The sequence below is a fragment of the Bos grunniens genome, chromosome 22 (assembly GCF_055505025.1).
Source record: "Bos grunniens cultivar Pamir isolate PY7600 chromosome 22, Bosgru_T2T1.0, whole genome shotgun sequence".
Classification (NCBI taxonomy): Eukaryota; Metazoa; Chordata; class Mammalia; order Artiodactyla; family Bovidae; genus Bos; species Bos grunniens.
The window spans coordinates 1,178,451-1,466,808 of record NC_141186.1 but is presented as its reverse complement, the minus strand read 5'-3'; the positions used below and the strand labels follow the sequence as shown (position 1 = coordinate 1,466,808).

The window sequence follows — 288,358 nt, the reverse complement described above, 5'->3', positions numbered from 1 at the left end:
GGGGAAGCTTTAAAAAGATAGTTGAGGTTAGTTTTCAGGTCATGTGTCACCCACGTGTCAACAACATAATCTTGGAAAAAGTGTCAAGGTGGGACATCGCCCAAAACCAAAGCCTCAAAGCTCTTTAAACACTTTCAGATGATTTTACCCAGATTCCAGCCTCTGTGAAATTTGAATACATTTCAGTTACTGTGTGTCTATTTTCAGGATGGGCTGAAGCATTTAGTTGCCAAAAAGCTACAGTCCTTATAGTTGCTGAAAAGACGCTTGATTTTTGTGTTTCTCTTGCATCAAGTGATTGAGGCACATATAAAAGAACTCTGTAAAACAGTATCCCTTACTCAAACACCACACTGTACTGAACCCTTACAGTCTGGAAAAGTAGAAGGGCCAGTGTTTTGATGTTTAGTTGCTAAGTTGTGTCCGATTCACTGCAACCCCAAGGAATGTGGCCCACCAGCCTCCTGCATCCACGGGATTTTTCCAGGCAATAATACCAGAGTGGGTTGCCATTTCCTTCACCAAATACATTTATAAATTAAAATTACCAATAATTTCAGAAACATTTGAGCACCCTAGCCCAAAGATATCCTTCGAGGCCTTATGGACATACAGCCCACTCTCTGGGGGACACATTGGTTATCTATCTATGAATTAATGACAAGAGAACCCATGACTTCAACTCGCACACCAGACTCTACCTTCCTGCATACAGACACGGCAAAACACTGCAAGCGAATCACGCACTATATCCAGTCCTCTCATCAGTGGTCAAGGTCACCTTCCTACGTCTTTTTACATTGTTCAAGAGGAGCTTTGTTACTGGAAGAGAGATCAGAGACAAATTGCTCTTGAACCTTGCTGGAAGGAACTCTGTCAGAACTGTTATTGATACATACAACATTGAAAGTCTGAGACAAATGTGAAATTTTGGATTCACAATTTACAACTAAAGAAGAAATTCAGAGCCCCACACAATTGGAAGACTATTCCTATGAGGGATTTCAAACTAGGGATCATCAAAGATCCTCCAAAAGCAACCGGTCTTCAAAAGCAAATAGCTGACCTAAGACCTTCAGAACAAATAGATGACAATGGATAGTGGACTGTTTCCACCTAAGACATAAAACTAAGACCTCATCTAATTTCTATTTGTTTGTTTGCTTGCTTATCTACTTACTGATAATCATTCTTCTCATTTTCTATAGCTCCTGTCATCATCCACCCATAATGACCATTTTGCTTTTTTCTTCCCTTACTATCTGTTAAATCAGAACACACTCATTCTGAAACCATCCTTACTTGATCCCAAACAGTAGCCATGGCCTTCATTCTTACTGAATGCTGTGTAATCCATCTCTTACCAGGCTTCCACGATCAAAACTTCTGGGCAATTCCACATTCATGAAATGAGACCATAGGCAATCATAGCCTATGACGTTTCCACTTGCACCTACATGTACAACAGAATCTAAATAAATCAGTCTGTTATTTTGCTAGTGACTCTTTATCTTAGAAAAAGAACAAATTATTGAAATATATTGATCAGGCCCTACATAATTCTAACTTTGCATTCAAAAATATTTGCAGAACAATGGGCCAGATACTATCTGGCAGAGACTGATAAAAATTCAAAAATGTAACCAACTCATGTAAGATCTTGGTTTCAACCTTGAGCTGTGAGCAAATCCTTTTTTCTTAGAGTACCATGTGTTTTTACTGGATACTATTCTTTGTGGCCAGGATGCCTGATTGTGTTTGCCTCAAATGAATACTTCAGAAAGTAGTATTAAGTCTTGTCTTTATACGAAGACTCCAGTTCTATAACTCAACAAGTTTGGAAATTCAGATTCGGATATGAGTTCCAAAACGAGGCCACCGTTGGTTATTTCAGATACACTACTTGAAAAATTACTGACTCATTATTTATGTAAGCAATTAAAGCAGCACTCCCATCCGTGGGATCATACAAATAGAAAAGGCTATAAGAAACCTACCTATACTGACACTTTCTCTGCCTTAAAGGGATCCACCTAAACTCATTGGCACAGGAAGTGATGAACAATTGCATTGCTCTTCATTTCTTTCTACTTAGTCATGCTAGGTCTGACTGTTGACATTGCCAATACTTCTTATTGTTCTTAAGACAATGAAACAAGCAAGTTTGAACAAGCTATTCCTTGTTTTAAGCAGAAAGCTATTTGACTAACTAAGGTTGATCCTTGTAGCCCATGGGATTTGTTTTCTTGGCCTGGGTTTGGCAATTGGGAATCTGGTTTTGAAGAATTTTACAAGTACTAGTAATCATTCTTGATTTTGTCACAGTAGTTATGATAATACTCTGCTGCATTCTCTCCAGAGTCTTAAAGGCTTCTACATAGCAGCTCTCTTATCAGATGATTGCCATGATGATATAACAAAAGGATTGGGAAGATCTTGCAACATAAGTGATTATGAAGACAACTGGACAATCTCCTAGTGTCATGATCTGGATCCCTAGTTCTTCCTGAATTGGACAACCTCTTGCAAATGAGAGAATGACCAAAAGGGGAACAGGAAGACTGAATTTACAAATTACAATGACCTATATATAAAAGTAGAGCTTTGACCACCACCCCTCCCCATCTGCCGCAACTGCCCAGAGAGCCAACCTCTTATTCACGGGAACCAACCTGCTGTCTCTAGTGACAATTGAGAGCCAAATAATAACCCTATAACATTCAGTCCAAAATGCCCAGGACTTGATGAATGACCAACAGCTTCCCTTTGTCCCTACTTCCAACTTAGGACCAACCAGAGGAAGCCAAATGTGTCCCTCTAACAAACTGATAGGATGTCCCTTCTAGTAGCCACCTCCAGCCTCCACAGGCCAGCAACCTTCAGCCATGACACACCTGAAACCTCTTTCTTCCACTGTACAGCTTTCCTACTCCACTGCTTGCCCTTGAGTTTTTAACAAAATGTAAGTGATAATGATTGACTCCCTTGCTACAGACAGCTCTGCACAGCCTTTACCAGATCTTACATTCAAACTACCGCACAATTGCACTCATTTCACATGCTAGCAAGGTAATGCTCAAAGTCCTTCAAGCTAGGCTTCAACAGTACATGAACTGAGAATTTCCAGATGTAAAAGCTAGATTTAGAAAAGACAGAGGAACCATAGGTCAAATTGCCAACATATGTTGGATCAGAAAAAAAGCAAGAGAATTCCAGAAAAACATCTGCTTCATTGATAGCACTAAAGCCTTTGACTGTGTGAATCACAAAAGACTGTGGAAAATTCTTTAAGAAATGGGAACACCAGACCACCTTACCTGCCTCCTGAAAAACCTGTATGTAGGTCAAGAAGCTACAGTTAGAACCAGACATCAAACAACGAACTGATTCAAAATTGGGAAAGGAGTACATCAGGGCCATATATTGTCATCCTGTTTATTTAATTTATACACAGAATACATCGTGAGAAATGCTGGGTTGGATAAATCACAAGCTGGAATCAAGATTGCCGGGAGCAATACCAACAACCTCAAATATGCAGATAACACCACCTTAATGGTAGAAAGCAAAGAGAAACTAAAGAGCCTCTTGATGAAAGTGAAAGAGGAGAGTGAAAAATTTGTCTTAAACTCAACATTCAAAAACTATAATGGCATCCAGTCCCATCACTTCATGGCAAATAGATGGGGAAACAATGGAAACAGTGACAGGCTTCATTTTCTTTTGCTCCGAAACCACTACAGACAGTGATGACAGCCATGAAATTAAAAGATGCTTTCTCCTGGGAAGAAAAGTTATGACAAACCTAGACAAAATATTAAAAAGCAGAACATCATTTTGCCGACAAAGGTCTCTATAGTCAAAGCTATGGTTTTTCCAGTAGCCGTGTACAGATGTGAGCATTGGACCATAAAGAAGGCTGAGCACCAAAGAACTGATGCTTTTGAACTATGGTGTTAGAGAAGACTCTTGAGAGTCCCTTGGACTGCAAGGAGATCCAACCAGTCAATCCTAAAGGAAATCAGTCCTGAATATTCATTGGAAGGACTGATGCTGAAGCTGAAACTTCACCTGATGTGAAGAACAGACTCATTGAAAAAGCCCCTGATGCTGCGAAAGATTGAAGGCAGGAAGAGAAGAGGATGACAGAGGATGAGATGGTTGGATGGCATCACCAACTCGATGACATGAGTTTGAGCTAACTCCAGGAGACAGTGAAGGAGAGTGAAGCCTGGAGTGCTGCAGTCCATGGGGTTACAAAGAGTCAGACATGACTGAGTGACTCAACACCAACAACAACATGGGGGTGGGGGGGGGGTCTTCATTTTTTGCCACAGTGGGAAACATTAGTTCCTTGACCCAAGGCCCTCTCTACAAGCAGCTCACCATATGGCAGCTGGCTTTGCTCAGAGAAAGTGACCAGAAGAACAAGAGAGGGCAGGGCAAGACAGAAACCATCATCTTTTTGTAACTTAATCTCAGAAGTGACATCCTTCCACTTGTATTCTTCAAAGGAAGTCATTTGATCCAGTCTGCATTCAGAGGAGATCATGTATGTGAACACCAAGATGCAAGAATCACTGTGGCCCACACTTAATGCAGTGACTGATGTACTTAATACAATCCCATAAATCATTTTACCTTGTTCTTCTTTTTGTTTTTGTCATTTTTAATGTTTTTAATATCATTTCAATGATTGTTTTGAATTTTCACTGTACATTTCATTAGTTATAATTTTCCTTCTCTATGCTCTCAGACATACATGATGTCATTTTTTAGAACAAGGGACCAACTATCTCTCCATAAAATTCTGTTTCATCACCATCTCATCACAGAAGAATGAGGGTTCTTTTAAAATAGACTCACTTCCCATCCTTTAAATCTCCCATACTATTGTGACCTTTAAAACATGGTCATATGTCCCTCTCTCTGCACCAGCTCCAAGCAACCTTAATGTATTGTTAGTATAATTTAGTACTTCTTTTGGTTTCCTTTAGGGGTTGTCTCTTTATTTCAAGAGTTGTCATTTATGCCTCTATTTCCTCTTCCTAAGTCACATAATTTTACTCACTTATACACACGCACACAGTTGTCGGATACATTATTCACTGCTCTCTCCCATGTATTTGCAATCTATCTAGTAAAAGTGTTAGTCACTCAGTGGTGTCCAGCTCTTTGTGACCCCATGGACTGTAGCCTGCCAGGCCCTTATATACATGGAATTCTCCAAGCAAGAATACTGGAGTGAGTAGACATTCTCTTCTTCATGGAATCTTCCTGACCCAAGGATTGAACCTGGGTCTCCTGCATTGCAGGCAGATTCTTTACCATCTAGGCTACCAGGGAAGCCCCATTTGAAATTCTCTATTCTGAGGTTTGTTTTTATATGTTTTCAACTTTCCATTGAGGTATATGATATACAGCAAAGCACACAAGTCAAAAGTGAATAATTTGATGACTGATCACAAAGTTAACACACTCATGTGACCTTCATACATGTCAGGAAATAAAACTTTGCCGGCACTTCAGAAGCTCCACCCAGGCCTCTGCCAATCAGTACCCTGTCCATCCACTCAAAAATCAGCCCACCATGATGATTTCTAACATGAGAGATTGATTTTACCTGGTTTTAAGGGTATGACAAAGGAACAATGCAATATTCATTCCTCTGAACCTGGTCTCTTTCACTCAACGTTATGTTCATGAGATTGGTCCTTGAAGCTCTAGTTCTTTCCTTTAAGTTAATATATAGCATGTCTTCATATGAATTACCACAATTTGCTTATCTATTCTACTCTCGATGAACAATTTGGCTGTTATCAATTTGGAGCTATTACAAACAATGCTTCTACAAATGCTTTGTATATGTCTTTAGCTGCATGTGGGCATGGATTTCTGTCAGGGTTACATCTAGAAGTTAAATTTTTGGTTTGCGGGGAATGCAGTTGTCATCTCTAATAGGCAGTTTCCTTTTCCAAAAGCTGTTACCACTCTGATTCCCACCAACAGTGTACAAAAGTTCCTTGGTTACTTTGTTTTGTTTTAGTTAACATTTGTTACGTTTAATAAATACTTTCTTAAATATTTGCATCTTATGACAAGAGGATTTCAGAACATAATCCTAAACTTTGCAATTATTTACTGTGATTTTACCAATATCCTCAGAAACCAGAGCCCTGCTATTGTGTCTGTGTGCCCAGCCCTGTGTTAAACTTGAAGAACAGGATCAATTAGAAAACCCAGAGAACTTGATGTTATGGTGGTTGGATTCTTTTTGCTACTTGGAATTTCTTTTATTTCTTCTTACCCATGAAATTTCAGTAGTAATTACAATAGTTAAAATCTCACAGCCCTAGAAGTTTAATGAAGATAGCTATATTCTTACAACCAAAATTGCTGGATGATAATGATCCATTTATTTCAGCAATTTTTACAATGAAAAGAGATTATTAATAATTCACTTACTTGATTTATATATGAGCAACTCAGGAAATGATGAAAATATCAAATTTCTATAGTGGATCACTCAGTCAGAGCCAGTCTTAGTTATTCTTTCAGCTTATTACACCCATATCATTTTCCAAGACTTCTGCTTGGTAAAGAAAATAATTTATTTGTTAATTTGTTCAGTCATTCAATAATTATTATCCAACTCTGTGTCAACATTCTGCCAGGAACACAAGGTCAAGATGAGATCATGAACACTTCCTACTACAGATGGATGTGTTGGGCACTTTGATTAATTCTTCTTCCTCAAATACTTCGAAAACAACAAAACAGGTGAAACGTAGAGGGAAAAAAACACAATTTTTATGAATCAAAGACATTTCCAAACCCCATGGGACAAACAGTGAAACATACTCACAAACTGCTTCCCAGCCTGGACTCAAGCCTGGTGGAAAAACCTGGGGCTTCCCTCCCAAAGCTACAATCAAGAAACGCACCAGCCGCATCACTGAGATCACAGCTGCAAAATGCAAGGAGATGATGGGGACAGTGGAACATCCCCACTAAGACCCACTTCAATATCATGGGCTGTTGTGGGAGAGACAGCTGTAGTAACTAGCCATTCCATTGCCTCCCAGCAGAGAGAGCCTGCCAACAAGAAAAAGTTAACAGAAAACATTCAAAGGTACAAAAAGCTTTTCTGAAATAAAGAAATACAGTTGACTCGAACCACACAGGCTGCTTCATGCAGTGCATCCCACTGGGGGTGGAGAGCAGGAGGGTGCAGTAGACCTTGGACTGGCAAATAGAGGCCTGGGGCTGGGGAGCCCATGTGCCTCAGTTTCCTCCCCAACAACAGGTGAATTTTTATAGTACCTGAAAATTGAGGGGACTTCTCTGGTGGCTCAGACGGTAAAGAATCCACCTGCAATGTAGAAGGCCAGGGTTTGATCCCTGGGTAGGGAAGATCTCCTGGAGAAGGGAATGACTACCCACTCCAGTATCTTTGCCTGGAGAATTCCTTGGACAGAGGAGCCTGGTGGGCTCCAGTCCATGGGGTCACAAAGAGTCAGACATGACTGAGCGACTAACACACACACACTCCCTATTGAGGTTCCTACATTTGTAGATTCAACCAGCCAGAGATCTTGTATTACTATATAGTACATAAAAATCTGCCTATGAGTGAACCTGAATTTCAAGCCCACATCATTGAGGATCAGTTATATTTAACTATGTAGATTAACCTAAAATAAACACATTTGGGAAAGCCCACAGCAAGACATAGCCAGTGAAATAAATGCGCTTCAAATAGAATAAAGAATTATGAAAGTATTCAGGTAGGAAAAACAAGCTACACTGGGGGAGAGGGGAGTGGATTCAGGTTCTTTGTAATAACTAGAAATGAAACAAAACAACAAAGCAATGTCCACTAGAACTGAATCCCAGAATATTCTTAACTAAGTAAGGGTATGGGGACTACTATACCAATATGATTTTTTTAAATAGGAGTTTTAAACACAAGGCACAACAACAAAAATGCATAACAAGGGGCTTCCCTGGTGGTCCAGTGGTTAAGAATATGCCTTCAATGTAGGAGATGTGGGTTTGATCCCTGACTGGGAATATAAGATCCCACATGCCATGGGACAACTAAGCCCTCACACCACAGCTACAGGACCCACGTGATCTGTACACATGGAGCACGTTGGAGCCCAAGAAAATAAATATGCTGCAACTAGAGAGAAGCCTGCAGCCCACCACAAAGACTGATGCAGCCAAAAATTAATTAATTAATTAAAAAATAAACAAAGTGCTTAACAAAATCCATTCACCTATCCAAACACCATTCATTGATGCTGAGTTTTCAACCTATTGAAAAATACAGCTATTGTTCAGTCGCTCACTCGAGTCTGACTTTTTGTGACTACATGGACTGCAGCATGCAAGGCTTCCCTGTCCTTCACTATCTTCTCGAGTTTGCTCAAACTCAAGTCCATTGAGTTGGTGATGCCATTCAACCGTCTCCTCCTCTATCATCTCCTTCTCTTCCTGCCTTCAATCTTTCCCAGCATCATCATCTTTTCCAATGAGTAGGCTCTTTGCATCACGTGGCCAAAGTATTGGAGCTTCAGATTCAGCATCAGACCTTCCAGTGAATATTCAGGGTTGATTTCCTTCAAGATTGACTGGTTTGATCTCCTTGCAGTCCAAGGGACTCTCAAGAGTCTTCTAAAACACCACAGCTCAAAAGCATCAGTTCTTTGGTGCTCAGCCTTCTTTATGTTCCAACTCTCAAGTCCATACATGACTGTTGGAAAAACCATAGCTTTGACTACATGGATCTTTGTTGGCAAAGTAATGTCTCTGCTTAGGTTTGTCATAGCTTTTCTTCCAAGGAGCAAATGTCTCTTAATCTCATGGCTGTCACCATCCACAGTGATTTTGGAGCCCAAGAAAATAAAGTCTTTCACTGTTTCCATTGTTCCCCATCTATTTGCCATGAAGTGATGGGACTGGATGCCATGATCTTAGTTTTTTGAATGTTGAGTTTTAAGCCAGCTTTTTTACTCTCATCTTTCATCTTCAAGGGGCTCTTTAGTTCCTTTTAACTTTCTGCCATAAGGGTGGTATCATCTGCATGTCTATGGTTATTTATATTTCTCCTGGCAATCTTGATTCCAGTTTGTGGTTCATCCAGCCCAGCATTTCACATGTTGTACTCTATGACCAACCTAGACAGCATATTAAAAAGCAGAGATATTACTTTGTCAACAAAGGCCCAACTAGTCAAGACTATGGTTTTTCCAGGAGTCATGTATGGATGTGAGAATGGACTATAAAGAAACCTGAGCACCAAAGAATTGATGCTTTTGAACTGTGGTGTTGAAGAAGACCCTTGAGAGTCCCTTGGACTGCAAGGAGATCCAACCAGTCCATCCTAAAAGAAATCAGTCCTGGGTGTTCATTGGAAGGACTGATGTTGAAGCTGAAACTCCAATATTTTGGCCACCTGATGCGAAGAGCTGACTCATTGGAAAAGCTCCTGATGTTGGGAAAGATTAAAGGCAGGAGGAGAAGGGGACAACAGAGGATGAGATGGTTAGATAGCATCACTGACTCAATGGACACGCATTTGGGTAAATTCCAGGAGTTGGTGATGGACAGGGAGGCCTGGCATGGTGCAGTTCATGGGGTCGCAAAGAGTCAGACACGACTGAGTGACTGAGCTGAACCGAATTGAACTCTTGAGTATAAGTTAAATAGATAGGGTAACAATATACAGCCTTGATGCATTCCTTTCCCAATTTTGAACCAATTTGTTTTTCCGTGTTTGGTTGTAACTATTGCTTCTTGACCTGCAATACAGCCATAGGAAGAAATAATTGTGGTGAAGAGTAATTATAAGAAAGGACATAAATGTTATTACAGTGGATATCTAAAAATAATATATGACAATACCAAATGCTTGCAAAGATGCAGAGAAACTGAACCACTCACATTTTGTAAACAGGAACACAAAATGGTACAGCCCCTCTGGGGTATGGCAGTTTCTTACAAAACTAAGATGTGTTGCTCAGCACACAACCAGAAATTCATTCTCAGGTGATTTCCCAGAGAAAGGAAAACATGTTCACTGAAAAACCTGTACATAAATGTGCATATAATTTTAATTTGTAATAGGCCAAAACTGGAAATAATCCAAATATCCTTCATTGGGAGATTGGTTAAATAAACTGAAGTTCATTCATACCATGGGTAATAGTGATAAAAAAAGAATAAACTATGAAGTACACAAGTTGAAATGACATCAAGGGGATCATACTGGGTGAGGGGAAAAACAGCAACATCAAAAGTTTACATATTTGTAGACTTTTGGATCACAGCCATTCTGACTGGTGTGAAATGGTACCTCATAGTGGTTTTGATTTGCATTTCTCTGATAATGAGTGATGTTGAGCATCTTTTCATGTGTTTGTTAGCCATCTGTATGTCTTCTTTGGAGAAATGTCTATTTAGTTCTTTGGCCCATTTTTTGATTGGGTCATTTATTTTTCTGGAGTTGAGCTGTAGGAGTTGCTTGTATATTTTTGAGATTAGTTGTTTGTCAGTTGCTTCATTTGCTATTATTTTCTCCCATTCTGAAGGCTGTCTTTTCACCTTGCTAATAGTTTCCTTTGATGTGCAAAAGCTTTTAAGGTTAATTAGGTCCCATTTGTTTATTTTTGCTTTTATTTCCAATATTCTGGGAGGTGGGTCATAGAGGATCCTGCTGTGATGTATGTCAGAGAGTGTTTTGCCTATGTTCTCCTCTAGGAGTTTTATAGTTTCTGGTCTTACGTTTAGATCTTTAATCCATTTTGAGTTTATTTTTGTGTATGGTGTTAGAAAGTGTTCTAGTTTCATTCTTTTATAAGTGGTTGACCAGATTTCCCAGCACCACTTGTTAAAGAGATTGTCTTTAATCCATTGTATATTCTTGCCTCCTTTGTCAAAGATAAGGTTGTCCATATGTGCGTGGATTTATCTCTGGGCTTTCTATTTTGTTCCATTGATCTATATTTCTGTCTTTGTGCCAGTACCATACTGTCTTGATAACTGTGGCTTTGTAATAGAGCCTGAAGTCAGATAGGTTGATTCCTCCAGTTCCATTCTTCTTTCTCAGGATCACTTTGGCTATTCAAGGTTTTTTGTATTTCCATACAGATTGTGAAATTATTTGTTCTAGCTCTGTGAAGAATACTGTTGGTAGCTTGATAGGGATTGCATTGAATCTATAAATTGCTTTGGGTAGTATACTCATTTTCACTATATTGATTCTTCCAATCCATGAACATGGTATATTTCTCCATCTATTAGTGTCCTCTTTGATTTCTTTCACCAGTGTTTTATAGTTTTCTATATATAGGTCTTTAGTTTCTTTAGGTAGATATATTCCTAAGTATTTTATTCTTTTCGTTGCAATGGTGAATGGAATTGTTTCCTTAATTTCTCTTTCTGTTTTCTCATTATTAGTGTATAGGAATGCAAGGGATTTCTGTGTGTTGATTTTATATCCTGCAACTTTACTATAGTCATTGATTAGTTCTGTGATCCAAAAGTCTACAAATAATAAATGCTGGAGAGGGTGTAGAGAAAAGGGAACCCTCTTACACTGTTGGTGGGAATGCAAACTAGTACAGCCACTATGGAGAACAGTGTGGAGATTCCTTAAAAAACTGGAAATAGAACTGCCTTATGATCCAGCAATCCCACTGCTGGGCATACACACTGAGGAAACCAGAAGGGAAAGAGACACGTGTACCCCAATGTTCATTGCAGCACTGTTTATAATAGCCAGGACATGGAAGCAACCTAGATGTCCATCAGCAGATGAATGGATAAGAAAGCTATGGTACATATACACAATGGAGTATTACTCAGCCATTAAAAAGAATACATTTGAATCAGTTCTAATGAGGTGGATGAAACTGGAGCCTATTATACAGAGTGAAGTAAGCCAGAAGGAAAAACACCAATACAGTATACTAACGCATATATACGGAATTTAGAAAGATGGTAACAATAACCCTGTGTACTAGACAGCATAAGAGACACTGATGTATAGAACAGTCTTATGGACTCTGTGGGAGAGGGAGAGGGTGGGAAGATTTGGGAGAATGGCATTGAAACATGTAAAATATCATGTAAGAAACGAGATGCCAGTCCAGGTTCGATGCACGATACTGGATGCTTGGGGCTAGTGCACTGGGACGACCCAGAGGGATGGTATGGGGAGGGAGGAGGGAGGAGGGTTCAGGATGGGGAACACATGTATACCTGTGGCGGATTCATTTTGATATTTGGCAAAACTAATACAATTATGTAAAGTTTAAAAATAAAAAAAATTAAAAAAAAAGTTTACATAATGTATGCATCCATCTATGCAGTATTCTAAAAATGAGAAAATTACAGATATGAAGAACAGATTCTTGATGCAAGGGTTTGAGGAATAATTAAGATGGATCTGTTCGTGACTGTTGTGGTGGTCATGCAAATTTACATACATGACAAAATTACATAAAACTAAACACACACAATAGCATGTAAAAGTGGTGAACTCTGAATAAGATTGATTAAATCAATCTTGATTTCCTGGTTGGGATACGGTACATATGCAAGATATTATTTTGGAGGGAAAGATATACAGAAATATCTCTGCATTTCTTACATTTCTTTATAGATATGGATTTATTATTATCTCATAATTGTTGTTGTTCAGCCGCTAAGTCATGTCTGACTTCTTGTGACCCCATGAGCTGCAGCACAGGCTTCCCTGTCCTTCACTATCTCCCTGAGTTTACTTAAATTCATGTCTAGTCAGTGATGCCATCCAGCCATCTATCCTTTATTGTTATCTCATAATAAAAGTTATAAATATTTAAATAATCATATAAATAAGAAAAAATGGAGGTATAGGGGTATAAATAATTAAAACCTAATGTTGAAACATTTATTTAACCCAGATAATCACTTTGGTCTTTTGAAGTGTTTTACAACATTTACAATATTTTAAAAATATAAAGAAATAATTTATAACTATTTGAATAGAATGTAGACAAAAATAAATCTCAGTTCTTTCAACTTAGTTTCTTTTAAGTTCAAACAAAATTAATTGTAGTGTAATTTATTTTGAAACATCATATGTAATTTGATTATATTTTTCTAGAATTATTTCTGTCCTTTTTTTTCTGTCTTTGAATCTGCAATTACATGTTAAGTGATACTTAGAGAAATGTGCATCTAGTGCCAGTAATGGCTACTTCCCATTAATGAGATTTGAGACAAGCTTTTTAAATTTCTTTTAGTATTTTTGTATGATTTTTAAATTGTGGATATGTGCCATTTTTAAGCCTAAACATACAAAAATCAAACAAAATTGTAAAGAACAATGAAAGAGTAGTACCTGAGCTTTAAAAAGTACTTTAAAAGCTGTGTAGGATGACAAGCAAGTAAGCAAAAGATTTAGAAGGGCAGTCGAAGTTTCCAAGAGAGACAAAGAAGGATGGAACCATAGCTGCCTGAGCTCTAGAAGTAAAGAAGACTGCCCAGGAATGATGGAGCATTTTATAATATTGTTTTTTAAAGCCTTCGTTTCTTGGTAATTTTACAAGTTCTGCCTGGAAAACGCACACTCTGGTAAAAACTTCTTCGAGTCAGACTTTCCACTATAAAATCCGTTAGTTTTGATAATTTATTCATATAACCGTGTAAAAGGTGAGAAACTGCAAGTGGAACAGCATGGAGTCGGAGGCCAAGGTGCTGTTTATTTATCTTAATGAATAGTTTTCATAATGAAGATCTCACTTGAATAAGCTACTTTTCAAAAATTCATTTTCACCATTTCAGCCATCATTTTCTTTTTATCATTGTAAAAGATGCTGCTGCTGCTGCTGCTGCTAAGTCACTTCAGTCGTGTCCGACTCTGTGTGACCCCAGAGACAGCAGCCCACCAGGCTCCCCCGTCCCTGGGAGTCTCCAGGCAAGAACACTGGAGTGGGTCGCCATTTCCTTCTCCAATGCAGGAAAGTGAAAATTGAAAGTGAAGTCGCTCAGTCATGTCCGACTCTTCGCGACCCCATGGACTGCAGCCTACCGGGCTCCTGCATCCATGGGATTTTCCAGGCAAGAGTACTGGAGTGGGGTGCCATTGCCTTCTCCAGTAATGTGCTAGTAACCTACTTTTTTCATTTATATATGAACTGAAAAAAGCATGCAAATGTTTAATTTTCATAATTAGTTGGGAATTTTCCTAATAATTAAGGAGCAGGTATTACTTTGTCACTTGATTTTAATCTCTGATCATACAGTTTGTGTATTTTCGATCTGGTCTTGGTCTAGCACCAAGAACTCTTGTACTAGCAAGGAGACAGGATCTCCATCTTTCTCTGGATCTATGTCTAATATTTGTACAGTTGACTGTGAATGTCACTGTCTATTTACATGGTTTAATGTGGACTAACATAATTGGCCATCATAAAGTCATGGGATAGGGCACTCATCAAACCAATCTTGCCCACAAGCCTAGCGATGCTGACATATGGTCACTCAGTTCCTGCCTAAGCACCTGCATCTTCAGGAAATTCACCACCTGCCAGGTGCTCAATTTTCACAATTATGAAGTTTTGCAATCTAAATAAAAGATGTTTGGGACATTATCTCATTACTCTACAGGCAGGCCTTGGATATTATACTATTGTAAGCACTTTAATCTTACTAATTCAAATGATTTTCGCTTTTCCACTGTTGCCTAATGGACTACTGTTCAGACACAACTTACTGTTCAGTGAGCTGCAGACTGGCCTGTATTAGACTTGTAGTTCTGGGTCAACACACTGCATGTGTGGGCACCTCATGCTATTTTCTATAATAATGACAATGTGGTTTGAATCACTTTCACAAGTTAATAACACACAAGCAATATATAATTGCAAAATTGTCCACATACCACATAAAAGAAACGTCACTTTTGAAGACTAGATGTGATGATGTTTGTGGAGTACTTAACTCAGAATTCATATCAAGTGGGCAAATAATGTCTATGAAAACCTCATGTTGTATTTCCCAATCTTGTATATAAATGTGTCTGTGTTTTCGAACTTATATGTTTTCATTTCTTTCATGGTTTTATGAAAAATAAATAAAGTGGGATGGCGATAGAAACAAGGGCCTATTTTACCCTATATGACTGGTTGATGAAAACCACATTTTTATACAAATATTATTATAGAACCTTACTGTGCTTGTTCATTAAGGAAAAATATTTGAATCCCATCATCACAAGTGACTCCTGTGCTCCCAGGAGAAAATCAGCAACAACTTCACAATTAGGACAGAAAATCAGAAATTAAGTCAAGATGCCAGACTCTCCCTGAGACCAGCAGCACGTGTGCTGCTCTGAGATGTTGGGCACATTTCTCAACCTCTCTAGCCTTTACTTTCTTTGTTTGGAAGAAATAAAATCTCACTCTAGAGTTAAATACTCTGCGGTGGCAAACACTACTTGCATTATGTCTAGGTCTCAAAATGAAACCCCACTGTCCCCCAAATGTTTACCACCCTCCAGATGGCATTTAAAATCAAGAACTCATTTGCAGCAATATGGATAGACCTACAGATGATACCAAGTGAAGTAAGTCAAACAGAGAAGACAAGTGTTACATGATATCATTTATATGTAGACTCTAAAAAAATAGAAATAATAGAATTTATTTGCAAAATGGAGACTCACAGACATAGAGAACAAATTCATGGTTACTAAAGAATGAAGGGGAGAGAGATAAATTTGGAGTATGAAATTAACAGGCATAACAGAGCATGAAATTAACACTCTATATAAAGTATATAAACTGCAAGGGTTTCCTGTATAGCACAGGGAACTATTGGGTTGGCCAAATAGTTCATTTCGCCTGCAATGTGGGAGCCCTGGGTCCAATCCCTGGGTTGGGAAGATTCCCTGGAGAAGGAAAAGGCTACCTACTCCAGTATTCTGGCCCGGAGAATTCCATGGACTGTACAGTCCAAAGGGTTGCAAAGAGTCAGACCTGACTGAGCGAATTTCAGTTTTATTTTCAATACATTCACTATCTTGTAATAAACTACAAGGGAAAAGAACATATATATACACACACACACATGTACACACACACACACACACACACACACACACATGACCAAATCACTTTGCTGTACACCTGAAACTAACACAATATTCTAGATCAACTATACTTCAGTAAGGGACTTTTCAAGCAGTGCTGGTGGTAAAGAACCTTCCTGACAATGCAGGAGATGCAAGAGACACAGTTTCCATCCTTGGGTCAGGAAGATGTCCTGGAGGAAGGCATGGCAACCCACTCCAGTATTCTTGCCTGGAGAATCCCATGGACAGAGAAGCCTAGCAGGCTATAGTCCAGGGGGTTGCAAAGAGTCGGACATGACTGAAGTGACTTAGCATGCACTCACACGTGCTTCAGTAAAACTACAAAATAATTTTTAAAAGTCTAATGGCTCATTTTCTCACTTGAGATCTCAGCTACCAATACATCCCTACTCAGCTGTACCTAACTGCTTCAGGGAAGCCTCAAGGGGCATTCAGTCATGCTCAAAGACGAACACAGGTCACCTCAGTGTCAATCTTCCATGTCTATGCAGTCTCCACCGATCTTCCTGGGCACTCACTCGCTCCCTGGATCTCACTGGTCCTGCCAGTCCTAGGTTGCTGCTCCTCTGAAAGAGTGTGTATTCCTGCTCAGGGATGTCCCCAGGACTTCCAAAGCTACAAACTATTTCAATACAGCCAACTGTTTTTACTCACGTCAGACATTTCTTTCTGCCTGCCCTCCCTCTGCACTGCCAGGGAATTATTTTATAGGGTTACCTTTTAAAGTTAGAGTCAATATCTCTCTTTCTTTCTTGCAGTGACAGAACTCATAGAATATATACAAGTTCCTTAGCAAAGGATATGCAAGCCCATCAGGACACAACACTTGTTTTCCTCTGTATTTTTATTTCCTGCAACTTCCTTGTTCCTAGAAACTCAGGTTCTAACAGTACAAAAATCTTGCAGGCTGTTCCATTCCTCTTTGCCTCTGTTCAAGCTGTTCCTGCCAGATCTCAGATTCTGTTCCAAAGGAAGGGTTAAACATTCACCTCCTCCATGAAGACAGAGGATCTTGGAGGAACACTTAATCTTTGCTTCTTCTGGACCCTGTGGTTTGTCTAAGGTACCGAATCAATTGTATTGATTGTTTTGCTTTGTTTTTAATTTAGATCTTTCATACTAGTCCCTTCAGAGGCTCAGGCAATTTTAAAAGTCCTTTGGAAATCCCTACCACCTAGCAAAGTGTTTGACACATAACTGACATTCCATGAACAGTTGTTGGATGAACAATGACACTCATCAAAAGAGCTTGGTATCAAGGTACCCATCACCATGGGGCTCTGCATGGACTGATCCAAGGTTGCCTTTTAGAGCAGCACTGAGCTTTCTGGGCATATAGCAAATGACTTAAGAGATGAGAGTGCCTGAAGAGGCACAGAGAACACTGTCAAGTTCCAAACGATGAGAGATGCTGGGTTTTTCTCATCACAGCATTTGGATTAAGAGCATCTCTTAAGCCAAATGACTACTGTCAGGAGCCAATGTAACCTGAGGGCAGAAGCACAGATGATAGGTCATGGGCAGCTGCACCTGCAATGAGTAAGCACTGAGAGGATGGAGGCTAACAAAGGGCTCACATCTCTTGAACTTCCGTAAGAAGCACCGGGTGTATGAAGGCCAGCAGGGCCGCCATCACTACTCAGAGACCAAGAGCCTGCCCCCTGCCAAAGGCGTCATCTCAGCCATCCCTCAGGGAAAACGAGAGAAGGTTTGCAGCGTACTCTCCCTCAGAAAGAGAGAAAAAATATTTCCCACCAGAAAACAAAGGAACAAGAAGAGCTCAGTGGGGCTTTCAGTGGGAAATTGCAAACTTGAAATGAAATCCCACTTTCCTATTTTGGTGGACGGCAGGGGCAGGAAAGAGAGCTAAAAATAGAATAACAAAAACTAACTTTATTTGAAATATACAGTGAAAGAAGTATTGAATAAGAACCAATGTAAATAACAAAAAAAATGAGGAATTTCAAACCAAAATGAGGGTTTAATGACCCTTTTATTGCTTAAAAAAGAACTGAATCCTTTTTCCAATTTCTTATCCTACAAAAGAAACTAGTATGTGGACTATCCAATGCCAAAATTACAGCAAATCATTTTAACTCCTGAATTTTCTAAGCGTAAAGGATGTCTTTTCCAAAAGGCAGATATTTCCTAAATTTTGCTAAACAGAACAGTTTTCTTACTTTCTCTCCCCGTTACCACCATGGCCTATGATATTCAAATCAGTCATCTAAATTAAAATGTTTCTGAAAAGACTACAAAACTGAATGCTGCTTTTGCCTCAGATTTTTCTACTAAAAGCAAGTTTTTGCACAGACATTAAATGTATAATGCACATTGACTTGAAGTTATCTCGTATTCTTGGAGTAGAAGAGACAATCTAAAACTATGAAAAAATTATCCTTCATGGGAGATATTGTAACAAAAGGGCAAGAAACACAGTCATTCCCACTTTTAAGGACAGAAAATCATTTTAGGACTTGCTTCCCTTTTTCTCACCTCCCCATCACTAAACTCTCTTGTGGGGGAAACATTATTATGGCAGATAACTCTGAGCTTCTAAAACAACCCCTCATGAGCAACCCTGAATGTGACTTAGGAGGTGAGTCACTTGGGCATTCCTCTCATCCCTTTTCTTCTCACTCCAAACTCAGTTCTAAACTAAGCTGTCTGCTCAGAGGAATGCAAAGAGAGAGGTCCTAATGAGAGGACACCATATCATGAGGCATCAGTGAAGGGACAGAGAACCACAAAATCGGAAAGGAACTAGTTAGTCTGTTAGTCCAGGCCCCTCACAGGTTTACAGTTAATATTTGCACACTAGGGTTTCACACAGATTCAACTTATCACCTGATTTACAAAGATAAGTGTCATAATTGCTTACATTTGCACAGCATCACAACTCTTGTCCGGAAGTCACCTACTCCAAACCTTGCTTGTCAGAATTTTGCCAAGACCCCAGAAGCAAATTGAAGCAAGACCCCAAGAAACTGGATGAGCTGGTGTAGAGTGAAGGCACTGAAGTTTCGGTATTCTATTCATGAGAGGACCCATCCAAAGCCAATTTCATTTTCATCTTTGTGTGTTTCTAACCAGCAGATTGGGCTTCCCAGGTGGCGCCTAGTGGTAAAGAACCCGCCTGCCAATGCAGGATACATGAGAGACATGAGTTTGACCCCTGGGTCTGGAAGATCCCCTGGAGGAGGAGATGGTTTCATGGCAACTCATTCCAGTATTCTTGCCTGGAGAATCCCATGGACAGAGGAGCCTGGCGGGCTAGAGTCCACGGGGTCACAAAGAGTCAGACACAACTGAAGTGACTTAGCACGCAGGCAAGCAGCATAATTATTAAATTTCTCAGCTCACAAATAGATGAGAAACAGCAAACATTTAAAAGATGACTGACTTAATCAGCTGACAGATGGTGAAGGAGAAAGAAAAATACTACAAGTTAATAAGGCATAGCCACCTAGTTAATAAGGATTCCATGTAGAGACTGATGTACCAACATATTTCATTAGTTCCTTGGGGATCTCTGTGTTATAGTTCAGACTCTCAATGAAGGTCAAAATGATGAATGCCCTTCATTCCTTCACACCTTCAGATGGCAGCTTACACACAAAATTCTCAGAAAAACTTTCCTCCAATGACTCCACTTGAAGCAGCCCTAAACCATCGTTCTGTTTCTCAGCACCTTTTATATGTCCTGCCCAATATATATCAAAATTTACAATCATGTTATTTATGACTTTACTTTTGTGTTACATTATCTACCTGCTGCACTAGATTATGAATTTCATGTGGCATTGAGCCATGTCCTTCTTGATCATCACTGATTCACTGACTGCCCAAATCCTAGCTCTGTGATTGTCACATGCAAGGGTCTTGATAAATAAACATTGGGTGAATAAAGAAATGTTACCAGGGAAGTGCATACATTCCCTCATTACAATATGTCACTTTAGAAATGTTTCTTTAAATTTAGGAATGCTCCTTACAAAGAGGATTAAAGAGATGTTGTTTCCTGAAAGGGCAGCAAAGTTGGGGGAAAGTAACTTACCATTTATTGAACAATGATTGTGTACCGGGAATACTAATCCTCACAATGACATAGTAAAATAGGTATGATTAGTCCTCCTTCACTGATGAGGAAACTGAAGTTAAGTAACTTTCCAATTTTGTGCAATTAGTGGTAAAGTCTGGATTCAAGCCTGAGGTCCACATCTCGTTACTCCAATGGGTAAAGCTTCAATTATCCTCACTTAAGAAATAGCTTATATGATGTCTGGGATGCTGGCTGGACTTGAACCAGGAATAGGGCTTCAAAGGCACTATTAGAAAAGAAGGAAGGTCTTGTAGATTGGAGCTGAGTCAAGTCTGAGAGTCAAGACAGGGAGACCAGGTTCAAAGGGCAGACAAAGAATTATAAAAGGACAGAATCAAAATCAGGAGTCCTATGAAAACAGGATCTGAGTCATGCTTCAACCCACTTAAATCTGGCATCCACCCCCCCAAACTTTCCCAAAACAGCTCTCACTAATGTCACCAATGACTCTGACATCACCAAATCCAGTGGGTAATATTTATTCTTTATCTTGCGTGGCTTCTCCGTAGCATTTGGCCTTCTGACCGTTTCCTCCTTTGTGAATCATTGTTTACCTTTGGCTTCCCCAGCACACTCTCTCCCAATCCTCCTTTTACATATCTGTCTGCTCCAACTCTGTCTCATTTGCCACTTCATCCTCCTCCACCTTGGCAATAAATGTGGGGCTTTTTCAAGATCAAGGTGAAATTTCTTTCTCTTCTATCTCTCAGTTTTTCTTCTCTCTGGGTGAACTTACCAATTTTTAAGGCTTTAAATGTTATTGACAGATTGACAACTCTTCATTTCCATTCTACACTACATTTCTGAGCTTCAGACTTGATTTCAAAATTTTCCTACTTGACATTACTGTTTGGATATTTAAAAGACAGCACAAATGTAATAAATTCCAATACAAACTCATCAAATTTAATCCCAGAAATTGAGCCCATATGTACTTCAATCCTCACATGTAAATCCTACTAGTTATCCTGTTTGTTTGTTTGTTTGTTTTTTTCCTGGAACCACAGCTAATTGATCTACCTAAACTCTTAGTCTTCTCCAATTCATTCTCCATGTTGCCACTAGAGACATCTTTTCAAAATACAAAAATTTCTCCATTTCATGTTACTAACCAGGGTAAAACTCCATGTTTATGTTTGAACTGTATGCTGCTGCTGCTAAGTCGATTCAGTTGTGTCCGAATCTGCATGACCCCATAGATGGCAACCCACCAGGCTCCTCTGTCCTTGGGATTCTCCAGGCAAGAAAACTGGAGTGGGTTGCCATTTCCATCTCCAATGAATGCATGCATGCTAAGTCGCTTCAGTCGTGTCTGATTCTGTGCGACCCTGTGGACAGCAGCCCACCAGGCTCCTCTGTCCACAGGATTCTCTAGACAAGAATACTGGAGTGGGTTGCCGTTTCCTTCTCCACTTGATCTGTATATTATTGAATAATCAGACTTCTGCATGCCTTTCTCAGCCAGTTTCAATCTATGCCAATTCTCCTTTCTGGGTTCCACCCACCAAAGGTGCACTTTCAGTTTGTAGAATCCCCTGTGCTCCCTCTGACCTCAGGGCTTTGATACAGTCTATCCTTCTTCCTGGAATAGTCTTGCCGCTAGCACCACCCTTCATTTGGCCATCCATAGAGTTACTCAACTCTAGTGTAACTTCCTCAGGAATCCCTGTACTTTTTGGATCCCCATCACACACACATACACCCACAGGATCAAGTTCCCCTGATACATATTATTCTTGTTCATAGGTACCTACACATTGTATACTTTGATTAATGTCTCTCTTTCTCAATGAAATGTAGGTTCTGAGGGGGCAAGGACCATAGAGATGGCTCATCACTGAATGCCTGGGCCAGCACAGTATTTTGCACAAAGATGATTTACAAGTCTTTGTAAAATGCAGGAAGGAAGATAGCAGGGAATTAGTTCTGAGATTACCTGTGGGCAGCTAAATTTCAAATACACCAGACATTGGGTAGGTGGTATCCAGGTATGTTTGACTTAAAGTAAAGGTGATTTGGTGGTATCAGTGGAGACTGTGTGCAATTATTTATAAGGCAATAAACATTTCACTTAATCTTTAGATTATTTTGACTTTACAAAGTTGAATTATGACTAACAAATTTTTATTGTTGGACTAGTACTGTTTTGTTAAATCATATCTCCTAATTAACTTTTCATTCTGAATTTAAGATGTATTTCCATTATAGCAACTTGCAATACATTTTTCAATTTTTAACTTTTTCAGGGTGCCATTGATTATTTCATTTATTTTAATCAAAATACATTTGATTTATAATGTTATATTAGTTTCAGGTGTACAACATAGTGATAGATTCAGTTCAGTTCAGTCGCTCAGTCATGTCCAACTCTTTGGGACCCCATGGACTGTAGCACACCAGGCCTCCCTGTCCATCACCAACTCCCGGAGCTTACTGAAACTCATATCCATTAAGTAGATGATGCCATCCAACCATCTCATCCTCTGTCGTTCCCTTCTCCTCCTTCCTTCAATCTTTCCCAGCATCAGGGTCTTTTCCAATGAGTCAGTTCTTTGCATCAGATGGCCAAAGTATTGGAGTTTCAGCTTCACCATCAGTTCTTCCAATGCATATTCAGGACTGATTTCCTTTAGGATGGACTGGTTGGATCTCCTTGCTGTCCAAGGGACTCTCAAGAGTCTTCTCCAACATCATAGTTCAAAAGCATCAATTCTTCGATGCTCAGCTTTCTTCACAGCCCAACTCTCACATCCATACATGACCACAGGAAAAACCACAGCCTTGACTAGATGGACCTTTGTTGGCAAAGTAATGTCTCTGCTTTTAAATGTGCTATCTAGGTTGGTCATAACTTTCCTTCCAAGGAGTAAGCGTCTTTTAATTTCATGGCTGCAGTCACCAGCTGCAGTGATTTTGGAGCTCCCAAGAATAAAGTCTGACACTGTTTCCACTGTTTCCCCATCTATTTACCACGAAGTGATGGGACCAGATGCCATGATCTTCGTTTTCTGAATGTTGAGCTTTAAGCCAACTTTTTCACTCTCCTCTTTCACTTTCATCAAGAGGCTCTTAAGTTCTTATTCACTTTCTGCCATAGTGTGGTGTCATGTGCATATCTGAGGTTATTGATATTTCTCCCAGAAATCTTGATTCCAGCTTGTGCTTCATCCAACTTCGTGATGTACTCTGCATAAAAGTTAAATAAGCAGGGTGACAACATACAGCCTTGACGTACTCCTTTCCCGATTTGGAACCAGTCTGTTGTTCCATGTACAGTTCTAAATGTTGCTTCTTGACCTGCATACAGATTTCTCAAGAGGCAGGTCAGGTGGTCTGGTATTCCCATCTCTTTAAGAATTTTCCACAGTTTGTTGTGATCCACACAGTCAAAGGCTTTGGCATAGTCAATAAAGCAGATGTAGTGTTTCTGGAACTCTCTTGCTTTTTTGATGATCCAGCGGATGTTGGCAACTTGATCTCTGGTTCCTCTGCCTTTTCTAAATCCAGATTGAGCATCTGGAAGCTCACAGTTCACGTACTGCTGAAGCCTTGCTTGGAGAATGGGAAAGACTAGAGATCTTTTCAAGAAAATTAGAGATTCTAAGGGAACATTTTAGAGATACCAAGGGAAGATTTCATGCAAAGATGGGAACAATGAAAGACAGAAATGACATGGACCTGACAGAAGCAGAAGATATTAAGAAGAGGTGGCAAGAATACACAGAAGAATTATACAAAAAAGATCTTCTTGATCCAGATATTCATGATGGTGTGATCACTCACCTAGAGCCAGATATCCTGGAATGTGAAGTCAAGTGGGCCTTAGGAAGAATCACTACGAACAAAGTTAGGGGAGGTGATGGAATTCCAGTTGAGCTATTTCAAATGCTAAAAGATGATGCTGTGAAAATGCTGCACTCAATATGTTGGCAAAGTTGGAAAACTCAGCAGTGGTCACAGGACTGGAAAAGGTCAGTTTTCAATCCAATCCCAAAGAAAGGCAATGCCAAAGAATGCTCAAACTACCACATAATTGCACTCATCTCACACACTAGCAAAGTAATGCTCAACATTTTATAGATTATACTCCATTTAAAGTAATTAGGCTCCAATTAAAATAAATAAATTTATATCAAAAATAAATAAATAAAAATTTTTAAAAAGTCAAAAATAAATAAATAAATAAATAGCACTTACCTGGGCTTCACTGGTGCCTCAGAGGTTAAAGTGTCTGCCTGCAATGTGGGAGACTTGGATTCGATCCCTGGGTTGGGAAGATCCCCTGGAGAAGGAAATGGCAACCCATTCCAGTATTCTTGCCTAGAGAATCCCATGGACGGAGGAGCCTGGTAGGCTACAGTCCATGGGATCGCAGAGTCAGACAGGACTGAGCAGTTAAAAAGGAAAGAAAGAAAAGAATAGGACTTACCTGGTGGCTCAGTGGATACGAAACCACCTGCCAATGCAGGGATATGTGTTCGATCCCTGGTCCAGGTTGATTCCACATGCCAAGGAGTAACGAAGTTTGTGCACCACAACCACTGAGCCCAAGCTCTAGAACCTGTGAACCCCAACTACTGAGCCTGTGTGCCACAACTACAGAAGCCTAAGCACCCTAGAGCCCGTAGACTGCAACTAGCGAGCCCATGTGCTGCAACAGCTGGAGCCCATATGCCTAGAGACTGTGCTCTACAACCAGAGAAGCCGCTGCAATGAGAAGCCCTCACACCAACAGGAAGAGTAGCCCCTGTTCACTCCAACTAAAGAAAGCCCACACGCAACAGCGAAAACTCAGTGAAGCCAAAAATAAAATTAATTAATTAAAAACTAAAGTTATTATAAAAATATTGGCTATATTTCCTGTGCAGTACAATGTATCCTTGCAGCTTATTTATTTTATACCAGGAAGCCTGTACCCTTATTCCCCTACTCCAATTTTGCCTCTCCCCCATCCCTCTCTACACTAGTAATCACTAGTTTGTTCTATATATATATGAGTCTGTTTCTTTCTTGTTATATTTATTCAATTGTTTTATGTTTTTAGATTCCACATATAAGTGATAACATGCAGTATTTATCATTGTTTGATTTATCTCAATAATCATAAAAACCTCCAGGTTCATCCATGTTGTTGCAGATGGCAAAATTTCACTCTTTTTTATGACTGATTAATAGTCCACTGTTTATCTATACTATATCTTCTTTTGGGGACCATGCAAGGAGATCAGCCCTGGGATTTCTTTGGAAGGAATGATGCTAAAGCTGAAACTCCAGTACTTTGGCCACCTCATGCGAAGAGCTGACTCATTGGAAAAGACTCTGATGCTGGGAGGGACTGGGGGCAGGAGGAGAAGGGGACAACAGAGGATGAGATGGCTGGATGGCATTACCGACTCGATGGACGTGAGTGTGAGTGAACTCAGGGAGTTGGTGATGGACAGGGAGGCCTGGCTGCTGCGATTCATGGGATCGCAAAGAGTCAGACACCACTGAGTGACTGAACTGAACTGAACATGCAAGCTGTGGGATATTAGTTCCCAAAGTGAAGTCAAAAGTGAAAGTGAAGTCGCTCAGTCGTGTCCGACTCTTTGCGACCCCATGGCCTACCAGGTTCCTCCATCCATGGGATTTTCCAGGCAAGAGTACTGGAGTGGGTTGCCAATTCCTTCTCCAATCACTTCCCAACCAACAATCAAATCCATGCCCCCTGAAATGGAAGTGTGACGTCTCAACCACTGGACCACCAGGGAAGTCCTATACCACATCGTTTTTGTCCATTCAACTATTCGTGGGCATTTAGGTTGATTCCATATCTTGGCTGTTATAAATAATGCTGCTATGAACATTGGGGGCATGTATCCTTTCTAATCAGTGTTTTCATTTTCTTCATGTATACGCAAGAGTGTAATTGCTAGATCATACAGTAGTTCTATTTTTAGTTTCCTGAGGACCCTACATACTGTTTTCCATAGTGGCTGCACCAATTTACGTTTCCACCAACTGTGTAGGAAGGTTCCATTTTCTCCACATTCTCATGAACATTTGTTATTTGTGGTCTTTCTGGTAACAGCCACTCTGAAAGATGTGAGGTGATATCTCATTGTGGTTTTGAAAAACAACAATGAGTTGTTTCTAAAAATTAATTCTTGGTTTCATTGATCTTTTCTATTTTTTGTCTATATTTTATTTCCTCTTTTATCTTTATCATTTCTCTCTTTTCTTTTTAATTTATTTTTTTATTGAAGGATAATTGCTTTACCAAATTTTGTTGTTTTTTGTCAAACTTAAACATGAATCAGCCATAGGTATACATATATCCCCTCCCTTTTGAAACTGCTTTTCATCTGCCTCCCCATCCCACCCTTCTAGGTTGACACAGAGCCCCTGTTTGAGTTTCCTGAGCCATAAAGCAAATTCCCGTTGACTATCTATTTTACATATGGTAATGTATATTTCCATGTTACTCTTTCCATACATCTCACCCTCTCCTCCCTCTCCCCATGTCCATAAGTCTATCCTCTATGTCTGTTTCTCCATTGCTGCCATAAAAATAATTTTTTCAATACCATTCTTCTAGATTCCATGTATATGTGTTTTTTTTTTTTTTTTTTTGGGGGGGGACAATACGATTTTTTTTTGTTGTTTTTTTTTTGTTTTTTTTTTCTAATTTTATTTTATTTTTAATCTTTACATAATTGTATTAGTTTTGCCAAATATCAAAATGAATCCGCCACAGGTTCACTTCACTCTGTATAATAGGTTCTAGGTTCATCCACCTCATCAGAACTGACTCAAATGCATTCCTTTTTATGGCTGAGTAATATTCCATCTTGTATATGTACCACAACTTCTTTATCTATTCATGTATTAATGGACATCTAGGTTGTTTCCATATTCTAGCTATTGTAAATAGTGCTGCAATGAAGAATGGGATACATGTGTCTTTTTCAATTTTGGTTTCCTCAGGGTATATGCCTAGGAGTGGTATTGCTAGGTCATATAGTGGTTCTATTCCTAGTTTTTTAAGGAATCTCCATACCATCTTCCACAGTCCCTGGATCAATTTACATTCCCACCAGCAGGGCAAGAGTGTTCCCTTTTCTCCACACTCTCTCCAGCATTTATTGTTTGTAGACTTTTTGATGACAGCCATTCTGACCGGTGTGAAATGATATCTCATTGTAGTTTTGATTTGCATTTCTCTAATAATGAGTGGGGTTTCCCTTGTAGCTCACTCAGTAAAGAATTTGCCTGAAGTGCAGGAGACCTGGGTTCGATCCCTGGGTTGGGAAGATCCCCTGGAGAAGGAAATGGCAACCCACTCCAGTATCCTTGCCTGGAAAATCTCATGGACAGAGGAGCCTGGTTGGCTGCAGTCCATGGGGTCGCAAAGAGTTGGGCACGACTGAGCAACTAACACAACACAGTAATGAGTGGCGTTGAGCATCTTTTCACGTGTTTGTTAGCCATCGGTATGTCTTCTTTGGAGAAATGTCTGTTTAGGTCTTTTTCCCACTTTTTGATTGAGTTGTTTGTTTTTCTGGTATTGAGTTGTATGAGTTGTTTGTATATTTTGGAAATTAATCCTTTGTCAGTTGTTTAATTTGCTATTATTTTCTCCCATTCTGAGGGTTGTCTTTTCACCTTGCTTATAATTTCCTTTGCTGTGCAAAAGCTTTTAAGTTTAATCATGTCCCATATGTTTACTTTTGCTTTTATTTCTGTTAATCTAGGAGGTGGGTCATAGAGGATCTTGCTTTGATTTATGTCATCGAGTGTTCTGCATATGTTTTCCTCTAAGAGTATTATAGTTACTGGACTTACACTTAGATCTTTAATTCATTTTGAATTTATCTTTGTGTATGGTGTTAGGAAGTGTTCTAATTTCATTCTTTTACATGTAGCTGTCCAGTTTTCCCAGCACCATTTATAGAAGGGACTACCTTTGCCCATTGTATATTCTTCCCTCCTTTGTCAAAAATAAGGTACCCATAGGTGCATGGATTTTTTTCTGGTCTTTCTATCTTGTTTCATTGGTTTATATTTTTGTGCCAGTACTGTACTATCTTGATAACTGTAGCTTTGTAGTATAATCTGAAGGCAGGAAGCTTGATTGCTCCAGCTCCATTCTTCTTTCTCAAGACTGCTTTGGCTATTTGGGGTCTTTTGTGTTTCCATATGAATTACGAAAATTTTTTGTTCTAATTCTGTGAAAAATGCCCTTGGTATTTTGATAGGGATCACATTGTATCTGTAGATTGCATTTGATAATATAGTCATTTTCACAATATTAATTCTTCCTAGCCAGGAACATGGAGTATCTCTCCATCTGTTTATGTCATCTTTGATTTCTTTCATTAGTGTCTTATACTTTTCTGTATACAGTTCTTTTTTCTCCTTAGGTAAGTTTGTTCCTAGATATTTAATTTTTTGTTGTTGCAATGGTGAAGGGAATGATTCCTTAATTTCTCTTTCTGATTTTTCATTGTTCGTGTATAGAAATGCAAGTGATTTCTGTGTATTGATTGTGTATCCTGCAACTTTGCTAAATTCACTGATTAGCTCTAGTAATTTTCTGATACTATCTTTAGGGTTTTCTATGTACTGTATCATGTCATCTGCAAACAGTGAGAGCTTTACTTCCTCTTTTCTGATCTGGATTCTTTTTATTTCTTTCTCTTCTCTGTTTGCTGTAGCTAGGACTTCCAGAACTATGTTGAATAATAGTGGTGAAAGTGGACATCCTTGTCCTGTTCCTGATTTTAGGGGGAATGCTTTCAGTTTTTCACCATTGAGAATAATCTTTGCTGTAGGCTTATCATACAGGGCCTTCACTATGTTGAGGTAGGTTCCATCTATGCCCATTTTTTGAAGAGTTTTAATCATAAATGGGTGCTGAATTTTGTCAAAGGCTTGTTCTGTATCTCTTGAGATTATCATATGGCTATCTTTCAATTTGTTAATATGGCATATCACATTGATTCATTTGTGTATATTGAAGAATCCTTGCATTCCTGGAATAAACCCAGCTTGATCCTGGCATATGAGCTTTTAGATGTGTTGCTGAATTCTGTTTTCTAAAATTTTGTTGAGGATTTTTGCATCTATGTTCATCAGTGATATTGGCCTGTAGTTTTTCTTTTGTGTGTTGTCTTTGTCTGGTTTTGGTATCAGGGTGATGGTGGTCTCATAGAATGAGTTTGGAAGTGTTCCTTCCTCTGCAGTTTTTGGAAAGAATTTTAGAAGGATAGGCATTAGCTCTTCTCTAAATGTTTGATAGAATTCTCCTGTGAAGCCATCTGGTCCTGGGCTTTTGTTTTCTGGGAGATTTTTGATCACAGCTTCAAATTCACTGCTTGTAATTGGGTTGTTCATAATTCCTATTTCTTCCTGATTCAGTCTTGGAAGACTGAACTTTTCTAAGAATCTGACCATTTCTTCCAGGTTATCCATTTTATTGCCATATAGTTGTTCATAATAGTCTCTTATAATCCTTTGTATCTCTGCATTGTCTGTTCTAATCTCTTCTTTTTGATTTCTAATATTGTTGATTTGAATCTTCTCTCTTTTTTTCTTGATAAGTCTCACTAAAGGTTTGTCAGTTTTGTTTATCTTTTCAAAGAACCAGCTTTTAGTCTTATCAATCTTTACTATTGTTTTTTTTTTTTTTTTCTTTTTTTTCTCTTTCTTTTATTTCTGCTTGGATCTTTGAGATTTCTTTCCTTCTAGTAATTTTGGAGCCTTTTTGGTCTTCTTTTTCTAGGATTTTTTTTTTTTTTTTTTTTTTTGGTGTACAGTTAGATTGTCTATTCGATGTTTTTCTTGTTTCTTGAGGTAGGATTGTACTGCTATAGACTTCCCTCTTGGAACTGCTTTTGCTGCATCCTGTAGGTTTTGCATTGTCATATTTTCATTGTCATTTGTTTCTAGAATTTTTTTTTTTCCAGTTGATTTCTTCAGTAACCTTTTGGTTTATTTAGAACTTGTTCTTGAATCACTATATGCTTATGTTTCTTCCACACTTTTTCCTATAATTGATACCTAGTTTCATAGTGCTTTAGTCAGAGAAGATGCTTGATATGATTTCAATTTTCTTAAATTTAGTGAGTTTGATTTGTGACCCAAGATGTGGTCTATCCTGGAGAATGTTCCATGTGCACTTGAGATGTATTCTGCATTTGGATGAAATGTCCTGAAGATATCAATGATATTCATCTCATCTAATGTATCATTTAAGACTTGTGTTTCCTTATTAATTTTCTGTCTTGATGCTCTGTCCATTGGTGTGAGTGGGGTGTTAAAGTCTCCTACTATTATTGTGTTACTGTCAATTTCTCCTTTTATGTCTGTTAGTGTTTGTCTTCTGTATTGAGGTGCTTTTATGTTGGTGGCATAGATATTTACAATTGTTATGTCTTCCTCTTGGATTGATCCCTTGATCATTATGTAGAGTACTTCTTTATCTCTTGTAATCTTCTTTATTTAAGGTCTATTTTGTCTGATATGAGGATTGCTATTCCAGCTTTATTTTGCTTCTTGTTTGCATGCAATATATTTTTTGATCCTCTCACTTTTAGTCTATATGTGTCTCTAGGTCTGAAGTAGATTTCTTGTAGACAACATATATATGGGTCTTGTTTTTGTGTCCATTCAGCCAGTCTGTGTCTTTTGGTTGGAACATTTAATCCATTTACATTTAAAGTAATTATATATATCAGATCAGATCAGATCAGATCAGTCACTCAGTCGTGTCTGACTCTTTTCGACCCCATGAATCGCAGCACGCCAGGCCTCCCTGTCCATCACTAACTCCCGGGTTTCACTGAGACTCATGTGCACGAGTCAGCGATGCCATCCAGCCATCTCATCCTCTGTCGTCCCCTTCTCCTCCTGCCCCCAATCCCTCCCAGCATCAGAGTCTTTTCCAATGAGTTAACTCTTTGCATAAGGTGGCCAAAGTACTGGAGTTTCAGCTTTAGCATCATTCCTTCCAAAGAAATCCCAGGGCTGATCTCCTTCAGAATGGACTGGTTGGATCTCCTTGCAGTCCAAGGGACTCTCAAGAGTCTTCTCCAACACCACGGTTCATAAGCATCAATTCTTTGGTGCTCAGCCTTCTTCACAGTCCAACTCTCACATCCATACATGACCACAGGAAAAACCATAGCCTTGACTAGATGGACCTTTGTTGGCAAAGTAATGTCTCTGCTTTTAAATGTGCTATCTAGGTTGGTCATAACTTTTCTTCCAAGGAGTAAGCGTCTTTTAATTTCATGGCTGCAGTCACCATCTGCAGTGATTTTGGAGCCCCAAAAAATAAAGTCTGACACTGTTTCCACTGTTTCCCCATCTATTTCCTATGAAGTGGTGGGACCGGATGCCATGATCTTCGTTTTCTGAATGTTGAGCTTTAAGCCCAACTTTTTCACTCTCCTCTTTCACTTTCATCAAGAGGCTTTTTAGTTCCTCTTCACTTTCTGCCATAAGGGTGGTGTCATCTGCATATCTGAGGTTATTGATATTTCTCCCGGCAATCTTGATTCCAGCTTGTGTTTCTTCCAGTCCAGCGTTTCTCATGATGTACTCTGCATATAAGTTAAATAAGCAGGGTGACAATATACAGCCTTGACATATTCCTTTTCCTATTTGGAACCAGTCTGTTGTTCCATGTCCAGTTCTAACTGTTGCTTCCTGACCTGCATATAGATTTCTCAAGAGGCAGGTCAGGTGGTCTGGTATTCCCATCTCTTTCAGAATTTTCCACAGTTCATTGTGATCCACACAGTCAAAGGCTTTGCCATAGTCAATAAAGCAGAAATAGATGTTTTTCTGGAACTCTCTTCCTTTTTCCATGATCCAGCGGATGTTGGCAATTTGATCTCTGGTTCCTCTGCCTTTTCTAAAACCAGCTTGAACATCAGGAAGTTCATGATTCACATACTGCTGAAGCCTGGCTTGGAGAATTTTGAGCATTACTTTACTAGCGTGTGAGATGAGTGCAATTGTGCAGTAGTTTGAGCATTCTTTGGCATTGCCTTTCTCTGGGATTGGAATGAAAACTGACCTTTTCCAGTCCTGTGGCCACTGCTGAGTTTTCCAAATTTGCTGGCATATTGAGTGCAACACTTTCACAGCATTATCTTTCAGGATTTGGAAGAGCTCAACTGGAATTCCATCACCTCCACTAGCTTTGTTCGTAGTGATGCTTTCAAAGGCCCACTTGACTTCACATTCCAGGATGTCTGGCTCTAGGTCAGTGATCACACCATTATGATTATCTGGGTCGTGAAGATCTTTTTTGTACAGTTCTTCTGTGTATTCTTGCCATCTCTTCTTAATATCTTCTGCTTCTGTTTGGTCCATACCATTTCTGTCCTTTATTGAGCTCATCTTTGCATGAAATGTTCCTTTATATGTTCCTATTGCCATTTTCTTAATTGTTCAGGGTTGATTTTATAGATCTCTTTTCTTCTCTTGTATTTCTTGACTATATAAGTCCCTTTAACATTTGTTGTAAAGCTGGTTTTGTGGTATTGAATTCTCTTAACTTTTGCTTGTCTGAAAAGATTTTATTTCTCCATCAATTTTGAATGAGATACTTGCCAGGCACAGTAATCTTGGTTGTAGATTTTTCCCTTTTAGTGCTTTAAATATATCATGTAATCCTCTTCTGGCCTGGAGAGTTTCTGCTGAAAGATCTGCTGTTAAGCATGTGGGGTTTCCCTTTTGTTTTTTGCTGCTTTTCTCTTGCTGCTTTTAATATTCTTTTTTTTGTGTTTGGTCTTTGTTAGGTTGATTAGCATACAACTTGGTGTGCTTCTCCTTGTGTTTACCCTGTATGGGACTCTTTGTGTCTCTTGGACTTGATTGGCCACTGTCTTTTCCATGTTGGGGAAATTTTCAACTATAATCTCTTCAAAATTTTTTCATAATCTTTCTTTTCCTCTTCTTCTGGGATCCCTATAATTTGAATATTGGTGCATTTGATATTGTCCCAGAGTTCTCTGAGACTATCCTCAGTTCTTTTCATTCTTTTTACTTTATTGAGAAGGCAATGGCAACCCACTCTAGTACTCTTGCCTGGAAAATCCCATGGGCGGAGCAGCCTGGTAGTCTGCAGTCCATGGAGTCGCTAAGAGTCAGACACGACTGAGCAACTTCACTTTCACTTTTCACTTTCATGCATTGGGGAAGGAAATGGCAACCCACTCCAGTGTTCTTGCCTGGAGAATCCCAGGGACGGGGGAGCCTGGTGGGCTGCCATCTATGGGGTTGCACAGAGTTGGACACGACTGAAGTGACTTAGCAGCAGCAGCAGCCCTTCAGAAGCTATTTCTACCATTTTATCATCCAGCTCACTGATTTGTTCTGCTTCAGATATTCTCCTATTGATTCCTTCTAGAGTATTTTTAATTTCAGTGACTGTGTTGTTTGTCTCTGTATGTTTATTCTTTAATTCTTCTAGGTTTTTGTTAATTGATTCTTGCATTTTCTCCATTTTGTTTTCAAGGTTTTTGGTCATCTTTACCATCATTATTCTGAATTATTCTTCAGGTAGTTTGCTTATTTCCTCTTCATTTATTTGGGCTTCTGTGTTTCTCATTTGTTCCTTCATTTGTGTAGTATTTCTCTGCCCTTTCATCATATTTTTGAAAACTTATTGTGTTTGATGTCTCCTTTCCCCAGGCTTCAAGGTTGAATTCTTTCTTCCTTTTGGTATCTGCCCTCCTAAGGTTGGTCTAGTGGTTTCTGTAAACTTCCTATAGGGTAGACTTGTGCTAAGTGTTTTTGTTTGTTTGTTTGTTTTTCCTCTGATGGGCAAGGTTAAGGGAGGAGGTATCTGTCTGCTGATGATTGGGTTTGTATTTTTGCTTTGTTGGTTGTTTAGATGAGGCGTCCTGCACATGGTGCTACTGGTGGTTGAGTGATGCTGGCTCTTAGATTTAAGTGGTTTCCATAGTGTGAGTTCTCATTATCTGATACTCCCTAAGGTTCAGTTCAGTTCAGTTGCTCAGTCGTGTCCGACTTTTTGTAACCCCATGGACTACAGCATGCCAGGCCTCCCTCTGCATCACCAACTCCTGGAACCTACCAAAACTCAAGTCCATTGAGTCGGTGATGACATCCAACAATCTCATCCTCTGTTGTCCCCTTCTGCTGCTGCCTTCAATCTTTCCCAGCACCAGGGTCTTTACCAGTGAGTCAGTTCTTCGCATCAGGTGGCCAAAGTATTGGAGTTTCAGCTTCACCATCAGTCTTACCAATGAATACCCAGGACTTCTCTCCTTTAGGATGGACTGGTTGGATCTCCTCGAACTCCAAGGGACTCTCAAGAGTCTTCTCCAACACCATAGTTCAAAAGCTTCAATTCTTTGACACTCGGCTTCCTTTATAGTCCAACTCTCACATCCATACATGACCACTGGAAAAAACACAGCCTTGACTAGATGAATCTTCATTGGCAAAGTAATGTCTCTGCTTTTTAATATGCTGTCTAGGTTGCTCATAACTTTTCTTCCAAGGAGTAAGAGTCTTTTAATTTCATGATGGCAGTCACCATCTGCAGTGATTTTGAAGCCCAAAAAGTAAAGTCAGCCACTGTTTCCCCATCTATTTGCCATGAAGTGATGGGGCTGGATGCCATGATCTTAGCTTTCTGAATGTTGAGCTTTAAGTCAACTTTTGCACTCTCCTCTTTCACTTTCAAGAGGCTCTTTTGTTCTTCTTCACTTTCTGCCATAGTGTGGTGTCATCAGTATATCTGAGGTTATTGATATTTCTCCTGGAAATCTTGATTCCAGCTTGTGCTTCATCAGCCCAGTGTTTCTCATGATGTACTCTGCATATAAGTTAAATAAACAAGGTGACAATATACAGCCTTGACGTACTCCTTTTCCTATTTGGAACCAGTCTGTTGTTCCATGTCCAGTTCTAACTGTTGCTTCCTGACCTGCATACAGATTTCTCAGGAGGCAAGTCAGGTGGTCTGGTATTCCCCTATCTTTAAGAATTTTCCACAGTTTATTGTGATCCACACAGTCAAAGGTTTTGGCATATTCAATAAAGCAGACATAGATATTTTTCTGAAACTCTCTTGCATTTTCAATGATCCAGTGGATGTTGGCAATTTGATCTCTGGTTCCTTTGCCTTTTCTAAAACCAGCTTGAACATCTGGAATTTCACAGTTCACATATTGCTGAAGCCTGGCTTGGAGAATTTTGAGCATTACTTTACTAGTGTGTGAGATGAGTGTAATTGTGTGGTAGTTTGAGCTTTGTTTGGCATTGCCTTTCTTTGGGATTGAATTGAAAACTGACCTTTTCTAGTCCTGTGGCCACTGCCAAATTTGCTGGCATATTGAGTGCAGCTCCTTCACAGCATCATCTTTTAGGATTTGAAATAGCTCAACTGGAATTCCATCACCTCCACTAGCTTTGTTCATAGTGATGCTTTCTAAGGCCCACTTGACTTCTCATTCCAGGATGTCTGGTTCTAGGTGAGTGATCACACCATTGTGATTATCCAGGTCAGGAAGATCTTTTTTGTACAGTTCTTCTGTGTATTCTTGCCACCTTTTGCTAATATCTTCTGCTTCTGTTAGGTCCATACCATTTCTGTCCTTTATTGAGCCCATCTTTGCATGAAATGTTCCTTTAGTATCTCTAATTTTCTTGAAGAGATCTCCAGTCTTTCCCATCTTACTGTTTTCTTCTACTCCCTAGAGTTAGTTCTCTGGTGGTCTAGGGTCTTGGGTTCACTGCTCCCACTCCAAAGTCTCGGGACTGGATCTCTGGTCAGGAACAAAGATTCCACAGTGGTTTGTTATGGCATAGGTGAGATTAAAACAAATGCCCCAAAATGAGAAACCAAAGATGAACCCCAGACAAATGGCTGTTACAAAATCAGGCAAATAATACTTAAAACAATGCAATATACACCCATGTGCAAAGGCAAAACAGTCCAAAAACAATAAAGTACAGTAAATTGACCGGGCAAACAAAGGAAATCATAACTTATATTTACTGCTGCTGCTACTGCTGCTAAGTTGCTTCAGTCATGTCTGACTCTGTGCGACCCTATAGACGGCAGCCCATCAGGCTCCTCCGTCCCTGGGATTCTCCAGGCAAGAACACTGGAGTGGGTTGCCATTTCCTTCTCCGATGCATGAGAGTGAAAAGTGAAAGTGAAGTCGCTCAGTCATGTCCGACTCTTAGCGACCCCATGGACTGCAGCCTACCAGGCTCCTCCATCCATGGGATTTTCCAGGCAAGAGTACTGGAGTGGGGTGCCATCGCCTTCTCCGAACAAAACTAACTAAAGCACAAACTGGAAAAGAAAATTAAAGCAATGTGCCAAGTGGGGAATAAAGCAATGAAAACCAAAATAACAAATATGTTGAGAGGAAAGGAAAGAAAGAATAGATATGCAAAGTTAAATAGAGGTAAATAAAGAAGATTTATATGCATTAAAGATTAACTGCAATGGGAAAAGAACAGCAGGAAAGGCAAACAAAGGAATAAATGTAGAAAAAATATAATAGGTTTAAAGAAATATAATTACAAAAAAGAGAAAAGAAGAAAGAAAAAGAAAAAAAAAAAAGGCAAACTCCACAGAACTGCAAAAGCATAGCATAGAGGGAAAGGTTTATAACAACAATGCAAATGTGACTGAATATACACATACATATATACCCACAAGCAAAATCAAAACAGTGCAACAAAAATAAAGTACAATAGATTGACCCGGCAAACAAAGGAAACCAAAAATTTTATCTACTAGAATAAAATTAACTAAAGCCCAAACTGGAAAACAAAGCAAAAGCAAGGTGTCAGTTGGGGAATAAAGCTGTGAAAAGAAAACTGACAAATGTGTTGAGAGGAAAGAAAAGAAAAGAATAGATATGCAAAGTTAAATAGAGGTAAATAAAGAAGATTTTATACATTAAAGATTAATTACAAGGGGAAAAGAGCAGCAGGAAAGGCAAACAAAGGAATAAATGTAGAAACAACATAATAAGTTTAAAAAAATTAAAATTATAAGAATGAGAAAAGATAAAAGGAAGAAGAAAGAAAAAAAAAGTAAAACTCCACAGAAATGCAAAAGCCCAACGTAGAGGCAGAGGTTTATAACAACAACAAAGAGTGTGACTGAATATACACATATATATACACATCCATAAGCAAAATCAAAACATTTCAACAAAAATAAAGTACAACTCATTGACCCGGCAAATAAAGGAAACCGAAAATTATATCTACCAGAACAAAACTAACTAAAGCACAAACTGGAAAACAAAACTAAAGCAAGGTGCCAAGTGGTGAATAAAGTAATGAAAACAAAATTAACAAACTTGTTAAGGGGAAAAGAAAGAAAGTAAAGAAAGAAAAAGTTGATATGCAAGGTTAAATAGAGACAGATAAGATTTATATACATTAAAGACTAACTGCAAGGGGAAAATAACAGTAGAAAAAGCAAACAAAGGAATAAATGTAGAAAAAATAATAATAGGTTTAAAAAAGTAAAATTAATAAAAAAGAAAATAAAATAAGGGAAAACTCCACAGAACTGCAAAAGCCCAACATAGAGAGAGAGAGGTTTATATCAACAATAAAAAATGTGACTGAGAAAAATATTTTAAAAGCTCAAAAGTTTAATTAGATTTCATAGTGCCAATAAAATCAACAACTACAATGGGTGGGGGAGGACAAAATAAGAAAAAAAATCAAAAAGATTCTACAGAACAAGTCAAAACATAAGAATAATAAATGTTTTTCTTGAGTCACTGTTGTCAGAGTCCTTTCCCTCACTGGGAGTCACAGTCCCCATCACCTTCCTAGGATGCCCTCCAACACTGTGCTAATCTCCGGACCTACTGTGGGGGGAGCTGAGATTCTAATCTGGTCCTATTCCTGTGTGTTCTCGCCTCCAATGTCCACAGCTATCAGAACTAGTGTGTTTTCTTTTGTGAGAGCTCTCAATGGCCTTTTATATATTCCATAGACACAGAGTTTGCCTAGTTGATCATGTGGATTTAATCTGCAGCTTGTACAGCTGGTGGGAAGGTTTTGGGTCTTCTTCTTTAGCCACACTGCCCCTGAATTTCAACTGTGGTTTTGTTTCCACCTCTGCATGTGGGTCACCCACTGGGACTTGCTCCTGAGTCTGCCCTGGAGCACATGTGTCAAGGTGGTGAAGCTGCTTGGGTTGCACGGGTTCTGGCAGCACCAGGTACTCAGGGGAGTTGGTGGCTAGGACAACAGGAAATATAGTGCTTTAAACAGGTATGGCAACTAGTATTGGCCAATACACTCCAGTATTATTGCCTAGAGAATCTCCCTCCCTGACAGAGAAGCCTGGAAGTCAGTCTACAGGGTCGCAAAGAGTCGAACACTACTGAAGCGACCCTGCAAGCACAGACGCGAGACTATTTTTGTCTGTGGCAGCTCTGCCCCAGTGAGAATTGAGCATGAAGGTGGCACAGTTACTTGGCTTGCAGGGTCTCTGGTGATTCTGAGTGTGCAGGGACACAGCCTACCTCCTCTGCAGGAGTTATGGCCCTATCAGAGTCTTTTTTTGAGCCTCTTGTAGCTGGCAATCAAAAGGCCTCTTCGGCCAGTCTTTCTCCATAGCTCTGCCCATTCAGGCACTTAGAGGGCTCCCTTGCCTGGGGTCCTTCTCTGTTGTTCAGTGCATCAAGCACATAGAGGACCCCTCTGGCTGGGGTCCTACTCTGTAGATCGGTGCACCGGGCACTTAAAGGGGCACCCTGGCTAGGGTTCTACTCTGTAGTTCAGTGCGTCAGCCATTTGATGGGCCAGCTTCTCTATTGTTCAGCTGCTGATGCTGGTGTGTGCGGACAGAGAGGCTACGGGGATGGCTCCACCCCCATATGCATGACTCAGCAGTATTGCCTTGCTTCCATAGCTGCCTGGCTTTTCTCCACAGGCATTTCCCACCATAGTCTCCTCCCTCACATCCCCTCAATCTGTCTCTCCCCAGTCAATAGCAGCCCTCGCCCTGGGATTGCTCCACAATCCCTAAACTCCAGCTCCCAGCTGCTGCACCTTCCAGGGGACCTGCATCCCTGTTTGGAGTATGTATGGCTGTGGCAAGGACTGTCTGATTCTCATTCTATTTAGGCTGCCACAGATCAGCTGTTTCACTCTCAGCCTTAAATGTTTCTTCTCTGAATCAGACAATTGCCCCAATGTGGGGTATCAGACCCCTGCTTCAGTTAACCCACCAGCCAAGGTCAGATCCAGGCCTACCAAAACTCCTATTTTCTCCCTAGTTCCTCATCCTACTGAATTTTGCCTAGTTCTATATATATATAAGCTATTTCAAATCCTGAAAGATGATGCTGTGAAAGTGCTGCACTCAATATGCCACCAAATTTGGAAAACTCAGCAGTGGCCACAGGACTGGAAAAGGTCAGTTTTCATTCCAATCCCAAAGAAAGGCAATGCCAAAGAATGCTCAAACTACCGCACAATTGCACTCATCTCACACGCTAGTAAAGTAATGCTCAAAATTCTCCAAGCCAGGCTTTAGCAATATGTGAACCATGAACTTTCTGATGTGCAAGCTGGTTTTAGAAAAGGCAGAGGAACCAGAGATCAAATTGCCAACATCTGCTGGATCATGGAAAAAGCAAGAGAGTTCCAGAAAAACATCTATTTCTGCTTTATTGACTATGCCAAAGCCTTTGACTCTGTGGATCAAATAAACTGGAAAATTCTGAAAGAGAATGGAATACCAGACCACCTGACCTGCCTCTTGAGAAACCTATATGCAGGTCAAGAAGCAACAAAGAGAACTGGACATGGAACAACAGACTGGTTCCAAATAGGAAAAGGAGTACGTCAAGGCTGTATATTGTCACCCTACTTATTTAACTTATATGCAGAGTACATCATGAGAAACGCTGGGCTAGAAGAAGCACAAACTGGAATCAAGATTGCCAGGAGAAATATCAATAACCTCAGATATGCAGATCACCCTTATGGCAGAAAGTGAAGAGGAACTGAAAAGCCTCTTGATGAAAGTGAAAGTGGAGAGTGAAAAAGTTGGCTTAAAGCTCAACATTCAGAAAACTAAGATCAAGGCATCTGATCCCATCACTTTATGGCAAATAGATGGGGAAACAGTGTCAGACTTTTGCTCTTCCATTTGAAAAAGAAAAAGAAAAAACTCTTCTGTCTTCTCATTTTAACTTTCTCTGTCTCTATGAAACTTGGTGAAATAGTTACCTATCCTGGTCTCAAAGATGTGCCCTTATGTGGGAGCATCCTGATGCAGACTGCATGTGCCCAGTAGCTTTCATGGGTGAGCTAGAGTGAACACAGGCCACATTTCCCCCCAGAGTGTCACCGTGGTGGGAGGTGGGGCTTGAGAAGGAAGAACTGAGCCAGAACAGGGAGCTAGAGCTTCTCCTATGTTCAGTGGCTGTCACTACTCTATCAGGGATGAGTTAAGTCCTGAGGTGCTGCAGCAGAAGCCCTGTGGCCACGTCCAAGCTGGTTCTGTTCCTTCTAAGTGTGTGCTCTCCCCCAACAACCTCATCTTCACCCCCCATCGAAAGCTGTGCTAAAACAAGTAGGGCTAAAGTGGGTGCCTAGTGCAGGTTGGGGTATGAACACTGGGACGGTCCCAGTATGCAAGTCAGAGCTCTAGCCGTTCCACATCCAATGCCTCCACCAACAAGGGCTGCACTTGCTCTGTCCAGATGCAGGCATGGGTACACACAGCTGGGCTCTCTCCAGGGCAACAGCAGCTTTGCCCTAGCAGGGAGCTGCACCAGAGCGGGAGGGCAGGGCAGGAGCCTGCACAGGCAGGTGGCACACATGGGTGGTCGTGGGAAACAGGCCAGAGCCCCAGGCAGTTTCAATCTGCTTCCTGCCCCCTTGTTTCAGGAGTGAGCAGGCGTGTGCACTCTTCACAAGCAGAGTTTTGGTTTCTTACAGCCCTCCTGTAAGCCCCACTGGATTTCAAACCAGCCAAGAGGGGTCACCTTCCTGGTGTTGGATGTCAGGGATGGAATCCTCAATATGTGTCTGGAACCCCTTGCTTCCCAAGGAGGATCCCTGACTCTGTATAACCCCTTCCTCTTCTGTGACCCCTCCTGTTGTGCAGGTTCCAACCCCATTGCTTCTCTTCCCTTCCTACCGAGTCCATGTGGATATTTCTTACAGCCTTGGTTGTAACAGAGCCTTCCTGCTGACTTCAGGTTGTTTCAGTGAGAACTGTTCCACATGAAGATGTATTTTTGATGTGTGCATGGGGAGAGGAGAGCTCAGCTCCCCCTACTCCACCATCTTGATCTCCTCCAACTTTTAAGTTTTTTAATGTGAGTAAGAGTAGAGTTTAAATGTCTGACAAATGTGTGCTATTTGTCTGACAAATAGGACTGGAAGCAGTTATGCATAGATCTAAGATGTATAACTTGATCAGCTCCAGACTGTCTTTCCTATTCTAATCTCTAACTTTCCCTTCTCCCATAAGAGAGATTTCTTCGAGACCTGACAACCACCTCCAGTAGATTTAGATAGCTTGGGTTGGTCCAGGATCCAACACTCTTCCTGATAATAGCACCTAAGTATGCTGAGAAGGAAATGGCAACCCACTCCAGTATTCTTGCCTGGAGAATCCCAGGGACACCAGCCTGGTGGGCTGCTGTCTATGGGGTCGCACAGAGTCAGGCACGACTGATGCGACTTAGCAGCAGCAGCAGCATGTTGTCTTAGCATACCACCTCCACCCCATCTAGGTGCTCAGGGCAGAGCAGACCACCCCCTCCCCCAGCTCCCTGGGTGGGCAAGTGGTCCAAGTCTGGGCAGTCAGAGCTCATTCCCCTGGTGAAAGTGACTGGCACACAGATGGACACAGTCAGGTCAGTGGGACTCGGTCTGGTTCATTGGACTAGGTGAGAAGAAACTCTTTTTCCTTTTCTGTTGGCTGAGAGGATAGAAAGTAAGTGTGTGCTGTTTCTGCCCTGTTGCCCTCACAAAATGGAAATGAAGCCGCAGAAAGAAAATAAATAGTGGGAGAGAGTGAGATGATATCTGTGTGCTGGTGCCATCGTGCTTCCAGGGCAAGGCTGAAAACTTCTGGAAAAGGGCCGACTAACAAATAAGTTAGATTTTGTGGGCCTATGGACTCTATTGTGGCAAGTCAGCTGCTCTCACAGCAAAAAAGTAGCCACTGGTAATATGTAAACTATGAAGAACTATGCTCCAAGACAGTTTTATTTTTAGACACTGAAATGTGAATTTCATAAAATTCTTATTCTCTTTTGATTTTTTCCCGCAATCATTAGAAACTGTTCTTAGCTTGCTGGCTTTACAACAGGCCATAGGCCAGAGCTGGCCACAGGCTATACTTGCCAACACTCATTCAGCTTTTCAGTATCCCAGTCTGTAAATTCCTCTCCTGCCCACCCCCCCTTTTTTTTGCCTTCAATAAGTCCATGTTTGAGGACTTTTTTTCCCCCTACCATTTGCAAGTGAAAAAGTCTCAAACTTCTTATGCCATGTTTAGTACCTGGGCTTTAGTTTCTCTCTTTGGAGCCCGAAAAACTAAGAGATCTGAAAGAGCTAATAGAAATGATGTTTGAGAAACACTGCACATTTGCTAAGGGAGAAAAAAAATGTTTGATAATATCTTAGCCATGGTAAATCTGGGGCTGAATGCATTGCTTCAACACCAATATAAAAAAAAAAGTCACTAATAAAAATAACCAAACAATTGTAAATTTACTAACTTCAAATAAAAACCAGTTTTCTTCATTGAGTCACTTGTAAAAGTTTCTGTGGAACTTGAGAATTGTTCAAGTTCCTTTAGCCTGTGAACAGTCAGAAAGGAGTTGTGAACAAGCTCTAAGCATCAGGGAAACAAGACTGAGGCTTCATCCCACACCAGGAAGGCCCAGAAGGACTATCAAGACCCTCTCCATATCACACAAGGGCCAACTTCCTAGGCAGCAGCCTGACCTCCTCCCTGAAAGGTTGAAAGACAGAAGCACCACATCAGGGTGTTTATTTGTTTCATTTGAAGGTGGCATTTGGACAAGTGCTACAGAATTAATTCCTTTAAGAGTAAACTTGGCAGCCCTACCAAAATACATCAGCTTTATGGTGGACATGGCACACAGAAGAGGAATATGGAGCAGCATAACAGGCATTTGCCCTTCAACTCAGTGTTCTCCTCCTGGGTATTTACCCAAGTGAGATAGAACCATATGTCCATCCAAAGATTTGTATATGAATATTCATAGCAGTTTTATTGATATTGATAATAGCCCTAAATTGGAAACAATTGGAGGTCCAACAGCTGATGAGTGAATAAACAAAACGTGGTTTGTCCAGGATGAGTGACTTTCAACTACGAACAGCTGACTGGTTCAGGATTGAGAAAGGAGTATGACAAGGCTGTTTATTGTCACCCTGTTTATTTAACTTATACGCAGCTCACATCATGAGAAGGATGATGAGTTACAAACTGGAATCAAGATTGGAGGGAGAAATATCAACAACCTCAGATATGCGGATGATACCACTCTATGGGCAGAGAGTGAACAGGAACTAGCCTCTTGATGAGGGTGAAGAAGGAGAGTGCAAAAGATAGCTTAAAAGCCAATATTAAAAAAAAATTAAGATCGTGACATCACTTCATGGCAAACAGAAGGGGGAAAGGAAGAGCAGTGATGGATTTCCTTCTCCTGGGCTCCAAAATCACTGTAGATGGTGACTGCAGCCATGAAATCAGAAGATGATTGCTCCTTGGCAGGAAATCTACGACAAACCTAGACTATGTGTTAACAAGCAAAGGCATCACTTTGCCTACAAAGGTCCATGTAGTCAAGACTGTGGTCTTTCCAGTAGTCATGTACAGAGGTGAGAGCTCAACTGTAAAGACAGAGTTCCAAAGAATTGATGCCTTGCAATTGTAGTGTTGGAGAAAACTGTTGAGAGCCCCCTAAACTGCAAGGAGATCAAACCAGTCAATCTTAAAGGAAATCAACCCTGAATATTCTTTGGAAGGACTGATGCTGAAGCTGGAGCTCCAATACTTTGGCCACCTGATGCGAACACCCAACTCATTGGAAAAGACCCTGATTCTGGGAAAGACTGAAGGCAGAAGGAGAAGAGTGCAACAGACGATGAGATGCTTGGAAGGCATCACCAATTCAATGGACGTGAACTTGGGCAAATTCCAGGAGATGTTGAGGGGTGGGGAAACCTGGCATGCTGCAGTCCATGGTGTCAGGAAGAGTCAGACTTGGCAACTGAACAACAACTAGTAACTCAGCAGTAAAAGGAGCTACTGATAAAACCAGCAGCATGGATGAATCTCAATAAGCTGAGTGAAAAAAGCCAGACCCAGAATACAGTTGACCCTTGAACAACACAGGAGTTGAAAATTCACATGGAACTTTTAACTCTCCCAAAATGTAATGACTAATAACCTTCAGTTGACCAGAGGCCTTACTGATAACATAAACAGTTAGCTAACATGTATTATGCATGTTATATGTATTATATACTATAGTCTTAAAATAAATTAAGCTAAAGAAAATAAAATTTCATTAAGAGAACCATAAGGAAGAGAAAATACATTTACAGCAGTGCACTGCATTTATTGATACCATAAGTTTGCATTGCCTGTTTACAAGATGAATCATCTGTCAGCAACTACATCAATATTGTCTTATGTAACACAAAATATTGTAGATGTTTTATGTATCACTAACACTAGTGAAAAATATCACTATATCACTATATATATCACTATATCACTAACACACTAACACATCAAAAAATAATCTAAAAAATAAATTCATACTTATTTACAGATATAATTATTCATAATGAACAGCATCAATATGATTGCTTTATGGTTGCCTAGTGTAATCAATAGCAATTACTTTATGGTAGCCTAGTCTATATACTAATGAGTGAGTTGTTACAAAATGTTTATGGGATACAGTTTTATAGTCATATTCATAAATTTGATATTGGAATTGCAGATGCTTTTTTTAAAAAAAATACCTTACTTGTTGGGGACTTCCCTGGTGGTTCAGTAACTAAGACTCCCACTTCCAATGCAGGGGGCCCAGGTTCAATCTCTGGTCAGGGAACTAGATCCCTCATGCTGCAACCAGTGGTAGTAGATGATAAAACAGACCAGATCTACTTATATTTTATGTGCTCGTCATGCCTTTAACTTAATTTCTATGATGTGTCTAGGCTACAGCTTGTAAGTTTTTAAAAATTATTGCAAATCTCAAAAATATTTCCAATATATGTATTTTAAAAAATTTGTATTGTGGACCCACAGATTTCAAACCAGTGTTGTTCAAGGATCAAGTGTACTTTATACTGTTTAATTCCTTTTGAAATCTATATTCCTTTAGAAATTCTAGAAAATGCAAACTAGTTCATAGGGACATAGACTTTCCTGGTGGTTCAGCGGTAAAGAATCTGCCTGCAATGCAGGAGCTGCAGGAGACTCAGGTTCGGTCCCTGGATTGGGAAGATCCCCTGGAAAAGGAAATGGTAACCCACTCCAGTATTCTTGCCTGGAAAATCCCCTGGACAGAGGAGCCTGGTAGGCTACAGTCCATGGGGTCGCAGAGTTGCACACAACTTAGCATGCGTGCTATAGTGACATAAGTTACTTGGGGCAAGGCGCAGAGGGCTGGGGTTTGCCAAGAAACACGAGAGAGCCATCAAGGTGGTACATGTGTATTCTGACTATGCTGGTGATTCACAGGGCTTACATTGTACACTTTAGACAGATGTGTAAATAATACCTCATCAAGTTGATAATACTTCTTTCTTTTTTAAAATTTTATTGGCATATAGTTGATTTACACCATTGTATTAGATTCAGGTGTACAGCAAAGTGAATCACTTATACATATAGATAATAAAGACTTAAGACAGCTCTCAAATGGCCAATAAATACATGAGCAAAAAGCTCAGTACTACTAGACAATAAGGAAATGCAAACTTAAACCATATAAAACCATAAAAACATGTATTTCATTTCATCTAAATTATACATTAATTTTTTAAATGCAGATCTTAAAAAAAAGAGAGTTTTATTTTTAAAACTGAAACAAAATACTCAGAAATTCCACTTGTTTACTCAAAGTTTAAATTAATTTCACTTAATAAAATAAGTGGACACAAACAACCCACCACATCTCTTCATGGCTAAGTATCAAAAGCCAGGATCCTTGGAAATCTCACCTCCTTCCAAGTCAAGCCAATGAGCAGACTCCTCATCTACACCCCTCCTTTCTCCTTCCCCTCCTGGCTCATTCTAGTTCTGGCCTCTGACACTTGTTCTGTCTTAGACCTTCAGGAGTTCCATTCCCTCTTATAGTTGCCCTGAAGAAGCAACCAGACCCCTCCCTCTGCCATCTCTCCACAGATACCTTTCAGATCCCAGCACAGCAAAAGTGTCACTTGATGTCTGCCTATGTAATAAAGGAGTCGGGGGAGTAGGAAAACATTATTTTTCTGAATGTGAAGATTAATATTATCAGGAGGTAGAGAAAATATTTTAAAGAGATCAATACTTCTTAAATATTCCTATAAAGTTAATGAAATTTCAACCAAACCTCCACTCCAACCAGACTCTCGCTCTACCACTCCAGTGAAACTTCTGGCCGAGGACACCACCGACATTCCAGTACCAGATTCCATGGGTGGATCTGCAACTTTTTAAGCCGCACTTGCCTCCAGCATAGATCAGTCCACTTCTTTTCAGTCTCCTTGGCTTCTTCCTCTTTATCTCCCAAGTCTCTTCATCAGAGGCCCCAGGGCTCAGGACTCTGATCACTTCTCCTCCTCTAATCCCTTTATGATCTTATGTAATCTCCAGCCTAAGTAGCATCTGTATATCGATGATTACCTCTTTTATCTCTTGCCTGGGCCTCTCTCCTGAAGCTCAAACTCGTAAGGCCAACTTCTCCAGTACTCCACTCTAAAGTCTAAAAGTAGCTCAAACATAGCAAGTCCCAAAATCAGACTCTCATTTTTCCTTCTCAAACTCTCCTCCCCGCTCCATTTCTTATCTCAGTAAAGACTACCATCACCCCTTCCTAACCAAGACCTGGAGGTCATCCTTGGCTCTTGTCTTTCCCTCACACCCAGATTCCTCAGTAATTTCTGTCAACTCTTACTGCCTCTCCTTCTTGTACTCCACTGCTCCCTTCTGAGGGAGCACCCCTCCCCCCATCTCATTTCAAATTCATTGATCTTCCTGCTCCTCCCTTCCATCATTATTCTCGCACAGCACTTTCCCCATAATATCTCTTTATTGGCAGTCTTCCACCCACTAGAATACATGCTGAGCACTGCCCTTAACAATCAGGAGATTAAACAGTAGTACCCAGCACACAGCAATCACTCAGCAAACATATGCATGCAAGTATGGCAACTAAGGAGTTTACTACACAAACTAGACAACTTCAAGTTAACTGCGACTAGCTGAAGGCCATCTCCCGCCCACTTTCCTCCTCCTTAACCCTAAACAAGGTGTGGACGTGAGGGCAAAGATCAAATCTCCCTTGGTCCATGTCCCGCAGCTGGTGTAAGAGGTGAAAAATTAATGGGTTGTCTTGGGAGATGACCAGAAGCACATTCTGCTTGCTGCTGGAGAGAAAGGACTTAGCAATTCTGTGTATAAACTGCCTTGGAGAAGGTACAGCCTTCTGAAGCTGGTCCTAGGTTGACCCAACAGTGTTCAGAGCAGAGGACCTATATCCAGGAATGCCTACAGGGGCTACAATCAGATGGAACTTGATATGAAGCACAGGTCTGCTTTTTTTCAGAGTGTTTTATTTTATATTTTATACCTCAGAGGCCCCCTTAGGTTTAGGGGAAAGTGTATCACCGACCAGATTGGTCCATGAAACCTGTTGCCACAGAATTTAGGGCTAGAATTACTCTTTATGTGGAACTTGCAGTCATCAGGTGTTCTAAGGCTAGATAAAGATGTCCCATCCAGTAAAGCACTGTCAGCTGATCTGTAGGAGGACTTGCAGTGTTGAAATCCCTCTTATCAGATAACAAGTAGCAGGTGAGAGCTTCTCCCCTCACCAGGTTCAGCAGAGGGGTGTTTTCTTCAAAAGACATGGATCTCTTCAAAGTAGTTCTAGCCTTAGTCAGTTTAAAGTTGGTTTAGAGGGACTGTGAAAGGTGGTTACCTACTGAGACAGGAGGAAAGGGCGCAGGGTGCAACCTTTAGAAGAGTGGCATAGCCATTTAAGATACTGTATAAACCAGTAAGGATCAGCTAGGTCCAAGATTGAGGAAGCTTTGACTTTCAGTGGACCATGAGCTTCATTGCATGCTTGTTGTAACACATGAGTATCTAAATGACACATCCACAGGTGCCATGACAGTTCCAAGGATGGCATAAAAGGCCAAAGAGTGGGTGGTACCCCAATTTCTGGAAATCACCACCCCTTCTCCGAGAGAGTTGGAATAATCTTCCCTCTTGTTAGCCCATAAAATTACCCAGCCCATAAAAACTAACCACCCTCACACCTCTGGCCATTTGCCTTTTGAGATGGACAGTGTTCTGTCTGTAGAATATGTATCCCCCGGGGTCACCTTTCGCCTTCTGAGAGGACCCACACTATGTCAATGGAGTGTGTACACATGTGTGCTATGTTTAGTCAGGTCCGACTCTGCAACCCCATGGACTGTAGCCCATCAGGCTCCTCTGCACATGGAATTTTCCCAGCAAGAATACTGGAGTGGGTTGTCATTTCCTACTCCAGGGGATCTCTCCTACCCAGGGATCAAACCTGCGTCTCTCACATCTCCTGTACTGACTTGCAGATTCTTTACCACCTGGGAAACCATGGAGTGTGTATAACTCTAAATAAATCTGTTTACACTTTTCTTTGTCTGGCTTTTGAGATCTTTCCTGTGCAAAGCCAAGGCCCCTCATTTGGCGCCCCTCCCGGGGACTCAGTCAAGACCTGAAATGTGACTATTTTGCTTGAGCCCCGCTTTCCCTGCAACACAACCACGTGGCACTTCGCTTGATAGGACTATGTCCAAGGTTCCCACCACACTTCTAGGAGGATAAACTGGATTCCATCTCGCTGGCTCTGCTGTAGCTCAGCCCAGCTCCTTTCCTTCTGGCTGCCCTCAGAGGAGCTTTCTATAGACCTTAGGGACGCCCTTTTCAGTGACACCTGCTGAGCTCAAGACATTGCAGGAGATCTACATCGCTGTTTGAAAAACAAACGAGAAATATCCCCAAATCTCAGAAAAGAAGGTGTAAGGAAAGCAGCCAATATTCTCCTCTGTCCTCTTGAAATCACCAACCTCCCCCCCTACCCTATTTCTCCTGCTAGTCCGCTCATTTAAAAGCTAAATATTTTTTAAAAGTACACAAAAGTTGAGGGAAGAGTGGGGGATGGGCAATATAGCCAAAACACCCAGTTACAAAGAGATCCTTATGAACAAAATCACAATAAAGGGTCACACCATCATCTCTGGCCACATCAGAGAAGAACGCCTCACACGCAGCACATCCGCAGGCGGCCCAGATGCACGGCCAGGAGAAGCTGGGAGTAACCATTAGGGTGGCCCACCCCGGAAGCGCCCCCACCTCCACGCGTCCTCCCGGGCCATCCGGCCAGATGGCCAGCCCAGACTACAGCTCCGGCCTGAGGGTCCGCAGTCGGGCGCTCTTCCGCGCCTCTCTGCGAAGGGGGAAGGGAGCACAGTGCACCCGGGGAAGGGAGGCAGGGGAGCCACTGTGTGGCGCGGGCCCTTGGTGAACCTGCAAACCAGGCTGAGCTCATGGTGGGCACAGACTTGGAGGGTATTTGCTCATTTCCCCACGCAGCTGTCGCAACAAATAACAGTTTTTTTTTTGAAGGCAAGGAACAACACTGGCCCTCCAAGTTTCATCATTAGAAACCTCAGGGGAAAAAAATCATTGTTGTTAGCTTGTTCCATGGGGAGACTGAAAGGGTGTTTTGTTTTGTTTTGTTTTTTAAAAGACTAATTCTATGTCCAGATTGTTTATATGACCATGAAGATTAGCTGAAGGGTAAATCTAATGGGCTGCCACTCCATCTAAGGGTTCAGAGCTGAGCCAATGAACTGTGTTTGCTTATTGCTCTGTCTGCATATGAGGAAGGCTTAGAAAACCTCCAGGAAATGAAAGAATGTTACATATACAACCCACAGCTCTGAAAAACGTGTACAGTAGTTTTTGTCAATTGCTATGTGGTAGGTGCTTTGCCTACATTATTTTGTCATAATAATTCTATAGTGGCAAGATAAATAAATAAATAAAAAGAATTAATGACAATTTATGGAGACAAAAACTAAGGCTTTTTGTTGGAAAGATTGAATAAATAAAACATGCTCAAACTCACAATGGCTCAGACAATAAACAATATGTCTGCAGTGCAGGAGAGCCAAGTTCCATCCCCAGAACTAAGCAACTTTCATACACACACATGCTCAAAGTCCATTTAGTTAACGGCAATTTCTAGATCTTATTCATTTGGTTACTTCACACATGCCCCCTGCCCCATATATGTGTGTGTGTGTACTTGTGTATAATATATATTATACATGCACAGATATATATGTGTGAATGTTTATGTATCAAACATAAAGTAAATAATGTAATACAAATTATTCATAAAATATCATTTAAATATTTAACTAGGTGTTGAAGACCTTCTTGTATAAACTAAGTAATGCTAGGGTATAATAGAGTGAGAAACAACCTGGACATCCAGGTAGCTGAGCAAAGCTGAGTTTCTCTCCCGCTCTTCCTGTCCATCATGTAGATGCGACAAGCTGAAGGGTCTGCTCCCTGCCGTCATCCTTATTCCAGGCTCAGGCTGAGAAGGAATCCACTCTGTGGACCATCAGCAACTAAGGTCGAGGAAAGTGTCATGGGGAAGTGCACTCTGCTTCTGAAGAGTTTGCCCAGAAATGACATGAATCTCTCCAGTAACATGTTCCACAAGTCCAAGGCTGTAGGGGGAACAGAAGGTTCCATCCTCTATGGGGTGAGGGCAGCAAGACGCCATGGACACTCTGCTTTTCCTCATTGGGCTACAATTAATTGGTCTCAAGAGAGATTACTAAAGAGGAAAGGCAGTGGGAACTTGCCAAATGATCTTGCTGCTGCTGCTGCTGCTAAGTCACTTCAGTCGTGTCCGATTCTGTGTGACCCCATAGATGGCCTCCTACCAGGCTCCCCCATCCCTGGGATTCTCCAGGCAAGAAAACTGGAGTGGGTTCCCATTTCCTTCTCCAATGCATGAAAGTGAAAAGTGAAAGTGAAGTCGCTCAGTCGTGTCCGACTCTTATGACCTCATGGACTGCAGCCTACCAGGCTCCTCCGTCCATGGGATCTTCCAGGCAAGAGTACTGGAGTGGGGTGCCATTGCCTTCTCTGGCCAAATGATCTTAGCATGTGACAAATCTAAGTGCCACCATTAGAACACCTCACTCATCTCCAGTGACAAAATAGCAATTCCCTTAAATGCAGGCATTGAGATTTCTAGTTACATTTGACATTATTTTTACAGTGGAATGGTAAAAAATCCTATTTTTTGATGGCATTGAGAAATCAGTGAAATTGGTAGCGGTGAGAGCAAACCCATAATGAGAACCACACCTAAAATGTGGCAGTAGCACTATTTAATCAGGAAGATTGAGGCTGCAAACACTAATGCCAGGAGTAGCCACACAGGCCCCATGACCTGTTGGATCAGGCTTGGTGGTGTTGGAGACCCAGTGTCCTTTCCGAAAACGACAGTTATCACCTTTCGAAATGCCAGCTTGCATGAAAGCCCACCCAGTTGGCCAGCACTTCGCATTTTTCAAAAGAAACACGAAATCCACATTTTGAATATGAAATCTCTTGATTTTTAAATGCTGCTATTAATAAATTACTTTAATTGGAAGAAATATTACATGGACCCCACAGAACTACATCTGCATCCTGAACTTGGTTTGCAGGCCACCAGTTGAAACCTCTAGGCTAGTGTTTCTAGCAAGACAAGTAGTGACACCTTGGATAAAATATTTAGTGTCAGTTTTAAACCCTTAACATGAGCAAGGCATTGTGTAGAGTCCAGAAACTTTCTACAAGATCCCTGTGCAAATTAATTAATAAAAATCTCAACAATGCTAGAATCTAGCATTCAAAACAAGCTCCTGCTTTTTGAGCATTATTGTTGTTGTTCAGTTGGTAAGTTGTGTCTGACTCTTTGTGACTGCATGGACAGGAGCATGCAAGGCTCCTCTCTCCTCCACTATCTCCCAGAGTTTGCTCAGATCCATTACCATTGAATTGGTGATGCTATCTAACCATCTCATTCTCTGTCACCCCTCTCCTCCTGCCCTCAATCTTTTCCAGCAGCAGGGTCTTTTCCAATAAGTTGGCTCTTTGCATCAGGTGGCCAAAGTACTGGAGCTTCAGTAACAGTCTTTCTAATAAACATTCAAGGTTAATTTCCTTTAGAATTGATTGGTTTGACCTCCTTGCAGTCCAAGGGACTCTCGAGAGTCTTCTCCAGCACCACAATTTGAAAACACCAATTCTTCGGCACTCAGTCTTCTTTATGGTCCAACTCTCACATCTGTACATGACTACTGGAAAAGCTTTGACTATACAGATCTATGTTGGCAAAGTGATGTCTCTGCTTCTTAATACACTGAATAGGTTTGTCATAGCTTTCCTTCCAAGGAGCAAGCATCTTAATTTTATGGCTGCAGTCACCATGTGCAATGATTTTGGAGCCCAAGAAAATAAAATCTATCACTGCTTCCAATTTTGTCCCTTCTATTCACTAGGAAGTGATGAGACTAGATGCCTTGATCTTAGTTTTTTTAATATTGGGTTTCAAGTGAGCATTTGTTTACTCTCCTCTTTCACACTCATCAAGAGGCTCTTAGAATGGTATCATCTGCATATCTGAGGTTGGTGGTATTTCTCCTGGCAATCTTGATTCCAGCTTGTGCTTCATCCAGCCCGCCATTTAGCATGATGTACTCTGTATATAAGTTAAATAAGCAGAGTGACAATATACAGCCTTATCATACTCCCTTCCCAATTTTGAACCAGTATGTTGTTCCATGTCCAGTTCTAACTGTTGCTTTTTGACCCAATCCAGGTTTCTCAGGAGACAGGCAAGGTGGTCTGGTATTCCCATCTTTTTAAAAAATTTCCACAGTTTGTTGTGATCCACACCATCAACCCTAGAGCTAATGAAAAATACTAATGACATAAAATTTTTAGTAGTAAGAATACTAATGACAAATGAAGGCCTCAGCACTTCTCTGTCAGTATATTATCCCTGAAGAAGAAGCTGCATCTACTGTACCAGAGACAGGCCTCAACTCAGAGTCAGATGCATACAACGTGACTCAAAGGGAGAAGAAATCAGGAAAGCCTGCCACCAGCACCTCCCAGGAACCTCAGCAAGGGTTCTGGGGCCATAGACTCTTACCTTTCAGAAGCATGTGATCCCTGCTCACAGTGAATAATTGTAAGCGTGTAAAAGGACAGACATTTGAAAACATGTCTCCCTCCAACTCCTGACCCTCAACTACTTCCCAGCTGGGGAGGTGTCCTCCCCAGTGGCAGTTCTTATATCTTCTCAAAATATATCTTTAGAAGAACTGTTGAGCATGTGTACATTGAAGTGGAAACCTGTTTTAGAAGCACATGTTCTTATAGAACTTTAGGATTGGAAGGCATCTAGTTCAGCTCTTAATTCACAGCTTCCCAGGTATTGCTTCTGCATCCAAATTTCTCTATCGATAGACAAACACACTTTCCACTTGGAGGCAACTCATCCCACTTCTAGAAAACTCCAGTAGTTTATAAAAGATAATTTTTAAAGTTCTGAACTCTGCCACTCTGGTGTTTTTCCTCTTCAGTTCTTGCTTTGACCTCAAAGGCCAGCGAAAACAGGTGGCCAAATGCCTTTTGCCTAAAATGGAACTTAAAATATTTGAAGCCTTCCCATCATCACCCTGCCAAATAATCCTGGCTTCTCCTCCCCTTTCACAGGGTGTGTGGTTTCAGGGGATTCTCTGCCATGTGCCCTCTAGAAAGGATTGAACTCTTACTTAAAATACTCAGAAACCTCTTCAAAGAGGAGAACTGCTTATCAGAGGAGAAAAAGAGTTTCCAATTTGTAGCTGGCAAAGTAATGAACAAATCTGTGTTATGAAAATGGATGGACAACAGGAGATTTAATGTGTAAATTCTTGGTGTGCAGGGAGGCTTTATCTAGGAATTTGGTGGCCAAGTAGAAACTTTGGTTGTACTGTCTCTAAAAAGTTTCCAAAATATTCTGAAATAGAATTTGGAGGCCTAAAGTCTCTATGTGTCTCAGGTTTGGAAAAGTGGCAGTATGACAGTGATGAAGGACATTGCCAGGGTTTGGGTTCGAGCCTGGCCTCATGACTAGCAAGGATGCTTTGAGACTTTGGGCAAGTTATTTACTTAACATTTCCTAGCCACAGCATCATCTTGCCATAAAAGGCAGACAAGTAACCTTGCTCATGGGTGGTCAGATAAGTGAGTTCCTGAACAGTACCTGGTACAGTGGAGTCAGGGCTGCTCCTGCTTTTCTTATGGTGGTGATGGTGGTGGCAGCTTTTGCTTGGGCTATGGCCCTGGATGTGACCTGGGGTCACTTTCTTCAGAGGCTGAGTACCCAAGCATCCTCTACAAAGGGTCCAGTCTGGGAAAAGCGTTGCTCTCTCAGGATATCATTTCTGCTAGCTCAGTCACACAGTTCTTTACTTAACAAGTAACACATTTATGAGTACATACCCCTCCGTGTACCTATCAAAGAGCATAAAATCATCCTGCATGTCACCCCTCACATCACAAGCTCAGGACATGTCACATACCTGTCCTAGGAGGATGGTGAACCACCCTTTTCTCCCCACTGGACCCACCCCATATTGACTCGTGTGCCACACTGTCTCTTCAGGTAATTGTTTCCACAAATCTCTCCTTCTTGACATACCATCAGGTCATGTGGAAGGATGTACTGTGAAGGTTATTGCTGTTGACCTCTTTTGGGGGACTCATGGGAGAATTCCTGTGCAGTCTTCCAAATTGGTGGTAGCTTTGTGTTTTAATGGACAATATGATCCATGCTACCGCATAAATGTTCCTCAACAAAGGCTTAGGGCTCAGTCTGTGGCCCTTGTGGAGTACATGCCTGGAACTTCTGTGAGCAGGTCAGCTATGCGAAGTACCCCTGGCTGCACTCCATGCCCACTGCTACGTGCCCCTGTGCCCTTCTCTAGCAGACGGTGTTTTCCTGTGGTGGTTTTTCTATAAACCACTTTACGTCCTTGCTTGGAGTGTTTGGAGGGGACTGAAGCCATGGCCTGCAGAATCTACACAGCCTTCTTCATCCAGGGGCTGGATGAGTTCAACAGGCTCAATGGTCATCCTGATTCATTAAAATGAAGAAACAAACACAAATAACTCTAAATTTAAAGAAGCCCCACCCAGGTTCCATGGACTTGGTCCCTGGGAAGGAAAGATGCAAGTTCTGCTCCTCCCACCATAGGAAAGGTCCTGCTCTAACTCCAATTATTGTGAGTTTGCGATTCCAGCTTAAATATCAGGGAGACCAGAGGTAAACCACCTGAATGTCACAGTGGATCTTGTGAAGAGAAGGAGTCTGACTGTAGATGGTGGAGGATGTCTGTTTTGGAGGAAGAGGAGCAGTAGGTTAGGGTGGGCTTTGCAGAAGGAATTTAGCTAAAAAGATCCTGCAGCCTGCTGCTGCTGCTGCTGCTAAGTCACTTCAGTCGTGTCCGACTCTGTGCGACCCCAGAGATGGCAGCCCACCAGGCTCCCCGTCCTTGGGATTCTCCAGGCAAGAATACTGGAGTGGCGTGCCATTGCCTCCTCCCCTGCAGCCTGAGAAAGCCTAATTTCTTCCTGCCCAGTCCTTAGTGGGTTTCTCTGTCTTTCTCTTGCTTGAGTTACACCGTGGTTGTCTCTGGGCGGAGGGGCATCTAGCTAGTATTTATATTAAGCCTTTATTCTAAGCGCTTTGACTTTCTGAAGTGATTTACTTCATGTACCCTTGGCATACTCCTTCGGTGCCCAAGCATTGATTCAACAAACATTTTTCAAAGGCTAGTCTCTGCCAGGAGTTGGGTGTCCTTGTTTCATTTGAATTCGAGGGTGCTTGACGCCACCTGAAGGACCCTCGGGCTTGAGAGAGCATCTCAGAGGCCAGACACCCACCCCAGCCACGTGGGCGCGGCTAACGAACGTCTTAGCTTCCAGGCCACTTCCGATCCCCACTGGGATCCCAGGGTGCTCAGAGGAGTTGGGTGCCAGAATAAATTGGTGGTTTCCCCCAAGGCACCCTTATCTGGCCTTGGGCCTAGGGCTCAGCCAGTTTGCCTGGAGTTAGTACAAGTTTGCCCCGCAAATTGGAGGGAGAAAGAGGGGAAATGGTAACCCCGCACAAAAGTGGCTCGAAGAAGGCTGGATTAGGGAGACAGCAGGCGCGTCCGCGAGGGACGCCCGGCTCGGCTCCTCACGGCCCCTTCGTGGGCACCGGGCTCCTGGGGCAGCCGCTGTCCGCCGCCCCTAGTCCTGCCGGCCGGCGCTCCTCCGGCGGGTTCCTCCTGGGTCAGGCTCGCCGTCCGCCCCTCCTCCCGGTCCCTCCTCCTGCAGCCCGGCCTCCCCGCGCCCCCGCCCCCGCCTCCGCCCCAGCGAGCTAGAAGTCCCGGTGGCTGGCGCAGCGCGCAGCCTCCGCCCCGGCTCGGTGCGCACGCCCGCGGCCCCACGCGAGCCCTGTCCGTCCTGCGCCGCCGTGTCCCGCGCCGCCGAGACCAGCGCACGGCGGCCGCTGCGTCCCAACCGAGTGCGGAGCCCGGCGCGATGCGACTCTCCGGGGCGGGCCGCGCGGCGCTCCTGGCGCTGCTGGCAGCGCACTTCCAGACGAGTCTAGCGCTGGAGGAGAAGAAAGGTAAGGACGCCCGCGCCGCCGTCCTTCCCGTCCCGGGCGGCCGCGCTTTCCGCCGGGCTGCAGAGGAATGCGCGTCTCGGTTCCGGGCGGCGGGGCAACCTCGGGCGCGGGACGCGGGGCGCGGCGGGCCGAGGAGCCCGGAGCGCGGCTTTCCCCTCAGCTCTCCTGCCCTCCGCGGGCTGGACGCCCAGGCGAGCGCGTCCCAGCACGTGCGCCCACAATCTGCCCGGGCCGGGAGCTGAGACGGGACACTGTCCACCTCGCTCCCTCGGACCTCCAGGACCGGAGCGGCCCTCCGCGCCCGGCCCCGCACCCGCGCCCAGCCTCCGGTCAGGCTCCCGAACCTGGCAGCCATCCTCCCAGAGCAGCCTTGACCTGGAGGCCCGGAAGCTCGTTCCGGGCACCGGCCACCTGTGCTGCGAGTCAGGGAGGGCCGAGGTACCCGTTGGCACCAGGGGGCGGGTCTCACAGCGCCTCCACACCCGGGTGCGGCCCGAGCTGCCCCCGCCGTCCGCGCCCCTCAGGCGGTGGACTCTCCTGAGTGGTGGTTTCCCGGGACTCCCGAGACTCGCCCCCACCTGCGGCCCGTGGGCCGCGTGTCCCGGCTTCGAGGTGGATGGGACGGAGCGGTGGGACAGGCCGTGGCCAAACAGCCGGGGCTTGGTGCGAACGCCCCAGGGGCGGAACCCATCCTGGCTGGTTCCCCACGGTTTCAAAACAGGGCTCACAGCAAGCTTTCCTCCTCAAAATCCAGAAATTTTTGTGTTTGGGATGTGTTTTCTAGTTTTGAAGAATTTGACATTAAGCCAACCAAAATATTAAACTTAATTTAAATTAAAAAAAAAATTGATGTCCGTGATTCACGTGTGCCAAATATCCAGACCGAACATGAGCGAGTCTGGCTTCGTGACTGCCGACCATAAACCCACTTGAAATGAGAAACATGCCTCAGAAGGTTTAATTGCACAATTTCAAGATCGAGCAGCTTGGGTTCCGAGAGTCAGGTCTGTACTTGCTGTTGAGGTCATTGGCACAGGGTATGGTGCTGAGCGAGTTTGATGCGGGAGCGCTAAGGCATAAAGCAGTGTTTCCCAAACTTTGTTTCAAATTAGAATCACTTGGGATTTGAAACAGAACAAACAAAAAACGATGTCTGGCTCCCACCCCCAGACTTTGTCATTTCACTGGTCTGGGGTGAGTCCTGGTTGTATGAATTTTTAAAAGCTCTTCAGGTGATTCTGTTGGGCAGCCAAGTTTGGAAATCACTGGCAATAGAGGTGAAATCTCTGGCAAGATTGCTGCCGATGTAAAAAGCTCTTTTGGAACATCTGGAGTTTTAACAATCTTGCAAAGGAAAGAGAATGATGATTTTAGTAAAAAAAAAAAAAAAAAAAGGGAAAGAAATTAGTTTTTTCAATGAAAGTCTCTCCTCCTCTGAGTCCCAGGCTGTGGTCCAGCTCCTGAATCAGTTGACAACAGGATTCCCGCCTGAAGGCAGGTGGCAAGGGGACCCCATCCTTATTTTAAACCCTTGGAGTGCCTCCAAAGCATCACTTTTCTCACTTCAGAAATGTTCCCAGCTCTTTGCTGTTACCCTTCTGAACACTACTATTAGTGCTTAAAGATTCTTTTCTAAGAAATATATAAATACCACTTAAATTGCCTGTTAGTCCCATGTTTGTTTAAAACAGAATGCTTCTGAATAGAGTAGTGAGAGTAGGTGAACAAATGTTAAAGTAAGAAGACCAAAATGTACAGGGCAAATTATTAACAGCAAGTGTTAAAGACCCGTGTTGATCAAATTGGTAAGTTTTATTCTAGAATATTTACTCATTTTAGAGAGGTTTGTCTTTGTTCTTGCTGCACTTGGTCCTGTTAGACACCATTTTAAGTGTCCTTTTAATCCTTACATCAACCATACAAGTTGGCTCTTGTCATTATATGTGGGGAAACCGAGGTATGGAAAAGTAAAGTGACTTTCCCGTAGCTTGCAAAAGGCAGATCTTATAGTCAAACTCTGGCCCCAGAGCCCTCCCCTAGGCGCTGCCTGTGTTGCTCTGTGCGAGTTCTGGCTTTTGAGGAGCCCTGTCGGTGTGTGTGATGTAGGATGCTGGCAGAGGGAGGAAGAAGACTGGGGATGAGGAAGCCACCTGCCCATGGTCTGTACTCCTGCTCCCAGTACTCAGGAGGCCTTTTGTGGAAGAACTCTGTCACAAAGTGAGCGATGAATGTGGAGATTGCTGGAGGAGTGTTGAGCAAGTTCCTTGCTTTTGAAAAACAGAAAGGCGAAGATGCTGCTCCAGAAGTGATCCTGGATGGTATTCTCAGCTAGGCCATCCTGCCTGGCCCCTCCTCAGGTGATATCCTTGGCTCAGTAGATCTGGGCTGTATAAAAGAGAACAAATTTGGGGATTTTGAATCGTATCCAGGGTGAAGCCTCCCTTTCTTTAAGGAGACTAGAGGACACCCACTCAGTACTGGCCTGGAGGCCAGGAGCCTGTGTCCTCATTCCCACGCTGTGTGAAGGTGAATGTGTCCCTTGCCAGCTCCAGGTTCTGAGACCTTGTTTCTCAATTCAATGAATGTTTATTGAGTGCATCGCATGTGCTAGACATGATGAGTTAAAAGGGGCCGTGGTTATCCTAATGGTTTGTATTGTTGTTTCCAGAGTGGTGCTTTAGGCCACTGATTAAGTAGTATCTTGCTTTTCCGATCTGGAAAGGAGACCAGCATCTGTGTGGCTGTCATCTGTCCACACTATGTAGCTCCATCTAGCAGTAAATGGCTGATAGCTCCCATCGGCTTTGGACTGCCATTTCATGCTTCATATATTTAGTTGCATAGTCCATAAGTTTTCAAGAACTTTTTCTGAAATTTGAAGACACCAATTGCCAGAATTCATTGTGCTACATAATTAGACTCAGTCCATGTGATGGCACTAACATGTTGTAAAATGTTCTTAGAGGTGGTGTCAATAAAGAGAAGAATTCTGCCCTATTTAAAATAAAACATTCTTTGTTTTTCCTTTGGTCCAAGCTCCAGAACCAGCAGCTAGTGTCTGAAACTTTCTTCACGGGAGTGGCAAGCCAGCTCTAACATTAAACTGATGATCATGGTATTTAAGAGAAGATAGCCCATATTGGTACCCCAAGCCTCGATATGGGGGCAGGATCTGTGATGGGGATCCTCAACTTGTTAAAGGACATCTAGGAGCTCTCCTAGCCCCTGCCATGTGACTTGCTGTGAAAGTTGTGTTTGTGTGTGTGTGTGTGCTTTAATTTGGACTTAGTATAGTAGAAATGGGTTTTGGTTTTACTAATGGGGATATGTTTTCCAGAAAAGATCCAAGTTCTAGAACAAGTTCTAGGCATTGTTTCCTTGTAGACGTAATTCAAAAACTAGATTCTGCTTCTCAAACCCTGCTGTGTTTTCTTCTTTTATTTGTGGACATTCAAGATTATAAGAACCATTTTTTATTTCAGTTAATAATTACTTGTTTATTTCTGAACCATCAACACATACGGAACAGAATTTACATCGTAGCTTGTTCTTATACGTCATTCCCATTTGCATCAGAGCTTCTGCTCGTACCTTCTTTTTCATCTTCCTTCTAAAAGGTTTTTTCCCGGAGAAAATTCCAACAGTTTTTTCTTTGCACAATGTCTAAGGATAGTCTGCCATGCAGCCCATGGGCGTCAGCAGGTGAGCTTGAATTGAGGCAAGGATCCAGGCTTTAGGACTTACGCCAAATAACCGGTTTGACTGAAATTTTCACCTTTTCAGAGTCATCAGGTCCGGCTTCCTTGCAACAGGTTTAGGTAGACACGATTCAGTTGTCTAGAAGGTTCCCTGAGCCAGGTGGGGCAGGAGGGGTGGCTGGGGCTGGTGACTGTGGTAGCTTGTTTACTTAGCCCCATTAGAAGCTAAGCGCTGAATTTGACATTTTAATCTCTGAAGACATTGAAGTATAATATCAAATGTCTGACCCTGTTGAACGAGCATCTGTGAGTTGTATGTGCTTAAAATAAATTTTACTCCTACCAAATTTCAGCAGCTTGCTTAAGAAAGTCATTTGTGAAAGCTTGAGTGTGGGATAGAGTTTCCTTTTCTGTTCTGCATTATACCCCATTTTGGTGGGTTCTCATGGAAAAACCCAGGATCCAAGTATCTTTTCTGACTGTATCTGGAATGTGCCTTTATCAAGAGCCTTGAATTGCAATTTAGTGAACTAATAATTGGATGAGAATGTCTCGAAAACAGTTTTTTTTTTTAATTAATTTTTTTATTGAAGGACAATTGCTTTACAGAATTTTGTTGTTTTCTGCTAAACCTCAACATGAATCAGCTATAGGCTGATATATACACACATGCCCTCCCTTTTGTACTTCCCTCCCGTCTCTCTCCCCATCCCACCCCTCTAGGTTGATACAGAGCTTGTGTTTGAGTTTCCTGAGACATACAGCAAATTCCCGCCAGCTACCTATTTTACATTTGGTAATGTAAGTTTCCATGTTACTCTTTCCGCACATCTCACCCTCTCCTCCCCTTTCCCCAAGTCCACAAGTCTATTCTCTATGTTTGTTTCTCCATTGCCACCCTGCAAATAAATTCCTCAGGACCATCTTTCTAGATTCCATATATATGTGTTAGAATACAATATTTATCTTTCTCTTTCTGACTAACTTCACTCTGTTCTAGGTTCATCCACCTCATTAGAACTCAAATGTGTTCCTTTTTATGGCTGAGTAATATTCCATTGTGTATATGTACCACAACTTCTTTATCCATTCATCTGTCGATGGACATCTAGGTTGCTTTCATGTTCTAGCTATTGTAAATAGTGCTGCAGTGAAAAATAGGATACATGTGTCTTTTTCAATTTTGGTTTCCTCAGGGCATATGCCTAGGAGTGGTATTGCTGAGTCATATGGCAGTTTTATTCCTATTTTTTTTAAGGAATCTCCATACCGTCTTCCATAGTGGCTGTATCAATTTACATTCCCACCAGCAGTGCAAGAGTGTCCAAAACAGTTCTTGATACAGCCACAATTGCACCTGTTACTAGGTGGCCAGTAAACATGGCTTTGACTTAGTTTATTATATTTAATTATTATTATATGAATTAACCACTGTTGTTCTTCCTTTGAGTAAAAAGACAGGTATTATTACGTATGACAACTTTGGCTTTTATTTGCATTTTTTTTCTTTATGTTCTAGCCATGGTGACTATTTGTGCTGTTCCATCCACAGTTTGAGCTCTGGGAATGAATCTGACTTGATACTTGCCCATAAGTGTCTAGAAGTCAAGTAGAAGAAGAAGAGATCTATAGATAACAAGTGTGAAAATGTCACAGAAGCAGTGATAGAATTCAATGGAAGATAAAGCAGTCTTCTGGTATTTAGTCCTTGCTTTAAATTCTGCCTGCAGAGGGGGCTAGGTGTAGCACCAAATGGAAGGATTACTCATTTGAGCCTGAAAAGAACTATGTGTATTTCCCCAGATAATATGATGTGAAGGACATTCCAAGAAATGTGTCAAGAGTAGCAAAGTCCTGAAGAGCACTGGTTATCCATTGTGGTGGGAGGTGAAGGGAGAGCTGACGAGGCTGCAGTTGTTTGAGAGCTATGTGTGAAGGGAGGGGCGCCATGCAGCTAGGAACTGGTGTAATGTATTTGGTGGAAAGAAGACTCTAGCAGGCTTGTGGGGAATGGGTTACATGGGCAATGGTAGAAATAGGGAGATGGGTGAGTCATGCAGATGAAATGCTGTAGCAGAACATGAGATGAAATGTGCAGAACAAGAGACTCAGGAAGATCGGAGGTGGAATTGATTGATAATCATATGTCACGAGTACAAGAAAGAGAGAGTTCCAGGATGACACACAGGCTTCTGACTTGAAAACCTGGACAAACATAAATGCACTCACAGAGGCTGCAAGTGCTCCAGAAGGAGTAGAGTCAGTTGGTGGAATTTGCGGTACTCTGATAGAAAAGTCCAGGACGCAGTTGCAGTATACAGGTCTGGAGCCCAGGAGAGTGGTGGCCTTGAATTGTTGTTTTATTAGCATTTCAGTGTCTTTGGTACTGTCTTTGTCTTCAATGTTTTTGGCAGTGGAACAACTCACCCCAACCTCTTCCATGCTCTTTGTCACCATCCATACTGAGCCTGGCCAGGTTCTAGATTACCTGCTGCTTTTTGGACTAGGCCACTGTGATTAGCAAGCCAGATTAGGTGCAGTTATCAACAACCGTACATATTGTGCATGTAAGTACGTTAAGAATCATGTACTTGTAATCATGTTATCATGGAATGATCTCATGTATGTTGAGAATCATGTTAGTATACTGCTGCAAATCATCAGATGAGAATTCACCATTTCTTATGTAGGAAAGCATCAGATTGCTTTTTTTATATGTTAATGACTGATCCAAAAAGACTAGGAGGTGACTCTTTTTTAAAAAACAAAACAGAACAGTAGCCTTTGAACTTTGAACATTCCTCACCAAGAAACTTCTGGAGAAAAAGGATGCCCTAGGTCAGTCCAGTCAAAATTTCTGGAGGATGGAGCACTGAATATACCTTTAAAAACTCCCTGGGGGGTTGTGAAGAGTACATTAAGTGGTGTGTGCAGCTTGTGCAGACAAGTTTTGTCTGTTTCCTGACTTCCACTTTTCACACATTACACATGGGTTTCCTCAAGATCAAGGAACTGGTTTATATTTCATTAGTAAAAGAGACTCAAAGTTACTTTTTTTTTTTCATGAACTGATACATGAGAAGTCTAGTCCACTGGCTTCTAAGTATGTCCCAAGACAGCAGTAAGAGCATCTTGATAGGAATGTCCATTCCTGAATCCCCACCCAGACCTCTGGATAATTGCTGGGGGTCAGGCCCACGATGAGATGCACACCGGGGTGGAAGAGCTGCTGACGTGCTGCCTACAGACCTCAGGCTGGGTTCTGAGTTCACTGGAGGAGCACGGTGACTGCGTCTGGCCTTCCTGGATGCATAGTTTGCAGAGCTGAGTTGGGACAGGGACACGTGTAGTACAGCGTCTCATGACAGACATGACAGGGGTTTGATGGGAGCCCCAAAAAGGAGCTGCCTCTGTCTCTGTGACAGTGGCAGTGTCCCCAGAAGAGGACATATAGTTGAACCTCAAAGGATGAAGTTTTTGCCTGGTTTCTGTGCGAAGGGAAAAGAGAGGCAATATTGTGGCTGATGTTCCTGCAGTGGGCCCACCATGACTGGTCATGTCATACACGCAGGGGCGAAGGCGTTTAGCATTTCCTGCTTCATTTTCTTAATAATCATAAGGAAACTCACAATATCAAAAGTAAAGTGCATTTAAAAAATACAGTGGCCATTTGGTCATTTTTTTAAAAAGTAACCAGATATGAAGGATTGAACTAGAATCTGGACAATAGTTGATAGTTTTAACATTCTCCCCAGTAGCATGATTTGGCCCTAAAACTTATTGTGAATAAGAAAAATGACCTTGTCCGATCCTTTATGTAACTCCTACTACAGAAAGCAAAGAGAGAATGAAAACAGAAGTCTGCCTAGTTCTGGACACAATAAATACTTGTTAAATCACACTGAACTCAGAAAATCTCTCGCATTAATCGAGCCTTGCTCACTTGTAAATTATAAGACATCTGTTTCCTGATTCACTGTTGAAAACTGGTTTACCTGTTTATTTGCAGAGGTTGTTTGGAAACAAGCAGGCAGACTTGTAACAGGGTTAATGGCTGTTGATGCACCCCTGTGTACTCATTCCTGCCTTTATGTGGAAAGAAATATGGAGGTGGTTCTAGACCACTGTTTACTTAGAGCATTTGTGAAGGACTTTATTTTAAATGCAGCAACATGATACCTGATGGTTTCCTACTACAGACGCCCAGGCCTGCTCATAGCGGGTGATGTCATGATGGCCTTAGCAGCTGTAGTCCCTTACTCATGAGATTATCATGGCCACTGGCTAAAGTTCCTTTCTTTTACTCTAGGTAAAAGCTTCTTATTTTTCTTGGAGAAAACTGACTCACTGCTTATAGTCTCTCCAGGATGACAAGCTGAATATGTGTGAATGTATGTGAAAAACTGTGCCTGTTTTGCTTTCTTTGCGCTCACTCATAAATTCATCTCTAGTGTCTGGAATAGAGACAAATCATTTATTGATCCTGTGGAAGTCCTTCAGGACAGGCAAGTGTTCCCGGAAATCTCTTGTGATTGTAAATGGGATTTCAGAAAGTTTTTCAAAACTTTTTTTACCTGTTTTACTTACTTACCAGCAAATGCTGAATACCTGAAAATTGTCAGGAGATTTCATTGCCATTCCTTTTCTGCATTTACACAATATCTCTTAGTTCATTCGTATGTGTCATAAGCCAGAGTAGATGGCTAAAGTTGTGCCAAACAATATAAATTAAACTATTTTAAGTTTGTTGTAGTACTGAGTTGCAAGAGCCTTTTTTTTTTTTTTTTTAACTAAGGTATATTTTAACGTAATACTAGAAAGTTTAAAAATTACCATCTCTTTCACAAGGGGAAAAAAGCCCAGAACTTCCGGTTTCATCTACTTTTGATTAAGTCCACATGAATGACAAAAAAGCAAAAGGTGGTAGTTGAAGCATTATTGTATCACCTGTTGGTGTTTAAGGTACTGATTTTAATTACGAGGCGTTTCAAGACTTGTTCTTGGTTTTGATTTGCTACAGCGTTAATAAAGAATCAGAAACCTTTCCTTATAGTTACTTCCTGATTGCTTTATCTCTTACCGTTTCCTAGTACTTTTGCCTGGAACGCATTTACAAGTAAGAATAATGTATTACCTTAATCTGTCCTCCCTTCCTCCTTCCTTTCTCCCTTTCTTTTGTTTTTGGAAGCTGCTATGAGTAAGCCTTTGCAGAGAAAGAAAACTTTGACAAAAGATCACAATAAAAAACTTTGATAAGGGACTGTAAAAATATAGAATATGATTGTTTAAGTCAGAAAGTATCAAAGACATTCATGCTTATGATTATTTTTAGTACAAATAAGCATATTCACATATCACTCCTTGAAAAGTGGCATTGCTCAAGGGTTTTGTCTCAGTATGCAGCTTCGTGTATTTTTTCCCAGTAATCTGTTGTTAGTTACAAGGGGGAAGAGAAAACAGGCTGGAATCTACCTTCCCAGTTTCAACTTCCATAAAATAACTAAAGCACATGGTTATGAGACTCCTGCCAACTGGAAGTATCTATGAAATTAAAAGCAAATCTAAATGCATGCAAGATATGTATTTAAACACATTGATAATAAATGTATTGTCCCTATAATTTAGATGCTAAAACATTGATGTCATAATAATAATAACAGCTTGCGTTTGTACAGCACTTCACAGTTTACACAATGCCTTAATATCCATCTTTCCAAGCCTCCTAACAACCCCACAGGATGGAGATAATTATTCACATTTGAAGGTGCAGGACTCAGGCTCACAGGCATTCTACACTTTGCTTGTGGTCGCCGGACTAGTCGACACTTTGGTGCTGAGAGCTTTTCCTGCTTCACAACAGACACTGTTTTCGAACTGCTGTGTCAAATGTGCCCCCAAACTCTCCTTACTCCTCCTTTGAGACGGGTTTTTAGCTGTTGATACCGCCTATCATTTTTAGTCCAATTTGAGAATCAAAAAACTAACAGTATTCTTCAACATTTCTGTTATATTTCTCTTACTTCTATTTAATGCCTCTCAGAAGTTCTGTTCTGTTTTTGTCCCTTTCCTATTTTTCCTCATGTTTTGAAGTATTTTTTTAGTTTTCTTATATATGTGTTAGAGTAGCCTATTTCATAAGATATAGGCAGTGAATTTATGAGCCTTGAAAACATTTACTCTAGAAATTAAACGTATAACTTTATTGTAAAGAGTCATAAACCGTCAAGGAGATGTGGGTTCGATCCCTGGGTCTGGAAGATCCCCTGGAGGAGGAAATGATAACCCACTCCAGTATGCTTGCCTGGACAATTCCATGGACAGAGGAGCCTGGTGGGCTGCAGTCCATAGAGTTGCAAAATTGAACAGGACTGAGCGACTGAACACATACAACACAAACTTATTTAAATTTGCCAGACCTGTAAATACTTGAAGAAAAATGAAGGGAGAAAGCAACTTGATAGAGCAGTTGGATCAGTTAGCAATGCCTGTGGCAAAGTGTGCTCATTTACGTAAACAGTTCTGTGAAGAGTCGTATCTGTGATTTAAATGGAGCACATAGTTCAGTTCATTAGGGTGTGTAAACAGCTATTATGAAAAGATACACACTCAGTAAACAATGTGCACTCCAGGATGGCTCACACCCTTTACACGAACCCATTCTGGATGGTATCATCCTTGGAAGCATGGACTTTAAGGAGAAATTATTACAAAAATAAAATTGTTCCACTTTGAGGAGCTTTGTTAGTTAAATTGATGGAACAAGGACTTCATTTATGCAGAGACACCTTTTCTCAAAGAAGTACCAGACACGGTGTTCGTTCTCCCCCATTATGAAGGAAAGGACATTTGTTTGTCATTGTTTATTCCTAGCATAGTGGAAACTTTTCAGTACTCCAGCAGAAATTCCCGCAAAGCATGTTTATATTTCATAATTATCAAGTGAAATAGGAAAAAGTTTGTAAGTAAGCAGCATAATTGGTCTGCAGTTGCTGCCTGTGTATTACAGGTGTAGGTCTGTCACTGAGAGAACACATGATCTTTGCAGCCTGAGATGGCACAAACCCTCGCAGAGAACAGGCAGCTAGTGTATTGATTTCAGGGCCACTTTAGTAACTGAGCCTCTAAGTCTTGCGAAAGTTACTTGGGCAAAAGCTATGCCATGTCACCTTCAGTCAGCAAAGTCTGCCCAGCCAAGGCAGAACAGAAAGTTAAGCAATTTGGTGAAACAGAACAACGTAAGGAGTCAATCAGATGAATTGCCCAGTTTTTCGCTTCACTTTCAGCCTCTAGATACTCTTTTTTGTTTAAATGCACATTTAACCTTGTGCCTGGTTTGGGGGAGGCACTAAGTGCAAAAGTCCCAGGTAGATGGAGGATTTGGGCAGGTATCTCAAGTCCATGTTCCCTCGTGACGTAGTGATTGTTCTTAAAGTCTCGAATAGAAAAGCTAGGTTTTTAGATTGTTGAGCAGTGGCTACTAACTATGCATAATGTTGCCCAGTTGCCAAAACAAAACATTCAAACTGTAGCCAGGGAAATAAGTAGTCAAAAGTTCCAGGTCTGAAGCATCCTAGGAACCAATGAGAATGGGGTCTTTGATGCCTTGATGGGGACAGTTGTCAGGAGTGCCTGCTTCTGTTGCATTTTTCTTTCCTCCTTCGACTCATTTTGGGGAGAGTTTGGACTTTATCCGCCTTCTAAGCTTGTATCGTCTCACCTAGGTGACAAGGGAGAGGTGGACCGAGGTGACAGTCACAGTGAAATGGAACAGGGGTGAACACAGGGCTGCCGAGTGCAGTTTATAGAAGTTTTACAGGCGGGGTGACTTCTGGACACTATGTACAAGGCTGAATTTTAATTAAGACAGAACCACTAGGTATCATGTAACGTAATAACAATATGCAGTCCTGATCTCGTGACTGTCACATGTCCTGTTCACAAGCTGCTCTGTCCAGCCAGAAGGGGCTCAGGCTGAGTTTAAGAGGCACTTTAAAAGTAACAAATGATAATTAATACCCAGTGGTTTTGAAATGAGCCATCAAACATGCCGACTCAGTGGCGTCTCTTGGTGACGGGGAGAGGGTAGGATCATGAAGTCTGTGTCTGTCTGGGGAAGCGGCTCTGGCCAGAGAGGTGGAAGCTGAGTGTGCCTCACAGGGAGGAGCGTGTCTGCAGAGGGGTTTCCTTAGAGTTTGATCGGTGACATTTCATAGAGCTTCACACACATGCACACACCTCTGCCTCCTGGTGTGGCCTGGCTGGCCCTGACAGGTGGGAACCGTGTGCATCCTGACACACGTGGCTGGGACATGTTTGTAGGTCTGCACGTGTGTGCCACCTCCAGAGGTGTGCAACCACTGCCCTCTGACCATCCTGACTGTCTCTGTTGTTGGTGTCTTTTTGCCACAGTCACTTATCAATGATCTCTGCCCACTAGTTGATACAGACTTGATTCTCCTGAAGAATCTGTATCTGTTTGTATTTTGGGGACTGTAGAGTGGAATATGTGTGTTACTTATTAAAATGTTATTATTAAATGGGGGAAATGTCCCTGGGCTTCTTGACTCAAACAGGGAAAGAAGACACTTCTTTAGCCAAGAAGTGACTACATTTGTGGGGTGAAGAGGACCTCCCAAACTGGAGGCCAACAAAGTCACATGTGCCAACTGTTCAGGGCTCTTGAAGTAACTACTCTCAAAACAAAAGCTTCCGTTAGGTGGGTGTTTGTGAACCTCACTGGTTCTGTGTCCAGAATTATCATGTTTATGATTAATTTTTCCAGTCTACATATTATTATGCTAAAGGATGCATTAGACCAGTGATTCTAGGACCAATCATCATCAACATTTGACAGATGACTTTTTTTTTTCATTCTAGGAAAGGCAATAATAACCTTCTGTATCTCTAACATCTACTTGGGGTTAAATGTTTTATAAACAGGACAAACAAATGTGCACATGGGACTAAAATATAAATATACAAAATGATTATGTCAGAGAACGTCTAGATCTGCTATGTGGTGCCTTTTTGGATAAAAGTTACTGAGGCCCCCCTGCCCCCTGAACACACACAGGGTGGTGTGGGGTCTGGATCGGGCTTCACCTCTTGGTTGCTGGCTCAGCCCAGCAGCCCTGTGAGTCCTGCTTTCCTCATCTTTAGAATGGAGACACAGTCGTAGTGCTTATCTCCTGGTGCTGCCAAGAGGATGAAAGGAGATGATTATCCATTCCACAGGAGCTCACTGTATGACTGTGTAAGTGCTGTGCCTTGCACTCTAACCTCTAACCCTTACCTCAACCTTCACGATTCCTGTCCCTTCACCTACCTGAACGCATGTGCCCAGGAAGGGTCACTCTGGAGCCCGCCTGGGACCCGTGTCCTCAGCAGATGCTTGCCTCTGCCCCAGACACCCACCAGCTCTGGGTCCTGGGAAGGCTGTGGGGTCCCAGCAGCAAAGGCTCCCCAGACCCACTCTTTCCCTCCGCAGTGGGCCTCACTTTCCCTCAAAAGAGCGCTGTTGTTGTTTTGTTCCTGTAGATCCCTGAGCCAGTTTTTAAAATGCTCCTGGTTTCATTGTACAACTTGATGACTTATTCCTGTGCTATGTGCACGTTGGCGCTTCATTGTGGCCATGGTGAAAGGCCATTTCTCCTCTGCTTTCCTTGCTCACTTTCTCCTTTCGTCACCACAGCACACACAGCAGAGATGGCCACACACATTTCCCAGCCTCTAAGACTTCAGGGTCCCCTCGCAGACGCCCTGTCGGAAGCCCGTGCCCCTCTCAGTGACAGTTACGTTTCTAAAGAAAGAAAAAAGTGGAAGTGTTATTTGCTCTGAAACTAATTCAACTGTTTCAGGTAGTGCTTCGTGCACTTGTGATGGGTTTTAAGCCCCTACACGTCCCACCCAGCGGCCGCTGCCTTCATCCGGGCGCCAGCCTCATAACTTCCTTTGCTTTCCTGTTCTTCACTGAGTTTGTACTAAGATTTTCAGGTGCTCTTGTGGAGCCATGAAAATGCACCAGTTACCCATCATTCTTCCTGTCTATCTGTCTATTATTTCTATCATTGTTTTTGAATTTGCAAGATAACAGATGGTCATGAATTAATACACTAGAGACTTGCTATTTCCTAGCAGCAGCATATAAAAGTTATTTTTAAAGTTGTTTTAAATCTGTGAGTAAAAATAAATTGCTGCAAGAAACACCAAAAATGGAAAAGCTAACGGTACAAAGTTGATCATTTATCTCATAGGCATTGCTAGCAGCATAGCTGCTTTATAAACAGTGAGAGGATTTATGAGACACTTAATTTACAGCTGGGATGAAGGGCATTCTAACCTTCGCTCCGGGTCTTGCCACCCTTGAGCTTTTTGGAGTCACATGGTACGGGGTGGGGATACAGCCTGCCTGGGAGCGGGCTGTTTGAAAATACGCAGGACACAGAGGGAAGCAGTCAGCACTCAAGCAAACGTTTATTTTCTTAGAATATTAATTTTATGGTTAGCGTTTCTTTTTTTAATTTTAAGAATGGGAGAAAAGAAAATGTGTGGTTAGGAAGGTGAGGATTAAGGAAGTTAACCACTGTACATCCCCTAGATAATGTTAGTGACAGTAAGTTCTTCACTTTTAAACCCTGTTTTAAAGTGGGTATTTGTCTGAACTGAACGTATGGATCTTATTTTTTCTCAATTTTTTTTTTTCACTTAATAGAGAATTTCAGAAGACTTTTTAAATTGTTGTAGTTCTTAGGAAAAGCATACTGAAAACACTGACCACGTTATGTAAATATGAATGGTGGTTTGTTGTAACAGCAAGGCTTTTTGTTGTTAGCTTTTTATTTTTAAAGAAGTACGAATTCACTGGAAGTTGCAAAACAGGCACAGGGAGGTCCTATGCACCCTGCCCACACCTCACCACCACCCCCCACCCCCCGCCCCCACCAAGTGGAACATCTTCACAAAGCTGTAACTATTCAATTTGACATCTTTATCTAATAAGCTAAATGCTCGCTGCTTTAATTAGCTTTTTAGGTAGTATTATAAATTAGTCTTTACAATACTGTTTAGAAGGTAATTTCTTAAAATGAAATTTGTTGGTCTTCAAATTTGGAGACCATGCAGTCGTGAGGTGGGAAAGCTAAAGAGGGATGAGTGAAGAACACAGATGAACAGATGGACAGAGAAATAGAGACAGATAGATTGATTACTTTTTTGTTGATTATTTGGACAAGCCAAACATTTTCTTGTAGTTTTGGGGTTAATTTGCCAAGTCTATATTCTCTTTGAGTCAGAGTGGTTGGGTTTTTGTGTGTGTAGCATTATATTCATCCCATGTTTATTTTTGTCTATGTGGTCTATTTTGCCTTCTTTAAGTGGCCTAGAAGGGGGTCTTCTGGATTGCTGGTGAAGTCATGTTTCTTGATTCAGATGCTGATTCCACAGATATGTCACTCAGTGAAAAATTCATGGAGCTGAACATTTTTTATTTGTATACTTTTCTACGTATATGTTATGCTATAATAATTTAAAATACTAGAATCACAGTCATGCAGTAGAGAAGATAAAACATCTACAGGGAAAGCCAAGGTTTTATTAGAAAAATCAAGATCTCAAAGACGGTATTGGACTTCCAAGTCAAGGCTTTACATTTGTTCTTTCTCTTGGTATAAATAGCAAAAAGATCTCTCCAATTCAAAGTGAGGCTGTTCTTACTGTTACTTCAATTTACTCTAAGCCAAAGATGGAGAAGCTCTATACAGTCAGCAGAAACAAGACCGGGAGCTGACTGTGGCTCAAATCATGAACTCCTTATTGCCAAACTCAAACTTAAATTTAAGAAAATAGGGAAAACCACTAGATCATTCAGATATGACCTATCTCAAATCCCTGACGATTATACAGTGGAAGTGAGAAATGGATTTAAGGGACTATATCTGATAGATAGAGTGCCGGATGAACTATGGATGGAGGTTCATGACATTGTACAGGAGACAGGGATCAAGACCATCCCATGGAAAAGAAATGCAAAAGAGCAAAATGGTTGTCTGAGGAGGCCTTACAAATATCTGTGGAAAAAGAGAAGTGAAAAGCAAAGGAGAAACGGAAAAATATACCCATTTGAATGCAGATTTCCAAAGAATAGCAAGGAGAGATAAGAAAGCCTTCCTCAGTGATCAGTGCAAAGAAACAGAGGAAAACAATAGAATGGGAAAGACTAGAGATCTCTTCAAGAAAGTTAGAGATACCAAGGGAACATTTCATGCAAGGATGGGCTCAATAAAGGACAGAAATGGTAAGGACCTAACAGAAGCAGAAGATATTAAGAAGAGGTGGCAGAATATACAAACAACTGTACAAAATAGATCTTCACGACCAAGATAATCACAACGGTGTGATCACTCACCTAGAGCCAGACATCCTGGAATGTGAAGTCAAGTGGGCCTTAGGAAGCATCACAATGAACAAAGCTAGTGGAGGTGATGGAATTCCAGTTGAGCTATTTCAAATCCTGAAAGATGATGCTGTGAAAGTGCTGCACTCAATATGCCAGCAAATTTGGAAAACTCAGCAGTGGCCACAGGACTGGAAAAGGTCAGTTTTCATTCCAATCCCAAAGAAAGGCAATGCCAAAGAATGCTCAAACTACCGCACAATTGTACTCATCTCACACGCTAGTAAAGTAATGCTCAAAATTCTCCAAGCCAGGCTTCAACAGTACATGAACCATTAACTGCCAGATGTTCAAGCTGCTTTAGAAAAGGCAGAGGAACCAGAGATAAATTGCCAACATCCGCTGGATCATCGAAAAAGAAGGAGAGTTCCAGAAAAACATCTACTTCTGCTTTATTGACTATGGCAAAGCCTTTGACTGTGTGGATCACAATGAACTGTGGAAAATTCTGAAAGAGATGGGAATACCAGACCACCTGACCTGCCTCTTGAGAAATATATATGCAAGTCAGGAAGCAACAGTTAGAACTGGACGCGGAACAACAGACCGGTTCCAAGTAGGAAAAGGAGTACGTCAAGGCTGTATATTGTCACCCTGCTTATTTGACTTATTTGCACAGTACATCATGAGAAACGCTGGGCTAGAAGAAGCACAAGCTGGAATCAAGATTTCTGGGAGAAACATCAATAGCCTCAGATATGCAGATGACACTACACTATGGCAGAAAGTGAAGAGGAACTGAAAAGCCTCTTGATGAAAGTGAAAGAGGAGAGTGAAAAAGTTGGGCTTAAAGCTCAACATTCAGAAAACTAAGATCAAGGCATCTGATCCCATCACTTTATGGCAAATAGATGGGGAAACAGTGTCAGACTTTATTTTTGGGGGCTCCAAAATCACTGGAGATGGGGACTGCAGTCATGAAATTAAAAGACTTTTACTCCTTGGAAGGAAAGTTATTACCAACCTAGACAGCATATTTAAAAGCCAAGACATTGCTTTGCCATCAAAGATCCATCTAGTCAAAGCTATGGTTTTTCCAGTAGCTATGTATGGATGTGAGAGTTGGGGTGTAAAGAAAGCTGAGTGCTGAAGAATTGATGCTTTTGAACTGTGATGTTGGAGAAGACTCTTGAGAGTCCCTTGGACTGCAAGGAGATCCAACCAGTCCATCCTAAAGGTAATTCAGTCCTGAGTGTTTATTGGAAGGACTGATGTTGAAGCTAAAACTCCAATATTTTGGCCATCTGATGCAAAGACCTGACTCGTTTGATAAGACCCTGATGCTGGCAAAGATTGAAGGCAGGAGGAGAAGGGGACGACAGAGGATGAGATGGTTGGATGGCATCACTGACTCAATGGACATGAGTTTGGGTAAACTCCGGGAGTTGGTGATGGACAGGGAGGCCTGGCATGCTGCAGTGCATAGGGTCGCAAAGAGTCAGACATGTCTGAACTGAACTGAATTACAGGTTATTTTAAATATAGGTTTAAAAAAGGATAGCATTCGAGTGGCATACTCCTCCTCCTTACATATATATAAAAATCCCCACACAGAGAGCCTCTTTTAACAGGTATTAACCAACTGGAGAATTCTTGCAGAAAGACAGTGTCGTTCCGAGATAACCATATCTTCCTTCCCTGCCTGTTACCTCCCAGTGCCAGGCTCTTGTGGAGCTGTATTTAGACACACACAGGGAAAGTGAAGGGACAGCCAACCCCATGGTAAAGACACTGCCAGTGCACATGGCATGAGTGTTCCCTTCCTGCAGATCCTCCTGTGGGGCTCTCCAGAGACTCCCAGCGCCCTGGCTCTTACCCCGTCACACTGTGCTCACAGCACCACAGGGGCACTTGATCGTACTAGATTGATATAATTTTGCTGAATCTTAGGTCATGTTTCATTTTCATTTTTCAGTTCAGTTCAACTCAATAGACGTGCATTAAATATTTCCTGCATAGACTTTGTACCGAAAAGCTGCTGGGGACTGGCTTCCATAGTCAGAAAATATAGTCTTTGCCCATAGAGAGCCTTCAGTCCAGAAGCCTGTTCTTTCCCTTGCATTTCCGAAAGTGAGAATTTAGTCTACAGGGGTTTGTGAGTTCTTCGCAGCCAAAGTGACAGTCACACAAAAGCTGAACGGGTCCAGTAGGTGCTGGCACATGGATGTGAAGCATGGTGTAGCTCTGAGTCCCTTGCAGCTTTCTCAGAGCCTCTGACACACTTCATTTTGTCTTAATAATCATATAAGAATAGCCCCATTTGCATTTTTGATGTCTTTATCAGGGACAACAAACCCCAAGCTCCTGTGTTCACAAAATAACTGAAGTGATTCAGAAAATATGAACTCCTTCCACATTTCTAAGTCAACATCTAAAATCATTTACCATAAGCTTAATAGTTGTAAGAGAGAAAATTTCAGTCCTTTGGTAAAGCTGCCAGAAAGACACTGACTTCTTTTTTTCTGGTCAAAATACTTGTTAATACTTTCCTCAGAAGGTCTGTCTCAGTTCTGAATGCCAATTCTGAGATGGTTATTTTGACACTGGATGGGAAGTTGGGGCAAGGAGATGCCATGGACTTGCTGTGGGAGGGAGTCTACCAGGCTATCTACAGTATTCCGTGGCTGAGTCTGGTGCCATGCATCCTGGCACCTTAGTGGGGCCTGAGATGGACCAGGAGGGTGGTTGTGAAAGGTGAACATGGGTTCAGTTGGTGGGCATTAGGAAAGAGTGCACACAGGAGAGGTAGACCATGGAGAGTCCCAGTCCCACAGGGGCCGCCACAGTGGGTATGAGACAGAGCGGCAGGGGTGTGAAAATGTCATTCAGGAAGCGGGAGGCAGCGTCTGGCCTGCAGCACCGGCCTTTTCCTGAGCAGTGGGCCTTCCTCCAGAGGGAGGGGGCTGTGAAGAGCCCAGAGGTTCGGAAAAGTGCTGAAGAAACCCATCACCGTGCAGGCGCGCTGTTCCTACACAACTCTAAGTCCACCATGCGTCCCCACCGGGGCTGCTGCCGGGAGAAAGTCCACTCCCACCTTGAGCTTTTCAGTAGCGGTGGCAATTTTGAAGCTGCTGTAAAGTTGCTCTCAAACTTGGGGGTCATAGATGTACCCCTTGGGGAAGAGCCTGTGGATTTCATGAGATTTTAAATCCTATGTATTCATTTTGAGGATAATCTGAATTCTTTTGAACTTTTGTGCAGACTGAACCATTTTGTAGCAATAGATCACCACTCGACAGTGGGTGCAGTGAACCTCACCCTCCAGTGATACCTCAGCAGTCACCTGAGTACTAATAGAATTAGGAGGGAAAAAGAAAGCTGTCCACAGAGCCACATGTTTACTGTGTGTTTCCCTTCTCTTCTGTTGTTTAGGCTGGCACTGACCGTGGCTGTGCCTGAAAAGAGTTGCCTCAACTATTTCACTCAGGTTTTTGGTTGTTGATAGCAGGAGTTTGAGTCTAGTACCAGTAACCCAGGAATGGACAGAAGCAGAGATGTGTGGATGAACTTTTTATCATTTCTGACTTTCCCCAGCTGGGGTCCAAAGGAAATTGTCTCTCTGTTAAAAAAAAAAAAAAAAAGCCCATGAAATATTAAATGTGAGCAACCTCACTATGAATGAATGAAGCTCTGAGGAACAAGCAAACAGTTAGGTTCTTTTTCAACACACCATAGCAGGGGTCTGATCATCAGATGCTCCATTGACGTCAAGTAGCAGAATAAACTTGGGATTTGGAATTCTGTTGTGCACTCCCCGCTGTGTGAAGAACCTGGAAGACAGGTGTGGATAGTGGGAGAGATGGTGGGAGAGAGTGGAAGATGAGGACCAGTGATGAGAACTAAGGACACCTAACGGGAAGGAGAGGAACTCTCAGGGGCCACACTGGACTCCGCAGGTGGACAGGGAGGTGAGTGTGCAGGGATGAGGAAGGGCAACAGAGGCTCCTAGAGGTACGAGGCATCAACTCTGAGTCCAGAGTGGAATGGCCTGGCTGGGGCAGAGCCCCTCTGTCCTGGAGGGTTGAAGACTGAGCATCATGCAGGGTTAGTGCTGAGATCTTCATTTATAGAGAGTGTCTAGGAACACTTGAGTGTGTAGGTATTTAAGGAAGAATTTCCATGCATCCACGCTTGTTCACACTCTCTCATGCTGTCGCAGTGGCTACAGAGAAAGCACGGCCTGACATGCACCCAGCAGCCCTGGGAGCAGGGAGCCGTCCCTAACCTGCTGAGGATGAAGGAAAGAGATGGGTGCTCTCCAGGCACCTGGCTGATCTCTCTTTCCTAGACTAACTAATCTCCAACATATGACTGTCCTCTTAACTCATACACTGATGGTGAAGCAAAGATTCAGAGCTCTGTGAGGGTCACAGTGTGTAAGCAGGTGTTTTTAAACAAGTTTGCTAACACGTGGGGTAGATCCAGCCTTGTCTCCACTGGCCCTTGTTACAACAAAGAAAACTGCTTATCGAGGTTTTATTGTGGCAATGCCTCTCCACTTCAAGCTTGGAATCTGGCCATGTGAGCTCAGTGGAGTGGTTCTACCTAGGGAAGCATAAAAAGTGGATTATACCTCTATAGCTATATTGCCTGTAAGATTTCTGCAGAACTACTATATACATATATTCAAAGAAATATTAATCTTAAAGTCAGGTAGGATCAAGATGCTTAAGAAAAAGGTGAGCTTGGGAGATCTGTGTCGTTACATGCATTCTCTGTTTACTGTAATGGCATCGGGGAAAGCTTTGGTAGGTGCAAAGTGGGTGAATCAGAGCTCTTCAATACCCTTTACGCGTTGCTGCTTTTATTTCAAGGCTGGTTTGAACCATTACAGACTAATATTTAAAGTGCTTTCCCGACTCTCCTTTGCTCTACATTTCCCCATCAGGTCACTGGATTATTGAAGGGAGATGTTCTTTGTTTTTGTTTTTTTGCTGTCTACTTACAAAACATGTCTTTTGAACTACCATGTTTCAGAGATAGCATGCCTTTTCCCAGAAAATCTCAGGTTAAGATTAAATAGGCACTGGATGTTTATCTGATTTTGTTTATGGGAGCATGAGAAATTTGGTAACCTTTGTATATACTTACACTGTTAACTAGGTAAGAGGTCATTGGAACATTTAGAATTCCACTATAAACTTCTAAAATTGTCAGGTCAAGTCTATTGCATCAAAAGATATTTGCTGTTCATCCAGGAATAAAATCAGCTATGTGAAAAAGAGTGGGGTTCTATTTGGAAATCTACATTCAGTGACAGAAATCCCAGCAACGTCAGATTCTTCAGGAGTTCACAAGGCCTTTCTGCCCTGCCCACCTTGCTGAATGCCTTAGCAAATCAGTCTGAGTCTCTATGATGGGAAGTGTTCTAACTCCACACGTGCAATCAGTCATTGATTGTGGAAGAAGTTATATGTAAAGCCACAGAGTGAGCCGGAAGTACTCTGTACTTCTTTTATGATGTTCTAAATTGCATTATCATTGTTTATGTTCTGGTACAAATTTCTCAGTTCAGTTCAGTCGCTGAGTCGTGTCCGTCTCTTCACGCCCCCATGAATCGCAGCACACCAGGCCTCCCTGTCCATCACCAACTCCCGGAGTTCACCCAGACTCAACGTCCATCGAGTCAGTGATGCCATCCAGCTATCTCATCCTCTGTCATCCCCTTCTCCTCCTGCCCCCAATCCATCCCAGCATCAGAGTCTTTTCCAATGAGTCAACTCTTCGCATGAGGTGGCCAAAGTACTGGAGTTTCAGCTTTAGCATCATTCCTTCCAAAGAAATCCCAGGGCTGATCTCCTTCAGAATGGACTGGTTGGATCTCCTTGCAGTCCAAGGGACTCTCAAGAGTCTTCTCCAACACCCCAGTTCAAAAGTATCAATTCTTTGGCGCTCAGCCTTCTTCACAGTCCAACTCTCACATCCATACATGACCACTGGAAAAACCATAGCCTTGACTAGACGAACCTTTGTTGGTAAAGTAATGAGAACAAATTTCTCACTAGATTGTAGTAAACTCTATGTGAAAAGCAACTATCTGATTAATTCTTCCCACAGTGTTCAGCCCCATCCCAGGTACACAGTAGGCACTAAATAAATACTGGCTGCACCCATTGAACATGTCTAAGGTATGATTGGATTTCAAATAAACTTCTAAAATCCAAACACATCTTTATTCACCAGGAAGCATGAATTATTTTTTAAAGGTAGTGGTGGGGGAACTTTTTAAACCAACAAAAGATTAGATTATGATCATCTTAATTCATGAATTTTCTCATTCAGTTCAGTTCAGTCGCTCAGTCATGTCTGACTCTTGGTGACCCCATGGACTGCAGCACGCCAGGCCTCCCTGTCCGTCACCAACTCCCGGAGTTCACCCAAACCTATGTCCATCGAGTCGGTGATGCCATCCAACCATCTCATCCTCTGTTGTCCCCTTCTCCTCCTGCCTTCAATCTTTCTCAGCATCAGGGTCTTTTCAAATGAGTCAGCTCTTCGCATGAGGTGACCAAAGTATTGGCATTTTAGCCTCAACATCAGCCCTTCCAATGAACACCCAGGACTGATCTCCTTTAGGATAGATTGGTTGGATCTCCTTGCAGTCCAAGGGACTCTCAAGAGTCTTCTCCAACACCACAGTTTAAAAGCATCAATTCCTCAGTGCTCAGCTTTCTTTATAGTCCAACTCTCACATCCATACATTACTACTGGAAAAACCATAGCCTTGACCAGATGGACCTTTGTTGGCAAAGTGATTTTGGAGTACATAGAAAAACAAGCATGTCTGAAGGAGAATACCAAGTGTTTTATTATTTTACTTTTCAGAGAATTCATCTCTAAAGTGAATAACTTGATTTCAATGTATTTTTAAGGAATTAGTAGTTGGATTAGAATTTAGTTATCAAGGAAAAGCATATCTTAGCATTTATGATTAGACCTCTTTGAATAGAAGGGTCTGAGCTTTATCTGCTGTATTCACCATCATCCAAAGAACTCAGGAGTATAGATTTCTTTCTTTTTTAAAAATTTAAAGTAGTAGAAATTGGCAGGCAGTTCAGAGTAATATCTGATCTTCAGAGTGTCCTTAGTAATTAAAAGAAAAACTAATTATTTTTGTGTGGAAGTCAGTAAGGTGACTTTAAGTGCATATTGAGAGGTCGTTTAAAGGTCTTAAATATTACGACCAAGAAGAATAAGTTTCACTTTCATTTATTTTGGAAATAGGTATTAACTGTAACCTCAAGAAACATTATGAACAGTGAGTTTGCTTCATGCCAGAGTGTTGTGAAAGTTAAGTGGTTGGTGGTTATTTTTATTTGTTACTGAAGTCACGTCCTATCTGTCTGTGTGTCTGGATCTGCACAGAGTTGGCACATTGCTGAGAAGACCACAGTTCCAGGTGGCACTGGTGGTAAAGAACCCGCCTGCCAATGTAGGAGACCTAAGAGACGCAGGTTCCATCCCTGGGTCAGGAAAATCCCCTGGAGGAGGGCATGGCAACGCATGTCAGTATTCTTGCCTGGAGAATCCCATGGACAGAGGAGCCTGGCAGGCTACAGTCTGTAGGTCATAGAGAGTCGGAGATGACTGAAGCAACTTAGCCCAGGCAGTAAATGAGAACTTTTCAATGAAGTAAAATTGAATGTCAAGGACAGGGAAAGCAAAGGTCATTTGATTCTGTGATTCATATCCCAGGTATTTTATGCTTTTTTGTACTCTGTGCAGGATTCCTCTGTTTCATTTTATATTTCCACCTAGCATGGGTGTGGCTGAGTCTCCTTACAAAGGTGATTCATGTAATTTACTGTATGTAAGTGTGTGAGGAAGCTATAAAATTTTGAACCATCAACCAGATAAACTGTTGAATCTTCAAACCAAAAGACATAGAATAGAGAGGAAAAAAAAAACCTCAACAAAATAATGATAACAGGTCAAATTTTGCCACCACACATGAGTCTGAGGAGGAGCCCTGGTCTTGACTTTGCTCGTACGCATTTAACTAATAGTTCTTTCTTCTTTCCCATTTATCTCTGGAAATGGAAATTAGCATTGTAGGTGACAGTGACTTTACTGGGATGTAGCAGCTGTCTGTGAATTTCCTTTTGTTGTTTTTAAAACAGACTATCACATTTAAATGTCAAATACTGTGATAAGCTGGTATCCTTTAGAAATACTTATTTTATTTCAAATCAAACATTCTGTCCTTCACACTGCCAGTAATGACTGACTACCGTGCACAAGCTGTTACCCTCAAAGTTAGGACTTGAGTTGCAAATAAACTTAACTGTGTTCAGGAATATGGAGGTCTAGACCAACAGTTCTTAACTGGGCACAATTTTTCCTCCCCCTAACTCTTCCAGGGAACATTTGGCAATGCCTGAAGCAGTCTCTGGTTTTCACACAGGATGTGTTACAGTGTGACACACCAGGTATTCTTTACCTGGTGGCTCAGCTGGTAAAGAATCCTGCAATGTGGGAGACCTGGGTTTGATCCCTGGGTTGGGAAGATACCCTGAAGAAGGGAGCAGCTACCCACTCCAGCACTCTGGCCTGGATAATTCCATGGACTGTATAGTCCATGGGGTCATAAAGAGTCAGACACGACCGAGCGACTTGCACTTCAGAGCTCCTCCAGGGAGCATTCGGCAATGTCTGAAGCAGTTTCTGGTTTTCACACTGGGTATGTTACAGGCATCTAGTGGGGAGAGGCCAGGGACAGCCCCCACCACAAAGAATGATCCCCAACCCCAAATGTTAGTGGTGCTGAGGTAGGAAAAGCCTGGGCTAGGCCAAAACCACTAAATTAGGCTCATACTCATCCATCTTCTTTCATATTACCCTAGAATACACTCATGGGCTTTATTCTTCTTGCTTTGGAGTTAATTACTCCTTCTTCTGGGTTTTCTGTACGCTTGGCAGTGCAACAGAGGCTTGGAGTTTGGCATTCCTGATGGCTTGCTCTCAGGCCAGCATTCCACCTCCACCTGCACTAGCCTGTCCAGCCTGAAAGCTTACCAAGTGAAAGCAAGAGTCTTGTGAAGACGCCTTAATTATACCCACCCATAAACTTGCTGAGAAAGGAACCTGTGAAGCCCTGGAGTTAGAAACTGGCGCTCTCCCTGTTGTAGAAACAACATAAATTTCACATACAACACATGCTTTTCTTTTCTTCTTTTGTCTCCATCCTGGCAATTCAAAAGTGCCACTAGGTGAAGAAATCTCTCCCTGCCACTCCCCAGAACCAGAAGAAAACCCAGCTTGTTCTAGCCCAGCTTTGTCATGGAGAGAAGGCAGCTGCTCCATTCTGAAATAGCCTTTCTCTGATAGCAGTTCACCCAAGGGTAAAATGCATTTAACTGTTTGAATTACACAATGAGCAGTAAATGCATGCCTGTTTCTGCTTTATGGTACTTGACAGTGAGACTGTGTGTTGGGGCTTTATATCACTATACCTGATAGCCTAGCAGAGGAGGACGAAGCTTCTTCCAGGCAGGGGTCACCATGTCAGCGCTGTGGGGTGCTGGCCACCAGCGGCCAGAGACCCCTGAAAGGGCTAAGTCACCATGCTCTAGGCCATGCCTGAAGGGAGTTACTAGAGTCCTGGAATGGGGCCACACACCTGTGGGGTATTCCTGGGGCATTTGGGCAGGGCTGGTGACCCAGGGTCTTGTTGGACTATGAGCTTTACAGTCCACAGGGGGGCTTCATTGACAGCCCCCCCCCCCAGCCCAATAATTCATGTGTCTCATAAAACACAATCATTTCTTGAACTTTGAAGTTGTCCCTGTAATAGTGCCTGACATACAACAAGGGCTCAGTAAGTATCTGTTGAGTGAATGAATGGGTTCAGAACTCTATGGGCTCTTGCTCCAGTTCTCATTTAACAGAGATGGAAACAAGAGGCCCATAGACATCCCACAATTGCCAGGTGAAAAGTTTGCTTTCATGGCTCATGGGCTGCAGGGCCCTGTGGTCGGTGTGCTCACGTGGACCCCAGGGAAACAGTCATTCAGCGGATGGTGCTGCGTGGGCCCCCTCCGGCTCCCGCTCCAGCTTCCTTACAAAGAGCCTCCAGGTTTGCTTAAGCTGCAACTTCCCCAAGTCTGCATCTCCCCAGCTGAGAAAAAAATCAAAGAATAGATAGAATGCGGCTGAAGACCTCAACATAACTATTAGTTTTAAAACAATGAAATAGATATTTTCAAATGTCTAACTCCATTAAGCAAGATTTTTAAAAAAAAATATTTATATATATTATATATATTAGTTCTTTAGTTGATTATATATTAGTTTATTATATATATTAGTTCTTACTCTCTCTGTATGAATGCAATACAAGTTAGAGAACCAAATGGATAATTTTTTTTAATGAAGTAGACACATTTTAATTAAATTTAGTGTGACTGTAGCCCGCTACATAACTGATTGAACTTAATTTGAATTTCTATATTGTATGATTTTCCCAATAATTGATCCCATTTTCCCATCTGTAAAAAAGAGGTTAGACCTCATGATAAAAGGTACCTTTACCGAGTTTAAGGACAATTTTCCAACAGGAGGTCTCTGGCCCAAGTGCACATGGGGTCTTGCAGCTTCAGAGTCAACACCACCACCTGGTAACAATGAGGACTTCTCTGTACCTTAGTTTCCACACCTGCCAGATGCCAGCACCGTGGCAGCAGGGCTTAGGGACATAAGGAGGGTTCAGGGAGGTGATGTATGAAGTGCCTGGCATGTAGACAGCGCTCAGCAAACGTTAACTATTTTACTGCTGCTGCTTTGATTATTGATGTTGTGGTTTCCAGACTTTTACCAGTAAGGTAACCATGAGTCGCATTCAGTGGCTTTTGGCTACTTGAAATGTGGCTTGTCCAAACTAAGATGTGCTATGAGTCTAAAGTAAGATTTCTCATATACTTTCTCTTGTACTAAATCTTAACACTTTTTAAAATTAATTACACATTGAAATAAAAAGATCTGGGACATATTGCATTAAATGAAGTATATTGTTAAAATGTATTTCAGCTATTTCTTTTTACTTTTTTATTAATGTGACCTGGAGAAGGAAATGGCAACCCATTCCAGTATTCTTGCCTGGGAAAATTCCATGGATGGAGGAGCCTGGGGTCACAAAGAATTGGACATGACTGAGCAACTAACTCTTTCACTTTTTCACTGCTGCTGCTGCTGCTAAGTTGCTTCAGTCGTGTCCAACTCTGTGCAACCCCAGAGACGGCAGCCCACCAGGCTCCCCCGTCCCTGGGATTCTCCAGGCAAGAACACTGGAGTGGGTTGCCATTTCCTTCTCCAATGCATGAAAGTGAAAAGTGAAAGTGAAGTCGCTTAGTCATGTCTGACTCTAGCGACCCCATGGACTGCAGCCCACCAGGCTCCTGCGTCCATGGGATTTTCCAGGCAAGAGTGCTGGAGTGGGGTGCCATTGCCTTCTCCAACTTTTTCACTAGAAAATTTTAAATGACATATGTGGTTCACATGATATTACTGGATGGTGCTGCGGGCAGCCAGGGTCCCTGAAATATGCTGCAGGTTTTTTTTACAATCTTACCACATCTCCTGGTCTCCTCCAGTTCCAGTCCTCACATCATGGGCCTGAATATTTAGCTTTTTTTAGGCTTTATCTCCGAAGGGTTGGCCGAAATAGATTGAAAAGAATAAGCACCTAAGCAAATAGGAGTTTAATTTGCTCTCTTACTGTTCGGCTCTGGCCAAGGGGAGGTCCTGTTTAAGCATAAATCTGCCCCCAGTGAATGAAGGGAGATCCACTTCCCTGCTTCTCAGAGGGCCACTGAGAGAGTGTCATGGCCTTGCCCATGGCTCTCCTTTCAAGGGCAGCACGTGGCTTGGTGCTTCTTCAGTTTGTGATTCCCGGCTTTGTTCCTTAGACACATGTTAGTGCTAAAGTTGTTCTTGAAAAAAAAGTTCTAAGTGGAAGGCCCTGCATGCACAAAGCTACTTCCTGTGCACATTTTGTATTAAGGACTCTGGGAAGTGAAGGACTCTGCAGTGAAGAGGCCTGTCTGACGTTCTCACCACCCACAGTCACTCAAGTTTATTTGACCACAGAATCCTTTTCAAAGAGCACCTGTAAGACACATCCCACTGCCCGCCTGAGATAGCTTCAAAAACATTCTCTTAATGAAAAGGGTCCGTTCACATGAACAATGTTTTCAGGGAAGGCAGGCTGAAACGCTGCCCTGGAAATGTGAGCCTGCTTTTTGTTGATTGCCTTTACTGGAGGAAGTCGCCGATAACTGTGCTTCTCTACAAAGAGTGAGGGGAAAACAGTAATTGCTGTTTTTATTAGTGTGTCAACCTCTTATGAGTACCGTTCTTTTTTTGTTTGTTTTCTCAAACAATAATGAAAGAATGCCCTGTTTAGATCAATAAAATAAGAACAAAGCCACAAAGGGTTTGCCTTAAGTTTATATTTCTTTATAACCAGTCTGTTTCCTGACAACAATTGACACATCTAATGAGAGATGCAAATCTGACAGGACCACTCCAGCAGAACTGTACAGTAACAGGAAGGTAGCCACACGGGGAGGAGGTGGCCCTGCGGGAGGCGGCAGGCCGGTGCGAGGCACGCAGCTGGGCGTGAGCACCAGCTGGGAGCCTCCTGGTTTCAGGAGGCTTTGCGGCTTCATGGTCCCAACCACAGGCCTGTGCCGTCTAAGTCATACCAGCATGGTCAGCTCTGGGGGGATCTCCTCCAACATCCAGTTACTTCAGATTTCAATTTAGAGGATTATGCAGTACTTTAGTGTTGTTATTCAGAAAAACTTATTTATAAAAAATCTCAAAAGAAAGAAATCTAATACACTCAATCAAATTTTTTTTAATGAAAAATGTATTTGTGTATATGATTTGGCCTGCTGCTTTTAAAAGGTTAAAATTGGGATGAAAGAAGACTGTGTACAACCATATGTCTGATAAGGGGTTAATTTCCAGCATATATACAAGAAATTCATACAACTAAATCAATAGCAAAAAAAAAAAAACAAAACAAAACACAAGTAATCCATTTAAAAAGTGAGCAAAGGACACAAATGGATATTTTTCCAAAGAAGACATAACACATGGCTGACAGATACATGGAAATGCAGGTTGAAACCATGAATATCTTTTCATACCTGTCAGAATGGCTATTATCAAAAACATAAGATGTAACAAGTATTGGTGAGAACGTGGAGAAAAGGGAACCCTTGTGCACTGCTGGTGACAAAGTGAATTGGTGCAACCACTGTGGAAAACAGTATGGAGGGTCTTGAAAAACTAAAAATAGAACTACCTATGACCCTGAAACTCCACTCCTGGAAACTAAATCAGTATCTCAAAGAGATATCTGTACCCTCGTGTTCACAGCAGCATTGTTCACAAGAGCCAGGATATGGGGACAATCTAAATGTCCATTAATTAATGAATGGATGAAGGAAATGTGATGCAATTTTTTTAAAAAAGGAGGAAAGCCTGCTATTTGCAATGGCATGGATAAACTTGGAGTACATTATCCTAAGAGAGATAAGCCAGACAAAAAAAGACAGGTAGTGCTTATCATCACGATGTGTGGGGTCTACACAAATTAACAAACACTGAGCTTGTAGGAACAGAGAATAGAATGGTAGCTGCCAGGGGCTGCCTGGGGGAGAGGGGGTGGGGAAGTGAGCGGATGCTGGTGGAAGGGCATACACTTTGAGTTGTAAGGTGAATAAGTTCCGAGGATCTGATGTACAGCATGGTGACTATAGCTAATTGTACTGTGTTGTCTACTAGAAATGTACTGCTAAGAGAGTGAATCTTAAACCTCACTACACACACACACACACACACACACACACACAAAGGCAACTGTGAGGCGAAAGAAGGGTTAAAAAGAAGACGTCATCTGAATATTCATATTATGTATTTTGTGACAGGGCTAGAAAATAATCAAAGATTGATATTTTCCCTAGGGAAAATATTCTATTGAGGAGCAGAAACTTTAATTTTTATCTCATGATTTTCTCTTCTTAATGCATAAGATATATTATACCATGGTCTATGTGTGTTATAATCGGATGATCACTTATTACAGGAGTGTTCTCAATATATATTTTGTCAACAGGGATGATGATCCAAACCGTTTAGGCCTTCCTGTTCTAGCTTTGTCCACTGGTTTTCCCTCAGTAATGAGGGGTATTTAAAATAAATTTTTTGTAATGACACGTGGCTTCTCTGGGCTGATATGTAGGGTCTAGGTAACAGCATATGCGTTGTCAAGCTGTGTAAGCTGGCTCCAGGGCCCTGCATGGAATCTGAGTTACAAGTGCGAATGAAGTCGGTGAAGTTTACGTAAACACAGCTGCCCGATGGCCTCTGGGTAACCTTGGACATCACTGTAATTTACCTTTGGAGACATGCATGTGCATCTTTTCTGGCGTGATAGGACCTTCCATGATGCTTTTACAGTGGTTTTGTCTGTTTGTTTTTTTGGTTACCAGACTTTCATGGAGCCAATAGAAGACAGTGGTTAAAGGCGACTCTTTATAGACAGACTGGGCTCAAACCGATGGGACCGAGGGCATGCTCCAGAGCCCAAGTCTTGGTTTGTGACTTTGGGTGGGGCTTCCACCATGGTCAGCACACAGGACACTGCAGGATGAGCAGGGTGGGTGCTCACAGTGACAGGGCCCGCTGTCCCAGGGCACAGTCAGGTGAACTGCAGGACAGCCGATCCAGAGTTCACACAGGGATTTTCTTCTTTTGAATGTCTCTAAGAATGAAAATAGCATAGAATGCTGGTGACTCCCAGAAAGGAGTTATATACATCAAATACAAACTGTCTCTTAATTAAAGGACATCCAAACTATTGGTACAAATGGTGTGAACAAGCCATGTATACACAGCAAACCACAGCCAGGTAAGGCTCTCGTTTTTCTGTTAGCGTTTCCCAAACTTTCCACTCTGATTTTTGGTATAGACACCAAGTAACCCTGGTTATCTCCCCTGCTTTCTGAATACTTTGTCAGGATCCACAACAGGAGGAGAATCATTGGTTTTATGGGCCGAGTGTTTGGATTATACTATAAAGTGGAAATGAAATCATCAGACTTTTGTTGCCTGAAGTTGGTGACACTACATGTATATCTTTTCCACAAGTATTTTGCTGATGCTAGTTGTAGCCTGCCTGCTGATACAGTGTCTGTGGAACATACAAAGGGTGATGCTGTATTGAAAAATCAACCCCCAAAAAGTTTTTGTTATCATTGTCTTTGGAGGCTCCTGATTCTCTGAATGGTGTCACAGTCAAGGGTCTCATCTTGTCTTTGCTGTAATTGATCCAGTGCTTAAAATTGTTCTCAGAGATTAAATTTTGCAGGAGTTGTATTACCCCTTTCCAAATGCTTACTATGTTTAACCAGCATACCTATCTAGAAAATTCAATCTATATTTGATATAGTTTTTTTTTTAAAGAAAACAACGGCATTGTGAGTCTGTGTTGTGTCTAAGACTAACTCACCTCACTGCCACCCCCCATGGTTTTAAAAGTAAGCAAGCGTGGTTGTGATATGAGATTCAAAAAGTCCCAAGTACTATCTATACACACACTTGCCATTTGACAAGAATAGTAAGTCTGAGAAGTAGTCTGAAGTCCTTGTATTAGAAAAAAAGTTCTGTGTCAGTATTTCCATTCCCTGTGAATGATCAGTGGAGGTGTGTAGCCAGAACCACTCAGGTTTTCGGTGCGTGCATAGAGTGGGGTGCTCTCTGAGGCAGCCCGTCTGCAGGTAACAGGGCTGGAGAACCACGTGGCCACGTAATGGGACACTGGAGCCATACCCAGATCTTTCGACTTCAGTTGCTTCTGTAACACCAGAAAGAAGAAAGTCAGGCTAGAAGGATAACAGAAAACAGAAACCAGCTAGCTTAATTCTCACAAAGAAGACACTGAAGGAGCACGGAGGCCTGGAGTGGCTGTGTGTTAATAATTAGGAGCACAAATAGCCTCCAGTGCATTGACGATAGAACTAGAAACTCAAAGTCCTATATTAAAAGAGTATTTTCAACCCTTTAAAATAAGTGGAAGTATTAGTATGTATGCTTTAGCCACATGAAGTATTTTGCTATTGTTGATACAGTACGTTACATGACTTTTTATATCCAAATTAGCAAAGTGTGATTTCCATCCACATTATAAATTATAATACGATTTTTACAGATTGCACATAGGGCTAATGATTCATTGATATGTGCATAGAAAGGGCTACCCCAGCTTCACAACCTAGGAGGCATGAAGAAAGTAGAATTTTAACATAGCTTTTATTAGGGAAAACCCGGAGCCATGGCACCCTCCTGGCCATGGACTCGTGAGTGCTCAGCCCCTCCTCACTGTTTCACAGGTTGCCGCTGGTCCGGCAGACCTATCAGCCCTTAGATGGGCTTTGTGGAAGGAAATCTGATTTTTCACGCACAGGTCCCATTTGACAGTTGGAGACTAGCTGTTCCAGGCCTCTATCATCCTCCTACAGACCTTCCCCTGGCAGCCTAGCCACGCCCCTGGGCATCCCTCACCTTTCCCAGGGCTGCAGGTGAGAGGCTCTGGGCAGCATAGAACCACAGATAGAGTCGGGTGAGGCCCTCCTCAGAAACCAGCCCGCAGGGAGCAGGGTTCTTTCATGTATGAGTGATAAAGAAAATCAAGACCGTGTCCACAAGCTCAGAGGAGTGCAAACCCCTTGCTTAGAAGAATTCTCTTCCTTTTTAAAGATAATAATATTTTATTGTGTATATTTACCACATTTTATTAATCCATTCATTCTTCAATTGACATTTGGCTTGCTTCTGCGTTTTGGCTGTTGTGACTAATGCTGCTATGAAATGGGTGACTGCTGTCCTTTTCTAAAGCCCAAATCTGATGAAGTCACTCCCCAGCTTAAAATCTGCCCAGCGGGGTCAAGGCCGGGGTGTTCGTGGCTTTCTCCTGCCAGCCCTGGGTCATCTGGCCCATAGCTGTGGCTGAGCCTTGAATCTCCATAGCCGTCTGCCTGTGTCCCTACTCTGCCCTCCCTCTAGAATGTGGCTCAAATCTCTACCTGCTGAAACCTTGTTTCTTCTTTAAAAAACAAAACAAAACAAAAAAAACCCCAAAACCCAAAGAGCTCAGGTGTCCTGGCCTCTGCCTAGGGTTTAGCACATGCCTGCTCCATCCCCTCCCTCCTGTATTTGTCTCTGTGTGTCTGTGTTACCTGTAGGATCTGAGCCCTAGAGCCGGCACGACATCTGGTTTAGTTTGGAAATCCTGTTCTTCCCCAAGTGCCTAATGTACTGGAAAGGTCCCTTGAGCAGTGTGACAGCTCCTGACCCTCAGGAGAGCCCTGCAAAGTCATTCCTTTGCAGACTGCTGGAGCTGCCCAGGTCACAGCTCTGTGCATGAGTGATTCTAGTCCCCAGAGAGTGACCTGTGCGGCTGCCACAGTCCTAGGAAGTCTTTACACAAAGATGGGGCTCAGCCCTCTTTGGTCAAGTTAGGGTCATGACCCTCTTAAGTCTGCTTGTTCAAAAGTGTAAAGAGCCGCACTCATGCACTCAGGCTGGCCCCACCCATTCCCCAGCGTCGTGTTAACTCACTGTCCCCCTGGCTCACTCGGCTCCAGTCACACAGATCACTGTTTAATTTCTCCCACTGAAGTACAAGCTGTTCCCTCCATCTAGAAAGCTTATCCCAGAGCTTCCATTGTAACCTCCTTCTCACCTTGCAGAGTGTTTGCTCCTTAAATGTCTCTGACCACAAGGGCGGAGTTCTCACCTGCTTCCTCCAGCTGTGGAGTCATAGAGGCCAGCACCACCATACAGCGATTGATAAAAAAAAGCACTGGGTTGAGAGTGGTTAAAAAAAAAACAAAAACGTGAATCTCAGCTCTGTGGTGCCTGCTTTAGCGGAGTGAGTTTTCTCAAATCCCGCATCCTCTCTGGGCCTTAGTTTTATCTGCTGTGCTACTGCTGCTGCTGCTGCTGCTAAGTAGCTTCAGTCGTGTCTGACTCTGTGTGACCCCATAGATGGCAGCCCACCAGGCTCCCCCGTCCCTGGGAGTCTCCAGGCAAGAACACTGGAGTGGGTTGCCATTGCCTTCTCCAGTGCATGAAAGTGAAAAGTGAAAGTGAAGTCGCTCAGTCGTGTCCGACTCTTAGCGACCCCATGAACTGCAGCCCACCCGGCTCCTCCGTCCATGGGATTTTCCAGGCAAGAGTACTGGAGTGGGATGCCATCGCCTTCTCCGTATCTGCTGTAGTATGATCAATATTCCCTTTTCTGGGGTTTACTGGAGGATTACATGAATGGACACTGAGCCAGTGCCTGCACACTGATGAGAAATGGCTCTGAGCCTCGCAAAAGAGGCTTACACACGGTCCTTTCTCAGGCACAGTTTATTAACTAGATGTATGTATTAACTAGAAAGGAATTCTGGGAGTAGTGTGGTGTCCACAACACTGACCATGCACCTTGGCCTCGTGTGACTGGACCCTCACATGTTAAGCCTTGCTGTTCTTCAAAAAGCAGACTTTTCTTTCAGTATTTTAAGTAGCAATCAATCGTTAATAGTAATGGCAGTAATGATGCTGCCTCCACTGAAAGCAGTCTAAATGCTGCTCTCCCCAGAGACCCTGGGACTGCCGTAGCCAGGAATGGGACTCTGTAACAGATCAAGGGGAGATGCCACCAGATAGAGACGTGGCCCCGGCAGTGCACACTGTAGCGGGGGCATGCAGCCAGCCTCTTGCTCACTAGGGCTGATGTCAGTGCCCGAGGAGCAGATGCCAGGTGGGCTGAGTAGAAAGGGGTGAGTCTCCACGCTCCTGGTGGGGATGCAATGGCTGCAATGTGACTGAGGCTGGCTTGGGGCCATCCGGAGGAAGGGTCCACTGCAGAGGGTAAGGGCACTGGGCTCTGACTGCTGGGGCCCAGTGCACCCGTACTGCTCAGTTCTGGGTGACCCTGCGGACAGGGACACATGGTGAGTGGGAGAAGAGCCAAGAAAAGAAAATGTGGATTTCCAGCACCAGGAGAGCCCCCTCCACCTCTGAAAACAGTGCCCTGCAAGCCTTTCAGGGACACAGTTTGAGGAAAAATATGTTATTTTAGCTTTCCTAGGTCAGGGAGAGAATCTAGCCTGCTGCACATTCCTCAAAGCAGACTCTTCTAATTATTACCAGTTTAATATGGGTTCTGCTTATTTAAGGAAAATCCCTGTGGTTCCCCGACATGTTTCACTGTCATAACTTCGTGTTTGAGTAAATAAAACTTCACGGACCCAGCTCCTGTAAGAACTCAGTCCTTGGCCTGGGGGGCTGGGAGACCCCTGACCCCAGGAAGCAGGACCGCAGCTCTGGAAATGAGCCCGACGTCACGTGGCCCTGGTCCAGAGGTGGTGCAGGGATGTTAGTGCGCGCCCTGTCCCGATACTCTGTCCCGGCGGCCGAGGAACTTCCAGCCTGTGGTTGCTGGAGCCGCCTCCCTCCCAGGCGTGCTTTCCACTGTGGGGTTTGCATGTGATCCCAGAGCGCTGCCCGTGTCAGTGGAAGCTCAGCTTCTGCTTTCCAGGGCAGCAGAAAGCCTCCCGCCCTGGGAGAAATGCGGGTCATAATGTTGTTGGCTAGCTGCCCAAGGCCAAAAAGCAAATGTTACAATTAAAATGCAAAGGACAGCAAATCCGAGAATTCTGACCCCTTACTGGGAGCGCCTGCCAGCTCCTGTCCCCACCTAGCGGCCCTTGTGTCCCAGGAAGAAGGGGTGGGGGAGCCAGCTCCTCAGACACCTGACCCCTGGCCCTTCTTCCAGGTGATTCACGTGAGCTCACACTGCTTTTTGTTTGTTTGTTTGAGCTCTTAACTGATCTGCTTTACAATGAGATGGTTTTGTTGGAAGCAGACAAACCCAGTTCCCAAGGGACACTGATGATTTCTCCCGTCTCTGAAAAAGAGTTTTCATTTCCCCCAGTTTGTGAAAAAGGTGCCCTCCCTTCCCCTCCGTGGACAATTTCCAGCTGTCAGCAGCTGCCGCGGGTGGCCGTGTGGGGCCTTGTCAACCATAGAAGAGGAGAGCCTGCCCACCTGGCTGCCTGTTCCTGTCCATTCTCTGCCCAAACCTGCACCCACCCTTTCTGGAAGGTTGAAGGCTGGCACTCCATGCTTCCCTCCTTCAAACTGTATGGCCCAGTTCAGGTGGCTCCCAGAGCCCAGCACCAGCTGTAGCCGGGATCCGGCCATCCAACTCCACCCACCTCAGCCTTCACTGACCTTGAGCAAGTTTTCCCTCCAGGTCATCCTCCCTTTAGTGTGTTCAGGACCAGGTGACAGTGTTGTGTGGAAGGCAGCACTGGAGGATGGAACCATCTGGCAGGAAGAGCTGTGTTTGCCCAGACAGGGAGGCCAGAGTCTGGTGGGTAGGGCTGCCTTGAGCAGGCCTGGAGCCCTGACAGGCTGTCCTACAGAAACCCTCCTCCCTCTACAGCCACACTCGAGTTGGGTCATCAAGGCTGACACATGCATCTGTGTCCCCTGCTCCCAAAATTGGGACACTTCATCTGAATCATGGCTTGACAGCAAGCCTGGTTGTGTGAAATCTGCTTGGGAAAGTATGGACACAGTAGGAAGCCCGCACCTCTGCGCTCACACCTATGCCGTGGTGGTGGGTCCTCGGGGCCTTCTGTATCTGCGTCCGTCCTGGTCCTCATCCTCTTCTCCATGCTCATGGCGAAAGGCCCCTGCCGACACAGTGCAAAGCCCTCCCTGCAGTCAAATCTCCTCAGGTCGTAAGCGCCTTAACTCTGTTAGGTAGGTCCAAAATGGAACGTATCTGGACTCAGTGTACACATTTACAGTCGTGCGTTAACACATCCAGCCCGCAGACATCATTTAGGAACTGGTTACTATAGCTGCATATGACACGTGGCTGTTTTCCTCGTAAGTTCATGACATTTGGGGCTGTCCTTGAAGTGACCACATCTAGCTGTGCAGCTTCCTCTCTCCCCTTCCCTCCTCTTCCCCTAGCAATCCCTGCCCACCTCCAGACACACGCACCAGGATCCGTGTCATCTGCAGTGAACCACATCATGAACTTTTCTGAGTTTGAGTGACTTAACTCTTCTGTTTACTGTTTCTCTTAAAGTGGATTTCCACCTATTTGAGGTCAGTTTCTTGAGCTTTGTGTGTTCACAGTGCTTATTAACACAGAACTGAACACATGTGGGTCAGAGCTGAATGAACAGGGCACATCAGGGAGCCTCAGTGTACTAAAGCTTTGGGTTTCTCCAGTTCTGACCTTGAGTTTGCTCTTAATAGTTAACCTGATTTCTGTGACAGTTTGTTAATTATGAAGGGAGTACGAAAGGTGAGTTAGACCTTTTGCTCCTGAAAAAATATTCACAAAACATGAAAGAATGAATAAAGACCTTTGTAAGTGACATTTGTAGCTTTAGAGTTTAAGGAAAATTCATGAGTGTTTTCACTATTTGAGTAAAATAGATGGTTATCCTGTATTTATGTGTAGGGTAATGCCTGGGAAACTAAGGAGCTCGTCTGATGTGTCATAGTCATTAAAGCAGCTATTCCCTTCTTAGAAGTAACTTCAATATGCTGGCAAAACCAACACAATATTGTAAAGTAAAAAAAAAAATTAAATTAAAAAAAAAAGAAGTAACTTCTAAGAATAACAGTTTAAACTGAAAGATGTTCTTTTTACTGATTTTCAAACTGATGACAGAATCTGACTCTTATCTCAGAGATATACTGTGCCCCTCAAACACTCGTGTCTGAGCATGCTTGTGGGATGTGATAGAACTCCATGTGTCCCTGGGACTCTACCTGCCGGGTTTGCCTTTAACAACTACTGATAATAATATAGTTAACTTTTAACATGGAAAATTTTAATTTCGGGTTCACTTGTAGATCAAAAGTCCTTGTGTTTCCTTAGTCTGTTTGTTGTCCGACCATCTTACGGAAAATTGTCCACTTTTGGTGTGGACGCAGTTTTCTTGAAGGCGCTATTTGTTGAGTGACTGACAGGATGAAAAAGCACGAGTTACGTAAGTGTGAAGAAGATGGGGTGTTTACACTGGCTCGGGTTAGGTGTGAGCCAACAATGGAGTGGTGTGGACATGGCACCGTGCTGGTGGGAGTTCAGGGTCCTGCCCTCGGGAGGCGATGGCCCAGCGCCAGCTGCCGGCAGCAGAGAGTGCACCCTGCTGGCTGAGCCAGGGCACACCTTGTAGGGACCGTGGCAAGTGGGAGTTTGTGGAGTGGAGTGGAGTCACGAGGAGAGTTAGAATCCACACACGAGTAGCTGAGGGCCCGCGGGGCATGCAGCGTGATGGACAGGCTCGTGGTGCTAACAGCCAACTTAAATGTATTTGCTCCTTCGCTTTGTGTTACTCTATGCTTACCACATTTGTCAGTGTGAAACTATGTAACCTATAGTAGTACTCGATAAATATTTGTTGAATAAATATTTGCATGATTAATCAGAGTTTTACAAGATTTCTTATCCATTACATCATCATTATGAGAAAACAATGTTTTCACAGAGATGTGCTAAGGGGACTCTGGGCCTGTTTGTGACCCAGAGAACGTCCAGTTGGAATTTGAGATGGAAGCATGGGGGTTCCGGCTGAGTTGGGTTCCCCACCACATGGGGTTCTGAGGGGGACAGGCAGGGGCTCCCTCCACCCCCACAGAAGAACAGCCTGATTTTAATTTACTTCTGTCACTCCAAGTTTTCTTCCCTTTCCCAGTGACCAGTTTTATTACTGTTAATCACAGAATTGCCATTTGAAGTCATATGATTTTTTATTGTTAAATTTAGGTATTCTAGTTTGTTCAACCATTCTTTTATTGGACCAGTTTGTGTGGTTTCTTGATATTTATTTTTGCAATAGTGCCTCAGTTTTATACAAAATTATTTTTCTCTTGGATTATTTCCTTGGGGTATAGTTCAGAAAGTGAAATTACTACAGTCTCGTGGTAAAACTTTTGAATTTCACAGTGATGCTAATTTTTCAAAGCCCCACACTCTACAAAAATTGTAACAATGCACATATTTTTAATTTAAAATAAACCTTTCCTTAGTATCATCTCTGTCCATTTTTATAGGAGAATATCAAACTGTTTCAAGAACCCAAGCTCTAATACCATCCCCTCATGAGCACGGTGGCCCTTACTCTGTCTCCATTTCAGGAAAACATTGTGGAACTTTTCATCTTGTGTTTGGGGAGCCATAGAAGACTGTGAAAGACACCATAGTTTAGAAGGTTATTTGGCTTGTTCCCAGTGTAACAATGCAGTTCCCTCTGAACAGTGGGTGAGCAGGTTTGGGGACACTGGCTGCTGCGTGGCCTGGAGAAGGAGCCTGGCTTTGGAGCTGGAGAGTCTGGTCTCGGTTCAGTACCGCCCGTCACCAGCCGCACAACCGTGAGAGCCTTAGGAATGATAAGCACAGAGTGGGAGCCCAGCAAATTATTGTTATTCATGATGACGTTACACGGACGTAGCCAGATCTGCGATACTTTAACTCCTGTCACGTGTCAGGCTTCTAAATGACCCGAAAGAAGTTGAACAAAACATTGGGAGACATTCCTTGCTCTGTAAACAAGCCGTAAACTCCAGCCCAAGCACCTATGCAGGCCACTCCTTACCGTGTTTCCACCAGCGATACTTGAGTTGAAAAACAGCACGCCCCACTCTGCATCACTTAACGTGAATCCAGAGGATCTCGTGGTCATGTTCAGTAGGCCCCAGTCCTGGGCGTAAGGGTCTCGTGTGGACGGCGTTCTGCTTCCACGTAGGGATGTGTCGCTGGGTAGCTTTCAGGCCCCAGCCCTGGGACACAGCTCCCCACCCACGCTAAGGAGAGCTGTGTCCAAATGTGGAGAGCACGCCTCCTGCTCTTCTCAGCTGCTTCCAATTAGCCCTGATGTACTTAACCTGGCTTGCGCCTCTATCAGTACAATTCTCCCATGTCCATGCAAATTCTGAACCACAGAGGGAGAGGAAACAACAGTGAGTGTTTTCTGTAATGGAGCTCTGCCCTCCCTGCACTGCAGTACTTGCGCTGCACGGATTTCTTTGCTCTGATTAGACAAATGCTTCCTATCCCAGACCGCCATGAGAGGCACGCTTCTCCCTCAGCGGGCTCAGAGGATGTCATATGTAACAATCACTGTATAAACATACAGAGCTCTCTGTGTGGAATGCCATTGTCCACATGTGGATTTTTGGAACCAAGACAAAATGAACTTAGCCAAGAGACTGTAAAAGGTAGGCCAGCTATGATCTAATCTCCTTAACCAACAAGGCAGTTTGTACTTTGATGGATACAATTTGTGTAGCACCTCAGAAGGGAATCTGTTTAAGCCTCATAGACAACCGTCTCTATGTGGGTACCATTTCTGGAGCTATAAAGCTTGGACTGACTGGTCCTCACAAGCTCAAGTGCGTGGTGCACCCTGTCATTCTCGGTGGATCGGGGGCTGGGGATCTAATTGCCCAGAGACATGGGACTCTAGTGGTAAAGAACCCTCCTATCTATGCAGGAGACAAGGGTATGATCCTTGGGTCAGGAAGATCCCCTGGAGGAGGTCACGGCAACCCACTGCAATATTCTTGGCTAGAGAATCCCATGGACAGAAGAGCCTGGTGGGCTCAAGTCCATAGGATCAGTAGGGTTGAACAAGACTGAAGCGACTGAGCACACACACATGGGACTGTAATTTCAGCTTCAGGGGAATTTAGGGCCCCTGGGGAGGAACTAAAAACGCCTGTGAACCAGGAGGGGAACTGATGCTGGGGATAGTGAAAGGTAAGAAATCTAGCCTTTAGGAACTACAGAACCTGAGGCTAGAAGCTAGAATGGAATGATGGGGCAGGGTCCCAGCCTCAGCAGCTCCCAACACTTGGTAGAGAAGGACACTTCATTTTTGAATTAAAATTATGCTTCAAAGACATGTGGGGGATTTGTGCTTTAATACGTGAGAAAGGGGCAGGAGTTCTGGCTTCCAAAGCATCTGAATTAAAATGTAAGTAATACGTGGCCATGAAAGGGTGAAATAGTAGAGAAAATGGACTCTACACCCTTTCTGAACCCTTTATTTAAGATCATAGAAATAACCCTGCTGCTGCTAAGTCACTTCAGTTGTGTCCGACTCTGTGCGATCCCATAGACGGCAGCCCACCAGGCTCCCCCGTCCCTGGGATTCTCCAGGCAAGAACACTGGAGTGGGTTGCCATTTCCTTCTCCAATGCAGGAAAGTGAAAAGTGAAAGTGAAGTCGCTCAGTCGTGTCCGACTCTTAGCGACCCCCTGGACTGCAGCCTGCCAGGCTCCTCCGTCCATGGGATTTTCCAGGCAAGAGTACTGGAGTGGGGTGCCATTGCCTTCTCCAGAAATAACCCTAGGAATAAGTTACAAATAATTGCCCATTGATCATTTTCACCTATCACTTGAATGGATTTCTCTTTCATCACTACTCATTTGCATGGAAAAATGTACATGGGTTTCTGAGTTTAATTTTGTGGTGTTCCTCTCTACTGTAACGGTGCCATTTAGATCCTATTTGATAGGCAGGAAAACAGTATTATTCAGTATTAGTCACAGTATTATACAGTATTGTGATTCAGTATTATTTCCCAGTAGCTTTTTATCCTTCCCAGTTCTTTGCAAATAGTAATAATCAGAAGCTGACATGTGGCATTACTGAAAACCTGTTTAATATGATGCTGTGCTCTGAACTTGACAAATGTGCTTTTAATACCATGTTAACGGAGCCCGTAACTGCTTACATGAGATGAATCTTACCATGCTGTGGAGGCTTGTCCCATGCCAGGCGTTGTGCTTAAACTCAGCCTGCAAGAGACACATCATGGCTCCTTTTCTGGTGAGGACACAGAGGACCAGAGAGGTGGAATGACTACCCCAAACTCACAGAGCCAAGCCCAGGCCCCGAGCTGTGTGCTGCCAGAGTCGCTCTGCTTCTCCACACCACACTGCATGTCCATTCTCATCTCTCAGGATCAAATGGGAAGAACAGATGGGGTCAAATTTCAACCTTAAGAGAAATTGGGAAATCTATGCCAGGAAGCCAAAACAGCTGGCCTCATCAAATTGGTCCAGTCGCTCCTCTCATTTCCAACCTTTTTGCCTTTGGCAGACTTTCTCTCCCCCGCGTTTCCTCTTTGATCTTCCCTGGTGAAGTCATTAAAATCCAGGCTTTGTTTCACTGTCGTTCATTATTTAGCTGGATCCAGGTGGGCTGATGCAGTTGGAACGGTGTGGAATTCTCTGGACAGCAGTAGAGTTGTGGACAGGTCCAGTGTGTTTTTAAGATTAAAAGCCCAGGTGTGGGGGAGGAAATAGAAAGAACAAAAAATAGATTTCTTTTTTTTTTTTAATGTAAATACTAAACCTACACTTACAGAAAAAGCTCTCTCCCCATGAGATCCACCCAAAGTGTTTTACCATTAGCACACCCAGAGGTTACTCAGAGATGGGCCGTCTTGGGGCTAGCCAGACTGCACACGGCATCAGCCAGGCCAGCAAAAGTACCTCGTGAGCCCAGAAGTGGGCACTCATTGCCAGGCTGGGTCTGTGCGGCAAGGGAAGCACAGCGCTGGTGGAATGGTTTGTGATGACACGCTCTCTTGAAGGTGACACAGAGGGGTGTCCCCTGGGACTAAAGGCACCGCTTAACTTGTCCTGGGGTGTAAATTCCAACAACTCTTGTCTTAAACTAAGAAATGAAGCTGAATCAGTGCAGGAGTTTTTAGGCTTATTTGGTTTGTGCTGCACATTTTACTTGTTTTCCTTGCTTTTCACCTCCACATGCCACCCTCAGGGAGTGATAAGCCTAACATGGAAAATAGAGGTTTTAGTACATGTTTGTCATTTGGACACCACTGTCCTTCAGCCCTAATAGAAAGGTAGGTCCCATCAACCTTCTTGTTTTATCAGTGCCTCGTGGTGTGTGACGCACAAGAAACAGCAAATACTGTATCAGATATCTTGGGTTTACTTGCCTGAACAAAATAGATTTTTCTTTTAAAAGAATGATCTTCCCTAGACTAAAAGAAAGCACCCAAGTACAAGAAAACATCAGATTTTGATCTATAACAATGCGTTTCTTTAAACTATGTCTTTTATTTAGACTTTAAAAATACGTGCAGGCTTATGTATAAACCTATCAATATAGAATGAATGTTTAATAGTAGATTGTGTGTGTTATTCACAGGCCTATTTGACTGTCAAGTAAAAGTAACTTCAATTCATAATAATTGTGTCATGTTCTTCTCTACCAGTAAGCAAATTATGCAAGCTTTGCCATTCACATGTGGAAAATCATTTTAACATAGTATTAGTTATAATTTCAAAAATCCAGAACTGGATATTTGTCATGGAGCAGCCTGTATTGCTTTGTTAGGAGAACATATTAGAATCCAGACATCCACAAAGATCCCCTCACCTTTTCAGACTCCATTTTCCTTTTTTGAACAACACAGAGTGTAGGGGCACTGAGCTCCTGCACAGAGGAAAATGTGAGTATAACTTTACAGTCAGCCCTCGGTATCCATGACTTCAACCAACAGCAGACAGATCACGTGATGCTGAAGTTTTTACCATTGCAAGAAACCTGTGTGTAACTGGACCCGTGCAGTTCAAACCTGGGTTATTCAAGGACCCAGTGTACAGACAAAAACACAAATAGATGCAAACCAAACAGAGATCTTAGAGTGATCCCACTGATGTTTATGCCCTTTTTCCTCCTCGTTCAGTCCTGCATATTCTCACTCAGTGGCCATTTGCTCTTATTTTAGGTACAGTTTAAACCCAATTAGAAACCAGAAATTCTTGTATGTCCACAAAGGATTTTAAAAGCTTGACAACAGGAAAAAAAAAAAAAAAGTGTAGCGATTTCTATAACAGGTAAAAACTGCTAACAACACAAAGATAGAATTTCTCATTGATCTTAAGACCTCTGAATTTAGAAGTTCTCATAACAGCCTCCAGAACAAAGAAAAAGTCGGGATGAAGGACACAAAAAGAAGTTATAAGCCTAAGGGGCAGGTCTTCCATGAGACATCAAGCAAGCCCAACCAGCCAGGGCCCAGGAGGGTGGTGTCCCAGCGTCATATCCAGAGCAGTCACCTGTACACGGTACCACACACCTAATATGGTGACATCAGAAGGCTTACAGCAAATATTTTACAAATACTTATCCAAAACCATTGAAATAAGCATTCTCAAGGCTTACAGAAGTCAATCTGAGTTATCTGGAAGGTGACAACGGTTTTCGGAGATTGCTTTCAGTTCAGTTCTGTTCAGTCACTCAGTGGTGTCCAACTCTTTGCAGCCCCATGGACTGCAGCATGCCAGGCCTCCCTGTCCATCACCAACTCCCAGAGTCCACCCAAACTCATGTCCATTAAGTCGGTGATGCCATCCAACCATCTCATCCTCTGTCATCCCCTTCTCCTCCTGCCCTCAATCTTTCCCAGCATCAGGGTCTTTTCAAATGAGTCAGCTCTTCGCATCAGGTGGCCAAAGTATTGGAGTTTCAGTTTCAATATCAGTCCTTCCAGTGAACAGTCAGGACTGATCTCCCTTGGGATGAACTGGTTGGGTCTCCTTGCAGTCCAAGGGACTCCCAAGAGTCTTCTCCAACACCACAGTTCAAAAGCATCAATTCTTTGGCACTCAGCTTCCTTTATAGGAGATTGCTTGATCCTTAATAAATGAGGGGCCAGATGAGGATTTCCCCCTCTGCTGTCTCAGAAATGTAATTCTAGAATTCCTTAGCTTCCTGGAGATCTTGCTGCATTCCAGGCTTTTCATGTATAAACACTTAGATATGCTAAGTAACTAACTCCCTAGGGAGGAGAGGGGTGGATGAGGAGTAACCTTTGCTGATGACTCATGTGCTGTGTGGAAATTCCCCGTGCAAGTAAGATGCATTGGGTGAGTCTAAAGAGTTAATGCACTTTCAGAAGCCTCTAATTTATTATTCCGGAAGAGTAATTTACTCACCAGAAGTGTAGGGGTGATACCAACACATTTGTAGCCTTTAAAAGATCAATTTTATTTTAAGATTAAAAGTACAAAGCAAGAGCTGGAAAGTCGTTAAAAACTGGCAGTTTCCCAATTTTGAAAGTACTCATTAAAAGATTCCTGTTGCAGAAGAAGCAAGAAATAGCTTGGGATTGTGGCAGCATGGATCATGTTGTAAACATGTTAACTCCAGCTGGAAAGAGGTCTGCAAATAAAACCAGAGATAAGATGAAGCGTCAGCAGGAGGTGCTTGGGTGTAGGGCGTGTGGACCAGGTTTCCCTACTTCTCTCCACTAACAGGTTTTAATGTACCTGGCAGGGTTGAAGACATGTTGTCCCTCTGGCAGGGGACAACAGAGTAAGTGAAGTAATTTTTCTACCAAATCAAGTTGGGTCATATAGCACTGTCATTCCCAAACCTCTCTGCTGTCGCATTCCTCTGTAACTCTGGAGAGGGTTCCGGAAGTCTCTTGCTGTCATAGATTATGAAAAAGATGAGCTGTTCCAAAAGGCTAGAGATTGTTTCTAGCCTATGTGTTCCTAGGTGTGGCTGCATGATTGAAGTTCAGCGAAGATAGGACATCTGAATGGTGACATGTCTCTCTGTGCCTGTGGAGACCTGCCCTGTGGGGGTCTGCTCAACTTTTGCTTCTCTTTTTTGCAAGTTAACATGTTCCTTCCATTTGGAGAGACTCCTTCACCTTTCACTTGGTGGTGTTCTCACCTTCAGAAACATAAAATAACTAATCTGATTTGAATTTGGAGAATTACAGCCCAAGTTTAAGAATTAACACTGTGGTTATAATATTGTGGCATTTGATAGAAAATGAATTCTCACCCTGCTTCTATTATTTTCGGACTTTCATAGCTCTTTTTCAACATAGGACTATTGTGGTGCAGGAGCCTGGGCATGGTAGGTGATGGGCAGCAGAGGCAGGGGATGCCCAGCAGTGCTTGGTCACAGCAAGACCAAGGCCAACATGTAAGCGAAGAGAACCCAGATCCTGCAAGGAGATGAAGTCAGAATGCATGGTAGCACACAATCTTTAGGACCACACAGAGGCATCTCTTTTCACCATCAAGTTTGGTTTTCTGAGTCACAAAAAAGGGCAGGTGAAAAGGTTTGATTTCAGATCAGTACTAGGAAGGAAAGATAGGAAGATGAACTGTGCCTGGCAGGTTGCTGTGGCTATTCCTGAGGTCCATGGCGCACTGCTCTTCTTTGGAATGGGCCTCAACAAAGACTAATGATGTGTAACGTTCCTGAGCTTGGAAAATGATACAGCAAGGAAGAAGTACATCATTTCACACTCACATAGACCTTCTGAAACTTAAAAATAATTAACGCATTCAGATAGAGTTGAAATGACAGAACTAGAGGTTGAGTTGGCAGTTTCAGAAGCAGGATGGTGAGCCTCACCCTGCCTGCAAGATGACAGCAGGTGGGCTCAGCTCCCCCACCAGCTGACCACAGGATCTTGGGCTGGCTCTGCACCCCTCAGGGTTTCTCTGCTGCAGGATGCTATGAGGTGAGGGTACTCAGCACCTACTCAGTGCCTGGCACAGGAAGTGCATCAGCCAACTACAATTCTGTGGTGTCAGAGTAAATGAGGAAGGTCAGAATTTAAAAAGCTCAAGCTGGAAAATGCTTCTTGGTTTGAAATGTCAGAACAATGATAATTATCTATAGACAGACATCTTCAATCAACACCATTATTCTGTCTCATATATTCTTTTTAAATTTTTTATTTTTAATTAGAGGAGAATTGCTTTACAATATTGTGTTGGCTTCTGCCATATAACAATATGAATCAGCCAGTATACATAGGTCCCCTCCCTCTTGAACCCCCACCACTGTGCACCCATGTAGCCCACCCCTCTAGTAGTCACAGAGTGCTGCACTGGGTTCTCTGCGTTATACTGCAACTTCCCATCAGCTGTGTGTTTCACATAGCTGTGTTTCCCATACAGCTGTGTGTATGTCTCAATGCCACTGTCTCAATTTGTCCCATCCTCTCCGTTCCCGTGTCCAGACCATGTCCAGTTTATTCTCTATGTCTACATCGCTATCCTTGCCCTGCATATAGGTTCATCGATACCGTTTTCTAGGTTCCATCAGATCAGATCAGATCAGTCACTCAGTCGTGTCTTCGCGACCCCATGAATCGAAGCATGCCAGGCCTCCCTGTCCATCACCAACTCCCGGAGTTCACTGAGACTCACATCCATCGAGTCAGTGATGCCATCCAGCCATCTCATCCTCTGTCGTCCCCTTCTCCTCCTGCCCCCAATCCCTCCCAGCATCAGAGTCTTTTCCAATGAGTCAGCTCTTCGCATGAGGTGGCCAAAGTACTGGAGTTTCAGCTTTAGCATCATTCCTTCCAAAGAAATCCCAGGGCTGATCTGCTTCAGAATGGACTGGTTGGATCTCCTTGCAGTCCAAGGGACTCTCAAGAGTCTTCTCCAACACCACAGTTCAAAAGCATCAATTCTTTGGCGCTCAGCCTTCTTCACAGTCCAACTCTCACATCTATACATGACCACAGGAAAAACCATAGCCTTGACTAGACGGACCTTTGTTGGCAAAGTCATGTCTCTGTTTTGAATATGCTATCTAGGTTAGTCATAACTTTTCTTCCAAGGAGTAAGTGTCTTTTAATTTCATGGCTGCAGTCACCATCTGTAGTGATTTTGGAGCCCAGAAAAATAAAGTCTGACACTGTTTTCACTGTTTCCCCATCTATTTCCCATGAAATGATGGGACCGGATGCCATGATCTTCGTTTTCTGAATGTTGTTAATATATAATATTTGCTTTTCTCTTTCTGACTTTAGGTTCATCCACCTCACTAGAACTGACCCAAATGTGTTCTGTTTTATGGAATAATATTCATTGTGTGTATGTACCACAACTTCTTTATCCACTCATCTGTAGATGGACATCTAGGTTGCTTCCATGTCCTAGCTATCGTAAATAGTGCTACTATGAACATTGAGTAAATGTGTCTTTTTCAATTATGGTTTTCTCAGGGTATATATCCAGTAGTGGGATTGCTGGGTCATATGGCAGTTTTATTCCTGGTTTTTAAGGAATCTCCATACTGTTCTCCATAGTAGTTGTATCAATTTACATTCCCACCAACAGAGCAAGAGGATTCCCCTGTCTCCACACCCTCTCCAGTGTTTATTGTTTTAGATTTTTGATGATGGCCATTCTGACCAGTGTGAGGTGATACCTTATTGTAGTTTTGATTTGATTTGATTTCTCTAATAATATGTGATGTTGAGCATCTTTTCATGTGTTTGTTGGCTGTTCTTCATTCTTTGGAGAAATGTCTGTTTAGGTCTTACACCCACTTTTTGATTGGGTTGTTTGTTTTTCTGGTATTGAGCTGCTTATGTATTTTGGAAGTTAATTGTTTGTCAGTTGTTTCATTTGCAATTATTTTCTCCCATATTGAAGGCTGTCTTTTCATCTTGCTTATAGTTCCCTTTGCTGTAAAAAAGCTTTGAAGTTTAATTAGGTCCCACTTGTTTATTTTTGTTTCTATCTCCATTACTCTAGGAGGTGGGTCAAAGAGGATATTGCTGTGTTTTGCCTGTTTTCCTGTAAGAGTGTTATAGTTTCTGGCCTTACATTTAGATCCTTAATCCATTTTCAGTTTATTTTTGTGTACGGTGTTAGGAAGTGTTCTAATTTCATTCTTTTACATGCAGCTGTCCAGTTTTCCCAGCACCACTTATTGAAGAGACTATCTTTTTTCCATTAGGTATTCTTGCCTCCTTTGTCAAAGATAAGCTGCCCATAGATGCATGCGTTTATCTCTGGGCTTCCTGTCTCATTACATTGGTCTGTCTTTCTATTTTTGTGCCAGTACCATACTGTCTTGATTACTGTAGCTTTGGAGTATAGTCCAAAGTCAGTAAGGTTGATTCCTCAGCTCCATTCTTTCTGAAGATTGTTTTGGTTATTTGGAGTCTTTTGTGTTTCCATACAAACACAGAAATTTTTTGTTCTACTTCTGTGAAAAATGCTATTGTTAATTTGATAGGCATTGCACTGAATCTGTAGATTGCTTTGGCTTCAGTTCAGTTCAATTCAGTTCTCAGTCATGTCTGACTCTTTGCGACACCATGAACTGCAGCACGCCAGGCCTTCCTGTCCATCACCAACTCCTGGACTCATGTCCATTGAGTCAGTGATGCCATCCAACCATCTCATCCTCTGTTGTCCCCTTCTCCTCCTTCCCTCAATCTTTCCCAGCATCAAGGTCTTTTCAAATGAGTCAGCTCTTCGCATCAGGTGGCCAAAGTATTGGAGTTCCAGCTTCAACATCAGTCCTTCCAATGAACACCCAGGACTGATCTCTCTTAGGATTGACTGGTTGGGTCTCCTTGCAGTCCAAGGGACTCTCAAGAGTCTTCCCCAACACCACAGTTCAAAAGCATCAATTCTTCAGCACTCAGCTTTCTTTATAGCCCAACTCTCACATCCATACGTGACTACTGGAAAAACCATAGTCTTAACTAGACGGACCTTTGTTGACAAAGTAATGTCTCTGCTTTTTAATATGCTGTCTAGGTTGGTCACAGCTTTCCTTCCAAGGAGTAAGCATCTTTTAATTTCCTGGCTGCAATCACCATCGGCAGTGATTTTGGAGCCCAGAAAAATAAAGTCAGCCACTGTTTCCACTGTTTCCCCATCTGTTTGCCATGAAGTGATGGGACCGGATGCCATGATCTTAGTTTTCTGAACCATGAACTTCCAGATGTTCAAGCTGGTTTTACAAAAGGCAGAGGAACCAGAGATCAAATTGCCAGCATCTGCTGGATCATTGAAAAAGCAAGAGAGTTCCAGAAAAACATATATTCCTGCTTTATTGACTATGCCAAAGCCTTTGACTGTGTGCATCACAGTAAACTGTTGAAAATTCTGAAAAAGATGGGAATACCAGATCACCTGACCTGCCTCTTGAGAAACCTGTATGCAGGTCAGGAAGCAACAGTTACAACTAGACATGGAACAACAGACTGGTTTCAAATAGGAAAAGGAGTACATCAAAGCTGTATGTTGTCACCTGCTTATATAAATTATATGCAGAGTACATCCTGAGTAATGCTGGACTGGATGAAACAGAATCTGGAATCAAGATTGCCAGAAGAAGTATCAACCTCAGATATGCACATGACACCACCCTTATGGCAGAAAGCAAAGAAGAACTAAAGAGCCTCTTGATGAAAGTGAAAGAGGAGAGTGAAAAAGTTGGCTTAAAACTCAACATTCAGAAAACTAAGATCGTGGCATCTGGTCCCACCACTTCATGGCAAATAGATGGGGAAACAGTGGAAACAGTGAGAGGTAGGTTTATGTGCATGCTAAGTCATTTCAGACATGACTGAAAATGACCCTGTGGACCATAGCCCACCAGGCTTCTCTGTCCTTGGGATTCTCCAGGCAAGAATCCTGAGTGACTTGCCATGCCTTCCTCTAGGGGATCTTCCTGACGCAAGGATTGAACTTGCTTCTCTTACGTCTCTTGCATTGGCAGGTAGGTTCTTTAGCACTGGCACAACCTGGGAGTCCCTGAAGTAGGTTTCTTCCTAGGTGTTTTATTTTTGCTGTTGCAGTGGTGAATAGGATTGTTTCCTTAATTTCCCTTTCTGATTTTTCATTGTTAGTATATAGGAATGCAAGGGATTTCTCTGTGATTAATTTTATATCCTATGAGTTTACTAAATTAATCAGTTAGCTCTAGTAATTTTCTGGTGGCGTCTTTAGGGTTTTCTATGATTAGTATCATGTAATCTGAAAATGGAGAAGGCAATGGCACCCCACTCCAGTACTCTTGCCTGGAAAATCCCATGGATGGAGGAGCCTGAAAGGCTGCAGTCCATGGGGTCGCTAAAAGTCAGACACAACTGAGCGACTTCACTTTCACTTTTCACTTTCATGCATTGGAGAAGGAAATGGCAGCCCACTCCAGTGTTCTTGCCTCTGGAGAGTCCCAGGGACGGGGGAGCCTGGTGGGCTGCCGTCTGTGGGGCCGCACAGAGTCGCACACGACTGAAGCGACTTAGCAGCAGCAGCAATCTGAAAACAGACTTTTACTTCTTTTTTTTCCAATCTGAATTCCTTATTTTTTTTTCTTCTCTGATTGCCATGGTAAGGAGTTCCAAAACTATGTTGAATAATAGTGGCAAGAGTGAGCACCCTTGTCTTCTTCCTCATCTTAGAGGAAATGCTTTCAGTTTGCTGTGGCTCTGTCATATATAGCCTTTTATATGTTGAGGTATGTTCCTTCTGTACCCATTTTTCTGGAGTTTTTATTATAAATTGGTATTGGATTTTGTCAAAAGTTTTTTCTGCGTCTATTGAGATTGTCATGTGTTTTTATCTTTCAATTTGCTTATAGGGTGTACCACATTGATTGATTTGTGAACATTGAAGAATCCCTGCATCTCTGGGAATAACCCCACTTGATCATGGTGTATGATCCTTTTAATGTGTTGTTGGATTCTGTTTTGTAGTATTTTTTTTGAGTATTTTTACATCTATGTTCATCAGTGACGTTGGCCTGTAAATTTCTTTTTTTCTTTCTTCTTTTTTTGATATCTTTGTCTGGCTTTGGTATCAGGGTGATTGTGGCCTCATAGAATGAGTTTGGGATGTTCCTCCTTCTGCAGTTTTTGAGTTTGAGAAGGATAGGTGTTAATTTTTTGTTAAATATTTGATAGAATTCACATGTGATGCCATCTGGCCCTGGGCTTTTGATTGTTGGAAGAATTTTGATCAGTTTCAATTTCAGTGTTTGTGATTGGTCAGATTATGATTTCTGTTTTTTCCTGGTTCAGTTTTGGAAGATTTTGGATCACAAAGAGTTGGACATGAGTGAGCAACTAACACTCTTTACTTTCACTTTTCTAAGAATTTGTCCATTTCTTTGAGATCGTCCATTTTATTGGCAATAATTCCTTGTGGTAGTCTGCTATGATCCTCTGTATTTCTGCATTGTCTGTTGTAACATCTTTTGCATTTCTAATTTTATTGATTTCAGTCTCCTCCCCTTTTTAAATTAATGAATCTGCCTTATGGTTTATCAATTTTGTTTATCTTCTCAAATAACCAGTTTTTAGTTTTATTGATCTTTGGTATTTTTTCCTTCATTTATTTTTCATTTATTCCTGCTCTGTTCTTTTTGATTTCTTTCCTTCTACTAACTCTGGTGGGGGGTGGGGGTGGGGTTCTTCTTCTTTTTCTAGTTGCTTTAAGTGTAAGGTTAGGTTGTCTATCTGATGTTTTTCTCCTTTCTTGAGGTAGGCTTGTATTGCTCTAAACTTCCTTCTTCAGTTCAGTTCACTTCAGTTGCTCAGTGGTGTCAGACTCTGTGACCCCTTGGACTGCAGCACATCAGGCTTCTCTGTCCATCACCAACTCCAGGAGTTTACTCAAACTCATATCCATAGAATCAGTGATGTCATCCCACCGTCTCATCCCCTGTTGTCCCCTTCTTCTCCTTCCCTCAATCTTTCCCAGCAACAGTCTCTTTTCCAGTGAGTCAGTTCTTCGAATCAAGTGGCCAAAGTATTAGAGTTTTAGCTTCAGCATCAGTCCTTCCAATGAACACTCAGGACTGATCTCCTTTAGAATGGACTGGTTGGATCTCCTTGCAGTCCAAGGGACTCTCAAGAATCTTCTCCAACACCACAGTTCAAAAGCATCAATTCTTCAGCACTCAGTTTTCTTTATAGTCCAACTCTCACATCCATACATGACTATTGGAAAAACCATAGCTTTGACTTGATGGACCTTTGTTGGCAAAGTAATGTCTCTGCTTTTTAATATGCTGTCTAGGTTAGTCATAACTTCTCTTCCAAGGAGCAAGCATCTTTTAATTTCATGGCTGCAGTCACCATCTGCAGTGATTTTGGAGATGCCCAAAATAAAGCCTCTCACTGTTTCCATTGTTTCCCCATCTATTTGCTATGAAGTGATGGGACCAGATGCCATGATCTTAGTTTTCTGAATGTTGAGTTTTAAGCCAGCTTTTCACTCTCCTCCTTCCCTCTTAGAACTTCTTTTTTAAACTTTCCTCTTAGAATTGCTTTTGCTGCATGCCATGGGTTTTGGGTCATAGTGTTTTTGTTGTCATTTGTTTCTATGTGTTTTTCTATTTTCTTTTTTATTCTTGGTTATTTAGAAGTGTGTTATTTAGTCTATATGTGTTTCTGTTTTTTAGAATTTTTTCCTGTTACTTGATATCTAATCTGATTGCGTTTTGGTCAGGAAAGATGCGTGATACAGTTTCAATTTTCTTAAATTTACTGAGACTTGATTTGTGACCCAACATGTGATCTATCCTGGTGAATGTTCCAGAATGTGCCCTTGGGGAAAAAAAGTGTATTCTGCTGTTTTTGGGTGGAATGTCCTAAAGATATTTGTTAGGTCCATCTGATCTAAAGTGTGATTTAAGGCTTGTGTTTCCTTATTTTCTCTGTAGATGATCTGTCCATTGGAATAAGTGAAGTGTTAAAATCCCCTACTATTATTATGTTAATGTTGATTTATCTATTTATGGTTGTTAGCATTTGTCTTATAGGTATTCCTATCTGGGGTACATAGATATTTATAATTGTTACATCTTCTTCTTGGACTGATTCTTTGATCATTATGTAGTGTCCTTATCTCATGTAACAGTTTTTATTTTAAATTCAATTTTTTTGATATAAGTATTTCTTTTTTTTTAATTTTATTTTATTTTTAAACTTTACATAATTGTATTAGTTTTGCCAAATATATAAGTATTTCTATTCCTGCTTTATTTTGATTCCCATTTGCATGGAATATCTTTTTCCATCCCATGACTTTCAGTCTGTATGTGTCCTTAGAGGTGAATCAGATCTCTTACAAGCAGCATATAGACACATCTGTATTCATTTAGTCAGTCTGTGTCTTATGGTTGGGGCATTTAATCCATTTATATTTAAGGTATTTATTGATATTTATATTCCTGTTGCCATTTTCTTAATTGTTTTGGGTTTGTTTTTGTGAGTCTTTTTCTTCTCATGTGTTTCATGCCTACAGAAATTGCTTAGTATTTGTTGTTCAGCTGGTTTGGTGGTGCTGAATTCTCTTAGTTCTTGCTTGTCTATAAAGCTTTTGATTTCACCACCAAGTCCGATGTGAGATCCTTGGTAGGTAGAGTAGTCTTGGTTGTAGGTTTTTCTCTTGCATCACTTTAACTATATCCTGCCACTCCCTTCTGGGCTGCAGAATTTCTCCTGAAAAATCAGCTGTTAGCCTTATGTGGCTTCCCGTGTATGTTATTTTTTGCTTTTCCCTTGCTGGTTTTAATATTTTTTTCTTTGTGTGTGATTTTTATTGGTTTGATTAATATATGTCTTGGCATGTTTCTCTTTGGGTTCATCATCTGTGGTACTCTCTGGCCTTCCTGAACTTGGGTGACTTTTTCCTTTCCCATGTTAGGGAAGTTTTTACTATAATCTCCTCAAATATTTTCTCATACCCTTTCTTTTTCTCTTCTTCTCAGACCCTGTAATTTGAATGTTGGTGCATTTAACATTGTTTCAGAGGTCTCTGAGACTGTCTTCAACTCTTGTCATTCTCTTTTCTCTGCTCTTTAGCAGTTATTTCTATCATTCCATCTTCCAGCTTACTTATGCATTCTTTTGCCTCATTGTGCTGTTGATTTTTCTAGGGTATTTTTAATTTCATTCATTGTCTTGTTCACAGCTGTTTGTCGATTCTTTATTTCTTCTAGGTCTTTGTTACGTGTGTTAAATGTTCTTGCATTTTCTCCATTTTGTTTTTAACTTCTGAAACTTCTTTACTATTCCAAATTCTTTTTCAGATAGGTTGCCTAGTTCCTCTTCATTTATTTGGTCTTGTAGCTTTTTACCTTGCTTCTTCATCTGTAACATATATTTTTTGTCATTTCTTTTTTTTTTTTTTTTTTTGGATGGATGGGACTGTGTTCCTGCCTTCCTAGTTATTGGGCCTGAGGCTTTCAGCAGTGGAGTTTGCATGCAGTTGGGTAGAACCAGATCTTGGTGTGCCAGTGTGGACCTCTGAGATACCTCACTCTGGTTACTGTTGCCTGGGGCCTGATGTTCTCTGTTACTGTAGCAGTTCTGACTCAGCATTCTCACCACAGGGACTCAGGCCTGATCTCTCATACCTGGTTGCCCCCGGGGCTCCTACCATCAGCCTAGCTGTTGGAGGTCCCCCACCAGCTTTTGGTGAGTATCTTTTGCATGGAGAGGCACAGACCGTGTCTTGGATGACATCTTGGCTGTCTCTCATTTATTCTTTTTGAAAAAAAAAATTTATTGAAGTAAGGTTGATTTAAAATATTGTGTTAGTTTCGGATATACAGTATAGTGATCCAGTTATCATTTTTTCAGATTTTACTCCATTATAGGTTTTTACAAGACAGTGGGTATAATTTCCTGTGCTATACAGTATATCCCTATCGCTTATCTGTTTTATTTATGAAAGTTTGAATGTGTTAATTCCATATTCCCAATTTTCCCATCCCTCCCTTTTTCTGTATATCTGTTATTCTGTTTCTATTTTATACATATATTCATTTGTATTGTTTTTTAAGATTGCACATATAAGTGATATTGGGATTCCCAGATGGCACAGTGGTAAAGAATCCACCTGCTGGTGCAGGAGATGCAGGACGTGTGGTTTGATCCCTGAGTCAAGAAGATCTCCTATAGTAGGAAATGGCAAGCCACTCCAGTCTTCTTGCCTAGAAAATTCCATGGACAGAGGGGCCTGCTGGGATTCAGTCCATGGGGCTGCAAAGGGTCAGACATGACTGAGCAGCTGAGCACAAGCACGTGTAAGTGATATCATACAGTATTCATCTTTCTCTGTTTTCCTCACTTCACCAAGTATAATATTCTCTAGATCCACCCATGTTGCTGCAAATGGCAGCACTTCATTATTTTTTATGGCCAAGTAATGTTCCCATGTGTTTGTGTGGGGGTGGGGGACATTTTCTTACATCAGCCATCTGCTCACGGGCACTTGGGTAGTTCTCATGTAATGGCTGTTATAAATAGTGCTACCATGAACTCTGGAATGCATGTGTCCTTTCTGGATATATGCCCGGGAGTAGGATTGCTGTGCCTGGAAAATCCCATGGACGGAGGAGCCTGGTAGGCTGCAGTCCATGGGGTCGCTAGGAGTCGGACACAACTGAGTGACTTCACTTTCACTTTTCACTTTCATACATTGGAGAAGGAAATGGCAACCCACTCCAGTGCTCTTACCTGGAGAATCCCAGGAACAGGGGAGCCTGGTGGGCTGCCGTCTATGGGGTCACACAGAGTTGGACACGACTGAAGCAACTTAGCAGCAGTAGCAGCAGCAGTAGGATTGCTGTATCATATGGTAATTCTATTTTTAGTTTTTTAAAGAACCTTCATACTGTTTTCCATGAGGGTTTCACCAATTTGCTTTCCCACCAGTATAGGAGGGTCCCCTTTTCTCCACATCCTCTCCAGCATTTTTTATTTGTAGACATTTGAAGATGGCCATTCTGACCAGTGTGAGGTGAAACCTCATTGTAGTTTTGAATTGCACTTCTTTAGTAATTAGTGATGTTGAGCATCTTTTCATGTGCCTGTTGGCCATCAGTATATCTTCTTTAAAAAATGTGTGTTTATGTGTTCTGCTTATTTTTAATTAGATTTTTTATATTGAATTATATGAGTTGTTTGAATAATTTAGGATGCCAATCCCTTTTCACATTATATGCACAGATTTTCTCCCATTCTTTTTTTAAATATAAATTTATTTATTTTAATTGGAGGTGAATTACTTTGCAATGTTGTATTGGTTTTGCCATACATCAACATGAATTGCCACAGGTATACACGTGTTCCCCATCCTGAACCCCCCTCCCTCCTCCCTCCCTGTACCATCCCTCTGGGTCATCCCAGTGCACCAGCCCCAAGCAACCAGTATCATGCATCGAACTTGGACTGGCGATTCATTTCCTATATGATATTATACATGTTTCTATAGGTTGTCTTTTTGTTTTGTTGATGATTTCCTTTGTTTTTAAGGCTTTTAAGTTTAATTAGACCCCTTTTGTTTATTTTTGTTTTTATTTCTTTTGCCTTATGAGACTGATCTAAGAAAATATTGCTGCAATTTATTCAGTTCAGTTCAGTTCAGTTTAGTTGCTCAGTCGTGTCCGACTCTTTGCGACCCCATGAATCGCAGCATGCCAGGCCTCCCTGTCCATCACCAACTCCAGGTTGGCCAAAAAGTTCATTTGGGGTTTTCCATAAAATGGTATTGTGGTAGTCAGCATGCCAGTGCCATCAGCCAGGATATTGATATTCTGTCAGTATCTAAGAGCATACTTGGGAAGAATTGAAAGGAGAAAGGGGCTCACCTCCATACTTGTATTAGAAATGTACGGAGCTGAGTGGAGGAACAGGCTGGGATGGGCAGCAGGGGAAGAGTGTTAGGACGTGTGTTCCAGGTAGAGAGGTCTGGCTTTGTTACTGAACTTCCAGGACCCTTAAGGGACAGTAGCCACTTCTTTTTCCTGATTTTCCTTTTTCTTTAGAGAAAGGTCAGGAGACTAACATCTCTCTTTTTTTTTAAGTTGGATCATAATTGCTCTACGGTGTTGTGTTGGTTTCTGCCATACAGCACACAAACCAGTCATAAATATAGATATATCCCACATGTACATCCCTCTTCTCGAGCCTGCCTCCTCCCTCCAGTCCCACCCTCTAGGTCGCCACGGAGCAGCAGGCTGGGCTCCCTTTAACATCTCTTATAAAATATAGCTTTGAGACTCTCAGTTCCAGACTGACTACAGAGTTGAATATGAGGCTTATTCTTACTGTATTTTTTCTTAGCCTTTTACTTTTGTATTGGTGTGTGACTGATTAACAATGCTGTGATAGTTTCAGGTGGACAGCAAGGGACTCAGCCATGCATATATGCATCCTCCCCCAAACAACCTTTACTGTATTTTTTAATGGAGTTCTCATTTCAAGAAAGGTAAAGAAACCAGGTGAGAGTTCTACAGTTAATTTTTCCTCTAAAATCCAAATAATTTTAAGACAAGTGATCCTCCTGACACTGCTCAGCACGTGAAGAGAAAAATTTACACTGATGCCTCTGGAGTTCCATATGCTCAGCTGCAGAATGAAGTCACTTATAACCACCCAGCAATGGTGATTTTAGCCCTAGTGATGGCTGTGCTACACATATGTGTCCAATAAGTATTTGTTGAATGAATAATAAACAGCCTCAGAAAAAGAGACAGTGGGTGTTTGCCAGGGCCTACGATCCCAGGTCTAGAAGAACCCCTTGCTCCATCCATCCCGACTCACTCACAGGTCCCCATAGGCCCAGCTCAGCAGGCCCATCAGTTCCCATCTTGCTCCGTTCTGGGTGCCCCATAGCCCAACAGGTACTCTGCCTATCAGGAGCAGGCTCCCTACTCACTTTGTCCTCCTCTCAAGAACTGGAGACCTTCTAGGTCACAACACTGTGTTTGAGTATCCACCTTCCCGTGACATTGCCAACTTGAGTTTAAATATTAGGCCACCAACAGTGGAGTCAGATAGATGCAGTGAACCCAGAAGATGCTTGAATAGACTTCCCTAGTATTGGAGGAGAAAATCCTTACAGTGCATCCCCCAAACTGATTTCCCCACTAATCACAGAGGTTCTATTACACACACAAACATGCATTCTCTCTCTCTCTTTCTTCCCCTCTCCACACAGCCCTGCCCACACACAGAATCTTGTTGCTTAACTTTCAGATAGTGCACTTTCAGAATAGTTTCCAGAAACACATCATGTACTAAACCAAGATATTACCTGAGCTGTTTTGTTGTTGTTGTTCTAAGAGAGAGCAATGCAGCCTGCATTATTTTTCAGACATCACAAATATCACACTTGAAATGCACAGGCAGGACACAAATATAGTTAGAAAACTAGGTTTCACAGTATTTTAAAAGGAGAATAAGAGTTGCGTGCCTTATCCCACCTTTCTCTGAATGTTACATTTCTCCCATCCCAGGCTGCATGAGAAAAATGACAGGGGTACATTGTGTCTCTTTTGAGTAAAGAAGCTCCTGTTTTCCCATGTTTTTATTGCACAGCACCTTCTTTTACTTCTGGTCAGACAAGCATAGGTTTTGATCCAAGAACTTGTGCTCTTCTGAGCCCCCTAATATCACTGCCTGACTTATTCTCCATCTAGGTGATTGTAAGAATCACCAACTTTCCAGCCTCAGCAAAACCTCCACTGCCTGAAATATAACGAGCTTACCCATTTTGGAGAGGACTGCCATGATTGGAGTAGGAAGAGAGCCAAAGTGTTGAACTTCTTATCTAATTTCCATTTAGAGTTCTAAGATTTAAATACATATGTACACACATACCCACATGGAAGAAACTGGGAACAGCATTTTAAAAAATGATGAGATGCTGGAGTTAGAACAGGACGTGTGTTCTCCAGGTCAATCTCCCATTTTGTAGATGAGAGAGAAGGCCTGTGGAGATGGCCATTGGCACATGATCCTCTCGTCTTCCATTTTATGTCATCATCCACAGCGAACGCTGATTTTAGAAGCAAAACATGCAGGAAGAACTCACACAGACTGTGGCTTGGGTTTCCTCCTATCTTGCTACTTTCATTGATCAGTGTTGCCTTCCTCACCGCCCCCCCCCGCCCCCCGCCCCACACACACATTAGTCCCACAGAAGCGAAAGGAGGTGGAGAAAAGAAAAAGAAATGAACAAAGCTGATGGGCTTTCTTCCCAGAAGAATCCTACTTAATCCTAGCTTTATAAAGTTTTTCTTTATCCCATGGAAACGAGGATGTACACAGCCCGCTGAATGTTTCAGTCACTTGGAGCAGGTGAGGTCTGTGCCAAGTTCAGGCAGGAGGCAAAGTGGAGATGAGCCCCAGAGGTAGATGCCAGCCCCTGTCGTGCCCCCTGTGCCTCTGCCTCTGCTGTGAGATCCAGAAGGGTCCCCTGACACTGACCACCGAGGCAGAGCAACACGGCAGCTCGCAGCACTGCCAGGGGGAGTCTCATGTCCTGCTCACAAGCCAGAGGAGCTGTGTGAATGAAGACGCCCTGTCAGTCCCACTCCACTAGTTGTGTGCGACAGTAGAAAACTCATAAAGGATATAGTTTCCAAAACTGACTTTGTGTGTTTGGGGGTTATGGCAAAAGGAAAGAAAGTTTTGAATATATACCTCCGTTTGCTTCTCTCCCTTATGATCGTGTTTTGCCTATTTTTAAAAATTCAGAATCTTCGAGAAACAGATGAAAAGTTCTCTCAGAATGTTTTATTTGAAAAGAAAAATGAATCCAGAGAGCCTGAGGGTGTCTGTTAAACCAGGGCTCGGTGGCTGTCTCCTCACAAGCTGCCCAGGCATGTTGGCAGAGTCCTGGCAACTCTGTGGCTTCTTGGGTCTCTTGTTCTCTCTTAGACTGTGACCGTCCTTCCCTCCTAAACGCTCATACCCATGTGCCTGTGTGTGCCTCTATGTATGCACACGTGTAGCTTACAAGAACTCTAAAGAGATACATTTCTGCTTAAATACTAATATGTTTGCAGTTTACGTTTCAAATCAGTATAGAATCACAGAATTCCCTCCAAACTGTATTTCAAAGTGCAAGCAAAACCAAAATGTATCTTACAAATATACTCATGGCACATTTAGGTCACATGTAACTCTGTATGTTCCAGAATGTAACTTATCTCTTGAAAGACAGTTGACATGGTTTTCTGGGCAAGGCAAGGCAAAATATTCAGTAACTTAGCAGCATAATCAGAGTAGAGCCAATACTGCAGCACATTTTTCTCTTGGATTGGGTCAGGAAGTGGCATAGAGAAAACAGTGTAGAAAAACCTGAAAAACTCCTGTCGTCAGTGCTGGGATCAGCACTGTCCCTGGTAGGAGTTCCGCCAGGGACACACGGGTGCCAGCACCTCCTTGATCATGACTTTGCAGGCAGCTCTCATATTGTATGTGACCTCCTAGAAGGTGAAGTGGGTATGCCTTATAAAGTTCCAGTGCCAACTAAATTATTGCTTTACAGAACATCAGTCCAGGTATCACCACTGTTACTAGCAGAGTGATTTGGGAGTGACTTATTCAGGTAACTTTGCACAAACTTCAGCACATACTGCTTGCTCAAGTGATATAGAGCTTTATTCATAGCGTCCAATCACTGCGGGAAGAGCACGCACACACTGGAGGGAGACCAACAAGTGTAAACCGCAGCTTTCCCGCCTCACCGACCACGGGATCTGGTCAGCTCCGCGAGGCACCTGCACCTACACGTCCTCGGCGAGGACCCTTCCCGAGGGCCCTGGAAGGTGTGAAGTGGGGCCGTGCCTGGCACGTGCTGTGTTACCTGCTGTCATGAGTGCTGCTGGTGCTGGGTTCTCTTTTTAAGGAAGTGATTTCCTATGCAAAGGCACCAGCTACATAAGGACATCTTCTTACCAGAACATTTGCCGGTTAATTGTTTCCTCTAATGGGGCCAGGAATGGTGGTTTAGTCTTTGTATGACTGCTGGCTGCACTGCAGTCAAATTGCTTGGATGTGTTTAGATAAATACTGACGATAGATTTTAACAATGTGCTGTTTTGTCTGCTTAGAGAGATCCTTGAAAGATGACTACTGCTGCTACTGCTAAGTCGCTTCAGTCGTGTCTGACTCTGTGCGATCCCATAGATGGCAGCCCACCAGGCTCCCCCGTCCCTGGGATCCTCCAGGCAAGAACACTGGAGTGGGCTGCCATTTCCTTCTCCAATGCAGGAAAGTGAAAAGTGAAAGTGAAGGTGCTCAGTCATGTCTGACTCTTAGTGACCCCATGGACTGCAGCCCACCAGGCTCCTCCATCCATGGGATTTTCCAGGCAGGAGTACTGGAGTGGGGTGCCATCGCCTTCTCCGTGAAAGATGACAGCACAGGTGAAAAGCTGTCAAGACACCTGACATCTCCAAGTGAACCTGCTTCCTTTCCTTGTGAATCTGCCAGTTGCCAAAATGTCATATGCCTGTGACTTTTTTTTTTTTTTTTTTAAGGTACATGGTTAGAGTTTAATTCACCATCTGGAAAGCTTACTAACAACTAGACTGAATTTTCTCATGTTAGCATCTCGCTGCTCATGCATAAGCACTCGGGCTTTGCTCTACCGTCACTTTCAAGGCGCCTTGTTGTTCTTTTCCTCCCTTGGAATAAGGCCAGTGTGCTACCCGTCAGTCTTCTTTCTGTCATTTAGCCACTTAATTATCCATGACTATTCCAAAAACTGAAGGACTGCTCTCAGTCCAGATAGTTGGTGAAGGACAGTGCTGATCATCCACATCCGCCGCCTAGGGCTCCCCCGAGCCTGCTTCCTCATCTGTGAAAAACTGTGAATACAGTGCCTTGCTACTAGATTTGTGTGTGTGTGTGTGAGAATAAAATCAAATACTCACTGGAAAACTTTAGCACAGTGTGTGGATAAGGCATGTGCCAGAAATGCTTCTGCGGTTGCTGGATGAAGGGTGTGCAGTGTAGATGCCCTGTGATATGCACACATGGCTCTCCTCACACTCCCCGAATGCCACTGGACTGCAGCTCACACTTTGTATGTGACCTTGGGGATGTGAAATGTATGTTACTCCATAATGTTCAAGTGTGAGTTCAGTCTTTAATTTATATAACATGATGGGCTCGTAACTGCTGTTAAGAGCATTTATATCCACTTTGCGCCATTTTTCCCATGAGGAAATCAAGAAGCAGAAATTAGAGTACTTTCTAGAATCATCTGAACCACATTTCTGTTCCTTTGCCACCCTGTTAATTATAGAGACAGCCACACCTACACCAGATTTCATTTTCCCCACCTCTTAAGATGTTATCAGCTTCATTAAAAAGAAATAGTTTCCCCACTAGTGGGGGATTCCCTGTTGGTCCAGTGGTTAGGACTCTTGCAGTCTTACTTTGAAGGGCCCAGGTTCAGTTCCTGGCTGGGGAACTAAAGTCCCACAAGCACACACATGGTGGCAAAAAAAAAAAAAAGAGGCAAATATATTGTCTACTCTGTCAGTTAAGCATATAACATATTTTTCTTTGAAGACTCTGTCTACTGGGATGTATATCTTCCATCAGAAATAACTTTTAGGCAAATTATAGTTAAAATACTGCCTGCACCTTTTCCCCTTTAAAGCTGAAATAATCATATCTTCAGTTCAGTTCAGTTCAGTTGCTCAGTTGTGTCTGACTCTTTGTGACCCCGTGAATCGAAGCACACCAGGCCTCCCTGTCCATCACGATCTCCCGGAGTTCACTCAGACTCATGTCCATCGAGTCAGTGATGCCATCCAGTCATCTCATCCTCTGTCGTCCCCTTTTCCTTCTGTCCCCAATCCCTCCCAGCATCAGAGTCTTTTCCAATGAGTCAACTCTTTGCATGAGGTGGCCAAAGTACTGGAGTTTCAGCTTCAGCATCATAGCTTCCAAAGAAATCCCAGGGCTGATCTCCTTTAGAATGGACTGGTTGGATCTCCTTGCAGTCCAAGGGACTCTCAAGAGTCTTCTCCAACACCACAGTTCAAAAGCATCAATTCTTCGGCACTCAGCTTTCTTCACAGTCCAACTCTCACATCTATACACGACCATTGGAAAAACCATAGCCTTGACTAGACGGACCTTTGTTGGCAAAGTAATGTCTCTGCTTTTCAATATGCTATCCAGGTTAGTCATAACTTTTCTTCCAAGGAGTAAGCGTCTTTTAATTTCATGGCTACAGTCACCATCTGCAGTGATTTTGGAGCCCAAAAAAATAAAGTCTGACACTGTTTCCCCTGTTTCCCCATCTATTTCCCATGAAGTGATGGGACCAGATGCCATGATCTCTGGTTTCTGAATGTTGGGCTTTAAGCCAACTTTTTGACTCTCCTCTTTCACTCTCATCAAGAGGCTTTTGAGTTCCTCTTCACTTTCTGCCATAAGGGTGGTGTCATCTGCATATCTGAGGTTATTGATATTTCTCCCGGCAATCTTGATTCCAGCTTGTGTTTCTTCCAGTCCAGCGTTTCTCATGATGTACTCTGCATAGAAGTTAAATAAGCAGGGTGACAATATACAGCCTTGATGTACTCCTTTTCCTATTTGGAACCAGTCTGTTGTTCCATGTCCAGTTCTAACTGTTGCTTCCTGACCTACATACAGGTTTCTCAAGAGGCAGGTCAGGTGGTCTGGTATTCCATTCTCTTTCAGAATTTTCCACAGTTTACTGTGATCCACACAGTCAAAGGCTTTGGCATAGTCAATAAAGCAGAAATAGATGTTTTTCTGGAACTCTTTTGCTTTTTCAGTGATCCAGCGGATGTTGGCAATTTGATCGCTGATTCCTCTGCCTTTTCTAAAAGCATCTTGAACATCTGGAAGCTCACAGTTCACGTATTGCTGAAGCCTGGCTTGGAGAATTTTGAGCATTACTTTACTAGCGTGTGAGATGAGTGCAATCATATCTTAGACTGAGTTAAACTAGCCCTCTCTGAGCGAGAGTGTAAGCTGCACCCTTCACTTGGATGTGGAGCGGGGAGGGCGGAGCCACTGAATGTGAGCAGGGCTCCATTCGTCCTGGGTGTGGCCGGCGGTCCCTGCTTGGCCTCTGGTCCACTGCCCAGTCCTCCAGGGCAGCAGCTCTGCTCCTCCTCCTGCTGGGTTCTGGCTCAGTCTAAGGTGCTCACTATTAACCCCAAGAGAGAACAAAGAGGCTGGCTCCCCGCCCTTCCCACTTGCTCTGAGTCATGCTGAAAATGTTTCACAGTATCTGTTTTGACCATGACTCCCATCCAGATCCACAAAAACACTTGGGAAAAGGACCACATGGTCACTGTGAGATTCCATTTTGAGTCTCCTCCTGGATGACCAGTTACTTCATAACTTTAATACCTTGCTGCATTTACATCCTGGCTCCCTCAGGACTGAAAGTTATGAGCATGTCATCAAACTTGAGCACCAGTTTCCAGCTGGTTCTCCCTGGTTTGTGTTTATAAAATAGAAACAAAGTATAAGTAGTGATGTGTTCTTTTACTCAGTGTGAAAGACCACTTGTTTTTGAGACTAATACAGATTTTTTTTTTTAATACCTAATTATTTTTAAACATCCTACCTGTTCCCTGAATACATGATGTTCTTACCTAGGATGTTTCAGGGAGGGGATAATTTCTCTCTGCCACTCTTGTGTTCTTTGCTGTTGTTCTTTAATCACTCAGTTGTGCCTGACTCTTTGTGACCCATGGACTGTAGCCCTCGAGGCTCCTCTGTCCATTGGATTTCCCAGGTAAGAATACTGGAGCAGGTTGTCATTTCCTTCTCCAGGGGAATCTTTCCAACCTGGAGATTGAACTCATGTCTTCTGCATTGGCTGGCTTCCCAGGTGGCACTAGTGGTAAATAACCCACCTGCCAATGCAGGAGACAGAAGAGATGTGGGTTAGATTCCTGCGTCAGGAAGATCCCCTGGAGAAGGGCATGGCAACTCCAGTATTCTTGCCTGGAGAATCCCATGGGCAGAGGAGCCTGGAAGGCTACAGTCCACAAGGTCGCAAAGAGTCGGACAGGATTAAAGCGACTTAGCACGGTAGCTCCTGCATTGGCATGTGGATTCTTTACTACTGAGCCACCTGAGAAGCCACCTTGTATTCTTTAGGCTTGTCTAGTAATTAAGTTGACACACAAAAAAAAGATTAATAGGAGGGAAAAAACAGTTTAATTCATATGCACAAAGGCCTCATAGAAATGGGACCCCCAAACTGACCAGAGCAGACTGTTTTTATATCATTTTTAGATTAAGAAGAGTTATTTGTGAAGATTTAACAAACAGAGGGGCTTGTGCTTGGGAGAGCAGAATAATTAAGTGGCAGAGTTTGCTTGTACGGCTTTCCCAGCTTTGAATTCCATGTATCTGGTAGTAAAGATGCCTTCTACCCTTTTGGTACAGGGAGGACACCTTCACATGGGAGATTGCTTCCCACTTTCTGGGGGAAAGAAGAGGGTCAAAATGGGGGGTTTATACCTTTTCTGCCATCAACTATTTGTTAAGTAACTTTAATTCAAATTAATCAATATGCTTTTGAGGCATATTTTGGGGTGGCCTGTTCTAGGATGCAATAGATGTACAGTATTACTAAAGAATATCTTATATTTAGGGATCCTTATTTTCATGTTATAAACTACTGCAACTACTAAATGAACCAGGCATTGAAGTCAAAAAAGAATTTTGTAATTGATTAGTGAGGGTTTCCCTGGTGGCTCAGGGGTAAAAAATCCACCCGCCAATGCAGGAGACGTGGATTCCGTCTCTGGGTCAGGAAGATCCCCTGGAAGAGGGCATGGTAACCCACTCCAGTATTCTTGCCTAGAAAATCCCATGGACAGAGGGGCCAGGTGGGCTGTAGTCCATGGCGTCACACAAGAGTGGGACATGACTTAGTGACTAAACAATATCAACAAATCAATTAGTAAGCTGTCAAAATCCAGATTATTTTTGCTAAATGGCTAACCTATCATTATAATTACCAGATAAAGAGCTCTCTAAAGAAGGATATTTCAACAAAACCTTTCCATCCAGAATTTGAACCATGAGATTGTATTTCAGAAATCTATCTTAGACAACTTTGGTGAAGATTCTTACAGTCATGTTAATGGAAAACCAATATATGAACAACCTCAAGAAGGCAAAGCACCCTAGTGAAGTCACTTCATCACCCTCTTAAAACTCTCACAGAACATTTGTAAGTCACTGAGTGAGGGTCACCGAGTGAGTGTCCAGGTGGCGGTACTGTCCCCTGCTGGGAGAGCAGGGTTAGGCGGCCCCCGGCTGTGGGCTTGTGATTGGCACAGTGGAAGACAAAGCTCAAAGGAACCAGTCAACTCCACCAGGTGGAATGCCACCTCTGATGGCCTGGCCTCCCTTGCCCACGACTGAGGCCTCAGGTTCCTCGGTACGTGTGACAGCATTCCTTTCGCTTGAGCCCTTCTTCTGGAGGTCATTTAATCAAGCGAGTTATAAACACCGTGGCAGAAGTTCTCATCTCAGGGCTTTTATAATAGAAACAGTTTTCAGACTGTGCTCATGGGGGAGCGGACTTAGCAACGACAATAACAGAAACAAAAGAGAAACCCAGTGTGCTTTGGAACACATCTGTCAACCTGCATTTTCCCCCGGTTTTGGTCACATCACAGCTGATATATAGCTGTGCCCCACCCAAATTTTGGGAATACGTCTTCTTGAACTTGCTTACAAGTTGCCTGCTCCCTGAAGTGAGGGCTCCCCTGACCGGGATGCCCAGGAGGCAGGCCCGTGCCAGCAGGGAAGTGAGGCGGGCCCTCGGGCCCATCACAAGTGTGCTGTAGCTGCCTACGGCTGGCAAGCACCACGCTCCACGGTGAAGCACCACGCTCCACGGTGAAGCACCACGCTGCACGGTGCAGCACCACGCTCCACGGTGCAGCACCACGCTCCACGGTGCAGCACCACGCTCCACGGCGCACTCCAGGACTGGAGCACTGTTTTGTTTTCTTTTCCAGTTGGTTTGTAAATAGGATTGCACAAGAATCCATGCAAATCAACTCTCCGGTCAAAATCTGCTGAGCTAAGAAGAACACTGAGTCCGAGGGGCTGATTTCAGTGGTGTGGGAGAGTCAGTGAGGCCCCACAGCACAGTGCTTTACAAAGACAGGCGGGCTCCCTGCACGGCCATTTCGAGAAACTGGGAATATCCAGTCTGTTTACTGCAATTGTCCTTGTCTGCGTGTCCAGCCTAGCAGTCATCCATTACTACCTAGAAACGAGTGGGGCATTTGATATTTAAAAAATCTCATTTAAGGTACTGCTGCTGTTTTTTATGACATTCTATTAGTGATGTTTCATCAACTTGAAATTTATTAAACACTTTACTGATCGAAACTTTCAGTATATTGTGTGGCCTGGACTTAGGAATATAGTTAATGTCAAGAGAATAATTCTTTTTTATTTCTATTATTTGGTTCACCTATTTTCATACACACCAGCCAAAACAACCATGCACACACACACACACACACACACGCACACACACACATTCACCTATATCTTTTGTATCAATTTTTCAGAGCTCATCTCAGTGATCCCTGCTTCTTCCAACAGTCTCCCTTGCAAGGAAATAGTTTCTCCTCCTTTTTATTTCATTTGTACAGGATACAGCTCACTCTTGAGGAAAAGTTACTTGGGCATGCATTGTCCCTCCCCTACTAGAATGTCACCCCTTCACTTACCCTAGATCTTTGTAATGCCAGCCACCCCATCACTGGCATTGCCATGTAAATGGTCAACGAACATATGATGAATAAAACAGAGAATGAGAGAAGTTGACCAACAACCAAAGATCTGAACCTTCTCTGCTTTGGTGTTTGAAAACTGAGTTCACTACCATCATAGGACCTATAAAGGCAGAGTGAAAATTGTACAGAAATCCATGTTAGTACCAATATGTCAGCACAGTTGTTGAGCAAATACCCATGTGGTAATAGAGGAGTTGATATGTCATTCAGTGTCTCAGTGAGACCAATTATAATTACTTAGATGCAAAGATTCCAAAGAAGATATTTGGAGCAAATCTTCCTTCTTTGTATACCTGGGTGGAAACGGACAGTATTCTGTGCTAGATCTGCTGTTTTTAATAACATATCAGTGTGCCTAGCATAGAACCTTGGGGAATTTCAGTGTAAAAGATCATATTAAGATTGTGAAATTATTTTCCTGTGTGGTTAAAATAGTAAATACATATTTGTACAACATAAGCTGTTATCCCATTTAATTGCTTAATTTTCTAATCTCAGTCTTGCTATTTACCTAGAAGGGAAATTTTTGTCTTCCTTTTCTTTCTTTAACAGTGAAAAGCATGCTGTGTCATGTGCCCACGTACAGACTTCCTAGTTTAATATATAGATTGATGATGTGTGATTGTGACAGAAATGTAGCCTCCCGAGTGGAGCCAGCCCAGGGGAAGCCAGGCTGGGTAGCACATAGACTAAACGACCCAAGTCCAGCAGAGAGCCGAAGCAGACCAGAGCAGGAATCCAGGCTCCTGGAAAAGGGGACCTCCTGTGAGGCCACGGGCTCTTAGGTGCTAGGGTTAGTGAAACACTCATGGGAAGAAGACTCGGAGAGGTGCTTTTCTGGGTGCACCCTCACCTTTTCTTTTAAACTAAGGCGGTGACAGAGAGCTGGACATTGTCCCCTGGGCTAGGGCTGCAGAGCAGGCTCTGACGCCTTCGTTCTGTTTGGTTTGGCTCGCAAAGCTTCACAGGATTGCAGTGTTTTACCAGGTAAAGGCGATGGCTGGTGAGCCGGCAGCGCTGAGGGTGTGGAGGGTATGGGTGGGCACCTTAGCTGACTCCCTCGGGTAAAGTACACTGCAGGCCTGGCTGTCCTCCCCAGGTGGGAGAACAGTCAGGAACAGGCTGCATGTGTTCCTCGCAGCTTTCTAGAAACTGTGGCGTGCTTCTAGTTCCTGTGTGTCCCTTGCCTGTGGGGGTGGTGGGGGGGTGTTCAGAATGACAGCTGTGGGACTGTGATGGGATGGAGGCGGATGAGGGTCGGCCCTCAACACACCCATCTCTTCCCTAAAGGCCACAACAGGGCCAGAAAGTGCCCTTCTCATAGCCATACTTTAGGTCCCCCATGTCTCCAGAGGTACCACGCTTGTGGAGAAACATTGTTCTTTCTTTGCTTTACTTTCCCTAATACCTAGACTAAATGCTGGTTGAACTAAGCCAAACAATACCTGAATGTACAAATAGTCTATAAGCTTCCTTCTTCTTCTGTCTGGTCTCAACTCCCTGAGGAGACCTGTTCTTACAAACTGTAACATGTCTTTCCATCTGTATGTTTATCTGTGCCTGTCAGTTTGGAAACCACATTGATGCTCCAGTTGCTGAACCTGTTGTATTAAGTAACTGCCAGCGTGGAAGCCATGATGGGTCCATGGTGTGGTCTCTGCTCAGAAGGACAGAGGTGTGGGCAGCCCACGGGCAGCAGGGGGTCTCTGGGTTCCAGAGCATCCACTCCATCACCTATGCATCCTCCACAGAGAGGCGCGGTGAGAACCAGTCCAGGAACTCTGCTGCTGTGTGTAGCCCCACGTCCTTGTGTGGCATAGAGTGGGATGCAGGCACAGGGCACCAGACTCCCCTCCTCCTCCAGGTACCAAGTCCTGATGCTCAGTTTTGGTTTCAAAAGGGAGAAGAGACAATCAGATCAGCACTAAGGGGTTCTTTACTCTTTCCTGCCTTGACTGATAGGTTGTTGCCAGAAGCAAATATTTGTGTGTTTTGAGAGCTTTTCATATGTTATATTTGTGGGTCTTTTGTCAAATATGTGGTTTGCAGTATTAACTCCAGTCTACAGCTTTAGCGGGGTCTTTGCTGAGCAAACCTTTCTCATTATGAAGTACAGGTGATCAGTTTCTTTTTGTGGATTGTGCTTTTGGTGTCATGTCTAATTCCACCCCAAAGTCCAAATCCTGAGGGTTTTCTCTTATAAAAGTTTCATAGTTCTGCAGTTTAGACTTAAGCCTTTGGTCCATTTTTAATATACTGTGTGATCTTTAGGTCACCATTCATTTTTTTTTTTTTTTTTTGCCTCTAATGTCCAGTTGCTCATGCAGCATCTGTAGAAAAAATGCTAGCCTATTTCAAGACATTACACACCTGTGATAATCAGGAAGTCTTGTTTCTTTTTGTTTTGATAATAAATGTTGGTCACTGCAACATCGACATGGTGGAGACCAACATGGGGCATTCCTCCCTATGGCACTATGACCTTGGGGCTACTTGGTGACATCAGTCATTTGTTTGGAAGTTGGAGTGCTGGTAATGACAAGACCCCCCTGCCAACCATTAGACACTTAGATAAATGCCCACTAAAGGCGCACAGCAAAGCATGAAAGGTCATTCCTAGAGTTTAAATGCTTACAAAGTACATGGTTACCATGTTTATGTCAAATAGTTTTCCTGGAGGAATTTTTCCTAATGTAAAGCAAAAGCAATTTAATTTGAGCTGATCGTGTTTTGAAACATGCTTTTGGCAGGGCTCCTTGCAGATAGGGAAATGATTAACAGGGTGGTTTATCAGTTTGGACTTTTGGCGCAGAGGGAACATTATCTTTTGACGTAGTGTAGGACTGGGACATATACCCCAGAAGTTGGACTTTGTGGACAGTCCTCTTCCTCATCCATGGCAAGGAGCAGGAGGAGAATGCGGCACTCACAGAGGACATGCATCCTCCTCTTGGCCATTCCTGCTGCTGGTATGAAGCAGATGTGTTTACCCTGGATCTGCTTTCTTCTTTGCTGTGTGTTGCAGACTCCCAACAAAGGCCAGGTCCCAGGAAGCTGTGGTGCAGATGAACTTGAGCTGCAGTACTGAGTGCACCTGCCCTTGGCCACCGTGCAGAGGTGGCAGCAGCCACTAGGTCCCTGCCACAGCCTCCCCTTGGCGAGCAGGCAGTCACCAAGTTATCCCCTAGCCTAGGATAGCAGTGACTGTTTCTGCACAACTCCTTGGTATTGCTAGGAAGAGAATGGGCAAAGAGAACATTTTAAAGTAGTGAATGTTTTTTTCCTTCAAGTTCTTTTCCTCTCTTCAGAACACAGTGTTAGTGTTTTCTTGTTTATTCTCTAGGGGATTTCGAAGCCAATCAGACTCACAAAGAATTGGTACAGGAAAGGTTTCAAGATAATATTTAGTTTAATGGCTCTAAGACATTACCAAACTGAGAAATCTATTTTAAAAATTATGACATTTACACATAGCTATATATAAAGTTTCATGAAATAATACTATGTTTATAATGTTATTCTGATACTGTCCACTTTCTTTTATTTCTATCAATGTGTTTTTCTTTTTCTTCTTTGTTATGCTGGTCTTAATCCACTAAGATGATTTCCCAGCACACTTCTGAATTGAGGCCGCAATTTAAAATAGCATCTGTGGCATGATTCTCATGTACACAACAGAAAACTGAGGCCATTGGTGGACATGTGATTAACCTCAACCTCAACTTGGTTAAAGCTAGTTATAAAGTGGCAGAATCTGGATTAGAACTGTTACAGCATCAGGAACTTGGGCCATTTTTGGTACTCCAGCAAGTAGAAAGATAGTCTTTGAACCTCATACAGGAATAAAAGGTACATTATTACGTTATTCCCCATTTCATTTTCTCCTTTCTGCCACCAGTCATTAGATTAGGACCCCAATCAGGTATGACATGATTTTAACTTGATTACATCTTTAAAGACCTTATTTCCAAATAAGGTCACATCACAGATACCAGAGATCAGGACATGGACACCTCTTGTTGAACAACTCAGCTCACTGCACAGTCACCTACCTACTCCACTCGAAGACTTTGATCTCAGTGTTCATAACCACAGGCAGCCTAAAGCACATGATCTCTGAAGTGCATTGAAAACATTGTATTCCCTTCCTTAGTCTATAGTCAGTCAACCTTGAACTCCAATGAAGGGCTTCCTTTGGATTTTCTTAATGATTGACTCCACCAAGCCCTCCCCACAGTCCAGAAAGACTGTGGCAGATACCTTTGCTGGTGGTCTGGAGCCCTGGCTGAAAGCTGTCTGTGGTGAATGCAGTATGAGAATGACCCACAGTAGGTCATTCCCAGGGGCTTGAAAACTGATCTGCAGTGTAACAAATAAAGTGATACGGTGGGACACCTTAGATATCGCAAGTTTTAAATTATAGCAGGGCTGACTGGAGAGCCCTGGTGAGTCTACAGATGATAACAGAGACTGAGGAAAGGGAATCACTTTTGCCCCTCAGAAGTTGCAATTCATTAATCAAACTTGTGTTTTAAAAAATATGTGAAGAGGAGATCAAGATGGTACAGTAGAGGGATGTGGAGCTAACCTCCTCCCACACATACATCAAGAATACATCTACATTTGGAGCAATTCTCACAGAATACCTACAAAAGCTTGCATAAGATCTTATACAACCAGAGCTGTAAGAAAGATCTCCATGTAACGGGCAGGATGAAGGAAAAAGAGAGAAGAGGAGGTGTGGGGAGGGGACCTGGATGCTGGGAGGGAGCTATGATAGAGGAAAGGCTCCCTCCCCCTGGGAACCTCTTTCACTGGCCAGGAGGTCAGCCTGGACAGACAGGGAGCTTCAGAGGCTGGAGAGGAAAGTTTGCGGGCTGGCACATGGCCCCACAAGGCAGAGAGAGACCAGCACAGACGGTCCTGGCCACATCACTGTGCTTCCCAGCCCAAGATGCATGCCTGCTGGTGTGCGCAGTGACTGGCTTCAGCAGACAGACCTGGAGAGACAGCTTGGTTTGGTCATACAGAGACAGCCCAAAGGGTCTTTCTGGCCACAGAAAGAAAGTCATGATTGTTATTATGTGTAGGTTTCTATATACTCTATATAGAAAACCATAAAGATGCCACACAAAAACTATTATTAATAGAACTGATAAATGATTTCAGCAAGGTAGTAGGATACAAGATTAATATATAGAAATCTGTTGAATTTCTTTACACTAGCAATGAAATATCAGGAAGAGAAAGTAAAAAGCAAACCTGTTTAAAACTGTGTCCAAAATACACAGGAGGTGAAAGACTTATATGTTGAGAACTACAAAACATTAATAAAGGAAATCAAAGATGATTCAAGGAAATGAAAAGATACTCTATACTCTTGGATTGAAAGAATTAATATTGTTAAAGTGGCCGTGTTACCTGAAGCAATCTACAGATTTAATGTGATCTCTATCAAATTGCTGATGGCACTTTTCACAGTACTAGAATAAATAATCCTAAAATGTACATAGAACAACAAAAGACCAAGAACTGCCAAAGCAATTCTGAGGAAAATGAACAAAGCAGGAGGCATAAATCTCCCAGGCTTCAGACAATACTACAAAGCTACAGTAATCAAAACAGCATGGTGTTGGCACAAAAACAGACACATGGATCAATGGAACAGAATAGAGAGCCCAGAAATAAACCTGCACACCTATGGTCAATTAGTTTTTGACAAAGGAGGCAAGAATACACAATGGAGAAAAGACAGACTCTTCAGCAAGTGTTGCTGGGAAGCTGGACAGCTGCATATAAATCAGTGAAGTTAGAACACACCATACACAAAATAAACTCAAAATGGCTTAAAGACTTAAAATATAAGGCATGCCACCATAAAACTCCTAGAAGAGAACATAGATAAAACATTCTCTTAACTAAATCATAGCAAGGTTTCTTATGTTGGTCTCCCAAGGCAATAGAAATAAAGGCAAAATTAAACAAATGGGACCTAATGCAGACTCATTACCTTTTGCACAGCAGAGGAAACCATAAACAAAACACAGAGACAGCCTTCACAATGGGAGAAAAATAATTGCTAATGATGTGACTGGCAAGGACTTAATTTCCAAACTATGCAAACAGTTCATACAACTCAATAACAAAAAGCAAATAACCCCATCAAGAAATGGGTGAAAGTGAAAAGTGAAGTCACTCAGTCGTGTCCGACTCTTTGCGACCTCATAGACTGTAGCCTATCAGGTTCCTCCGTCCATGGGATTTTCCAGGCAAGAGTGCTGGAGTGGATTGCCATTTCCTTCTCCAGGGGATCTCCCCGACCCAGGAATCAAACCCAGGTCTCCCACATGGCAGGCAGATGCTTTACCGTCTGAGCCACCAGGGTAAGCCAATGAAATGGGAAAAAGACATAAACAGCCATTTTTCCAAAGACAATTCACAGTGATAACCAACAGGCACATGAAAAGATGCCCAATATCACTAATTACTAGAGAAATGCAAGTCAAAACCACAATGAAGTATCACCTCACACTGGTCAGAATGCCATCATCAAAAAGTCTACAAGTAATAAATATTGGAGAGGGTGTGGAGAAGAGAGAACCCTCCTGTACTGCTGGTGGGAATATAAATTGTTACAGTCACTCTGGAAAACAGAATGGAGGTGCCCTTAAAAACTAAAAATAGAGTTACTATATGATCCAGCAATCCTACTCCTGGGCAAATATCCAAAAAAAAAAAGATAAAAACTAATTGGAAAAGATATATGCACCCCAGTGTTCGTAGCAGCACTATTTACAATATCCAAGACTTGGGGACAACCTAAATGTGCATCAATAGGTGAATGGATAAAGAAGGTATGATACATATATACAATGGAATAATAGCTACAAAAGGAGTAAAATAATGCCATTTGCAGCAACATGGATAGACCCAGAGATTGTTATATTGAGTGAAGTAAGTCAGGCATAAAAAGAAAGTATCATATGATATCACCTATATGTGGAATCTTAAAAATAGTACAAATGAACTTACTTAACAAAACAGAAACACAGACACAGGAAACAAAGTTATAGTTACCAAAGGGGAAGAGAGGGGAGAGATAACTTGGGAGGATGGGATTAACAAATGTACACTACTACATGTAAAATAGATAAACAATAAGGATTTACTGTATAGCACAGGGAACTATATTCAATAACTTGTAATCAACTATAATGGAAAATAATTTTTTAAAAAGAATATAGGTATACCAGTTCAGTTTAGTTCAGTTCAGTCACTCAGTTGTGTCCGACTCTTTGCGACCCCATGAATTGCAGCACGCCAGGCCTCCCTGTCCATCACCAACACCCAGAGTTCACTCAGACTCACATCCATTGAGTCAGTGATGCCATCCAGCCATCTCATCCTCTGTCGTCCCCTTCTCCTCCTGCCCCCAATCCCTCCCAGCATCAGAGTCTTTTCCAATGAGTCAACTCTTCGCATGAGGTGGCCAAAGTACTGGAGTTTCAGCTTCAGCATCATTCCCTCCAAAGAACACCCAGGACTGATCTCCTTCAGAATGGACTGGTTGGATCTCCTTGCAGTCCAAGGGACTCTCAAGAGTCTTCTCCAACACCACAGTTCAAAAGCATCAATTCTTCGGTGCTCAGCCTTCTTCACAGTCCAACTCTCACATCCATACATGACCACTGGAAAAACCATAGCCTTGACTAGATAGACCTTTGTTGGCAAAGTAATGTCTCTGCTTTTGAATATGCTATCTAGGTTGGTCATAACTTTCCTTCCAAGAAGTAAGCGTCTTTTAATTTCATGGCTGCAGTCACCATCTGCAGTGATTTTGGAGCCCCCCCAAAATAAAGTCTGACACTGTTTCTACTGTTTCCCCATCTATTTCCCATGAAATGATGGGACTGGATGCCCTGATCTTCGTTTTCTGAATGTTGAGCTTTAAGCCAACTTTTTCACTCTCCACTTTCACTTTCATCAAGAGGCTTTTGAGTTACTCTTCACTTTCTGCCATAGGGTGGTGTCATCTGCATATCTGAGGTTATTGATATTTCTCCTGGCAATCTTGATTCCAGCTTGTGTTTCTTCCAGTCCAGTGTTCTCATGATGTACTCTGCATAGAAGTTAAATAAGCAGGGTGACAATATACAGCCTTGACGTACTCCTTTTCCTATTTGGAACCAGTCTGTGTTCCATGTCCAGTTCTAACTGTTGCTTCCTGACCTGCATACAGATTTCTCAAGAGGCAGGTCAGGTGGTCTGGTATTCCCATCTCTTTCAGAATTTTCCACAGTTCATTGTGATCCACACAGTCAAAGGCTTTGGCATAGTCAATAAAGCAGAAATAGATGTTTTTCTGGAACTCTCTTCCTTTTTCCACGATCCAGTGGATGTTGGCAATTTGATCTCTGGTTCCTCTGCCTTTTCTAAAACCAGCTTGAACATCAGGAAGTTCACCATTCACATATTGCTGAAGCCTGGTTTGGAGAATTTTGAGCATTACTTTACTAATGTGTGAGATGAGTGCAATTGTGCGATAGTTTGAGCATTCTTTGGCATTGCCTTTCTTTGGGATTGGAATGAAAACTGACCTTTTCCAGTCCTGTGGCCACTGCTGAGTTTTCCAAATTTGCTGGCCCATTGAGTGCAGCACTTTAACAGCATCATCTTTCAGGATTTGAAATAGCTCAACTGGAATTCCATCACCTCCACTAGCTTTGTTCGTGTATAGGTATATACACGCACATATATATATATATATATATATATATGACCAAATCACTTTTCTCTATAGCTGAAACTAACAAAGTATTGTAAATCAACTACATTTCAATAAAAATTAAAATGTGAACTATAATGCAGACAGCCACTGGTTAAGTATTCTGTGAAGTCTTTGGTGGAATAAAGTCCACTATCTGTACATATTACTTACATGAATCAGTAGGTGACATGCTGGGAATGATCATCCAGGTTCAGTAAGTAACCAGGGTTTTTTTAATACCATAAATGAGGAGGAATTTGAATATACAGACTGGCAAGATCAGAATCCTGAAATGTGGACCACAATGAATGGAACAGACCTAGGGAATTCATTAACAGCAAGGTCAAGGCAGAGCCAGCTGCAAAGATACAGGATGAAGGAAAGCTGACTTAACAGATGCACCCATGAACGTGAGGCTAGCTTGCCATAAAGAAATAAGAGCCCCAACTGGGATGTTGTAACAAGTCACTGCAAGTGCTGTGGTTTCAGATAACATACGTGCTTCGTCACCTTGTTTGGTGCCCAGGTTCTCAGGGACCCACAGTGCTAGGATCCAGCTGGGTTCTCAGCTGGAGCTCCCAGCCCTCCTCCATGCTCATCCAGGTTGTTGGCAAAATCCGCTTCCTGGAGGTTGTAGAACTGAGGCCCTTGGCCACTAGCAGCTGCCTGACATTCACAGCAGGACTGTTTTCTTCACAGCCAAAGTGTCTCTGCCAGGAGAGACATTTGTTAAGAGCTGTTACCTGATCAAATCAGGCCCACACAGATACTCTCCTGTTTAATCTGGGACCTTAATGACATCTGCAAGATCCCTTTGCTTCTGACATAAAACCTAATCACAGGCATGGTGCCCATCATGCCATTTGGATCAAGCTGCATGAAGAAATGAGCAGGGCTATGAAGCTGGGTAAGCTTATGTTGATTGGAAGTGCTGTACTCCAGGGCTGTACTTGGGAGGGGTGTGTGCAAACTGAAAACAGGCCAAAAGGTGAAGAAGGCACTTAGGAGAGTCACAGGGACAGATGGAGATGGCCTGGGGATGCTTATTTGGGAGAACACTAAGGGAGGATATAGTAGCTGTCTTCACATATTTGAAGGGCTATCATTGAGAAGAGGAATTTGGCTTTTGGCCTTCAGAGAGGCAGAATGTGCCATCCGGAAACACTTATCCTGGCCCCAGCGCTTGCCTGCCACGTTCTTTCCTAGCTCCAGTTCAGTGCTTGTTGGAATTCCAGAGGAGCACAGCCCTGGTCTTAGTCTTTAGCAATCACACATATTGTGGATACTCAGTAAATAGAGAAAGAACCATGGCAGGGGCACATTTCCATTGGACTGATCTACTGAAGGGTTGCTCCAAGCCAAGGAGTGTCTCCTCCCCTTATTTGTCTAGACCCTCAAAGGTCAACTGGCACCAGAAAATCAGGAGCGTTCAGAAGTGTCTGGTGCCCAAGTGGACAGCAGTCAGCTGCCTAGAATAAAAAACATCCATACCATTGTTTTGTATTTAATCATATAAAGAATATGTACCAGTTTGAAAAGTTGCCTCAAGTATCTTACCTGAGGCATTGGAATTGACATTCAGTTGCCCCTTTCTAACTACATTTCAGAAAATTCTTTTAATATTGCAAAAACTCAGTATCATTTCCATCTTCTTTAAGTCTTCTGCTTGTATCTGCTTTTCCCCAGGATGATCTGGTAGATCCGAATGCTGTGGGCCCTGGGGTCAAGTAGGCACTGGTTTCAGATCTGAAGTCACCCTTAGGTGTCTGCTCTGTCTCACTGAGCCATTTTCTTTCCCATAAAAATGGGGGTGATTCTGTCTCTAAAAGAGTCTTTGAAAACCTAATAGAGTAACATACAGAATAAACGATATAGTTGGTGCTTCATAAATACTTCTACTTTCTGAAAATTACTTCTGAAATAACTGGACAAGAATCCTTGAGCATTTAGAATGTTCATTTAGCCATACCATAATATCAGTGCTGTGAAATTCTGCTCAACATGATCTGCTAAGTGTCAGGCAGAGGGAGGAATTGACACTCAGGGTCCCTGTCTCCTGGCACAATGCTCGTTCCTTACTCAGGGCATCCTTGATGCTCACAGGCACCCCAGTGACATAGGGGCAGATGCAGTGGCCAAGCTCATGCATATCTGGCTCTGTGTTTCATCCACTGAATGTGCTGCTCTGAGTCTGGTCTGTGCCAACTACAGGCCTAAGTGGGGACATCCCCCACCGCCCTCAGGAAGGCAAATGTCTTCCACTGATAACTCCTTGTGCGGCTCACAAGTTGTTTAAAACCAGTATTGATAGTATTACTGTAGCTGCTGTTTACCAGGTACAAGGCCCTGTGCTAGGTAATTATTATGAATTATCTAATGTCTGTAATGGGCTTCCCTGATGGCTCAGTGGTAAAGAATCTGCCTTCAATGCAGGAGACACAGGTTCGATCCTTGGGTTTGGGAAGATCCCCTGGAGGAGGAAATGGCAACCCACTCCAGTATTCTAGTCTGGGAAATTCCATGAACAGGAGCCTGGCAGGCTATAGTCCACAGGGTCGAAAAGAGTCAGACACAACTTAGCAACTAAACAACAGATGTCTGTATTGCCGCACAGTTTTCCTGCTTTAGTGAGGAAAGTGAAGCTCAGAGACTGAATAACTTGCTCTGGCTCACACAGTTGGTCAGTACAGAGCCAGGGCTTCCAACCCAGAATGTCCTTAATGTCTTAAAATCAGTAATTACAGGTTAAGATTTAAAAAAAAAAAAAGACTGTGGTAATCCAAAAAAGTGCGATTATTTGGCTCCCTTGGAGGAAGCAAGAGCCCTGGAAAGACGTATCACCAGAGCATGGGAAAAAGTGAAGCTGCGGCTTCTCTGTGAGCCAGTCCTTTCCTGGCAACATCTTGGAACAAAACCAACTACAGCAGAGTTTTCTGGCTTAATATGAGCTGCAGAGTGACTTTTTTCTGTAGTGCTTTCACTTCTTTCTCTCATCTCTGCTTAGTTAACTTCAGGCACCTGCCTGGCCCACTGGACAGCCGTTCAGTTGGCAGCCCCAGTGCTGGCCCTCGAGGCACAGGGGCCACTGCTCCCTGGTCCCCTGGGCCACGGCCACTGCAGGCTGAGCAGAAGACTGTGATCTGGGGGTTGAGTGCTTCTTTTCTTTCTGCTCCCCCTTCTAAGTTGAGAATCAACCCCAGTCTCCCCCTACTTTGTCCCCTCTGCGTGTCCTCACTGTGGCCCCGCTGCAAGCTCATATTCTGTGTACACAGTGCTGTCCTAATATTTCTCTTTTCTCCAGGCAGGAAATGAGAACTCATTTTTTAGAGCCATTCAGGAAGTCGTCCAGAGTTATAATGGCCTATTATCTAATGGCCAGGGTTTACTTAGGCTTTCACTACTTCCACTGCCCACTTGAAACAAGGAAAAATATTTCCCCCGCCACCATGAGTGTGCTATTTACACTGACCACAAGCACTCGGACGTGGCGAGTTTCCCTCCAGACACGGATCCACGGAGCTGCCCTGCTGCCCAGCACCACACTTCAGGCTAACACTATTTCGTGTTCTTTTAAGAAGTTTCTCAGTTACTTTTTTTTTCAGTCTGTGATCTGAACATTGTGCTCATATCCCTTTATTTAACCCTTCACCCTTCATTGCTTAGAGTGTTGATCACCCTGAGCTGTGGTACTTATTAAAAATGGGTTTTCCTAGGCCTGTAACTGAGATTATGGGAGGGTGGGCCTCCAGAACACTCACATTCCAAGTCTTGTTTTCTGAACCCAAAAAAGGCAGAGCACGTGCTTTTACGAAAGATGGTTTGTGCCTAAAGTGTGTAAAACATTTCAAATGTGTGGCAAAATGTGCTTTATTGGCACCAAAGATTTGTTATTTTTATTAGGAGCATTAATGACAGGAACAGACTTTGAGGGAAGATTAAGAAAGCACCCTTAGCTGCTGTCCGCTGTGCGGTGATGAGTTGAATCGCCCTCTCAGGGTCATCAGTGTGTGAACAGCCACACCCCAGCCAGGGCCCCACCCCGTGGGCCGAGCTCTCATGCAGGTTACCGGCAGGCCTGACCTTGAGTCAGGGCTTACAGGAACCTGTGCAGGTGAGCGGGGAGCATTCCAGTACCTGGTGTGCAGTGGCCCCTCCCTCCCGCACCCTTCCCTCTGTGTGTCACAGGCCACAGGAAGGAGCCCATGGCAGGAACACAGGGTGTGTGTATCCGGAGCTGCCTGAGACGGGCCCACGGAGGAGGTGACAGATGGGAACAGCAGTCTCCTTCCTTAGATCCTGGCATAATAGAGGGAGGAAAATGCCCTCTCTCCACATCCTTGGCATCTGCCATACCTGCCCAGTTCCCATTCCTCTCCCGTCTGGGTGACAGCCCCACAAAGCCTGAGGTATCAAGACGGAAACAGGATGGTTACCTCCAGGAGAAGAAAACCTGGTTTCAGACTCTGCACTCACCTCGCCCTCCTGCCCTGCTCTATCAGGCCCCCTTGACACACAGGACATCGTGGATGAGCCAGAAATCCATTCTGTAAAACTGCAAGACAGATGCTAGAAATGTTCCTAGGATGTCTTCATGAGCCAGAACACAGGTGCCTTCAAGGACACTTAACCACTTTGCCCTGAGCGTTTCCACTCTCCCTGAATGGAGCCCAAGCCACACTTCTGGTTATTCCGATTACACGGGGGTAATTTCAAAGTAATTTAAAAGTCAACTGCCACTGCTGGGCATCTGCACTGCAAATTAAATGTCTGGCACGTGACTTTATTAAGGTAATAGTTCATTACAATACAAATTACATGTGCCACCTGGGTGCCCTCACAGGCACCCACCCCTGTGATTAGCAGCAGCCATCACCCTCCCTCTCAGCCCTGATGAAAGCCTCCATTTCTCTGCTAATGGGGACGCAGCCCTCTTATCAGCCCCATTTGCTTTTTTTTTTTTTTAATGCTGACACTGTTTTCTTTCTGGAATGAAAAGCCTCTGCTGATTAAATTGAAATGTATGTCTCACTCCCATCCCTTTGAATGTGAAGACATCCTGCACTCCCCCATCCTTCTTCTTCTGCTCCTCCTCTATGCTTATCTGTCTTCATTTATTTATTTGTTTGGCAGTATTTTAATTACTTGACACAAATGCCTCATATTTGTAAAAAGTTCAGTGGTAGCAGAAAGTCGGACAGTGTAGGGAACCAACCTCTCAGATCCCACTTCCACCAGCCAGTTTGGGAGGTGCCTCCCAGAATTTGTTCTCTGTATTTTACACGCAAAAATACGCACAAATAAAAATAGTTTTTGTTTATAGTTTTATACTATGAGTTTATATAATGCAAACTCTTCTGCCTCTTGCTCCTTTTTTTGTAGCTTCACTTTACCTGAGAGCTTTCCAAATTGCAATAATGTGGACAGCTGTGTAATTGTTCCTCATCCTGGGGTGGCCTGCTGCTGCTGATGGGCATTTAGATGGCTTTGGATTTGTCAGCCAGAACACTGTGGGCTGTAGTGAACATGTTGACTCAGATTTTCTCTGCATACAGGAAGGGGTTTTCCAGAAAAGAGTTGGAAAGGAAAGACCTTTCCATGGATTTTTTGATCAAATTTTTAAAAAATTTCCATCATACTCAGCAGTTGGAATACATATGCAGAGCCCCAAATCATCAAGATCATTTCCCCATCTATCCTTTTTTTTTTTTCATTTTATTTTTAAACTTTACATAATTGTATTAGTTTTGCCCCACCTATCCTTTTGTGAAGCCAGTCATGTCGCACCAAGAAGTGATGTCACTTCACCACACCATCCTTCATTATGTATCCCGAAAATTTCGAGTTTCCTGTCGTCCCAAGGAGAATGGAAATTCAAGAAAGCCTCAAGCTGTTGGTCAGAAGAGCCTCTACTATGTTCTAAATCTGGCCCTGGGCAGGAGTCCATGAGGACTACTTGAACAAGAGCAGAGCTTGCCTCATACAAGGCCCCTCCGCCTTCTGAAGAGCTGCACTCACGTGGCCAGACCCAGTCCTTACTCGGTGTGCACATGAGTGAAGTTTGGCAGAACAGTACATACGGTGCACACCCTTCATGACTAAGCTGCCTGTGACTTCTCTGTGCTGGGGACAGAATGGCCTGTAACACAATATTGTGGGTGAAATATTGTAAACTGTCCCTTGCTTCATTTTGCACTCAGCCTAACAATTCAATTAGATGTTGAATTCTGCGGATTTATTTGAGAGGTCAGGGAATGCCCGCGAGGCTGAGATCACGTGGCTCCCTGTCGTGGAGCAGTCACCTTAATTGCTGCGATAAGTTCTGCATCAGTAGCATCAGCCCCAGCCTCATATGCAGCCCTGCGGTGAAATGTGCCACATGAAGGCTCCAGAGTCCTCACTTGCAAATCCAAGCAGCCCTAGAACCCAGCACTCTCACAATTCACCTACCCCCACAATTGTAGCACATGAACGATCCTGTTTTTCATTCCCTAGAACTGCTTTTTCTATATTTATTATTGTATAATTGCTTTTGAAGACAGTGTTCAAATTTTATATCATGTGGAATATGTTAATATAATCAAGTTTATAAACCTTGTTCACCAGTTCACAACAGACTGTCCTAGCAAATGTCACCAAGCTCAGTGACAAGCAGGTGACGTCATTCATGTGCCAGGCTAATTATTAATACAGCTGCCTGTCCTGGCGTCAGCCTCTGGGCAGGGTGAGCTGGTAGTGCATCTCCAGCAGTTTGCAGATAATAAATGTGGTTTGATCATGTTACTAAAGAGCTGTCAGTGTAGAGACTGGATTAGAGGTTAGGACTGGATGGTTTCTATTGCTAGCGTTTCTACAAATGGCCAGTTAGAGGACTGAATTCAGCCTGAACACCTGTCTGAAAACCTGTAATGGACAAAGTTCACTTAATTGGTTACTTATATGTGTTGCATCATTCTAACTTGCCCTGTGTTTTCACGTTTCTAATTTTAATTTAAAAAAATCCAGACTTAAATGGGACTTTGAAAAATTATTTCATTTATGTTGTTTTAACTTCCTCAAGCAGCATGTAGGAAAAAGAGGATGGGCTAGTGCTCTCAGTGGTCCCCTGCAGCACGAGTGCCTGTCCACTCCGCACCCTGGGCAGCCTTTCAGGTCACTTCTGGTGGTCGTGTCCTGTGAGAGCAGATCTGCCTTCTACCCTTTTAGTTCTGTTTTCTGTATTTGAAATTATCAAGATCATGTTTCCAGGCTTTTAAAACGAAATTGCCTTTGTGTTGGTATTGGTCATTTTTCACTCCACTTAGTTTTGGAATCTCCAGCTTGACCAATTTATAACCCCAAATGGTAGTTTACAGTTAGTAATAAATCCCACAAATGACTATAGTAACCAAATCCATATTCTCTTCCCATTGCTCATTTCCAGGTTTTAGTCCTAGTTAATGATAAACAAAACAGAGCGTGTCTCACCCTGATTGTAGAGCTCCTCTGCACTGATCTTCCTTGCCCTCTCAGGGGATCACACAGCTGTTTCTTCTGGAAGCAGTGATTTCTACTCATATCTGTACACAGTCAATAATGAAAAAATGATTTTTTGAGAGGGAAACTGCATTTATATCTATTCTAATTTTGATGGAAACTTTCTCTAGAGATTGGGGTTTTGTTTTTAAAGTTTTTTCTTATAAGCATGGGAGAGTTTTTATATCTGTTATCCAAAGACTCACCTGAGTTTCTCTTAGCGTGTCATGTAAGGCTCAATGTTTTGAGTCTAGTCCACTCCTGGCAGTGGTGTTGATCCTTCTGGTCACATTGTGACTGTTCCTGATGGCCCAGAAAGTGGCCAAGGAAGATAGGTGCCAGCAGACACGGAGCAGTTGTCCTCGTAAAATATTAGCTATATCGCAGATGATGGGAAAACCATGCGCAGGACAGGAAGTGCATCCACCTAGAACTTCCAGTACAGCCAGCATGAGATGCACATAACACCTAAAAAATGAGACTATTGTACAGATGCAGAGCATCACAAAGGCTTGTTTGTTTTCCCCATGACAAAGGAAAGTTTGTCTTTAAGACATCTGGCAATAACATTTTTCATTTGGAAGTTAATCTTAGAAATGAGTTTCCATTGACTGGTGAGGAGAATGAATTGTCCTACCCCAGCATCCAGCTGCCCATCCTTGGGAGAGAGAGCGCTTGACCTCTCGTGGTCAGTCAGGAGAGGCTGCAGCTTTGTGACAGTGCCAATTCTGGGATGTTTGCCTAAGGATCATCCTGAGCACAGCCAAGGGGCTTCGTGGAACTGACCCTGCTACCGTCCAGGTGATCATACAGGACAAGCTGACCTGCCACAGTCGGAGGTCCAGTCAGAGAGAAGTTTGCAAGCATCTGATTCGGGAGCAGTTGATAGAGCAGTGCTTGAAGACTCCTTAAGTTAGAGACTAACATCTAGGTCATGGTTTTCTACTAAGCGATCATAATGAAAATAGGAAGAGGAATCTACTCTAGAGCATTCTAGCAATTTTCCTTCTAACTTCATCTCTCCCTTATGCTAGATACTCTAAGACTTTGCATGCATGCTGCTATCTCAGATCAGTTTTGGAAGCGCATGAAAGAAGTAAACATGTGGTGCTTTACACTGCTTCTGACCATCATCATTGCTCAGCACCACATGTTTATGAGCTCCAGGCAGACTTTGCTTTCTAGCAGATTTCAAAGTCATTATCTTTGAAATATTAGATTTCTAACAGATTTCAAAGTCATTATCTTTGAAATATTAGAAAGGTCCCAGCAATTTAGCAGAGGCATTTTGGATCATTCAAAACCATGACTCATAGTAATGCAATTCATGACTCTAACTTGAATTCAGACATCCAGACTTGGGAAGTTGCTCTGAAGGCTTTTTGGGAACTTAGAGATGGAGCTCTGAGCTCCATCAGTAGTTTTTCTCACTCCTCTTTCCTCAATGTGTGTGTGTGCTTAATCGCTAAGTTGTGTCCAACCTTTTGTGACCCTATGAACTATAGCCCACCAGCCTCCTCTGTCCACGGAATTCTCCAGGCAAGAATACTGGAGAGGGTAGCCATTCCTTTCTCCAGGGGATTTTCCTGAACCAGGGATTGAAGCTGGATCTCCTGCATTGCAGGAGGATTCTTTACCATAAGTCACCAGGAATGTCTTGCAAGTGTGGACCAAAAAGATGGTCATTTCCCTGAGGACACTCTTTGATCCTGTTATTTTTGTGTAACTTCTGGTGCTCAGGCCTGCGGGACTGAAGGCAGGGTCTCTCCAGACCCTGAGGGTGCACTTGCTTGGAAATGCTGGGAGAAGGAATCTGTCACCTTGGGAACTTAGAGCCACCTCCAGCTAAACAGGAGAGTCAGAGGTAAACACAGGGTGATCCTGGGGCTTCTTCACTCTTAAGCTGATAAGGGAAGAACTTCTGGGAGATTCAGTTGACTAGATTTCACAGGGAAAAGAGAAAACAGTATTTTAAAACTCAAATTTGTATTTTCTTTTACTTACAATTCAGTGAAAACTCTATAGGTTTTATAGAGCCTTAGAAGTCACCCTGTAGGGTTGAATGTATTGCTTTTTGCATGTTTGAAGCCCTTACCACTATTAAGAAAGAAAAAGTCACAAAATAGTGATAAGAGCAACAAAGCCTAGATTGACAGCAGGGCATCGTGAAAACAAAATAATAACTTACTGCCTCTATCCTCATAATTAAAATATATATATGCTCACCCTGGCAACCTTGTTTAGATCCTGGGCCCACGTAACATCCAGCAGCTGGGAGTACACACAGCAGCCTCTTCAGTGGAGCCAAGTGGAAGGCAGGCCAGGGTCAGGCCACTGTGCTCCTGCCAGAAACCACTCCTCCCCTCAAGGAACCCTCAGCTCAGTGGGTCTCAACTGAAATGGTCTGAAGAGCTTACAAACACCAGTGCCCACCCCAGAATGATTAATTTGCAAGTAACACTTTTTAAAGAATGTACCATGACTTACTGAACATCTAACCCAATGATTCAGTCTATAAGTTCTTTCCCTTTAATTTTCTTGGTAGTAAGTGGGAGTTTCCCACCTGTGTCTTCTAGGGTTGGCAACTCTTGGTTCTATTTCATAGCAGTGCTGGCTCTGTTGATCAGAATTCACTTATGGCTTCTTTCTAGAAGAGCATGGTGGTGATGGGGATTTGTCTCCCCAGCAAATATTGAAGGGTGAATTTGCACATCAGGAAGTCTCTTCCTGTTGGCTGTAGCTGTCTGCTGGCTGGGAATAGTATTGTTTCTGAACAGTTTACAGTAACACTGGGTTAAGAAAACATGCCAGCACACCATGAGGTATCATCAGTGATGGAGACGGTGGCCTGTGGACTAGCTCATTCATTCAGCAGGTTTCTCTTTCGGGCTGCTGAGTCTTTACTGAATATTGGGCATGTAGGTTTGAAGCAGACACAGCCCTGCCCTCTCATCTCCCCCATTGTTTCAGTCCAGTTAGGCCAGAGCCAGTGGTCAGCGCTCAGAGGATTGACTGCACCTCTTCATACCGTGACCAGCCGTATTCTTCACTCCCTTGCTTGTTGTTGACCTGAACAGTATCTTTGGGGCTCACTTTCCTCACATATGATATTTAAATGCTAATAGATGCTGCTGGCAGGGGCCTTAACCTGTTCTGTAACAAATAAGGTATCCCTTATTCTGTGCCCCAACTTCCTGCAGCCTCGGCCCCCCTGTTCCGACTGCTCAGGCAGCCCCTCCCCAGCCCATTTCCCTGTGTCTGTGGTGCCCCGGCCCAGGTTACATCTTGAGCCTGTTCTCTGACCACTTCCTCTGGATCTCCTCTGAAGGGTTCCGCATCTGCTGCACCATAACTAACATTTTGGATACCACGGTGTGAAGAGGAAAAGGAAAGGAAAGTGAAGTCGCTCAGTCGTGTCCGACTCTTTGCGACCCCATGGACCTTCTGTCCCTGGGATTTTCCAGGCAATAGTACTGGAGTGGATTGCTGTTTCCTTCTCCAGGGAATCTTCCCAGCCCAGGGATTGAACCTGGGTCTCCTTGTAGACAGACACTTTACCATCTGAGCCACCAGGGAAGTCCTGTGTGAAGAGGAGTGAGTGGTATTTCAGAGCTCTCAGCTGCTGTCTCCAGATGATGAAGTACCCACTGCCCTGTCCTTAAGGTTTATCACTCAACGCCCTTGAGAATGACATTCGGAACTCCAGAGATGTGTAATTCCAAATCACCTTTCCTCCCTGCTCCCACGGCATTATAGCTGTTTCACCTCAGAAATCTTCAAGCCTAAGATCAGGAACCCAAATTTAATGCTCGTTGCAGTGCTTTGCTCTATCACACTTTGGAGACATTGCATTTTTTTTTTTTTTTTAACAGATTGAAGGTTCATGGCAGCCCTGCATCAAACAAGTCTTTTAGTGCCATTTTTCCAACAGCATATGCTTACTCTGTGTCACTTCTGGTATTCTTGCAATATTGCAGACTTTTTTTAAAACATATTTGTTTTGGTGATCTGTGATTAGTGATCTTTAATGCTATTATTCCAAAAAGGTTACCACTGCCCGAAGGTTCAGATTGTTAGCATTTTTTTTTTTAGCAATAAAGTACTTTTTTTTAAATTGTAGTCTAATTGCTTTACAATGTTGTGTTAGCTTCTGCTGTACAACAAAGTGAATCCACCATAAGTATACATATATCCTCTCCCTCTTGAGCCTCTATCCCACCTCCTCATCCTACTCCTCTAGATCATTACAGAGCACTGGGCTGAGCTCCCTGAGATAGACAGCAGCTTCCCACTAGCTAGCTATTTTACACACGGTAGTGTATATATGTCAATCCAAATCTCCCAATTCATCCCTTCCTCCTCTCCCCACCTCATGTCCACCCAACATGTCCATTCTCTGCGTCTGTGTCTCTATACCTGCCCTGAAATTAGGTTCATCTGTACAATTTTTCTAGATTCCACATATATGCATTAACATACAATATTTGTTTTTCTCTTTATGACTTACTTAACTCTGTATGACAATCTCTTGGTCCATCCATGTCTCTGTAAGTGACCCTATTTTGTTCCTTTACGTGGCTGCATGATATTCCATTGTATATATGCACTACAACTTCTTTATCCATTCATCTGTCAGCATGTTCTGGCTATTGTAAAGAGTGCCACAGCGAACGCTGGGGTACATGTGTTTTTTCATATTATGGTTTTCTCAGGATATATGCCCAGTAGTGGGATTGCTGGCTCATACGGTAGTTCTATTTTTAGTTTTTTAAGAAATCACCACACTGTTCTCCATAGTGGCTGTATAAATTTACATTCCCACCAACAGTGCAAGAGGATTCCCTTTTCTCCACACCCTCTCCATCATTTATTGTTTATAGATTTTTTGATGATGTCCATTCTGATTGTGTAATGTGTGCGATACCTTATTGTAGTTTTGATTTGCATTTCTCTTAACAGTTAGTGATGTTGAGCATCTTTTTATGTGCCTCTTGGCCATCTGTATAGCTTCTTTAGAGAAATGTCTGTTTAGGTCTTCCACCCACTTTTTGTTTGTTTGTTTGTTTGTTTTTATATTGAACTGTATGAGCTGTTTGTGTATTTGGAGATTAATGCTTTGTCCGTTGCTTCATTTGCAAATGTTTTCTCCTACTTTCAGGGTTGTCTTTTTGTCTTATTTATGGTTTCCTTTGCTTTGCAGAAACATTTAAGTTTAATTAGGTCCCGTTTGTTTATTTTTGTTTTTATTTCATTACTCTAGGAGATGGATCAAAAAATATCTTGCTGTGATTTGCGTCAAAGAGTGTTTTTTCTGTGTTTTCCTCTAAGAGTTTTATGGCCTGATGTTTAGGTCTTTAATCCATTTTGAGTTTATTTTTGTGTCTGGTGTTAAATAATGTTCTAATTTCACTCTTTTACATGTAACTGTCCAGTTTTCCCAGCACCACAATTTATTTCTCCATTGTGTGGTCTTGTCTCCTTTTTCATAGATTAGGTGACCATAGATGCATGGGTTTATCCCTAAACTTTCTGTCCTAGCCATACTGTCTTGATTACTTAGCTTTGTAGTGTAGCCTGAAGTTAGGAAGACTTATTCTTTCAGCTCCATTTTTCTTTCTCAAGATTGCTTTGACTTTTCAGGGTGTTTTGTGTTTCCATAAAAATTGTAAAATTTTTTGTTCTAATTCTGTGAAAAATGCCATTGGTAATTTGATAGGGATTGCATTGAGTCTGTAGATTATTGCTTTGGGTAGTAGAGTCATTTTCACAATATTGAGTCTTCCCATCTAAGAATATGATATATTTCTCCATCTGTCTGTATCATCTCTGAATTTTTTCATCAGTATTTTGTAATTTTCTGAGTATAGGTCTTTTGCCTCCTTTCATACATTTATTCCCAGGTATTTTATTCTTTTTATTGTGATAGTAAATGGGATTGTTTCCTTAGCAATAAAGTATTTTTGAGTTAAAGTATGTACATTACTTTTTTATATATAATGTATTAAACCCTTAATAGATAATGATATAGTGTAAATATAACTGGGAAACCAAAATATCTGTGTGACTCGCTTTATTGTGATTTTCACTTTATTGCAATGATCTAGAACCAAACCCAAAACACCTCTGAGGTCTGCCTACACTACGGTTTGAATAAAAAAAAAGAAAATGAGCAGCTAGGGTTGCATGAACACTTCATACTGTTTTATTTTTTCATAATGAAGACTTCTCCCCTCTTATAAGAATGTCACCCCTCTTCTCTACTGGTTAAATTCTAGTGTTTCTTCTGATCCCCAGTCTCTTCTTCATCATCTTTCCAGATGTTATATGGAAACCTTCTTTTGCAGTTTTGAAGTGAGTGAAGTTGCTCAGTCATGTCTGACTCTTTGCGACCCCATGGACTGTAGCCTACCAGTCTCCTCTGTCCTTGGGATTTTCCAGGCAAGAATACTGGAGTGGGTTGCCTTTTCCTTCTCCAGGAGATCTTCCCCACTTAAGGAGTGAACCCAGGTCTCCCGCATTGTAGGCAGACACTTTACCGTCTGAGCCACCAGAGAAGTCCAGTTTTAGTAAAGACTAAACCCTGTATACCTGTATAAAGACTAAAACTTACCAACCATGTCTGGTTTGGAAATTGTCATCTGTCTGGAGCCACAGTTCCTCCTCATGTTCTCAGGGTACTGCCTCCCTGCCTCTGACACACGGTTGTGAGCTGTGTTGAAAGTGTCCAGGCCACTTGCTGCCGAGCACAGAGAGATGCTTAGTCGAGCTGACCAGACACATCTGCTTTGATAAACCACACAAGCATCCTCACAATCTTTGTCATTCCTCCTACAATGTGAAGCCCTGTTTTTTTCTGCTAATTTAGATAAAATTTTCTTTTTTAATTTTTTTAAATTTTATTTAATGTAACTTTACAATATTGTATTGGTTTTGCCATATATGAAAATGAATCTGCCACAGGTATACATGTGTTCCCCATCCTGAACCCTCCTCCCTCCTCCCTCCCCATACCATCCCTCTGTGCCGGGGACCAGCCCCGGCTGATCCAGGGTATTCGAAGGAGAGACGGCGTAGGCGAAGATCAGGAAACAATTGCTTAATTAAACGTTAATTAAGGATATAAAGAGTAATAGAATGAGGATAGCTCAGTAAAATTCAGTGAAGGAAAGAGGCTGAAATAAGGATAGCTCAGTGAAGAAATTCAGTGGAGAAGAGATGCTGAATAATTCAGCCAGAAGGTAAGAGAAAGAACGACATGGTGAGACCAAGTTTCGGTGAACAAGGCCCGCACTTTATTTTCCAAAGTAGTTTTTATACCTTAAGTTATGCATAGAGGATAATGGGGGAAGGGGTAGTCAGGCAGCAAGCCAGGCTTTCTTCCTGCAAACTTAGCATATGCAAAAGTTAGGAGATTTGCATCATCTTCTGGCCCGGAGGCCTGTTAACATTTTAACACCTTTTCTTCAGAAAACTTATTTTTCTCTAAAGGTGATTGGTCAGGAGCCACCCTCCAAAAGCATTAGATAAAGTTGCATTCCTACAGAGCAAAGGTGTGGTGGGCTACAACAAGAAAAAGAATTAACTCAAGGGTCCCAGGTTACAAACATTGAGGCAACTGCTTACATTTCTATACACCCATTATATCAATCAATACACCGCCAAGGACACAGTAGGTAAGGGATATGGAGACTTAGCAGCAAACATTGGCCCAATAAGTGAAAAACCCTTCACCAATACAATTTCTAATCAATCTTTTAACTACTCAAAGGAATCTGTGTTTAGACAGTTTAGAACATCTCCTGCCTCTCACAGTTGGGAGGCTCTGAACAATCACATGTTGCCGGAAAAAACCTATTCATGCAGGCTAGAGGACTTCCAAAGGAGTTTGTAGGTTGAAACACTGTCACACCCAAGAATTATTAACTGGAGCTGTAAGCTGACTCTTTTTTCAGAGAGGTAGTGGGGGACAGCCCCCCGTAAAGTCAGAGGTGTAGGTGAAAGCACAAAGCAGAAAGTAGGCAGACTCTGGTTTTGGGGGTAGATTGCTCGAGAATTTCCAGGGAGACTCCTGAGGCTTGATCCCGCCTTTGCGTATGCCAAGCCTCCTTCCTCATGACCTTTGCCAGAGGCGGAGCTCGCTCCCCGCACCTCTGGGTCGTCCCGGTGCACCAGCCCCAAGCATCCAGTATCGTGCATCGAACCTGGACTGGTCACTCGTTTCATATATGATATTATACATGTTTCAATGCCATTCTCCCAAATCATCCCACCCTCTCCCTCTCCCACAGAGTCCAAAAGACTGTTCTATACATCAGTGTCTCTTTTGCTGTCTCATATACAGGGTTATTGTTACCATCTTTCTAAATTCCGTATATTAATTTAGATAAAATTTTCTTTGTAAATCTGGATAAAATGTAGACTTTAAACTTTTCATTGATTTTCCAGTTATATAGTTATATTAACCATTCAGAATCTTGTAAGATATACCCATGTGTACAGGGAAGTATGCTTCTGAGTTAACTCTGGCACGCCAGTGGACAAAAGCCTAAACCATGTCATGGGAATAGCTGTCTTGGCCATTTAAGCCCAGTTTTTCTGCTTGTTTATAAAAATTCTACCAAGCTATGGGAATTAGATGACAGAGATCACCTATTATTTAAAAACAAATTCTATTTCTGAATATTTTACTTGAAGGAAGATATGAAGCATCATGATCTCCGGGAGCAGGAAACCAAAATATTTTCCCACTTGGATATAAATTGATTGATCATGTGTTCCAAGCCCAGCTGCTCTTTCCTCAGCTTCCAGTTTTACATTTGTTGAGTAGAAACGTATAAATTCCCTTGGAAAAATAGACCTCTGTCTCCCTTGTACTGGTGGTAGAATCTGGCTATGTCTTCGCCACCCGCTCCAGAGTGGCTCTGAGTGATGGCCATGCCCTTGCTGGGGGCTGGGCAGGGCGCTGGGGCGGCAGTGTTTCTTGACTGCTCTCTTCATGAAGTTATTGGAGGTTCTGCCGAGATTAGATGTTAATAAACCGCCTGTACCGCACTTGTGCAATGGAGCTAGTGCAATGGAATGAATGTAATGTAAATTTAATACCCCAGCTCCTCCCCAGGCCTCCAGATGCACTGTATCATCCTCCTTTACCCGATAAGGAAACGGAAGCAAGAGAGACTATGACTTTCCCGAGGTTGAGCCTGTGTTCTTTCTGAAGCATGAATTGGTTCAGTTCAGTTCTTTCTGGAGCATGAATCAGCTCAGTCGTGTCCGCTTGTTTGCGACCCCCTCATGGACTGCAGCACACCAGGCTTCTCTGTCCATCACCAACTCCCAGAGTTTGCTCAAACTCATGTTCATTGAGTCGATGCTGCCATCCAACCATCTCATCCTCTGTTGTCCCCTTATCTTCCTTGAATAACTGGTTCTAAAATGTTAGCATGCAAAGAAACTCCTGAGAACACTTGTCAAAATTCAGACTTCTGTGTGCTGCCCAGATCTACAGAACCAGAGCCTCCTGAGGGGGGTCTGAGCCACTTTCCTAGAACACAGGACCCCAGCCTCCTCTTTGCTCCTTGCCCGATGTCCTGAGGGCTCTCAGATCCAGAGGAGCAGGCAGGCAACACAGCTGCTGTGAGAGTGAGCTCAGCTGACAAAGCTCCCGCTCACACCTCCCACCCACAGCAAAACAAAATAAAACTGACCAGCCCAGCTATCCATCAAGGAACAAATGGATAAACAAATCACCCACACTCACCTGGAGGGAATTTACTATAAAGCTAATGAAACTGAAGCTCCTTCCAAGGCCCTGGGAGGTCCTGGCAGTATGCTGGCAGGGTTTTATATTTTATGAAATTTGCATAAAGGAATTATCTTGTGACTTTTCATTCCAAGTATTCACTTTCACTTTGTACCTAATTCTCCATGCATAAGTCTCAGGACCCATAAAGTCTGTGTCCTCTTCTAGGGCCACAGGTGGCTCCTGCACAGGAGTAAAGAGATTTCAGGAGATCACAGTGTGCCTGGTGAGCAACAGCCAAGATGGAGTCTATGCTTTGTCCAACAACAGGCACAGAACATTCCCATTTGTGAAAGAAAGGAGTGATACACTTATATGCACCTAAGCACCTGTAAAGGGCCTTCCCTGGTGGCTCAGACAGTAAAGAATCTGCCTGCAATTTGGAGGACCCAGGTTTGATCCCTGGGTTGGAAAGATGCCCTGGAGAAGGGAATGGCAACCCACTGCAGTACTCTTGCCTGGAGAATTCCATGGACACAGGAGTCTGGCGGGTTACAGTCCATGGGGTGGCAAAGTGTCAGACACAACTAAGTGACTACCCGCCCCCCCCCCCCCCGCAACAACACACACACACAAGCACCTCTAAAAATGTTTTTAGCTCTATATCCTTCTATACTCTTGATCTTTTCCCAAGCTTCAAAATGAAATTGATTCTATTATTTTTCTAACTAGAAGTGTAAATTGTTATAGGAAGTTTGAAAATAATTAAAAATGTAATAGGAAAATATTCTCAAATCATGCTTCACAGTAATAACTACTCTGCTGCTGCTGCTGCTGCTGCTACTGCTAAGTCGCTTCAGTCGTGTCCGACTCTGTGCGACCCCGTAGACAGCAGCCCACCAGGCTCCTCCATCCCTGGGATTCTCAAGGCAAGAACACTAGAGTGGGTTTCCAGTTCCTTCTCCAATGCAGGAAAGTGAAAAGTGAAAGTGAAGTCGCTCAATCGTGTCTGACTCTTAACGATCCCATGGACTGCAGCCTACCAGGCTCCTGCGTCCATGGGATTTTCCAGGCAGGAGTACTGGAGTGGGGTGCCATTGCCTTCTCCTAATAACTACTCTAACATTTATTTAAAATTGGTGTTCCTTCTAGAACAGACCCCAGAGCTGCCCTTTGCCTTAATGGTGTAGTTGCTGAAACGGAGAATCCCCTTTGCTTTATAAATGAGGGTGTAGGTAGCATTATTGGAAACAGAAAGCTCATTTATTTTTCTTCCAACCCTACTTCTAAAGAGCCTATATTTCTCTGAATAACCAATTTTTGGCCTGGTTGGGACCAGCGCAGTCAAGGGAGGAGCACACCTCTTCACCTCCTGTGAGTGTGTCAGCCACCAGCATGTTTCTAAAGACCTGGAAACATTCACGGCCTTCCGACAATCGAGAATGCTTTGAATATATAACTTGACTCTCTACATGATGAAATATTCCTCAGCCAGTAAAAAGTATTCTGTATTTAAATATTTATTAAAATACAAATTTTGCAGTTTATTAATTTTAGTAATAAAAAGGGCAAGTAAAAATTATGTGCAGTAGAATCCCATTTTTATAAATAAAGTCCCTACCTGCCAGGTATTCATACAAAGAGTTCTGAAAATAGAAAAACCTATGAAGATCATTGGTTTTATCTTTTTTCCTGTTTGCTTATCTATAGTACAAGTTTGCTTCAAAGACCACGTTCCTTCAACAACATAAAAGTGAAATAATTGAATTATTTAAACAACATGGCCCTCCAAGCAGCTGTCCTTTGTAATTTGAAGCTTCAGATTTCTCAATTGATAAAAATACTCAACCAGGTGTTGAAATCATACGTGAACAAGTAACTCATAGAAGGTGTTAAGGTGTTGTCTGTGAACCGATAATTAAGTGATTTGATTCCTGACTCCACCTTCTGATTTCCATGCAGCAGTTGCTGCTCCAGGATCTGTGTCTCCAGAGGGAGCAGGTGAGAAGCCTGAGGAAGGCCCCCACAGCATAGCATGTGGCCCTCTAGGCTCTTCTCAAGTGCCTGTCTTCTCCCATCTTCCCTCCTTCCTCCCGTGGCCTCAAAGAGGAAGTGGAAATCACTTTAGAAATAGTCCTGTGTTCTCGCTAACCTGGTATGCTCACAAGCGGTTTCCTTTGTATCCTCTGTTGGTTTATTCTCTGGAATTCAGTGGATCGCAGTCCCATTCCTGGAATGCTGTGAAGACCATGGTCTACGTTCCCCATGTCTCATCGATTAAATAGATGTTTCAGATGCTCTAACAGATGCCCTTTCTAGGGTAGAATGGCCCCATTTGACTCTTCTGTTTTGGGCCATGGAACGGGTAGTTTTTTTTAGTGATACATTCTTTTAAGAATTAAAAGCCAACATTTGGCTTTCAGAATTGGAAGTCAGTGTGATGGTACAAGCCTTGAGAGTGAGGGCAACATTCCTTTCTATGAGAAGATTAAATAATTGCTCAAAATAGCTGAGGAGGACACTTGGTCCCAGAGGCACAGGAAGAATTCAGGCGAAAGGTGGGAAGAGAGCACTTTGCACTTAGTCACTGGAGAGTTGTGAACAGATGCTGCAGAGCCCTGCTGCCAGAGCCACCTTCTCGAGGGGTCCCCGGCCGTCCCCAGCTGTGGCCCCCCTCTGAGGACAGGCTCACCAGGCTGTGCCTGCACTGAGGCATGCAAGGCTGGGGGGCATCTTCTGCTGATGGTTCTTTGTGCCCCTTTCCCGTATCTGACTCGTGAGAAAGCCCAGATTTCACAATCCCTCCCATGTCTTCTGCCAACTTCTGTGAACAGATGTGGAATTAAAAAAATAAAAGCAAAGGACCTCCATTCTCAATTTAATATTATAACTAGGATGTTTCTGACAGAAGAAAATAGGCTAATGACTTGTTTAAAATCTCAGAGATGGAACCAATACATTAAATGCGCCAGTGTTTACATATATGAGCAGACCTGCATTTTACTGCTCTTTGCTTTATTGTATTTCAAAGATACTGCGTTTTTTTACAAGTTGAAAATTTGTGCCAACCCTGCTTTGTCAGATGATGGTTAACATTTTTAGCAATAAAGTATTTTTTAATTGAGTATGTATATTTTTTTAGATACGATGCTGCTGAACACCCACTAGACTACCATATAGTGTAAATATAACTTTAATGTGCGTTGGGAGTGCAAAACTCCTGTGTCTTACTTTACTGCCGTATTCACTTTATTGCCTGGTCTGGAATGGAACCTGCAGTGTCTCTGGAGTCTGCCTGTGCTCCACAAGGTGGGCTGCATTCTATAAATTTAATCTTTGAACATTTTTCTGAGAGACACTGGGTCTAGGAGCCCTGCACACCAGCCAGGTTTGTCAGAAAGACGTCGGCCTTCGTTGTGGCCTGGGTGGCCAGGGTGTGCGGCCAGCCAGCCTCACAGCACCTCCAGGCCTTCTGTGGGTGGCCTGCTCCTTGAGCAGGGCCTTGAGCACCTTAGGAAAGGAAAGCGCTAGAAGATCACAAACCTTCATGGAGCTGCTACCGGCCTGTTTGCTAATGTTAACTGTATCAAGTGGTCCAAGAAGGCCCAGCTCCTGTGCACTGTGGGCTCCAGTCACAGCTGCGTCATGCACTCCCCTCCCCCGTGAGCCAGGATGTTCCATGTAAACAGCAGTGTTGATTCCATCTGGCCAGCTCCTCTGGGTTTGGTGGGTGGGCCCCCAAGAGAGCCTGTGCCTACAGGCGCACCTCCCCCTCCAGCTGTCTGCTTTCTAAATTGTCTCAGAGCCACCGCAGCTGTGCACCGAGGTGACCCTGCTCACAGCTGTGGTGAGCGAGGCCCAGGAAGGGGATTGCGGCTTCCGCCCTCTTGGAGCACCGAGGCCTTGGGGTCCTGGGCTCGGGGGACACCTGACAGGAAGTGGCAGCCAGGCTGCCCGGGCCTACGGGATTAGGGTCCATTTGAACTCTGCCAATGGCAGGACCTCACCACACCAGAGACAGTCTATGTGCCTCCTTTTTCCGTAGCTCTAGTAATTTAAAAAAAAAAAAAAGTTTTTTGACATCATTACAGTATCCATGTCCCCACCTCACCTTTCTTCTGGTCCTCTGACACCACACAGGAAGCCTTCTTTCTTCATGTGAGTCCCCCAGTTTAAAGACAACTGAACATCCTCTACCTGAAGCTAAGCAGTACCCTCCATGCAACCAACGATGGCTCTTGTCACACTTTGTCACCGGCCCAAGGGACCCGGTGCTTCCCAGGCAGCCCCCGACGACTCCTGCCGTCTCGCAGCTGCTGCGTGTATTGGGGTTTGGACACCTAAGTAAAGCACTTATCTTTTGTCCCTTTTAAATTAATACTGTTATCAACACTCCTTTATTTCAGCTTCCTGAGGACACCTGGGATCCAAGCCTGCCGCACAGTTTGGCTTCCCAGTGTTTCATAGTGCTTTCTGTGACTTTGTTTACCGTGTTGTGGTATAGATGTTGACCAAGACTCAGTTGTATGTGGTTAACTCTACTGCCCTCAACTGCTTAGAAATCAATACTCTGTCAACAGGCTCTGTTTACCGTATGGGAATCCATGAAATCCTATCAGCCACCACATCTTTACTAATTAATTTTATGGTTTAGTTAACTAGATGGTCTCATTGCAATTCATAATTATAATATGCCTTAAAATATCTCTACTTTCCTAATACTTTCTAATGCATTTTTTAGAGATACCATTGCAAAATTAATCGAACATTCATGAACCTGTAGTGTCACATTAAGAGATGGAGTTGAAAGCTGGCATATTTCATTTGAAGCTCAGTCTGAGGAAGAAAGTTCATATAGACAGAGCTGTGCAGGTGGAGTGCTTTGGGAAGAACAAGGTACCAGTGGATGGCAGTGTCTGAATCTGAGCAAGGAATATTGTCAAGGAAATTTAGGCATCAGACTACGTTCTTCTACAGAATAAAATCCTGTAAAAAAATTCAAAGTATTCTGGAACTGTCTCTTGATTGGGAACTACTCATACAGGTTTTATCATCTCTAGTTGCAAGAACAAAGGATGCTGTATAGGACCTTCACATCTTTTAATTCACGAAAATTAATTTTTATTGAATTATATGGTTTCTAAAATTTTATTGCTTACATTACATTATTTTATTTTTATGTTTTCATGCCAGAGGGTAGATGTGCCTATGCTCATATTAAAAACAACAGTGTTAATTTCTGTCTGAATCAAAACCCAGTATATAGGATCCATGATGCCTATGCCTACTCAGAAGCATCCGAGACATGCTGAAAGAACATCTGTTGCTAAAAGGATAGAAAATGTTTAACAAGTGTTTACTTTGTGATAGGCACTCGCATGTGAGCTTTAGGTTCTCATTGACAACCCTCCATGGCAAAAAGCATTGTGAGCAATTCAGCAGGAGGAAACTGAGGCATAAAGAGTCTACATAAATATCCCAAGGCCACACTGGCCATAACCTGTCAAGCTGGATTGAAGCCACACACGTTGGTTCCAGCCCATCTGCAAGGCTGCTGCGGATAAGTAACTTGTGGTAGATGGAGATTTGAAGTCACATTGAATGCTCAGATGGGCTGGGTTTAAGTCTCACCCCAGCTGCCTACATGCTCTAAGACCTTTCTGAAAATTGTTAATTGCTCAGCCATGTTCGATTCTTTGCGATTCCATGAGCTGTAGCCCTCTGTCCATGGAATTCTCCAGAAAAGGACACTGGAATAGGTAGCCATTCTCTTCTCCAGAGAATCTTCCCAACCCAGGGATTGAACTAGGTTCTCCCACATTGCAGGCAGATTCTTTACCATCTAAGGCACCAGCGAAGCCCTGTGGCAAGGTCATTTCCCTGAGTCTCAGTTTTCTCAACTATAAATTAAGAAAAACTAGGGCCAATTATGGAAGGTTATCTTAACAATTCCAAGGATGAGCACAATACCTACTAGGTACCCAGTATATACCACATGGTCCACAGTGGTTAGCACTGCTTTGTATTCTTGGGGCAAAGATGCCAGGTATGCCAGGTCACAGCCGCCTTGGCCCATCTGCCTTCTTCTCCCAGCTCCTGCCCATGAGCAGGGCTGGGCTGGGCTCAGCCCAGCAACTCAGGGAAGCACTGACTCCTTTCATTCAAAATCCATGTTAGTGACCCTGTGGAGTCTGTTTTTTGTGTTTTTTGTTTTTTGTTTTTCCAGTGAAGTAGGAAGTGGGCAGCCTTTCAGGGAAAGTGATTTAGAATCATTTTTTGTTTATACTTTAGCTTCATTTTATTGAAAACAGATCAACTGCTCTCAGAAAGCTACTCACATGGAAGAAAAGTGGGGGTCAGGAAAGGAATTTGGGTTAGTAAACTTTTCCATTATAGAAATAGAATTAATAATCAGCAACAACTCTTTTTGGTTAATATGGTCAATTTACACTACAATGACGCCCCTTTGAAAATTAATTGTACAGTGGATATTTACTTTTGATTTCAGGATTTGGAGTGTAATCAGCATTTTCAATTATTGTTATGAGCTTGTGGTTATTGCATCTTTACCCTTATTGCTTGCTTTAGCTGTCTCCTCTGATGTCAGAAACTTAGGCAAGAATAAGACATTTGGTAATAATATGACTTCATGTACTTAGGGAAACCAAAGAAAGGCTGCGCCTTCACTCCTTCAGGTATTGGAGGCGAAACTAATTCATTTGTTGTTCCTTTTTTAAAAAGTCTTACTCTAAGGGATTTTGTAAGTCAGTTTTCTGTGTTAGAAGACAGGAATTTATAACTTTCTTATAAAATAGAGTGTTAAACCTACCTTCTGTGATCAAAGAGAAATTAGGCCGATGGAATGGGAGATGGGGAGATACAGGTAAAAAGTTTCAGTCTTAAGAGGAGTTCATTCTGAGGATCTAACTTGTGGCTTGGTGACTGCAGTTAATAACACAGCATTGTATTCTTGAGATTTGCCATCACACAGACAAATGACTTTATGTGATACGATCTTGATCTTGATAATTATTTATCAATGTATATGTGTGTATGTATCATGCATCACTCATATGCATGAAATCTGTCCTATTAGATTTGCCAGTTATTGCTCAGTAAAATTAAGGAGTAAAAAAGGAGAGCCTGGGTCTAGTAGTCTCAGTGCCCATATGTAGACGTGGGTTGCTTCTCTCCTTTTCATCATGGAAACAGCTCCTGCATAATGGTGTGTGCAGTGAATGAGGCACAGTCACAGTGTGAGGGACCTCAGAGCCTGGGCGCAGAGCTGGCCACCTGTGTCTGACTCCAGAGGGGTTGATGACATGCAGGTAAATCATAGGGCATAGGTTCACCCACATTAGGACATGCATAGAAAAAAGAATCCTGATTTTATTCTAAAGCTCATTATATTTAAGGTTATTCCAAATGTATATGTTTTTAATTTCACTGTTTTGGTAGAATTTGACAAATAGGCTTCCCAGGTAGCACTAATGGGAAAGATCCCACCTGCCAATGCAGGAGACATAAGAGATGAGGGTTCAGTCCCTGAGTAAGAAAGATCCCGTGGAGGAGGGAATGGCAACCTACTCCAGTATTCTTGCTTGGAGAATCCCATGGACAGAGGAGCCTGGCGGGCTACAGTCCATGAAGTTGAAAAGAGTTGGATGTGACTGAGCAACTAACACACACATTTGACAAATAAGATTTAATTTAAAATAAATGTGCATTTGATGAGTGGGTTTTTTAAAACTATTTTTATTTTTTCCTCTGAAAGAAGTAGGATGGTAAAAATAAGTAATAGATGTTTTAAGCATGAAATAAGAAGTCTGTCACATGAATTTCTTAGTTCTTTCTTGAAAACAACAAAATTCAAAGCTTTGGAAAGGAGGTAGTACGTAGAATCCCCAGAAGCTTCAGCTCAACCACCTCAGCAGAAAGCCAGGGCCACAGCCACTCTGGAGAGCAGATAGAAAACTGTTCAGATGTGGAGCGCAGAGACTGGGGTGGCTCAGCTGTTACATGGGTGGGTAGTGCAAATAAATAAGGATGCTCACTCAGCCCCTCCCCAGCACTGGTTGGGGGCTTGCTGTTTGTTCACGCCCACTCTCAGGTCAGAAATGAGCTGGAGCACTTCTGGTCCTGGTCATGATTCACCAGGAGTGTCGTCCTACTTAGAAATCCCTGCTTAGAAATTCCCTTCATATTTGTGGCTGTATCTCTGTGTCTCAGGACTTCTGTAGTGGTTCAGGGGTAAAGAATCCACCTGCCAATGCAGAAGACGTGGGTTTAATCCCTGGGTTGGAAAGATCCCCTGGAGAAAGAAATGGCAACCCACTCCAGTATTCTTGCCTGGAGAAATCCATGGACATAGGGGCCTGGCAGGCTGCAGTGGGGTTACAAAAGAGTCAGACATGACTTAGCATTTAAACAGCAACAACAGTGACCAATGTCTGTCCTTGAAAGTGAAAGTGAAAGTCGCTCGGTCGTGTCCGACTCTTTGTGACTCCATGGAATTCTCCAGGCCAGAATACTGGAGTGGGGAGCTGTTCCCTTCTCCAGGGGATCTTCCCAACCCAGGGATCAAACCTAGGTCTCCCGCATCGCAGGCGGATTCTTTACCAGCTGAGCCACCAGGGAAGCCCTGGTATATCCTTAATGTGATAGTTTGTCAATTATTTCTCAACACCTGCATTTTTTTAAATGCATATTTTTAAATCAGTTTTTAAAAAGTAGTGTTTAGAGATCTTGTTAAAATTATAAGGGGCAAGACAATACCCTATTAACCATGGAATTCCCTTCAACTCTCATAACTCAAATGTTCCTGAATTCATTTACATAATAAACATGCTAAATATATGTATGATATATTTGCTTGTAATACATACACACACACACACACACACATATATATATTTCCAACTACAAGTCTGCTTTATCAGAAAAAAGTGTGCTTTAGGAAGCGTAATTTGGCAGCATCTGGTTTACTAAAACTCAGACATTCTCATTGTTTACACAAAATAGTTCATGTTGTAACAAATGATTTCCTCCCATCTGTCACTTCCTCTTTCTCGCCATTTTTTTGTTCCTGATACTTGGTATATATATATATTTCCATTTCCACTGTCAAGCTACATGACAAACAAATAATCACAAAAAGAATATGATTTTTCAGTGAAGGAAAATACCCATTAGGTCTTGATAAAGTGAAATTATTATCACTATTTCCCCCCCTCCCCAGGTTTGGTTTTATTTTGCTTTCAGTAGCACCTATAGAGCTAAATGATATAAAAATGTATTACTGTTTCAGATGTTTATGTTGAATGAGTTTCATGTGAAATATTAGCGTTATAGTCCCAGTAGAAGGGAGTATGTGAGGAGTAGATGCTGCAGCAAGTGGGAAATATCCGAGTTCCTATTTTTCAGCATCTTGTAATATCCCAGCAATGTCCTGCTGGACAGAGTGCATCATAAGGCACAGGAGTGAATTCCACTTATCCAGAGTACATTTGACTCCCAAATCCTTGAGGCCAGTTTCCCTATGAAACTGTAGGATGGTTTGGCACAACTGCCTATACATCATGTGGAGAGGTGTTGCCCACTCAGAAAATTTCTAACCCCCTCCTCCACCCCCTTATCTGAAGCAAACTACTGAAAAGATAGGCATGTTTCCAAATAAAGGATTTGCAAACTAAGAAAAATATTTCAAATTCATGCAAACAGTTATACTATGTTTTACTATATAAGAATTGTCAATAAACAAAGAATAACTGGAATGAAGCATCTTTTTACTGGATCCCACAGGGTTTCTTACAAAGATCTGTGTTTTCTCTTCAGTCATTATCCTTGAAAGATGAAGTTGAAACAAAATCTCTTTTCTTTTTAAGTTGGAAGAACTTCTAAAAGGTGATTCCTAGCTATATTCTGATTCAAGTGCTAAATTCTTTGATTCTGAGCTAGTCTGTTTTTCACATAGGAGCCTAGAAAAGCCATGAGTGATAGGAAATGGCTATATGTAGACTCCTCTGTGAAGTGTGATCCAGAAGACCCAAAGAACAGACCAGGCATTGTGGTTGCCTGCAAGCTTGGTACAGACTTACTCCCTTCATTTTAGAAGACACCCTGAGCACCTCTTATGAGTTAATGGAAGGATGGCTGGTGTTCAGAGCAAAGGAGAAAGTGGTCCTGGTCTGCTTCCCTCGGCAGACCTCTAGTGGAGTAACATATTGCTTTTCTGATATTCAAAGTAACACTATACTTTATATATATATTTAACACTATATATTATATATATATTTAACACTTCAAAAATTATAGAAATATATGGCATTAAGTAAAAATCCCCATAAACCTCTTTCCCCACACAACCAAGAAATAGCAGTTTATAACTTTCCCCAAATTTTTGTATTTCATATAGCGTGTGTGTGTGTGTGTGTGTGTGTATGGAGACATATATATGTGTGTATATAGGGAGAAGGAGAGGTGTGAATTCATACATAATGAATTTTCAACAAAAATAGAACCATGTTCATGTTTTAACCTTTAATTAAGAGTTCATAACTCATGGTTGTAATTGTGTTCTGAAAGTTCCTTATTTCCTTTTTAACTTCATTCTACAACTTGAGCAGGTTCTGTATCTAATATTTTAATAGCTTCCCTGTATTCAAGGATTGGGATGTGCCCTAATTGGTCTGACAAACCCTCTATTGTTAGATATTTGGTTTATTTCTAGAAAATGTCGCCTCCTTGTTCATACACTTTTAGTTTCTGTTGGATAATTTCTGGAAGTGAAATCATGGTCAAAGGTTTGTGAGAGTTTTAGATGAACATTGTAAGAAGGTGATAAACTAGATTAAAACTAGTTGTTTAATGTTTTAAAACTAAAACTAGGAATTTAAGAATCTGCTGGTGAGGAAAAAGAGGAGAGTGAAAAAGCTGGCTTAAAACTCAGCATTCAAAAACAAAGATCATGGCATCCAGTACCATCACTTCATGGCAAATAGATGCGAAAAAAGTGAAAACAGTAGCTGATTTTATTTTCTTGGGCTTCAAAACCACTGTTGATGGTGACTGCAGCCATGAAATTAAAAGACACTTGCTTCTTGGAAGAAAAGCTATGACAAACTTAGACAGTGTATTAAAAAGCAGAGATATCACTTTACCAACAAAAGTCTGTATAGTCAAAGCTATGGTTTTCCCAGTAGTCATGTAGGAACAGTATAAAAAGGCAAAAAGATATGACACAAAAAGATGGACTCCCCAGGTTGGCAGGTGCCCATTATGCTACTGGAAAAGAGCAAAGAAATAGACCCAGAAGGAATGGAGAGGCTGAGCCAAAGTGGAAATAATGCCCAGTTGTGGATGTGTCTGGTGGTGAAAGTAAAGTCCAATGCTGTAAAGAACAGAATTGCATAGGAACCTGGAATGTTAGGTTCATGAATCAAGGTAAATTGGAAGTAGTCAAACAGGAGATGGCAAGGGTGAACATCGACATTTTAGAAATCAGTGAACTGAAATGGACCAGAATGGGTGAATTTAATTCAGATGACCATTATATCTACTACCATAGGCAAGAATTCCTAGAAGAAATAGAGTAGCTCTCATGGTCAACAAAAGAGTCCAAAATGCAGTACTTGGGTGCAATCTCAAAAATGATAGAATGATCTCTGTTCGTTTCCAAGGCAAACCATTTAATATCACAGTAATCCAAGTCTATGCCCCAACCACTAATGCTGAAGAAGTTAAAGTTGAATGGTTCTTTGAAGACCTACAAGACCTCCTTAAACTAACACCAAAAAGAGATCTCCTTTTCATTATATAGGACTGGAATGCAAAGTCAAGAGATACCTGGAAGTCAAGAGATACCTGGAATAACAGGCAAGTTTGGTCTTGGAGTTAAAAATGAAGCAGGGGAAAAGGCTAACAAAATTTTGACAAGAGAATACACTGGTCATAGAAAGCACCCTCTTCCAACAACACAGTGACAACTCTACAAAAGGAATATCACCAAATGGTTAATACTGAAATAGATTGATTATATTCTTTGCAGCTGAGGATGGAGAAACTCTATACAGTCAGCAAAAACAAGACTGGGAAATGACTGTGGCTCAGTTAATGACCTCCTTATTGCCAAATTCAGACTTAAATTGAAGAAAGTGGGGAAAACCACTAGACCATTCAGGTATGACCTAAATCAAATCCCTTATGATTATACAGTGGAAGTGACAAATAGATTCAAGGGATTAGATAAGATAGACAGAGTGCCTGAAGAACTATGGATGGAGGTATATGGAGGAGGCAGAGACCAAAACCATCCCCAAGAAAAAGAAATGCAACAAGGCAAAATGGTTGTCTGAGGAGGCCTTCCAAATAGCTGAGAAAAGAAGAGATGCAAAGGAGAAAGGGAAAGATATAGCCATCCGAATGGAGAGTTCCACAGTATAGCAAGGAGAGATAAGAAAGCCTTCCTAAGTGAACACAAAATAGAGGAAAACAATAGAATGGGAAAGACTAGAGATCTCTTCAAGAAAATTAGAGAAATCCAGGGAACATTTCATATAAAGATGGGCTCAGTAAAGAGCAAAAATGGTATGGACCTAACAGAAGTAGAAGATACTAAGAAATGGTGGCAAGAGTACACAGAAGAACTATACAAAAAAGATCTTCATGACCCGGATAACTTTGATGGTGTGATCACTCACTTAGAGTCACACATCCTGGATTGCAAAGTAGAGTGGGCCTTAGGAAGCATTAGTATGAACAAAGATAGTGGAGGTAATGGAATTCCAGCTGAGCTATTTCAAATCCTAAAGACAATACTGTTACAGTGCTGCACTCAATATAGCAGCAAATTTGGAAATCTCGGCAGTGGCCACAGGACTGAAAAAGGTCAGTTTTCATTCCAATCCCAAAGAAAGGCAATGCCAAAGAATTTTCAAACTACTGCACAGTTTCACTCATTTCACATACTAGCAAAGTAATGCTCAAAATCTTCAAGCAAGGCTTTAACAGTATATGAATTGAGAACTTCCAGATGTTCACGCTGGATTTAGAAAAGACAGAGGAACCAGAGATCAAATTGCCAACATTCATTGGATCACAGATAAAACAAGAAAATTCCAGAAAAACATCTGCTTCATTGACTACACTGAAACCTTTGATTGTGTGGATCACAAAAAAACATGGAACATTCTTCAAGAGATGGGAATACTAGATCACCTTACCTGCCTCCTAAATAACCATGTGGAGTCAATAGCAACAATTAGAGCTGGACATGGAACAAATGGCTAGTTCCAAATTGGAAAAGGAGTACATCAAGGCTGTATATTGTCACTCTGCTTACTTAACTTATATGCAGAGTACATCTTGCAAAATGCTGGGCTGGATGAAGCACAAGCTGGAATCAAGATTGCCGGGAGAAATATCGATAACCTCAGATACGCAGATGGCACTACCCTTATGGCAGAAAACAAAGAGGAACTAAAGAGCCTCTTGATGAAATTGAAAGAGATGAATAAAAAATCTGACTTAAACTCAACATTCAAAAAACAAAGATCATGGCATCTGGTCCCATCACTTCATGGCAAACAGATGGGGGAAGAAGGGAAACAGTGACAGACTTTGTTTTCTTGGGCCCCAAAATCACTGCAGATGGTGACTGCAGCCATGAAATTAAAAGATGCTTGCTCCTTGGAAAAAAAGCGCTGACCAACCTAAACAGCATATTAAAAAGCAGAGACATTACTTTGCCAACAAAGGTCCATCTAGTCAAAGCTATGGTTTTTCCAGTGGTCATGTATGAATGTGAGGGTGGGACTGTAAAGAAGGCTGAATGCTGTAGGATTGATGCTTTTGAACTGTGTGTTGGAGAAAACTCTTGAGAGTCCCTTGGACTGTAAGGAGATCAAACCAGTCAATCCTGCAGGAAATCAGTCCTGAATATTCATTGGAAGGACTGAGAGTGATGCTGAAGCTCCATTACTTTGGCTACCTGATGCAACAAGCTGACTCATTAGAAAAGACCCTGATGCTGGGAAAGATTGAAGGCAGGAGGAGAAGGGGATGACAGAGGATGAGATGGTTGGATGGCATCACTGACTCAATGGACATGAGTTTGGGCAAACTCCAGGAGATAGTGAAGCACATGGAAGCCTGGCATGGTGCAGTCCATAGGGTTGCAAAGCAGCTGAACAACAACAAGGAGATTTAGCCTGCCTGGGTTTCATGAACAATAGTTGAAAGAGCTGAAGTTATTCAGTCCTGACAGGAGGATCAAAGGGTGCCTCAGATAGGACTGCTGCTGCTGCTGCTAAGTCGCTTCAGTCGTGTCTGACTCTGTGTGACTGCATAGACAGCAGCCCACCAGGCTTCCCCGTCCCTGGGATTCTCCAGGCAAGAACACTGGAGTAGGTTGCCATTTCCTTCCCCAATGCATGAAAGTGAAAAGTGAAAGTGAAGTTGCTCAGTCGTGTCCAACCTCAGCTTCCCCATGGACTGCAGCTTTCCAGGCTCCTCCATCCATGGGATTTTCCAGGCAAGAGTACTAGAGTGGGGTGCCATTGCCTTCTCCGTCAGATAGGACAACCATCCTCAAATCTGCAAAGAGCATGGAATGGACTCCACTTGAAGGAGGCAAAACTGGGAGTGGGCGGTGCCAAAGGATGGACTCCAAGCATGGCTTCTTAGGCTTAGGAAGGATGTACAGAGTGCCTGGCACTAACCAGACCCTGCCTTAGCAGCAGGAACACAGACCTGGCAAGTTGTCTGCTCTCATGGAGCTTACATTTTAGTTTGGAAAACAGAAAATGTAGAAATGAACTTACCAAAAAGGAAATTAATGATCATGGTCAATGCTTATTGAAATGTTACTGGTCAATGTTCATATATATAGGGTACAGCAGTAGAGAGTGACTGGAAGGGAAGAAAGATGAGGGGCAGCATTTAGCAAGATAAACAGTAAAGGCCCAAATGAAGAATAGGCTGCCTTACTGCTACTGCTGCTAAGTCACTTCAGTTGTGTCCGACTCTGTGCGACCCCATAGACAACAGCCTACCAGGCTCCTCCATCCATGGGATTTTCTAGGCAAGAGTACTGGAGTGGGTTACCATTGCCTTCTCCAATAGGCTGCCTTATTAGGCAGTAAATTCCACTGCCTTGCAAGTTAGAAAGGGAATAGATTAATGTACACAGAGGATTGAATTCTGGGATCTGCAATGTTATTTAAAGTCTCTTTCAACATCAGATGTATTGTTGTAATCCAAACAAAATGTACCCTCAAGCTCTCATATTCTTCCCAAGGATCAAATTTTACTGTAGTTACTATGGGAGACTCACATTCTTGTCAGGAGAATTATAAGGAATATCTGGAGTAAATATCTTCCAGCATTGGACTGTGTTCCCAGATAACAGTAACTTCAGGCTGATTTCTGCCTTAAGGCGTGGCCTCATGACTGTCTTCAAAAAACCAAAGCACAAAACACAGTGCTTGATTGCAGGCAATCCAGTTACCAGAGACCAAGCAGAAAGCAAGACTAGACAGGTCCTATAGCAATGCCTTCCTCTCTTTCCCATATGAGTCATTGCTAGAAAATTACCTTCACAGAAGGGCTTAATTCCTTTTCAGACCTTAAAGTGAGACTTCCTCCTGGCTTAAGTATAAACTTTTGTCTCAAAAGACAGATTCTGTTACTCCATTGAGCCTAGGACTATGAGGGTGTGTTTATTTGAATGATGAAAAGGCCTATTTGATATTTCAACAAGCAAAAACAGATATATAAAACCATTCTCTTTTTTAATGAGTACCAAAAATAGGTCTCCAGTGAACTTCTGAAGGAAGAGGAGAACCAGGTCCTGCTCAAAGCTGGTTGTGATTTGCTGTGCAGGACATCTGGCAAGCTAGCCCTCCACACTGAACGGTCATCCAGATGACCAAATTGGAAAGTACGTTGGTGGTGGTTTAGTCACCAAGTCGTGTCCAGCTCTTGTGATCCTATGGACTGTAGCCCGCCAGGTTCCTCTGTCCATAGGATTTCCCAGGCAAGAATCCTGGAGTGGGTTGCCATTTCCTTCTCCAAGGGATCTTCCCAACCCAGGAATCAAACCCAAGCCTCCTGCATGGCAGTCAGATTCTTTACCAAATGAGCTTCAAGGGAATCCCAGCATGTGGGATCTAGTTCCCTGACCAGGGATCAAACCCGGTTCCCCTGTGTTGGGAGCTCAGAGTTTTAATCACCAGGGAAGTCCTCATAAGTATGTTAGGGGGAGTAAAAAGATAAAAGAAATCGAGATATAATGATATAAACAGATATCAAGCGGTGTGATATTATAACTGTAAGAGTTGGTGGAGGAAGAGTTTGGAGAGAAGATTTCATACGAATCTTATGAGAATTAACAGAAAGAGACAGAGATCTCAGTAGAGAGAGATGGCTCTGAGTCTATCCACACTGATCCCTGGAGGGAGCAGCACAGAGTGTCTGTGTCCCTGAAGCCAAGCCCACCCAGCCCTGCAGGGAAAGCCCCGTCTCCAGGCAGCCCTCTCACCCCTCCAGGGGCAAGGCAGCCAAGGTTGGGCATCTCCCAAGGTTTGCATCAGTACTGCCCTCAATCTTTTATAGGCCTTTGTCTTAAATCTTAACATGTATCTACATGAACAGAGTCAAGGACCCAGGCTACTCTCAGTCCTGTAATTACTGGATTTCCATGTTGCTTCCCGTTCACACCCGGAAGTTGAATTTCAAATATTGCTTTTCAGACTGTATTTGGGGCCAATTTTAGCTCCACTTTCCTTTCTTTTGCCTCTTGCTGGCCATCCGCCACCAGACTCTGCACAATGACCAGCTGGCCCCTGGCAGATCTTGGGCCCAGGTGTGAAGTAGCTAGAGAAGCATTCAAGAGCCAAGAAGGGAGTGATTGCATTTTCCATTGGCAGTATGCAGAAATGAAGGGGATTCAAGTGCCTTCAGAAAAGCTTCCTTCCAGTGAGTGGAGTTTTGGGGGGTTTCCAGACTTATACTGCTTTTATTCTTGGAAGCATCATTGTCCCTTTCCCCCTGCTTCCATTTATATCCCAGGAACTGATTCAGAAGCCATAGAAATTGGATTTGGACTTGCTGAATGCTAGCAGACAGCTGACTACACTCTTCCCAAGAACCCTGCCAGATGGGTTAGGTACCAAGTACGTGCTCTGGGCTGGCTGGCTGGGTCCTCCAGCTCCTCTGACCGATGGTGAAGTGACCAGAATGAGCTCCGCTTCATTCTTTAGGTGCTTTGTGATTTGGGCTTAATCAACCAGGGTATGATTTCAACCGACAGTAACGGGTTCAGGGCAGCTGCCCAGAGAGACAGGTTTCATCCTGCTTCCTTGCTGGTTTTTCTTACCTCACACTTTTTTTTTTTATTAGACTTGGATTTCAGTTTCTTGAGGCTGTTGTTTCCACCAATTCAGACAGGCTCCCAGGAGGACCTACCAGCTTCTTGAATACAATGCAGCAGTAAATGTCTTAGGTTTAAAATTGCCTAAAATGTGGTCATAAAAAACACTAAGAATATTATTACCTTCCAGACTGAATAAAATCCTACAGAGGTAAATTCCTTGTGTACTGGCCTTACCTAAAGAGTAAATGTGTTCAGTTAAAGATAATATGGAATAGAGGAATATTACCCTGGGAAGCAGCTGGCCTCTCCCATTAGCAGCACATCCAGTAAAAACCATAGAAATGCCACATTTAGGAGGGCTTGGGGTGGTGCTAATGAAAGGAAAGGTTTTTAAAATGGGGAAAAAGTGAAATGTGTACCTCCGGTAATAATTCCTCTCTGCCAGGCATTGTGCCAAGTGCCTTTGTCCACATTAGACTGAGAGTACCCCGTTGTAGGGAGCAGGGGCTGGTGGGGGGAGTATGGGGGGCTTGACTGCTTACACCAAGGCCTGGAGCTGGAACTGAACTCCTCTGTGACTGAGGCCCACCCTGGCTGGATGAAAGCCCTCAGCTGCTCACTGCACAGGATTCGTGGGCAACAGGGCAGCTGCTCGTCACCTCCTCCTTTTCAGGCCAGAAAAAGCCACCACAATAGCAACAAAGCATTAAACCTGTGCGCCACAGTGGACTCCTCAAGTATTATGCAAAACGTGCACAGAGTGAGTTTCCCATCCTTCTACATCTCGTGGATATTCATAGTGACACCAGCACAATTTTGAGGACACTCTGATGGCTGCTGCTCAGTGTTCTCCCCCCATCCTGCAGCCAAGAATCTTGGGCCAGCTCTGGGGACACAACAGCCCGGTGTCCAGGCAGCTGGTGGGAGGGGGCTGTTGCTCAAACCTGTAATTCACAGGCAAAACAAACAGATGATTGGCTGGGGGTTGTCACTTTCAATGAAGGCCTTCGGCCTCGTCTGACATGGCCTCAGAGTAAGCCCCCTGGGGCTCCCTGGCAGGCTCTGAGGCCGACTGGGAAGCTTGAGGAAGGGCTGCATGGATCCAAATCAGAAAGTCTACCTGGGCCTCCTTCACCTATGAGGCTTGCTGTTAGAGTGAAAAACAAGAAAGAGTGGATGTGAGTAATTGTTTGAAATGTGACGTCGTGACAATCCTTGTTAGGCAATGAAATTGCTGTCCAGAGGGCTTTTGTAACCAGCCCAGGTCACTAGCACACCGTGGTGCGGCCACTCCTGGATCCGTCTCCTGATTTTCAGTCCTGTGTGGTTTTTTCATCGTGCACACACTCTTGACTGTCACACAGGAACTGCAGTCCAAACCCCTGGGCTCCAGGCTTCGCTTCTAAAGATAGGTATCAGTTTATCGTGGTGGCCCTGAAACATCAATGGAAGATAAAATTATGCCCCATAGACTCAGGATATCCATATAATTTCCCTGCAAACTAGCACACTGTCGTGAGTGAGACAAGGGATATACCAGACCAGACCCTGGAGGTAAATCCCTAAGAGAACCGCTCAGGCAGGCAGAGCAGCGATTCCCACACTGTAGAAAGGTCCACAGAACTTTGTAACTGAGCCTTCAGTTACACAGAAAGTTCAGTGAATTGGAACAGCTCATTGCCTAAACATTCTGACTAATAGTGACACAGTGAGATAACACTGCTCACCGTGTCTCATGCTCACGGTGACTAAACGAGATAGCGTAACTGCCTCCTGCATAGTGAGCACTCAGGAAACGTCTTCATCCCGTAAAACCACTTCCTAGTCCAGCCCTCAGCACCCAGGAGCTGCCTACCTCCCAGGTGAAGTGCACAGCGAGACGTGTGCCCTGTTTTTGCTCTCCCAGGTGTCGGCAGGGGGCTCCTTTCTGTTTCCTTTATCTCCGAAAGTGTGAAAAGTCCGTAATGTTTTTACACATTATGTTTTTGCCTGTAGACAAGGAAATAACTTTCTTTCCACATTTCCAATGTTTTTTCAATGGATGGCCTCCAATAAAGATTCATTGAAAGCTTTTATTACATTCACTATTGATTCAAAAACAGAGCTCAGAAATTCAGCTTTTTTCCAACGTTGTTGCCCTGTGTATTCATAGAGCTTCAGTTCTGATACAAGCAGTTTATCTGTGACAAAGACCCCACGGTGAGTTGGTACGAAGCAGAGCAGTGGGACAGGCTCTGAAACTGTTTAAGAGGAGTTCAAGTGCTATCCAAAGGCCCACAGACCTCTAGAAAGCATGAGACGTGCCTTACTTGGTGGCCTAGGGCCACCTGGGGAGCACTGAAGAAACGCTGCTGGGTCAGCCCCACCAAACTCTGATCCTCGGGTCTGGGCCCTGCCCTGGGTGTGGGACTTTGAAAGCCCCCAGGGACAAGTGACCCCAGAAGCACTGTGAATGACACATTCCCTTCTCTCCACACTTAATACCTTCTCTTCCATTTACAAAGTAAGACATGGCCATCCTGGAATATTAGAAAAGTATATTGTAGTAAATAAAAACCTTGCCATCCAGAGACAATCAGTATTAACAGACTAGTATGTATAAGTGTCTTTTACTCATTAACAGTATACCCTGAGATTTTTCTGTGGCATTTAATATTTTAAAGAGATGTTTCATTGTTAGACCACTCAATTTTATACCTATGTGCAATTATTTATTTATTAGAGTTTCTTAACATTGGACATTCAGCAATTTTTTAAACAAATGGTATTCTGTTAAATATACATTTCTGATTTTTATCAGAAGGAACTAGTGGACTTGATGTAATTGGAGAATTTATTCTCTTCTATGGTAGCTGTGTCCAGTAGATCTAATATATAATATGAAGTACTAATATATATGCTTGTGGGGTTCTTTTCTTGGCATTTCAGACAGAATGAAATATATTGTTACAACCTATGTAATATCAGCTTTTGAGAGGAGGAACGTATACAGGCATAATGAAACATTGCAGCCTTTTATTTAGTATTCTTTAAGTTTACATGAAAACCTAAGACAATTTCAAAAAATACCCTAACTTAAAATATTACCAAGACTCTACTTAGGCAAAAGTACAGGAACTTTGTGGTTTAGTGGTTAAGGATCCACCTTGCTACGCAGCGGGCAAGGGTTCGATCTCTGGTCAGAAAACTAAGATCCCACATGCCAAGGAGCAGCTACGCCCAAGTGCGGCAACTGCATAGGCCCATGTGCTCTGGAACCCCAGAGAAAGACCCTGCAGCATGCAGCAAAGATCCCGAGTAACACAATTAAGACGCAAGGCAGCCAAATAAAATTTTTTTTTAAATCTCAATGGAAGTGCATCAGGCACTTGACAGGCTTGTGTCCTAATGCCATGATAGACTTGATAAGAAGGATGTTACCTACCAGGATAACTGAAGAAACACCATGCACAGTGCCCACAGAGTAAATATCTGTGGTTGCTATTTCTGTGAATTCTGTTTAACAAATATGTATTGTCCTCTGTTGCGTTAAAGAAATTATTTATCATTACCTAAGACTTTAACTCTTCTATCTTTTAAAAGTAGACTGTGTAATCAGTCACAGGATTTCAGAGTGACTCACAGATCTGTAAATATGAAGGGTTTCCTGGAAACCATCTTGGAGGTGGAGGCTGTTGGGAATCCCTCAGGTCTGGCCTGGGACAGTGGGACACGGGTTCTTCAGGGTTTCACTCCCCACCTGCAAGTTCCATTCAGACACTCAGGCTGCTGCTAATCAAACGTGGTAATTTATTTATATCAACTCTGTCAATCCCATGGGGACCTTCCTGTGTGCCCCTCCCTCTCCCATCTAATTCCATTTACATAATGACAAATCGGTGTCTTTGCGGGTGGTTGGACTGGTTGGCCCCTGGATTACATAACTAGAATGGAGAATGACCTCAGTAAACTTTATGATCCTCCAGGCAATCGTATACTGGTAAAATTTTACGTTTAAATGACAGCAGGTGTGTGGAGGAAGATGCACACAGCACTTCCCAAAACATGGATAAGCATCTGAAGTTGGAAACAAGTGTTCCCGAGTCAAAGTTCAGCTATTTTATTAATTTGCTCAACTTGGAATAGGGGGAATTGGGTTCGTGGTTATTGTTATAGCCTTATATGACACTTGAAAATATAGTTTAATCATGCTAGAAAGGAGAGACGGCCCTGGGAAAAATGTGGACTGACAGATTTGAGGAAGCCACATGTGCTCTTGGTTTAAACGTCTCTCTGTGCGGCGGGCGCCTGATTGTAAGCCTTTCGCCTTCTCTCTTCTGGCGCGGGGCAGGTGAGTGAGGTCCCTGTGCCCACGCTGCGCTCAGAGTTCCAGCCCTGGTGGCCCTCCTCAGGAGTCCAACCCCACCAAGCATCTCCTCTTTTGCCAGTGCCTTAGTGAGAGGCTCTGAAAGGTCCTGAGCTACACCACAGTGCCCTGGCCCTCACAGGGCTCCCGTATCTGTATGCTCTGCAGCTTCATGCATGCTCCCAGAATTCTGAAAGCCTTTTCCTGTTGGGAGATTCTGTTCAACTCAGGCAGGTTTTCATATAGAGAGCAACAGTCCTAGAATTTTTACAAGTAAAATTTCAATTCCTATATCACAGAGTCAGAAAAGTGCACAGATCAAAGGGGTACATAAAATTTGATGAACTTCACAAACCAAACCCGTCTTTGTAACCAGTACCCAGATCAGGATAATCGGCCTCTGTGTCTTGTTCTGGGATATGGGAACCATTATCTTCATGCTAACATCATGGACTGGCTTTGCCTATTCTTGAATTTTGTATAAATGAAATCATCCAATAAGTACTCTTGTGGGTCTGGTTTATTTCACTGAACATGACATGTTCAGCTTTGTCCATATTGTTCTGTGGAATTGTGTTTTTTTCATTCCCACTGTATAGTCCATGAAAGAGAATTCTCTGCTGCATTTGTCCATCTGCCATTCATGAGCTTTAGTGTTATTCTCTTTTTTGCAGTTATGACATGGTGAATATTATTGCACATGTTTGCTGGTGCGCTCATCTGCATTTCTGTTGGATACCTAGGAGAGGAATTGCTGGGTCTTAGGTGTGGGTTTGCTCTACTTAAGTAGATATTACCAAAACGTTTCTGAAGTGGTTCTGGCAAACTACACACTACCTGCAGCGTTGGAAAGTTCCCACTGCTCTGGATCTGCTCAATGATTCTGGTGTCTGTTTTCATTATTTTAGGTATTCTGATGCCTGTGCTCCTGGAAATCTAATGATGAAAGTCAATATTAATTAACCTTCCTAAAATTAACTTTCTTAAATTTATAAATATAGAAATATAGCCTTTATGCGAAGGAGGTAGCATGGGACCTAGGACACTATATAAAGCAGAAATGGGCTTCAATGTTGCTTCTGCCTTTGTCAGCTGAGTAACTTATCTCTAAACCTCAGTTTCTCCTTTCATAAAACTGGAATAAAGGATGGAATTACGTGAAGATTAGATCACATAATGAGAAGAGCCATAAAAGAGAAGAGCCTTGAGCACACTATGTTCAATAGTAGTTTGTTGTTTATACCCTCCTCCCTACAGGTTTTTTTAAAAAAATTCATGGTTACTACAGAAAAGCTTGTGTTCTTTAGCAAAGCATGAGGGTTGTGTAGGGCCATGGGCCACAGTGAGCTCTGACGAAGGATGGCAAGCTGACGTGTGGTCTCTCTGCTTTGTTCTGCTCCTGGATGGTATGGATTTTCATAGGTTTCCCAGGGACATCCCTAAAATCATAGAGGACGACACTTCAAAGAGAGCTTGGGGACATCCCTGGAGGTCCAGTTGTTGCTGCTGCTGCTAAGTCACTCAGTCGTGTCCGATTCTTTGTGACGCTATGAACTGTAGCCCACCAGGCTCCTCTGTCAATGGGAATCTCCAGGCAAGAATACTGGAGTGGGCTGCCATTTCCTTCTCCAGGTCCGATGGTAAAGACTCCATGATTCCACAGCAGGGAGCACAGTTTGGCTCACTGGTTGAGAAACTATTATTCTACTTGTCTCATGGTGTGGCCAAAAAAGAGAGAGAGAGAGCACGTGCATGGGAATCCTCCAGCCCAACAGTTCACTCCATTAACCTGTAACTAAGCCTCAGGAGGTAGAATGACTCTCTAATGTCGTTGTGCCCTACATGCACCTAGAACTCAGACCTTCTGATTCCAAAAGTGGGATCAGATGCTGGTTCCACAGTGTTTGGTGCCTCTAGTAAATTCGGCGTTTATATATAAGACAAAATGAAAATAACTTCTGACATACGCAGTTAGTATAATTAACTTGTTTGCAATAAATCCAACACCTCTCATACCAATGACTTAACTATTCAGCAAATTGAGAAGGAAATGTAGGGTTTCCCTGGTGGTTCAGTGGTTAAGAACTCACCTTCCTTGTATATTTTTGACATTAGTTGTTTGTCGGTTGCTTCATTTGCTATTATTTTCTCCCACTCTGAAGGCTGCCTTTTCACCTTGCTAATAGTTTCCTTTGTTGTGCAGAAGCTTTTAAGTTTAATTAGGTCCCATTTGTTTATTTTTGCTTTTGTTTCCAATATTCTGGGAGGTGGGTCATAGAGGATCCTGCTGTGATGTATGTCGGAGAGTGTTTTGCCTATGTTCTCCTCTAGGAGTTTTATAGTTTCTGGTCTTACGTTGAGATCTTTAATCCATTTTGAGTTTATTTTTGTGTATGGTGTTAGAAAGTGGTCTAGTTTCATTCTTTTACAAGTGGTTGACCAGATTTCCCAGCACCGCTTGTTAAAGAGATTGTCTTTAATCCATTGTATATTTTTGCCTCCTTTGTCAAAGATAAGGTGTCCATATGTGCGTGGATTTATCTCTGGGCTTTCCATTTTGTTCCATTGATCAATATTTCTGTCTTTGTGCCAGTACCACACTGTCTTGATAACTGTGGCTTTGTAATAGAGCCTGAAGTCAGGTAGGTTGATTCTTCCTGTTCCGTTCTTCTTTCTCAAGATAGCTTTGGCTATTCAAGGTTTTTTGTATTTCCATACAAATTGTGAAATTATTTGTTCTAGCTCTGTGAAGAATACCGTTGGTAGCTTGATAGGGATTGCATTGAATCTATAAATTGCTTTGGGTAAACTAGTACAATATTGTAAAGTTTAAAAAAAAAAAAAAAAAAAAAAGATTCCCAAACTGGAAAAAAAAATTTTTTTCCAAAAAGGTGTTTATTTTCTTTTGTCATCCTTCTATTTTTTTTTTTCATTTGGGTATCTAGAAACTGCTGCTTTCTGTATTTTGTTACTAGGTCATTTGCTACATAGGGATTTTTGTCTGTTGTAACTTTGAGAGTGCATCATTTTAATTTAGCAATATAATCTTTTAAAAATGTGCTTATACTATAATTTTGTGGGGTTTTGATATTAAAGTTACCACTGTGTATTTTTTTATTCATTTGTCAAATCGTTTTTTTCTTGCCTTTTTTCAGTTCTTCTAAATATATTTTTGTTTAAAATTAAATATATGTGAAATAAAAATATAACATATAATGTTCATACAATAAAAAAATATATGAAATAAATATGTATATAGTAAAAAAAATTAAAAAAAAAAGAACTCACCTTCCAATGCAGAGGATGTGGGTTTGATCCCTGGTTGGGGGACTAAGGTCCCACATGCTTCGTGGCCAAAAAAAAAAAACATAGAATAGACACAATATTTTAACCAATTCAATAAAGACCTCAAAAATGGTCCACATTAAAAAAAAAAAAAAAAGGAAATGCATTTGCTCTTTCTTTATAAAGTATGGTAGGGGTGTGGTTAAAGGTTTTCTTGCCACCTTTTTATTAATAGATCAGTAAATGTTTATGAAGGTGTGAGTGGAAGTGGGGTCATAGCACCCAAAGAAAGATGTAACGTTCTAGAAGGGAGGGGCATTTCTTTGGGGAGCACCCACGCTTTCCCACCCCCACAATTAAGAAGCATGTTACAGTTAAGCTACAAAACCCAAACAAGGCAACTTGTCAAAAAGGAAGACCTTTTGGCTGTAGCTGCTGCATGGAGGAATATTTGATCCTAGGAAAGCCAGGGTGACCCTGGAGCCAGAGATCTGAGTAGGGGAGACATGCCTCCAGGCCACAGCCCTGTCCTGATGGAAAGATCTCTGTGGTCACCCAGACCCTCTGCAGAGGGCACTGTCCATGTGCTGCTTCCTCAGACTGGTCCACAGGCATTTTGCAGGATGCCCGCAGTGGGCTTGGAGGACCTGGGCAGACGCCCCAGCCTCCACATCTATAAACCCGTGTGGGAACTGAATGTGTGCTCTCACATTGTTGGTAGCTTCAGAAGTCTCTAGTATAAGTTAAGTTTTTATGAATGAATTCTTTGTCTTCATAAAATACTTAGTTCCCCCTTCAGGTTTTCAGCAGAAATGCTAGAGCAGGGTGGGCCCAGCAGTCCACCTGCTGCTCAGGAGACTGCTCTCCCACCCCCACCAGGTATCAGTGACACAGCTGTGGCAAGTCCAGTAGACACAGTGCCTGCCCCCCAGAAAGCGCACGTCCACCAGCACACGAGTCAGGCAGTCACTCAGAGCCCGGGAGTAAGTGGTGTGGGCTGGTCCCTCAGGGACCAGACACTGGGTCAGCAGTGGCTGGACACTGAAGCGGCAGACTGCTGTGCAGTTGCTAAGTCATGTCCGACTCTTTACGACCCCATGGACTGCAGCACGCCAGGCTTCCCTGTCCTTCACTATCTCCTGGAGTTTGCTCAAACTCATGTCCATTGAGTTGATGATGTCATCCAACCATCTCACCTTCTGTCAGATCCCATCTCCTCCTGCATTCACTCTTTCCCAGCATCAGGGTCTTTTTCAGTGAGTTGGCTGTTCACGTCAGGTGACCAAAATACTGGCGCTTAAGCTTCAGCATCAGTCCTTCCAATGAGTATTCAGGGTTGATTTCCTTTAGGATTGACTGGTTTGATCTCCTTGCATTCGAGGAACTCTCAAGAGTGCAGAGAAAATGTGCAGTGTGTTTCATTTTACAAATTCTTATTGGAAATCTAAAGTTTCAAAATATACTTCAAAAATATATATTTTTTTAATTTAAATTTATTTTTTTTAATTTTTTTATTTTAATTAGAGGCTAATTACTGTACAATATTGTATTGGTTTTGCCATACATTTTTAAACAAATCCTACCCTTCCTCCAAAGTAAAGGAGAAAAGAATAAAAGTCTGGGAAGTTCAAGTAAGCCTGAAACCACTTCGCCTTTCCCCACTGCTCATTTTACAATTAAAGTGTCAGCATTTTATTATTGCAAGAAATGTATCATTATTAACACCTTAATTTTATAAAACAGTTTAATGTGAAAAGAATATGAGTGCTCTGCAATGCACGCCTTCTGGAAGCCTTCTCTAGTCCTACACCGAGTCCTCTCTTCTGTGCGAGCAGTATAGTGGTCTGCAAGTCCTTTCCCGTAAGATGTAACACAGTGAGAATACAGACTCAGAATTCAACATCAGACTCTTCCTTCCTTTGATATGATACGATGTGACGTAAGTTGGAGTGTTTAAAACTGCATGGTGACTAATAATACTATATTGTGAGCTCGAAATTTGCTGAGAGTAGATCTTAAGTGTTCTCACCGCACACACACACAGAGTAACTCTGTGAGATGATGGCTGTATTAATTATGGTAATAATTTCATAATGTGTGCATTATTAAATTATCACATTGTGCATCCTAAATAGATACACTTTTTATTTGTTAACTATGCCTGGATAAAGCTGGAGAAAGTGATGTTGGCTCTAAAGTTGTACTTCAACAAATGTTTAATCCTCGGAAGCTAGAATTTCAAATTTCAGTGTAGTCAGAGACAGTCTTACTCCAACAAATGTGAGAAGAGATTGTCACTGTGCGTTTTCTCCTCCTCGGCAGTGTGTGAATTTCCTCAGAATACAACCTGTGTGTTCTAAGCACGCCACTGAAACTCATCTGGGAAAGATTCAGAGACTGCCTCTATAGTGAGATCTGGTCCATGCCTTACTCTTTCCTGCGGAAGCTGTTACAGCTTTGGCCCGTGTGGCAGCTGCTCTTGCCTCGTGGCTCAGGGGACTGCCCTGTCTCAGCTGTCTGTCTCTATCTCTGTGTTCGTGCCTTTGGCAGTCTCTCCTGTTGGGAGGACAGGGTCGCAATCCGTGACTGCTCAGAGGCCCTTTCAGTTCCTACTGCCTCCTGTGCTACCTTCACCTGGCGCTTGTTAGAAATGCAGAAACCCAGGTCCCCAGGAGTTTCTGATCTGTATTTTAACACAATCTCAGGTAATTCATAGGCCCTCCAGGGCTTGAGAACCAGTTTCACGAGTTCCTGGTGTGATTATTACTGAGGTCAGTGCTCTAACGGAGTGGCTGGATATGAATGTGTGCATGCTAAGTCGCTCAGTATGACTCTTTGTGACCCTATGGACTTTAGCCCAGTAGGCTCCTCTGTCCTTGGGATTTTCCAGGCAAGAATGCCGGAGTGGGTTGCCCTTCTCCAGGGGATCTTCCCAACCCAGAAATTAAACCTTTAACCTGCATTGGCAGGTGGGTTCTTTACCACTAGCACCACCTGGGAAGGTATGAATGGGGAATCTTTGTGTGTGAGTCTGGAGGGACCCAAGGCCATCCACCTGGCAGGGGACTGGCTTGCACTCTGGACATCGTTGCATCTCTGCCTTCCCGCAAGCTGGGCCCCAGCTGCATCTGGCAGAGCGCTGCAGTAGCTGTTCTCTGAGCCTGGGGACCCGCTCCCAGCCAGACCCATCTACACTCGTGGAACCAAACTGGAGCTTCTTTGTGAGCAGGCTCTGCTTCCTGGTTTTTGGTATGAATTTCTCAGCCACTGCATGGGTGCCGAGCAACTTTATTAAAGGCAAAAGGAAGTGCTTTCTTTCTTTGATAAATCATTGCTTCCACTCTTTCATTTGAAAGTTGTTCACTTTAGTACAAAAGAGAACATATGACCGCCATGAGGACATTGGTGTGGATATGGCCCATCTGAAAAGGCATCTACTCATTTCCCTGCAGGGCTGCCCAGGTGGCGCTGTAGTAAAGAGTCCACCTACCAGTGCAGGAGGCACAAGAGATGCGAGTTCAGTCCCTGGGTAGAGAAGATCCTCTGGAGTAGGCTACCCACTCCAGTACTCTTGCCTGGAGAATTCCAGGGACAGAGTAGCCTGGCAGGCTACAGTCCACGGGGCCACAAAGAGTCGGACACAACTGAGTACAGCACATCAGTGGTGGTGTGAGCACTCACCTGTGTGTAGTGTTGGTCTTTCTTACTGGACTGTTAGTTCCGTGAGTACAAAGACCATTTGCACCCCCAGCAACAGGCACAGAGCCTGGCGTGTATTTGGGCCCAGGAAACATGTGATGAACGACATATGAGCACATTTATTCTCCTACGAACATCACCAGCAATCTTCAAACATTTGGAGCAGAGGCTGCTTGTCAGGCTGCCTGTTATTAATACTTTATTTTCCACTGGTTATGGAGCTCTCAGACTTAAAAAGGCATTATTAGTATTGCTTAAGAAGAAATGGTGATGGAAACAAGTCCAATGGCATTAGGGTTAGAAACTTGCTAGGTGTCATTTTTGAGGGATTAGATAACTATGTTGTCTGGTCGACTGAACTGCCTGTTTGTTGCAAGTTGGGACTTTGCTGGACTGGTTTTCAGGGCTGGAGGGGGAGAGATAAGTGAATCTTCTAGTGAGAGGTCATCTGTTTTGAAAGCAGGGAAGATTCCACGAACCAGATCCAAGTGTTACAACATAGGGAACTGCCTCAGACCGCTCTGGATAAGGAAGCCCCCCAATTAAACATGAAAGCAAAAATTCACCATGCTGTCCTCTTTGCAAAGCCCGTGCAATCCAAAGCACTGAGTGCTTAGATGTTCACAGCTGTGAGTAGATTTGGGGGTGAAACTGATACCAAAGGACAGGCGAGCTTCTCCCACTAGCACCAGAGGATGAGCAGCCCTGCACCCTTGCCTCTGTGCTGCAGAAGCTGTTTCCACAGAGAACGCGCATTTCCACAGAGAAGAGCAGACAGGCAGGGCGGGTAAGGCAGGTCCTCTCCATGGCCTCCTGCCATTCCTCCCTCTCAGGTAGTGGCTTGGCCATTAGAAGAATGTCTTGGGCATCTTTGCATTTTCCTTGGCAAAAAGAACAGAAGATCCTGCCTTTCCAGAGACTTCTCTCGTCCTCACACTCAGCCGGCTGGGCCAAGCTTGCTGCTGCTCTGTCTTCCTCTCTGCCCCTGACTCGGCCACCACCCCTGATTCTTTCTCCCTCTGAATTACACTCAGAGAACCACCATTAAAACCAATTCAATATTGTAAAGTAATTAGCCTCCAATTAAAATAAATAAATTTAAATATAAAAAAAAAGAAAAAAAATAAAAACAGACTAGAAATACACCAGTCTGCAGCGTAATGGGTGATTGTTTTATCTTTTGTTTTAGATAACCAAGCTTTCCTGGATAGTGTCAATTAATTGAACTTAATATTAGAAGACCTTCCCACTTTACCAGAATAAAAAGGCATTTCAGTGATGCAACTGAGTGTGTGGTGTAGTTAATTCAGCTGTCTAAGAAATGTATTTGTTGAATACAAGTTCTGTGTTCAGCCCCTTGTTCTGTGCAGGGGGCTCCTTGCTGTCCAATTCCATCAAGTCACATGGTATTGTGCATTTAAAATCAGTTATGAAGATAGGTCTCATGTTAAATATCTTACCACAATACAGTGTTTAAAAAGTAAATACATTATTTGATTTTTTAAGTCAATTCATACCCTTAGAGTCCATCCCCAAAAGATTTAGACAGTGTGTCTGAGGCCACTTTCTGAGAGAAATGATACCAGTTTACTTAGGTGCGTGCATGCTAGGTCGGTTCAGTCACGTCTCTGTGACCCTATGGACTGTAGCCCACCAGGCTCCTCTGTCAGGCAAAAATACTGGAGTGGATTGCCATGCCCTCCTCCAGGGGATCTTCCCAACCCAGTGACTGAACCCACATCTCTTTCATCTCCTGCATTGGCAAGCGGGTTCTTTACCACTGGCGTCACCTGGGAAGGCTAGTTTACTTAGGTAGTCGTGGTGAAACGAGCAGCCGAAGAGCCTCTGAGACCACACCATCACCTAGGGTGCTCCACTCTAAACCCCTAACACCCACATCCCTCCCCACCTCCTAAGCTCCCAGCCCACAGCCGCCCTCCATGCCCCAGCCGGTCCTCCCTGCCCTCTGACAGCACACTTTGCAGCAGCCCTGGCCCACCTGTGTGCCACAGGCCCTCCCCGCACTGCCGGCCCGCTGTGCGGGCTTTCCTTCTCAACAGTGCCAGACTGGCATCAGCATGCTGGCTCGCTTAGTGGGTGGACCTGTCTCCCTGCTGCCTCCCTCCCTCCAGTCTTCTCGTAGTCTGCTCATGTTCTGTTCCTTTCTTCTTTCTCCCCGCGCCCCGCAACCCGTGTTCCTCTGCATAATGAAAAGCTACTCTGCACCATACATTCAAGCATCAGATCCTTTAGGAAGCTGTTTTGTTTTGTTTCTTAAGGTGTCCTCTGTCCTCTGTTAGTTGAGAATTAGCAGTCTAAGCTGTTGCTGTAACTTCTTTCCAGCTTGTCACATTCTGTCTCTCCCTGGACTGAGTCTCTTCAGGCCTGGAGCCAGTATACAAGTATCTTGTGTTCAGTAGATGGTGACAAATGGATGGATGAATTGGCTAATTAACACTTTACAGTAGCATACCTTTGGTGCAAAGATCACATTAACATAACCCACATACTGGGTTACCTTAGAGTGAGGTCCTGTAATCAGCACACAAAACACAAGACTAGGTCTTGGATTCCTTCTTCATGCACTGGCTTGCCAGAGAGGATACTGAAAATGATCCACCTGGCTCCTCCAATTTTACCAGAATGTGTCTTAAATGTCTTGTCTGGAAAAAATGTGATATGTGGCTATAGACCCTTCTTGGTGTGGCCTAGTAAGTTTCAGTGAATTTGTGGAGTGATGGTGATGTTGTGGTGAAAGCCAAGGAATAAAAGAAGTATTTTCTTCTCTAGCAATTAAGAAATAAACATTCAAAGTTCACTTATAGTAATTAGCATAACCATTTCTTTGATAAATATGGAGAAAAGAAAACATGACTAAAAATACTGCATATTTCTGTTCAAGATTATGTACCACCCTGAAGAACTTCATCCCACCTTTATCGTGTATTTCATTTCATGAGGCTTTCTAAAAGGAGCTTTAAAGCTGCGGTGTATCTAGTATAAATGTCAGTTTAAATCCAAGGTGCGGTTTTGAGAAGGAAAGTCTATAGGAGAAGACAGAGAAGGATTAAAATATGGGGGAATTATAATGACAGACTAGAGCAGCTGGACTTTGCCAGCTCAAACACAGAATTAAAGCTCTGTGTGTGTGTGTACATGTGTGCAAGTCTAATTAGGGAGAGTGAATAAAGGAATAGGGACATGATCAAGAAAGCTATGGATTCAGTTATAGGAAAACTCTCTGCTGTAGTTCAGTCATGGTTTTAAGATGTCCAGACTTGTTAATATTTTCCTCCTGTGCTATTGGCACAAAATGTTGCTGTGACACTACATACTCCTTCAAGCAAATCTCAAAGCTTTGTTTCAGCTTGTTTTGTTGAAATCTGTGTTTCAAGTCTCTACCAAGTTTTTTAAAGGCACATTTCGGCATGAAATTAACTAAATCATTCATGATAGAGGCTGAACCCCATACAAGGTGTAGACTCAGGCTCTGGAGACTTATTTGACTTTGTTGGTATTTTCAGAATTTCAAAATTGCAAATTTAAGCTCTACAACTGTGATGTTGCCCAGGATACCTTTTACTTACAGCCTCTGGTTGGAAAGCCATAGGGGTTCCTGTGTGAATACAAAAATCTGGAGATTTTTGTGATGCTGCATTGTCATCATACACAGGTTTGGACTTGGCGTAACTAACTCCAAGGACAGACCCTTGTGAGCTGTGCACTTGGCTGACAGTCGGGAGCCATCGCCACCTGATTTGCCCCCAGGTCCCCCGCTCCCATCCACAGCCCCAGGCCCAGTCCAAGACAGGCCACCCCTCTTGCCCTGACTTGATTGAACTCAAGGTCTTTCCCTAGGATCCAAGCATTTAGTTTTCCCTTACTACCGTGACAGCTCACAGTCCAGATTTTTACTTGGGAAGGTCAGTGCTCCTGACATCATGCTCTTCTGTGCTTCTGTACTGAGCTGTCCACCTCTCTGTGGATTCAGACTCCCTAACACCTGCCAGGGTTGGCTGTAACCCTGCCACCACGTTAGTGCCTGGCTAGAAAGCTCAGTGCACGGGCATCTCCAGAGATCTTGTTCAGGCATAGATTTTCATTCTGTGAGTCTATGATGAGGCCCAGGATTCCTTATCGCTAACAGACTCTCGCAGGTGAGGCCAATGTTGCCAGTCTGCAGCCCCCACTCCACAATGTGAGGCTCTAAACTGTTCTGCATGTGCCTAACTGGTCTCTCCACACTGTTCTTGAGACCTTCTGGGCCCCTCTCCGTGGGTCAGTAAGGCCGTTTGTTTAAATTAGAAGAGGGAGATTATTTAATTTTATGAAGGTGCAACATGGCATAGAGAAATGTAATTCTTGTTTTTGCATTGAAAAAAACATTGAAACCACATGCTGCAAAAATAATGGCTTTTCTGTTTATAAGAAAAAATCACAGCATTTGAAAATTACAAGCTACTGACATCCCACATAGAGGGGAAGAGTCCCCTGTCACCAGGACACTGCCAGAAGCCAGGCTCATTCCCATCAGCTCTGGGCTTCAGCCTAGGGTGCTGGCTCTTCAGACAGGTAGCATGTTCTAGGGGTGCCAGTTCCTACAAGACCTCTGCCTCAGAGCTTGTGCTTCTGAATAAGTTGTGTAATTAAACTTCTTGTTTTGAGAAAAGTGGAGACTCACATGTTGTAAGACATGGTGCCAAGAAGCCCCGTGCAACCTTTTGTCTAATTCCCCAGTGGAGCATCTTGTTGGAACAGAACATCTCCTCCCATAGAACCTCTTACAGACACATTGACTTCTGGTCACCATCTAGGTCCTGCTCCAAAAAGCAGCAGGTATTTTTAAAACACAAACCTGAGCATGTTCCTCCTTGTTTGAAATCTTCTCATGCCTTTAAAATGGAGAGTCCTCAGCAGCAAGCCCTTTAACGGCCCCCTGCTTCCCCTTACCCTGCTCTCTGCCAGACTCATGTCCATCCAGGGGACCTTCCACAGTCGCAGCTCCTCCTGCAGGAAAGCCTGTCGAGCCCTTCCCCACACTTGGTCAGGCTCCTGAAGAGCTCAGATGAATGGCTGTAACTCAAAGGATCCTGCCAGGGCCTCTCAGACGGGATCAGGGTCTACCTTCCATACCCTCCCCCAGCCACACTCACAGTGCACGCATCAGCGAGCAGTTCCATGAGTTGGTGGCAGTCCGTCACCCCCTCTGGACTGCAGGCTTCCTGAGGCAGGAGCAGCGTGAGCCCGTTCTCAGCTGTGTCCCTGGACCTCGTGTGTGCCTGACACACGCTGATGCTACAGTGACGGACTAATGATGACGACAACAGCGATGGCCTCTGGGAGCCAGACACTGTCTTACAGATGTTAACAGTTTAATCCTCACGCTGATTCCACAAGGCAGGCACCTTTACTCCCATTACAGAGGAGGAAAGACAGGCTGAGTAAGAAATAATTTGCCTGGGGTGATACCACCAGTCCCTGCAGAGCTGGCTCAAAGGCAGTCATCAGAGTTGGAATCCTCAAGCTAGGACAGGAGTATTCACCACAAGCAACCTTTGTGCTGGGCCCCATGCATGGTGGTCAGGTGTCCAGTGAGAGCATCCACTGCGTGAATACAGAAGGGAAGTGGTCCCAAGACTGCCCTCATTAACCAGGGCATAGGAGACACCAAGACTTTCATTCTAGTGGGCTTGATTCTCAATAGTTTCCTTATGTTGACTTTTTAATAGCTTATGTATTAGGTAGGGGCTTCCCTGGTGGCTCAGTGGTAAAGAATGCACCTGTAATGCAGAAGACACTGGAGACTCAGGTTTGATCCCTGGGTCTGGAAGATCCCCTGGAGGAGGGCATGGCAACCCACTTCAGTATTCTTGCCTGGTGGGCAATAGTCCATGGGGTCACAAAGAGTCGGGCACAACTGAGCAACTGAGCACACACCCACAGAACATTAAGTAGACATGAATTAGACATGAATTAGAAAACTGAGATTATTTGCATGTGTGAAGTATAAAACATTTTGTAAATGGTATTTTATTTGTAAGTGGATGAGGGTATAATGAACATGACACTCATTATATGAACAATATTGTAGGATTTGGAGTATAAAATTGACTTAGGAATTGTCCTGTGAAATAGCCACAAACATCCCGTAACACTCCCCATTTAACCTCAAATCAACATTAAATAAGAAGTGACTGGACTTAAGGGCAAAAACTGCAAGTGTATTTCTGGTGGTAAAACCATTCCCAGTGACAATTAATTTATTGTCTAGTTAATAAGAGTTCCCTTGTCCCTTAGCACGTTAATACTTGCTCGCAATTACTATTTAATATTTTTGATTTTGTATTTCTTTTGCAAACTGAGCGATCATTTGATGAATGGCTGGATTCTGCTGCCCAACTTTTGAACTATTTCCAGTGTAAAATTACAATCCCAGATAATCATGCCACAAAGATCTGGGTCTCATTATGAGGGAGAAAAGCTGGGAAACGGCCCAGTCTGACCTCCCCCAAACCAAACAGCCATGGCTTTTTCTAGTTGTTCTACAAATGATTCAAATTTTTTAGTAATTCTAAAAACTGATGTGTTTTTTCCATGAAAGGAAGTGTTACCACATTTTCCAAAGGAGGAGGATCTATATCCTTGCTCTTTCATCCTCTCATTCCCACCCCCTCACCCTTGCCACCACCCACACAACATCTGTAGTTCCTAAACTAAAAGCACAAATTATTATGAAAGTTAATTGAGCTTACAAAGAAATGTTTGTGTAGGAAACTTTCTCGGCTTCAAGGAGAGGTCTGGTTTGAGTGGCCATTCACCAGGGTAGAAATCAGCTCACTGAAGGCATTCCTGCAGCCCCACAGGAGCAGCCCCTTCTGCTGCCACCACCCCCGCCTGCAGATTTGATCATGTGCCAGAATAAACAGTTCGATGATGAGTTCAGTTAAAACATAAAGTACACACTCACAGTTTTTCACCACTCTGGTTACTGGCCTCAATAACCAGATAGTCAGCAAGAAAAAAAAAGTAGGTTACAGATTACCAACTAATTACATCCACCGCATTAGGCCCAAGCCCTCCGGCCACTTGAAAGGCCCTTGGACACAATCCTCACTCGGCACTGGCCTTACAGGGACCTGCAGGCCCCAGGCTGCCAAGAATGACTTTATCCCCATCAACATGTTCTGTCAGATTGAATGGCACAGCCTGAGAATCCCAGACTGGCTAAGAACAAATGAAAAGGTTTGCCATCTCTTGGAGTGCATTGTTGAGCCTGGATTTGGTACTTAGACTTATTGTGGGGCTCGGCAGCTTTCCCTTGAGGTGGTTTTTAGACCCAGGGACTTGGCTCCAGCCCCAACACTTCACTCCTCTCCCTTAACTACCAGGAGTCTCTTAGACATATGATCACAAGCAAATAGATGGAGGGCATATTGTTGAAGCCTTGTAACTTCACTTACAGCACCTGCCCTTCGAAAGACACTAACCATGATCAAAGGCAGCATATTTTGCTCCTAGAGATGAGTCTCTGATTGTCCCCAAGAGGAAAGAAATTCAAATAGTTTGCTACTAAGTGATAAGGTTGATTCCCTGGTGGCTTAGACAATAAAGCATCTGCCCACAATGCGGGAGACCCTGGTTCAATCCCTGGGTCAGGAAGATCCCCTGGAGAAGGAAATGGCAACCCACTCCAGTACTTTTATCTAGAAAATTCCATGGATAGAGGAGCCTGGTGGGCTACAGTCCATGGGGTCGCAGAGTCGGACACGACTGAGCAACTTCACTTTACTTTGAGTGATAAGAAAGGGGCCTCCCTGGTGACTCAGATGGTAAAGAATCTGCCTGCAATGCAGGAGACCCAGATTTGATCCCTGGGTCGGGAAGATCCCCTGTAGAAGGGAATGGCTACCCACTCCAGTATTCTTGCCTGAAGAATTCCATGGACAGAGGAATCTGGCAGGCTACCTTCCATAGGGGCACAAAGGGTCAGACACGACTGAGCGACCGACACACACACAAGAGATAAGGAAACCCCACTCAGGACTCTTTGGCCTAGAATGATTGTCATGGTGGAGTAGTTTTACCTTGGTCATTGCACTTAAAGGAAGGCTCTCTAAGAACGCTTGGCAAGGAAGAGAATTACATAATGTCTTCTGTGAGCAGGAGAAAAGCATAAGAGAGAAGTTAAAGGTAGGAATTTTTTCAAAAGAAGATAAAAAGTATGTCTTGTGAATCCCATGTGCGTTATTTTTAAGTATTCCCTTGGATAATAGTTAGTAATGCAGCAAGGAAAGCAAGGGTAAGTTTTCTTGTCTGTTACTTAATAGACCATGTTTTTGGAAGAATCAGTCTGGTTAAATCCCAGATACATTCAATCAGAAAACGGGCTTTCAACAACAGAATTTTGTGCCTGCAGTCTGTAGCAAATCCAATTCTATTAGGCCAGGAGGATGTAATAGAAACTAAAACCTAAGAGAGACCCAAGCAAGGAAAAATACTTCCTCATCCAAGCCTGAGAGGAATTTGCCATCAGCCCTACTATTAATAGAAGCAGTGGAGATTCCATTTTCATTGCTCATCTGCCACTTTAGTTATTAAACTTAAAAAAGAAGTGAATCAAGTCTGCTGAAAACCTATATATGATGTTAATATAGACATTTTAGTAACTCAGCAGTATTTATTCATCTCTTATTGCTTGCTGAATTTCTCAGTGTAATAAGCTAAAGGGAAGCCAAAGGAAACAGAATGTTTGCTGTTGTTCTCAGGTGACATGTTATTCTTTAAAGAGACAGAATGTGCTGTGAAACAACAGAATGCTTTCACCACAAGTGAAAATGATGAGCAAGTGCACATCGACAAGAGGCAGCCACAGGGCTGAGGAGCCAGGAGGAGGAGCTGATGGGGGAGCCTCTCTGGAGGACAGCCTGTGAAGGGAGACCACACACGTGGAATTCCCGAGAGCGCTGGGAAGGCAGGATTCAGGGATCCTGAAAGCAAGGGGCTAAAAACAGCAGTGAGAGACTCTCATTGTCTTCGCATATCTGCACGCCCAGAGGTGGAGGAGAAATGAGCTGCATCTGTGTTAAGTCAAAGGCCATTATCAGGGGTCTAGCTTCAGGGAAGAGAAGGAATAATTTTGAGATAGCATTGTAGATGGAAAATTGGATTGCTTTACCGACTCATAGCAGGATTAACATTCTTAGTCACTGGGAAGGATAAGCAGAACTTGAGTTTTTGTTTGTCATGAATATGGAAAGCCAGGATTCCTGGACATGGATTTGGCTGTCCAGTTCTAAGAATAGATGTTGCTTCACACAGAACCGTAACCCGCATGTGTGCTTGCTAAGCCACATCCAGCTCTTTGTGACCCTGTGGACCATAGCCCACCAGGCTCCTCTTCCATGGGATTCACCAGGCAAGAATACTGGAGTGGGGTGCCATCCCCCTCCTCCAGGGGCATCTTCCAGACCTAGGGATCAAATCCTCGTCTCTCACATCTCCTGCACTGGCACCTTACCATTAGTGCCACCTGGGAAGATTGTAAGCCCCACATACACATATAAATAACAGCTTGAAGCCCTTCACTTCCTTGTTAGTTCTTAGTACCTTATATCTTCAATCCCTCTATTTAGCTGATGATGAATTAGGAAGAATTTAACCCTAAGAAAACCCTTTTGGGGGCTTCCCAGGTGACACCAGCAGTAAAGAACCCACCTGCCAATGCAGGAGACATGTGTTTGATCCCTGAGTCAGAAAGATTCCTTGGAGTAGGAAATGACAACCCACTCCAGTATTCTTGCCTGGAAAATTCCATGGATGGAGGAACCTGACAGGCTACATTCCTTGGGGCTGCAAAGAGTCGGAGACTGACTGAGCACGCGCACACACACACAAACCCTTTTGGAGTTTGACCTTAGGAGTGAAATTACCCACTTTAACCAGGTTTATCTTCTAGAAAGTCCAGGATAAAGGGAATTCTAATTGTGTGCTTCCCCTCCTCCTGTCAGGCCTTTCCCTAAATCAGAGATTGGCAAAGTACAATCCAGTGCCCAAATCCAACTGCTGCCTGTTTTACAAATAAAGTTTCATTGACACACGGTGGCACCTGGCCATCATTACTTGTGTCTGGTGCTGTCTTTGGCCCACAACAGGATCGAGGATTAGGACACAGACCATATCATCTGCAGACCTGAAAATATTTACTCTGGCTCTTTTCGGAAGTTTTCCAGCCCCTGCTCTGGAACAGCATACAGGGTGCTTCAGACTGTATTTTCTGGACTCAGACCTGTGTCAGTGAGAGGCAGCTCTGGTTGGCATCACCCATTCACACCTTTTTCCAGGCACATGGTCCATCTAATAGCAGATGGTTCTGTAGGAGAACTATGACCTTGAATTGCTGGCTTCTCATGGAGAGCTTTCACATCCTAGAAACAGTAGTATCTGAGCACAATCAAGAATATTCTGCAGCAGAAAGTTGGCTCAGGCTTCTCCCGAGTCAACGGAGAAGTTGTTAGTGATTTCTGAGTCAGTCTTTCCTCATCACTGAGCCCAGGAATTGGGATGGGCTTTGGGTCACATTGTAAACCAAGGAAAGAGGCTGCATGCCTCCCCCACTGAAATGCAACTTAAAAGGAATATTTAAAGTAAGTAGGAGTAAGTGAAAAAATTGTTCATTTTAAAACAAGCATTAAATAAAAATATGTAAATACACACAGCACACAAATCCCAACTGCGAAGGGTCAGATGAAGCTTTTTGCTAAATGAAAAATAACAAGAGTAGAGAATGTTGTGAACACAAAGCTAGGAGCTCTTCTAAGGGAATTCTTCTAAAAGACACACAATAGGTGTGGCTTCTTCAGGCTTAAGTGCCCAACACAGGTTCCCTGATCAGATATGGGTCCAAATGTGCCCCCTTTCAGGCCATGGGCTCTGGGTTAGCTATGGTCAGTGTCCACTGTTCCTCCCTCAGCAGCAGGAGCCACAGCTGTTCACCAGGCCACACGTAACAATGTGAGCAGAAGGCAGAGGGGTCAACCTCTGGGAGAGCTTGGAAGGAAGGAAGCAATTCATTCTACTGGGACCCAGTCCAGATTTAACTCAGATTAAAGTTGTAGTAATATTTATTGAGTCTACCATGTGTCAGATGCTTTGAGCACAGATTCTCCCATTTCCCTGAACCCTCCCAAGAGTCCCTGTTTTATAGGTGAAGAAAAAGAACCTCAGTGTGATAGAAACATGGTCCCAGTAGTGTTGGGACCAGAGTTCTTACCCAGTCCTTATGGCTCTAAGGCCATTGGTCATTGACAGGTCATTGTAAAATTTGGATGCTCTTGTTCTGTAGTCAGAATGGATAGGGGGTTAGCTTGCCCCTTTTCTGACTTTTCAAATCCTTTATGACATGACTGTGACGGATTGGTTCAAATAGTTGTGCTGAGGACTTGACATGTTTTGGTAACTTTTTAAAAAGCAAGCAGCTCATTGGTGAAATCAAGCCCCTTATCTTTTTAGGGAGATTACTTTTCTCCTTTTATTGTTTCTCATTTGTTCCCAGGAGCAAAAGAGATACAATGATGCCCCCACAGAAAGCAATTCCAGCCTGAAGCAGCATAATGCAAGCTCAGACTTGAAAAATGGCTTAGAAATCTCAGCCCTGTTAGCTCTTATCACGTCTGAACCCTCCTCCCCCAAATCCATCCTTTCCCAAGCAGTCCCAGTAGACCAGCTTCCTTCTGTCTCCTAACATCTTTGCTCCCTTTCTTCTGCTCCTTTTTCCTGTAGGTTCCCTTGTAGGAGAGTCACAGGTCCTCTGTGACCTCCTGAATGTCTCACAGCAAAGGCTGGGCAGAACACCATGGGACACTCGAGGAGCTAGTCCTGGCCTTACTGTGGCTGGTGCCAGTGGGGAAGCACAGGGAGGGGTGCTGGGAACATCTTTATTTTCAGAAGAAACCTTTGGTGTCATGACCTCTCCTGGTGTTAGTGATCACTCCCTTGTTTAGCTGTTTGTTGTCATTTACTCTGGGTTCTTTTTTGGGGGGTAGGTGACTATTTGTGTGTTTGATTTTCCTTATGCTCACGAGTAAACCAAGTTAAATGGGTATCTATTTAGAGACGTGGCCTTGAAACAATTGTGCATTAGTGACTTATTTTTAAAAACAAAATCAATAATGATAGGAGAAAACATTTAAAAGCACATTCGGATTGTCTTGGGGTGGGGGTAGACATGCCACATGGAGCCCATACCCAGTCTTTCCACAGAGAAACAGTTGCAAGAAAGATCCTTACCCTCCATTCTGGTTTAGACATCTTTTATTTCCTTGCAAATTATGTATCTTTTCCAGAATTGTTTTCATTAAGAATGCATGGAGAAGTGATTCTTAGAGATAACTATAGAGAACCCAGGAAGAATCACTCATGTGTATCTCCAGATGACCCAGAGGAGGGCAATGCAGGGGAGAAGGAGAAATGAAATAAATCTTATTTTCTTAGTGTGGCAAATTGTGGGACTGGGTGTAGTGGAGTCACCAAGCCCAGCGCCTGGCACTTTTAGGCAGCCTCCTCTTTGCTGGGAACATGGAGTGACTTCTTTGCTTTACTGTGAGGAACATAAGGAATGTTCCCATTGGCGACTTCTCCTCTTGCGGGCCTGGGTCCTTCAGTGGCTCTGTTGCATGGCTGGGGGAAGTCCTGTGATTATTTCGTGAGTAAAGTCATCTCCCCAAAGGGCTGGTATGTCTCTTCAGGGCAGTGAGCACTTCTGATTCATTCTTGACAACTGTTGTTGAGCCATTTTATTAAATGTGTTTTAGTTGAAGCAGTGAATGAACAGAAGAACAACCAGCCCTCGTGGCCCTGGTGCCGACCACAGAGCAAGAGGGAACAAACCTTTGCTCAGTGGCCAGCGACACCTACGGCCATGGCTTCCCAGGCTGGGGTGCTCTTCGGCCGGACTGGTGTTTGGGTGAGCTCCAGAGGAACAGCACCCACCTTGGGGAGCATTCCCCAGCCTTCCTCATTAGGGGGAGTCACAGAGGCCTGGGCAGGATAGAAAGCCACTGCCTTCTGCTCTCCAGGTCTCTACTGAAGAGGGTCATCGGAGTCAGAGGTGAAAGGTGCAGGGAGACAGAGGCTGTCTTAAGTCAGACTCTGAACTGTCAAGGTTTGAACCGGTTTCAAGTAGTGGTCTTTGACACCCACCCCATTAGGAATATTCCCTTTCCGACTTTCCAGGCTTACCTCTGTGATGACCATCTGCCCCACACCCCTTGCCTCCGTCCTGCTCTGCTCTTTCAAGTCTCCTGCTTTTAGACAGGCAGACCATCCCATTTCAGTGGCCCTCTGTGGTGAGAGGGAGTAACGGCCCTTCCTCATTTAGGTGATAGGCAGGTCTCAGCAGTCACATTCTTGAGGAAGAGCTTTGAAAATTGTCTTTGCAACTGTGCAGTGTCAAGTACTGACCTTGTGGCCTCTGCACTGGCCCTCACTGCTCGGGTTGAAGGACTCACCTGAGAACACAGCAGGACTCTGAAGAAGTAGGTCAGAAGCATGAAAATCGAAGTGGGGGTGAAGCATCCAGGTGATGGGTTGGCAGTGGCGTTTCTCACTTGAGAGGCATGCCTGTGTGTGGAGACAGCCCCGAGCATGAGAAAGCAGTAGTCCCCAGCTAGGAGATTAGAAAAACAGAACCCAGCCGGGAGGAGGCGCTGACTCATGATATCTCTAGAAAGTAAAGACCAGACACACTAAATTCTCTCTTGTTTATATTTTCACATGGAGAGATTTTAAACCAATTCCAATCTTCTGTCCTTTCTTCAGTGTACCCTGCTCAGCATTTAATATTCACTCAAGGAACACTCTAACCACATGTAATCTAGTTCTGTACTACCTAATATAGATTCTGGTGTATAATCTGATAATGTCATTCATCTGCCCATGAATTTTCATTCAGTATTTGTCCATCTGTTTAAATAAAGAGGACCAGGCACAAATTGTGTTGCCAAATACTCAAAAAAGATTTATGGGGCTGAATGAATAAAAAATTAATGGGTATGGCTTTCTGAAATCTTTTCTGGTCCAGGTTCATTTTTGATCATCCCAAATAGGTAAAATTCATTTCTTACTTACCAGCCATTCAACTACCTATAAAAATGGAATGGACAACCAGCTCCATGATTCAAAAGTTTTTCATTTCCATTGTCAGAACCATTCTCTGGACAGCATCCAATAAAAGTGAACAGTAATGTCTTTAATTTTAGAATTTTAAAGCATCCTCAATTTTGACACAACACAGCAGTTCTGTTGACTGCATTTAAAGAAGAAATCCACCCCGCCGCCCCAAGAGGTGGGGGTAGTTTGCTGGTATCCTTGAAGACACGTAGGCAGAAATAGATTGCAGTGGTTTGCCTGCTCTGAATACTGCTGTAGCAAAGCCTCAATGTCAGACATGATTTGTATTTAGAGAAATGTGTGATTTATGAAGCACTTTTGTGTCCACAATCTCATTACTGCTCACAACTACCCTGTCAAGGGCATCAAGCTGGTCCTGTTGAGACCCAGAGAGTTGAGATAACTGGCTGGAGATCATCCCATAATGATACATCACAGTCTTCACACTGATTTGGAGATGTCTAAGTTGGCTTAAAGCTCAACATTCAGAAAACGAAGATCATGGCATCCGGTCCCACCACTTCATGGGAAATACATGGGGAAACAGTGGAAACAGTGTCAGACTTTATTTTTCTGGGCTCCAAAATCACTACAGATGGTGACTGCAGCCCTGAAATTAAAAGACGCTTATTCCTTGGAAGGAAAGTTATGACCAACCTAGATAGCATATTCGAAAGCAGAGACATTACTTTGCCAACAAAGGTTCGTCTAGTCAAGGCTATGGTTTTTCCTGTGGTCATGTATGGATGTGAGAGTTGGACTGTGAAGAAGGCTGAGCGCCAAAGAATTGATGCTTTTGAACCGTGGTGTTGGAGAAGACTCTTGAGAGTCCCTTGGACTGCAAGGAGATCCAACCAGTCCATTCTGAAGGAGATCAGCCCTGGGATTTGTTTGGAAGGAATGATGCTAAAGCTGAAACTGCAGTACTTTGGCCACCTCATGCGAAGAGTTGACTCATTGAAAAAGACTCTGATGCTGGGAGGGATTGGGTGCAGGAGGAGAAGGGGACAACAGAGGATGAGATGGCTGGATGGCATCACTGACTCGATGGACGTGAGTCTGAGTGAACTCCGGGAGTTGGTGATTGACAGGGAGGCCTGGCATGCTGTGATTCATGGGGTCGCAAAGAGTCAGACACGACTGAGCGACTGATCTGATCTGATCTGATGCTGTCACTGGAAACCTTCCACCACCCCTCCCAGAGCTGGTCTTCCCGGGATTCATGCACAGCAGTTAGCTCCCAAAAAAGTGGACACAATGTGCACAGGTCTCCTAACTTGTAGTTTATTTTTAAAAAGTCATAAACTTGGTTTGGGCTTACTTTAATGGCTAAGGGGAAAATTATAGGGAAGGAAATCAACCAGGTACTCTGTGTCCCAACTCTAAAACAAAATAGGTGTTGTTTTAAAGTCTTCTGCTTGTTAGCTTAGATTTGAGTTTGTAGATGTGTCGATCATGCCAAGGCTTGGCATGTTTAATCCAGTAGGCGTATTATAACGCACATTGCAAATTACCAAATATTTAAGAGGACTTTTTGAGTGTTATATGTGCATTTCCAAGTTGCAATGTAGATTGAAATTCAGTTTGACAACAGTCTTTGGATGCCTACAGGATGAGGACTGTGTATTAGGTATGAAATTAAATATGATCAAATAAGAAACTTGATAAAATATAAAGTTTTGAAAAATAAAAATCTTTTCAAAATTATAATGAAACTTTTCCCATTCCACAAAACCTTTTATTAAAGCCACAATGAAAATTTAAATACTATTTTGTACCTTTTAAAAATCATATTTGTGTTTACTTTTATTATATGTTTTCCCAACTTTTTCATTATAATTTAACTGTAGGTCAACATCCCTACAAACTTATATGGATTAAATAAATTTCACAGGCCAGTCTGATGCTATAATCACAATTTATGACATTTTTCTATGGGATAAATTTACTCTCTACTCCCTGAAATGAATGTAAAAAATGTATTGATAGATCAGGAAGTAAATGGAACTTGGAATCTCTTCAACTCCATCATTATTGAAGAGACACCAAATCTGTGCAATGCATGGCTTTTCCCAAGGGCTACCATATGCAACTGTTCTGAATACCAATGAAGTGAACAACCTGTAGCTTCCTTACCCTTCTAACAGTTTCTATATCTAGTATTTTATTTGGTTACTTCTAATTTTTAAAGCACTTCCATAAAGCCATTCAATTAATAATATGCAAAACTTTGAAGAACATTTCTCAATTTTTATGAAATGTATTTTATTAAAAGTGTCATTCTTTTGGCGTTGTTCAACACAGAGTTTTGTAAATTATCTCCTCAGTAATATATTATTATAAAGTAATATATGGTCACTGTAGAAAATTTGAAAAATGCAGAAACTCTAAGGAGGAAATAAGAAAAACACCCCAAACCCAGTATTCATAAAAGACTATTGTTAACAATTTTTCTTCCAATAACATTTCTGTGCATTTTTTTTTCGGATGTATAAACATACACATTTTGAAATTACCACCATAACACAATTTGAGTAGGCAAAAGAAATGATTAATCCTGATACTATGAAACCTCTAGCAAGCTCTCTGAGTATCTTTTCTTTATTTACTTTTAAATCCATTATGTAAATATCTTATTTGAGATTTCCTTAAACCTTTTCAGGATGAAAGTGGGCAAAATCTTCCTTTGGGTTTTAAAGCTTAATCTAATACGTTAAGTAGTCTAGAATGATTTTACAGTAACCAACTAGAAAGTTGTGAGACCTGACACTGTCCTGCGACATCCTGCCTCCTCCTCTACCACCAGACACAGGGAAACAAGAAAGGCTGAGAGGTCCCTGTCAAGTCATCCAAGACTCTGGTCACATGACCACTATCAGCCCATTGCTTTCACATCTAAAATGTAAACACAGCATGTGTATTCACATCCCAGCAGTCAGTCCAAGGAGATATATGTGTATTCCACTTCTCCCCACTCTTTGTATTTGCATAATAAATAATTTTAAGTAGTGATGAATGCGAAGAGAAAAGAAATCAGAAAAATGTGATAGAATTCAGTAGGGAAGACTTAAGCTGACCTGGTCCCAGAACAGGCTTTTCTGAAGGGATGTCATGTCCACCGAGGTAGAATCTCAGTGACAAAAGGGACACAAAAATGCAAAGACCTGGGGAGAAAGGGAAGAGTGTTCCAAGCAGATGGAAGAGCCCTGAAGGGGGCGGGAACCTGCTGGCTGGGAGAAACAGAGAGGCTCGGCTGGACCAAAGGGCAGGGGAGGGAGCCTGAGAGAGATGGTAGGAGGGGCACGGGCAGGGGCCCATCCTCTGTTCTGCTTCCCTGGGAAACTCGGATGGTTCAAACCCAGAGCAATGAGATGTGATTTCTGCTTCAAAATGAGGTGCTCGGTGGGAAATGAGGCAATAATAAAAACAGACAGTTTTAGAGGCCATGTGGAGAGATTTGCAAGTGCCCAGGGACCTTGGCTGCCATTAAAGCATAGAGAAAGCAAATTAAAACAATTAGGCAATTCCAAAAGTATCTAAGTGGATTTGGGAAAATCTGGAGAAACCTGTTTTAGTGTTATGTCTTAGCCTTACAGATTTGTCCGGGCTTGTGGGCAAAGAGAGAGGTACACCCCCACAATGACACAGGAAAGCCACAGGCTCTCCCTGTCAAATCAGGCATGTCTCAGGACTTAAAGGTGGCAGACTGTTTTATTTTCAATTCAAATAAATTGGGGGGTGGGGTTTGGTTCTTCAGAAAGAGAACAGCCTGACTCTGGACAGCACATGAACCCTGGTACCAGTGGTGCCGTGTGAGTCCATGAGCAGAAGTCCCCAGACAGGCAGAATTGTCCTAACTGGAAACACATCTGCAGTTTGTGGTGTCTGGGTCAGGGGCTGTCTGAACAGGGCCACGAGGGAGCTCCCAGGGTGACCGTGATGTTCTGGGCATGACAGGAGTATAGGTTACACGCTGCATGCATTTGTTGAAACTCATCCAGTGCTACACTTATTACTGATTATCTCATAGTTTGTGGTGTGACCTCAATAACCACTGTCAGTAATCTTGAACTGTAACCAGTGGCATGTCAGGATGAAGGATACGGCTATCTGTGCCTTACTTTGTAATGCATAGAAAAAATTAGATGGTAGGTATGTGTTAAAGTGAACATAATAAAATGCTACTTTAAGGATGCTCACAGTACAATTCTATTAGGTTTTTGTCCATTTATGAATCATCATAATAAATTGTGAAGATGAAAAGCTGAGTGCTTTGAAGGCCCCCTTCTTGTTTCAGTAGAATTTGTCTTCAGATTTGCGGGAAGGAAAGCAAATCTCTATCATGTTATGTGGAGCTTGACACAAACACTTTTAATTGTCTAGTTTTCAAAGGCCTAGCCTAATGTAATATTGAATTCTCTCTGAATAAATTGCTTAAAAACCTAATCCTAAATGCATATTTCAATGAAATTCTTAAAGTACAATATATTATTTTTTCTTTCTTCTTCCCATTGGATAAATATTCTTCTCACAGAGTAACTCTATTTAATGCCCAGTATTTGAGTAAGCCAACCAAATGCAGCCAGTTCACACAGTATCACCGGACAAGGACACATCCACGGAGGTCCCAGCGTCTGTCTGGGCACACCTTCTGTCAAGGCAGCTGTCACAGTCCCCAGTAGTTAGCTGTAACAAAAGAAACCTGAAGCTTTGTGTGCATTCACTTCTCAGAATAGCTCTGGGAGGCCAGAATGGATTTTATCAGGTCTGTATTTGAGAAAACCCTGCTGCGGGGCTCCGGGAAGTCCTTCAGTCTGCATACAGGGGAAGTGCTGACCGGAAGCTTTCTCCTCTGAGCTCAGAGCCTTTCCTCTCACAGCTTTGCCTTAGGTCTGCCTCGCTAGTTAGTGATTTTTATTTTTCAATATTACTGATTTAATGGTCTCACATTTAAATGTCCTATATTACATAACATGAGATATTTGGTATAAAGATGGAGCCAAGATTATACCTTGTTCAGTCAAGAAACCCAGGCCAAGCCATTTGCATCCTCACCCCAGACCTGCTGTCTCCCTTTTTGTGTGTGGCAGAGAAGCCTCAGAATAAGCAGCCTTGTCATGTTTTCTGTTGCTACTTTAGTCATTAACCCAGGAGTAGGACTCAAGATGGATTTGCCTTCAGCTCAGTCCAATAGTGTGTTGGCTGCTTTTTCTTAAGAATAAACATGTTGGGCAGTTGGGCAATTTTTTGCCATTATTAAAAAATATGTCAACATTTTGCATGAAAATTTAGGTCTGTTTCCTCAGAATAGATTTTCCAAAGTAGGGGAATCATCATGACATAGACTTTAAGCATATTTATTTGTATGCACAGTCTGTCCAGTTGTTTCCAAAATGTTTTACAAATTAACATTCATATCAATAATGTGTAATGTTGCTATTGTCTTCCAAATATAGGATCTTTTTTTAAATTGGAAAGTAATTTATAGTAACTGTAAATAGCAAAGGGTCATGGTAGGTATTCATCAAATAAGTCCTTTCAGTGTTCATTTAGCACTTTTTGAAAGAATAAATAAAAACACAAGTGTAGTCCTTTTGCAATTATTTTCTTCTTTAACAGGGTAAACTTACCTGACATGTTTTCCTTTTTAACTGATGAAAGTCATTTTCACATAATTTAGTAATAAAAATAGTTCAGCCAAGAGAAATTTACAAATGGATATTTTTGAGCCTTTAAAATGAAAACATTTGTGATTGCTTTCATCCTTCTGTGTACAGAAGAAACCCTTCGGAAACATGCTCAAACACCCAGTTCTAGTCAACAGTGGTCACCTGGCTGGTATGAAGGACATGACCAATACTTGGGGCTGCCTAGACCAGAGCTGACCAGTTAGGCTGAAATTTAGGGACCATAGCTTCCAAGGTGTGCCAACAGAAAGGTCACCTCTTGTTGTCAAAATCCGGCACTTCCACTGATGCTGGCATCTTTAAGGACCTTCGAATTGGGAAATCAGTCTGGCCTCATCTGTATGCACTGCAGCCAACTGTGTACAGTGATTCCAACTTGAGGTTGCAATCAGAGCAGCCCACACTCCTAAGTGAAGGCAGCCAGAGATGTTGGGTCCGTCCCGTGTTATGGTTGAAAGAGTGATGAAATCACCGTGCCCTGGAGCCGGTGCAGGGGGCTCTGTCTTGTGAACCATTGCAGTTCCCTTGTGAGCATTCTCTCTACCACCAAATTTGAAAGAGACCACAGAAGGGAGAAGAGGGAAATCCTCACAAAGTCAAAGAGGAAGTAAGGGTTGCTTCATATTTAATGGTGGTGTAAACGCTTCACGTTCATTATGTGCTGTCTGAACATGCGCTCAGTGCCTTGGCACCAAAATGCAAGAGCAGACAGTCAAATGATGCTCTGCAGAACACTACCGTGGGGAGGGAGCAAAGAACCTATCAAATAGAAATGCAGATTTGGGAAGAGTTCCTCAGGAAGTCCCCACATACTGACTCTGGTGTTGGTTTTGTGCTCAACCACCTGGTTGCAGATTGCAGCCCTGCCTGGTCAGGTCTGAATCAAACCTCCAAAGCCAGAGGCCATATTTCCTCACTTATGATAATTTTGGCTCAAAGTACAGTCGCTTACCAGCTCCCTGCTTCAAAAGTCCCAAACCTCTTTGTTTTCTTATGCTTGCCTATACATGTTGTTCAAAGAGCTAATTTATAAACATGGCTTTATTATAATCCTCTCCTTTGCTTTTAAATATAGACTACCAAATGTATTTTCATAGTCTGACTTCATCCCCTAATTTAAAATGTTTTCTTATGTTAAGTTTGACAGCTGAAAACATCAGGGCATTAAGTGTGCCGAGGCCACATCCCAGCAACTGATGCCAAACCCTTGCCCCTCCACCTGGGTGGCAGGCTCCTTAGAGTGTGGCAGACCCAAAGACATGCTGGTTTCTTAGCAACCAAGTGTGTTTTCATGTTACTTTCTAAATTTTATATAATATTTGATTTTATTCTTCGGTGCATCAGTTTAGAATATTTTTTGTCTCCGGTCAATGGATTTTAATTTACAGTCTTGTCATTGATTTTAGGTTGTACAAAGCAGTGGTAGGAAACTATGTTTGTAAATAGTCTTTCAACACATAATAATGTGACATGTTATCTTTTTACAAAGTAAAAGTTCATTATATATTTATTAACATTGTAAATATACAATTATTGTCTATTTTTTCATGCATTTTACTAAAACTCTTATAGACTGTTTGGTCTCAAAGATTTCCATAGGGTTTTCATCTGTTTCTCCTTGAATTTTTAATATTTTTAAACAGTTGCATGCATTATAGAGATGAACTAGTCCTTAGTTTGAACTGCATCTTGTATAAACTTTTAAACATTGTTTATCATGTTTGTCCTGAGTGGCCTTCAATCAGAATTACTATCCTAAGTCCCTGAAGCATGCAGTTAGTTGAAGATTGTGAAGATTGTTTTATTTTAGTTTTTCTACTTTACTTTATTTCATGTGATACCTTTTTTCCCTTGTTTCCAGTTTGCCAAGGGACAAGTAACAAGCTCACCCAGTTGGGCACTTTTGAAGACCACTTTCTGAGCCTACAGAGGATGTTCAACAACTGTGAGGTGGTCCTTGGGAATTTGGAAATTACCTACATGCAGAGTAGTTACAACCTTTCTTTTCTCAAGGTTAGTTCAATGAATTTGATCCTTACCCAAATACAGTAGAAGTAAATAAAGTAAATATAAGTAAATAAGGCCTTGGCAGAATTTAATTGGCAGTGTATTTACTTTTACTATGGCAATTACTTACACATGCAAGTTTTATGGAAAGGTCACTTTACCAGATAGTGTCAAGGTGTAGCTATAAAAGAATAGCAAAGAGAAATAGATTAGCCTGGCATTCTGCTATCATTGTGGACACTAATCTTTTAACCAGCACTGCAGCCATGGTATCCTGCTATACTGGCTGTTTGAAAAAAAAGAAAGAAGACCTGCTTTGTAGCCCTTGCCTGTTTTCTTGGTATAAATACTCCCACCACGGTTGATTTCTGGCTACCAAGAGTTTAAAAACTAGTTCACAAAACTCCCATATGTTTTGCAATAGGCTCCAGTGAGCCAATCGGAGCCAGCCTTAAAAGCTTCTGAGTTGGTGTAGTTAAACTTAGGATTTGATTGGTTTTCTTCTGGGTTTGTTTGTTTGCTTTTGATGGAAAGCCTGCAAGACAAATACAAAATAAATTAATAAAATGTTTCCATTTTCTGCTAAGTCTGTTAAACACCAGGCAAAATGAAAGTCACAGCATTCCTCAGTAACGCACATGGTCCGTTGTTACTGCTGTCAAGCTCAAGAGGCAAAAATGCAGGAATCACTATAAATCTTGTTACCTCCCATGGGGTCAGTGGTAATTATCTACATGATTTGTCAACCACTCCTGTTCAGCTAGGTGTCCTGGGCTCTCTGGATCCGCTTTAGATCTTGCGTTCATGGTTCCTCCAAAGAGAAATAATATGTTCATGTTTTATTTCCTTAGACCATCCAGGAGGTTGCCGGCTATGTACTCATTGCCCTCAACACAGTGGAGAAGATTCCGCTGGAAAACCTGCAGATCATCCGAGGAAATGTGCTTTATGAAAACACCCATGCCTTAGCCGTCTTATCCAACTATGGAGCAAACAAAACCGGACTGAGGGAGCTGCCCTTGAGAAACTTGCAGGGTGAGAGCAGGGCGCAGGAGGCTATAGTACGAAGAGCGACTTGGACGGTACTTAGCAGACTGGGTGCTTTTCTGAATTCCACTCAGGGAAGACTTTTGCTTTGCATGCCAGCCATATGCAAGAGACAGTGAGTAGAAGTTCTAAGAAGACAGTAGTTAATGGGGCAGGAAGGGAAGAGTTAAGCCAAGTACAGGTTCTGTCTTGTTCATGGAAATGTATCCAGAGAGTTACAAAATAAATTAAGACATGGTAAAGGTTCTGGAAAAAGGAGAGTATGACCAGATGACGGGACTGGAATGCTCAGGTAGTCCGCCAGTCATTGCCTGGACCTCATGTATAAGGGACAAAGAGTAAAAATCCAGCCACTGTCTGAGACATTTTCCAGAGTCACGCTATTATACAGAAAGCCATTTTTAAGTTTGTAAGGATAGAGAATAAAGGTGTTACAGGCGAAGTTTGAGTTCTTGTGGGGAGGGCACTTACGAGGGTGCTGTGAGAGAAAACTGTGGAAAAACGGCAAGTTGATTTTTAAAATTTGAAGATAACGATGACTGTGGCAGGTACAGTGCCAGCCATGTTAAATTGGTAACTTAATTTAATGCCCCTCACCTTCTTTCAGAGCAAGTGGTATGCTCTGCCATTTTACAAAAAAAAAAAAAAATTGGTCAAAGTAACCCTCTTGAATTCCTACAGGAGTGAGGAAATGGCCAGGGTTGGCCACCCAGACCATGCCACAGAGCCCTAACCTTCCCTCATGCCTCACGGCTCTGATGGGCAGCGGGGCCAGCCCTGAAGGGGCTGAGAGCAGAGGACACACAGCAGAGGAGGGTCGCGGTACGGGGCCTGACCCCAGGCCGGGGTGCAGGGCGGGCTGACTGCCCAAGCCCCATGGCGCCTGTGTGCGGGTCAGCTCCTGGGCTCTGCGTTTATGAAATGGCCTTAGGGCTCCCCTCAGCCTCCCACGCAGTTGGGTGCGGTGCTGGCACTGGGCTGTGCTGTCCTCGCCCTCAGCCCACCGGGATGCCTCCCAAAGTTGCTGTCTCGTGGTGCCAGGCAGAGGCAGGTGGGGGCGCAGACTGTCAGTTTCCAGCCCCAGCTCTATCAGCTCCATGGCTCACCAGCCAGGCGCCTGGGAGTGGGTTCTTTCTGTGATTTCAAAAATGGGGGGGGACAATGATAACAGACTCCCCAGGGTTGTTGAGAAGATTAAGTGAATTACTGCAGACAAAGCCCCAGGGAGCTGTTTCTGTGCTTGGTATTATTCCTGTTGTGAGTATTAGGGTTGTATCAATTCAGATTATTTCATTTTATTAAATAATCCTCTAATTTGGATTATTCGACATGAATTACAACCCACTCCAGCATTCTTGCCTGGAGAATCCCATGGACAGAAAGGAGCCTGACGGGCTATAGTCCATGCAGTCGCAAAAGTGTCAGGTATGACTTAAGGACTAAACAACAACAGTTGATAACTAACACGGGCCTCTGGTCATCCCGCTGCTGTCTCCTTGGCCTTCCTGCTCCTGGCCTGTCATCCTGAGGCTCCTGAAACCCCAGCTCTCTCTTCTATGTCTCCAGCTCTGGCCTCTCATGAGTTTATCCCTTGACTCTGGCTCCCTCCTAAGTGAAGCTTTTCACTTGGTTGTCCAGCTGTCATATCTGATTTCACACCCAAAACAAGATGTGGCCCTTTCCGACCCCCCAGCCTGCCTTCTGTGACTGCAGCCCCTCCCCACCATCTGCCGAAGGAACTGCTTACCTGGCCCCTCACGGCCTCTGCTGGGGCTGTCTATCCGCCTGGAGCACACTGAGCCCACTTCCATCTGGGTTCCTCCACATGTTCTCTTCCCAGAGATGTTATTTCCAGCAGCCAAAGAGAGCTTCCCCAGAAGAACTCTTCCTTTTCCGTGTCCTCTCCCACTCTGGGATGCTTGGCATTGCTTACATATCTAGAATTGAGTTATGGTCAGAGGACCATGTGAGGATTAGCTCAGGCCATGCATATGTCTGACTACTAGGTAGTACAGTGGTAAAGAGATTCAATAGACGCAGGTTCGATCCCTGGGTCAGGAAGACCCTCTGGAGGAGGAAATGGCAACCCACTCCAGTATTCTTGCCTGGAAAATTCCATGCACAGAGGAACCTAACAGCCCATGGGGTTGCAGAGTCAGACACAACTGAGTGACTGAGCATGCATGCATATAAAGCAGCTGGCACAGTGCCAGCCTCGTCGTGGGTCATGGTCCTCTGTGAACAAGAGGTTACTGACTATGCATTGCCCCTCACATGCTTGTCCTTTCTTAGAGAGGAGCCAGCAGGAATCATTCATCTCTGCATGCCTCACAGCACTCACTTCCATGTTCTGTGCACAGAAGCCATTCGGTAAATGTTTGCATAAGTGTCATGGGGGAATACTTGCCCTCTGCTCCAGCTCAAGTTTTCTTATCACCCCTGGTGTTTCACGTCATGCCAACTCTTCCTTTGAGCAGTTGAACAGTTTTAAGTCTTTGCCTTCCCTTGGCCACCCAGTCTCTTCATCACACATACAGATCCTTCCTGCTCCTCTTTCCCCACTTTCCCAAGCACCACAGCATCTTCCCTTCCACCCACCCTTCCTGTCCCATCTGCCCTTTCACACTGTCATCACGTGGTGACCCCGGTCCAGCTGGGACCAGCCAGCCTCCCTGGGAACCACCAACTTACTGTATACCTGTCATTCATGCTACTTGACTAAAGCATTATCTTCCCATGGCCCCTGATTTCTAAATTCTGGTCATTCATTGTTCAAAGACCCAGTGCAGGGGAATCCCAACTCCTCCACAGAGGAGTCCATCAGCTCACTTTCCACTGCCCCACTGCAGTTCCAGGGAGTCTCATTTGCATGCTGCCATCTCTTAACAGAAGGTAAAATGTGAAGAAGCATATGCATACTTCACAAGAGTTTAGAAGAGATGGCACGTTTGCTCATGGGGGTTCCTTTCTCATGCAGAAATTCTGCAAGGTGCCGTGCGATTCAGCAACAACCCTGTCCTCTGCAACGTGGAGACCATCCAGTGGCGGGACATCGTCAACCCTGATTTTCTAAGCAACATGACAGGGGACTTTCAGAACCAGCAGGGCAACTGTAAGTGTTCCACAGTGCTCCCCCCCACCCCACCCCCGGATTGCAGCTCATAAGGCAGGGTGGGGAGCCAGAGAAGGCACAGTTCATGTTAAGTTACATGAATCTACAGCAAAAATAAGTAGTAAACAGGTTATATGCTCACTAGAAGAGCACCTATTTAAGACAGAAATAGGTTTGTTTTTCGTGGTGACAGCTCACTTGCTTACAGGTCACACACACACACACCCCGGCCCTGCCAGGGCAGCTGAGCTCACATGTGGCATTGAGAAAAGCCCATCGTGCCAACCCTGGCAAGGGGCTTCTCTCATCCTGTTTGAGGAGACTAACCACGCTTTTGTAGCTTCCGATTTTCTGCTGAGGCTCAAAGTGGCGCCAGGCCCTTTGGAAGCTTTGAGGCTCAGCTCTGCCCTTCTGCTCCTAGGTCCCGGGCACTCCCACATGGATGGAGTGCCCGGCAGAACTAAGGAGCACATGGAGATAAGCTTGTCCACATTTAACTAGTGCCCATGACCTAGTCCCCACTATTCATCAATAAAGGGAGCAGCTGGCCAGGACCACGCTGCAGGTCAAGTCTCCCCATTAGCACCCTTGACATACCTCGTGGGAAACTTTGAGGACCCCAGTTTCCAAGTAGCCTGCTCCCTTCCTGATCTCCCTCACCTTTCAGGCTTTTAAAATAAGAAGCCATCACCATTTCCTGCTTCTCTGTTTTCCAACAACTGTGCAGTGGATGCATGGGTGCTTTTTTTACTTTTTTTTTTTTTTGGTGTTTTTGGTCTTAGAATTTGAAGCTGATATGGGTCTTAAAAATCAACTAAAGCTGCTTTGTTTTTTGCTTTTTTTTCTTTGACTTGATTGATTGATTATGATGAAATACCTCTAAGATGAATTTACCATCTTAGCCGTTTTTAAGTGTACAGTTCAGTAGCATTAAGCACATTCACGTCGTCGTGCAGCCATCGCCACCAGTCGTGTATTTTCCTCTTGACAAACTAAAACTGTCCCCACTGACCACTAACTCTCCACCCCCAGGCCTTGCATCCATCATCTTACTTTCAGCCTACGAATTAGACAACTTTAGGTGCCCTATATGAGTAAAATCACACAGTATTTGTCCTTTTGTGACAAATTTGACAAATTTGTACTTTTGTGACTGACTTCTTTCACTGAACACAGTGTCTTCAAGAGCCATCCAAGTTAGAGCATGTGTCAGAACTTCCTTCCTTAATATGGCTGAATAATATTTCATTTGTTTATACATTCATCTGTCAATGAGCACTTGAATTGCTTGAGTTGCTTCCACCTTTTGACAGTTGTGGACAAAATGCTGCTGTGAACATGGGCATTGAGCCCTTTGACTTTGTAAATGCTTATTCCAACAGATACCCAACTGACCTACTTTGCTTGCAAGAAAGCAAAAGCTTTCTTTTACAATGTAAAATTTTACATTTTCCAGAGATGGAGGTTAGCCTTTGCTCAGCAATCTGATGTACAGTGGGGAGGTTAAATTGTGTAAATTTGTAACAACAACAATAACAACAACAACAAAAAATAAAACTGTCATGGAAAGGCTGTGAGCGTAATATGGTTTTGCTATAGATCAAATCAGGTACCCAAAGTAGCTTACCTGCCCTCCTTACGCCATAGCTGCAGAAATGACCTGGCAAAACAGTGTTGGGAAAGACAAATGGTGAACAGGTTTATGCAATAATAAGATTCAAATATTACAAAGCTACGGCAATAAACCAAGATGGTATTGGTTTAAGAATAGACATATAAAAATAAGCCATAGACAAATAAGACAGTCGCTTTCACTTTTCACTTCCATGCATTGGAGAAGGAAATGGCAACCCACTCCAGTGTTCTTGCCTGGAGAATCCCAGGGACGGGGGAGCCTGGTGGGCTGCCGTCTCTGGGGTTGCACAGAGTCAGACACGACTGATGTGACTTAGCAGTAGCAGCAGCTGAATCAAATGTCCATAAAGAAATGTCATTGTAAGCAAATAAGAAAAGAATTAAATATTTAATATATTATTCTGGAATGTAACTACTAAAGGAAAAATACCTAAGTGACAGAACTATTAACGGAGTTTTTTTAAAGGAACTAAGGATATTAGGTTAGTCACATTGGAAATTACAAAACTACCATCACCCGTTACCTGTGTTTCCCTCATTAGTTGCCTGACCAGGGACAAACTCACAGTCTTGCTCCTCTCAACTGGAGCTTTCAGGTCACAGATGACTTCTGAGAGCTTGTTTCATGTCATCTTTACCCAAAAAATCTCATAAGGTGATTTAAGTGTTTTATGGACATGGGTTTTATGGACAGAAAAGTTACTTAATATTACGTTATTATTGATGTAGTTTGGAATTTGAAGTTAGAATGGGTAAGTTTACTCAAGAGGAAATTGAAATAAATCTATAATCTGCTTCATATACCACTGTAAATTCCAAATGCAGGTTAAACATAAAAAATGTTGAGTGTATATATAAGTGCTAGAAAGAAACATAAAAATAAATATTTGTAATATCAAGTTGAATAAAAGCCAAAGTTAGATACTATAAAAGAAAACTTCCATATAAAAAAATATTAATGATAGGAAAATACTGTGCAGCTTCTGATTGCCTTGAAAAGGTTAATATTCTTGCTATGTGACTATGTAATGTAGTCTTCTAAATCCTAAGAAAAAGGTGACTACCTCTCCAAAAATGGGTCAAGGACATGAGCAGCTCCCCTCTCCCCATCACACACACACATACACACACACACACACACAGCCAAAAATAAAGTAAAATATTATTTGTCATTGTATTACAAATGGTTAAAATAAAATAAAGAAGCATCATTTTTGCCTTTGCTAAAGACATATGTTCCTTTTGATTTTTCAGTGCCTATATTGCAAAGAAACAAATTTACATAGTCTATTTGTGGGCATGTAAGTTAATTTTGGCAGTATGTATTGAAGTTTTAAAGTATGCATGCCTCTGGCCTATGAACATCATGTCTAGGAATATTAAGGAAAAAATGAGAGGAAGGAAAATTGTAAAGGATGCAGAAAAATACTTTTGTTCAAGCATATTCCTTATATCCTTGTGTTTAATACATTTCAAAGGAAACTTATGTCTAAAAACAAGAGATTGGAAAAAAAAAAGAAAAAATAAAAACAAGAGATTGGTTAAATAAATTGTGGTACAGCCATGCCATTAAAAATTCATGTTATTGTGCATCGAACCTGGACTGGCAACTCATTTCATATATGATATTGATATATGGCAAAACCAATACAATATTGTAAAGTAAAATAAAATAAAATAAATTTAAAAAATAAATAGAATAAAGTAAAATTAAAAAATTAAAAAAAAATAAAAATTCGTGTTAGGTAGAAGGATATTTAAAGGCATGGAAAATTGTCATAATGTATCATGAATTATTAAGTTATAATGCAATGTGTAATGTGATATTAATTCTTATATATAGATATACTTATGCCTATATTGTGGAGAAGGCAATGGCACCCCACTCCAGTACTCTCGCCTGGAAAATCCCATGGATGGAGGAGCCTGGAAGGCTGCAGTCCATGGGGTCACTGAGGGTCGGACAAGACTGAGCGACTTCACTTTCACTTTTCACTTTCACGAATTGGAAAAGGAAATGGCAACCCACTCCAATACTCTTGCCTGGAGAATCCCAGGGACGGGGAGCCTGGTGGGCTGCCGTCTATGGGGTCGCACAGAGTCGGCACGACTGAAGCAACTTAGCAGCAGCAGCAGCATGCCTATATTGATTACCTCTGGATGATCCTCAATTCTTCTTTTTGCTTTTTTCTGTTACTCATATTTTAAATAATCTCTGTGATTCTTTTTTTGTCACAGAAGTTTAAGAATATAATCATAAACAGACTTTGAATTCCTTAATTGGCAAATATTTCCTGTGTTATGGAAAGATGTCATTAAACATTTTTATTTTAAATATTTTCTTTTATAAACTTATATGCTTATAATAGAAATTTGAAAATATGGTGACATATAGGGTAAAAAGGAAAGATCACGTGGTGTCACTGTACAGATGTAACCACACTCTACATACCTACCTGTTACTTTGCTCTTTCCTCTTAGGTTTCTCTCTCTCTGTCTGCCTTGTCTCCATTTCTGTCTCTTCTCCCGGTGTATGACTGACACCATCCGTTCGGGGCTCAGCTGCCCATCTTTCAGGATTTTGAGAAGCACCAGCACTGCACTAGGGCCTTTCACCCCTGGGATCAACTATAAACCTTGTTGGTCATACTGAAGGGGTGCCCTCATCCCACCATCACTTGGCAAATCATCTCTTCCATTTAAAACTGAAATTCTCCCAGAGACTGAATTCTCCTGACTGTAGCAGGCTTTGGGACATATATTAAGTCCCTTGGGTTTTTTCCCTCATGAGAGTCTTCTTAAATCATCTTGCAAACCAACCAGCTGAACAAGTAGAGAATAAGAAATTTGAAAGCTCTTGTTTCTAGGCTGCAGCTCTGCTTAGAGGCTGGGGCAGGTGTTGTCAGTTTCTCGTTCCCTTTCCCTGTGATTATGAATTTAACTATTACTTGTATATTTTAGGCCCAAAGTGTGATCCAGCCTGTCTCAACAGAAGCTGCTGGGGTGCCGGGGAGGAGAACTGCCAGAAATGTGAGTCAGGAACAGAATTTCACTGGCCACCTTCTCCCCTTACACTTGGCTGATGGTATTGATATTCGTTTTCCCTTTGAAGACTCCAAGCATTGTTGATTTTAAGGCCAGATGTTAGCAGTTACATGAATGACAGTCTTGCACATCTCCCCGCATGCAGTTAGTCCAGCATGGGCCACTGCTGGCACTGCAGCCTGGCGTGAACCAGTGCAGACCTGCCACCCAGGCATTCTCTCTGAACAGTAGTTTGGGTTTTCCTGGAAACGGAGGCTTGTCTCTGTTTCTTGCATCACGACACCTCCTGTGTCCTCTCCCTTCCTGCCCCTCTTTTGGGTACCCATCTCCAGAGAAGCAAGAGCAGCTTCTTGAAGGGGATTTTTCTGCGGGAATCCTAGCTTAAGACCATGAATGGCCAGGAAATGTAGGGACATGTCAGCTTGATCTGTGTTTAGGTCAAATTGTGATGTGATTGTTATGCCCTTTTAAACACTGCCTTCTGACAGGCGTTATGTTATTTGTACATACTTTCTGTTACCCCAAAACTCAATTCTTGTCAGTCTCTAGTTTAACAAGTCTGAAAGTCCAGAGTTAATCTGAGTCAGTTCTAAGTGATTAAAAACAAGTAGAAAAAAGAAAACATACAGTAAGAAAGATCAAGATGAGTTGAGTTTAGCAGAACAAGCATGTTTGGGAACTTAAGTGTAGAATCACTAAATTCATCCTTGTTATCAGTCTTTCATCGCCATTTGCAAGTGCTCCCAGGGTCCCTGAGAAGTGATCCTTCCACCTTCCTGACCCCGCAGCTCACGGTGGCCTTTGCTTCCTTTCAGTGACCAAAATCATCTGTGCCCAGCAGTGTTCCGGGCGCTGCCGTGGCAGGTCCCCCAGTGACTGCTGCCACAACCAGTGTGCCGCTGGCTGCACAGGGCCACGGGAGAGCGACTGCCTGGTAAGACACACTGCAGCTTCTGCGGCCCAAAGTTCAGGGGCCTCCCTTTGACTGAAATGTGCTGACTGATGTTTGCAGCCACCAGGTAACAAAGCATCTTTCAGTGACCGGCCTTCACCACCTACTTGATGACCTTGGGTAAATTATGTGACCTCACCTACCGTTACGTGGTCTAAAGAGCACGATGTATGTGGCATCAACACCCGAGACCGGCGCACAGAATGAGCCAAATACTAACTGTGTTATTTGTCCCTCATGTCTGCTGTGGCCAGCACCAGTGTCAGCACCATTTATTGCTCCGCTCAATTCTCCTTACAACCTAGAGAGCTAAGGCTTCAGGGACCCCTAAAATGTCCCCAGTGAAGTTAGGCGATCACACAGATCCTCAGGGGCAGGACAGCTGGACTCCATTTGTATCTTTTGCCCCTAAAGCCTCTGCTCTTTCCGCTTAGCTCAGATGCTTTCTGCTGATTCCCCAGCCCATGAGGGTGCTGAAGGCCTCGCTGTAGTCCCTGTGACTGCGGAAGGTATCACCGTAGGCCGTTGGTGCCACATGTCTGATTATGGGTACCTTGTGTGTCCCGAGACCCCAGGACAGGCAGCCAGGGTCCCAGAGGCAGCACTGAGTGAGTTCCAAACTGGGAGACTCACCTTGAGTGGGACCCAGAAGAGTCTATAGTTTTTAGGAACAGGGAGACTAACGTTCCAGAGGCTGGAGGGGCCCTGGGCTTTGGACCCCACTGGTCTGAACCAATTCTGCCAGGCTGCTGGAGGAAGGCAACACCAGGCTCTTGGTCAGGACCCCTCTGTGTGTGGTCTGAGTCCCTCTGCACAATAGCCCCCAAAGTTCTCTGTGTTTGATAATAAATTCAAAAATGTATCCTCAAGTGTTGTTTAGGAGGGAAATTGGATGTAAGTTAAGTTGAATACTTTCGCTCTAGAGTTACTACTCTAGCGTGTGAACTCCTGCCTTATTTTGAAAGTTAACAGAGATGTGTTTTTCCCTCCTCATAATCTCCTCAAAACTATCTGAAACAGTGCATTTAAGAAAAACCATGCTTTTAAGAAAACAGTCTTTCTGCCCCTGTTGAGAGTGCTTTACTAGACGTCTGCTCTGACCAGACCCCTGGACACAGAGGGCTGTGGCCCCGCTCCCCGTGGAGTCTAACGATCATACCACCCCTCCCGTGGCAGGTCTGCCGCAGGTTCCGTGATGAAGCCACCTGCAAGGACACGTGTCCGCCACTCATGCTCTATGACCCTACCACCTACGAAATGAAGGTCAACCCGTTGGGGAAGTACAGCTTTGGCGCCACCTGTGTCAAGAAGTGTCCCCGTGAGTGTCCCTTGTGAGCCCCTTCATTGCCAGGCACCTGTTTCTGCTCTGTCTCCTGCTGAGGTTCTCGTATCCCCCACTCAGGGATCCTTGGGTCCCTGTATTCACTTCAGTATCAGGCAGGTGAGGTGATGGCTGACCCCAAGTTGGTTCTTGTGTCCTGAGCCCAGCCATGGTTGCCCAGAACATTCCATGGTCTGATTGGCACAAACCCAGGGCCGTTGGGCCATTTCCCTGTTTGGCTCTTGTACTCGGCAGGTGTTTATAAGGCCTAAATGAGAGAGAGGTCAGAAGACCAGCCTTCTTTAGCAGTTAAAAACCTGGGCGTGTTTGTGCCGTTAGGAGCACAGAAGAGAGCTTTTTGCTTGTTGATTGGCTTTGTTTAATTGTTGGGGCTTGGGTTTTGCTTATTTGTGCTTTACATGAAACTCTAGTATTTAGGGAAATGGCAACATGAGTGATTTCATAGGAGAGGAAGTGATTTTCAAGGGGGAAGATTAACTAAAAAAAAAATTGTTTTTAAGAACAATTATGAAGGAGAGATTTATACTACCAGACTTGTGAACATGAAATTTTAAAAATTTGGAACAACAACAACAACAAAAAAAAAACCCACAAAAAAAGTCATTGTAAGGTAAATGGCAAGATAAAGAAAACTTAGCCACAACTGTGACACAGATGTAATCTTTGAGAGAATTTGAAATCTACAGGAAACCACTCAGAGCCTCAGAGAACATAAGCAGCCAATTTACAGAAGGAAAGTGACAAATATCCACTAAACACTCAAACGTCCAGTGGTTCGAGGATCCACTTGGGGAAGTCAAAAGAAACAGAGAGAGTTCCTGAAAAGTTTATTATGAACACAAGTTACTTCTCCCTGAGTGACGGCCAAGGCAGGATGTGGACCCTGTCGCCCACAGAGGCCCGAGGGGATGAGGGTGGCCAAGAGAAGAGTGGTCTTTGTTTCGGGTCACTTTTTAAAATAAATATTAAGCTTTCAGCTGTGAGTCCTGAATGTAAGCATCATAACCAGCGAGCAGCAACCTGATGGGGAGGCCATGAACACCTTGAACCCCATTCCTCTCTGTTTGCAGCCTTCCTTCTTGTCCTTAAAGTAACCAGAACCAGAGAATCACCTGTCATCCAGGGTCACTATGCCCAGAACCAGAGAATCACTGTCATCCAGGGTCACTATGCCCAGAACCAGAGAATCACCTGTCATCCAGGGTCACTATGCCCAGAACCAGAGAATCACTGTCATCCAGGGTCACTATGCCCAGAACCAGAGAATCACTGTCATCCAGGGTCACTATGCCCAGAACCAGAGAATCACCTGTCATCCAGGGTCACTATGCCCAGAACCAGAGAATCACTGTCATCCAGGGTCACTATGCCCAGAACCAGAGAATCACTGTCATCCAGGGTCACTATGCCCAGCACACCTGGTGCTGCTTTCACCACCTTCCTTTCACTGTCCCCCAGGTAACTACGTGGTGACAGACCACGGCTCCTGCGTCCGCGCCTGCAGTTCTGACAGCCAGGAGGTAGAGGAAGACGGTGTCCGCAAGTGTAAAAAGTGTGACGGGCCTTGTGGCAAAGGTGGGAAGCTGCCCGGTGTGGGCACGGGGCCCTCTCTGCTTCCAATCATGGCTAGGCTCCCTGCCCCCAGACCCTCAGCATCATCCTCAGACCAGATTTGAGGGAGTCTCCAAGCTCAGAAACATGTTCCTTCCTTTCTGCTGTGCTCTATCCCAGGGGTGTCTTCAATGCCAATTTATCCCTTCTTATCCTGCACTTTATCTTTTATCTTGACATTTTTCAAACACCCAGAAGCATTGCAAAATAGCATAATGAACACCCATCTGCCCTGAACTTGAATTCCTCAATTTTCAGTAATCACCACATTGTTCTCACTCCGTGTTTGTGTCTCTCTGTGTGTGTTTTCTGAGTCCTGTGATGACTACAGGTATTATAACACTTCACCCTGCATTCGCCAACACACTTTTGTACAAACAGGACATGTTCCTAAGTAACAAAAGACAATTTCACTCTTATCCCATGTTTAACATTGATTCTAGTTTTCAGTTTAATTTCAACTCCTCTGTTATCCCAATATATCCTTTTTAGCTGCTTTTCAATCCAGGCTCTTCATTAATTCAAGATCGTTTCTCAGGCCTCTTTTCTCTGATGCTGTGAGGAGTCAAGGCCAGCTGCTCTGACCACCCCTGTCTGGTCGGGTCATGTTTTCTGTGGGGCGGGACACAGATGGGGCACTGCAGGTAGAGAGTGTCCCACCAGGGGTGCACAACTCTCATCTCATTACTTCTGTGGCTTCTCTGGCTCAATGGTAAAGAATCTGCCTGCAATGCATGAGACCTGGATTGGATACCTGGGTCCCCTGGGTCAGGAAGATTGCTTGGAGAAGAAAGTGGTAGCCCACTCCAGGATTCTTGCCTGGAGAATTCCATGGACAGGGGAGCCTGGGTTACAGTCCATGGGGTTGCAAAGAGTTGGACATGACTGAGTGACTAAACCACCTCGATGGCAGAACCGATGATTCGCCTGAAGTTGCATCAGTCAGATTGCTTGGCGATTGTAAGAATGACTTCCTATTTCTGTCATTTCTTCTATATTTACTAGTGGACATTCTGTTTCTAAAATAGCTTTCTTAGTACCCATGTGAGCTCACTGAACCCTTTTTTATTCAGTTTATGATAACCCCTCCTCACATTATTCACTCTGATGTGCAGACTATCTCCAGGCTCCCATGGAGCCTCCCCAGCTGGTGCCCAGGCCCTTTGGGTGTGTGCCAGGCCCAGGCCATATCTTCCACTTGCACAGAAGACACATCTACACTCTAAGCATCCCCTGGAGATCACTCCAGATAGCATCATGTGAATCTTCCTTATTCTGCTTAGCCCTGTCCACAATCCCTATACGATCTATATGGTCATTTAGATTGTTTCCACTATTTTACTGCTATAAAAAAAATGCCTCAATGAACAGCTGCTTGCTTGAACATCTGCCTCAGATGCCACCGTCTCTAAGAAGTTTCTGTGGTTTCAGCTGACACTGACCACTGCCCCATGTATTCTTTCAGGGGCAGACTGAGCCTCCATGCTCCACGCCATCCAGTCCCTCAGCCTCTTTAGGAGGTTTGTGCTATTACGATCCCCCTTACAGAGGAGGCACTATATCACAGAGGATCTAAATGACTTGCCCAGGGACCAGTGGCCAGGATTGGCAGATACAAGCTGGGACAGCTCACAGGGCTTCAGTCTGAGGTCAGACCTATGAGCTCCCAGTGTGGCAGGCGCGTCAGTGCACAGAGGAATGGATATCCTTTGGCTCCAGGGAATCTTCAGGCAAAGGAAACACGCAAGGAAGAAAATGACACATAGGGTGGTGCCTGGAGAGGAAGTGAGTGAGTTCAGCCACTGAAGACAGAGGCTTACTACCAGCATCCTCAAATGGATCAATAAAAGCAGAGATTATTTCTGATTTTGGTCTGTTAATTTTGTGCTCAACAAACATTTTGGCTCGCCTATAATCATTATGCTGTAAACCCACCCGCAGTTCAAATCCTGGAGTAGTGGCCAACTGAGATCCCTTTGTGTAGGGAGATGTTGGTAAACGAAGGTGGGAGCATGTGTGTTGATGGCCCACAACTCCTCCAGATCTGAAAGATCTAGAGGTGAATTACAGTTTGTCTCCATATTTAGGAATTAAGGTAACCCCAGCATCACCATCACGCCTGAGCAGAGATAGAATGAATATTCTCTCAAACATGTAGAATTCTCTTCCAAACCTGTAATTAAAAGGCAAGTCCCCATCAGCAGGCATCTGCCTCGGGGCTTGTTTTGCTGAAGCTGCCTCACTCTGTTTTCAGCCAGAGCCTTGGAATCCTAAGCAAGCCTCACCACCCCTTTGCCAGACCCATAGCGAGGTATATGCATTCCAGGGCAAGCCTGGAGTTCCATGGGGCTGATGGGATAGGCCCCGTGGCCAGGTGGCAGCCCAAGCAGTGGGAACTCCAGAGAGAATGGAGAAGAAGGAGATGCGGTAACAGGGCTCCCATGTCCCTGGTGAGGCCTGAGAAGGGAGGGGAGGACCTCACCCTGAACAGTAAGATCTTCTATGATTATTCTTCAAAGATAAAGTCTGAAAGAGAAATACCAACAATTGCACTGTGAATTCTAGAAGTAGAGCCACAACAGATAAATGGGCTTCGGAGGGAGATGACATTTAAGATGGAAATTAGGGAGTGAATGTAAATTAATAAATGAGCTCAGAGTGCAGAAAACGGCATCTGAGACTGATGTCACAGTAGGACAGAGATCAAAGCATGTGGCTTAAGTAGGCCCTGTGGAAGAAAAGCAGTTCATCTGATAAGACTTATTACAGTATTCTTTATGATGTAATATCAGTTCAGTTCATTTCGGTTCAGTCGCTCAGTCTTGTCCGACTCTCTGGGACCCCATACACTACAGCTCACTAGGACTCCCCCTCCATCACCAACTCCCAGAGCCTACTCAAACTCATGTCCATCGCATCGGTGATGCCATGCTTGTGAATGGTTTTACTGATAGGACAATATTTTACTTACAGAACAATGTTCGCAGCATAATAAGTGAAAAAAGAAACAAAAAACTACATATGTGGTGTGACATAACCATGGAGGATAACTGAAAGGACATTTTCTAAAATATCAAAGTTACACAATAGAATTTTTAGTCATTTTGTTCCTCTTTGTTCCATGTTTTCAAGGTTTTCTTCCATGGATGCATCTTGCTCTTTTAGTTAAAAAATTTATGCATACTGTTTCTTTCCATTAGAAAACTAAGCTGCAGCCCAGATGAGGGCAAGGGAAGGCATTGAGGGTTTAGTGGGGGCACACGCGTGATCCCCGTGCGGTACCAACAGCCCAGGGGGCAGCTGTAGTGTAGAAGGAGCTGGAGACCTCCGGGGCAACTGGACTCTGGCCCAGGTGGGGAAAATTGAGGAGGAGAAGGCAAGTTCAGTGAGGACAGGCAGCGTCTCCTGCACTGCAGCCTCACACCCTGTCATGGCCCCTGGTCCCTGGCGAGCCTGGCAGTGTTTGCTGCGGGGATGAAAGATAGCACGCCAGCGACGGTTCCCGCGGCTGCACTTCTCTTCCTGCTCCCGTCTGCCTGAGGGACCACAGCTCTTACTAATTCAATACATGTGAATGGAATAAACACCTCTCTTTACAGTTTGTAACGGAATAGGAATCGGTGAGTTTAAAGACACACTTTCCATAAATGCTACAAACATTAAACACTTCAGAAACTGCACATCCATCAGTGGAGATCTTCATATCCTGCCAGTAGCATTTAGGGGGTAAGTAAAGATCAAGTTACTGGTATACCAGAGAAAAATAGACTCTGCTCTGTTCACGGCAGGTTGTTACTGACGGCTCTGTTACTTGTTTCAGTGACTCCTTCACACGTACTGCACCTCTGGACCCAAAAGAACTGGACATTCTAAGAACTGTAAAAGAAATAACAGGTGTGTAATCATTAAGTGTGCTAGTTGCTCAGTCGTGTCCGGCTCTTTGTGACCCCATGGGCTATAGCCTCCAGGGTCCTCCATCCATGGGATTTTCCAGGCAAGAATACTGGAGTGGGTTGCCATTTCCTTCTCCAAATAATGTCTCATACAAAATAGAAATTTCTAAGTGGTATGTGTCTGAACTTTCCTACTGCTTTGTAGGGTTTTTGCTGATTCAGGCCTGGCCCGAAAACAGGACTGACCTCCATGCTTTTGAGAACCTGGAAATCATACGTGGCAGAACGAAGCAGCAGTAAGTGGGCCCCAGCCAAAGACTTGTAGAGTCTTTTCTTTTGAGGTAAAAGCTACTGAAGTGCTGCAGAGACACTACAGAGAGTCCCCACACACCCTCACCTGGCTCCCCCGATGGTGACACCCTGCATCATCAGCATGGCTGTAACTGAACTGCAGACTTTCTTGGATCTCGCCAGTTTTCCACGAACACTTTTTGTGTTCTGGTCAGCCCACACTGCAAGGGACAGTCACGAATCCTTAGTCCCCTGCTGTTCATGATAGTTCCTCTGTCTTCCTTGTCTTTCATGGCTTTTGAAAAGTACTGGTCAGGCATTTGTAGGATGGCCAGTGTTTTCTCCTGATTTGGTTGAGGTTTTGTACTTTTGGCAAGAATAGCACTAAGGCTACCAGTCCTCATCAGCACCTCATTTCAGGGGACCTGAGAGGCACTGAGCATGTCTTTCAGGATTTCCACTTTTCCAGCTCCAGCACACAGACACACACACATGCACATGCGCACACACATATGCGCGTGCACACACACACACACAAGCATCTTTAACATAATAAGGGTAATAATGAATTTTGTGGTAAGGCAAAGTTTGGGACGCTCTTGTTCAAACCTGCCTTGGAAAATACCTGGTTTTGAGAACTGTTTCTCATAATGGACACCTGAGAGGGCTACATAATACTGTGAGTAATAAAGAAAATCAGAATACAGTGAATGTAAAATAAGCATCCCTTTCCAGAAATCATTCCAGCTTTGCATCTCTGATGCTAAACATGCAGCTAATATCATTTCCCAGAAAGGCCCTGTGCCCTGAGTTCTCAGGAATACTTCTTTTGACCAAAGTTCATATAGAGATGAGAGACTTAGGTCAGTTTTCTTGGGTGACTAGCATGTACCTCTCAGCTTAGTTTTAGGGTTTTAAACATAAAACTGACTTCTTTTTTTTTTTTTTTAATTTATAACATTTGCTGAGAAGCCCAATGATACACAGTTCCTCCTGGGGAAGTGTGACCCCTGCCAGACCTCCCTTCAGGGAGGACTTCAGCTTTGTCCCCACTGGCGTGGCTCCCCTGAGCATGGCTGAGGGAAGGGATTCCTAAAAGCAGGGGTGCAGTCGAATACACAGGAGTCACACTGTGGGGGGGACACAGAGAGGAAAGAGTGGGCAGAGAAAGAGAAGCGAGGAGAAAGGAGTTTCCCGATTACACTTTACATTTTCTCCTCTCGTGCCTTCATCATCAGCCTCTCTATTCAGTGCTGTCTCAACTGGTCTGTTTCCCACCTCGGTGTTTAGTGAGCTTCCTAACAATGCACATCTCCTTCCTGTGGTTTCCCGTCATTGCAAACAAGAGCCTCCTCCACGTGGTGTCCACAGTGGTCCAGGCTCTGGCCTCTTCTCCCTTCCCAGACCCCGTCCCACCTTTCTGCTCCAGCAGCAGCATGTGACTCTCAGTGCCTGTCACGTGCTCCTCTGTGTGAAAGACTTCCTTCCCTTTAGTGAGAATAACTTCCATCTGGTCATGTGATGAACACGTCCTGGTCACCTTGTAGGAACCTAGCACAGGGTTGGGTAGTGAAGAAAATATCATGGCTCCTGCTCTGGAGGTCCTGATGATCAGGCATCACCTCTTCCAGAGACCCTTCCTCAGACTTGTTTAGGTGAACCCTGCTCTTTGCCTCTGTGGTCCCCTCATCACCACTCTCATGGTACTGGGTTAAAAATGATTGTATCATCAGTAATAAAGGGTTTTTTGAGAGCAAGAAGCACACACTTAACCTAGAATTAGAATAAAATTAGTCACATATTACCTCAAATATTTGTTCAATAAATGGATTAATAGATGGATGGATGGTAGGTGGATGGATGGAAAGCTAAATCTATGATTTTTTAAGTATATTTAGATATTTGAAAAGTTAACGTATTCTCAATTGCCAAGCAAAGTTAAAATGCAGTAAATGAAATAATGATATTAATAAATTATTCAACCCCTAGTCTGCCACTAGAGTTAGAGATAGTAAATGAACAAGGAACTAACTTTTCCCTGGAGGAACCTTAAAAACACTTGCAATTTTCCAAAGTTGCAGGACAGACCTTCCATAACATGACTTACATGACTACAAACCGGAAGGCAGTAGTAAATCTAAAGTGGTACAGAAAAACGTTTTTGTTGATACTATGCTGTCATAATTTTTCACAATATTATTTTTTTTCTCCACCTTAGTGGCCAGTTTTCTCTTGCGGTTGTCGGCCTGGATATAACATCTTTGGGATTACGCTCCCTCAAGGAGATAAGTGATGGTGATGTGATAATTTCAGGAAATCGAAACTTGTGCTATGCAGATACAATACGCTGGAAAAAACTTTTTGGGACCTCAACTCAGAAAACCAAAATTTTAAACAACAGGAGTGAAAAACAGTGCAGTGAGTAATCACTTTGGTTGATTGTGGAGATGGTTCTAACAGGTCATTTATTTTGATTTAGAATATTGAAAGGCTACTCCCAAACATTTAAATTACTTTTTACATTCCTAAGAAGCAAATTAAGGGAAATGTGTATATTCTTTTGTGACGTTCATCAGATTTTTTTCTAGATAATTCTCATCTCATAGGATAAATCTGCCTTGAAGTCTAGGCCATCAGTTATTGGTAATTTACAGAACAAAATTTAGTATTGATTATGGCATTTTAGCTGTGTGTTCCTCCCTACTCATTTCATCCCCAATGACTAAACACATTCTCATACACACACACACACACAGACGCAGAGGAATGGGGTGAACATTTCACACTGGCATTTCCAGATCCGAGTTCACAGCCATAGTCAGCTTTTGAAGTGGTGCCTGCCCCTGTGCTGAGATCCTGGCCACCGGTAGAAGCAGAGCCAAGTTCATATCCCGGCTTGAGCCCTTCCTAGCTTTGAGGCATTCATCAGTTTACTTAAATCTTTGGGCTTTATCTTCCTCATCGATGAAATGGAGGCAATAATGATTCTCACACCATAGTGCAATTAAGAGAATTGGTGAAGTTCTGGGTGTCTTCCTGGTTCTGTGTCCTGTACACGCATGACAAGGACCCTCACGCTTTCTGCTCCTGCAGCTCTGACAAGCTCCATCTAGATATGCTTAGCACCCAGTAGGGCAAAGGGGACTTGTGCCGGGCCTCTGGAGGCCCTCGTGTCACTGCTTCTCCCGGGGGCACTGGTGTATTTGTGGCCACTGTTCCTTGTCTGACCATGGGACTCACCCTGTATTCTCAGAGGCCACAGGCCACATCTGTCACCCGCTGTGCTCATCAGAGGGCTGCTGGGGACCTGGACCCAAATACTGCATGTCCTGCCAGAACTTCAGTCGTGGCAAGGAGTGTGTGGGAAAGTGCAACATTCTAGAGGGGTGAGAGTTTTTTTTTTTTCAATTGCTTTGTTTTGATTAAAAAATAAGACTTAGGATTGTTTTATAAGTGTATAGTTAATTTTCTTTTCCTTTTTGTTTGTTGACAATTGTTTTGTGTGTGTGTGTGTGTGTGTGTGTAGATTTATTTAGTTAGTTCATTGTTTTTGGTTGTGCTAGGTCTCCGTTGCTGCTCGCAAGAAGCAGGGGCTACTCTTTAGTTGCAAGAAGCAGGGGCTACTCTTCGCGGTGGCATCTGTTGTTGCAGAGCACGGGCTCCAGAGCTCCGGCTCAGTCATTGTGGTACACAGGCTGAGCTGCTTCACAGCATGTGGGATCTTTCCAGACCAGGGATCGAACTGGTATCCCCTGCGTTGCAAGGCAGACCACTTGACTACCTGTGAAGCCCTGTTGATAATTGTTAATCACAAAAGGAAATGAAAATACATTTTTCATTACTTAATCCAACCCAATTTATAGAGTCTCTTTATCTGGAAATTTATTTTTCTAAGCTACACAAAGTTCCCAAGACAAACAGAACAGTCTTCCATGGTTCAGATGACCAAGACCATGGCCATTAGTCGTATCCTTGTAGCACGGCATTCCTGCTGTGTCAAAACACAGCTCCAGGTTAGTTTTTGTTTATGTTCAAGACACACTGAACAGTGCAAATAACTTTAAACAGAACCTTGGACAAAGAAATAAACAGTTTGTATAACATTTGTTGAATTTATTGCAGTCAATAAAAAGTACAGTCTGTTGATTCTATGGGAATTTTGATATTGAGTAAGGCTTTGAATGATCTCAAATAGTGATGAAAATAAACTAACAGGAAAACAAAATGTAAGGATAGCAACTGGAAGAGGCAATTTTTTAAAAATAAAGAAAAAGAGAAATTTTATGGTAAAGAAGAAGATAGGAGTTACAGATAGCTCTAGGAAATTTTCCTTTCTGTTTCACTATCAGGGCTTGAACTACAGCTCAGCTCAACTAACTAAATACTCAAAGCAGGATGAATTCAATTCCACAGGACTCCTTTAGTTGATAGGCTCATTAACCTAACAGAGTAATTTGCATAATCAATAGTATTGTTTCAATAAGTAAGAAACACTGGTGTAATCCTTACGGCTGCAAGCAGATGCTGAGCTCACATTTTCAGTGTTCAGGTCTCTCTGAAGGGGCTTCCCTAGTGGCTCAGATGGTAAAGAATTTGCCTGCAGTGTGGTAGACCCGGGTTAGGTCCTGGGTAAGGAAGATCCCCTGGAGAAGGGAATGGCTACCCATTCCAGTATTCTTGCCTGGAGAATCCCATGAACAGAGGAGCCTGGTAGGCTACAGTCCATGGGGTTGCAAAGAGTCGGACAAAACTAACACTTTCAACATTTTTCTCTTTGAAGCAACAAGGTAATTAAAATAACCTTGGCAGTGGTGCCTGGGTCTTCCTATTAGAGGATCCTGGTGTCCAGCAGCACCTTCTCTGTTTGCAAAACTGGCCCCTATACTGCGTGTGGTGACTCAAGAAGCAGCACAGGGAAAAGTCATGTGGCTCTTTTGGTTTAATTGACGCTGACTGCCTGAGAGGACTCACGGAACATATCTTTGGGTGTGCACACTTCTTGTTCACTGCCTAGTTAACTCCCAGTAGTCTTAAGAGCTGCCCACATCTACCATGTCCTTTCAGTCAAGCATCAGCTTCTCAAGTATTTATTTATTTACTTTGTGGTTGCACTGGGTCTTCACTGCTGTGCACGGGCTTTCTCTAGTTGCAAAGCGTGGGGCCTGCTTTCTCATGGTGTTGCTCAGCTTTTCCCTGCGGTGGCTTTTCTTGTCGCCGCGCACAGGCTCTAGTGCAGGGACTTCAGGAGCTGCAGCGTGCAGGCTCCATAGTTGTGGCTCATGGGCTTAGTTGCTCTATGCCATGTGGAATCTTCCCAGATCAGGGATTGAACCCGTGTCCCTTTCATTGGCAGGCAGATTTCTCTCCACTTTACCACCAGGGAAGTCCCACTCTATCCATTTTTGAGGAATGGTTAAAATAGTCCAAGGAAAATACTTGATACCTGTGTTCCATTCTTACTGTTTTTAGTAATAATCACTAAGGAAACTTTAATAGCTCTCTTTCCCTTTCCCAGGTATTGATCTAGTTACCATTTCTTTGCAGTGTAACTTAAATATCCATGAATCTGATATAGGAGGGGGTGCCTTTTAAGGACTTTTATCTTCTTTTCTCCCATGTGTTGGCTTATCTAATATTCAGAGACTGTGCCTGTAGAAAAAATGTAGAGAAGCTGTTTTGATCGTAAATGAAGCTTATGCTTTGTTCTAGGAGAAGATGACTAAAGATTCAGCTGACAGAATCACTTTATTAAATTACAGTATAGTCCTACTTTCCCAGACGTTTGACTTTTACATAAAATTGTTTTGTCTTTCTAAGAGAGGTGGTTGGTGTCACCTGAACCTTCAGACAGGTGAACCCAGACAGCATTTGGAAGCAGGGTGTGTAGGGATGGCACTGACCAGTTTCCTGTCTTCCTTCTGTCAGAGAGCCCAGAGAATTCGTGGAGAACTCCGAGTGTGTGCAGTGCCATCCAGAATGCCTGCCCCAGGCCATGAACGTGACCTGCACTGGACGCGTAAGCAGCATGTTTGATGTTACCCCCGCGCATCAGCTGCAGACCCGCAAGGGTGACCCACCACCATCACCCTGTGGCTGCTAGACCGCCGTCCAGCCCACTCCCCACACTCGGGCCCATCCCGTCCCGTCTCACAGCCATCAGGGGCTGTGACTGAGGGGAGGTCGGCATGTGGCCTGGCTGGCTCGGGCACTCATCTTCTGTGTCCAACCCCCAGACGCACACGGTGGTGCCTGGTCTCAGACCACAGATCAGGGCCCTATGAACAGGGTGCACTGACAGCCAGCCTTCACTGTTCCTGACACCTGCCACCACCGCTTTATCATCTTAATCAAACGTTGCCACATTCTTATTTAACAGTAGTTTAAAGTTATTTGAAGGAGGTTTTTTAAATCACAAAGAAAAATTTTCAAAATTCAGTTTCATACCTACATGTTCAGTAATATTTTAGAGAGTGTAAGTGAGAATGAAAATCCCTCTCACACCAATGTGTTCACATTGTTAATTCTCAGTATTACTTATATGAGGAGCTCTATTTGAATTTGAGCTGCAACAGTCATATCTAAATCTACTGATGGAAAATACTTTTCAGAAGTTCTCTGAATCAGACAGATGATGATAAGGTTTTGAGGTACAAGCTGCCAAAATAGCTGGTTACAAAGTAAACCACTGGTTTTTAGGTTAGTGTTGGGTTAACTTTTCATCAGTGAAATAAAATGATTGGTGCTGTTGATTGACTTAGTCATCTGATTGTTCTCGCTCTGGGAACACTCAGTCTTTGAGACATAAGGGTGCTTAGCCAACAGGCAGACCCTCCCTAGCCACCTTACTTCAGCCCTTGTGAAGTGTGTGGATGCAACCCAGGCAGCCCTAATGTATCAACAAGTTTAACAAACAGAACCAAATTTAGCACAGCACAGTTAATTATGCAGCCACTGTGTTTCCACCTGCCACCTTCTCAACACTGGGGAAACGCAGGTGTGGGTTTGCTTAGCTTTGCCTTGGCAAGCACAGCTTCCCACAGAAGCCCCTAGGAAGCCCATCTGAATGATAAGGATGTAAATACACACGTAGGCCAATCAGTGTTTTAACAAGGAAAAATGCCCACAAGGTATGAAGTAAAGTCAAGTAAAACACCCAGTTCAGTTTCTTTTATGTTTTCATATACAATACACATGTAAAGTCAGGAAGGCTTTATTCTCACCTGTTAACAGTGGTCACATCAGGCAAGACACAGTCAGAGAAGAATTCATCCCCTTGAAGCATTTCTACATTGTTTGACTTTTTTTCGTGATATATATTTTAAGTAAAAAGTTACTTCATTCTGAAAGACACATACATAAATATTTGATTTATGAAATGGTTTTTCTGCCTCGGTGCAGGGACCAGGCAACTGTGTAAAGTGCGCCCACTACATTGATGGCCCTCACTGCGTCAAGACCTGCCCTGCTGGAGTCGCGGGAGAGAACGGCACCCTGATCTGGAAGTTTGCAGATGCCAATCACGTGTGTCTCCTGTGCCACCCCAACTGCACCTATGGGTGAGTCAGGGAACTCTGGGTCTGCAAGAGATGCAGACTCATAAACTGAAAACATTTTCCAAACTGTGCAGGCAGTAAAGTACAGAGCTTTGTATTAGAGTCAGGTCCTCCGGGTGTTCTGGCCCTACAGCCATGGCAGCAGCAGTGAAACTCTCACGGGAGGTAACGGTGCTCACCAGAAAGCCTCTCAGCATCTCCAGGTGTGCATCATGCCAGGGCTCTGTTCTGCTGTGCCAACAAGTGCAAACAAGGGTAAGGGACAGCTGGGATGAACACGAGGTCCTACCCTATCCTCAAAGGTTTCTACACATCTTTCCAGATGACTGGGATTCCTGTGGGAATCCTTACTGTTTTACAATTAATGGAAGATAACATTGCCTAGAATGTTCCTTAAAGGAGCTTTTTTTTTCACTACAGTTAGCTGAAGCACTCTGAACATTTGTATCTTGTTTACTAAAATAATAAATTTGGCAATGAAACTAGACTACTTCTAGAAATCAGAAGGAAAAGTTGAGTTCTCATATATATTTCATATTCCCTTCTATCTCTCAGTCCTCAACCTTATTTAGAACTGTTACTCTTCTCCAGAGCCATCTCTTACTAGCTCTGTGGCCTTTCGAAAGTGTATTACCCTGTCTGTGCCTCACTTTTCTCATCTGTAAATTAGGTTAATACTACTGCATTGCTCACAAGGTTTCTGTGATCTTAATACACGTAATGTACTTAAATGGTGCCTGGAACACATGCATGCTCAATCAAGGACTGCACAAAAGGAGGCGTGGGGCTGTTGGTGGTGGTTATGATGTTCATAAGCAGTGGTGGTGCCAGTGTTGGTGGTAGTGATGGTGGTAATTGTGATTGTGATAATGATTAGAGTCCTGAAGGGATGCAGACTTCCAAAAATCAAGAGTCTTGAAAATTTTCCAAATATGTCCTAATATTTTAACTGTATTTGTATGTACAAAAATGGTCTTAATGACCCAGATAATCACGATGGTGTGATCACTCACCTAGAGCCAGACATCCTGGAGTGTGAAGTCAAGTGGGCCTTAGGAAGCATCACTAGGAACAAAACTAGTGGAGGTGATGGAATTTCAGCTAAGCAATTTCAGATCCTAAAAGATGATGCTGTTAAAGTGCTGCACTCAATATGCCAGCAAATCTGGAAAACTCAGCAACAGCCACAGGACTGGAAAAAGTCAGTTTTCCAGTTGTTTTCCCAAAGAAAAACAATGCCCAAGAATGTTCAAACCACTGCACTGCTGCTGCTGCTAAGTCACTTCAGTTGTGTCCGACTCTTTGTGACCCCATAGACAGCAGCCCACCAGGCTCCCCTGTCCCTGGGATTCTCCAGGCAAGAACACTGGAGTGGGTTGCCATTTCCTTCTCCAAAATCCACTGCACAACTGCACTCATTTCACATGCTAGCAAGGTAATGCTCAAAATCTTTCAAGCTTCAAAAGTATGTGAACCAAGAACTCCCAGATGTACAAGCTAAAAAGCAAAGGAACCAGAGATCAAATTGCCAACATCCACTGGATCATAGAAAAAGCAAGAGAATTCCAGAAAAACATCTACTTTTGCTTCGTTGACTACACTAAAGCCTTTGACTATGTGGATCAAAGCAAACTGTGGAAAATTCTGAAAGAGATGGGAACACCAGACCACCTTACCTACTTTCTGAGAAACCTGTATGCAGGTCAAGAAGCAACAATTAGAACTGGACATGGAACAATGAACTGGTTCAAAATTGGAAAAGGAGTACATCAAGGTTGTATATTGTCACTCTGCTTATTTAACTTGCATACAGAGTACATCATGAGAAATGCCAGGCTGGATGAAGCTCACAGTGGAATCAAGATTGCCAGGAGAAATGTCAATAACCTCAGATTTGCAGATAACACCACCCTAATGGCAGAAAGGGAAGAGGAACTAAACAGCCTCTTGATGAAAGTGAAACAGAAGAATGAAAAAGTTGGCTTAAAACTCAACATTCAGAAAATGAAAATCATGGCATCTGGCCCCATCATTTCATGGCAAATAGATAGGGAAAAAATGGAAAGTGTGACAAATTTTATTTTCTGGTCTCCAAAATCACTGCAAACGGTGACTGCAGCCCTGAAATTAAAAGATGCTTGCTCCTTGGAATCAAAGCTGACCAACCTAGACAGTGTATGAAAAAGCAGAGATCACTTTGCTGAAAGGTCTATATAGTCAAAGCTATAGTTTTTCCAGTAGTCATGTACGGATGTGAGAGCTGAACCATAAAGAAGGCTGAGTGCTGAAGAACTGATGCCTTTGAATGGTGGTGTAAGAGAAGACTCTTGAAAGTCCCTTGGACAGCAAGGAGATCAAACCAGTCAATCCTAAGGGAAATTAATCCTGAATATTGACTGAAAGGACTGATGCTGAAGCTGAACCTCCTATACTTTGGCCACCAGTTGCAAAGAGCCGACCCATTGGAAAAGACCCTGATGCTGGGGAAGATTGAGGGCAGGAGGAGAAAGGGGTGACAGAGGATGAGGTGGTTGGATGGCATTCCTAACTCAAGAGATAGTGAAGGACAGAGAAGCCTGGTGTGCTGCAGTCCATAGAGTCACAAAGAGTCAGAGGCAACTAAGCGACTGAACAACAGCAAATATGGAGGAGTCTGGGCCTGGAGACAAGTGATTTGGAAATGACTTGTACCCTGGTCAATTTCCATCATTTAACCTTCTTCAGTTTCAGCTGTTACAGGGGTAAATGGAAGGGCACCATCTTTCCATGACTCTGTGGTCCAGAAGTTTCGGTCCTGGGTGACTGAAGAGTAATCCCAGCAACAAGTAGGAAGCCTAGGGATCTCCTATGCCGTTTACATGTGATTTTCTTCCCCCTCTAATGTTAGTCTAGCCTATTGGTGTGTTCCAAGTGACTTGGAGTATTTTACCAAGTTTAACATCCAAAATCCCCACTAAAACCAGTAAGTTAATTTGGCTAGGGCTAACATTTTTATAATATTTTGTATTTCCAGTCAGGAAATGATAATTTCTTCATAAATTATTTTATGAAGAAATAAAATTTCTTTTTTATTCTTCATAAATTCAGATATTCTTCAGTTAAGTTTTATAGTTTTGTTCTTTCATGTTCTGTCTGTATTACATTTGCTATTGTGAAATGGTCCTTACTTAGAGTATATCTTCTAATTTATTATTTCTAATATATAAGATAGCTTTTGATTGTTTTGGTGGAGGTGTATAGTCATCTCATATTGATGGTCTTTATTGAACTTCCTTTGAAATTAATGTTTTAGTTCATGTTCTTGAAGTTTCTGGGAAAACAATCATATTGTCTCCAGTAATGGTATCTTCATCTCTTTTCCAAAAGTTTCAAATCATATTACAAAGGCCAGAATTTCTAGAATAATGTCAGATACAATAGTAGTGGATATCTGAGTTTTATATCTGATGATTGTGGGAATGGCTATAATAAATCACCATTAAGAACATTATTTGCTATTACTGTGAGTTACTATCTTGTTAAAGAAACAGTTACCTACAGTTATTCCTACTTTTGAACTATTTTTGTTAATCCAGAATGAATTTTGAATTTTACCAGACCCTTCCTTGACAGAAATTTTAAGATTTTTAATATTTTTCCCTTTGGGTATATCAACATGCTGTTATATTGAGTAATTTGCAAACTCTACAAAGCATGATATAAATGATAGTTTGCTAGTTTCTCACTCAATCTATTTTTTTCATATTTCTCCATAATAAGGAATTTTGGAACAGATTCTCTTAAATAGAATGATATTACCCATAAAATATATGTTTCCTATTTTTTTCTGTCTTTTGGAAATAACTGTATTTATGTATGTGTCTGTGAACATGTATCACTGATAGAAAATCATGTAGTTTTATGTAATCTTGTTATTGCTATCTGTATCTTCATCCAAAAGAATTATTTGATAAAAAAATGGGTTTAATTTTTTAAATATGGAGAAATATTGATAGGATAAGGGGAAATAAGAAACCATGTCTTTTATTGTGTATCTATGATGAATACAGCATCATCAAACAGATAGTCTCATTGATGTCTCAGAGCAGGCTCACTGCTTTTCCATTTGTATTGTTAAAGCAACACTTGGGCTCTGGAGTCATTAGCCTGCAGTCACAGAGCCCAGGTTATGAGAGCATACCTGCTTCAAGAAGCCATCCTGTTCCCACAGGGGAGGTTTGGTTACCCAAGGGAATGGGTCGGGAAACTCAAAGGCCATCCACTGTTGAATGGAACCATATTTTATAATAAGGTAACAGGGAAAGGTTTCTTTGAAATTTTATGCCAAAAAACTAAATAATATAACATTTTGCCAATTTTAATTACATGTAACAAAAAATAAATAGGAGACAGACAAGCAGTAATTTTTCTGACTAAATTAAATGATAGCATGATGCAGCCTCTTTTGCCTGATATTTGACAATCATTTCTATAGACTTATGCAGGGCACCATCAGCTTTCTCATGGACCTCTTAATCCTCTGATACTCAGATCATCCCCTCTTACCACACCTGTCTTGTCATTGCCTTCGTCCATCATCTCTTCAAATGCAAACTGGCTAAGCTCTGACTGTGAGTATCTCTTCTCAGTAACTTCTTGCTAGAAACCCAATAAGTTTCCCAGCAGCACTTTCAGAAGCTGCATGAAACCTGCTTCTTGTCCAAAATTTGCAGTTCCAGTTTGCACCACTTTGCATAGAGTTCCCATTTTGTTACTTTCTGGAGACTGACAGGCATAATGGGAAAATATAAAAACACTAGCGAGGAGGGATATATTGAATGGTCATCCGTTCAGTTCAGTTCAGTCGCTCAGTCGTGGCCAACTCTGCAACCCCATGGACTGCAGCACACCAGGCTTCCCTGTCCATCACCAACTCCTGACACTTACTCAAACTCATGTCCATCGAGTTGGTGATGCCATTCAACCATCTCATCCTCTGTCATCCCCTTCTCCTCCTGCCTTTAATCTTTCCCAGCATCAGGGTCTTTTCAAATGAGTCAGTTCTTCACATCAGATTGCCAAAGTAGTGGAGTCTCAGCTTCAGCATCAGTCTTTCAAATGAATATCCAGGACTGCTTTCCTTTAGGCTGGAGTCTTCTCTAACACCACAGTTCAAAAGCATCAATTCTTCAGCGCTCAGCTTCTTTATTGTCCAACTGTCACATCCGTAATGACTACTGGAAAAACCATAGCTTTGACTAGACAGACCTTTGTTGGCAAAGTAATGTCTCTGCTTTTTAATATGCTATCTAGGTTGGTCACAGCTTTTCTTCCAAGGAGCAAGTGTCTTTTAATTTCATGGCTGAAGTCACCATTGCAGTGATTTTAAAGCCCAGAAAAATAAAGTCTTTTACTGTTTCCATTGTTTCCCCATCAATCTGCCATGAAGATGCAAGTGGGTGCCATGATCTTAGTTTTCTGAATGTTGAGCTTTAAGACAACTTTTTCTCTCTCCTCTTTCACTTTCATCAAGAGGCTCTTAAGTTCTTCTTCACTTTCTGCCATAAGAGTGGTGTCATCTGTGTATCTGAGGTTTTTGATATTTCTCCTGTAAATCTTGATTCCAGCTTGTGCTTCATCCAGCCTGGCATTCAGCATGATGTACTCTGCATATCAGTTAAATAAGTAGGGTGATCATATATAACCTTGACGTACTCCTTTCCCCATTTGGAACCAGTCTGTCAGTCTGTTGTTCCATGTCCAGTTCTAGCTGTTATTTCTTAACCTGCATACAGATCTCTCAGAAGGCAGGTAAGGTGGTCTGGTAGTCCCATCTGTTTAAGAATTTTCCAGTTTGTTGATCTGTGACTGATCCACACAGTCAAAGGCTTTGGCATAGTCAATAAAGCCGAAGTAGATGTTTTTTTGGAACTCTCTTGCTTTTTCGATGATCCAATGGATGTTGGCAATTTGATCTCTTGTTCCTCTGCCTTTTCTAAATCCAGCTTGAACATCTGGAATTTCCCGGTTCATGTAATGTTGAAGCCTGGCTTGGAGAATTTTGAGCATTAACTTTGCTAGTGGATGAGACAAGTGCAGTTGTGCCATACTTTGAGCATTCTTTGCCATTGCCTTTCTTTGGGATTGGAATGAAAACTGTCCTTTTCCAGTCCTGTGGCCACTGTGAGTTTTCCAGATTTGCTGGCATATTGAGTGCAGCACTTTCACAGCATCATCTTGTAGGATCTGAAATAGGTCAGCTGGAATTCCATCATTTCCACTAGCTTTGTTCATAATGATCCTTCCTAAGGCCCACTTGACTTTGCATTCCAGGATGTCTAGGTGAGTTATCACACCATCAAAGTTATCTGGGTCATGAAGATCTTTTTTGTATAGTTCTGTGTATTCTTGCCACCTCTTCGTAGTATCTTCTGCTTCTGTTAGGTCCATACCATTTTTGTCCTTATTGTGCCCATCTTTGCATGAAATGTTCCCTTGGTATCTCTGATTTTCTTGAAGAGATCTCTAGTTTTTCCCATTCTATTGTTTTCCTCTATCTCTTTGCATTGATCACTGAAGAAGGCTTTTATCTCTCCTTGTTATTCTTTGGAACTCTGCATTCAAATGGGTATATCTTTACTCCATTGCCTTGCACTTCTCTTCTTTTCTAACTATTCTCTAAGGCCTCCTCAGGCAACCATTTTGCCTTGTTGCATTTCTTTTTCTTGGGGATGGTCTTGATCACTGCCTCCTGTGCGATGTCATGAACCTTTATCCATAAGTCTTCAGGCACTCTTGTCTATCAGATCTAATCCCTTGAATCTATTTGTCACTTCTACTGTAGCAATTTGATTTAGGTCATATCTGAATGGTCTAGTGGTTTTCCATACTTTCTTCAATTTAAGTCTGAATTTGGCAATAAGGAGCTCATGATCTGAGCCACAGTCAGCTCCCAGTCTTGTTTTTGCTGACTGTATAGAGCTTCTCCATCTCTGGCTGCAAAGAATATAATCAGTGTGATTTTGGTATTGACCTTCTGGTGATATCCATATATAAAGTCTAGTCTCATGTGTTCTTGGGAGAGTGCTTGCTATGACCAGTGCACTCTCTTGGCAAAACTGTGTTAGCCTTTTCCCTGCTTCAGTTTTTACTCAAAGACCAAACTTGCCTGTTACTCCAGGTATCTCTTGACTCCCTACGTTTGCATTCCAGTCCTCTATAATGAAGAGGGGATCTTTTTGGGGTGTTAGTTCTGGAAGGTCTTATAGGTATTCATAGAGCCATTCAGCTTCAACTTCTTCAGCATTACTGGTCGGGGCATAGACTTGGATTACAGTGATACTGAATGGTTTGCCTTGGAAATGAACAGAGATCATTCTGTCATTTTTGAGATTGCATCCAAGTACTGCATTTTGGACTCTCTTGTTGACTGGGAGGGCTACTCCATTTCTTCTAAGGGATTCTTTCTCACAGTAGTAGATATAATGGTCATCTGAGTTAAATTCACCCATTCCAGTCCAGTTTAGTTCACTGATTCCTAAAATGTTGATGTTCACTCTTGCCATCTCCTGTTTGACCACTTCCAATTTACCTTGAGTCATGGACTTGACATTCCAGGTTCCTATGTAATATTGCTCTTTACAGCATCAGACTTTACTTCCATTATCAGTCACATCCACAACTGGGTGTTTTTTGTTTTGTTTTGTTTTGCTTTGGCTCCGTCTCTTCATTTTTTCTGGTATTATTTCTCCACTTTTCTCCAGTAGCATAATGGGCACCTACCGACCTGGGGCGTTCATCCTTCAGTGTCATATCTTTTTGCCTTTTCATACTGTTCATCCATTAGCAGACTTTTTTTGTCTTTGACGATTATGGTTTTTGTAGGAGATAACAGATTATGAGAAAAGGAGAAGCCTGTGTCTGGTGTAGGGAGGAAAGTCTGTAAGCTTTTAGGGTCAAGACTACATTGTCTGACACCATGGAAAAGGGGTCTTAGACCCTCAAGACCAAGAGGAGTACAGTGCAGAGATGAGAGCCCTTTGAATGAGATAGAAAATGATGTGTACACCCGTGGAGAATTCATGTTGATGTATGGCAAAACCAATACAATATTGTAAAGTAATTAGCCTCCAATTAAAATAAATAAATTTAAAAAATAAAAGAAGAAAATGACTAGAACCATATGGCAGTGTACATCAAACAAGCACAAATCCTGTTCACACACCTGAACGGGGCTTCTTCATCTTTCCTCTGGCCAAGAATGTTAGTGTTCTCCATCAAACTGGAATATTCAATCTTGCTATTGAATATTCAGTCTTGCATTGACAAATATTGCTGTACTTCAAAACCAACTTATTCTGCCTTTTCATCCGTCATCCTATAATCAGAAGAGCAGATGGTGGTGCCCCCCCAGAATGGGAACCCAGCTGCTGAGGGGATGCGTTAAGACAAATGCTATCTATGCTTCGTGTGTGACATCTTAGTTGTGTGGAAGAGGGTGAAGCCAGTTTCTGGCTTTCCGGGTCTGCCATCATCCCCATTTCCCTGCCCTGAACTGCACATTGTTACTTGTCTGCCCCCACCTTAATCAGTGTGGCCCAGGAAATGGCTCCCAGGAGGGAGCCAAGATCCCTCCACCTCCTGCCCACATGGATGTTCTAGAGCCAGCTGTAAGGTATCTGAACCTCTGTCAAAAGTAAGACATGAAAACATTTCAGTAACAAAGACCAGAGGCTGCCTACTCTGTTCAATCCCTATCACAAACTCAAAACTACTTGCTGAGTGAATGAACAAATGAATAAATGCATGATAAACAAATGATTAAGCAATATTGAGACACGTTGTGATTCTAATGGTCTAAGAGTAATTTGACACATGTCACCTTATGATTTAATAAAAACTCTCCAAGAAAAAATGATAAATAAAATGATTGAAATGTGTCTTTACCTTTCAATTCCTACAGCTGTGAAGGGCCAGGTCTCGAAGGCTGTCCACAAAAAGGGTAAGTGTGACACTTTGTGTGTGATGACCTGACCAGAAACAACCAATAGTTCTGTGGGCAAGGGTAATGCTTTCTCACTTTTCCGACTCCCCTCTGCCCTGGCCTCTCTTCATGCTGCAGTCAGTATCTTAGCAATGAGGTTTTCCATCATATCACCACCCTGAAACCAGCCAATGACCTTTGTTATATTCATTCTTTCAATTTGTTCTTCTCTTTTCACCCACCCTTACAATATCCATGGAACATATACTCTGTACAAATTATTCCTTTTACCTTTCAATGGCCCCTTCAAAATAGAAAAAAACCCATTAATTCAAACTACATTAACTAGGAGAATAGTATAACTCAAGACAGGACTTTTTTATGTGCTAAGAAGAATGTGTTCTAAGTACTACTCACATAAAGTACATTTGACACTTAGGAGAAATTCGTAAGAATGCTGGCACATTTTTTGTGTGTAAATTGTGCTACTAATTATTCTTTGATATTCATTAACTGCCTGAAAATACAAAGTTTGCCAGAAGCTCAGATGGCACAGGTGCTTGAAAAACAATAGCTTTATAAAGATTCTAAATTCAGAATCTACTCATTCAGACAGTTCTTTCCCCAGTGAGTTTTGGGTGTTTGCTCTCCCCTGGTGGGGGAAGGGGGTGGGGGTGGGGGGACGACTGCAGAATGACCTAACTTATCTATGACAACTCTGCTCTCTGTGTGGAAATCCTGTCCCTGCCTTACTCCTCCACACATTCATGCAGCATTTCACACGGTTCTCATCCCATGTTATAAGTTCAGGATCCCTCAAGCAGTCTCCACAGTTTTGAAAGGGTCCCTCTGTCCAGCCTGGCCAGCAGACATCACATGGGGAGGGTGTGCTTCTAACGAGTGGAGACACCCAGGGGAGACACACAAATTCGTGCGGAAAGCATGACTGACTCAGCTATTTTTCGAGTTATGTTCCCTTAATCAACAGACAACATACTCTTCATAGCGAGAAGTCCAAATGATACCCAGTTTAAAAATCCAAAAAGGTGGGGTGAGGAGGCTATTATACTGAAGAAAGTTGAAAACCTGCCCTGGGAATATTAATCTGCCTCTCTTTCTCCTTGACAAGCTGTGCACTATCGCACTGAGACAGTTCTAAATGATGTCACAGCATCCACACACATGGCAAATATAGGACATGCCAACATGACAAACCAACCCCCTTTGTGTGTCCGCCAGGCCCAAGATCCCGTCCATTGCCACGGGCATCGTGGGCGGCCTGCTGCTGGTGGTGGTGCTGGCCCTGAGCGTCGGCCTCTTCATGCGCAGGCGCCACATCGTGCGCAAGCGCACACTGCGCCGGCTGCTGCAGGAGCGTGAGGTGAGCTGGGCGACCACCAGGCGGTGTCTTACAGATGAGATTGCATGACTGAGCTTTATTGTAATGAAAAAGCCAGGAGAATCTCTGAATGTCCAGTTATAAGCAAGTCCGTATACACTTTGGTACTTGTATTCAGTGACATGCAGCTGTTTCCAGGGTAAGTCCTGCTGGCGGTTACCCAGCTGTGGTGCCCACCACCCAGCTTGTTCTGCTCAGTGGTCGGCGAGGGGGAAGCTGGTGCACAGAGGCCCATGAGTTGCTGTGAGCACAGGAGGTGTCACTTTGTAAAATGCCACAGTTCCCACCAGTGACCAGTATTGTCTCTGACACCATGATTTCAGGAAAAGGTCTTCAGGTGGTATCTGTGACCATCCGTATGTCTCTCCAGAGACATACAGGGCCTGGGGGCCAGAGCCCCCAGGAGGAGGGACCCATGGCAACTTCAGCAGCATGGCTCTGCAGGGCTCAGATGGGCTACCAAAATGACCATCACACAAGCTTGCCTTCCCCCCAAGCTTTCCTAGCCTGGTCACAGAAACAGAAATTGCACTTATTGCCCAGGAGCTGTTCTGTTCAAGGTCACATGCTTTGGAGGATGTGGGAGGTGTCAGTCCCGGTTCCTTAGGTGTCTCTCACCAAGTTCCCTAGAACAGGTATCCCCGTCTGGGGAGTGAGTGGGGCAAGCTCTCTGGGCCAGAGCGTGAGCGCGCCTCCTGCCACATGGAGTCAGGAGCTGCCACCCCATCCCTGGGCCATGTAGGCAGGCATCAGGTCTTCCCCTTGTCTCTCACAGCTCGTGGAGCCTCTGACGCCCAGCGGAGAAGCTCCCAACCAAGCTCTCTTGAGGATCCTAAAGGAAACAGAATTCAAGAAGGTCAAGGTGCTGGGCTCAGGAGCATTCGGCACCGTGTACAAGGTGAGCCTGAGGCGCCTAGACTCGAGTCTGGGGCCACTTCCTCTGCTGTGGTCCTTATCACAGTGCAGTGCTCTTTGTGTCACTGAGGGTTCAGGAAATTCCAGTATTTTTCCTAGGTTGTCTAGATGAAATTTTTTATAATCAGAGTGACAAGGAAGTGGTCCACTTGGGCACAGATGATTTCCTGGAGGACAGGGTGAGTTTTCAGAGGATGGGTGGCACAAGTCAATCTGAAAGAGTGTGGCCTGTATCTGCAGGGCAGCATCTGAATAAAGCCCAGCTCAAAACAGCTTCCTCTTCATTTATTTTTTCTATGCCCTCTTTGCGTAGTCTAATCACAGTTAGTCCTAGACCCAGTATCTCAGAATTCTGTATACAGTGACTCATACTGACTCTGTAACTTACATGAGCTGAAGGGTTTTATCTAACTACTCTGATTCCTGGGACACAACAGCTAAAGAGCTGCTGAGCTGTCATGACTCCCAGCCTGGGTGGCCTTGGGTGCAGAGCTGTGCTTCCTCACCCTTTGGGGTATGGCCACTAATGACACCCAGCCAGGCCAGGAGCCACATCTTACAAGTGTGACTACTGCCAGCCAATGACTTCTCCTCTCTTTGTTATAGGGACTCTGGATCCCAGAAGGCGAGAAGGTTAAAATTCCTGTAGCTATCAAGGAATTAAGAGAAGCCACATCTCCAAAAGCCAACAAGGAAATTCTTGATGTGAGTTTCTGCTTTGTTCTCTAGCTATCTGCAGGCCTGGACATCAGAAGCTACCTTTTCTCATGGTTGGCAGCACATTTCTGTGTTCTGGACTTTCTCATCACCACATTCTAAATGGTCGCTTTTCACTTTTGCTGTATTTTTTCCTTCTGGCTACACAGTTGGTATAATTCTCCCTCATAGAGATGACTCGCTCTTCTGTTCTCTTAATGCCCCAAAAGAATGGGAACCTGTGGTCCCTGGGCATCCACTAGGGGCTGGTGGCTTCCCCCTGCCATCTCAGTGATGCCTCTGGCTGGCCTGTGGTACTGTAGGTGTTGTGTTCAGCATGCCTTGGGAAAGAAACAGAGACATGAGGCAGCCTGCTCAGGGTCACGAAGCTAGGTAGGTTTCCAGCACCAGGTTACTTCTGATTCTGAAATGAGTGTTCGTTTTCTTCCACCAAATATCTCATCTTTGAAATGGCTTTTTAAAGGTACCTAGGATTAACAATATCATGCTCCATAAACTCTATAATCTGTTGCTCACCTTCTGTACTTTTTCTCAAAATAATTTAAATGTTTCCAGCATCTGCTGAGTGCTATTTTATGGAGTCTTTGAAATACTTCATAAGGTTATTATTGTTACATGCTTTTACTTTAGATTCTGCTGAACTTTTCCCGGCTTCCTTTGGACCTTCACTAGCCAATGAGGGCTCTGCATGGTCTTAGAAAGAGGCTGGAAGAAGGAGGAGCCAGCCTGGCGTTGGGCAGAACCTACTTCAGGCAGAAGCTCAGAAAGTTCTGAGGGATGCAGCCTTGCGGGCCCCAGCTAACAGCACTGCCACCACTCGCTATGGGTGGATGTGGGTTTTTCTTGCTCTTTTCCCAAAGCAGAGCCAGTAAAAGAAGAGGTGGAGGGGCTCAGCAGTGAGTTAGGAGAACAGTCAATGAAAAAGGAAAGTGACTGCCTTTACTGACTCAGAAATAGTTCATCTTGCAGCCAAGAAAGACAAAGGTCAAATGTAATATTTCCCCACTCATATCTAACCAACAGAATAATATGGTAAGCAAAGCAAACAGGCCTTTTAAAAAATGTGTTCAGACACTGAGCTTCCCAAGAGGAAATCCTCTCCATCCGCATTTCTCTAGGCAGCCTTCCCTCCATTCGTTTTGCAGCAGGGAAGTCCCACTGCAGTATTTTCTTTGTGAAGGATGAATTATTAACACAGTGTAACAGGAAATCTCACACACTGTTGATATGCTTATCAAGCCAAGTTATCGTTCATTTTAGCAGTTTACAAATTAATGAGTCTGTTAATATAATGTCAGTTCCTATTTACGTAACCATAAGAAGTGTTACAAGCAAGCCATTTGTGAAGTCTCTTCACTTACAACCTCTAGCTCCTTTTCCTACACAGTTAAAAAGAAAATACTTTAGCAAAATTTGCTTCCTTATTTCACTTTTTACTCATTCAAGACATTCTAATAACTGTCACAAAATGTGAATTTTGACAATATTCTCTGTGCAGAGTAAGGGCAATTTTGAAGATAGTAGCAATACTTTGAGAAAGAAGTAGTTCTGCTGAAAAGGACCCTCCAGAACCCCTAACCTGGAGGAAATCTGCTTTCATGGGGCAGGGGTAGGGTAGAAAATAGAGAAAGTAAAGACTTAGAAAAAGTGTTTAAAGCCCTTTTTGCCTCTTGCCCTGTCTCTGGGCTCCTCTCCTTCTCTCCCTCTGGCCCATTCCTGCTTTCTTCTTTCTGCTCTGACACCCACCCTGTGGCTGTTCTGGGAGAGGACAGCAGCCTGAGGCCTTGGTCTGCTTGTCCTGAAGCTCCGTCTGCCCCACAAACACAGAGCCACTCTCGTAGGCTGGGTGCTGCCATGGGGAGCCCCTAAGGAAAGGGAAAACTAAAGCAAAGGCAGTTTCAACAGTGAGTTAAAGGGCAAGTTAATCCTGTGACCAGGCTGCCCAGGGGGCTGAGTGTGGGCTTGGCTCACACGCACTTGTAAATGGCTCCAGCTTCCCCTGGTTTTACTCCCCTACCCAGGCCAGCACTAACGTCCAGCACACATGCCCTCTACCCCGGGTGCACGGTGCCATCAGTGGTGGCTTAGGTACTGGGAAGCTTCAAAACTATTCTTAAAGCTGGGCATATGCCTCTCCTGAAGGAGTTTAATGTTTAGTGAAATCCCTTTTCCCCAGTCCTTAACATAAACTAGTTCACAGATGAGGGAGACATGCAAGAAAGAAGGCCCAAACAATCGTTTCGACAACTGGACAAATTAATAGATTTTCAAGGTCGACAAGCCTCAGAGGCTCTGCTGCCACGTGACTCTGACCTCAGCCTTGGGAGCCTCTGAGCATGGGTTCTGCCTGCCAGGCTCCAGATTGATCAGAGATGGTGAGGAATACCAAGCATTCTTGCTGTAGGTCACAGAGCACCTTTGAGATTCCAAGATAAACAGTTAAGAACAAATCTCACGTTAACTCCTGCACACACTGAATAGGACACGTGACTGGACAGCATCCCTGTTGAGCTCAGGCTTAGACGTGCAGAAGGGACACCCTAGCTCGGGTGCTGTACCAGATTTTAATAGGAGCTAGGACCTGGCAGGGCTCCAGGCTCTGTGTGGCCCGACACCCACACCCATGCTCCACTCCCTGAGCCCTGGGTCAGCTCCTCACGGCCCACAGCAGATGGGCTGCTCAGACTGCTCTGCTCTGCAGATTTTTCTCCCCTCTGAAGTGAGTACAACATGTTTCCAAATCTCAACCAGATCTTGAGAAAATAGAAACAGCCAGAGGATTACTTTGGTGTTATGGTTGTACAGTTTCCCAGACTCGGGAGAGAGATGTGATTTCTGCTTTTCTGGCAATCACAAGGCCTATTAATTTTCTCATAGACTTTCTAGTTTAAATTTAGGGTGGGCATAGAAACAGCATGCAGAAGAGATTCATATATGTGCTCTGTGTTATAAGGTCTAGGGCTTTCACTCAGCAAGTCTTCCCCGGTCTGTGGGGTTAATCAGTAGCAGGGAGGATGGCTGAGGGGCCCCGGAGGCCAGCGGCCTGGGGCGGGAAGACTCTAGTGGGCCCAGTCCTGACAAGAAGTGTGATCTTGGGCATGGTCCACTGGGTCTCAATTTCCTCTTCAGACGAATAGTAGCTTCAGGAGGAACCACTTGCCTGCCTTCTCCAGTCCTAAATTTTTATCAGTTGTTGTTGTTGTTTAGTTCCTAAGTTGTGTCTGACTGTTTATGACCCCATGGACAGCAGCACAGCAGGCTTCCCTGCCCTTCACCATCTCTCCACGTTGGCTCAAACTCCTGTCCACTGTGTCAGTGATCCCATCCAACCATCTCATCCTCTGTCGTCCCCTTCTCCTCCTGCCCTCAATCTTTCCCAGCATCAGGATCTTTTCCAATGAGTCAACTCTACACATCAGGTGGCCAAAGTATTGGAACTTGAGCATCAGTCCTTCCAATGAATATGCAGGGTTGATTTCCTTTGGGATTGACTGGTTGATCTCCTTGCAGTCCAAGAGACTGTCAAGAGTCTTCTCCAGCACCATAATTCGAAAGCATCAGTAGCTTTTTATCAGTAGCCCTCTGAAAAATGAAGAGCTGTCTGAATGTCCATAATATTAAATATCTACTCTTCTCTTTAACATTGTGATGCTGCGTTTACAACCAGAGGAGAAGGGCCGCCTGCCCATGAAGGTGGGGTACCGCCCACTCAGGGTGCTTGTTCTAAAACAAGTAGCAGAGCTGCAGTCTCTCTTATTAGTGAAAGCAACAGGGTCTCTGATTTGTGTGATTTCAGTGTCGTTCAGCTGTGATGTTTCTAAGGTATTTCTAGAGGTGTGTTGGGCAGCACGGAGGCCCCACAGGGGAACAGGTGTTGGGGAGAGGGAGACACTAAACAAGTTCCCCCTCCCTGCAGCTCACACAGCACACCCGCCGGGATGGGTCCAAGAATCAGCATTTCTGGCAATTTGGCCAGCAGCACTGAGCCTGCTGCCCTGAGCGAACAACTGCAAGAAGCCAGGAAAGTTTAGCTTAGATGGGAGTCAGAGGCCCTCAGAGGAGGGGTCAGCCAGGGAAAGCGGAGGTGGAGGGGCATTCCGGACAAAGCCCCTGCTGGGGGCGAGTGTGGGAGAGCAGTGAGCGGGTGGAGCAGCAGCGCCTGTGGGAGGAGAGCCCAGGGAGGCGTGGGGGCCTCCCCGGAATGGTGAGGCCCAGGCAAGGTTACTGCAGACGCTGGTGTTTAGGACACTGAGGACATTTGTGTTTCGGACTCTGCGTTCGCCCCAGTCCCTCCACCCATCTGCTCTGTCCCCACTGTCCGCTCCTGAGGCACAGCTCCCGGCAGCCCTCTCAGATGCCTTTGCCTCCCAGGCTGTGTTGGCTCCTGCACAGGGAGCCCAGCCCCGACCACATCAGTGGGCAGAGCGGGAAAGGCCCCTCTGAACTTTCTCTTGGAGACGAGGTGGTCCCTTTTGTGTCTGTATAAAAGGTCAGCATCCTTGTACTCTAAAGGGAAAGAGATTGAGTTTATTGGTAGAAATTTAGGATTCCCTAATTCTTAGACAAAAGCGAGGCCCGGCTATGCGCTTGGTTTAAATGAAGTCAGCTTCCTCCAGTCAAGGATAGCAGAAGAGTTAAAATGAAATCCGTGGTCGTGAGTCTGTGTCAGGCCTCTGCCCTGGCCGCCTCTGAGTCAGCAGGGGTAGGCTTGGGGGAAGTGGTTTTCCTTTCCCAAAACTGCGGCCAGCAACACAGACCACCTCTTAAGAGATGAATCCTGGGTCGCCCACAGCGTCTGCGATCACTGCAGGTATAACGTCCTCTCTCCGTTTCAGAGCCGGCACATGTACACAGAAAGGCCTTCTTTCTCCGCTGTGTGTGGTAGAGGTGCCTGTGGTGCCAGCAGTGTTGATGGTGGGGTGGCGGATGGGGGGGCTCCTCCTCTGCCTGCCACAGAGGAGGAGAAGTGAGGACTGACCTCCCAGAGCTGTCACCATCACCTCGATGCCCGTGGTGAGGGTTCCTTAGTCAATGGCCAGGTCATCATCAGGATGTGGGTTGCCACCCGCCCCAACAGTGTTTTAAACTGAGGCATCTTTGGCTCTGAGGCGGAGGTCCTCGTAATGACTCAGCATCACCCAAACTTGGGGACATCGGGTCTTGTTTTCACCCAGCACTTTGCCAGTGGCGAGCACTGCTGCGGTCCCTCTGTGGTGCCGAATGCCACCTGCAGTCAGAGGGTGCCTACGCCCACCAGATGTCTGGTCACTGCTTGGCCTCACGAGCCAGAGATCCTGTGTGAACATCCACTGCTCTAGATGTTTCATGTGCCCATTTCCACACTTAGACTCCAGTTGGGTTTTTAATCTAGGAAGGGTCTGCCTGCTTGGTCCCGTAGCCATGGCAGGGAGCCGCGCTGATTTGCCTTCTCCTCTTCTCCTGCAGGAGGCCTACGTGATGGCCAGTGTGGACAACCCCCATGTGTGCCGCCTCCTGGGCATCTGCCTGACCTCCACCGTGCAGCTCATCACACAGCTCATGCCCTTCGGCTGCCTGCTGGACTACGTCCGCGAGCACAAGGACAACGTCGGCTCCCAGTACCTGCTCAACTGGTGTGTGCAGATCGCAAAGGTAACTCGCAGGCAGCCAGCGCTGAGAGCCAGCAGCCAGGGCCACAAAGCAGGCCCAGCAGCCACCTCTGCTTCTTGCTGTGCCCGCACCTCCTGGGCTGATGTGATCGTTAGAGGGAGCCCAAAGAACAGTGGTAAGGGGCAAAAAACAACCACCAGGAAGTCAACAATTACATTCTCCGTCCTAGGAAAGCAGAGAGTTTGTCAGGAGAGATGTGTGTGTGTGCGCGTGCGTGCGTGCATAGACACAGTGTAGACTTTATTTTGGATTAAGTTGAATTGATTGTCTTTGGCGTCAGATTAGTGCCTCCCACTCCACATTGAAAATCTAATTATTCAGCTACATTTGCACAGTTGGGTGCTCTCAGAATGGTTCATGTTAGTGTCTTATTTCCCTGGCATTCTTTTTGTTGAACACTATGGTAATTTGTAGCAGAGGATGAGGTATGGCTTTCACACAGGCAGAACTGGCAACAAAACCAGCAAACCAGCCCACCTGAGGCTATCAGGTGACAGAGTGCTGGGTGGACAGGCAGGTGCTGGCTCTGATGTGTGGTGGCAGGAGGTCAGCAGATGCTGCTTCTGCTTCCTGAGGCCCCTCATACGTTCCGCTGTCAACAGGCTAGACTGAGGGAGGAGCCGGTGGGGCGGTAGGCAGACAGTGACCAGGTGGCTACACTGTGAGCTGAAGCCAGGAGCTGAGCGGCAGGTATTTAGCTGCTCATGTGGCGTCACAAAGACTTTCTTTCATCTCAGATCTCTCTTTCTTGATCACAGCACTGCATCAGTTATTTGCAACCCAACTTGCTAATTCTGTTTCTTCTAACAGTGGGTATACCTTTCACTCAGTTGAATGAATGGAATCTGTGGATGAATCCCGCCCCGAACCCCTCATCCCTGGAGAGCGGTTATTAGCTGGAGGAGACCAGGGAGGCAGGGAGCCCCTCGTCTCCCAGCCCTGTCAAGTCCTGGTTGCTCCTCTCACCCAGCGCAGCAGTGCAGCTCGGTCCTGTGGATTTACAGTTCTCCCAGAACTGGGGGGCTCCAGCAGGCTGTCAGGCAGCAGGCTGCCTCCTGGGAAAACAGGCAGCAGCACGACGCTCTTTTTCTGCTGCCACTGGGCTTACTGTCTCAGCCACAGCCCCGGAGGCTCCAGCACCCTAGGAGTGGGAGAGCGCCTTCTCAGAACCCGCCCACCCCCCAGTGCTCCTGTCATTGTCACGGCCACAACCCTGGTTTCGGAACAGAGGGAACCACGCGGCCACGCTAAACAATGGTCCTGACGGAGCCTGTGCGCCTTAGTGCTGCGGTCTCATGAAGATGCAGTAATTTCTGTGTCTGACTGCGTTAGTTTCCTAGGGCTGCCACCAAAGATCGTGACAGACTTGGTGGCTTTCCACAGTGGAAACTTAATCTCTCACAGTTCTGGAGGTTGGAAGTCTAGAATCAAGGTGTTAGCAGGGCCGTGGCCCTGAAGGCTTTAGGGGAGAATCCTTCCTCCCTTCCCCAGCTCTGTGGCTCCAAGCATCCCCGGCTTGTACCAGCATCACCCCCATCTCTGCCCACATCTTCACGTGGCCTCCTTCCCTGGGGCTGAGTCCAGATCACCCTCTCTCTTATAAGGTACGAGTTCAGTTCAGTTGCTCAGTCGTCTCCAACTCTTTGCGACCCCATGAACTGCAGCACGCCGGGCCTCCCTGTCCATCACCAACTCCCGGAGTTCACTCAAACTCATGTCCATCGAGTCGGTGATGCCATCCAGCCATCTCATCCTCTGTTGTCCCCTTCTCCTCCTGCCCCCAATCCCTCCCAGCATCAGAGTCTTTTCCAATGAGTCAACTCTTCGCATGAAGTGGCCAAAGTACTGGAGTTTCAGCTTTAGCATCATTCCTTCCAAAGAAAACCCAGGTCTGATCTCCTTTAGAATGGACTGGTTGGATCTCCTTGCAGTCCAAGGGACTCTCAAGAGTCTTCTCCAACATCACAGTTCAAAAGCATCAATTCTTCAGTGCTCAGCTTTCTTCACAGTCCAACTCTCACATCCATACATGACCACCGGAAAAACCATAGCCTTGACTAGATGGACCTTTGTTGGCAAAGTAATGTCTCTGCTTTTGAATATGCTATCTAGGTTGGCCATAACTTTCCTTCCAAGGAGTAAGCGTCTTAATTTCATGGCTGCAGTCACCACCTGCAGTGATTTTGGAGCCCAGAAAAATAAAGTCTGACACTGTTTCCACTGTTTCCCCATCTATTTCCCATGAAGTGATGGGACCAGATGCCATGATCTTCGTTTTCTGAATGTTGAGCTTTAAGCCAACTTTTTCACTCTCCTCTTTCACTTTCATCAAGAGGCTTTTTAGTTCCTCTTCACTTTCTGCCGTAAGGGTCATCTGCATATCTGAGGTTATTGATATTTCTCCCGGCAATCTTGATTCCAGCTTGTGCTTCTTCCAGCCCAGCATTTCTCATGATGTACTCTGCATAGAAGTTATATAAGCAGGGTGACAATATACAGCCTTGACGAACTCCTTTTCCTATTTGGAACCAGTCTGTTGTTCCATGTCCAGTTCTAACTGTTGCTTCCTGACCTGCATATAGGTTTCTCAAGAGGCAGGTCAGGTGGTCTGGGATTCATCTCTTTCAGAATTTTCCACAGTTTATTGTGATCCACAATAAACTGTGGATCACAATAAACTGTCAAAGGCTTTGGCATAGTAAAAGGTGCCAGTCATTCCTAAATCCAGGATGATTTCGTCTCAAGATCTTTTAATTAGATCTGCAAAACCCTGTGTCTGAGCTCACATTCTGAGTTTCTGGGTAGATGTGAAATTTTGGAGACACTGTTCAGCCCAGTGTCTTATGTCGGGGAGGAGGTCATTAGCCTGCCATAGGTTTCACTAAACATAAAGTCTTTCCTGGAGGTCTATTCATGTCCTGACCTCTAATCTCAGAAATTCTTCCTTAGTCTCCTCCCTGATAATCTGAGGCAGGAGAATCGCCAAAGTTATCCCCCTCCACTCCAGGCAGTCTCTGCTGCTACTGCTGCTAAGTCACTTCAGTCTTGTCCAACTCTGTGCGACCCCATGGACTGCAGCCCACCAGGCTCCTCTGTCCATGGGATTTTCCAGGCAAGAGTACTGGAGTGGGGTGCCATTGCCTTCTCCGCCAGGCAGTCTCTAGTACCTTGCTTAACTTGCTTTCCTTTTTTTTAACCCCTTTTGCTTCCTGGGAAGATCTGGCTTATATACTTGTTTACTTGACACTGGGAGGGAGGTGAGCTGTTAGTCGTACCCTGACTGCTGCCCACATGGGACCAGGCATCCAGAATGCGGCACAGCCGAGCTATCTGCTCCTGCCTGAAGGGTGAGCACAGCTCACCAGGTGCCCATATGTTTAGCATTCTAATTATCTTGTGTCAATTTGCAGCTCCACAAAAGTGAATTTTTATGTGAGGGGACACACAGCCTTGGCAAGTTCTGCCCAGTTACAGAACTGGGCATGTAACTCTGGGGGATTCACAGCTCCGTTTTGGCTTTTACTAGGCGAGTTGTCTCAGTGGTAAAGAATCCACCTGCCAGTGCAGGAGACATAAGAGACATTGGTTCAATCCCTGGGTCAGGAAGATTCCCCTGGAAGAGGAAATGGCAACCCACTCCAGTATTCTTGCTTGAAGAATCCCATGAACAGAAGAGCCTGGTGGGCTATGATCCATCAGGTCACAAGGAGTTGAACACAACTTGGGGACGGAGCAGGTGAGTTGTCTCCGAGGTTGAGCCGAGACAGAGAAGACAGTCCACAGAGCCCCTGTGAAGCGCCCACTCAAGCCCCAGGATGCATCCCATGCTCACTCCTCTGGTTTTTCCCTGCACTTTGACTGATTTAGGTTAGTGACTAAAATCTCAGCTGAAATATCATCATATTCTAGTTCTATATCTACTCTCTTTCCTTAGAGCAGCATCTCCTGGTTTTGTTCCTTTCTTATTCTTGAGGTTTTCCCCTTCTTTCTTTGGCAACCCCACATTCAGATCTGCTTGCCCACAGAGACTGTATAGATGGAAGCTTGTTTGACCCCAAAATCAGTCTTCTACAGCATGAGGAAAAGCAAACACCTGACCATGGCAGTGCCCACCACAGGACAAACTCAGCTCTGGCCCGACCCTGGTCAGCCCTGAGTTTCCAAGGTTCTGGAGTTGAGTCCCCAGGGCCTGAAAGTTTTCCAGTATAGTGCTCTATATAATATTATTCAGAATTTCACTTTGTTATTTAAATCCACTGCTCTGCCTGTTGTAGTCTGTTTAAGATCATTTTCCTCTGAAGTCCGTTCACGTTGCAGCTGTCATTAACTTTTGTCTCTGTGGCGCTGCTTTCTGTTTCAGCAGAGAAACCTCACTGTTGTGCTTGCACAGCTGTATCAGTGCAGCATCTATCCTGCCAGGATAGGAAAGCAATGGTCTCCTCACTTGTAAGGAGAGAAATTTGCTGTTGGGTTAGGTACTATTCACCTTTGGTATTAAACAGTTTTCTTTGTAAAACTTAGAAATGAAACTACCCAGAAAGACTTAGTGGCTGACCAGAAACTAAACTTGCTGGCATTTTTGAAGTGGGATTTATTGACTTATAAATGTCCTCACTGATTCACAAAGGCCCAGGCTCTCTTGGGAAGTTTTCCAAACGTTGCTGACAAGTCAGACACTATTACACAGGTTCATTGTCCTCACTAAACTGGTAGGAAGACAAGTAAAATTATATCACCCAGGCACAAGGAGAAAGAAAAGAAGCAGAGGTGGCCTGGGAGGATTCTTATTGGGGTTTGGAGACCAGAGGTGCCCTTCCATACAGGGGTAGAGTGGATTCTAGACTCAGGTCTCAGAAGGCTGTGGTCCCATCATCTGCTCCATGATCCCCCCTTCCTAAGTTCCCAGCTCATGAAGGTACACAGAGCTCTCACTCACGGGAAGTAACTTAGGTGCTTCAGAAAGTGTGTCCATTCTTTCTGGCTACTTAAACTAGCTAGTAAATTCCAAAATAATTAGATGGGATGATAATGTCATAAAATCCTAGAATCCAAAAGATGTGCTGGACTTCAATTTAGAGAACACTGCTGCCGTGCCAGGCTGTTCCTTGGAGCACCACAGAACGCATACTGCAAATCCTATGTAAATCAGCTCCCAAGGCTGATTCATTTAACATTTTCTCCAGCCTTTGGGACACAGAGCTTTCTTTCACCTAACCTGGATTATGATCTCACAGAAGTTAGTTTTCAGAGAGATAAGTTTCAGATCTTGACCAGGCCCCAGTGAGATTTGAAGGCAGCCCTTGGGGAAGGGGGATCCAGGGGAGAGGCTGTCAGAAAGAAACTGACCACAACTCCGTAAGCACCAGACTACGCCTAGTGTATTCTATAAGATGAGACTTGATAAGGATGAACTTCAAAAGGCATTCCATTCAAAGGACCCATTTCTTAAGCACACCGGACACTTAGTTCAGTCTCAGTTCATTTGAAAATGCCCCAGGTATTTTCACTGTTCACACATTTATAGGAGTTCTTAGGTCGTGTGAACAGCTAAGAGAAGACCCATCCAGGTTAGGGGAGGAAGGTGATCCTGCCTCTAACGGGAGTGAATGAAAATCGTGCTGGCAAAGGAGTGGTCATCCGTCACCATCGCTCGGCCTTCGTGTGGGAGATGCTGACCATCCTGAGCAGCTCCCGTGCACAGCCTCCTGTCCCGGCCCAGGGGGCTCTGACCTTTGCACCTAGGTCTGCTCCCCTTCCCCACACCACCCAGGTTTCCTGTTCTCCAGATCAGCACTCCTAAAGGTGAGGTTCCAGGCAGCCCCAGCCCCGCTGACTGACTGTGCAGCTTAAGGGTGGTGACCAGAGAAGACTCCTCCTAAGAGCTGATTCACCTGCAAAGCACACACCTGCATAGCACCCCGAGGCACCAAACCGCAGACAGGACAGAGACAAACACACATCCAGTCATAGATATTTTCAGTTATTTGGATTTTTTTTTTCATTCTTACATTGTTCCATAAAAGATTACAGTTGAACTTAACCTAAATGATCACTTTACATTATGTCCTTATAAAGCCAAAAGTTGCTGTACGATTAAAGCATATTCATCAGCTCTTAGACATTTCATTTAGTTATTTCTTGAGCATTTATCTGTCAGTGTCCAGTATCATGTGAAATATATATATAAGACAAAATTTCTTATCTCCCCAAACTTATGAACAGGTAAGGAAAACAGATCCATAGAGAGCTAATAGTACAGGAAGAAATGAGGGGGTCAGATCAGGAGAGGTGGGGACCAGACTCCCAGAGGCTGCTCTACAAGCCACATGGGGACCAGCAAGGTGGGCTCAGCCTGCCAGTCAGGCGCCCGGTGTGGGGACGGCAGTGGTGAGGCAGGTGCCCCACACCCTCTGGAGTCCTGGACGTGGCTCGGTTCCATTGATGGGAGTGAGAGCCAGGCCCTGTCCTGGGAGTTGTCTGAGGGAGCAGTGGGCAGTGACGGAGAGACGCTGAGGGCTGCTGAGGAATGAGGGGCAGGACAGGAGGGGAGGGAATACCACCCAGGGACCTTCAACCCCAACATCATCATGAAAGCCAAGGCCACCATGCAGGTATTGGGGGCCATGGCAGCGGCCTAATTCAAGGTCATGTCAAAAAGGGTGGAGTAGAGAGGATGGATTTGACATCCAGGAGGAAATGATGACAATCACAGCAGTGACGGACCATTCTACTGGGTGCTGTCCTACGTGCTCCATAGGGATTAACTCATTTAATCCTCTGAGTAGCCTGTCTTACATGTGGAGAGAGTGAGGTAAGGGTGTTTAAGTAACGTGCCAAGGTCTCAAGTATATAAGCAGCAAAACTAAGATTTGATCCCAGGCATCCTTGCTCCCACATCTGTGCTTTTCCCCAGCCCTTGATGTCACAGATCAGAGTGGTGCCCCCAGACCAGTGAGCCTAGCAGGTCTCCTGTCCCTGCCCAGCAGAAGCTTGGTGTCTGGAACAGGACAGTCTGACACTTGCCCGCCTCTCCTGAGGGCAGGGCTCAGTGGTGTGGAGGCTGTGCTTCATTGAACTCTACCAGAGCCTTCTGCCTGCCCTCCACTTCCTATTTATGCCGTCTCCATAGTCCCCAGGTCACATCCCCCCTCTTTCCCACACGGTGGTTAAAAAATCTGCTAGAAACGCAGCTCAGGTCTGCCTCTCCCTCTGGGCTCCTACTCAGAGCTCCAGGATGCTGCAGTGCCTGGGAAAGCCGTCTGTGAATGTCAGACCCAACCCGGGCCTTCTTCTGTGAGTGTTGTGCCAGGAACATCTTCACATCCCTCATGGAGTGTCCACAGGTCTGTGCCTTCAGGTCCCAGCATGAAGGGGGCACTTCAGATCCCCTTTTAACCTCGTGGTTGCAACATCCACCTTTGCTGTCCTATGTTAACTGACAAAATAAATATATTCCCTTAAACTGAAGTGAGGATCTCAGAGAAGAACCAGGGAAATGCACTTCCAAGAGGCCCCACGAGGCTTAAACACTGGTGTTGCTTCCTGCGGTTCTGTTTGGATTCTGAGAGTTCACGAGCAGTGTCAGGGCTCTTATCTTTGGTGCTGGTTAAAATCTTAACTGTGTGGGGCACTGAGATGGCCTTTCAAGCCCTCTGTGTTATGTGGGACAGAAACCGAGGAATAGAGTTTCATGTAAGTTCAAAGGAGCCTAATCTTATCCTGTAATTAGCTCTGACTTTTAAATCCCTCTGGCTGATTGGCTGTCTGCTTCAGAACACATAAACTGCTTTCTTCTCCCCTTTCCCAAGCCTTCTCTGAGAAAACATTGCTCTGGTCCTTTAAAGATCTCAGGAGTAGGAGGAGGGGTAGGGTGGAGGTGCCTTTCATTGTTACATTTACACAGCAGCAGATAAGAGTAGAGACCCCACAAGAGACTGGCCCAGACTTGCCCATGAGTGTCCAGGAGTCTCTGGTAGAGGCATGGGTTGGCGGTGGCCTGCTACAGGGTCGGGAACACTGAGTGCTGCAGTTCATGCACAGGGCCTTTTGAAGGAGGTCGCCTTATCTTCATTACCTCCACCATAGTTTGGTCTCAGGTCAAACAACAGGGAGGGAACACAGCCCCACCCATCAACAGGAAATTGGATTAAAGATTTACTGAGCATGGCCCCGCCCATCAGAACAAGACCCAGTTTCCCTCACAGTCAGTCTCTCCCATCAGGAAGCTTCCATAAGCCTCTTATCCTTGTCCATCAGAGGGCAGACAGAATGAAAACCACAATCACAGAAAACTAATCAAAGTGATCACATGGACCACAGCCTTGTCTAACTCAATGAAACTATGAGCCATGCCATGAAGGACCACTCAAGACAGACAGGTCATGGTAGAGACTTCTGACAAAACGTGGTCCACTGGAGAAGGGAATGGCAAACCAGTTCAGTATTCTTGCCTTGAGAACCCCATGAACAGTATGGAAAGGCAAAAAGATATGACACTGAAAAACTGCCCAGATTGGTAGGTGCCCAATATGCTACTGGAGAAGAGTGGAGAAATAACCCCAGAAACAATGAAGAGACGGAGCCAAAGCAAAGACAACACCCAGTTGTGGATGATGTAACTGGGGATAGAAGAAAAGTCCCATGCTATAAAGAACAATATTGCCTAGGAACCTGGAATGTTAGGTACATGAATCAAGACAAATTGGAAAAGGTCAAATAGGAGATGGTAAGAGCGAACATCAAGATTTTAGGAATCAGTGAACTAAAATGGACTGGAATGGGTGAATTTAACTCAGATGACCTTTATATCTACTACTGTAGGTAAGAATCCCTTAGAAGAAATGGAGTAGCCCTCCCAGTCAACAAAAGAGTCCAAAATGCAGTACTTGGGTATAATCTCAAAAATGACAGAATGATCTCTGTTCGTTTCCAAGGCAAACCATTCAGTATCACAGTAATCCAAGTCTATGGCCCAACGAGTAATGCTGAAGAAGCTGAAGTTGAATGGCTCTATGAACACCTACAAGAACTTCTAGAACTAACACCCAAAAAAGATGTCCTCTTCATTACATGAAACTGGAATGCAAAAATAGGAAGTCAAGAGATACCTGGAGTAAAAGGCAAATTTGGCCTTAGAGTACAAAATGAAGCAGGTCAAAGGCTAACAGAGTTTTGCCAAGAAAATGCACTGCTCATAGCAAACACCTTCTTCCAACAACACAAGAGAAGACTCTACACATGGACATCACCAGATGGTCATACCAAAATCAGACTGATTTTATTCTTTGCAGCCAAAGATGGAGAAGCTCTATACAGTCAGCAAAAACAAGACCAGGAGCTGACTGTGGCTCAGATCATGAACTCCTTATTGCCAAATTCAGACTTAAATTGAAGAAAGGAGGGAAAACCACTGGACCATTCAGGTATGACCTAAATCAAATCCCTTACGATTATACAGTGGAAGGGACAAATACATTCCAGGAATTAGATGTGATAGACAGAGTGCCTGAAGAACTATGGACAGAGGTTTGTGACATTGTACAGGAGGCAGTGACCAAGACCATCCCCCCAGGAAAAAGAAATGCAACAAGGCAAATGGTTGTCTGAGGAGGCCTTACAAATAGCTGAGAAAAGAAGAGATGCTAAAGGCAAAGAAGAAAAGGAAAGACATATACATTTGAATGCAGAGTTCCAAAGAATAGCAAGGAGAGATAAGAAAGCCTCCCTCAGAGATTAGTGCAAAGAAATTGAGGAAAACAATAGAAGGGGAAAGACTAGAGATCTTCTCAAGAAAATTAGTGATACCAAGGAAACATTTCATGCAATTATGGGCACAATAAAGGACAGAAATGATATGGACCTAACAGAAGCAGAAGATATTAAAAAGAGTGGCAAAAATATACAGAAGAACTGCACAAAGAAAGATCTTCATGACCCAGATAACCATAACAGGGTGATCATGCACCTAGAGCCAGCCATCCTGGAATGCAAAGTCAAGTGGGCCTTAGGAAGCATCACTATGAACAAAGCTAGTGGAGGTGATGGGATTTCAGCTCATCTATTTCAAATTCTAAAAGATGATGCTGTTAAAGTGCTTCACTCAATATGCCAGCAAATCTGGAAAACTCAGCAGTGGCCACAGGACTGGCAAAGGTCAGTTTTCATCACAATCCCACAGAAAGGCAATGCCAAAGAATGTTCTAACTATTGCACAATTGCACTCATCTCACACGCTAGCAAAGTAATGCTCAAAATTCTCCAAGCCAGGCTTCAACAGTACATGAACTTCCAGATGGAAGTTCAAGATGTTCAAGATGTTCAAGCTGGGTTTAGAAAAGGCCAAAGAACCGGAGATCAAATTGCCAACATCCATTGGGTCATTGAAAAAGCAAGTGAATTCAGAAAAATATCTACTTCTGCTTTATTGACTGCGCCAAAACTTTTGACTGTGTGGATCACAGCGAACTGTGGAAAATTCTTCAAGAGATGGGAATACCAGACAACCTCACCTACCTCTTGAGAAATCTGTATGCAGGTCAAGAAACAACAGTTAGAACCAGACTGGAACAATAGACTAGTTCCAAATCGGGAAAGGAATATGTCAAGGCTGTATATTGTCACTTTGTTTATTTAACTAATATGCAGAGTACATCATGTGAAATGCCAGGCTGGATGAAGTACAAGCTAGAATCAAGATTTCCAGGGGAAATATCAAAAACCTCAGATACACAGATGACACCACCCTTATGGCAGAAAGCGAAGAAGAACTAAAGAGCCTCTTGATGAAAGGGAAAGAGGAGAGCAAAAAAGCTGGCTTCAGACTCAACATTCAAAAGACTAAGATCATGGCATCCAGTCCCATCACTTCATGGCAGATAGATGGGGAAACAATGGAAACAGTGAAAAATTTTATTTTGGGGGGCTCCAAAATCACTGCAGATGGTGACTGCAGCCATGAAATTAAAAGTCACTTGCTCCTTGGAAGAAAAGCTCTGACCAATCTAGACAGCGTATTAAAAAGCAGAGACATTACTTTGCCAACAAAGGTCCATCTAGTCAAAGCCATGGTTTTTCCAGTGGTCATGTATGGATGTGAGAGTTGGACTGTAAAGAAAACAGAGCAGCGAAGAATTGATGCTTTTGAACTGTGGTGTTGGAGAAGACTCGAGAGTCCTTTGGACTGAGATGACATCCAACTAGTCCATCTTAAAGGAAATCAGTCCTGAATATTCAATGGAAGGACTGATGCTGAAGCTGAAACTCCACTATTTTGGCCACCTGATAGGACCAGCTGACTCATTAAAAAGACCCTCATGCTGGGAAAGATTGAAGGCAGGAGGAGAAGGGGATGATAGAGGATGAGATGGTTGGATGGCATCATCGACTTGATGGACATGAGTTTGAGCAAGCTCCAGGAGTTGGTGATGGACAGAGAAGCCTGGCGTGCTGCAGTCCATGGGGTCGCAAAGATTCGGACACAACTGAGAGAGCGAACTGAACCAAATGCTGGGGTATTGGGATATTTTCTGGTATCTGGGCATCTGGCACTTGGCAGTCTCTGTGGTAGCAGCCAAGTTTCATTTAGAGACCCCAGCATGAAATTATGGACACAGTCCCAATGGTGGCCTCAGAGCACTTGGTTTGTGTAGCAGCAGCTCAGCCTCGGGACCTGGGTCAGCTCTCAGGGCAGTTGTGTGGGTGCTGGGTCTGCCAGTACCTGGAGAGGTTTCTTTACAGGTGAGTTTGCCATGCCTGACTTGGAACTGTCAGCTGCCATGATCACTCATTCATACCCTCATTCTTCTTCAACAAGCTGTTATTTTGTTTGTTTCATTTTTTTTTTAACTTTACAATATTATATTGGTTTTGCCATATATCAACATGAATCCGCCACAGGTATACACATGTTCCCCATCCTGAACCCTCCTCCCTCCCCGTACCATCCCTCTGGGTCATCCCAGTGCATTGAAACAAGATGTTATTTAAAAATGTATCCAGTGTACCAGATTCTATGTTGGGCATATAAAAAGGCAGAATGGAAGTTCACAGTGATAGTTAATTGTAGCTGGAAATGCCCTCTGCTGTCCTCCCTGTGGGCTTAGTGAACCCTTCGGGGGACAAGGCTGATGCTAGAAACCCCGTGAAGGTGGAGAGGAGCCAAGGAGTAGAATGCCTTCTGTGTTTGGAAGCCCTGCTTCTTTCTCCATCTCCATACTCCATCCATAAATAACTATTCCTAACCTGGAAGTGCTGCTCCAGGGAAGCACCTGCCAGTTTCCCCTTGAGTAGACATGAGCCGATTAACCTTATTTCCTGGCACCTGAGAAATCTTAGGAAGGGAAGCAATTAAATCAAACAGCATCTTCAACATTCAGGAGCTTTCTAAATCATACTAAGGAGACTTGGAAATCAGTCACCTTTTTACAGGAAAGAAGAACACAAAAGGCCTCAAAAATAGCCCTCCAAGACTAATTCCTAGCAATGTCTTTATAAGACCCTATTTTCTTATGAGGACTTCCCTGGTGGCTCAGACAGTAAAGAATCTGCCTACAAGAGACCTGGGTTTGATCCTTGGGTCGGGAAGATCCCTTGATGAAATCCATGGACAGAGGAGCCTGGTGGGCTACAGTCCATGGGGTCACAAAGTGTCAGACAAAACGAGTGACTTTCATTCACTTACTCACTCATCTTCCTAATTTTTCATTTTGCTTTGATATGACAAGTTAATTTTTAGTTTTTACCTAATATGTATCAAAAGGAAGTAAAGAATTTGCCAGAAAATGTGGGATCTACTCTTATCTACAAGTGTTCCCTGCACTTGCACTAAAATAAATACAGCTGTGTACAAAAAGCTGAAAAGTAATGAAGAGTTGGTTGAATTCCATTCATTTCCATTTTTTGCCCTTCAATAAGCATTTCCATTTTTTGCCCTTCAATAAGCATTTCCATGATGCCTGCCCTTCCCTGGAGAGGTTATGAGTGTCAGCTGTAAAGGAGGCTGGAAGTGTGGTCCACTTCCCTGACTGGAGAGAGGAGAGGTACTTCTGTGAATAAGTGGGAGAGAATGTGGTCCCAACAACACAGGCTCCTCCTGCCTGCCAGGCCTGGCTTGGGAGCGAGGGCTGCCAAGCTTGTGACAACAGGTTAGAGCTTGGGAAGGTCAAAGGAGTTTAGCTCATCTGGGCAGGCATCAAGCCAGAAATAGGTGCAGGAAGTGACCCCACCTGTCAGGGGAGGAAGGGCAGGTAACAAAAACACCAAGGAGGCTATGGACAAGGATGAGAGGTCAGGGTCACAGTCAGCCCTTCATATCCACGGTTCTGCATCTGCAGAATCAGCCAACCATGGATCAAAAATACTTGGGAAGAAAATTCCAGAAAGCTAAGAAAAAAAACCACCAAAACTTGAATTTGCTGGGCGCAGGCAACTGTTTACATAGCATTTACATTGTATTTACAACTAATTACTTTGTATGAGGTATTGTAAGTAATCTAGAGATAATTTAAAGTACGCAAGAGGATGTGTGTATGTTACATACAAATACTATGCCATTTTTTATAAGGGACTTGAATATTTATGGATTTTGGTTGGGAGGTGGCAGTGGGAGGGGTTCCTGGAACCAGTTTCATGGGTACCAAGGGACTGCACGTCTGAGAATTCACTAAATGTCAGGCACTGCGCTGGGTGCTTCTCAAATATTCTTGCTCTTACAGCCTTCTTTTTTTTCATATTAGAATCCATTTATTAGTTTTTTAAAAATTCAAATTACAGAGCACAAAAGACAATTTTGTATCTATTTTGACAATATCTTTGAGATTTTTCTCAGTTTGAGATGTTATGAAAAAGCAGGTCTCCATACAGCTGGTGAGAACAGAAACTCTCTCTTGACATGGTTCGTTAAACAAAACTGGAACACAGGCCAGTTAACTCATTTTATTCCATGAAGATAGAATGAAAGATTATATGAGCTTTCACAACTGGAACAACCAAAAGAGAACCATAGGTGATTCATTATCCAAATAGAGGACAATTTTCAGCACAGATTAGTTCCTCAGATCTATTCATTCTGAAGGCCTTGTGGCAATTTATAGGGCAGACTACATTTCCATGAAAGGAATATGATGTATATAAATCCTGAATCTAGGGAAGTATATGTAGAGAGTAATATCCTCTTTGGCCTAGTAGGCGGTCGGGGAGCAGGGTGGGGTAAATACCAAAGTCATCTCTTAACATCAAAGCCTGGCAGTAAACAAGTGTCTGTAATATCAATAACACATACATTAAACATTAACTAATCAGAATTTTTCTATATTTCTATGCATATTGGCATATTACTCAAACACTGACGGTGTTAATGGGAAAAGAATTCCAATATTATGAGTAATAAATAATACCTAAGATTTCTCCAGATAAACTGCTGGGGCTCTCTTAAGTACAGAAGCAATTTGAGAAAAGCAAATTTTTTTTTTTATTGGAGTATAATTGCTTTACAGTGTTGTGATAGTTTCTGCTATACAGCAAAGTGAGTCAGTTACATGTATTCATATATCCACTCAGATTCCTTCCCATCTAGGCCACCACAGATCATTGAGTAGAGTTTCCTGTGCTACACAAGAGGTTCTCATTAGTTATCGGTTTCATATATAGTAGTGTATATTTGTGGAGAAGCAATGGCACCCCACTCCAGTACTCTTGCCTGGAAAATCCCATGGACGGAGGAGCCTGGTAGGCTGCAGTCCATGGGGTCGCTGAGGGTCGGACATGACTGAGCGACTTGCCTTTCACTTTTCACTTTCCTGCACTGGAGAAGGAAATGGCAACCCACTCCAGTGTTCTTGCCTGGAGAATCCCAGGGACGGGGGAGCCTGGTGGGCTGCCATCTATGGGGTCGCACAGATTCGGACACGACTGAAGTGACGTAGCAGCAGTGTCTGTTTGTCAATCCCAATCTCCCAATTCATCCCCTCTTCCCACTTAGTTTCCATGCATTTGTTCACTACATCTGTCACTCTGTTTCTGCTTTGCAAATAAGTTCATCTGTATCATTTTCTAGAGCCCACTATATTATATAATGTTTTTTTTTCTCTTTCTGACTTGCTTCACCCTGTGTAACAGTCTCTAGGTCCATTCATGTCTCTGCTGCTGCTATTGCTGCTAAGTCGTTTCAGTCGTATCCGACTCTGTGCAACCCCATAGACGGCAGCCTACCAGGCTCCCTGTCCCTGGGATTCTCCAGGCAAAAACACTGGAGTGAGTTGCCATTTCCTCCTCCAATGCATGAAAGTGAAAAGTGAAAGTGAAGTCACTCAGTCATGTCCGACCCTCAGCGACCCCATGGACTGCAGCCTACCAGGCTCCTCCGTCCATGGGATTTTCCAGGCAAGAGTACTGGAGTGGGTTGCCATTGCCTTCTCCGATTCATGTCTTTACAGATGGCATTTCTTTCCTTTTATGGGCTGAGTGATATTCCACAGTATATATGTACCACATCTTCTTTTTCCATTCCTCTGTTGATGGACCTTTAAGTTCCTTCCATGTCCTGGCTATTATAAATAGTGATGCAGTGAATTTTGAGAGTCATGCATCCGTTCAGATCATAGTTTTCTCTGGATTTATGCCCAGAACTGAGATTGCTGGGTTATATGGTACCTCTATTTTTAGTTTTTTAAGAAACCTCCATACTGTTCTCCATAGTAGCTGCACCAATTTACATTCCCACCAACAGTGTCAGAGGGTTCCCTTTTCTCCATACCCTCTCCAACATTATTATAGATTTTTTGATAATGGCCATTCCGACTGGTGTGAAGTGATACTTCATTGTAGTTTTCAATTTTATTTTTCTAATAGTAATGTTGAGCATCTTTTCATGTGCTTCATGGCCACCTGTATGTCTTCTTCAGAGAAATGTCTATTTAGCTCTCCCCCCCCACAATTTTTTATGGGGTTGTTTGTTTTTTTTGATATTGAGCTGCATCAGCTGCTTATATATTTTGGAGATTAAACCTTTGTCAATCGCTTCATTTGCAAATATTTTCTCCCATTCTAAGGACTGTCTTTTGGTTTTGCTTATAGTTTCCTTTGCTATGCCAAAGCTTTTGTTTAATTAGATCCCATTTGTTTATTTTTGTTTTTATCTTCATTAGGAGGTAGATCAAAAAAGATCTTGCTATGCTTTATGTCAAAGAGCGTTCTGCCTGTGTTTTCCTCTAAGTGTTTTATAGTGGCAAGCCTTACATTTAGGTCTTTAACCCATTTTGAGTTCATTTTTGTGTATGGTATTAGGAGTGTTCTAATTTCATTCTTTTACATGTAGCTGTCCAGTTGAAGAGGCTGTCTTTTCGTCATTGTATAGTCTTTCCTCCTTTATCATAGATTTGGTGACCATAGGTACATGGGTTTATCTCTGAGCTTTGTGTCCCATACCATTGAGCTACATTTCTGTTTTTGTGCCAGTACCATACTGTCTTGATGACTGTAGCTTTCTAGTATAGTCTGAAGTCAGGGAGCCTGATTCCTCCAACTCCATTTTTCTTTCTCAAGATTCCTTTGGTTATTCGGAGTCTTTTGTGTTTTCATACACATTGTAAAATTTTTGTTCTAATTCTGTGAAAAATGGCACTGGTAACTTAGTAGGGATTGCATTGAATCTGTAGATTGCTTTGGGTAGTATAGTCATTTTCACAATATTCGTTCTTCCCGTTTGAGAACATGGTATTTCTCTCCATCTGTTTGTTTCATCTTTGATTTCATTGATCAGTATCTTACAGTTTTCTGCATACAGGTCTTTTGCGTCCTTACAGCCTTGATTCTGATTAGCACAGTTATGGAGGCAGCCAGGGAGAGGGTGAGGATTGGTACTTTGTAAAAGCAAATTTTAAAGCCCTGTGATTTCCATTTAAAAAGAAAAACAAAACTGGACAAAAACCTTCACTGGTAGTGAATCATGTAAGATAGTCCAGGACAGTGTGATGAGAGCCCTGGGCCCTGGGGAGGCAGTGCCCCATATGAACTGGCCCAGGGTGGCAAGGCCAGGCAAGAGGCAGCAGCCATTCTGAGTAGCATGCGGCCAGGTTTTGGCCCTACAGTGGGGCTCCTTCTCTGTCTCTGGCCTCTTCTACTTGTTCATTTGAGCTTGAAACTTGAGTAACTGGATGGAGATCAGTTAGCCTCTTCATCCTTGGAGCGGATCGATGGTCACTGATGTTGCCAGGTCCAAGTAACTGTGTCTGTGGAGGGCAGTTCGCCCACGCATAGACTTCAGGTCAAATACTGTTGTGTGACACTGAACGCGGCACTGAGGCACCCACCCCTCCCGTGTGGCCCTGTGTTTCAGGGCATGAATTACCTGGAAGACCGGCGCTTGGTGCATAGGGACCTGGCGGCCAGGAACGTGCTGGTGAAGACGCCACAGCACGTGAAGATCACAGACTTCGGGCTGGCCAAGCTGCTGGGTGCCGAGGAGAAGGAGTATCATGCAGAAGGAGGCAAGGTGAGGGGCTGGCTTGTCGACAGGCACACACTCTCCTGAAGCAGACTGACCAACTCAGGGCCATTCTCAGGACCTTCTAGGTGAGGTCACAGTGCCACCAGCACTGGGTCTGGCCAGGCTCCAGAGCTGCCTGGGGAGAAGCATTTCCTGGGAAGGTGAATAGAGATGTTTCTGACACACCCAGAAGCCAAAGGCAGTAAATGTGAATTCAGCTTCATCTGTAGGGGACTATTAGCCAGTTAGGTTTCCACCTCCTGCTCCAGAGTAAAGACCCTTCGGAAGAACATCTTGAAATGTCATAGCTGATTTGGCAGCAAGGAAAGTTTCCTGTGATTGTTCCAGGACCTCCCGAGGGGCGCTGGCCATGATGGACTTGGCTTCTTCCTCTGGACAGGCCTGGGGCTTCTCCAGGGGGCTTTCCCAGCAGTGAGGGGTGCAGGTCTCCAGATACACCCTTCAGAACACTCTAGATCAGCTGTACACGTCTTCAGTTTCACACTGCCTTGCATGACTCCAAGCAGCTGGCCCTGTAAGAACCCACAAACACAGGGCACGACCAGGGTCCCCAGCTACCAGCCCATGCACGCAGCTCAGCAGAGGAGCCCACAGACAGACCAAAGGCCCTCCTCAGTCCTGGGGTCTGACAGAGACCCTGTCCTCTGCCAGACAAACCTCTCCTCCTGCTGGGAAGGAGCCCTGGGCCTGGGGGGCAGGGTGTGGGTGGCCTGGTTTTCTCACCTTTGTCATTTTCAATTTCTCCCTTTGTCATTTTTTTTTCCAATAGAAGGAAGCTAATAGTTGTCTTATTACTTTTACCTCTCATCATTCCAAGGTCCCTATCAAATGGATGGCTTTGGAATCAATTTTACACCGAATTTATACCCATCAGAGTGATGTCTGGAGCTATGGTGAGTCAGAATCCTGAGGCTGGTGAATCAAGGCCGAGACTGTGCTGGCTTGCACTGTTGATGTGCTTTGTACACTCTGCCATGCGAGACACTGACTACAATAGAAAACATGAAAAAGGAAATTGAGTCTAACTACCGTCCTGAGCGTCACTGGAGGTAATAGTGAGCTTGTCAGGAGAGAGAGTAACAAGAGGGAAAGAATGTGAACCTGGGAAATGCCTGTACCCCAAAATCAAGCAGGTATAACCTCTCGCTGTGAATTTGAAGTGAACCAAAGGGAGATGACAAATCAGGTTTCGTGTGGAAGTGTTTCCGGTAGAGGGTGTGGTTCTACAGTGGATTGACTCAGTGACCGCAGCTCCGTGTACTGAGTGGTTATCTTTGTGCTCGACAAAACACACTGTGAGAGTGTGTCTTTGGGGAAATATGAGGAAAGTAGCTGCTGCTTCCAGCTCTCATGAAGGCCATCTCACCAGGACCTGCTTCTTTCTTCCTCCAAATCCCACGCGGCCTGTGCTCTGTCCTCTGCCCAGCTTCCCTCTCCTCAGACACACCTTTCATGCTCTCATCTTGTTCTCTGTCAGAGGGGCTCCAGAGCCTTCAAGAGCCTCGCCTTTCAGGAAAGCATTTCCACTGGTTGCTGTGCTGGGTACTACCCACTGTTATGCAGTCAGCCCCCCCTGTACCGCCAAATCAGCCCAAAGGCTGCAAAACAGCTGATCTGCATTGAATGGTGAACATCAGTCTATCCCAGCTATCAAAGCAATAGAGGTGAATCACCCACCCATAGAACATGTATTTGAGGAGAGTAGTATTATAAGGAGTTTCCAAGAGGAATGCTGTCATTATCACAAAAACAGAATCATTCAGGATATCTCCCATTTAGCATTTCTTTTACAGCATTATTAACTTCCTAATATTCCAATTAAATTTTTAAAAATGTCATGGGTCTTTGTCTATCTCTCCTGCTATAATATAAGCTTTATGAAGACAGAAATCTTTGTGAATGAATATGTGAATTTTCATTTATACCTGTGAGCTGAGCTGCTTACAGTTGACGAACTAGATAAGGAAACAAAAGTATTCTGATACCTTGTTATTTTCAGCTGTGTTCAAGAAGTGTCTGCTCCCCTGGAGGGACAGGGAGAAATGCTGCTTCTCCTGTTTGTGGTTCTGCCCAGACCCGTCATTGTCATTGTTGCCACACAGCCCAGTGTGGTGACACACACCCCCTTCCAGCGACACTACGCAGGGGCTCCTCCTGGGTCTTCTCTGGGCTTGTTTTGTACTCATTCATCTATTCTCCAGACAGCTGGCAAAAATATTTTAAACTACATTAGACTTTTACTTCTCTGCTTAACCTCCTTCTTTGATTTTCCAAATATGCTCCAGATAAAACCTGAAACCCTGACCATGGTCAAGAGTGGTATGGGCCCCTTCCTTTCCCAGCTGCCCACCTGTGTTCTCCCCTTGCCCCATGTGCCCACTTGCAGACTGCAGGGCCATGTCTGCCCAGTAAATGAAAATTCTCAAACTCAGTGACTTAATCCCTCTGGGTGATTATAACCAGCATCAGAAAGCAGCGTCAGCACAGGGGTTATGTTTTTCATCTCAGTGGAAATTGTGCTGTCAAGTGATTACGATCTGCTGTTCTGGCAGTACACCAGAATTGTTACAATATGAACCTGAATTTTTAGTTTAAAAAACATATCCTGTTACTCTACTCTCTAGACTCTAGTCAAGGCAAAATATTTTAGTCGGGAACCTGCATGTTCCACTTACCAGTTGAAAAGAGAGAGAATTCATACCAACTTCCAACCCTACTCATACCCCGCAGCCAGGCATACACACGGCCCTCTCTCACCGTTTGTCCCCAAACCTGCAAAGTTTGCTTTCCTTTAGGAAGTCATTGTGTGTGTGTGTTAAATGCAATGTGTAAACCTAGTTTAAACCTGGACGTGAGATTTTCTTTTTTTGATCAAGTCCATAATGACTCTGTGGTGGGAAGGACAGAAGGGTTATTAATATTTTCTTGTTCCTGGACCATGGCTTTTCTTCATTCTTCCACCTTGCATCTGCATGTTAATTCAGATCATTCAGTTTTGGAATGGCCTTTAGAAAATCCACCGTGCAGATCCATGGTATTTAGAGGTCAGTTCTAAAGAAAAGGGGTCGTTAGACTAGTTGGAGATTAGGAACCACCCCCCGCACTCCCTGTGTGGTTTGGGGACTCAAGACTCAGGCCCACTCTGCTCATCACTAGAGGCACCCAGGGTATCGTGCTGTCCAGATGGGGACATACTGCTCATCACATTTGTGTTTCTGGAGCAGAGAATTCCATCAAGGGAGGCATTTAGGTAGAAAGACCATCAGAACTTCAGAACAGTCTGAAAAAACACCAATTCTAATAGTACTCTTGCTTTAATTTTTTTAATCATGGTGATTTATTGAAGTTGAAATTTAAAATATGGAGTTTTTATATTTATCAAAAGGAACAGAGGTTTTTATCTCTAATTTTTTTATTCTTTAAAAACACAATTTATAGTTAGTTAAGTCTCTTGGGGCGCACGTCTGACTGTGTAACTCCTGCTCCATAGACCAGGCATGTCTCAGAGAGGTGGTGTCTTGTGCTGTTATTACTAAAGTTTGCTACTTATTGGCTACTTACTATTTGCCTGGCATTGTCTGAACTTTGAAGTTGTGTTATCTTGTTTGATCTCACAACCATCCTATGAGACAGACGCTGAACTGAGGCTTCCAGGACCGAGCAAATTGCCCAAAGCCACAGAAACAGGGGTTTTTAAACGTTGGAACAGTATGTCAACAATGATGACTAAAGACAAGATGCTGTGATTATTATTGACTCATAAAGCAACCCCTGCTGCCTCTTAGGAGTCACTGTTTGGGAGTTGATGACCTTTGGATCCAAGCCTTACGATGGAATCCCTGCGAGTGAGATCTCGACTGTCCTGGAGAAAGGAGAGCGCCTCCCACAGCCACCCATCTGCACCATCGACGTCTACATGATCATGGTCAAGTGTGAGTGGCCAGCGGGACCTGTCACTGGGCTGCCCTGAGCCACACCCCAGGTCTTAGACTCCCTAAGACACTCTATCACAGCCTATAGGCAGGCACATTCGTCAACCCCTTCTCAGGGCACTTCACCAGAAGCGCATACCTGCTGCACTGAGCACTGTGAGCTAATGTCACACTCAGCACTGTGAGCTGATGTTTTCAAGCAAACAAGTCAAGTCAGAAGCCCCCAGAAGCTGTTGTATCAAACACTCTGCTCTCTGAGTTGCTCAATGAAAAACCTGCCCCACATTTTGAAGCCTGTTACCAGAGAGACTGTTTTTAAATGCCTAACGGTGAATAGCCACACGAGATTAGTAGAATCAACACTTCTGCTTTGACTTAAACCTTTCAGATATTGGATTTACGTGAGGCCTTCTGCAGTGTAGCAGGTAAACATTGTAATCCAAGTAAGAGTGTATGGCTTGATTGTGACACTACTTCGCTGTCAGAAGCCCAAGTTCAGTAGGCTCTGGGGGTAGTATTACATATATGATGAGAATTTACACAGAAAGCAGCCCAGGGAGTGTGAGAGAGCCAAATCCATGTCAATATTGAGCCTTTCTGAACTTCAGACCACAGAGCTAATCAATTGTGACTTCCTTGCTTTAGGTTGAGGAAGCTGGTATCCAGAGAGGTCACATGATTTGTCTGAGGTCACATAGCAGCCTGGCCTAAAATAGCTTGACGTCCTGCTGATAGAAAACAAATGTGAACTCTCAGGGTCATGAGGATTTCCAGTCAACAGCTGTTCCTCCAGCATGTTTAATCTAGACCTGGATCGTTGTGTCATCAGATGCAGTGGCGTGGTCAACAGGAGCGTCCTCCACACGAAGGCACTGAGCGTCCTGTCACGCGCATGTGTGATTGCTGAGTGTGACACAGTGAAATGCCAGGGAATGGCACTCCCAAGCGCTGAGCTTCTTAGAAAGTTCCTAAATTTCCCTAAATCTGGTTTCCAACTTACTAGACTGCTGAGTGAATGTGGATGAGGCTGAATGTCAAGTGAGAACTTTACGGAGAGTCGAGACCCAGGGCTCCCTACAGTCAGAGCAGTTCACAGAAAGTGAAGCCTGTCATTCGGCTGCTGGGTCACTTAAGATGATGACACCGTAATGACCCTTGGAAGGGCAGGCACAGGAAATTAGAGCATGTTATTGCCATTCTGACTCAAATATGTGACGTCATCATGGTCTTTAAACAGTAATCAGTGCCTGCTTGCCAAGACTGAAAAACCTGTCACAAAGATTAGGTTTCATCCTCATTTATTTGTCTTAAAGAGTCCCCCCATAAATACTTTCAGGGATGCCATCTTTATCAGTTCTTTTAGGGTTCTAACTGAACTGACTTCCCTCCTTCCTTCCCCAGGCTGGATGATAGATGCAGACAGTCGCCCAAAGTTCCGTGAGTTGATCCTTGAATTCTCCAAGATGGCCCGAGACCCCCAGCGCTACCTTGTCATCCAGGTACGGTCCGCTCCCCCGCTCCTCCCCAGGAGGATCCTGTAGTGAGCTCACACATCCCTGTAGTACCGCGGCGATGCAGCTCGCTGCCTCCCGGGCCGCACCAGAAACCGTCAGGCATTAGAGCAAGCACAGCTCAAGGTGGACTAAGTCAAGTTCACCATGGGGCCCCCAACTGTCTGCCACTGTGTGAGCCCAGCACACTTGGCGCCCCCTCATCTTCATGGTCCCTTTAGCCAAAGCTTCATATCTGTCTCTGGGGAACCAGGGCTTTGGTGTGGGGCAAATCTGGCTTCAGATTCTTGACTCTCCACTTTAGGTTAACCAAACCAAGCTCATGGAACTTTAAAGATTCAGTGAAATAATAAATGCAGAATGCATTGCAGAGCACCTGAAGCAGTTCCAGGAATGTGTGTGTTCTAGGGGGAGGGTCCCCACACCCCCAGGCAAGCACTTCTCCAGCACCAGCTGGTGTCCTGCAATTCAGCTCAGTCTGACACTGTCCACCTGGGACAGCATCAGAGGCCATACTCCTCCACGTCAGATGCCAGTGCCAAGTCCAGATGCTTCTGACCTACCAGCTAAAGGCTGGAGGTTCTCACTCCCCCTCTGCTTAGGTTCCATTTATTTGCTAGAGCAGCTCACAGAACTCAAGGAAACATTCTACTCACTAGACCACTGCTTGATTATAAATGGATATAATGCAGGAGTGGCCAGATGGAAGAGACGCAGAGGGGAGGTGTAGGGAAGGCCAGATGGAAGAGACGCAGAGGGGAGGTGTAGGGGAGGGCATGGTTTCCATGCTCTCTCAGGCACTGCTCTTCCCCAAATCTCCACGTGCTCACCACCCTGGAAAGACTCCGAACCTCATCCTTTCAGGCCTTTATGGAGACTTCATTACATAGGCATGATTAAATCATTGACCCCCAGTAGATTTGACCCCCAGGCCCTCTGCCCTCACTGAAGGTCAGGGTCTAGACTGAAAGTTCTAACCCTCACATGGGATTCTAATCATGTGGCTCTACTGGTCACCAGCCCCCATCTTTCAGTGCTCCCAAAAATCTCCTCATTAACATAAGAGACACTGAGGAAATTCCAAGGGTTTAGGAGCTCTGCAGTGCGGAAGACCTGGGTTCCATCCCTGGGTTGGGAAGATCCCCAGGAGAAGTGAACAGCTACCCACTCCAGTATCCTTGCCTGGAGAATTCCATGGACAGAGGAGCCTGCCAGGCTACAGTCCATGGGGTCGCAAAGAGTTGAACGTGACTGAGTGACATTCACTTTGAGGAATTCTGTGCCAGGAGCAGGGATAAAGAACAAAAGTGCATTTTTTACTGCACATAGCACAGCACGCAGTGAAGGCTGTGCCTCCGGCACCTCTTTTACCTCCTGAGCTGTCTGCATTTCCTTTGAGGACTTTGGGACGTCAGGGAATTTTCAGTGTTTTCATTTCAGCCAGGGGGTGGGGAATGGGGGAAGGGAGGAGGAACTGTATTTTGGAGAACCCGCGGGGGAAGGGGGCGGGTTATTAGAGCTAAACTGGCAAATATACAGGCACCTGCAGACCACAGACCACACCTCGATAGCAAGGGAGTGGGACAGCAGCTCTCTGGCCTTTCTGATGGTCTCACAATCTCTGTGCCAGGGGGACGAGAGAATGCATTTGCCAAGCCCTACGGACTCCAACTTCTACCGCGCCCTGATGGATGAGGAGGACATGGAGGATGTTGTGGATGCTGACGAGTACCTCGTCCCCCAGCAGGGCTTCTTCCACAGCCCCGCCACCTCCCGGACACCCCTCCTCAGCTCGCTGGTACCAAAGTCACTCTTTCTTAAGCTCTGCCTCTTGATTTGAACAGATTGAGTTTTAGAGAAAATAATACCCATCTTGCGGAACTTAACCAGATGGTGAAGCTAAAATCAGAATGAATCAATTGAGTGTATCAGTGATTTTATTGCATTGCAACAACTGTGTCATAATCTTTTTGGTCCATTAAGGAACAGAATTAAATCAGAACTAAACCTAGTTTTCTCATACTAATGCGTCAAGATGAAATCAAGCCCCTTTAAATGTCCCTTCTCCCTGAGGCCCCTTCCTGCTCTCAGTGGAGATGGTTGAGTGTCCGCCTGCATCATAAACACTGTGATTCTTTTTCAGAGCACCTCCAGCAACACTCCCACTGTGACTTGCGTTGATAGAAATGGGGTAGGTATCAACATCTACAAACCAGAATTAAATAACATCTCTGTACCCCAGATCTATTAGACATAAGAAGTACCCACCTTAACCTGAATAATTGTGATTTCCTTCCTGTATTGCTTCTTCCCTTGATCCCTACTCTGTGGCCAGCAATTAGCTATCATTTCTCAAAGTGCTATTGAAAATGTGATTCATGGACCAGCAGCATCATGCAGTTCCTGGACCTGGCAGTTTGTTAGAAATGCAGACTGTCGGGCCCCTACCCCAAACCTACTGACACAGGAACTGCTGGGAGGCGTCTGGCCATCTGTGAGCTCGCCTTCCAGGCAGTGCTGATGCTTGATATGTGAAGCCCTGATTAGATCCACACTTACCAATGCAGAAGCCACTAGCCATGTGTGGCTACTTAAATTTAAATGTTAATTAAAGTTAAATAAAATTTTAAATTCCATTCCTCACACATGTGGTAAGGAGCTACCGTATGGGAGAGCACAGATCACAGGGCACATCTGTCATTGCCAAGAGCCCTGCTGGACAGCCCTGGTCCGGGCCATCCACTTGCCCTGTGGTCTGGGCCAGGAGTGAAGTACCACCTGGTTAGAAGTGCAGCATCTCTGGCCCTCTCCCGGATCTCCTGCATCAGAATCTGCATTTTAGCAAGCTCTCAGGTGACTTTTATCCCCACTGAAGTGAGCAACACTGGCTGGAGTTAACCTTGCCTCATCTCCCCCCGACAGAGCTACCCTCTCAAGGAAGACAGCTTCCTGCAGCGCTACAGCTCAGACCCCACTGGTGCCCTCATCGAGGACAGCATGGACGACGCTTTCCTCCCAGTACCCGGTGAGTACCGCTCGCTGTGGGGAGTTCTGTTCCACGGCCTCAGGCCCGGGGCCAGGCCAGCTGCTTCCTTCAAGCTGGTTCAGAGGTGGAGCCCACGGTGAGAGTGCAGACAAAACGAAGGGAGAAAGAGGGCAGTCAATAGACAATGACCAAGTATGCACATGGGTCCAGGCATGTCCAAGTTGTCTTTAGAAGGAGTCTGTAGATTTTCTAGAATTTGAAGCCAACAGTAAAGATATACCTGTGTGAGTGCTTGAGAGAAAGAGTGTGTGTGTGTGAGAGAGAGAGTGAGTGTGTGTGAGAGAGAGAGTGTATGTGAGAGAGTGTGTGAGAGAGTGTGAGAGTATGTGTGAGAGAGTGTGTGTGTGAGTGTGTGATAGAGTGTGTAAGAGTGTGTGTGAGAGAGAGTGTGTTTATGTGAGAGAGAGTGTGTGTATGAGAGAGAGAGTGTGTGACAAAGACAGTGTGTTTGTGAGAGTGTGAGAGAATATGAGTGTGTGTGTGTGAGTGTGTGTGTGAGTGTGTGTGAGTATATGAGAGAGAGTGTGTGTGAGAGTGTGTGTGAGAGTGTGTTTATGTGAGAGAGAGTGTGTGTATGAGAGAGAGTGTGTGTGACAGAGTGTGTTTGTGAGAGTGTGAGAGAATATGAGAGAGTGTGTGTGTGTGAGTGTGTGTGTGTGTGAGAGAGTGAGTGTGTGAGAGTGTGTGTGAGAGAGTATGTTTGAGACAGAGAGTGTGAGAGACTGTGAGAGAGAGAGTGTGTGTGAGAGAGAGTGTGTGAGAGAGAGTGTATGTGTGAGAGACTGTGTGTGTGAGAGAGAGTGTGTGTGAGAGAGAGAGTGTGTGAGAGAGAGTGTGTGTGTGAGAGAGAGAATGTGAGTGTGTGAGAGAGAGAGTGTATGAGAGAAAGAGAGTGTGAGAGAGAGAGAGAGTGTGTGTGAGAGAGAGAATGTGTGTGTGAGAGTGTGTGTGAAAGAGAGAGTGTGTGAGAGAGAATGTGTGTGTGAGAGAGAGAGTGTGTGTGAGAAAGAGATGTGTGTGAGTGTGTGTGAGAGAGAGAGTGTATGAGAGAAAGAGAGTGTGAGAGAGAGAGAGAGTGTGTGTGAGAGAGTGAGTGTGTGTGTGAGAGAGAGACAGATAAGATCCCTGTTCTCTCTCCTGGCTGCATTTCTGGCCTGTGAAACTTGTATTTACTTAATCTAAGCTCTGTCCCCAGACAGAGCCAACCTGCACAAACACACATCTCAAGGGAAGCAGTCCTCTGAAAACTTTAAACTTTAAAAAGAAAAACATGCACGTTTCTCTGAGCAGTACGAAAAGAACACAATTCATTTTTGCAAGAGAGTCCTCTCCTCAGGCTTCCCTGCCTCTGTCATCCAGTGCCTCATGGAAGAATAGTCACAGGGTTCAGAAAGAGCTGTGAAATCCTGTTGGGGATGATGCTTTGCTGATTACACTTGATTTCTTTTCAATTTCAGAATATGTAAACCAATCTGTTCCCAAAAGACCCGCAGGCTCTGTCCAGAACCCTGTCTATCACAATCAGCCTCTATATCCAGCTCCTGGCAGAGACCCTCAGTACCAAAATTCACTCAGCAACGCCGTGGACAACCCTGAGTATCTCAACACCACCCATCCTGCCTGTATCAATGGTGTACTCGACGGCCCTGCCCTCTGGGCTCAGAAGGGCAGTCACCAGTTTAGCCTAGACAACCCTGACTACCAGCAGGCCTTCTTTCCCAAGGAAGCCAAGTCAAATGGCATCTTTAAGGGGCCTGCAGCTGAAAATGCAGAATACCTGCGGGCAGCACCAGCAGGCAGTGACTTTACTGGGGCCTGACCATGGAGGACAACATCAGCCATAAACTTCCAGCCCCTTCCACCCCCAGGACCAAGCCATGGCAGCTGTTGAGTCCTGACCACCATGCCGACATTCTCTCTTGGACCCACAGACTGGTTTGTCCATATTTGCCCTGATCAGCCCACCTTTCAACCAAGAAGTGCCCCCGACACAGATGCGCTTTGCACAGTTGCAGGGACGTTCCTTTGTGTTCAAACTGTGAGGCTTCCACAAAAGGCATCCAGGAAGAATGATGTCCGTTTGGGCAGAAGTTCACCTTTCAGTGAGGTATATTTGAAAAACACTAAATATGTTTAAGGAGTTTTATTGCTTAGAAACATCTGGGGTTTTTTCATTGACACTGATTTTACTTTTAATGAGCTTTTCTAATAAGGAAAAAGCTTGCTCATAGCACCTGTGGTACTGAGTTGACCCAGGCCCAACTGTGACTGAGACGCACGGACCAGCCTTCCAGCCAACACGTGATTCCATTGGCTCTGCTTGGAGACTCCTCCACTGCAAGTCAGTTGAATAACCAGCCAGTCCTCTGAGTTCTCAGCAGGCCACATTGGTACTATCTCAGATCAAGGCAGGTACAAGACAATAAGCCACTTTGAACTCTTCCTGAGCAAGGAAGAAACAGAGGGAGTAGAATTCTTCCTCAGACTTACTTGTATATAGATGTCTCCATGGTACTTTCTCTCCTTTGGGTGACCAGTGTATTTTAATTATAAGTATTAGACTTGTTTATTTTCCATTCCATAGTTTTGAAACCCAGTATGCTTTCCCTGTACAGCAAAACGGTAACCACGGTCAGCTTATATGTGATTAATCGGCATTCAGACCATTGCCTTTAATTGAGATGGAATGACAGTGCAAAAAAGGAACAAATCCCCCGAATTTGAGTCTTAAAGGAAGTATATCAAGTCTTTGGAGGTCAGGGGACAGGTGTCTGTCTGAAGACTGCATATGTGATGCTGCTCTTGAAACTCTTAGCTCCCCCAACGCTCTCCCCGACACACACACAAAACAATTTGTTTAGGCTACTCCTAGAAGATAATTAATTATTTTACTTCAAGGGTTTTTTACTCAAAGGGCACTTTGCTCTTCATTGGGAAGCTGCCCAGAACCCTCCTTGCCCTTGGTGAGTTGAAGGGTCCAGGCACGGGGGTATCTGTGCAGGAGTGCCTCACCACTACGGCGCTTTTCACAGGCGAAATAGAGACGGCATTATGTGTCATATGAAATTCAGGTAAATATGAAATTTCACTTTGAGGTTGATGATAATGCCTTCATAACATCTCCAGGTATGTGGGAAGAAGAAAACAATCCCCCCTTAAAATAACTCCCTGTAATTAGAAGACCTGCTACTTACGACACAAGCTTTTTCTCATCTGTGTCCCCAAACCCTGAATGTTACATAGTTCTTTGTAGACAGTGTTGTAAACACTCTTAGTCAAGATCCATCTCAGCCAGCAAGAAGTGTTTCAGACAGTATTTTCAGCCCATGGTTTTATTCAGCTCCCCACTTTCCCCCCACACACAATTAGCTTTTAAGTTATTTACTGACTCAGGTGGATCAGGGCCCCACAGTTTTGTCATCAAAGTATTTAATTTTGTCTCAATAGAAATATAAGTTATATTCAGCTCCATCATGTTCCACACTTTAACACCTTACCAGCTTGGCATAGGTATTAAAGTTAAAAATAAATAAATAAATCATAATACCTGATTCCACAAAATTCACAATTTAGCAACGAAAATTGACTAACGAATACTAACCTGAAAATGACATGACAGATGCCAGGCAAGACTTGTCAGCCCAGCACGGTGACAGCACAGGGCACAGGGTGAGGAGCGCCTGGTGTGGAGGGGCCATGGAGTCGGGTCACCAGCAAGAATTGGAAAGTGCAGCAGAGGGAGCCCGGCCATGAAAGTGTCCTCCAGAGAAGCTGCTCCTGCAGCAGCTCAACAGGCTCTGCTGCCCCTTCAAGCCTGGGGTTAGGGGTTAGGCACATTCCCCAAGTGCCCTTCCGGTCCATCCCCACTGGGGGGTTAAAAATGATTCATGAAAAGATTAAACAATGTCTCTAAGGATCTGAAGTTTTATGTCCTTGTCAGCAAACCACTCTCATTATTTATTCATCTCAGAACATAAGTGCTTTAGCCAGATATGTATCCAGCACTGAGAGACAGAATGACCCACATTCTGCTCTCACAAGTTTGTCAGGAGACAGTTGAGGAGGGAGCACCACAACATCCTGGTCCAACTGTAGCAGTAAGAGCTTAGTATTTTTGTAATTTGAAATATTTTACTGTAACATAATAAAGTAGAGAGAACTTCAAGATTTTTCTTTTTTGTATTTCAATTTCCTGGCATAAAATCTACTCACTAAATTTTTTTTTTTTTTTAATTTTCTTAAACATTGTGTTTCCATCAGTTTTCTCACTGTGTCTGTCCAGGGAGGTTCAGGGGGCCTGTAGACTCTAGAGAGCCTAAGAGAGCAGAGCCTGAATCCAGGTCCCAGGGCCCCGTGGACAGTCAGGAGAGGGGCTCTCACACCTCAGGGGTCTGAGGGGCCACTCAAAGCTTAACCCTCACCCCTTCGGTTTCTGCTCGTTAACACAAAGCCCTGAGGCCCCACAGAGAGCCTGTCTGCTGTTTTCCTCCGCAGCCAGTCCCTGGAGCATTTCCCCACAGCCCAGTCAAGCCAGGCCTTCAGACACAGGTCAGGGAAAGGAAGAGTGAGAGTGTTTACAGCTGACCCTCGAACCTCATGAGTTTGAATGGTGTGGCTCCACTTAGACATGGATTTCTTCGATAGCGGACACAACAGGCCACCTGAGCACCAGTCAGCCGAATTCACCATTAAAGAACCAAAAGCTCTGGACAGCTGACTGTGTACAGTTACAGGCAAGTCCACTGCTCAGAGGTCAGGGCCCCAACCTGGTCTGTTCTAGAGTTAGCTGTCCAGTGGGCCATACATACATATTATCACATAATCTTTAAGGAGGCCCTGTTGTCTCACACTATGAAAAATAGTTCTGTCACCTCAAGATAGAGTTGAATCTTCCAAACTCTAAATTTGCCCAGAGTCAGTTGTCACTGAGTTACAACTAGGAGCACAGGGGAGGGTGCAGATTACATTCCAGTTGATGGCAAGGCTTAGAGGTCTGTTGAAAGTTCTTAATTTTGAGCTTTAGCCTTCCCCTGTCAAAACTGCAGACATGCATGAACCATGAAGTGCAGAAGCAGACAGGCAGTGGTTCTCAGGCTGACTGCCCTTGGGTGTCTCCTGGGTCCCAACCAAAAAGACTCTGAATTTGTCTCAGCTGCAGCCTGGTCTAGGCGCTTCTGAGAGCTCCCCTGGTGATTCTGATGGGCAGAGTTTGGGCAACAGCTGTGTAAGGAAAACGTCCTTCAGGGAGACTCGGGCCTGGGTTGACAGCCTCCCACTCGTGCGAAGCCTGGGGCTGCATTCGTGCAGGACAGGCTGTCAGGCCGTGGTGACTCACCGTGCTCACCTGCACTGCCCGTCAGGACTGACTGTAAGCTCAAAAGGAGCAGTGTAATCATAATTGCAGGGTCTCCCCATGTGGTTCTAATGGACAACCAGAATGGGAACCCTCATCTCTCAGGTCACCTTCACTTGGACTAGCCTATGCATCGACACTGTGCCCTTGATCAGGGCAGAATCAGACTATGTGTGTGGAGGAGGTTCCTGAGGCCGTGCCAGGATGACCACTGTCCTTGGTGTGCCTGGAGCCTCGGCTGCTGTTGGCCGTTCCAAAGCCTCTAATTCCTTGTCACCAGCAGCTAACTCATGCCAACAGTGGCAGATACCCCAAATCTGAGCCTTGAGAAAGCCCTAGACAGTTTCTTTTCTAAGAAGTTGGTTTAAAAAACCCATCTCCTGCTACAGGGAATGAGCTGCTCACCCCAGTGACGGTTCTTGAAGTTGCCCTTAATGTCTGTTCTGCATTTATTACTTGGTGACAAGCACATTATTTTTTTTTTTCCTTTGTCTTCCTTGCTGGGGCTATAAAACCTTACTGAATAGGGTCTCTTGCCTCTAGTCATATCAGCCATATCAGGGGCACACATTTTTATGCTATAAAAGACACATTCCAATAGGATTTTTAAATGTAAGTCTATTTTTGTAACTTTTTAGAGCACTGAGCTTTGTAAGGTATATTTTTAGGAAAACTCATTTTTCTGCTAAAGGAAATAGTTTACTTTAGAAAGACTGCAAGAAAATCAAAATTTGAAACCGAGATTGTTGTTTAAACAATTTTAACATTTAACAGTTTTAATTGTTGTTTAAAGGGATTTAACTGAAGCAAGAGAAAAGTCTCTCTCGTAAAAAGGCACAATGTCATTGCAGAACTGGGCTAGGTTGTTGTCCTGATGAAGAGGAGAATCATTTTTATATTTATAAAACAAGAAAAGGAAACAATTACATTTAGTTTCTTTGTCTGAATCAGGTTCATTTGACTCTGGGGCAATTCAGTGGGAAAGAACCACCGTCTATTACAACTAATAGACAACATCAGCTTCATGCTGTATACCACTCATCTGCCGATGGACTCTGTAAATGTAAGAAAACAATAGCAGAGCTCTCTGTTGGTTTATATATACCAATCTGACTGACGTAGATTATTTTTGTGTTTACAGTTGATAGACATTTACAATATAGACTAGAAATACCTGCAGAGCCCTAATGTGTAGCATGTTTGATGAACACCACCAGCAGTCTTCCAAACTAAGCAGAGCCATCCTAGCGATGGGGTTTTTATCTCAGGCTGCACAGTGACATCATGGCAGTGGGGGAAGGGAAGCTTTTGAAAATCTTGAGGCCTAACAGTGCCTCAGGTGAGTGAAACCCAAGATTTATACTTTGTAAAGCTCCTAAAATCATTCTGATGTACAGCCAAAGCTGAGAACCACCAGCCTAGGGATTCGCCACAGGTGTGTGGACTTGCAGGTAGATTCTCCAAGAGTAGGTACGTAAGCATTGGGCGAACTCTAAGCACAAAGACCCCAGCATCCGTTGCTGCGGGTCAGGACCCTGAAAGGATGGGGAGAGGGCCTAATTCATCGATGAAAAAGAAATGTAAAGCAGACCCCTTCTTCCATGTCCTCTGTCAAAGGTAGATGGATAGCAAGCATCCTTGCTACCTGTCAACCATCTGGCTGCCCTGCCTCCAGCCATTGTGCAGCCATCACTGCCCAGGGAGAAAGGAAACGTGGACTCAGAGTTAGTCACAAAGGGAGACGGCAAGGATACTGCATGAGTAGTTGGATGGTGTTTATAAAATAAAAGCCAACAAGAGGATTCCTGCTAAATGTTTTATATATATGACTATGAAGAAAGCTGAGCACCGAAGAATTGATGCTTTTGAACTGTGGTGTTGGAGCAGACTCTTGAGAGTCCCTTGGACTGCAAGGACATCCAACCAGTCCATTCTAAAGGAGATCAGCCCTGGGTGTTCTTTGGAAGGAATGATGCTAAAGCTGAAACTCCAATACTTTGGCCACCTCATGCAAAGAGTTGACTCATTGGAAAAGACTCTGATGCTGGGAGGGATTGGGGGCAGGAGGAGAAGGGGATGACAGAGGATGAGATGGCTGGATGGCATCACTGACTCGATGGACATGAGTCTGAGTGAACTCCGGGAGTTGGTGATGGACAGGGAGGCCTGTCGTGCTGTGATTCATGGGGTCGCAAAGAGTCAGACACGACTGAGTGACTGAACTGAACTGAACTGATATATATATATATATAGCATAAAAACTGAAGCAATAACTAGTATTATTTTCTCTTCACAAGCACAGTATGCCCTCTGAGGTTACAAATTCCTGTCTGAATTGCCATCAGAAGTACTAAGAATCCCTACTCTATCACCTGGTAGATAAAACTGCATTTTTAGGTGCATTTACTAATTTTTTTCTTAAAGAAATACTTTTGACTTAATTCGGCTACAAAGTAATCTTGCTGTATGATATGAAATTTTGGAAAGGAAGACGTACTGTGGATCTGATGACATATTAGAGGTGATGTAATCAAGTAGCCTTAGGCAGCAGTAATTTCATTTTTAAACAAGCAAGCAATAGCTTTATAGCCTCTAATATATGGTACATTTTAATATTATAAAGTTTTTCTGTGATGAAATCAATATTTGTACAAATAGAAAGCAAGATTCTCTTTTATATGGTTTACACTGTTGATCAAAACATGTTGATTGTATATGGAGTATTAAAAAATTAGATGTATACTATTCATGTTCTTTACTCATAAGTATCTTATAAAAACATTGTATTCTTGTTAACAATGCAGTGTTGATAATAGTTATTAATAATATCTGACCTACTGTAGATGTCCTTTCCTGACAACTTTTTAAAGTTAATTAATAAACTTTATTTTTAGAGCAGTTTTAGTTTCAAAACTGCAAAATTGAGGAGAAATTATGGAGAGTTACCATGTGCCCTCTGCCCCACAGGCTCCCCGCTCTTCCATGCACACTGCAGGGCCTGATGCACTTCAATTAGTGGAGAGTTCCTGAGCCTGAGTTGACCGTCCCAGCACCTTGCAATGTAGGGCAAACCTTCCCGGATTCCCTGCATAGTCTCTTCTCCTTCCAGAGCCGAGAGGGAATTCCTTGATGATGATTCTACAGCAAGTTGTGGTTCTGCTCAATCATAAACACTGAAAGTCTGAGGCATTAGCAAACCACAACCGTGTGTGCAGAGCCTCAGGCCCAGCTGCTCCAACTCTTCCCCAGCAGTGCTCCCCCATGGGGAAGACCGGCCCCCCAACCCCCACTCCAGGCCTGTGGGGGAGCCCTTCTGAGCCCATCAAGAAATGACTGGTGCTGAGGGAAGTTGTTGCGTTGAGATGAAATCCTTGAACAGGTAAGGGAATCAGGTTTCTCATTCGAACTGCCCTTAAAAGGGGGTACGGGGAGAATGGGGTGCACAGGCGGGAGGCGGGTGCTGGTGGGGGATTGCCACAGGCTGGCCAGCACCTGGAGCCCACCCTACCTCCCCGGGGGCCACCCCTAGGTCCTCTTGTGTCACAGTCTCCCTGATGCTTGGGGTGACACCCATCATTTTCAGAAAAACTGTGGCTTTGTTTAACATGGTTCATCCAGAAGACCATTATCACTTACAAACACAGGTTGAGCGGGACTGTCGTACAGGTGGGAGCAGGACTTCAGGTTAACTAGGTTCTGGAATAATAAGCGGATCCAGGGACCTTTCTGTATCCCTGTGGGACACGCCCCACCCCCAGACCCCCTCAGGCTCCTGGCCTCCCCGAGCCCCCACTGCCCTCACACAGCACCCTGGATGGCATGAGCCTCTCAGCATCACAGCCTTCCATCAGGGCTGAGCCATGGAAGGAAGGTCAGGCAACTGAGGTACAGGGACCATGTTTTAGGGCCTGGCTGCCTGGAACCTTCACTCCCAGGGGAAGGCCATGGCTTTCACCCGGAGGCTGACACCCCCACCTGAGAATAAGTACACCGGCCCCTCAGTCTCCATCCTCCCGCCCCCTGATCTGTAGCTGAAGCTCAGTGCAGATGGGGTTTCAGCTTGAAGAGATTTTGCCTTTGGGCCAACAATCTTGTAAAAGTAATCACAGCTCTCTGGAGAGAGAACAGCTTTGCCAAGTATAGGAGAGTCTGAAAAGCATGAGTAGCTGGTTCTTCCTGCTTTTGTGTGGCTCTCCCCTAGCTCAGGCCTTGGGCAGGGCCTCCTGCAGCCTGTTCTGCCAGCTCTGCTGGATCCCGGCTCCTTCAGGCTGTTCAGGGCCTTCCTCCACACGCAGAAAAGGATATTTAAAACCTGGAGTAGGAAAGCTGTATCACATCTAATTTTTGCTCTGGTCTCAAAACACAGTAAACAAAATATACTAGAGCCCATGGGCATCCATTTGTAGTTTGGAACTGGAAGGAGGCTTGCCCCCTGGCCCACCAGGCACACTGAGCATCCTGAAAGACTCAACCCTGGGGGATGCCACATCTGCCCTGAGGTCTTTCCACTGGTTCTGCCTGCATTCTCTTCCTCCCTGCCCTGGATACTAGGTTCTAAAGAAAACAAAAATACATCTTTTGTATATTTTACTCATTCCTGGAGTAAAACAAGCCCAAGCACAGAGCTAGCCCATCCAAGGCCCTCACACGTGCGGGTCAGCCGCAGGACAGACAGGGCCTCTGGCCAACCATTCTGTCCTCCACCGGTGGCTCCCCTCGCGCACAGCAGGCCACCCTGGCCTCTCAGGTGGTCTTACGGAGAAGGTGCTGCTGACCAGGGCTTAGGGGAGGACTCCCTAAGTGCCTGCCCCCTACACCAGCATGAGAAGGGAAGGCAGGCTGCTGGGGGGTCTCTGCGTACTTCCTACCCCTCCCCCAGGAAAGGCTGCATCCCAGGATGCAAGGGTGTTGTGGGGACACAGCTAGGATTACAGCCCAGGACCCCGACACCTGGGACTGAAGCTGCTGTGGCAAGCAGCGATGACCCGTCAGCTCGGCAGGGGCGGTCCAAGGTTCCCAGGAGCCTTTGAAAGGCCCACCCAGTTTTCCAAAATGCAAAACCTCTTCTTCCCTTGAACCAGTGATGCCATTAAAAAGCCCAGCCCTGCTCCCTCTGGGTGGAAGAAGTTGGAGGGGTACCTGCCCTCTATTCTATTCCAGAGTAGCTCGGCATTTCTCCTTTCCAATTATTTTCTCTCTAAGGAGCTTGCCTCTTCTGCCTTTCCTGCTTCCCCTCTATCTTATCTCTATTGTATAATTTAACCGTTCTGGAACCAAGCAGAAATGGGAGCGTATGCTAACCTATGACGAGTTTCCTCTGCTCTCACATCCACTCAGCTGAACAGTTTCCTTAAGGGCAAGTCTAAATGGATGGACCTCACACAGCACACAGCCTTTAGCCACCAGGACAAAGAGGCTCTGCTTCATAAAGATCAATAAATAACAGACAAAATGGAAATGGCACAGCCCTTCACTGAAGAGTACTAGACTCAAATGATTTCTGGACGTTTTAGCAAACCTGAAAAAAAATAGTTAATTTTCATATCAATTAAAGTGTTTCAAAACTTTATAAAAAATGGGAAGTTTCCCAATTCATCCTACAAAAGTTAGAATAATGTTTTAAAAATCAAAGAAATATTACAGAAAGAAAACTGTAACTTCATTTACAAATGTAGATATAGAAATCATTAATGAAATACAGGAAATGGAATTATTTATTCCATCAATTCAAGGACAGTTTATATAAGATTTCATTTATATTCATGAAGAGAATAATAGGGAAAATGTGAATATTAAGAGATTCACAAAGGATTTGATAAAATTCAATCACACTGCTACTAAAATTTCTTAGTAACCTAAGAAGGGATGAAAACACCTTTAGGTAAAAATATCTACCAAAAATTTTAAAAGAAGCATTGACCTTAATGGTGAAATAGCAACCCAATACCAAATAAAGAACAAGTGACTTTATCACTTCTGTTATTCAACACTCTTCTGAAATCCACTGTTTTGGAGACAAGGAAAAGCATATAATTCATATACAATATATTTGCATCCATAGACTATAGTCAGCAAATCCTGTTCCATGCCCAAGAGTTAAATCTCGCCAGCAGGCTAGTTTATAAATAAAGCTTTATTGGAACATGGTCACATTTATTGCCTAAGGCTGCTTTCGCACTGCAGTCGCAGAGTCAATTCGGGGCAACAGAGCTCCTGCAAAGCCAAAAACATTTCCTATCTGTCCCTTCACAGAGGAAGTTTGCTGATCCCAAACAATGGAATGAAAGCAATTATTAACAAAATTAATAAAATAAGAAAATTCAGTCCATATGTAAATGTCATTAATCCTATATACCATCAATCATTAATTAAACAATGTAATGGAAAATAATCCCATTTAAAATAGCAATTAAAACTACAAAATAACTGGATGTAAACTTAAATGTGCAAGAACAGTATGAAAACAGAAACTATAGAACTTTGCTGAGGCATAAAAGAAGACTTAAAATATATATTGTATTCATGGATATGAGTACCTACCTAATCATGTTAAAATATCAATTCTCTCCTAATTATAAGGTAAAGTCAATGCAATTCACTTGAAAATTTCAATGATTCTTTTGGGAAGTAGAAATTTTAGAAGTTGGAATCTAAAAATGAAAATGCATGACAGCAGCTAAGAACATTTGGAAAGCAACTGAGTAATGATATCAATGATATAAGAATACACTATATAAATCTAAAATAAAGCTACCTAGGACCAATGTAGCCACAGGAAATAATTAATGAAAAAAAATAGAATTATGGAAACAGATGTGCACATGGAAATGTAGCATGTAATGGTAATGCCATTTCCAGACAGTGGAAGAATGAAAGTGTGTTTAGTCACTCAGCCATGTCTGACTCTTTGCAACATCACTGACTGTAGCTCACCAGGCTCCTCTGTCCATGAAATTCCCCAGGCAAGACTACAAGAGTGGGTTGCCATTTCCTTCTTGAGGGAATCTTCCCAACTCAGGGATTGAACCCAGGTCTCCCACACGGCAGGCAGTTTCTTTACCATCTGAGCCACCAGGGAAGAAGGCTCCCCAATGAACGATTTTAGAGAAAATGTTTATACCTTTGAAAATTAATTAGAGATCTACTTCAAATTCCAGTTGGACTAAAGATCTAAACCTAAAAGATATCAAAACAACTGGGTAAAATGTATGTGAATATTCTTGAAACTCAGGCAAGGTGATGCTGACACATAATAACTTAATTCCAAAGACATGGAGGAAAGGACTGTTATCATGTCCACCTAAATTCTTCTTTTTAGTTTTTAAAGAAAAAAATAACACAGTAAAAAGTCAAAATTTATATAAGGAGAAAAAACCTTGAGGGGTATCAGGGATTAATATTAAGGATTAAAATATAAAGCCCAACAGACCCATACAAATGTTAAAAACTGTACTAAGACTTTGACAGTGTATACATGGACAATTCATGACACAATTACTCACATTCACATGCTAGCAAGGTAATTTTCAAAATCCTTCAAACTAGGCTTCAACAGTATGTGAACCAAGAACTTCCAGATGTATAAGCTGGATTTAGAAAAGGCAGAGAAACCAGAGATCAAATTACCAACATTTGTTGGATCATAGAAAAACAAGAGAATTCCAGAAAAACTTCTGCTTCATTGACTGTGCTAAAGCCTTTGACTGTGGATCACAGCAAACTGTGGAAGATTCTTTAGGAGATGGAAAACCATATTAGCTTACCTGCCTCCTGAGAAACCTGTATGCAGGTCAAGAAGCAACAGTTAGAACTGGACATGGAACAATGGACTGGTTCAAAATCAGGAAAGGAGTACATCAAGGCTGTATATTGTCACCCTGCTTATTTAACTTTTATGGAGTGTATATCATGCAAAATACTGGGCTGGATGAATCACAAGCTAGAATCAAGATTTCCGGGAGAAATACCAACAATCTCAGATGTGCACATAATACGACCCAATGGCAGAAAGTGAAGAGGAACTAAAAAGCTTCATAATGAGGTGAAAGAGGAGAGTGAAAAGCTGGCTTAAAACTCAACATTGAAAAAACTAAGATCATGGCATTTAGTCCCATCACTTCATGGCAAATAGGGAAAAAATGGAAACAGTGGCAGATTTTATTTTCTAGGACTCTAAAATCATTTTGGGTGATGACTGCAGCCATGAAATTAAAAGATGCTTGTTCCTTGAAAGAAAAGCTATGACAAACCTAGACAGTATAATAAAGAGCAGAGACATCACTTTGCCAGCAAAAGTCCATACAGTCAAAGCCATGGTTTCTCCAGTAGTTGTGTATGGATGTGAGAGTTGAACCTTAAAGAAGGCTGAGCACTGCACCAAAGAATTGATGCTTTCAATGTGGTGCTGAAGAAGACTTCTTGACAGTTCCTTGTACAGCAAGGAGATCAAACCAGTCAATCCTAAAGAAAATCATCCCTGAATATTCATTGGAAGGACTGATGGTAAAGTTGAAGCTCCAAAACTTTGACTACCTGATGCAAAGAACTGACTCATTGGGAAAGACCTGGATGCTGGGAAAGATTGAAGGCAGGAGGAGAAGCGGGCAACAGAGGATGAGATAATTGCATGGCATCATCAACTTAATAGACATGAGTCTGAGCAAACTCTGGGAAATGGTGAAGGATAGGGAGACCTGGCATGCTGCAGCCCATTGGGGTCATAAAATCAGACAAGACTTAGAGACTGAACAAAATGGGGAACTTACAAATGACTAATAACAAGGAAATATATGCTTGGCCTCACTAATAGTCAAGAAAATGCCAATTAAAATGAAATTATAAACCCTTTTCTCCACACATGTTGATAGAAATATAAAGTATCATAAACTTTTTGGAGGTCAGTAAAACCCTAGGCGATAGTAAAGTACAGGGAAGCCTGGCATGCTGCAGTCCATCACATCGCAAAAAGTCAAACACAACAGAGTGACTGTACAAAGACAGCAAAAGAGTTTAAATGCGGGTCTTCCCTCCTGGTCCAGTGGTTGAGAGTCTGCCTGCAATGCAGGGGATGTGGATCCCTACTCTGGGAAGATCCCACGTGTCATGGAGCAACTAAGTCTGTGCACCACGGCTACTGAGCTTGCACTCTAGAGCCCCAGCTCTGCGGCAAGAGAAGCCACCGCAGGGGGAAACCTGAGCACCACAGCTAGAGAGCAGCTCCCTTTCCTCGCAACTAGAAAGTCCACAAGCAGCAATGAAAACCCACCACAGCCAAAAATATTAAATAAACTAATTAAATTAAATAAATTTTCAAAAAAGTGTAAATGTGCATATCCTTTGATAGGGTAATTTAATATTTGTAGAAATAAACTCCCACTCTAGTATTCTTGCCTGGAAATTTCCATGAACTGAGGAGCCTGGTGCGCTGGATAGTCTATGGGGTCGCAAAGAGTCAAACATGACTTAGAAACTAAACATGTGTGCAAAATACTGTTATTGACCAAACTTCTCCCCACCCCAAATTCATGCTGAAGTCCTCATGCCAGTATTTGAAGGTTGGGCCTTTTGGGGTAGTTAGGGTTAAGTGAAGTCAGGAGGTTAAGACCTCATATTGGAATTAGTGTCCTTGTAAGAGGAGAGGGGTCAGAGCTCACATGCTCTCTGCCACATGAGGACACAATGAGAAGGCATCTGTCCGCAAGCCAGGAAGAGTTCCCACCAGAACCTGACCACTCTGGCACCCTGATTCCACACTCCCAGCCTCCAGAACTGTGAGAAGTCAGTGTCTGCTGTTTAAGCCCCCAGCCTGTGGTATTTTGTTTTGCCAGTTGGAGGTAAGACAAATATTCAAGCAATTATACATTTGTTATATGAATAAAAAGACAAATATTCAAGCAATTATACATTTGTTATATGAATTATACATACAAATATATGAATACAAATGTTCACTAAAAAATTATTTGTAATAAAGAAAAAAAATTTTAATTTTAATATCTATCAAAAAAGAAATTATCAAATAAATCATGCAGCATTCATAATACGGGATTCTGAGCAGTTGTGAGAAAGAATAGGAGAAATCTATATGAATATGGAGATATATCCTCATGATACAGTTCTAAATGAAATAAAGCAAGTTGCTAAATAGCATTTTTGTCATTTTTAAAAGCTTATATTTCTATATATACCTACCTTTGAGTGTGTGTGTATGTGGGGGTGTGTGCACACAGTCTGAAAGCCATCTGGGAATAGTAATGTGAGCCCATTCATGCTGGAGAACTGAGTAGGGAGCAATATGTGAAATAACAAAGTAGCAAGGAACAACTTTACGTTCTGTTTTCTATCCTTCTGTGTTGCTTGGCTTTCCATAATGAATATATATTATTTTGGCAGTTGTTTCGGGACAAAATTTAATGTTTGTCGGTTCCATTCCCTCCACTCACAACAAAACATTTAGCGGTTTTTCGTTTTGTTTGCTTTTCTTCCTCTCTTCCCCCAGAACAAATCCTTGCAGCATGGTCTCGGGGGAGCTGGTCGTGGAAGGAGAAAGCAGTGTTAGGGCTTCAGGCCGCCAGAGGATGTGGCTGGCGGGGAGTCGAGCTGAGCACACAGGTTCCTGGCTCACCAAGGATGGGACGACATAGCCCCTCCACAGCCAGGGAGTCTTAGTCAGCTTGGCTGTCGTAAAATCACACCACAGACCAAGTGGCTTAAACAACAGACATTTATTTCTCACAGTTCTGGGGGCTGAGAAATGCAAAGTCAAAGTGAAGGTAGATTCGGGTCCTGAAGCCTCTTCCTGGCCTTGCAGAGAGCAGACTCTTCACTGCTTACCCACATGGCAGAAATAGAGGGAGAGGGCGAGCTCCCTGGCACCTCTTCCTAAAGGGACACTAACACATCAGGGAGCCCCACTCTGAGCCTCTTACATCGTCTTTGTTTTAAAGTCTATTTTGTCTGGTATGACTATTACTACTCCAGCTTTCTTATAAATTCCGTTGGCTTGGAATCCCTTGTTCCTATCCCCTTACTTTCAGTCTGTAAGTGTCCCTAGGTCTGTGGTGGGTCTCTTGTAAACAACATATATACCGGTCTTGATTTTTTTATCAGCCCAGCTAGTCTATGTCTTTTGGTCAGTGCATTTAATCCATTTACATTTAAGGTAATTATCCATCTGTATGATCCTATTACCATTTTGTTAGTTGTTTTGGGTTTATTTTTTTGTAGATCTTCTCCTTCCTTTGTGTTTCCTGCCTAGAGAAATCCCTTTAGCATTTGTTGTAAAACTGTTTAGTGGTGCTGAATTCCCTTCCCAACAAATGGGAATACCATTTGTTGTAAAACTGTTTACTGGTGCTGAATTCTCTTAACTCTTGCTTCTCTGCAAAGCTTTTAATTTCTTCATCAAATCTGATCCAGAGTCTCACTGGGTAGAGTATTCTTGGTTGTAGGTTCTTCCCTTTCATCACTCGAAATATATTGTGCCATTCCCTTCTGGTCTGTGGAGCTTCTGTTGAGAAATCAGCTGATAACCTTATGGAATTTCCCTTTGTTATTTCTTTTTCCCTTGTTGCTTTTAATATTTCATCTCTGTCTTTAATGTTTGTCAGTTTGATTCCTATGTGTCTTGGTGCATTCCATCATGGGGCCCCACTCTCATGACCTCACCTAATCACCTCCCAGAGGTCACATCTTCAACACTACTATAACTGGAGGTCAGGGTTTCAGCATATGGATCTGGGGACAAAAATATTCAGTCTATAACAAAACTCTTTCTTCATTTTAGAATACAAGAACCCGGAGGAGGATAGAGGACTTTAGTGAGAGCACATGCACCCTTTAGTTTAAGTGATATACAAGTATGCCTTCGAATTTCTGGTTTTTTTTTTTTCTTTTTAAGTGAGATACTGATCCAAGTATTCAAGCCTTGGCTATTATAGGTCAAAGTTTCAATATTTAATGCTTTTTAATGCTTAAGAAACAATATTTTTAAGTTTATTGGCTTCAGGAACCAGCAGCAGAAAGATCTGGGATATGTTTTTTAAAGTGAGTTGGAGCAGGAGGGTGTTAGGAAGAGTTTCCTTAAATATATTCCCTTCAAAGAGCACATCCCAAAGACAGTCCTAACCCAGTTCCACAAGAGGATTAGCCTTAATGTGGGAATCCACTGTATGTGGATTAAAGAGATAGGAATACCAGACCACCTTACCTGTCTCCTGACCTGTATACAGGTCAAGAAGCAATAGTTAGAACTGGACATGGAAAAACAGGCTGGTTCAAAATTGAGAAAGGAGTATGTCAAGGCAGTATATTGTCACCCTGGCTATTTAACTTATATGCAGAGTACATCATGTGAAATGCCAGGCTGCAAGAATCTCAAGCTGGAATCAAG

At 43.4% G+C, this 288,358-nt stretch overlaps 1 protein-coding gene and 1 long non-coding RNA gene across 2 annotated transcripts; one reads left to right on the top strand and one right to left on the bottom strand.

Moving 5' to 3' along the window:
• The first annotated feature begins 57,014 nt into the window (after positions 1-57,014).
• Positions 57,015-278,865, top strand: EGFR (epidermal growth factor receptor). The gene is made up of 28 exons (XM_086365545.1): positions 57,015-57,277; positions 202,354-202,505; positions 203,351-203,534; positions 206,524-206,658; positions 211,255-211,323; positions 212,154-212,272; positions 213,467-213,608; positions 215,091-215,207; positions 218,843-218,969; positions 219,064-219,137; positions 219,342-219,432; positions 221,646-221,845; positions 222,681-222,813; positions 225,353-225,443; positions 226,826-226,983; positions 235,922-235,960; positions 237,182-237,323; positions 238,117-238,239; positions 238,863-238,961; positions 244,419-244,604; positions 261,955-262,110; positions 262,943-263,018; positions 265,911-266,057; positions 267,459-267,556; positions 269,199-269,366; positions 269,712-269,759; positions 270,491-270,593; positions 272,072-278,865. The coding sequence occupies exons 1-28, from the start codon at positions 57,190-57,192 to the stop codon at positions 272,431-272,433; spliced, it is 3,627 nt and encodes a 1,208-aa protein (XP_086221671.1). The 5' UTR covers positions 57,015-57,189; the 3' UTR covers positions 272,434-278,865.
• Positions 96,247-97,453, bottom strand: LOC147347920 (uncharacterized). The gene is made up of 2 exons (XR_015150823.1): positions 97,111-97,453; positions 96,247-96,894 (listed from the first exon to the last, which is right to left on the bottom strand). It is a non-coding gene; the product is annotated as an uncharacterized LOC147347920 (long non-coding RNA).
• Positions 278,866-288,358: the final 9,493 nt, after the last annotated feature.

Excerpts from the sequence above, each read along its gene's own strand:
- EGFR (XM_086365545.1), top strand. The coding sequence starts at position 57,190 with ATGCGACTCTCCGGGGCGGGCCGCGCGGCGCTCCTGGCGCTGCTGGCA. Across the intron at positions 219,433-221,645 it reads CGTGGCAGAACGAAGCAGCA|TGGCCAGTTTTCTCTTGCGG; the intron begins GTAAGTGGGCCC and ends TCTCCACCTTAG. Across the intron at positions 235,961-237,181 it reads GAAGGCTGTCCACAAAAAGG|GCCCAAGATCCCGTCCATTG; the intron begins GTAAGTGTGACA and ends TGTGTCCGCCAG.